Source organism: Lynx rufus, unplaced genomic scaffold (assembly GCF_022079265.1).
Source record: "Lynx rufus isolate CCGP_SWC_20201006 ecotype Redwood Valley unplaced genomic scaffold, mLynRuf1.p SCAF_24, whole genome shotgun sequence".
Lineage (NCBI taxonomy): Eukaryota > Metazoa > Chordata > Mammalia > Carnivora > Felidae > Lynx > Lynx rufus.
This window is the reverse complement of record NW_025814839.1, coordinates 4489062-4720878: the sequence shown is the minus strand read 5'-3', so window position 1 is coordinate 4720878 and position 231817 is coordinate 4489062. Positions and strand designations below refer to the sequence as shown.

The window sequence follows — 231817 nt, the reverse complement described above, 5'->3', positions numbered from 1 at the left end:
TTAGAATCAGATCAAGAGGGCAAGTCTGGAAACAGACTAGTTCAGAATACTAACATACTGTAATATTCCAGGCTAGAGATGATGGTGGCTCAGACCAGAATGAGAGGGTAGAGCTTTTACCTGATGATGGCCCTTATGACTCATAAAAGGTCACAGATGTAGTAAGTGGCAGAGTCAGAATTCAAACCCACATCTACGTAGCTTCAAAATCTTCTTATTTCCTCCCAGTGTTCCCCTCCCCATTTCTATACAGAGAACTCTTTTATAGTGTTCTGACTGTTTCAGCCTTGGTGATATGGAAAAAAAATCCTTATAAAATTTGTCTTTAATATACGTCAGTTTAATTTAGGTCATAGGCCTTCAACAAGCAGTTGTCCAACCTGTTTCTTTCCAGACCCCCTAAGTCCTGGCCTCCTAGATGACTCGAACAACACTCTAGCTGATCTTAGGCCTGCAGATTTGCTCTTTCCAACCCATCCTTTGGATAATAGCCAGAGTAATCTAAAATGCAAAACTAGTCACTCCCTACAGTGAGTACCTCAATGGCTATTCACTGCTTCTAGGATGAAGTCACAAAAATTTTTAACAACCTACCTAGTCTGGTCCCTGCTTTTTTCACCAACCCTTCTTCCCACCGCTCTATGACCCAGGCTTGCTGAGTGACTTTTGGCTCTCCTCAATATACCATGTTCTTTCCCAGCTCACGGGGCCTTTAAACAATCTGCTCTCTCTTCCTAGAGGGTTCTTTCTGGCCTCATTCCTCATTAACTCTAGTCTACTCCTCAGATCTCAGACTAGAAGTCATCTCCTCTGGGATGGGAAGACTTACCTGATTCTCCCAGTCCAGGTCAGATGGTCCCCAAGACACCTATCCTAGCTTAGAACTGAACACAGTCCACTATAAAGCTAAGATACAGTGTCATATGGGGGTTAAATTCTTGATTCCAAAGCTCAACCTTCCTGCCTGGGTGTCCATAAGTAAGTCACTTGACTTCTCCGTGTCTTGGTTTCCTTCTCTGTAAAATGGAGGGAACAACATAGGTAGGTGGTGAAGCATTAAAGATTTGTTTTTTATAAAGTACTTAGTGCCAGTCAAATAAGTACTTGACAAATACGTTTATCATTTGTCTCTTTTCCAAAGTAAACTGTAAGCTCTTGGAATGCAGAAACCATTGCTTCCCCAGTCTTCCCTATATTCTGGACACCCTGCAGCTGGAATGATCTTTCAGGAATACAAATCTAATCATGTCATTCTGTGTTATGAGGGAGTTCAAAGACTTTAGCGCTAGGAATGAAAACCTTCCATTAGCACATCAGGCCCTTCTAAATATGAACCATGCCTACCTGTTCAGCTCCATTTACTCCCACTCCCTCACATAATCTGGCAGTTTCCAAAGGCCTCTTGCTGTTTCTTGCGTCCTGTCTTCCTAAATTTAGTTCCTTCTGTCTGAAACACCCTTTAAACCCATCTCCATCTGGAAAACTAAGCATCAGACAAAATTCAACTCTCATTCAATCAGCTTCTCCAAGAAACATTCTTTGCACACTCCCCAAACCACTTCCTGAGTATAAAATAGAGACCCCTCCCCTCCCCTATGGGGGCTGCTTATTCATCCCTCTATAGGCCCTTAACACAGTTTAACATCATCGTTGGTTGATTCTTCTGTCTCTTCCCCTGGACTATGAGTTCCTTTTAGAACAAAGTCTTTGTCTTCATCTTTCTTTCTTTCTTTCTTTCTTTCTTTCTTTCTTTCTTTCTTTTGTTATTATTTCTTTATTATTTATTTATTTATTTATTTATTCATCTTCTTTATTTTATTTTTTTAAGTAGGCTCCATGCCCAATATGGGGCTTGAACTCCTAACCCTGAGATCAAGAGTTGCATGTTTCACAAAAACTGAATGAGCCAGGAGTCCCCTTCTTCCTTTTGATATGCCCAGAGCCTATTACAGTGCCTGGCTTAGAACAGGCTTAAGAAATGTTCATTTAGGGGTGCCTGGGTGGCTCGGTCAGTTGAGCATCCAACTCTTGGTTTCGGCTCAGGTAATGATCTCATGGTTTCCCGGGTTCGGGCCCGCTTTGGGATTCTCTCTCTCCCTCCCTCTGCCCCTCCCCTACTTGTGCTCTGTCTCAAAATAAATAAATAAATTTTAAACTGAAAATTTAAATAGAAAAGAAATATTCACTTAGGAAAAATTAAAAAGAAATATCTGGGGCACCTGGCTGGCTCAGTCGGTTAAGTGTCTGACTTTTGCTCATGGTTTGTGAGTTTGAGCCCCGATCGGGCTCCACCCTGACAGTGTGGAGCCTGCTTGGTATACTCTCTCTCTCCATCTCTCCCTCTCTTTCTGCCCCTCACCCCCTCGTGCTTTAACTCTCAAAATAAATAAATAAACTTTAAAAAAAGAAAAGTACTCATTTAGAGATACTTTATTTTTATTTCTTTCTCTTTTTTAAAAAAATATATATTTTTTAATGTTTTTATGTATTTTTGAGACAGAGAGAGACCGAGCATGAGCAGGGGAGGGGCAGAGAGAGAGGGAGACACAGAATCCGAAGCAGGCTCCAGGCTCCGAGCTGTCAGCACAGAGCCTGACGCGGGGCTCGAACTCACAGACCGTGAGATCATGACCTGAGCCGAAGTCGGACGACCAACCGACTGAGCCACCCAGGCGCCCCGATTTCTTTCTCAACTACAAAAGCAACACAAATTCCTTACAACTAGCCAAAGAAAAATACTTTTCCCTGCTCCTCGATGTATATATATTCCCTACTCCACCCCCACCAGTGTTAATAATTTGGTATTACACTTCCACTTTTCTCTATCCCTATACAAACACACACACATATATCCCACACCTACACTCACATACATAACATATAGGGATTTTTTTCTATTTTATTTTATTTTTTTAAGTTTTACTCATTTTGAGAGAGAGAGCATGAAAGCAGGGGAGGGGCAGAGAGAGAGAGGGAGAGAGAATTCCAAGCAGGCTCTGTACCATCAGCTTGGAACCTGGGGCAGGGCTTGAACTCATGAGCCTCAAGCTCATGAACTGAGCCAAAGTCAGATGCTTAACTGACTGAGTCACCCAGGTGCCCCTATTTTTTAAAAATGTCTTTTAATGTTTATTTTTGAGAGATAGAAAGACAGACAGAGTGAGAGCAGAGAAGGAGCAGAGAGAGAGGGAGACACAGAATCTGAAGCAGGCTCCAGGCTTTGAGCTGTCAGCACAGAGCCCGACACGGGACTGGAACTCACAAACCATGAGATCATGATATGAGCCAAAGTCGGATGCTTAACCAACTGAGCCACCAATTTTTTAAATGACTTCATAATATGTGTCTGTATTCATGGATTCATAATATGTATATCATATTAAGTATGTGAATATATATGCATGTATAATCCCAAAGACATATCATAACTTTTTCTCTTAATATATCATGAATATCCCTAGACCAGCATAGCATTCAATACAATATAATCTGAGCCATATATGTAATATTAAAGACTATAGTATTCACATTTAAAAAAGTAAAAGGAGGGGTGCCTGACTGGCTCAGTTGGTAGAGCATGTGATTCTTGATCGCAGGGTCATGAGTTCAGGCACCACCTTGGGTGTTGAGCCTACCTAAAAATATATAAGTAAATAAATAAAAAACTTTTAAAAAGTAAACACAGATGAAATCCATGCAAATGTTTAACTCAATGTCTCAAGATATTATCATTCAACATATAATCAATAAATATAAAACATTAATGAGTTAGCTTACATTCTTTTTTTCTTGTTAAGCCTTCAAAGCCCAGTATGTATTTTACCCTTATAGCACACCTCAATCTGAACTGGCTACATTTCCAATGCTCCATAACCACATTTGGCTAATGGTACTATATTGGACCACACATTTAGATGTAAGTCATGCTTTCTCATAGCTGCATAATATTCTGTAGAATGGATATACATTTACAGTCAATTTCTGTGTTAATGGACATGCAAATTATTTCTAAGGTTTCAGGGGTGGGGAGTTGCACTGAAAGCAGTGTTCCATGAACTTGCTTATTTTTTTAAGTTTATTTATTCATTTTGATTTAAAAATTTTTAACTAAAAAAAATAATAAAAATGCTTTTAAAAAGAGGGGCACCTGGGTGGCTCAGTCGGTTGAGCGTCAGACTTTGGCTCTGGTCATGATCTTGTGGTCCGTGGGTTCAAGCCCCACATCGGGCTGTGACCTGACAGCTCAGAGCTTGGAGCCTGCTTTGGATTCTGCGTCTCCCTCTCTCTCTGCCCCCCCCCACTCGCACTCTGTCTCTCTCTCTCACAAAAATAAATAAACATGAAAAAAATTTAGGGGCACTTGGGTGGCTCTGTCGGTTAAGCGTCCAACTCTTGGTTTCAGCTTAGATCATGATCTCACAGTCTGTGGGTTCGAGCCCCACATTGGGCTCTACGCTGATAGTGTGGAACCTACTTGGGATGCTCTGTCTCTTTCACTCCCTTTGCCCCTCCCCCACTCTCTCTCTGTCTCTCTCAAAAAACTAAACTTAAAAAAAAAATTAAAGCTTATTTATTTATTTTGAGAGAGAGGGAGGGGGTGGGGCAGAGAGAGAGAGAGAATCCCTGTCCACAGTGCAGAGCCCCACCTGAACTCACGAACCACAAGCCGAACTGAGCTGAAACCAAGAGTCAGAGGGTTAACCGACTGAGCTACCCAGGTGCCCCGTGTGTTGTTTTGTTTTTTAAATTTTGTAATGTTTGTTTTTGAAGCAGGCTCCAGGCTCTGAGCTGTCAGCACAGAACCCAACGCGGGGCTCAAATCCCCAAACTGAGAGATCATGACCTGAGCTGAAGTTGGACGCTCAACTGACTGAGCCACCCAGGCTCCCATCCCCATCTTTTTTTTTTTTTTAAAGATTTTATTTTTAAGTAATTTCTACACCCTGCGTGGGGCTCAAACTTACAACCCTGAGATCAAGGATGGCATGGTCCACTGACTGAGCCAGCTGGGGGCCCCTCCGTGAACTTTCTTATGAGAAAACTATTGAGTGAATGAGTGAATCACTATGTTGACCTCAACCTTAACACTTACTAGGGAGGTATTATCAATGTTGTCAATATCATTCCCATTTTATAAATAAGAAAACTCATGTGAGGAAGCCTATCATAAGATCACATAGCAAGTGAGCTCCAGGTTTCAAGGTCAGCACCTTCTCTGCAGCATAACTGCCTGCTGCTTTTTTGTCTTTCCGTGACACAAAGAAGTAGGGTTCAATGTGTCTGTGTGACGTTGGATAAATCATTTATTTTATTTATTTGTTTCAAGTTTATTTATTTTGAGAGGGAGAGCAAGCACATGTGTGCGGGAGGGGCAGACAGACGAGGAGGGGCAGGGAGAGAGGAAGGGAAAGACAGAGATTGGGAATCCTAAGCAGGTTCTGCACTGTCAGCCCGATGGAGCTACTCAAGGCTTGGACTCCCCAGCCGTGAGTTCATGACCTAAGCTGAAGTCAGAAGCTTAACCGACCCCGCCACCCAGGCGCCCCCGATAAATCATTTATTGTAAATGAGCTTCAGTTCTTTTATCTTTTTTTTTTTTTAAGATTTTCTTTTTTAAATAATCTCTACACCCAACGTGGGACTCGAACTGAGGATCCTGAGATCGAGAGTCACAAGCTCCACCGAATGAGCCAGCCAGGCGCCCCTCTTTCATCTTAAATTCCTACTTCCCAGGGAGGTTGCCCTGAGGCTTAAAATGGTTTAGCGTCTGCAAAAATGTCTCCTCTGATAAAAATTTTGCCCAAGCAATGAACAATAAATTTTGCAGTACCATAATGAAACACAAGAGGGGGTTCATTTATGTTTTTATTTCAACGGCAGGCAACTTAACAAATACTTTGGTACATTTACTAGGTAAAAGTTTCTGAGATTGTCAATTAAACAAACCTTTTTTTAACGTTTATTTTTTGAGAGAGAGAGTACAAGCTGGGGAGGGGCAGAGAGAGGGAGACACAGAATCCGAAGCAGGCTCCAAGCTGTCAGCACAGAGCCCAATGCAGGGCTTAAACTCACAAACACAGAATCACAGGCTGAACTGAAGTCAGACACTTAACCGCCTGAGCCACCCAGGCACCCCGGACATTGCCAATTTCCAAGGAACTCCGGTGAGCACCTCTGCACTCATTCATTCTGATACATTTTCTGAAGTAGGTGTTCCTGGGAGGTGTTTTGCTCAGGAAACTGAACAAATAAAACTGCTGACATTTCCATTCTTAAAAAAAGAGCAGTGCCCAAGATTTCCTTGAGAATATTACAGGCCTGGACAGTGAATAATCCTAAACTGGCATAAAACACAGCCTATTAGGATCACACTAATCTTTAATTTGTGCAGAAGGCAGACACGTTTAGAATCACATGTTTCAGCAAGCATAGCCAACCTGAATTCACTGTAGTCTGAAAGTTTCCACTGAAATCTCTGAAGCCTTCAGAGACATGTGATTACCATACTTGTGTCTTCAGTCAATCAGAATGAGAAAAAAACTACATGATTCCCAAGGACACAGCCACAAAGCAGGTGATTTGGATCTGAAGAAAACCAAAGTGACAGGGAGGGAGCCTGGGTGGTTCAGCGTCAGACTTCAGCTCAGGTCACGGTCTCGCGGTTTGTGACTTTGAGCCCTGCGTCCAGCTCTGGGCTGACAGCTCAGGGCCTGGAGCTTGCTTCAAGTTCTGTGTCTCCCTCTCTCTCTCTCTCTGTTGTTCTCATGCTCTCTCGGTCAAAAGTAAAGAAACGTTAAAAGAATTTTTTTTTAATTCGAAGAAAATCAGGGTGAAAAGCTCTAGCCACCAGTAACAAACAAATGAAAGAGAACTGGAAAAATTCAAGCCAAAAGGTGTCACGAAAATGTACATGTTGCCTTAAGGGCTTTGATACAGTAAAAAAGTATAAGATACAATATTTTGTTTATTTTGCAAAGGTACTGAGTATTCTTATTCTTAATTCTGATATGAGCAAAGAACTCTCTTATTCATCTTCATTAGTTATCTCTTTAATCTTTACAGAGGATGGTTAAAAGCGCAATTTCTGAAATCAGATCCATGTTATGAACAACTTACTTAACCTCTTTGAGCCCCAGATGCCTCATAAGAGTATCCTTCGTAAGTTGTTGAGAGGATTACATGAAATAAAGCAAGGCACATAACGCAGCTCTAACCATGTAGTATACAATATTGTATTGTTCTTTTTTTTTTTTTTAAGGGGGAGTGGGGAACTGAACCCACCTTAGGGGATGAGTCATGTCCAGTTTTTTTTTTTTTAATGTTTATTTGAGAGAGAGAGACAGACGGACAGAATACGAGCAGGAGAGGGGAGAGAGAGAGGGAGACATAGAATCTGAAGCTGGCTCCAGGCTCTGAGCTGTCAGCACAGAGTCTGACTTGGGGCTTGAACTCACGAGCCATGAGATCGTGACCTGAGCTGAAATCAGTCGTTTAACCGACTGAGCCACCCAGGTACCCCCACAATATTGCTCTTATTATCCCTGGTGCATAATCTTTAGCAGAATACTTGGCACATAGTAGGATCTCATTAACAACTATGTTGATGATGATGATGATAATGACAGTGGTGCGTGCAGTGGAGGTGATGGGGGGGTGGTGGTAACAAGAACTAACATTTATCTAGCACTTATCATGCATCAAATACTGTTCTTAGTGATTTTATGTATAGTAACTTATTTAATCTTCCCAACACCCCTGTGAGGCTGGTAATATTGTTACCCTCATTTTAGAAACGAAGAAACCTGAAACTAATGTAACATTGTGTGTCAACTACACTTTAATAAATGAAATAAAGTAAAATAAAACTTCAAAAAGAAAAGAAATGAAGTGCAAAGTAGCCAGAAATTTTTGTGGGAGGGATGAACAACTATGTTCTTATATGCCTCTGTACCTCTTGCATTTATTCTTCCAATTACCACTTTGATCTGCTAAATTTGTATTTATTCTGCCAAATCCAACACAAGACCCAACTTTTTGCAAAACCTTCTTAAACCTCCAGGAAGAAATAGCTTATTATTATTTATTTTTTCTATTTTTTATTCCTTTGAATGAGCGTTCTTTGAGAGCAGGAATATATTTTCTTCATTTTATTTTTTAAGGTTTTTTTTAGGGGTTTTATTACTATTTTTAAATGTTTATTTATATTTGAGAGAGAGACCGCGCAAGCAGGGGAGGAGTACGGAGAGGGAGACCAAGGATCTGAAGCGGGCTCTGTGGTGACAGCAGAGAGCCAGATGTGGGGCAAACCGCGAGAGATCGAGCCTGCAAACCGCGAGATCATGACCTGAGCCGTCCTGGGAGGCTTAACTGACACCCAGGCGCCCCTTTTAAGATTTTATTTTTTTTTCAACGTTTTTTTTTTATTTTCTTGTTTTTATTTTTGGGACAGAGAGAGACAGAGCATGAACGGGGGAGGGGCAGAGAGAGAGGGAGACACAGAATGGGAAACAGGCTCCAGGCTCCGAGCCATCAGCCCAGAGCCCGACGCGGGGCTCGAACTCAGGGACCGTGAGATCGTGACCTGGCTGAAGTCGGACGCTTAACCGACTGCGCCACCCAGGCGCCCCAAAATTTTATTTTTAAGTAATCTCTATATTCAGGGTGGGACTGGTACTCACCACCCCGAGATCAAGAGTCACAAGCTCCATCGACTAGTCAGCCAGGCACTGCTATTTTATTCATTTTGAATTCTAGCTTCCCTGACTCTCACCATTGAGCATAGTCTATAGTCTAATTAGGGGATATGGACTTTAAGTCAACTTCGGAGAAAATGTCTGTGTAAGGTTTCCAGTTAGCTTTTCATGGGAAAGATTTCACTTTACTTGGAGATTTGGTCTTTCGTGTCTCTCTCTCTCTCTCTCTCTCTCTTATATTGAAAATGGAAGTCTTTTCTAATGTCCTTAGTAAGCAAAATAAAACGTTGTAACGTCGGCTTCCAGAAGTATTTTGAGAATTTTATTGGTCTATAAAGTGAAACATTTTCAAAACGTTCCTTGCTTTTTGCCTGTTAATAAGGACACCTAGCTCTCCACAGTAGCACTGTCAAAGGAGGGGAAACTACACTTCCCATAATGCCCCAGCTCCGGAAGGAAGTGAGACTCAACAACTCCCGTGATTCCTTATAGACCGGAAGCCGGGATCTTAGTTCTCTTTCCCATCTTGCAAGGTAAGTATGGCGGGGCTTCTCTGCGAGACTAGATTTCAGGATCCCTAATCCTTCACCATCCGAACCGAGAAGGAATCAAGTAGGCACCTGCAGGGGTCGAACATGCTCGGGGCCAACTGAGAGGCCTCCCAGACGCTTCATTTTTCTCGCCTGGGTTTGCATAGAGGCACGAAGAGGTTGAGGTGGGATGCCGTAGAGGCTCCGGAACTCCGGCTGCTCGCCACCCTCCTGGGCTGGGGATACTGGACCCCTCTGGGGATCCGTAGCGGAATAGTGGGGCCCCAGGGAGCATGGTGACAGCGCGCGCTCTGGAATCCCGGGTTCGGGTTCGCAAAGACGCCGCTGAGTTTGAGCCACGTTGGGATTTGGAGCCGAGGCCAAATGCTGCTTTTCCTTCTTCCCACGTCCGCGCCCGGAAGTCGCCTGTTGGCTTTGCGCTTCTTTTCAGTCTGGCCTGAGTTTGGGCTGAATGTGTCTGTGTCCTCATCTCCTAAGCCGAATTTCTCGAATGAGACATTAGTCTGAAAAGAGCAAAAGCTCTGGACGCGAATGGTTTCAGGGTCCAGCGTCGCTGCTTCATAGCTGTGGGGATTTATTTGTCAGATTTCTAGTTCCCAGAACAGTAATGGTGAAATAATGGAATGGAGACTTTTGACCACTAAATATTTAGCAAACAGATGTAAGATTTCTTCAATTAAAAAAAAAAAAAAAGTTGTAGCGTATTCGGGAGACAACCCAAAAATTAACCATTATGACGGTTGTTGCAGATTTGTGTGGTTTTGGAGGAAGACCTATCTTACAGGGGAGGCATGAAAGAACGTTAGAGGTACTTGGACAGAGAAAGTGAGGGTTCCTCCCCTCGGCAGCCTATCCGTGTCCAGTTTAGATACTGTTTTGTTATAAGGTAGTTGGTGAAATGCGTTTCTTTTTAATCTGTGTATTGCTAGATGGCGGGCGAAAAAGCTGAGAAGCCGGATGCTAAGGAGAAGAAACCTGAAGCCAAGAAGGCTGATGCTGGTGGCAAGGTTAAGAAGGGTAACCTCAAGGCTAAAACGCCAAAGAAGGGGAAGCCCCACTGCAGCCGAAACCCGGTCCTAGTCAGAGGAATTGGCAGATATTCCCGATCGGCTATGTATTCGAGAAAGGCCATGTACAAGAGGAAGTATTCAGCAGCTAAATCCAGGGTAAGGGATGAGGGGAGTCGCTGAGCATCACTTACCATTCTTAACCTGAGGAATGTTGGTCTGCCTCTGACTTTGACGCATTTGTGTCCTGATAGATTGAAAAGAAAAAGAAGGAGAAGGTTCTTGCTACTGTCACAAAACCAGTTGGTGGGGACAAGAATGGTGGTACCCGAGTGGTGAAACTTCGCAAAATGGTAAGGTTTGGAAGATTTGAATGGTGGGAGGGGTTTTTTTGTGTGTGTGTGTTTACCTACTGGAGAATTACTAATGGAGGATTCTGGCCTTACAAATATTTGTAAACTTTTGGACCTTAAACGTTGGTTGGTTGATATTAATTAAGTAGATATTAATAATACTACTAAAGCAGATATTAATTAATTAATTGACTCTTCTGTGCTTCGGTTTCTTCGCCTGCAAAATGGGAATGAAGGTTTGCCTCACGGGGTTGTTGTGAGAATTGAGGCACGAAGCCTAGGATGCTGCTAGGCCTAGAGAGCATTTGCGGACCTGAGCACGGTTTCTTGGCTCCTCTTTAACCACCCACAAGACCCAACTCTTTCTCAGTGTTTGCTCTGCAATTTTCATTGTGGAAACATGCCCAGATGTATTACAGTCATCACAGTTGGAAATTACTGCCCCAGAGAGAAAGTGGCGCTTTGATTCCTGGTCACGGTTTTTTTTGTGAGCTGGTTTTTCTGTTAGGTACTAATGTTTGAAGTAAAAGCAAGGGGTTATTGTGAGTTACTTGTCACATCCTTAGTAGCAGTCTTCGTGTGGGGTCTTGTTTTCACAGTAAGTGAACTGGTGCTCTTGATGTAAACTGTGTTTTTGGTTTTTTTTTCCTTTATGGATAAAATGGGAGTAACGCATGTTGACGGGGAGGATGTGAACACAATTGGAATCAGAAAACAAGCCATGCCTCCTTCGTAACCTCCAAAATGTGCATCAGACGTGTTGTTTCTGGAGAAGGACGGTTTAAGTTAAGGTCAGGGACGCCAGAAAAGCTTGAGAATCACTGCCACAGGACAGTGTGTAATGCTAGGACCGTGTATGATAGCTTGCCATAGAAGTCTCAGGTTTGGTTTAATCCCAGATTGATGGTTTTCATCTTTGCCTGAACACACAGCTCTGTTAAATGGATTCCACCCTATGTTTTACATGGAAAGAGTAAGCAGCATTGATCTTTGCCAAATTTAGTATCTACGGACAAGTGAAAATGAACTGTAATAGTGTAAATACAGCATTTGAAGTAGGTGAAAAGGGTGTAGCAAGTGTTTCACTGAGACTACCAGCTCCACTAATCTGATGAGCTTGTTTAAATAAGATGAACCTATGGATTCTCTACAGCCTAGGTATTATCCTACTGAAGATGTGCCTCGGAAGCTGTTGAGCCACGGCAAAAAACCTTTTAGTCAGCATGTGAGGAAACTGCGAGCCAGCATCACTCCTGGGACCATTTTGATCATCCTCACTGGGCGCCACAGAGGCAAGGTGAGCAGAGCACCTCGGCTCGTGGAGCTTCAGCTCAGGTGTCTGAGCCGCAGGTGCTTGATTGTAATGGGTCACACTCCAGGTGGGATTCTTTATTTGCCTGCAAGTAACTAGTTCACGGTGGGTGGGTAGCCCATAACAAGACCAGCAGCCCAGTCACTAGCATAACGTATTTAGTCCGTAATGTATGATAAATTATTACCATTTCCTGCTGTTGGGCTTATTATAGATGATTCCCATGTCCCTGTATCTGAAAGTACTTGTATAGATTTCTAGGGATGGAATTCGTGAGTTAAAGGATATTAAGTAAGCATTAGAAGTAATGGCTGTTCCTTGAAAAGAAGCACCCAAAAGTATTGCTCATATCCAAGGGTCATCCCTGTTGGTAGTTTGGTGTAGTTGCTTCCAAGATTGCTGAGCAGATACGTATTGAGAAATTTCCTTTACCAAATTTATAAGCCTATGATTTGATTAACTCAGAAGTGCATTTGTAATTGCAGAAATGTCTGAGATTTCTGTTTAATTCACAGAGAGTGGTTTTCCTGAAGCAACTGAGCAGTGGCTTGCTACTTGTGACTGGTAAGAAAATCCTTGAATTTTATACTCTCTGAAACTTGGCATTTTTTTTTTTACATTTATTTATTTATTTTGAGGAGGGGCGCAGGGAGAGACCCCCAAGCAGGCTCCACACTGTGAGTGCAGAACCTGACCCAGAGTCCGGTCTCAGGAACCATGAGGTCATGACCTGAACTGAAATCCAAGAGTTGGACACTTAACTGAGCCATCCAGGTGCCCTGAAGCTTGGCATTTTTAAGTGTACTTTTGTACCCACCTAAATGGAATTTTCAGTGCTATGTGGTTCCATGTCTTATTTCATTGTCATATGTATACCTGAGTTGAGAGGAAGCAAGTGTTTACATTCTGTGTGGCAGCATATCACCAAGTATCTGCCACCTAAAGTGCAGAATGGTTGGCTGTTAACCACAAGGAATGATCTCACAGACTTGTAATTGGTCTTCCACTTGGAACCAAAGTGGAGTTGCTAAACAGGTAAAAAGTGAACTGTTCACTCTGGAAAGCAGCGCTCATTTTAAATTTGTCAGGAACCTGTGGTTTTGACCAGTGTGTTTGAGTGACTGCTGTCTCCTAAGTCTTTGCTTTCTCTTTGCCTCAGCGTATTGATTTTTCCCCCCTCAGGACCTCTGTCCCTTAATCGAGTTCCTCTGCGTAGAACACACCAGAAATTTGTCATTGCCACCTCCACCAAAATTGATATCAGCAATGTGAAAATCCCCAAACACCTCACTGATGCTTACTTTAAGAAGAAGAAGCTGCGTAAGCCTAGACACCAGGAAGGTGAGATCTTCGACACGGAGAAAGAGGTAAGCTGCTTTTTCTGTCTTCGTTTTTGATAGCTCCAGCTCCTCTGGGTGGGAGTGAAAATACAGTTACAAATCGATGAAGAAAAGTCGTAAATCATGAGAAATATCTGGGGAATAATAGTGTTCCAGATGCTGCTGCATTCAGTAATTTTTAATGGCAGTTGAGAGCTCATGTCAGAATCTTTTTGAGAGTTTTCGTGGAGCTCTGAATTCACAGCTACTGTTCTAATGGGAGTTCAGCCTCGTTTATCCTTGATGTCTATTAAAAAAGACAAAGGGAAAAGAGCTACTATTTTTGTTATACTCGAAACAGGTTGTATTTCACAGCCCTCCAAGGAAAGGATTATTAAAAGTACATTCTAAATATCCCTGGGATTGAGTATTTGTGAGCTAGGATTCCTGAGAGGACTGGAGTGTGGTACTTGTGCCCTACTTTTAAATGATTTTCTTCTTTTTTTTCCCTCCCTTCCCCCTAGAAATATGAGATTACAGAGCAGCGCAAGGTTGATCAGAAAGCTGTGGACTCGCAAATTCTGCCAAAAATCAAAGCCGTTCCTCAGCTTCAGGGCTACCTCCGCTCTGTGTTTGCCCTCACGAATGGAGTTTACCCTCACAAATTGGTGTTCTAAATTTCTTACAAAGAACCTAATTAAATAACAGATCCATCCCTTTTGTGTCTTTTTTTTCTTTTTTGTTTTTAATCTTTCTCTGCCCAGAGATGTGGTTTGACTCTGCATGCTTGTGGCATCTTGGCCTCTGCTAAGAGCAGTCGGGGTCGGGAGGCTGGCACCAGCTGCAGTGGAAGCTCCACTGTGTCATCGGTTTGGATCAGCATTCTTGCCTTCCTCACCGTCTGGCTTGCCACCCAGCACCCACCAGTAGGAAATAGCGACATTTCCCCAGTCATTACTGAGCAGGTCAGTACTGGGCTATGTGGACAAAAAATAGCTCTTCTCTTCAGGCCACAAACTTTCCTTCCTTTGAATGAGTAATACCCATTTCTCCCCCATAATCGTTGCAATCTTGTATATCTGGTTTTTTAAAAGCATACATAGCAACATAGCAAATGAGTATAATTATTTACCATCTTTTTTTTTTTTTTTTTTTTTTTTTAACCAAAAAGCCCTTATGCTGTACATACTATTACACAGATGACAAACCGTGTGTTTTGGTCATTCCATAGAAAGTCCCATCTTCAGGGGCACCTGGGTGGGTCAGTCGGTTGGGTGACCGACTTCGACTCAGGTCATGATCTCGCGGTTTGTGGGTTCGAGCTCCGCATCGGGCTCTGTGCTGAATGCTCGCTCGGAGCCTAGGGCCTGCTTTGGATTCTGTGTCTCCTTCTCTCTCCCCCACTTGTGCTCTGTCTCACTCTGTCTCAAAAATAAATGTAAAAAAAATTTTTTTTTTAAAGTCCCATCTTTACTGATACAAACTATAGTATTCCCTTATATGGATATTTGGGTTTACATCTTTTGTAAATATATACACAGTAGTAGATGAGTTCTCAAGTGTGCACACAGGTGAGTGAGTATCTGGTAAGAATTATTTTTGGCTGAGTAAGGATTTATGCATTTTGATTTTAATAGATTGTGCCAAACTGCCCTCTGTGGGGTTTGAACCAGTTTAGCGTCTGTATAAAAGTGTCCAGGGGTGCCTGGGTGCTCAGTCAGTTGAGCATCTGACTCTTGATTTTGGCTCAGGTCGTGAGATTGAGCCCTGCCTCAGGTTCCACACTGGACATGGAACCTGCTTGGGATTCTCTACCTCTGTCTCTAAAAAAGGGTTCATTTCTCCACAGGCTCCCTAAACGGGGTCATCAGATTAGAGGTTTTGGCAGTAGATAAGGGAAAGATGGCCCTGGTGGGGTGTTTTTTAAAGTTGATCTAATTGACGATTAACATTTGGTGAAATTCGCGATCCAGTGACGTCTGTGTAGTTCAGTAAGCATCACCACCACCAAAGTTCCTTCATGCTTCTAAAGTCCGCTCCCGCTGCAGGCAGTCATCCAATTTCTGTAAGGTGCAGTTTTGCCTTTTACAGAAGGTCTTATAATATGCCACTTAGCATAACGTTTTTGCGATTTGTTCATATTCATGGTTCGGTTTTTCAGTCATTTGTTGCTCCATTATATCATTGTATTAACTTCCCTAAAATTCACCCACCAAACAACTTTGGGTGGTTCACAGTTCCTGGAGATGGTGAATAAAGCCACCATCAACATTCACATACAGGTTTTTGTGTGGATGTGTTTTCATTTCTGTTGGATGAAAATGCGGGATTGCTGGGTTGTATGGTAAATACACGTTTACCTTTGTAAGAAGCTGCTAAGACTTCCATTTTGTATCCCACCAACAATGTGTGAGTTACTGCACTCCCTTGCCAGCGCTTGGTATTTCCAGTTTTGTTAATTGAGAGAATTGACAGATTCGGGTGTACAATGCAATGATCAGTACTGTAAGTCTGGTTACCATCCATCACCGTATGTAGTTAGGAAATTTTTTGTGAGAATTTACACAATCTAGCAACTTTCAAATATATGGTAGTGTTAACTATAGTCACCATGCTGTATGTCACATCCCCATGATGGTCTTTTTTTTTTTCACTTTTTTTTTCTTTTTTAATGTTTATTTTTTTGAGAGGGAGAGAGAGAGATCGCAAGCTGGGGAGGGGCAGAGAGAGGTAGACCAAGGATCCGAAGCAGTCTCCATACTGTGTAGAGCCTGGTGCAGGGCTTGAACCCACAAACTCAGATCATGAGCTGAGCCAGCCAGGTGCCCTATCTTTTTAATTCTAGCCTCTTGAGTAGATACATAGCTATGTGCTTGGATGAATTTTTGAAACAAATCTAAACATGTCACTTCTGGCTACGACCTTTTAGTGGCTGTTTATCACTCAGGTTCAGTTCCAAAATCATCTTGGTCACAACACAAGACCCTCTGATTGGCCCGTTTCTTCAGCCTACTCTTCTCTCTGGCCCATCAGATACCAATTACAAGCAGTAGACCCTTCCCACCTCCCAGGTCATCCCTCTTTGACCTGGCTACTTGACAACCCTCCTCAGATTCAATAATTTGCTATCATGACTCAGAACTTGGAAGCGCCTTACTTGAATTTATTGTAAAGGATACAACTCAGCCAAATGGAGGAAGTCTATAGCACAAGGTAAGGGTGGGGAGTAGCATGGAGTTTGCATGTCCTCTCCAACACTGACGTGTTCACCAACCCAGAAGTTCATCAAACCTTATAATCCCCAGCTTCTTCGAACCCCAGGCCCAGGCCCAGTACCCCCATTCCCTCCCTGCCTTAAGTCTGGGTAGGGCTGAAAGTTCCCACCTTATAATCAGTTGGGCTTTCTGGTGATTGGTCCCTTCTTGAGGCTAGGGTCTCGTCCTGTAAGTCACCTCATCAGCATACACTCAGGTATGATCTAAAGGAGCTTCTTAGCAATAAAAAAAGATACCCCTACCACTTGGGAAATTCAATGGGCTTTAAGAGCTCTGTGTTAGGGACGGGGACAAAGACCAGATCTATGTGCTCTACCACATTCCCCATGTCAAAATGTGCAGCTTAGTCACACCTGCCAAATCCCTTTTGCCAAATGAAGTAACGTACACGGGGGGCAGGCATTAGGCCATAGACACACTTTGGGACCATTATTCAGCCTACATCACCTCCCAAGCTGTAGTGACCAAGGCCTAGGGCCTGATTCCCAGTGTTGGCGGCTCTAGTAAGTGTTGTACTGAGTTCGGTACTGCTCTTCCATGTGTAATTCAAAAAAAATAGTGTCAAGGTACAAATGACATGTAAGGACAGACAATAATGCTCTGGCTTTCCCCATTGTACAAGTATACATTATACAAGTATAAAATGGGAATTTCTGGGGCGCCTAGGTGGCAAAGTGACCATGTGGTTCTGAGCCCACATCGGGCTCTGTGCTGACAGCTCAGAGCCTGGGACCTGCTTTGGATTCTGTGTCTCTCTCTCTCTGCCCCTACCCCACTTGTGTGTTCTCTCTCTTCCTCTCTTTCTCAACAATAACACGTTTAAATAAAATGGGAATTTCTTTGGGAAAAAGGTGTGGAATAATACATTCAAAAAATAACCATTGAGTGCAGGTCAATTGGAAACTAGAGGTTAAAGTCAGAGCTTTGGGGATCAAAGGACTTAGTTTTGAATCCTTGTTTTGCTGCTTATTCACTTACCTTTCAGATGATCACAATAGCAAATACTGTGGTCCTGAGTATGTGCCAAGCAGTTAAAGTATGTACTTCTGTAGAATTACTTTATTGTGGTAAAATATATGTAACAACATGTACTATTTTAAACTTTTCTAAATGTACAGTTTGTATTGTGCAACCATTACCACCATCCATCTCCGGACGTTTTTGTCATTCTAAACTGAAGTCCTGTGTGACTCCCCTTTCCCTCTCCCCCAGCCTCGGTAACGTCTATTCTACCTGTTCTCTCTATATTAGACGGAGATACAGATATAGATTGGGTATAGAATACTATGAATATCGTTAATACAGAGAATACTATGTAGCTCGTATAAGTGGAATCACACAGTATTCGTGTCTGGATTATCTCACTTTGCATAATTTCTTCAAGGTTCATCTATGTTCTAGCCGGTGTCAGAACTTCATCCCTTTTTATGGCTGAATCATATTTCTTTGTGTGGGTATATTGCCTTTTGTTGACTCATTCACCTATGGATGCACATTTGGGTTGTTTCTCCCTTTTGGCAACTGTGAATAAAGCTATTGTGGCCATGACATACATATCTACTCAAGTCCCTGCTTTCAATCATGTTTGAAATTGCTTGGGGGCCCCTGGCTGACTCAGTAAAGCATGCAACTCTTGATCTCAGGGTCATGAGTTTGAGTCCCACGTTGGGTGTCAAGGTTATAAAAATTCTGAAGATTATGGGCTGCTTGGGTGGCTCAGTCGTTTAAGTGTCCAACTTTGGCTCAGGTCATGATCTCACACAGTTCATGGGTTTAAGCCCCGCATCGGTCTCTGGGCTGACAGTTCAGAGCCAGGAGCCTGCTTCAGATTCTGTGTCTCTCTCTCTCTTTGCCCCTCCCTGACTTGTGCTCTGTCTTTCAAAAATAAACATTTAAAAAAATTTTTTTTAAGTTTATTTATTTTGAGAGAGAGCACATAGGCTGGGGAGGGGCAGAGAGGAGAGACAGAATTCCAAGCAGGCTCCACGCCATCAGTGCAGAGCCCGATGTGGGGCTCCAACCCACACACTGAGGTTATGGCCTGAGCCGAGATCAAGAGTCGGACGCTTAACTGACTGCGCTACCCTGGCGCCCCCCCAAAAAGTTATTTTAAACAGTACCTTTAAAAAAGAAGCGTGGGCACTTGGCTGTTTGAGTCCATGGAGCATGTTACTCTTGATCTCTGGGTTACGAGTTTAAGCCCTATGTTGGGTGTAGAGATTAGTTAAAATCTTAAGCGGGGGCCTGGGTGGCTTAGTCCATTAAGCATCCAACTCTTGGTTTTAGCTCATATCATGATCTCATGGTTTGTGAGGTCGAGCCCCATGTTGGGCTTTGCATTGACAATCTTAAGAAAAAGTGGAATTGCTTGATTGTATGGTAATGATGTTTAATTTTTTGAGGGACCACCATACTGCTTTTCACATTAAGAGCTATACTTTTAAATCCTGGGCACCTGGGTGGCTGACTTTGGCTTGGGTCATGAACTCATGGTTCATGAGTTTAAGCCCTGCATCGGGCTCTGTGCTGTCAGCACAGAGCCTTCTTTGTTTCCTCTGTCTCCCTCTCTCTCTGCCCCTTCACCCCCCTCTCTCAAAAAAATAAACATTAAAAATACCATTTAAAATTTTTCTTAAAAAGATACATACTTTAAAAAAAATTTTTTTTAACATTTATTTATTTTTGAGACAGAGACAGAGTATGAACGGAGGAGGGTCCAAGAGAGAGGGAGACACAGAACCTGAAACAGGCTCCAGGCTCTGAGCTGTCAGCACAGAGCCCGACGCAGGGCTCAAACTCATGGACAGCAAGATCATGACCTGAGCCAAAGTCGGACGCTTAACCGACTGAGCCACCCAGGCGCCCCAAAGATACATACTTTTAACTCCCTTACTACCACTATAGGAAGCAGGTTCTTGTATTTTTCACTATCGCTCCTATTTTACAGATGGGAAGACTAAGGTGCAAAGAGGTTAAGTAATTCCTCCAAATGGGATTTGAACCTGGATTGTCTGGCCCTTGGACCCATGCTCTTAACCATGTCCTCTGCTGCCCCTCAGATGATTAAAGCAGAACCTTGTTTCAATTAATTTCCCTACATGTGGACTGCCCTACAAAAGATGACTCGGAATTAATTCATTTAGTGATTTTCTTCTGACTTTATTTTTATTTTCCTTATTTTTTTAATGTTTATTCATTTTTGAAAGAGAGAGAGAGAAAGTGGGCCTGACTTGGGGCTGGAACTCAGAAAGCGTGAGATCATGACCTGAGCCAAAGCCCGATGCCTAATCGACTAAGCCACCCAGGTGCCTCTAGTGATTCTTCAACTCTGTATTAAGCCCGGACTACGTGCCAAGCACTGTGGTAGACATAATGTGTCTTACAGTCTAGCCAGGGAGACCAGCATCTACGTTTGCATTGGTAATTATTTAATTGAAGTTAACTAATCCTAAAAGGTATAGCGTGGAAAGACATTGAGAAAGAGATGGACTTGTGATGTTTGGGGAGGCCAGGGGAGTTCTCTGAGGTAGTGAGACCTGAAGGATGAGGAGTTTGACAAGCTTCCCAGGTGAGGAAGTGCATCTAGGCTAGGGGACAGCAAGTGCCAAGGCCAGGCAGTAGGAACGACACAATTGGTAAAGAAATTGAAAGAAGCCAGGGTGACCTTCTTAGATCACAATGGACACTGAGAAGAGGTGAAGAAGCAGCCGAGAGGTGGGAGCATAGGGAGCGGGTAGCACATGCAAACCGTAAAACCACCTTGCAAATGAATGTGTGAAGTCTTGCACAGCATCTTCAGATTCAGCACTAAGAACCTTTATGGAGCAACTACTTTATTCTAAGCACCACGCCAGGCACTCAGGATTTAGGGATTAACCAAAAAACAAATGTCCGTATTGTTAGTGGTTGACAATAAAAAGCATGTGTTTCACCCCTCCAGGGTCCGTGGGTAGGCTGTGGGTTGGCTGAACTTTGGGGCTGGGATCTGGAGGGCTCAGCTCCAGGCTAGGGGCTGGTGGCTCAGTTCTGCCACGTCTCATTTGGGGACCAGCAACTCCCAAAGCGGGTGCCAATGGACACAAAGACATTTTAACCTCTGCTCATCTGCTAAAACTCCATTGGCTGAAGCATGTCACATGGCCAAGACCTCAGTGGGGAGGGGAGATCTATTTGACCTGTTCTGATGGGAAGTTTGGGGAAATTGCCCTATTAGTCTCCTGGGGCGGCGGTGACAAAGCAGCACAGACTGGGCGGTTTAAAACAACAGAAATCCAGTCCCATGGTTCAGGAGGCTGGCAGTGCAAATTTAGAGTGTCAGCAGGGTTATTTGCTTCCGGTGATCCTTGGCGTTCCTTGGCTCCTAGATGCATCACTCCGATCTCTGTCTCTGTGTCTCTGTCCAAATTTCCCTCTTCTTATGAGGACACCAGTCTTTGGATTGGTGTCGAAATCTAGCATAACACCATTCTGACTTGATTATATCTGTAATGTAACCTATTTTCAGAGAAGGAAACATTCACAAATTCTGGATGGACATGAATTTGGAGGGAACACTCTTCCAACTAGTACAGTCTCATAACAAAGGGCATGGCTGTATAATTTTAATAAAGGGAGAAGGTGAAGAATTGAGAAGACACTTTCCAGTCCACCACAGGACTACAGCAAAAGCCCAGAGAAGGGAATGATGATGTTATCTAGTCTGTGAACTATGAGTATTTTAGCATGTTCAGTGGAGAGGGGGTGAGGACCATGAGAACTGATGCTGTAGCCCAACAAGAGCTTGATCCTGAGGATTTTGTGGGGCAACAGAGGAAGTCAAGAGAGATCAGGATTTTAGAGCCAGAGGATAATCATATTTGCATTTTCAAAAGCTTCTGTATGGACATGGGTCTAGAGGACACAAGGGAAAACTAAAATATGTTAGTAAATGGACAGTTGCAGGAATCTGACCAACTAAGTGATTTTTAATTTTTTTGATGTTTATTATTTCAGAAAGAGAGAGCAAGCAGGGGAGGGGCAGAGAGAGAGGGAGACACAGAATCGGAAGCAGGCTCCAGGCTCAGAGCTGCCAGCACAGAACCCTTTGTGGGACTCCAACCCACAGACCATGAGATCATGACCTGAGCTGAAGTCGGCCGCCTAACCAACTGAGCCCCCCAGGAGCCCCCAACTTAGTGATTTTTAACTCATTAGAACCTCCGATGTGAATTTTTACGGGAAAGAAACTTGCTGACACAAAAGTAACTTCCAGGGCACAAGCTTGAATTATACTAAAATTGTGGGGAATAAAAACCCCCACCGGTGTGACTCTGGAATCCTAATGCTGCTTCAGACCGAATTCCTTCATAACAAGGATATTGAAGAGAAAATACCCTTATGCTCATCAGACACAACCATTTTCAAGTTACTAGGTGCATATCTAGTTCCTATGGATGTATGTAAATTTCTACATACATCTGATTTTCTTCGTAGAATACTATTTCATGAATATTTTATATTGCTGTCAAAACTTAAAATTTATTCTTTTCAATGGCTGCATACTATTTTATTTTAAATGTACATTATTATCTCACTTCTTAGATTTTACACATGCTATTCTGAAGGCTTGGAAAACTACTGCTACCCTTCCCCTGACTACAGTCCTCACTTTTGGTCAGTTTTTGAGCCTCCACATTAATGACATTTGGGGGTTGCATGCAAATGTCAACATGAAGGGGGGAACTGTTCTGTGCATTCTAGAATGTTTAGCCGCATCTCTGGCCTCTATTTACTAGATGTCAGTAGCATTCAACCCCTTCATGATGAAAAAACTCATCCAGGCATTGCCAAATGTCCCCCGGTAGGCAAAAATCACGTAGGTTCTCCACGGTTGAGAACCACTGCTTTAGATCTGCTGGCCCCCAAGTCTCACCCCAAATATGAATCAGGTGTCTCTGCTCTATATGCTCCACTCCCCCCCCTCACAGATAGGACTTCTTGCACTCAGGGAATACTGAATTAATGAAAACATAGAGTGCTTGCTTTTCCTTTTGTGAAAACTCTACGATTGTGTCTTTTGCTCACTTTTCCTTTGTGTGTGTGTGTGTGGGGGGGTACCATTTCTTCCTCTAAATTTTTGCAGCAGGGGAGATTTTTGCAAATTGGCAAGTCAGATTTTTTTTTTTTTAATGTTTATTTCTGAGACAGAGTGACGGAGCATGAGTGGGGGAGGGGCAGAGAGAGAGGGAGACACCGAATCCGAAGCAGGCTCCAGGCCCTGTGTCAGCACAGAGCCTGATGCGGGGCTCGAACTCACAAACCGTGAGATCATGACCTGAGCCAAAATTGGACGCTCAGCCTACTGAGCCACCCAGGCGCCCCGGCAAGTCAGATTTTTAAATTCCGGCGCAGCAAGGCCTCTGGTGCCCACAGGGGGGCGCGAGAGGACACAGCAACTTTCAGAGCTCCAAGGTGCTTGATTTTACCAATGAGAGCTGCACCCAATGCTGCCTCATCTTTGGGCTTTTCATCAACGTGGAGGCTGGTCCCTTAGCGATGGTAATTCAAAGGAGCGCCAAGGAGAATTTCTCCCTCTCCGTTTTCAAATACATCTTTCATCCGATTTCCTTTCCCTGCCGCTTCATAGACCCACCCCTGATCCGAGATAATCTTCCTTGAATAAAAAAAAAAAAAAAAAAAAGGAAAAAGAAAAAAAAAAAGAACAAGATCCACCAGATCATTTGGAAAAAAAAAGATTTTAAGTAGGTGTATGTTTCCTCTTTGAGACTGTGATTAGTGAGATGGAAATAATCAATCTCCCCCACAGTTTCTGTCAGTGTGTGTGTCTATTTAGCAGATGTGTGCATGTGTTTTTTCCCTTGGTGCTTTGAAAAACCTTAAAAATTAACATGGATGCTTTGTTTAAAGCTATTTCAAGCTTTATTAAGGCTTTTCAAGGACCACTTATCTTCACTCCACACTCGCATTTTGTGAGCCCAGTAAGGATTACAGGCTCATTTTAGACAGTCAGCTGGTACAGAAAAGCCAGCAGAAGGGAGAGATATTGCAAAATCCCAGAGGGGCCCCAGCTTGAGCTGAGGCCAGTGAACATCACGTCAGCAGCTGGGGCAGCAGGGAGATGGTCTTCATCAACAAGCTTGCTCTCTCTTGGGGAGATGCTTCCCAAGAGAAACTGAGGTCCAACCTACCAACACTATTTTCCTGCTTTCTCATGCTGCTTGTTTGCTTCCAACTTAGGGTTGCCCAGTCAACACCTTCTCTTTTCTTCCCATCTCGATACCTCAACCTCATTTTTGAATGGAAGAGTGGAAAGGACAATTCCAAAGAAAAGAAATCATAAACCATAAACCTTTTTTTCTATGAACCTATGAATGGATGTTTCCTGTGTGCATAGGTGTGTGTGTGTGTGTGTGTGTGTGTGTGTGTTGTCTTGATTAAATTTGGATTCTCTGCACCCGGGCTTCCAGCATAGAGTTCTTTTGACCGGGGGACTTTCTTTGTCTTTCTGACCATTCTAGAAATTCCCAGTAAATGGCCTTTTTCCAGAGGGGGTTCTATAAATATTAATTCATCAGCTGCCTCATCATGGTACGGTGGCAGGCATGCAGTCCTATGACTAATTAATTACTGTTGCTAAAATATTAAATAACTATTCATTATGCAGTCTAAAGACTTTCAGCCCTGGGTATGTGCTGTTTTCATTAATTAGGGTGAAGGACAATAGTTTCTGGGCATCTTGACTCCTGATCTTGAAATATAAAAATAAGAGCAGGAGAATGTTTCTCTGAGCTACACCGATGGTTATTTAGATTCTAAAACCCGAGCATTTAAAAAATTGTGATGGTTGGCATTAGGTTGGGAAGTTGTAAGCAAAAGAAAAGAAGTGCTTTCTTTACAGCCAAAATAAGGAAGCTGGGATCGTAGAATGAGACAGACCTGGGTTCACATCTGAGTTTTGATAGTCATTGGTTGTCAGACATTGAGCAAAGTATCCAGGGGAGATTTGGTGTCCCAACTGGAAGAGAGGACAATAATACTCCCTCTCTCCTAGGGTTGTTGTGAAATGTTATTTTATTCCATTGGCCTGTTTCATTGTTTTCATGGCACTGATCTGCTCTGAACTGCTGGACTTAGTATTTCTTTGCTCCTTGTCTGTCTCCCTCACTGGATTGTTGTCTTCCTTGAGAGAAGACTTTTCTGCCTTAGCACAATGTCTGTTATACAGGAGGAATCAAGAAATATTTGTTGAAAAAATAAGAGAAGCATAGCCATCTTTCTGTGGAATATCTTTGACATACGTTATTAGAACTGTCCAGCTCTCTGAGAGCAGGGAGTCCATTTTTCCTGTATTATTTCAGGGATTCAGATATAGCTCCATTCTATATGCTTCCCAGGATTTGACATCTACTAGAGGCTCAACAAATGCTTGTGGAATAAGTATCATAAAATTGAAATTTAACATTATAAGAGGCGTGAGATTGTTAACAGTGCCATGAATAAGAATTATTTGTTTAGGAGGGAGGCAGTGCAGGATGGAGCCTGCTATAGGTTCAAATCTTGATTCTGCCAATTCCTAGGCAGGTGCAAGTCACTTAATTCTGAGCTTCAGTTCTTGTACAATGGGCTGTTCATGAATCATCTGAAGGGTGTTATGGTGGATAAATGAATAGAAGTATTCTGATTCCTAGGTGTTCAATAGCTTTTTAAAATTTTTTTTTTGCTTTTCTCAAATGTAATACACGCTCTAGGAAGAAAACTGGGAAAACATTCCAAAGCACAAACCATAGGTCCCCCAGTCAGTGCATTGCTGAAATTTACCCAAATGTTATCAGGCATGATATCCTCCAGTCTTTTATTCTGTATCTACAGTCACACATGCTGTGTCATTTTTAAAATGCAATTGTAGGGGCACCTAGGTGGCTCAGTTAAGTGGCCGACTTTGGCTCAGGTCATGATCTCCTGGTTCATGAGTTTGAGCCCTGCATCAAGCTCTGTGCTGACAGCTCAGAGCCTGGAGCCTGCTTTAGATTCTGTCTCCCTTTTTCTCTGCCCCTCCCCCACTCGCACTCTGTCCCTCTCTCTCAAAAATAAATTAAAAAAAATTTTTTTTAAAATGCAATGGTACATAGACATAGTTAAATTCCAAATTTTCCTTACTATTTTAGCCTGATTTTTTCCATTTAGCAATACATTGTAAACATTCACTTGCATTAATATTTTTCACAAACATTATTCTGAATGGCTTCATAATATTTCATCTTACGGATATACCATTATTATGGTTAACCATTTCCATATTGGTGGATGTTTAGACTGGTTATAATTTTTTCTCTTATGAACAATACGGACCTGTCCATCCCTGTGTGTGCATCCTTGACAATGGGTCTGATTATTTCCTTGGAACAACTTCCTCATAGCTGAATTGCTGGATCAAAGGGAATGCACCTTAATGTCCTTGTGATTCATTTGCTTATTTATTCTTTATGAAAACTACTTTTCAGAGCAGTTTTAGGTTCACAGCAAAATGGAGAGGAAGGGACAGAGATTTTCCACATACTCCCTGCCTCCACACATGCATAGCTTCCTTTATCTTCAATATCCCCCACCAGATGGTACATTTGTTGCAAGTGAGGAACCCACACTGACACATTATCATTCCCAAAGTCCATAGTTTCCATTATGGCTTGCTCTTGGTGGTGTACATTCTATGCATTTGGACAAATGAATAATGACATGTATCCATCATTTCCGTATCAAAGTATTTTCACTGCCTTGAAAATCCTCCACACTCTGCCTATTCATCCACACCCCCAAACCTCAGCAACCACTGACCTTTTTACTGTCTCCACAGTTCTGCCTTTTCCAGAATGTCCTATGGTTGGAATCACATACTATGTCACCTTTTCGGATTGGCTTCTTTCACTTAGTAATATGCCTTGAAGTCTCCTCCATGTCTTTTCGCAGCTCGATGGTCATTTCTTTTTAGCTCTGAATGATATCCCATTGCCTGGATGCTACTGAAGAGCATCCTGGTTACTTCCAAGTTTGGGAAATTATGAATACAGCTGCTAGAAACATCTGTGTGCATGTTTTTTTTTGTGGACATACATTTTCAAGTTCTGTGATACCAATGAGTGCTTTTTTTTTAATTATAAAAAAAATACAAAGATGATATTCACCTCAACCATTACTCTCTGCATGGCAACTCATGTTAACAATTTGGTATGTGTTCTTCCATACATTTTTCTCTACACACATAGTTCTTTCCTAAAATGGGCCTGTGTGCTTATTTTTAAGGTGCATGTCAATCAGTGTTAAATACCGATGGAATATAACAACAGTTTCAACTCCCACTAGGGAACACTTACGCAGTGCCAGACTTGGGGCACCAAGCATTGTGACCAGTGCTATATTTACATTAGCTTTTTTTTTTTTTTTAATGTTTATTTATTTTGAGAGAGAGAAAGAGAGGGAGAGAGAGAGCGCGGGCCGGGGAGGAGCAGAGAGATAGAAGGAGACACAGAATCTGAAACAGGCTCCAAGCAGTCAGCACAGAGTTCGAGGCTGAGATCGGACCCGCCAACCGGGAGATCATGATCAGAGCCAAAGTTGGCGGCTTAACCGACTGAGCCAGTTAGGCACCTCTATTTTCATCAGGTTTTGAGTGCTTATTGTTTCCTAGACATTTTAGTAACTATGAAGTACCTACTGTGAGGCTCTCCCAAGTGCTTGTGAACAAGCGTGCACCGTGCCGGATTTGTGCACGTATCTCATTGAAATGTGAAAGCAGCAGGGAGTGAACCGCTATGTTCTGCCCAGGCTGGGGGCTCTGGCCACTGCAAGGGGTGCACACCTGAGTAGGGAGAGGAGGAGAGGCGGCGGCTTCTCCCGGTGGACAGCAGACCCAGGGCGCCCCCAAACGGCTAGGGGTAGAGGAGGCGGGGAAGGTCAGTCGGAGGGCAAGACCGAGCCAGAGGCGAAGCACCGGCCGTGCAGACCTGCGAGCCCCTGGCGGCCCGGAGTGGGCGGGGCCAGACGGGTGGGCGGAGCCTGTATTGTCCGCTCCGCAGGGCATGCCGGGAGCCCCGCCCCCAACATGGCGTCTCACTGACAGTTGGCTGCCGAGCGGCAGAGGCGGGTCCTGCTCCTCAGGGCGGCGGCGGCGGTGGCGGCGGGGCTGGGGTCTCCGGGGCCGGGGGTGGGGGGGGATGGCGGATCGGACCGCCTAGGGCGGAGCTGCACAGGCGAGGCGGCGAGCGGGGCGCTGCAGGCGGGCGCGGCGGCTGCTGCTGCTATGGACTGGTGATCTCGGCGGCTCCTGCTCGCATCTCTCCCGGGCCGGGCGGCTGCTCCTCACCGCCAAGCCCTCACCCGGGGCCATGGGCTCATCGGCGGCCGCGGCGGCTGCGGCGGCGGCGGCCGCGGACTCGGCGCAGTGGCTCTCGGTGAAGGAGGAGACCATCTTCCTGCACGACGGGCTGATCCGGGTCACCGACCTGGCCGAGCTGCCCAGCGAGATCCTCGGGGCCCCGGAGGCCGCCGACACCGACCTGGAGGTGAGCGAGGCTGCTCCCCGGCCTCGGCCAGCAGATTAGCCCACCCGCCCCGCATCCCCGGGATCGGGGCCGTCGTCACACCTCTGCCTCACCCCGACCCCGAGGTCCCCCGAAGGCTGCCCCCGGCAGGTGTGTGGGCGCGGGGCGGACAGGTGGGGGGCCGCGGCCGCAGGTCCGCAGCCCGCCCGCCTCCCTGCCGCCTCGGGGCCTCAAGCCCGCCGGGGACTGCGTTTGTGGTTTCATTCGGAACGTTCCGACACCCGGCATTTTATTAGACTGTCACCCCGCACGGCCTTCACGCTCTGGAGGAGCCACCGGCGCCTCCCCGGCTCGCTCGCTCCCCTCCCCCACGGACCCCCCGGACTCACTTCCAGGGCACACCCAGGTTGCTTAGCTCTGGGGACATTTTAATTTTAACGCTGTACACCTCGCCCTTTTTCATTCCCAGTTCTGTGTGGATTTTTTTTCTCCCGGGGGAGGTTGGTGGCAGCTGTCGGTCCGTGATGGGCAATCCAGCAACTTGTCTGTGCCGTGCCTCGGATTGACACGGGGCCTTTGTCAGGGAAGCGGGCGGTGTGGACAGCGAGGGTGATGCTTCAGGGGCCCTACGTTGCGCTCTCCGCAAAGGGTCACGGGCGCTTTAGGCCTCAAGGCCTTTTTTTGTTTTTTTTTTTGTGAGCTCGAGGGTCGCCGAGAAGCCGAGGCTTACGGGCCGTGGCAGGTGCAAAAGCAAATCTCCGCAATTGTGATGTCGGGTTTGGGGGCAGAAGGAAACCAAATATGCTCGGTTGATGAGAACTTTCCACCGACTTCACTTGGTTTCGTGTTTGCCCAGAGGTGAGAATACTGGCTGTATCGTTTCATCGAGGCCAGCCGATGCTGACGCTGCACCCCCTCCACTTTGTGGGATGATATTTTGATGTGTAGGTAGCACCGGGGGGTTCATGAAATTCTTAGTGTCGCAAGGAGGACTTTCTGGCGTAGGGCGCGTAGGTAGGGCGCGGGGAGGATGGCCTTGTCTTCTGGCTAAAAACGGAATGTGAGGAATCTTTTGTGTTTTGCGGTTTTGCATGCACTTTGGCTTGCAGCACAAGGAACGTTTATAGAAATGGATTAAAACCCATTACTGTGTGTTTCTGGAAACGGTAGCGATCAGATCGCGTTGGCCAAGACGCTTGGGCGTGCTTGAGATGCGAGTGCGTTCCCCTGTGTTTTGTGTCTGGATTTGAACTCTTAATTGACTTCCTGGCCCCCGAAAAGGGAAGATGACAAGTTGGTAGGGAATTCCTAACATGGAATCGTAGTTTTATTATGTCTCATTTGGGCCTGTTCTAGAAAAAGGAAGCGTCTGAGTGTCTTACGGGCTTGAAAACTCAAAGGGCATTATGCTATGATGGTGGAATCTTTTTATTTAATTGACTTTGTTGTATCTGAAATGTGGGAAGTGGATGCTCTTTGTTCCTTAGAGACTAAGTTCACAGATCCCACAATTTTATACGTAATGTAGTTTATTTATTTTCAGTATTAAGAAGGTAGGAGTAGTTAAAAAATACCTGAGCTATTAAGTTGGCTTTCCTAAGATGTTTGCTGCATAAATGTATTGAGTATTTGTCAGCTGTTTCCACAGAAGAATGATCTTCAAGAAAGAACCTCTCTGGCTTGGTGAATTTTAAAACACTCTTAAAGAAAATGTAGGTTCTGACCTCTCAGAAACCAGTATGTGTATGGGTGATAAATATTTATGACTGTCAGTGGTGAAGAACTTTTTTCATTTCTTTCCACATTATACGGGCTACATAGTATCAGTAGAAATGGATAGCTAAGAATGTTTTTGTGGCTATTAGATTTGTGTTTGTGTGGGCGTATTCGCATTTAGTTATTTAATGACAATCCTAAGCCTATCCTGTGTGTCAAACATCATCTTATTAAGTTCCCCAAAGGATCCTGGTAGTTAAATACTGTTACCCGTTGTAACAACTATACATGTTACACCCACCTTACAGATGAGGCAAGTAAACGCAGAGTGTGTATGTGACTTGCTCAACATCCCCCACGCGGAGCCAGGACATTAACCCAGGTCTGTTGGTCTCCAACACATCTGCTTCTTATCGTAATGTTCTGCTGTTTATCCATGCAGTGGGATACTCATATTTGTAATTATTTAAAATTTCGTCACTGGCTAAAGATAGAGTAGTGAACAGGTATCTTTATTCCCTTTCTAGTAATGTGTTCTTTTTCATATTTGAGGAAGCTTAGAAGTTCATCACCTTTTTAAAAACTGACTTTTGCAATGCTGCCACCCCTGCAAAGTCTTCCAAGCCTCTCCTTGCAGTGGACACCTGGCTAACCAGTGGCCATATTTCCACAGGGTTTTCTAGTGACATAGAGTCCTTCAGGTGATGGTTTCGGATCATGACAAATTTGGATTAAGCCTGACAAATGTATGGGGAGCCCGGGTGGCTCAGTCAGTTGAGCATCTGACTTTGGATTTTGGTGCAGGTCGTGATCTCCCAGTTTGTGAGGTCAAGCCCCTTGTTGGGCTCTGTGTGGACATCACTGAGCCTGCTTGGGATTCTCTGGTTCCCCCCGCGCCCCACCACCTTTCTTCTCAGAAATAATTAAAAAAACAAACATTTAAGCCAACAAATTTATGATTGGCAAACTCAACGCACACGTGTGCAGTAACTACAGTAGAGTGTCAGAACCTTGCAACAAGAAGGGACCTTGGAGATAAGTGCTTCCCTCGTTTTAGAGAGAAGTTATCTGAGATCAGGAGAGGCTATGACTTGGTAGTGAAGCTAGTTATGGCAGGGCAGACGTGTAGATCTTGGCTTTCCTGCCTTTGAATTCCCCTGTTCTTTTCACTATGTAAGTGCTGCTCAAAGTTAAATGTCAATTTCAAAAAAGAACCCATGCTACGAAGTAGATCAACATTGACTTAGCATTTTAATTTAAGCAAGAGCACAACATTTGAATTAAAATTTCTTCCTAGTTAATTCTAAACAGAAGTTTAGAATTTTTTTTTTAAGTTTTTTTTTTTTTTTTTTTTGGTAATCTCTACACCCAAGGGCAGGTTTGAACTCATGACCCTGAGATCAATGCTCTTCCAACTGAGCCAGCCAGGCCCCCCAGCATTTATTTTTGAAATCAATAAATGGGGTGTAATCAACAAATTTCTTCTTGAAGTATTTGTAGAATTCAGCAGTGGGTGGGGCCCACTGTCCTGGGTGTTGAGGACACAGCAGAGGATAAAATAAAATGTTTGTCTTTAAAAAACTTTTATTTTAGTGGGAGGATATAGACAATAAGGAGTAATCAAACACATATTATGTATATGTAATATGTCAAATGATGAGTGCTGTGGAGACAAGTATAGGTGGGTAGGAGGAATGGGGAGGAATAGGGAGGAATGGGGGGAAGGGCTCCGTTTCATGTAGGATGGGCAGGACAGGAAAGCACAAGATGGCATTTGAGCAGAGACCTGAAGGAGGAGAGAGTGAGTGTACCATATGGCTCCTGGGGAAAGTACATCCTAGACAGAGGACAGCAGGAGCCAAGTCCCTCAGAGGGAAGCATCCTCAGCATCCTTAGTTTGGTGCTCTGAGCCCAGGAAGCCAAGGGGAAGAGGAGAGTGATAGGAGATGGAGAGCTTGGGATGCAGATTGAGTAGGGCTGGTAGACGAGGACTTTGAATCCACTGCCGTGTATTCGAAATGCAGAGTGAGGTTTCTTTGGGGTGTTTAAAATAGCTACCTGTGTTTATTTTAATTTTATGTTGTTGGCAGAAAGTGAAAGCATGTAGGAAATAATTTTTTTAAGTGTGAAATAAATATAAATTGAAGAAATTCTTAAGAACTTAAAAATGACAACTCAAATATTGCATTTTGCATTACGTTTCATAGAACGTTAGTCTTTTTGTTTTTTAAGGGCATTTACAAGAAAAAAAGCAACAGCTTATTTGTGGAAGTTCCAAAAGCTTTCCGCTTCCTATCTCATTTTCCTTATAAACTCCAGCGGGGGCAGGCATTGCATATATGGATGTTGACAGGGAAGCTAATTGACTTTCCCAAATTGGCCAAGATATTTTATACTCTACAGTGGAGATTAATTTTGAACTCAGGCATTTTGGTTAGTGTTCTGGATTTTTCATTCTGTTTATAAGGACCCACCCCATACCTGCATACTCACACCAATTCAGAAGACTTGAACATGAATGTTCAGGGCAACTTTATTTGTGCTTGCCCAAAACTGGAAAAAACAATCTAAACATCCACCAAAAGGTGAATGGATAAACAAGTGCGATTTATACTGAGTGGAAGAAGCTAGACGAACAGGAATTCATCTTGTAAGATTCCACTTATATGAAATTCTAGAAAATGCAGACTCATTTATAGTGACAGGAAGCAGGTCAGTGGTTGCCTGGGGATGAAGGTGGGTTGGAAGGGATGGGAAAAGGGGTTATAAAAGAGCACGAGGAAACTTTGGGGTGATGGATGTGCTCCCTGTTTTGATTATGGTGATGGATTTATGGTTGTATATATACATAGGTCAAAACTCATCAAAGTGTACGTTTTAATTGTGTGCAGTTTACTGTATGCCTGTTTGATCTCACTAAAACAAACAAACAAACAAACAAACAAACAAACTCCACACAAGCCCAGTATGCTTTACTGATACTATCTAGGAAATGAACCAAGGCTCAGGAGGATTTTTTGTTTGTTGTTTTACTAAGTAAGGGAGGAGTTGATCATCTGGAATAAGTTAAGGCTTTTTTTTTTTTTTAATGTTTGTTTATTTTTGAGAGAGAGAGAGAGAGTGAGCAGGGGAGGAGCAGAGAGAGAGGGAGACACAGAATCAGAAGCAGGTTCTAGTCTCAGCTGTCAGCACAGATCCTGACATGGGGCTCGAACCCACAAACCATGAGATTATGACCTGAGCCAAAGTCAAGACACTCAACTGACTGAGCCACCCAGATGCCCTGGAATAAGTTAAGGCTCTGAATGCTTAGGATACACTCACATGAAACCTTTGAGATGATAATTTAGATTTATAAATGTTGATGTCTTCTCCTAGGAAGATACCACCAGCCTTTTTATCTTTTGGTCAGAATCCTTTGGAAGGGGCTTATGTACTTTTATAGAATTCCAAATTCTCAATTGGGAAGAGTTAATGAATAAGTGAATAAAACTACCTTTGCTCACCAGTAGAATTAATTACCATGTAGTTAATGAGCACTGAAAGAGGAGGGGCGCCCAGTCGGTTAAGTGTCCGACTTCAGCTCAGGTCATGATCTCACGGCTTGTGAGTTGAAGCCCTGCGCAGAGCCTGCTTCAGATCCTCTGTCTGCTTCTCTCTATGCCCCTCCCTGCCCCCAAATAAATAAACTTAGAAAGAAAGAAAGAAAGAAAGAAAGAAAGAAAGAAAGAAAGAAAGAAAGAAAGAAAGAAGCACTGGAAGAAGAGCTGGTGAGCTTGGACAAATGGCTCAAGCAGCTCTCAGGTTTGGCTGGTTAGCTATAAAGTTAGAATGAGGTACCTGAGGACAGTGGGAGGCAGAATTACCTAGAGGTCAAAGTCAGGTTTGAAGAGTCAGACTGGGACTGAAGTTCCAGCTCTGCCCCTTACCGGCTGTGTGACTTTGGGCAAATGCCACGCCTTTAGTAATCCCTGGTTTCTTCTTCCACTGCAACTTCTCTGTCATCATTGTCCCCACCTCTACTTACCACCCTGACCACAGTGTCAGCATGTTGTGTGCCAGGCTCTGTGCCAAGCACTTGACACCCATGATCTCATTCAGCACTCACAAAAACCTTCTAAGGTTGTTACTATTGTTACCCTTACTTTACAAATGAGGAGACAGTGGCACAGAAATGAAGTAGCTTGACAAAGGTTATACAGTGAGTAGCAAAGCTGGTCTGACTCTAGCCCAGGGTCCAGGCTTTAAAATCATGTTTAACTGTCTCATCATCTGTAAGAGGAGAGCAATAACAGGGTTAACGTAAGGACCAGATAAGGAGGGATGTGCTTATTTATATAGTTACAGTGTATGAACTGCCTTTATAAGGTGCTACATTGTTGGGAAGTTATTGCATATTCAGTCAGCTGAGCATTGTATATGAAAGCAAAACTGTGCCTTCAACAGGATTTTATTTTCTTGTAGTGGATAGTGGAGACGGTAGGGTTTTCGTGTGTGTATGATGCCTCTGGAATTTTCTTCCTTCCCAATTGTTTGCAGTATGGCTAGACAGATGAGATAACATTTCAGTTTTCCTCCAATTGTATGTCTAAGCTCTTGCTAAATAAATCAGTTTTGATTATTATCTGTCTTCTTGGCTTCCATATTGACTGTCACAAAATGCCACCTGTTGGCCAGGGCTACTGGGTGGATTGTCATGCACCTGTTCTTTCCCAAGTAATAAGTTACCTGTGGTGATAATTATGAAAGGCATGTCAAGTCCCGAAAGGGCCCCGTGCTTTCTCCTCCCTCCCCTGTTTCCATCTTGTTTTACAACGGTACTTGTGGGATGAACACAAGGAGTGAGGTCTGCTTCCTAAGATGTTTAGTCAATAGTTCTAGACAAATGTAAATAACAGCAGGTGATCAACTATGGGACAAATGCATAGTTACTTCAAAAGGAGAGAAGACTGCAGATATTATATAACTACTACTTTGATCTTGAATTTTTTAACACAATTTATGTATCCATCAAACAATCTTTTTAATTTAAATTTAAATTAAGAAATTTGTTCAATTAAAAAAATTTAAAACGGAGGTGCCTGGGTGGCTCAGTCAGTTAAGCATCTGACTCTTTTTTTGTTTTTAAAAAAAAAATTTTTTTTTCTCAGAAAGTGGTAGTTTCTTTTTTTTTTTTTTAATGTTTATTTATTTTGGGGACAGAGAGACAGAGTGCAAGTGGGGGAGGGGCAGAGAGAGAGGGAGACACAGAATCTGAAGCAGGCTCCAGGCTCTGAGCTGTCAGCACAGAACCCGACGGGGGGCTCAAACCCATGAACTGCAAGTTCATGACCTGAGCTGAAGTCAGAAGCTTAACCGACTGAACCACCCAGGCACTCCAAGCATCTGACTCTTGATTTCAGCTCAGGTCATGATCTCATGGTCTTGAGATTGAGCCCTGAGTTGGGCTCTGCACTGAGTGTGGACCCTGCTTGGGATTCTCTCTCTCCTCTCTCTCTCTGCCCTCTCTCAAAATAAATAAACATTAAAAATTGATTATTATTATTTGTTTATTAAAAAAAATTTAATGTTTATTTATTTTTGACAGAGACAGAGCATGAGCGGGGGAGGGGCAGAGAGAGAGGGAGACACAGAATCCCAAGCAGGCTCCAGGCTCTGAGCTGTCAGCACAGAGCCCGACGCGGGGCTCGAACTCACACACCGTGAGATCACGACCTGAGCTGAAGTCGGACGCTTAACCGACTGAGCCACTCAGACGCCCCCTCCCCAAAATTTTTTAAATGAATACATGAATACATCCTCATAAAAAGTAGAAAAACAGGGGTGCCTGGTGGCTCAGTCAGTTAAGCATTCAACTTTTCAAAAAATTTTTGTAACATTTATTTATTATTACCATTTTTTAAATGTTTATTTATAATTAAGAGACAGAGAGAGACAGAGCATGGGAGGGGCAGAGAGAGGGGGAGACACAGAATCCGAAGCAGGCCCCAGGCTCTGAGCTGTCAGCACAGAGCCTCACGTGGGGATCGAACCCACGAACCGTGAGATCATGACCTGAGGTGAAGTCAGTCACTTACCTCACTAAGCCACCCATGTGCCCCTCGTTTTGTAACTTTTTAAACTAAATGGTATGTTTTAACCTTCCTATATCTCTCTATATAGATCTACCACATTTTTTTTTTTACCGTGTTTTTCTTTTTTTTAAGTGCTGTTTGGGACTCCCGAAATACTGGTTTATTTAGCCGTTCCCCGATTGATGGGTGTATTAGCTTCCTGTTGTTATACTAACAAATCATCGCCAACTTAGTGGCTTAAAACAACACAAATTTATTCTTACATTTACTCTTACGTTTCTGGAAACCGGAAGTCCAAAATGAGTCTCACCGGGTTCAAGTCCGCTGTTGGTACGTCTAGTTCCTTCTGCGGGTTCTAGGGGAGAATCTGTTCCCTGGCCTTGACCACAACTTCTAGTGGCTCCTTCCTCCGTCTTCAGAGTGTGTCAGTCTGGTCTCTGGCCTGTCATCACAGGTCTTGTTTAATGGGCTCCTCCAGCATCCCTTTTGTAAGGACCTTTGGAGTCCCCTTCCCCCCCAGATAATCCAGGGTAATCTCTCCATCTCAAGATCCTTAATTTAATCACATTTGCAGAATCCCTTTTGCCGTCCAACATCACGTTTACGGGTTCTGGGGATTAGGACTTAAATATCTCAGTTAGGGAGCATTATTCAGGTTACCACAATGGGTATTTTGGTTGTTTTCAGTTTTTCACTATGAAAATTGGTCCTTCAGTACCTACCTTGCATGTCTGTTGTGCACATGTTGGAATATTTCTCTCGAGTGGCTCCTGAGAAGTAGAATTGCTGGGTCATAGGTGACCATTTTAAGTTTTATTTATTTATCTTTTTAATTTTTTTTTAACGTTTATTTATTTTTGAGACAGGGAGAGACAGCATGAACGGGGGAGGGTCTGAGAGAGAGGGAGACACAGAATCTGAAACAGGCTCCAGGCTCTGACCTGTCAGCACAGAGCCCGACGCGGGGCTCGAACTCACGGACTGCAAGATCATGACCTGAGCCGAAGTCGGCCACTTAACCGACTGAGCCACCCAGGCGCCCCTTTTTTAAGTTTTAATCGATATTGCCAAATTGCTTTCCAAAGTGACTGTTTTAGTTTATACTCGTGAGTGACAGTGTTTGTTAGGACCCCTTTTCCTTACACCCTCATAGAGATTATTTTAGAACTCATGGATTTGCTTGATTTTATTATTTGCTTCAGCCAATGGCTTTTGCTCTGTAAGAGGAAGCCAGTAGATGTAATTGGGTACCTGGGAATGCATGGTGAACCATGGTCAGCTGAAAGAAGCCAGAGTGTTCTGTTAGTGCTGCCTCGCTGTTATCCCTTCGCTTCAGAGGACCTCTCTTGTGGCTTGATCTTCCTTGTCTTCTGACATCCACTCGTTTTGGTCAGTAATCCAGTTAATCAGACCATGTGCATATTTAGGCAGGACAGAGCAACTTCTTATTTTGATGATCTGGGGATGCTGCCAGAGGCCAGCATTGCCAGGGAGCTGCCCGCTCTGGGAAGAGACACCCTGGCCCCTGAAGTGTGTTCTTAGTGCATGGTAGTTGTTAGGTAGACTGTTTCGACTCAGATTGTCTTAAACTTTTCTTTTATGTGCAGCTACTTCTCTCTCCTTTTCTTTTTTTTAAGCTGTATGAAAAGGGGCTCCTGGGTGGCTCAGTCGGTTGTGTCCGACTTCGGCTCAGGTCATGATCTCATGGCTCATGGGTTCGAGCCCCATATCGGGCTCTGTGCTGACAGCTCAGAGCCTGGAGCCTGCTTTGGATTCTGTGTCTCCCTCTCTCTCTGCCCTTCCCCTGCTTGGATTGTCTGTCTCTCTCTCTCTCTCAAAAATAAATAAATGTTAAAAATTTTAAAAACAAATAAACTATGAAAAATACTTGATATTAACTTTTAATTTAATTTCATTAATTGATTGTATTTTTATGTTATGCAAAACTTTTTTTTTTTTAATTTTTTTTTTCAACGTTTATTTATTTTTGGGACAGAGAGAGACAGAGCATGAACGGGAGAGGGGCAGAGAGAGAGGGAGACACAGAATCGGAAGCAGGCTCCAGGCTCTGAGCCATCAGCCCAGAGCCTGACGCGGGGCTCGAACTCACGGAGCGCGAGATCGTGACCTGGCTGAAGTCGGACGCTTAACCGACTGCGCCACCCAGGCGCCCCTATGCAAAACTTTTTTGCTTGTAAAGAAGTAAAAAATAAGTGTTGTAAACAGAGAAAGACCCATATGTGTAAAAGAGAAAAGTAGTATCCTTTGATTGTACCATCCAGAAATAGTCATATTAATTAATTTTTTACTATTTCCTTCAGTTCACATTTTTATATATAAACAAAATTGAGATTATATACTATACACAGTTTTGTATCCTTTAATCACTTATTGGGAGCAGTTTTGTCAAATTAGACTTAAAAACATACATTTTTTCTGTGTATTTACTTTTTACTGAATTTGTTAATGTTACAGAGTTCTTGCACTCCCAAACTGTGGCTGAGAATTTAGAGAAAGAAATGATACATGGACAGCCTCACCCACCCATCATATAGTATATTAAAACTTGATTCATGTACATTTTTATAATTTCAAAATAAAAACATAATTTTTGGGGGGCGCCTGTGTGGCTCAGTTGGTTGAGCATCCGACTTCGGCTCAGGTCATGATCTCACGGTTCGTGGGTTCGAGCGTCGGGCTCTGTGCTGACAGCTCAGAGCCTGGAGCCTGCTTCGGATTCTGTGTCTCCCTCTCTCTGTGCCCCGTCCCCGCTCATACTCTGTCTCTCTCTCCCTCAAGAATAAATAAAACATTAAAAAAAAAATTTAAAAACATAATTTTTTTTAGGGACACCTGGGTGGCTCAGTTGGTTAAGTGTCCAACTTCAGCTCAGGTCATGATCTCATGGTTTATGAGTTCAAGCCTTGCATCGCGGAACCTGACTGGGACTCTCATTCTCTCCCTCTCTCTCTCAAAATAAATAAATAAACTTAAAAATAAAAACTTTATTTATTTATTTATTATTGTTATTTTTTTTTTTAAATTTTTTTTTTTTTTTCAACGTTTATTTATTTTTGGGACAGAGAGAGACAGAGCATGAACGAGGGAGGGGCAGAGAGAGAGGGAGACACAGAATCGGAAACAGGCTCCAGGCTCTGAGCCATCAGCCCAGAGCCTGACGCGGGGCTCGAACTCACGGACCGTGAGATCGTGACCTGGCTGAAGTCGGACGCTTAACCGACTGCGCCACCCAGGCGCCCCTATTATTGTTATTTTTTAAAGTAATCTCTACACCCAACGTGGGGCTTGAACACATGATCCTGAGATCAAGAATTGAATGTTCTACCAACTGAGCTAGCCCGGTGCTGCCTAAAGACATAATTTTTAATGGCTACATAGTAATTTATAAGCATAATTTTAATGGCTACATAGTAATTTATTGATGTACTATAGTTGTACCTTACTGCTTTCTCCTCACATCTGCTATTTTTTTTTTTAAGTTTATTTATTTATTTATTTATTTAATCTCTACACCTATTGTGGGGCTTGAACTCACGACCCTGATCAAGAGTGATCAAGAATCACATATTCTTCCAGCTGAGCCAGCCAGGCTCCCCACATCTGTTATTAAAAAAAATTTTTTTGGGGGCGCCTGGGTGGCTCAGTCGGTTAAGCATCCGACTTCAGCTCAGGTCACGATCTCGCGGTCCGTGAGTTCCAGCCCCGCGTCGGGCTCTGGGCTGATGGCTCAGAGCCTGGAGCCTGCTTCCGATTCTGTGTCTCCCTCTCTCTCTGTCCCTCCCCCGTTCATGCTCTGCCTCTCTCTGTCTCAAAAATAAATAAACGTTAAAAAAAAATTTTTTTTAACGTTTATTTTTATTTTATGTATTTTTAAATTTTTAAAATGTTTTATTTATTTCTGAGAGAGAGAGAGAGAGAGACAGAATATGAGCGGGGGAGAGGCAGAGAGAAAGGGAGACATCCCATGAAGTAGGCTCCAGGTTCTGAACTGTTACCACAGAGCCCAACGTGGGGCTTGAACCTGTGAACCACGAGATCATGACCTGAGCCAAAGTTGGACGCTTAACCGACTGAGCCACCCAGGTGCCCCTAATGTTTATTTATTTTTGAGAGAGAGAGACAGACAGACAGAGCACGAGTGGGGAAGGGACAGAGAGAGGGAGACACAGAATTGGAAGTAGGCCCTAGGCTCTAAGCTGTCAGCACAGAGCCCAGTGCGGGACTTGCACCCACGAACTGCGAGATCATGACCAGAGCCGAAGTCGGAGGCTTAATCAACTGAGCCACCCAGGAGCCCCGGCCACATCTGTTATTTTAAAGATAATTCCAGGGGCACTAGACTGGCTCAGTTGGCTAAGTGTCTGACTCTTCATTTCAGCTCAGTTCATGGTTTCATGGTTTGTGAGGTGGAGCCTCACCTTGGATAATTCCAGCTTATAGGAGGCCAAAAATGTTTTAGTGTTTATTGTTATCTGTTTGGTAAAGTTTGGTAAATTATACATTTGTAGTAATTATTAGTGTGTTTCTGCGATCCATGACTACAGGCAGTTTATAATTTAAGGGGATTTTTATAGTGCTGTATGATTCCTCTCCCGATAATGTTGAATGTTTCTGTGGAGCTTTGAGTTTATAAAGTGCTATTAAGAATAATTGTAGAATAATTAATGTTCCATGATGGGACACTTGGGGTGGACACGCTTGAATCCCTCGTGTTTCTACTGAAACCTGCGGTTGGCTGAATTACTAGGTCATAGCACAGTTTGTAGCAATTTTAGATTAACAACAAGGAGATGCGTAATTTGCAAACCATTTTATGCAAATTGTAGGTTTAGTAATGCTGATAACTACAGATGCATCATTCAAGTAGTGGTTTTACACCAACAAAATATTAACGTTTAGCGTGTATTTGTAATGGATCTTTCCTGTGTTTACTATGTTGGCTTTGTGCTTTGTAGTTTGCATTACTGATTTCAAAAGAGCAAAGACTAATATAATAGATGTAACCATTTACAGGACAGAATAGAAAATCTGGACGTCCTATCTCTGACATGGTTGCTTTTCTTACTGTTGAAATAAAATAATTAAGAATGTTAAAGGAAAAGCTGTGTCAACATATTTTCATCGAAACAGTGGTAGATAATAGAAGAAATGAAGTATTCTTGATTCTGATTCCTTTGTGATTATCTAGTTGCGGTGTAGCTCAACAACAACTACTGGTTTATTTAATGGAGAAAGGAGCAAATGATGAAAAGTAAAAACACATATGGGGGACTTTGGAGGAAGCATTTTTGGATGAGCTTATAATAAAAAAAAAAAGTTTTCCTTTCCCTCAGGAGTTCTGAACCTTAAAATAGAATCCGGGCACCATCTATAAGAGTGCAGGGGGTCTGTTAAGTAGGATGGGGAAAACTGTATCTTTATTTACTCATACCTAAGGTGAAATTCAGCATTCTCTTCAAATATGAACGTAGTCAACGAACCCCAGTGGTACTGATAGAACCTGTAACTTTGTACAACGAACACAAATCATAGCTATTTACATATCATATTATAGATGTTGAACATATCTTGAAATATTGTTTATGCTCACCATCACTTAGAAATTATGGTAAATTGGGGCGCCTGGGTGGCTCATTCGGTTAAACATCGGACTGTTGATTTCAGCTCAGGTCAGGATCTCACTGTTCGTGAGTTTGAGCCCCACGTTGGGCTCTGCGCTGGGCCTGGAGTCTGCTTAAAATTCTCTCTCTCTCTCTCTCTCTCTCTCTCTCTCTCTCTCTCCCCCTCCCTCCTTCCCTCCCTCTGCCTCTCTCCTGCTCACCTGTGCATTCTCTCTCTCTCTCTCTCTCTCAGAATAAATAAATAAATAAAAATTAAAAAAATTATGCTCATATTAGATTTTGGTATTCAGTGTACTAAGAATGAAGTTCCTGTACTGAAAGCACAAATAAAGCCTTTTGGTAACTGTATTTCAGTATGCTGTAACTGGCACTTCTAATGCTATGTATTTTATTTTACATACTTGCAAATGTTATCTGAGACGGGTCCACAGGCTTCACTGAAAGCAAGTGGTGAAGGGCCCTGAGATAGCCTCTCTTGCTCCCAGCATCTCTCCTGTTGTAGTTCAAGTTTGCTGAAGACGAGCATAGTTTTGCAACTTTCTGAAATAAAAGTGACCACATTTTTGATGCTCTTTAGTATTTTTTTGGTAGAAAATGTTATCCTACAAATTTTTCTATTACTTACTGTCTGCAAGCTATTAACTAGTAGTAGTTCTCTTGGCTAATCTGATTTTTGTCCATTTGCCCAACACGTGTCATTAAGGAAGCTGTTTTTTAAGAAAATAACATATCTGCTAAAAAAACGACAAGAAATTCTTTTGAAATAGAACAGGTTTTTTTCCCACCAGATATTTTGGGTTTTCCCCCCTCGTCTGGGGAGAACGTTTGTCGGCTGAAGTTATGTGAATAAAAATTCATTAAATAAAACTCATTAATATGTCTTATATCAGGATCTTACACTGCTAGTAAAGAACTATTTTTTGAAAAGTGTATTTATCTATTTGGGGTGCAGAGGGGTAGGGAGAGGGAGGGGGCAGAGAGAGAGAGAGAGAGAGAGAGAGAGAATCCCAAGCAGGCTCTGTGCTCCCACTCACAAATCGGATCCTGAGATCGTGACCTGAGCTGAGATCAAGAGTTGGATGCTTAACCGACTGAGCCACCCAGGTGCCCCTCTTTTTATGTTTTTAAATATAGGTATCGGACAGTACTTCTTTATATACAGAGGTCAGCAAACTATGGCCATACTTAGGGTCACATCCAGCGGTCTCTTTTTTTGTTTCATTTTAAAAAAATATTTATTTATTTTGAGAGAGAGTGTGAGCAGGGGAGGGGCAGAGAGAGAAGGAGAGAGAGAATTCTAAGCAGGCTCTTCACTGTCAGTGCAGAGCCCAATGAAGGGCTCAGTCCTACCAATCGTGAGATGGTGACCTGAGCCAAAATCAAGAGTCAGACACTCAACCGACGGAACCACCCAAGTACTCCAGTAGTCTGTTTTTATAAATAAAGCTTTATTGAGACAAAACCAGTTCATTAGTTTACATATGGTCTGTCTTCATGCCACTGTGCAGAGTTGAATGGTTGTGACAGAGACCTTATGACCAGCAAGCCTTCTGGGGATTTTCATTTATACGCTTTTCATTTCATCCTTTCATTGGTTCTGTGAAGCAGTAGAGGAGATATTATTTTAGGAAAAAAAGGCTTTGAGAAGCCAAGTCATTTGTCCAAGGTCATACAATTAGGTAGTGCTAGGGTTAGGAATCTAGTTCTGAGTGATTTTCTACTCTACCTCTGCTATTTAGGTAGCACTTGAGTTTGATAACGTGTTATCTCTGAGACAGTAGTTAATGGCTATTATTTTAAATAAGAGCTACACAGCCAGGTCTACAGGCTGCCAGAGTAATCTTCCTAAAGCACAGTTACATTGACTTTTTGCCCAGACCGTCTGTGGCTTCTAATTTCCTGCAACTAAAGTAGTAATTCAAGGTAGCTATGATTTGGTTCCATTCTACCTTTCCAACCTTTTATCTCATTACTCTCTATCTCCCCAGGAACCATATATTTCACAAGCTCACTTTCTATATTCTCTGCTACACAGTCTTGGCTTATGAGGTTCCGTCGCTCTGGGAAACCCCAACTCCAACTTTTAGAATCCTACTCTATTCTTCAAGATGCAGATCAAATGCCACTCCTCCACGAAACTTTCATGGTGCCTACAGTTAGAAGTTGTCACCCTCTCTCTGTATTTCTGTAGCACTGCCTTATAAAGTCATGTATTTGTTTGCTTGATCTCCCTTACTACATTATAATCTCTCGGAGGGCAGCTACTTCATAGTATACATCATGGTGTACCTACTAATATTGTTCAAACATTAGATGTGGATTGAACTGAATGCTAGAAAGGGTATTTAGAACAAATTTGAAAGGGTGAGATTTAATAATACCATGTGTTGAGGATACAGGTTAATGGAGAATAAGAATAGGTAATTGTTTTTGATGAACTAAAATAGTGTAGGTAAGACTTTAGGAATTTTAATTGCAGTTATGCTTTGCAATGTGTTTTTTGTTTATTTGTTTTTTATGCTTTGCACTTGAGATACGAAGAATGTTGTTAATGCTGGAATATGGATAAGCAACATGGAGTTAAAACCTTTGAATTTGTATACAGCCTAACAAATTTTGCATACAGAATAATGAATTCCTGAGGAATTTTTGAAAACAGCTACATTAGATGGAGTTAATTGAAAATACCTTGTTTTGATCATCATTCTAAAAATCTTATGAATTTGGATGAGTATTTGTTTAACTTAGTTGTTTTATGGTTAGGTAGTGAACTTGAGCACTATTTGTTTTTAAGATCTTATTTTTAAGTAACCTCTGCAACCCAACATGGGGCTTGAACTCACAACCCCGAGATCAAGAGTTGCATACTCTACCCACCAAGCCAGCCGGGTGCCCTGAACTTGAGCATTATTATATTTATTTTGAACATTTCCATGTAGAGATTTTTTTCTCCAGGGATTCCAGTGAACTTTGTCCATTTACCAGCTTTTATTGAATGACAGTGCTTGAAGACTGGAACTGTTACAAAGTTATTTTATGTAATTTAGTAAAATCTAGTTACTGATTAGCATAATAAGGCTGTTAGGCATAATTTATTTAAAACATTATAAAGCAATCTATAGGGGTGCCTGGATGGTCAGTTGGTTGAGCGTTGACTTTGACACAGGTCATGATCTCACAGTTCTTGAGTTTGAGCCCTGCATCAGGCTCTACCCTAGCAGCACAGAGCCCATTCAGATCCTCTGTCCCCCTTTCTCTCTGCCCCTTCCCTGCTGGTTCTCTCTCTCTTTCTCTCAAAATAAATAAATCAACTTTAAAAAAATTATAAAGTACTTTAAAAATTTTTAATTAAAATGTTAGAATTTTAGAAAATTTCAGGACATCTGCCTGACTCATTTGGTAGAGCATGCCACTTGATCTCAGGGTTGTGAGTTTGAGCCCCACATTGGATGTAGAGATTACTTAAAAATGAAATCTTTTAACAAAGGATTTTAGAAAATTTGCGAGACATAAGAACACGAAGAAGAAAATAAAATCACTTGTATTACTACCACCTACAGATAAGTATAGTTCATATTTTCCTCCAGACATTTTTGTATGCATGTACCCTTACAGACATCTTCTAGGCATTTAGGTTCATTGTGTATACATTTCGTGCCTTGTCCTTTTTACTTAACCTTGATGTTATTTGGGGGACATTTCTCCATTCTCAATATGGTTGAGAATGTAGTTTTTAATACCTGCATAGAATTAAAGTCTGCATGGCATTTCATTATATGAATGTGCCACGATTTATTTGTCCAATCCTCTCTTTGGGTAGTTAGTCAATTCTGTTGAAAAGTTTTAAAAGTTAGAGAAATAACCTTTATAAATAGTGAGACTCTTCTCTTTCAAGTAGGCCACACATATATAACCATCTAGGGTTATTTGCCATAAGTCAGAATGTGAGCCTTCAGAACTGTGCTCTAACTGTATACAATGATAGCAGTGTTTGTTCATTTTTATATGCATAAAGTTCATATTTCCTGTCATGTAATAGAATGCATAAATTATATGTGTGGTCTGTGGCTTCAAGGGGTGCTTTATTTAATTAAAACTTTTAGGAGAGCAACACATGGTTCAAGATTTCAAAGGTTGAAAAGGAGATTCAGGGAGTGCCTGGGTGGCTCAGTCAGCTAAGTGCTGGGTAAGGGACCAACTCTTGATTTTGGCTCAGGTCATGATCTCATGGTTTATGGGATTAAGCCCTGTGTCAGGTGTGCTGAGCACAGAGCCTACTTAGCATGTGTGTTCTCTCTCTCTCTCTCTCTCTCTCACACACACATACACACTTAAATTTTTAAAAATTAAGAAAAAAAAAAAAAGAAAATAAATTCAGGGAAAGGTCTTCCTAGCTTTGTCTCTTCAGCAGCAGCCAGGGTAGTGAGCCGGTCTGTGTCCCTCAGAGGTATCCAAGCAGATGCACAGCAGATCTGCCTCTGACCTCGACTTCTGCTGTGTCCCCTTCTTCCCTTCATTCCGCTGCAGCCACCTTGGCCTTCTGGTGTTTGTCATGAATCAGGCTGGCAGGGCCCAAAGGTTCCCTGCCTCAGGGCCTATGTTTGTCTCCCTGGACAGAATAAGCCTCCATAAGGCAACAGTCCACACAGGGGATGGTATTTTTGAAACTTTTAAAGTATGAAATAATCGGAAACTTGACGTATTAGAAAACAAAAACAGCCATATTGCCAACGGCAGCTTTAGTTCTGTTAGCAGACCAGTGGGAAAGCTTTGAAATGACTCAAATAATGAATCCTTTTAGATGCATAGTTATATGCTTAGCAGAGTTCTACAGAGTACAGATCGATACTTCGAGTACCATGTTTAAGGAAACAGAGGACTTTTAGTCCAAAGGTTCTCTGGTTGCAAGACTGTGTGGTAATTCTACATAATTGGGTGGGTGGGGGCATCCAGTGATAACTAGAACAGTTCTCCCAAATTCTGATCCTACGGATTTAGCTTTCTCTAAGTAGTTCCATTTGGTGCTGAAATGTCACCCTTCCTGCTTCTGGAGTTAAACAGATACTTACACGATAAACAAATACATGTTTTGCACAGGACTGGTTTTTATTATTATTTTTTTAGGTTTATTTGTTTTGAGAGAGAGAGTGAGTGCACACACACACACACACACACACACACAGCAGAGCGGGGGAGGGGCAGAGAGAGGGAGAGAGAGAATCAATCCCAAGCACTGTCTGTCACCTGGGAGACTGGTGCGGGGCTTGATCCTTGAACGGTGAGTTCATGACCTGAGCTGAAACCAAGAGTTGGATGCTTAACCAACTGAGCCACCCAGGTGCCTGGCACAGGACTGTTTTTGTTTTGTTTTGTTTTGTTTTGTTTTTGAATGTTTATTTATCTTGAGAGAGACAGAGAGGGCACAAGCAGGGGAGGATCAGAGAGAGAGGAGCAAGAGAATCCCAAGCAGGCTTGGTGCTGTTAGCACGGAGCCCGATGTGGAGCTCCATCTCCTGAACCATGAGATTGTGACCTGAGCCGAAACCAAGTAGGATGCTTAACCAACTGAACCACCCAGGTGCCCCAGGACTGGTTTTTAAAAGCTTTTAAAATGCTATAATTATATGGCACTTTCTTTGCCTGTTGTTTTTAGAATATCTGCATGTTAACCTGTGGGGCCATACAGAATATGGTACCCTTTGGGATTTAAAGAAGGAAAGTATACCGAGTGCGGTGTTAGATAAATAAACTGGGACCTCAAAATGCAGGAGCCTTCAGGGGATGTGTGGACACAGAGCGAGCCTAGTGGTTAATCTTTTTGGCTTTGGCATTGACACATCGAGCCAACTTTTAGCCCAGCTCTGCCACCTGTCAGAACTTCCACTTCTTGGTTATAAGATATTTTAAGCTCTTTTTCATGACTTAGACTTAATTATCACTATGTGTGATTTTCAGAAACTGATTGGTAAGACAACTGCACCTCCACCCTGAATGCTCCCAAGTGAATGTTCTTGCAGTTGGCATTTTCTCCCTCCTGCTCGCCCACAACTCCTCACCCTTGGGGTCCGCCTCCCGGTTAAATTCTCATTCCTTTCCTCTGAGCTTACTCTCCTGTCTTTTTCATCGCCTTTCGTCTTTCAGTCACTCCATGGGTGTGACAAAAATGGCTGTCCTTAGGCAACCAGTCACGTCACATCTTCAGCATTCAGAATCTTACAGTTTGTGGGGCTGAAAGGATCTTAGTATCATTTAATCCAGCTTTTTTTCAGAGGTCCTTTAACCTATTGTGGTCAGTACTAAATGATGGAGGCTTTAAAAGTACTTTGGAAAATAAATAGGTTGCATATAGAGCAGTGCTACTCACAGTTTGGTCTGCATACCATGAGCCCATAATGACAAGAGAAGTACAGAAATTGAGAGCGAAGCATTTAGAAACATAACAGTTTGGTGGGCTGATTTTGTATCTGTTGAACACAGTAAACTTGGGACTTGTAGTTTGTGTCTTTTTTTTTTTTCGCATTATTTTTGTAGTAACTTTTTAATTGTATTTTACAAAAGATTTGTTCTGCAGTGGATTAGAAAACAACAACAACAACAACAACCTGGTTCCTTACCTCAGACAGTTTGAGAAGCACTGATATAGGATATTTAACACAGTGTTTGGCACATAGTAGGCTCTCAAAAACCAATAGCTTGCTCATGTCTTCAAAGTGTGCATTTACTTTGGGTAAGGATGCTAGAAATCTGAGTAGCAGGTAAAAGAAATATTATTTTATAGAAATGAGGTGATTAAAATTGGTAATGCTGTTTTTCAAATACAAGTAATGCAGTTTTTTCCTTTTTAAACGTAGGCTGTACATTGAAGAGCGATTTATACATAGTAGAAAGCTAATTTATATTTTCACTGATTCTTGGAGATGCTTTATAACATTTAACGTGCTACCCATACCCTCAGCTCTGCAAGGTTGGGGGAACTTAAACTCTGGTAGCTAGCCATATCCATAAATATTTGACTATATTATAGCAGTACTTATATGTTATCTTCTTGGATAAGAAGAGGGAAAGATCTGTTGAAAAGCACTCAGGTTTTGTCAGCTTCCTCATGTCACTCAGCATCTGGAAAGTACATGGTTGTAATATTACTTGGCATTCCCATTTTAACGTAGTTTAGTGCCACATGCAGCGGCCCTTCATTTTCAGGAATCCGTGGCTATTCTTTGGAACTAGATTAGCATTTCCTGTTTTTTTAACTGAATCCAATGTAGTTGAGCTTATATGTGACACAATAAATACAGACTGTCAGAAGCAGTTAGCTTACCGTGGTGTTTACAGGTTTAAGGGACATGTTTTTCATACTACTCAAGATCATGAAATTGCCACTCCTTGTTTAAGGATAAAGGTCATTGACTGGGGTGCCTGGGTGGCTCAGTTCATTAAGTGTCCGAGTCTTGGTTTTGGCTCAGGTTGTGATCTTCAGGTTCATGAGATTGAGCCCCATGTCCTGCTCTGCACTGACAGTGTGGAACCTTCTTGGGATTCTCTATCTCTCTCTGCTCCTCCCCCACTAGTGAGCGCGCTTTCTCTCTCTCAAAAGAAATAAATGAACATTAAAAAAAAAAAAAAAAAAAGGTAATTGACTGAGCCAGGTGACTTTCCTGAAATGCCACCCCTTTGAAAATTCTGTCTATAAAGTTTACTTATTTATTTATTTTGAGAATCAGTGCAGAGCCCAACTCAGGGCTTGATCCCATGAACTGTGAGATCATGACCTGAGCCAAAATCAAGAGTCGGGTGCTTAACCGATCGAACCACCCAGGTGTCCCTAAAACTTCTGTTTATCATCAAAGAATCCTTAGAAACAAGGTCCTTTTGAGTTAGTAGATTTCATTTTGGCAGGTTTAAAACATTATTTGAATGTTAAGGAACCTGAATGAATTGCTTTTTGCTTGGGGATATCGTCTACCTTTTTGTGATACCATTACACATAATGTAATGGGATAAATCTTTGTCCTTGTAATTAAAAGAAATGACACATTTTATTTTTTAAAAATCCACGTGGAACATCCCTAATCTGCTTATTTAGATATAGGATAAATATTTTCTCTGTAGGGCAGGATTCCTTTGTTTTGAGCTTCATTTTTATTTGTACAGGGCTCAAATTCTTTATAATTTTTTTCTTTAATTTTTTTTAATGTTTATTTATTTTTGAGACAGAGAGAGACAGAGCATGAACAGGGAGGGTCAGAGAGAGAGGGAGACACAGAATCTGAAACAGGCCCCAGGCTCTGAGCTGTCAGCACAGAGACCGACGCGGGGCTCGAACCCACAGACTTGTGAGATCATGACCCGAGCTGAAGTCGGACGCTCAACCGACTGAGCCACCCAGGCGCCCCTCTTTATACTTTTTTAAAGTAAGCTCTGTGCTCATCATGGGGCTGGAGCTCACGACCTGGGTTGCACGCTCTAGCAGCTGAGTCAGCCAGGCGCCCCAAGGCTTAAATTCTTAACATCTGAGAAGTTTGAAACGGAACCAAGATTTGACATAACCAGCATATATCATGGTTGAAGAGTAAGGAGCTTTGCAGTGATGACTGAGAATAATAAGCTATTCAAAGTGTTGCTCCTTGGTTTTAATAGGGCCACTTAATTTATACAGTCAGGTTTCCCCCTCTTTCTGTCTCCTTTAGGAGCCAGGCTGAAGAACTTCAGAAAAAAGAACCGCTATTATTAATCCTTTCGAGTGCATATTACATTTTGGCAAATGCTGGCTGATGAGATTAAAATTACCCTTTTGCACTTTAAAAGTTACATTTCTGTAATCATGTTAGCAAGCAGGTGGGTCCTGGGGGACAGGAAATGAAGATTCTTTTAGCCAACTTTTCAAAGTTTAGAATTTATTTTGGGATTTTGCTTTGACGCATGAAAGGATCTAGTCGTAGTTTCTTAAAATAACTCAGTTTATCTATGTTCGGCAGTCACTGTTGAAACCCAAGGAAGAGGCACATTTTGGAAAATAAGAAAGACAAGTAAGAAACTGGCACTCTTTTGATTTTTTTTTTTTTTTTTTCTGAGAGAGATGATAAAAACTAAGTAGTATGTAGGTGGGTTAATAATCTCAGAGCCTCTTCTCTCAGGTAGCATGTTTAGAATTTGGGGAAACAGTATAGGTTTGATGAAATATCCATTAACTTAGGTACCTAGTAAGAATCCCTCACTTGTTCTTAAGTTGCCCCTTGACTGTAAGGAAGCCATGTGTGCCTCCTTGGAACTGTAGAACCGTCAAGATAGCATTCCTAGAGAGGTCAGCAGAGTTTTAACCTGATAATGGTGGCTGCTGGTCAGGGAGCTCTCCAGTTGGGTTCTTAGTTCTTAGGAAATCCTTCTGCTTATTTCCATAGGGTTGTCCTTCTGGGCTAAGGACAGACTTAGTCTGGTCTGGGCTAAGGCAAGGACTTTGTCCTTGTTTTGGATGTTTGTTAAGATGAAAACAGTGATGCTTCCAGCCTTTGGGCGACTTGAGATCCGGTAGGATTTCTGAAGTTTTCTTCCTTGCACATAAGGTCTTAATCATGACCCTTGCATGTTTCTGCTGTTGAGTTTTTGAGGATCAATTAGAATTATGCTCTGTGTGTTTAAAACTCAGATTGAGAGTTGAAACAGAAAGGTTCTCCTCTGCTTCCTGTATTTTCAAGTGCCTGAATAGAACAGAGAAAATTTTTGTTACATGGCTGTGTTAAGGCGAAATCCCTGGGGGGCTCTGTGTATTTTAGTAGAGATGACCTGTATGAAGTTCAGCTCTGTACTGGGTTGGGTCATACCCACCCCCACTGCCTGTTTTCCCTCTGCATCCCTACTTGTTTCTTTATAGCTTAGAAATGTGTTTCTTTTTTTGTTTGTTTTGTTTAATTACAAAATTTTTTTATTTTGTTTTATTTTATATTTGAGAGAGAGAGACAGAGTGTAAGAGGGGGAGGGGCAGAGAGAGAGGGAGACACAAAATCCGAAGTAGGCTTCAGGCTCCCAGCTGTCAGCACAGAGCCGGACGAGAGGCTCGGACTCTGAACTGTGAGATCATGACCTGAGCCGAAGTCAGATGCTCTGCCGACTGAGCCACCCAGGCGCCCCTTAATTAAAAAAAAAATAATAATAATGTTTATTTATTTTTGAGAGAGAGAGAGAGAGAGAGAGAGACATAACATGAGCAGAGGAGGGGTAGAAAGAGAGGGAGACAGAATCCGAAGCAGGCTCCAGGCTCCAAGCTGTCAGCACAGAGCCTGATGTGGGGCTCCAACTCACAAACCACGAGATCATGACCTGAGCCAAAGTCGGACACTTAACCAACTGAGCCACCCAGGCACCCCCCCTTAATTTTTTTTAATGTTTATCCACTTTCTGAGAGAGAGACAGAGTGCAAGTGGGTGAGGGGCATAGAGAGAGGGAGACACAGAATCCGAAGCAGGCTCCAGGCTCTGAGCTGTCAGTACAGAGTCCAATGCGGGGCTTGAACCCACGAACCTCAAGATCATGACCTGAGCCGAAGTCGGTCTCTTAACCAGCGGAGTCACCCAGGTGCCCCCTTAGAAATGTTTTTTTTTTTGATTTTTTTAAAATGTTTATTTATTTTTGAGACAGAGAGAGACAGAGCATGAACGGGGGAGGGTGAGAGAGAGAGGGAGACACAGAATCCGAAACAGGCTCCAGGCTCTGAGCTGTCAGCACAGAGCCCGACGCGGGGCTCGAACTCACAAACCACGAGATCATGACCTGAGCCGAAGTCGACCGCTTAACTGACTGAGCCACCCAGGCACCCCACCTTAGAAATGTTTTTAATAGCCATGAGGGAGGCTAGGTGATGCTAACGTTTTAGTGACTTTTAAAGCCAGCTTGTCCAACTTGCCTTTGTATCTGAGTGATTATAGCTAGTTTTTTTTTCCTGTCTAGGATTTGAAATGTTAGTAAAATAGACATGAAACCTTTTCTGAGAAATCTCTAGCTTCCCGGTCCTTATAGGATTATAATGATAGTCACTTCCTTCTTAGTTTCTAAAATAAATTCACACACAATCCAGTTTATCTAAAAATATACCTTCAAACTAACACTAATATTAGATGTGTTTTTAGATCTATAAAAGATGTGGTTCTAGCCAGAAAATGTTTCATGTGCTTTTTCATGGTATAGCCCAGTTTCTTTACTCTGAAAGGGAAATGAAGTTTCAGTCTTCTGAGAAGGTGAAGAAAAATCCAGTTTTATGGTAGAAGCAATTTGGTGTTGTAAACTAGACAAATAGAGCTTTCTTCCTTCAAAAACCCTCTGCTTATAAAGGGTTTGCTAGGGCGCCTGGGTGGCTCAGTCGGTTGAGCGACCGCCTTCGGCTCAGGTCATGATCTCACGGTTTGTGAGTTCGAGCCCCACATCAGGCTCTGTGCTGACAGCTCGGAGCCTGGAGCCTGCTTCAGATTCTGTGTCTCCCTCTCTCTGACCCTCCCCCGCTCATGCTGTCTCTGTCTCAGAAATAAATAAACATTAAAAAATTAAAAAAAAAAAAGGGTTGGCTATTAAAAAAATTGAGCAAAGCTTTTGGGGTGCCTGGCTGGTTCAGTTGGTAGAGGCTGTGACTCTTGATCTTCGGGTTGTGAGTTCAACCCCATGTTAGACATAGAATTTACTTAAAAAAATAAATTGAGCAAAGCTTTTATTTTTAAAAATTTTTTATTTTTTTTTTAAATTTATTTATTTATTTTTTAAATTTTTGAGCAAGAGAGAGAAAGCACGTGTGCATGTGTGCAGGAGGGGAGGGGCGGGGGGGGGTAGAGGATCCAAAGCAGGCTCTGTACTGACAGCACAGAGCCCGATGTAGGGCTCAAACTCATCAACTGTGAGATCATGACCTGAAGTAGGACGCTGACCGACTGAGCCACCCAGGCACTCTGAGCAAAGCTTTTAGACCACAGTAAGGAAAAGCAGAGCTCTTATGTAAAGATGCCTCATTTCATGAAGAAAAAAAAGCATAGAAAAAGACCGTCTAGATTAAAGAAAAGACAGGAGGCCTCAAAGCATGGTGGAAGGGACATCACAGCTACCTAGCTTCTCATACTATTGATTAGATTCTTATTTATCAAATTGTGTTCTTGGATATTTATGAGAGACTTTCGCAGGTAGGTTAAGTTTCTGCAGCAAGGAACCATCAAAGATTTTTGGTTCTTAGTATTTGATTACAAAATGTTAAATGTTCCCAAAGTGTGTGTTTTTCTCCCATTCTTTTTTTTTTTTTAAATGTTTGTTTATTTTTGAGAGACAGATAGAGAGAGTTGAGCAGGGGAGGGGCAGAGAGGGAAACACAGAATCTGAAGCGGGCTCCAGGCTCTGAGCCATCAGCACAGAGCCTGATGTGGGGTCTGAACCCATGAACCATGAGCTCATGCATGACCTTAGCCCAAGTTGGACACTTATCTGACTGAGCCACCCAGGTGCCCCATTTTCTACCCTATCTTTGCTCATTACCCATCCTATTTGAATCTCACAACATAGGCCAAAAAGTGGAACTTTGAATATATTTTTATGTTTTCATTTTTTTCAAGATTTTAAGTAATCTCTACACCCAACTTGGGGCTCAAACTTGCAACCCCGAGGTCAAGAGTCCTACACTCCACTGAGTGAGACAGCCAGGTGCCCCTGAATGTATTTTTTATAATTAAAGTGCATCTAAACGAATTTTGTTTTGGTGAATTTTATAAAACCTACCTCAAAGTAATGGGGAAGAGATAGGTATTCTTGCCCTGAATCATAGCTGGGCAGCTCAGAGATTTCTGATGGCCGTTTACTCTCGTCCTTTCCTCAGAGTCTCTTGCTCTGTCTTACACATTTGCATGGATGCAGAAAGAAATGGAGAAGTAAAAGAGTAGCTTTGAATATAGCCTTACCGTAAGATGTAGTTTCTGTGCAGACAGAAACTGTATCTCTGTATCTCTGTATCATGTACAAACAAAAATAACACCGCCAGCAGCTTCACAATAAAGTCTACCCAAAAAGCACATTTTTGTGTGTCATCTAATATTTAGTAATTCATTTGTCGGACATCTTTTTTTTCTTTGATGTTTCTGTTCCGAGCCTCCTGTTCTCAGCTTTTCCATTACTTAGGAGGGCTATGAAGAAGAATATGTTTAAATGGTTGATTTCAACTCCTAGGTTAGCAAGGGTCGTACATACCTAGTGATCTTATTTTGCATTATTCTTTTTACTTTTTTCCGTGTTTTTACTTTCAAGGGACGTAATGGGACACAAACTAAACCGATGTCTTATGTTTACTGATGTTATGTCTTATGTTATTTCCCGTCTCCAAGTCATATTGAAACTATGACATAGACCCCGACATATTTTAAGTGAGGCATTCTGTAAAATCAAAACCAAAAAGCTTCTTAGTGGGGAAAGTTCTCAATTTCTTCATAATTGCATGCACATTTGTGAATGAGGGCTCCTTGGTCTTCTTACTACCTACAGTGTGGTACGTGTGCTGAATATTTGTCAAGTCGAACTAAAGCAATAATGTATGAGAGAATGGGCATGCGGGGCATGTACCTTATTCGTTCACATTTCTGCGAGGTAACTAGGTATGGGTCATTCTGTGTTTTTAAGACTAGGAAAAGTGAGGAACAGAAAGATTAGTGGCTGACATGCCTTGGATTAGCATTTCTGCCTCTTAAACACACTGAATGGTATTTTATCTGCTAAGCTACATTACTAAGTAGGTGCATATGTCCCTGGTAATGGTATCTTTCTCGCCCATTGGCACAATTTAAGCCAGGCAGGGTAGTATAAAAGCTATGTATAAATACTGTTATGAGCTTTCATGATTCATCTGTAGCTTTAACAGGGAAAAAAACCCCAACTAAATACACTACATTAAACCTTTTACTTTTACCCCCTTGCCTAGAAGTGTCTGTTTATTAAAGAACGAGATTCATTTGTATCTATCCAGCCACTACAGATAGTTTATAGACAGATCTGGAAATCTCCATAGTTGTCTTTGTTGGGGTATTTGTCTAAATGCTTCTCTTTCCCAAAGGACTCACCTGGGTTTTCACTATTAAAAGATTATTTAAATTGGTTACCTAGGGAAGATCTCCATGGTGTTGTGAGCAATATTCTGAGAGAGCAGAAGGAGGGCCAGCTGTGTGCCCTTATCTGTGTCTCGGCAGACGCTAAACAAACTCCACCCTGGCGTGTTTGGTGCGAGCGATAGCGTCAGAGCTGATGCTGAGGCCTGTCCTTCGTGGACGGAGGACCTACCTTCAGCAAACTTGGATTACTTTGGATGCAAGAGATTTGAATTCTTTGGAAACACTAATAAAGGAGGCAGGAGGGGCGTGCACAGCAGACTTCTTGATGTATCTGCACAGAAAGCTAGGTACAGATCTCTCAGGTCTGCAGGGTAGAGAATACAAACCCTTACCCATGCTGAGTGGTGGCTGGAATAGGAAATGAGGTGGCCGATGAATGAAGGTGATGATTTATGTTGCCACTCACACTCAGTTGGATTTCCGACACAGAATCGAGCTCCTGCTTAGGGAGACTAACAGGCCCTTAATGTAGGTAAACCACAACTTAGCGTTTGGTTCTAATCGACTGAGCTAGCCACGGGAGCCAAAAGAACTGACCCAGCCCTCTCACTGAAAGGTCTCATAACCAGGAGAACAAAGGGTGGTGTAATGTGTGGCCAAAAGGACTGGCATCAGGAATCGGAGCAGACCGTCTGTGGAGAATACAAATGGAGAGTGTGTCTTGCTGGCAGCTTTAAGCTTTTAAAATTGAATTATTAAAAAAGAAAAAGAAGGGGCGCCTGGGGGGCTCAGTCGGGCGAGCGTCCGACTTCGGCTCAGGTCACGATCTCGCGGTCCGTGAGTTCGAGCCCCGCGTCGGGCTCTGTGCTCACAGCTCGGAGCCTGGAGCCTGCTTTGGATTCTGTGTCTCCCTCTCCCTCTGCCCCTCCCCTGCTCATGCTCTGTCTCTCTCTGTCTCAAAAATAAATAAACATTTTAAAAAAATAAAAAAAAAAATTTCTAAGGGGGCACCTGGGTGACTCCGCTGGTTAAGAGACCGACTTCGGCTCAGGTCATGATCTTGAGGTTCGTGGGTTCAAGCCCCGCATTGGACTCTGTACTGACAGCTCAGAGCCTGGAGCCTGCTTGGGATTCTGTGTCTCCCCCTCCCTCTGCCCCTCCCCTGCTCATGCTCTGTCTCTCTCTGTCCCAAAAATAAATAAAAAAAATAGAACATTAAAAAAAATTCTTTTTTTAAATTGAATTATTTTTGATTATGATGAAAATAAAGCCTTAGTCACTTGAGGGACACTATAAAGAAGTTTGATTCCTTTGAAACCTAGAAAAAGGAATTCATCCAAGAACACTAAAGCATAAAGTTTATTAGGTAAAAATATACCGAGAGATTGGGGAGTACTTCTTTTACCTCACTGGCTTCATATCCTTAATAGAGAAAAACAAAATAGGTACTTTAACCGTCCAAGAAGCAAATTCTGGAATTTGGAGGCTTATGGGAATATGACAGTACTGCTCCCCAAATCAGCAAAACCAAAAAAAGGAAAGTGACACAAATAGGGCATTTCTTCTAATAACGTATGTTGTTTCCTCAGAAATGATTATGACCTTCCTCCTTTTAATAGTGAGAACGATGTGTTTATCTTGGGTTTTGAGTCTAATAAGACATCTGATGCTGAAAGAAAAAGTGCCGTGTTTCCAATGGTCTTTCCAAAAAAATATAAATATTTTCAGAAATAGGAAATTATTTGAGGTATTCCCATCATTCTATTGCATTCTAGAATTAGGTAGGCTCCTTTAATCAAGTTTGTTTTTTCTCTTTTGCTCTCAGCCCTTACCAAATATAAAATCCTCCTACACTTGCTCGCCCATTTTTTACTCCATAACACTCCAGGCGCTGTTTCCAGGAAAAGGTTAAAATTAAGAATAATGTATTTCCTGCTGACCACCATGTTTGTACTGCCACAGCTGAATTCTGGGCCAATTTCTTTTGCCATCTGTTCCCAGCGTGGAGAAGTTGAGATTCATATAACAACGAGAGAGAAGCGAAGCTAGATGTTTCATCTGACTTCTACGCCCAGAAGCATGGCTTATCTTTGCCAATTAGACTCTTCACTGGTGAATAACTTGACATGGAAATATCACGTGGCAAATCTTTAAAATGTTGATCTTAGAGTTTCCTGCTAGGCCTCTCTGTGTAATTTTTTAAAAAGTACTGAAAGTATTTTATTTTGTTTTGTAGCCTCCTTTATTTACCTGTTACATTTTAAATATTTTTTCCCCATGATATTCTATATCCCCTATCCCATTCAAAGGCAATTTGTGTTTAGTTGACCCTACCTGGAAAAAAAAAAAAAAAGTTAAAAATCAACCATAACCCTCCACTGTTAAGATTTTGGAACCTGTTCCACTCTTCTCCCCCTTCTATAAATACACAGTATATATACACACATGTATTTATATGTAAAACATACATGTGCACACTTAAAAACCAGGATTATGCTCTTCCTAACATTTTAATGCATACAAGTTTTAAGTTTTTGATCCATAGTTCTGTTTGATACAGCATTCAAGGAGCATCACAAAACCTATTTCAGGGGCGCCTGGGTGGCTCAGTTGGTTAGGCGTCTGACTTCAGCTCAGGTCATGATCTCCGTGAGTTGGAGCCCCGCGTCTGTGCTGACAGGTCAGAGCCTGGAGCCTGATTCGGATTCTGTGTCTCATTCTCTCTCTGCCCCTCCCCCACTTGTGCTCTGTCTCTCAAAAATAAACAAACGTTAAAAAAAAATTACCTATTTCAAGGACATAGAGAATCTGCTTGGTAGCTTATTTTTCTCAATCATAAATTTGATCAGTTCCTTAACTGTTGCTTTAGAGATTGCTTACAAAAACAGGTAACAGGGCCGCTGAGATAAAATATATGGTCCTCCTAATGCATCTCCTTGTAGAACATTGTGTTAATCTAGTTTATTTTATTTTTTTAATTTTTAATTTTATTTACTTAAGTAATCTCTACACCCAGTGTGGGGCTTGAACTCACAACCCTGAGATCAAGAGATGTATGCTCCTCCAACTGAGCCAGCCAGGCACCCCAATCTGGTTTATGTCTTAATGTCAAAGCAATCAACTTTTCTCTGGGCAACAGTGCTTTGAATAAATTTAAAAAAAAATGCTTTTCCATCTGCAGTTAGAATGCTTGGTGTTTAAAACTTTCAACCTTTATGTTCACTGTGCTCCAACATTTTATCTCTGTCCAAACTAAGAAGGAACTGTTTCTGCTCTCAAGCCCGGGCAAGGACTTGGCAGAGCCAATAAGGTGATAGCCTGTAACAGCTCCAGCAGGGAATTCTGTGTATTGCCCTGTTGTACGTCATCCATATAAACGGAATATGTTCATAGTTCGTATGGCACGCAGTTGGCATGCAAGCTCGTAAGTCTCGGGCCAGCACACGGTCCATATGTTCGAAATCCACGATTCTTAACACCTGCTCCTTCTGCCCTGAGCATCGTTGCCTCAGGAAACCACTGTGACTGGGGAGAGTGTGATTTATCTCTCAGCTGTGTTGGAATCGAAGGAAACTTGGGGATCGTAGCCCAAGTCCTATCCACTAGGAGTCCGATAGTATTCCTAATATCAGTATGCATATTGATGGCTGGTGGTAGGTGACTGAAGTGTAAGTAAATTCCTCAAATTTACCTGGCTTTGTACTTCAGTCACTGGGGCGTTCCCAGTCCTAGAGTTTCCGTTGTCAAGGCACCTTGGCAGATGCCAGCTCATTTATCTTCAGAGATTCTTTGCAGCTTTATTGAAGTACAATTGACAAACAAGAGATTTTAAAATTTAACGTCTGTCCCCCCGCCGTGAGAAAAGAAATACATATTTTATCTAATAAATGGATATATTTATGGAAAAAGAAACTGAGGTATGAGGAATTTGGATTATAAACTGTCATGCAAGGATTATAAACTATAGTCAGGAGGCCAGGTTCAATCCACAGATAGTTTTTGTTTGGCATGTAGAGTTTTCAGAAATACTTTAATTTGAACGTCTTTAGGAGGGACCTGCACTGTCCAGTTTGCCGTGGACCTTACCATTCGTTGTGTGTGAAATACTAATCTGAATAATCGATGACCTCTTTCTACTAGGAAAGTGCTTATTTAGGAATATGAATCCCTGGTCTCCTTTTCTCCTGTTTTCAAAAGAGAATGACCAAGTGGGGCTGTTACTGGCTACCCACACCCCCTGGCCACCGAGTTTGTGGTGGCAAATAAGCCACCAGTGACTCTCAGAGCCATTGTGGGGGCTCTAGAAATTCAGAACTCTGGCAGCCTCAGCACAAAAGCTTTATCTCCTGTTTCATGTTATAAACTGGTCATTTTTCTCTCTTGGAAACCCAAGAATACCTTCAACCATTTTCTTTTTCTTTTTTTTTTTGGAGAGTACAGTATCTGGCATTTCATCCTAGTAATTTTATGCAAATTTTAGGCTTCATCCTAAACAAAAAGTTTGGGTGGCAGTAGAGGGTGGACAGGGTTTTTCAAGTCATACTTGATAAAAATTAACTGGATGCCTATTACATATACAGGTTCCCAGGACCTCTGATGGAAGGTGTAGGGGCAGTATGGGTTTCTAACTGGCGCTCAGGGTGACTCAGCATGTCTGGGAAACACGGTGGTGTGGTTCAGAAAGTGGGCTCTGAGCTTAGAGACTACCTTTTAATGCCAGTTCACCATTTTCTGATGCCAAGACCTTGGCTGCTGGCTTAATCTGCTACACCAGCAATTTCCTCATCTGTAAAATGGGGACAGTATTACTATTTACCTGTCGAATGCTATGCTTAGGGACTGTATAGTAAATGGGAGCTTTTTAGCCCAGTTTCTAGCGCATAAACCTTTGGTAAATGTAGTTGCCTCACCACCAGACTTCCTGTGAGCTCTTGACCGACAGCTTTCTAGAGCCTTCAGGAAAGACTATGTGCTTTCTATTTGTTCTAAAATAACTTCTTACAAAATAATATACGTTCTACGGAGAAAATTTGAAAGAGCAAAAGGAAGAAAAATACAAATTACTTGTACTCCATTATTTTATGAATTTACTTCTAGTCTCCGTAGACAGGTGTTAGAATGTGATTAATATATAGTTAGTAATTTTCTTTTGTGAAATAATTGTACTTGAATTGCTTATTTTGCTATTTACATTTGTGTCTCTTATATTAAGGTATTTTTTTTTGACTTGGTTAGTTTTTGTTCGTTTTTATAGATGTCGTTTAGAGTCTTTTTTAAAAGATTTTATTTATTTATTTTAAGTTTATTTATTTTGAGAGAGCGAGGGAGCAGGGGAGGGGCAGAGAGAGAGGCCGAGAGAGAGAATCCCAAGCAGGCTCCGCATCGTCAGTGCAGAGCCTGATGTGGGGCTCACACTCATGAACCATGAGATCATGACCTGAGCTGAAATCGAGAGTCAGATGCTTACCTGACTGAGCTATGCAGGTGCCCCCTTTTAAGGTTTTATTTTTAAGTAATCTCTACACCTAAGATGGGGCTCAAACTTACAATCCCGAGATCGAGAGTCACATGCTCTAACAAAGGTTTAGTCTTGTTTATTGTTTTTGTATTGTTTCCTTTTTTTCTGATTTTTTCTAAATCCAAATATTTTGTATTGGATAGGAAAAACTTGAGATAGTCCATGGAACCACTGTCATTTTTGTTTGCAGTCTCTTTTCCATTAGTACCTATGGGCCTCTGCTGTGTTGAGCTTTTTATGAACTAGTTAAGTTGGTTTTAGAATTTGTATCTGAACCACAGATACTGCTGGCTTGTTTAGTTTCTTACGGTGTGGCTGTTTACTTGGCTGAATTTTGTGCTTAACATCATCCAAGCTGTTTCAGAAATCACAGGACCAGTTATAATATAGCCTGGCAGTTTTTGGCCTACAGCTTCAGACGACATTGTAGGATATTTCCACGGTGGTTGTTGATTTTCCTCCTTAAATCCATTGAAAGTTGGGAATGCTTTAGAGTTAAAAAATTTATGTTTTCCCAAGAGTGACAATTTTAAGTAAATGGGAGTCAGAATTTATTACAAACATTGGTTAAGTCATTCTACAGACTTGCCTCAGAAGTCCTTGTGAAGAGAGATCTAGAATTCACATTCAGGCCTGTTCAAATCCGGTTCCGCTGTCTTCCTGCCACAGTTGGCTCCCTGCAGGCATGTTCTGAATCCTTTAGTAACAAAGCCTGAAGATGCCACTACAGAATACATGTAGTAATCATCTTTCAACATCAATGCTATATGCATGTTTCCGCAACTTGTTTTTTCCTACTTGTATCTTAGAGCTTGATTCATGTGTGTATATACATGAATTGTATGTATATAAGTATGAATTATACATACCTATATTATATCTATATGAATTGCTTAGTCTCGCTCTTGCATTTAGCCCTTCTATTGATAGACATTTTAGGTTGATTTCAATTTTTCTTTAATAAAACAGTATTCGGTATCTTTGTACACCAAACGTTTCTAAATCTTCACAAGCACTTATCAACACTTCATACATCAGAAACCACATCATAAATGAAGCTTGTTGAACTGAATTTGGAGAATACTGTTTTATTTTATTTATTTGTAAATAGAATTCAGTAGTACTTGTCAAGTTTTAGTGTTGTCAAAAATTTTGAGAGAATGTCAGTATGACTAGCTACCTATGTGGTGGTCTGGGACATCAAAAATACGAGTTGAACCCTTTTAAAACAAATCCATATAACAAAAATATTTTTAAGTTTTAGTTGGTGGGTGGGTGCCTGGGTGGCTCAGTCGATTAAGTGTCTGACTCTTGATTTTGGTTCAGGTTATGATCTTACGGTTCGTGAGATTGAGCCCCGTATCAGGCTCTGCACTGACAGCGTGGAGCCTGTTTGGGATTCTCTCTCTGTCTCTGTCTCTCTGCTCCTCTCCTGCTCACGTGTGCACGCTCTCTCTCTCTCAAATAAATAAACTTAAAGTCTTAGTTGGTGGAATTTATTTTGTTTTATATACAAATACAGCACATTTCCAGTGCAATTAAAAAATTGATATATTTTTGGAGGTTATTTTGGAGGATATATTTTGGAGGATATATTTTGGAGGTAGTTTTAAGAGTTTTAATGAAATTATAAAATTACAGTTGTAGATTTTGGAAAAAAAGAAGGAATCTCATCTTTCATTTTAGCAGTGACCGCTGGGTAATATACAGTGTTGTAAGTTAAATGTGCATCAGTGTGGTGAATTACAGTGGTTTTGAAATAACTTTCTAAGATGTAAAGTGTTTTGATTGTGCTTCATGCTTCATTTTGTTTGTTGTCTGTTACATGGCTTACGAAAGAATGAATTCCTTGGGTAAAAAAATCATATTGGAAAGAGAAATTGAACTTTACATATCTTGTGACATTTCAGAACATAGGTATAACATGGTATAATTTGGTATATATGGCTTTGGCAGCAAAAATGGTAAAAAAAAATCTCAAGTAACTTCAGACTGTTGAAATCCATAGTGTGCTATGTCTTTTTCATTGTTGTAGAATATTTTCATGGGTTCATCCTGTATCATTTCTAGGCAGGGGCTTTATGACTCAGAAGTGATAGTAAAATCAGCACAAAGAGGGGGAATTGTATGTATTTTGCTTTAGTAATTGATAAAACTCTTAGAAATTTATTCTATTAAAATTTTTTTTTAAGTTTATTTCTGAGAGAGAGACAGAGACAGAGACAGAGCATGAGAGGGAGAGGGACAGAGGGAGAGAGGGAGACACAGAATCTGAAGCAGGCTTCAGGCTCTGAGCTGTCAGCGCACAGCTAGATATGGGGCTCGAACTCGTGAACCGCGAGATCATGACCTGAGCCAAAGTCAGACGCTTAACCAACTGAGCCACCCAGGCTCCCCAAAACTCTTAGGAATTTAAAATCATGGTTCCAGATCAAGGCCATAACAAGCAGATGTTTTTTTTCCTTGTTTTTCTGATCATGGGACAGGACGAGTAGCTTGGCGATGAATCTTGTGTATTTCAGATATCAAAAAGTAAAACCATAGGTTAAATATCCATTCAGGCTTTCTAAAGTCCCACATGAGAGGAAAATGTATGAACAAACCTTTGGGATTGATAGTCATAGGTAATTATTTTGGATGAGCGATGTGTTGATATGTGTTAATTTCGTCAGAAAGTTTTGTTTTTAGATGTAAATACATTTTAACCAGGAGTTTCTGGATTTACCCCTGATTTGCTAAGATAGGAGATGAATATCTAAGTATTTATATGGTTAAGCTCTGTGTTACCTTCTTTCTAATGGTTTATACATATATTCCTTGTTCCCTGCCCCCAACAACATATTAGGTCTTAGCTAGAAAAGGTGCATTTAATTTTAGCTATTTGGTTAGTTTTTCTGAACATTTGTTCTTTGCAGACTGAGAGAGACAGATGGATTTGAATCCTAAAGCGGAGTCTTTTGATTTAGTACAAGAAATAACCAGTAAAGTGATAGACAAGGTTTCCAGGCAGTTTTAATTAGTCAGGCACAGCTGTGAGCAGGAATCGACGAGAAGGGCAAGACGCAGTGGCACAAAAGACACAGCCTTTCTCACGTTTCTTAGACGTACACTTAGTGGTCAGCCATGGTCATTGGTAATTTTTATTGAGTAGTCACTTGGTGCATATTCACATTTTAGCCCAACGTAGCGGACAATTACAGGCCATGGTTTCGAATTAATCTCTGATCTTATCATCAGAGTTTGAATAACACTGATTTCAGCTTTCTTGTTGATGTTGACCACAGGAAGATGAGGTCAGGAGTCTCAGATAGCAGTGCTGACCTGGCAGTGTGTTTGGAAGTGGTGCCTCATTGTATCTGCTGCTTTTGGTTGTTTTGTTTGTTGGGGGGGGGGGGGGAGATGTAGGTGTACTATTAGGTAGCATTGTTGGTCATTTGCTCATTCAATAAATATTTATTGAGCACTTATTATGTGCCAGAATATGTGCATGGGATACACATTAGGGGAACAGAATAGACAAAGTTGTATGGATGGAGTTTGAATAAATTTGAAAAAGTTCTTTTTTTTTTTTTAAATTTCAGATAATACTAACTAATGCTATTGAGTGCTTACTGCATGCCAGGTGCTGTACTCTGTGACTGATTTCTGGAGAAACAATTAAAAATGTACTGAGATTTTAGGGTAGAAGATATGAATGAATCTAAGTGTACAATCTATCAGAATTCTTCTGGTACGTATAATCATCTGTAAAACTGGTATTTTAAGTGAGCATATGATTAGAATCCCTTCTGTGCACAGTTCTGAGGATCAGCAGATTTTGCCAACTGGGACTTTCTATATCCCTTATGGGAGAGTTCATGGTCACACTTAATGTCAGGTGGCAGTAGTTAGCTTATTGCAGGCGCTCGAATCAAGTGGTTACTGTAGAACAGGGTTTCTCCATCGAGGTCAGGTGATTCTCGGGTGTGGGGCCTTCCCTATGTATTGTAGGCTATTTAGCAGCCCCCACCAGATACCAGTAGTGCCTCTATACTTAGAACAGCCAAAAATGTGTGTAGGCATTGCCAGATGTCCCCTGGGAGGCGGTCTCTCCCCAGCTCCCTCCTCTCCCCTCCCTTAAGTCTCTGCATTAGGAGCTAGTTTCCCTAAACAATCAGCAGCTCCTTCCAGAGGCAGAGAGAACTCCAGCATCACCCAAAGCTTAGTCTGTGTATCAGCTCACACTGTTCCTAAAAATGGGAAGCACTTGGGCCACTCACACCTTATACTGCGGTACTCTCGTTATGCAATGATGCCATCTCTAGGGAAACGGATAAGTGTTTATCAGCAGTGGGGATAATGGTCTGCTTTTCAGGGCTGCAATAATAAGGAAGTACAACATTTTTTATTAAATATATATTAAAATATGTTCATTTTGGGTAGAGCTTTTGAATATATAAATAAAAAATTTTAAATGTATGTTATTCTGTAATCTTACCACTCAAGAAATGGGTCCATACTGGTGTCTTTAAAGCCCCCTGCATGCTCTACAATTCAGCCCTTCCTCTCTCCTACATAGGAGGCTACTATCCTGAATTCTGTGTTTCTTTTTCTTCCTTCCTTTCTCTCTCTCTCTCTCTCTCTCTCTTCCTCTCCTCTCCTCTCCCCTCCCCTCCCCTCCCCTCCCCTCCCCTCCTCTCCCCTCCTCTCCTCTCCTCTCCTCTCCTCTCCTCTCCTCTCCTCTCCTCTCCTCTCCTTTTGTCAGGGTAACCTCCAGATTTTATTGTCTTCATAATATAACAAAATAGGAAGCTTAGACCTGGATGAGTCAGCCCTTCATCTTCTTATCTCCTCCCAATTCAGACGGCTTGCCTCTCTTAACAGCCAGCATTCTCTTAGACCTGCAGGTAGGCTCAGCACATCCAAGCCTCGGACAGGCTTCTTTGCCATTTTAGCCTTTTTCTGGAAAATTGGCTTACTGTGCCCACCACAGCCACTCTGCTCCCTGTTGTAATGCTGCTTTCCCTGGGCACGAAGAGAACCTTTGCCTTTCTTGTACTCTGTCACTTTGTGGGGCTGGTGCCTACCACACTCTTACAGAAAGTCCAGTGGGTTTTAGGAACCATTCACCACGTTTCTGAGAGTGCTAGAACATCGTCTTTTGCTTTTCTTTCTTTCTTTTTTTTTTAATTTTTAATGTTATTTATTTTTTGAGAGAGAGACAGAACATGAGTGGGGGGGGGAGAGAGAGAGAGAGAGAGAGAGGGAGAGAGAGGGAGAGAGAGGGAGACACAGAATCCGAAGCAGGCTCCAGGCTCCAAGCTGTCAGCACAGAGCCTGATGTGGGGTTTGAACTCACGAACTGCGAGATCATGACAAGCTGAAGTTGGATACTCAGCCAACTGAGCCCCCCCCTCCCCCCGGTACCCCTGTCTTTTGCTTTTCTTTATTGTTTTATCATACGTACGCAACCCTAAACATGATAGAGCTTAGTTATCTTGTGTTTTGAGACCTTATAAATGCAGTTGCCATATGTATTTTGTTGGTGGCTTTTTTCTTGGCTCCACATGTATGATGATTCTTTTGTGTTGATGTGTGTAGCTATACTTTTAATTTTCACTGCTGCCTAATTAAATGACATTTAACTCTCTCGTTGATGGATATTTGAGTCTTTTCCAGTTTTGTTGTTATGTTGCTGTGAATATTCTCATTCTTGTCACCTGGTATTCATGTGTAAGAATTTCGGAGGTGGATTGCTGGATTGTGGGCTATATGCTTATAGTAGGCTGGATGACAGATAGCCTCTAAAGGAGGCTAATCTCTGGCACCTGTAAATGTTACTTCTTACGGGGAGAGGTGCTCTGCGATGCCATTATGTTAAGGGTTTTGAGCTGGGTAGATTTTCCTAGCTTTTCAGGTGGGCTCTAAGTGCAGTCACAAGCATCCTTGTGAGAGGAGAGGCCAAGGGAGATTGCCCAGGGAATAAAAGGAGACCATGTGCGCGTAGAGGGAGCGATGCGGCCACAGCCGAGGAGCGCCAGCAGCCGTCCGAAGGTGGAAGAGCCAAGAGACAGATGCCCTGCTAGAGCCTCTCGTGGGAGTGTGGCCCTGCCAGCACCTTGAATTTGGCCTCGTGGTAGTGAGTGTGGACCTCTGGCCTTCAGAACTGTGAGCCGATAAATATCTGTTGTTTTAGGCCACTGGTTTGCACTGATTTGTTAGCACCGCCTTGGGAAATGAAGACGATGCGTTTTCAGTTTAACTGGATGATGCCAGTTTTTCTCGAAGGTGCTTGTGCTAATTTATATTCCCACTGGAAGCGTCTAAGAATTCCTGTTGTTTCACATTCTGGTCAACATTCGGTACTATTGCACTGTACCGGTGGGAGGTTTCACTGAGCAATTCTGTAAAACCTAGGACAATTTCCCCCTCCCGCCGCTCCCCCAAACCTAGTAGAAATCTTGAAACATTTAGTTCAGTAGTTAAAAACACTGAGTGCATTAATAAGGTAAAAATGTTGATGTTAAATGATAATGAAGTTGAGGGGTTTGGTTGAACTTCTAAATCTGCTGTAGATAATGTGGTCCCCTGTTCTTTCTCTTGTCTCCTCTCCTAACCAGTAAGGATCTTCTGTACACACTCTTCCTTCTCTAGAAAAGAATCCAGTGATTCTTCGGCACTCCTTGCGTGAACTGGCATGCTCTTGAGTTTCTGTTTGGTTTATTTCTATTTTACTGTTGCATTTTACAAAATCCTTTTGGCTAAACATAGATTGGTAAAATAGTATTTTGGGGGACGGGCAATAACCATAACCTACCTACTCGATAAGCTAGTATATTTGTGCATATGTTTTGTTTAAAACGCTTTTTTAAAAAAATGCTTATTTTTGAGAGAAAGAGCACGAGCAGGGGAGGGGCAGAGACAGGCAGACACAGAATATGGACGAGGCTCCAGGCTCTGAGGGACTCGAACTCACAAGTGCAAGATCATGCCTTGAGCTGAAGTTGGACCCTGAGCCGGCTGAGCCCTCCCAGGTGCCCCGGTGCATATATTTTGAAGGAACAGATGCTAGTCATCAATTCCAGAATACATATTACAACTTTGTTTCGTGAAGTATGTTATTTGGTGATAAACCTATTGCTCGTGGAAACAATAATTGTACCTTAGAGGTGAATTGCATTTGGCACTGTAAATAGAATTTAAAAATGTATTTTCTGGGGCCCCTGGGTGGCTCAGTCGGTTAAGCATCTGACTTCGGCTCAGGTCATGATCTCATGGTCCGTGAGTTCGAGCCCCGCGTCAGGCTCTGTGCTGACAGCTCAGAGCCTGGAGCCTGCTTCAGATTCTGTGTCCCCCTCTCTCTCTCTGCTCCTCCCCTGTTCATGCTCTGTCTCTCTCTGTCTCAAAAATAAACATTTAAAAAAAAGTATTTTCTCATTTGGTTGATTTGTTTTCTGTTTTTCTTAAGGGTAAGTATATAAGCCGATATGTTAGGAAAGTGAATTAATAGCTGTTTGTAAACAGTTTTGAGGGTCTGAAGAAAAACTTTCTACTAGCAAAATTAAGTGGTGAATTGAGGTGATTTAGCTAGATCTGTTTTAAAAGACTGCTTGTTTGAGTAGAGTCCTAGCGTTGGAAGAAGAAATTTTTGTCATTTACAAGGACGATAACAAAGGGCCATCTGGTTTCTTCTTGATTATGGCTAATGATGGGCCTCTTACAACCTCTGTACACCCTGTTTTAGTTTTGACAGCCTTTATTATTATTTTTTTGTTTCATTTATTTTAGTAATCTCTATGCCCCACATGGGGCTCAAACTCATGACCCCGAGATCAAGAGTCCCATTCTCTTCTGACTGAGCCAGCCAGGCACATCTTGATAGCTTTAAAGAACACACACACACACAAAAACCAAAACAGAGGCATCTGGGTGGCTCATTTGGTTAAGGGTCCCACTCCTGATTTCCAATCAGGTCATGATCTAATGATGGTGGGATTGAGTCCTGCATCAGGCTCTGCACTGACATTGCAGAGTTCCCTCTCTACCTCCCTGTTCCCCGACCCCCCCCCCCCCCCCGTCAAAATAAGTAAACATTAAAAAACCTTATAAAACATTTGGAAAATTGCAACAAAACCAATAGAATTGCATAATGGATCCCTATAGATCCATCACCAACTTGAACGATTTTCGACTCCTGCCCAATCTTGTTTCAGCTATAACTGCTACCTGCTTATCTCTTTCCCGTATTATTTTGAAATGCATGACCTATCACTTTTTAACATCGTGTTGTATTGGTTTCATGTGTACAATATAGTGATTCAACCATTCCATACATTACCTGGTGTTCATCACAAGTGCAATCTGTAATCCCCATCACCTAGTTCAGCCATTCCCCCACCCACCTCCCCTCTGGTAACCATCAGTTCTCTGGTTTCTTGATTTCCCTTTACTCATTTTCTCTTTCCTTTTTTTATTAATTTTTTTTCTTTAACTTTAATTTTTTAAAAAATTTACATCCAAATTAGCCTATAGTGCAACAATAATTTCAGGAGTAGATTCCTTAGTGCCTCTTACCCATTTAGCCCATCCCCCCCTCTGTTACCCTCTGTCTGTTCTCCATATTTATGAGTCTTGTCTGTTTTGTCCCCCTCCCTGTTTTTATATTATTGTTTCCCTTCCCTTATGTTCATCTGTTTTGTCTCTTAAAAAGTCCTCATTTGAGTGAAGTCATATGACTTTTGTCTTTCTCTGGCTAATTTCACTTAGCATGATCCCCTCCAGTTGCATCCACATTGTTGCAAATGGCAGGATTTCATTCTTTTTGATTGCGGAGTAATACTCCATTGTGTGTATGTATATGTGTATACACACACACACACCACATCTTCTTTATCCATTCATCCAACGATGATCATTTGGGCTCTTTCCATACTTTGGCTATTGTTGATAGGGCTGCTATAAACATTGGGGTGCACACGTCCCTTCGAAACAGCACACCTGTATCCCTTGGATAAATACCTAGTAGTGCAATTGCTGGGTCGTAGGTAGTTCCAGTTTTATTTTTTTGAGGAACCTCCATACTGTTTTCCAGAGTGGCTGCACCAGCTTGCGTTGCCACCAACAATGCAAAAGAGATCCTCTTTCTCCGCATCCTCACCAACATCTGTTGTTGCCTGAGTTGTTAATGTTAGCCATTCTGACAGGTGTGAGGTGGTATCTCATTGTGGTTTTGATTTGTATTTCCCTGATGAGTGATGTGGAGCATTTTTTCATGTATCGGTTGGACATCTGGATGTCTTCTTGGGAAAAGTCTCTTCATATCTTTTGCCTGTTTCTTCACTGGATTATTTTTTGGGTGTGGAGTTTGATAAGTTCTTTATAGATTTTTGGATACTAACCCTTTATCTGATATGTCATTTGCAAATCTCCCATTCTGTTGGTTGCCTTTTAGTTTTGTCTTTTTTTTTAAGACGTTTGTTCATTTAAAAAAATTTTTTTTAACATTTATTTGTTATTGAGAGACAGAGTGTGAGCAGGGGAGGGGCAGAGAGAGAGGGAGGCACAGAATCGGAAGCAGGCTCCGGGCTCCGAGCTGTCAGCACAGAGCCCGATGCGGGGCTCGAACCCACGGACCGCGAGATCATGACCTGGGTCGAAATCTGCCACTCAACAGACTGAGCCACCCAGGTGCCTGCCCTCGTTTGCTTTGTTTCTTAAATTCCACAGGAGTGAAATCATATGGTGTTTGTCTTTCTCTGACTTGTTTGACTTAGCATTCTACTCTCTGGCTCCATTCATGTCCTTCCAAATGGCAGGATTTCATTCTTTTTTTATGGCTGAGTAATACTCCAGTGTGTGTGTGTGTGTGTGTGTGTGTGTGTGTGTGTGTGTGTACACACCATATCTTCTTTTCTCGTTAATCAGTTAGTGGACCCTTTAGCTGCTTCCATAATTTGGCTCTTGCTAAATAACGCTGCTCTAAACATAGGGGTGTCCTTTTCAATTATCTTTGTATTCTTTGGATAAATACCCTGTACTGTGGTTGCTAGCTCATAGGGTAGTTCTATTTTTAACTTTTTGAGGGACCTCCATACTGTCTTCCACGGTGGCTGTACCAGTTTGAATTCCTACTAGCAGTGCACAAGGGTTCCTTTTTCTCCACATCTTTGCTGACACCTGTTGTTGCTTGTGTTGATTTTTGGGCATTCTGACAGGTGTAAGGTGATGTCTCATTGTAGTTCTGTTTTGCATTTCCCTGATGGTTAAATGATAAGTATCTTCTCATGTGTGTGTTGGCCATCTGTATGTCTTCTTTGGAGAAATGTCTGTTCATGTCTACTGTCTGCTTTTGATTTTTTTTTAAATTTTTAAGTTTTTAAATTTTTTAAATGTTTATTTTTGGGGGGGGTAGAGGCAGAGAGAAAGAGAGGGAGACAGAATCCAGAGCAGGCTCTGCACTTTCAGTGCAAAGCCTGACGTGGGGCTCGAACCCACAAACCGTGAGATTGTGATCTGAGCCAAAGCTGAACCAGCTAAGACACCCAGGTGCCCCTCTACTGTCCATTTTTTGTTTTTTGTTTTGGGGGGGGTGTTTCATAAGCTCTTTGTATATATTTGTGTATTTGAGGTACTAATCCTTTATTGGATGTCATTTGCAAAAATCTTATTCCATAGGTTGCCTTTTAGTTCTGTTGATTGTTTCCTTCATTGTGCAGAGAAGCTTTATTTTGATGTAGTCCCAATAGTTTGTAATCGCTATAGAGAAGTTGCTACTGTCAATGACAAAGAAGTTACTGCCTGTGTTAGCTTCTAGGGTTTTATGGTATCAGGTCTCACATCACATTTAGGTCTTTCATCCATTCTGAATTTATTTTTGTGTGTGACGTAAGAAAGTGTCCAGTTTCTTTCTTTTGAATGTTGCCATCTAGTTTTCCCAACATCATTTGTTGAAGAGACTGTCTTTTTCCTTGGTATATTTCCTGCTTTGTCAAGGTGAATTGACCATATAGTGATGTGTTTATTTGGGCTTTTTCTGTTCTGTTTCATTGACATGTATCTCTGTTTTTGTGCCAGCACCATACCATTCGGAATCCTACAGTTTTGTAATATAACTTAAAGTCAGGAATTGTGATGCCTCCAGCTTTTCTTTTTCAAGATTGCTTTGGATATTTGGGGTCTTTTGTCATTCCATACAAATTTTAGAATTGTTTGTTCTAGTTCTGTGAAAAATGATGTTGCTATTTTGATAGGAATTGAATTAAATGTATAGATTGCTTTGCATCGTAGACGCCTTTCAACAATACTTGCTCTTCAAATCCATGAGCATGGAATGTCTTTCTGTGACCTATCATTTTATTCATAAATACTTCAATATATATCTAAAAGATATATATTCAATATATATCTGATATATAAAAGACTCCTTTAAAAAATCCTAACATAATAGTATCTTTAAAAATTAACGATTCCTGGGGTGCCTGGGTGGCTCAGTTGGTTAAGCAACCGACTTCAAATCAGGTCATGATCTCACAGCTTGTGAGTTTGAGCCCCGCGTCAGGCTCTGTACTGACGGCTCGGAGTCTGGAGCCTGCTTTGGATTCCGTGTCTCCCTCTCTCTCTCTGCCCCTCCCCTGCTCATGCTCTGTTTCTCTCTGTCTCAAAAATTAAAAAAAAAAAAAAAATTAACCATTCCTTAAAATTACATGGGCAGTGTTCAAATTTCCATTTTTTAAAAATGTTTTTGAGAGGGAGAGAGGGGGACAGAGAGGGACACGATCCAAGCAGGCTGTGCTGTGTGAGCACGGAGCCTGATGTGGGGCTCAAACTCCTGAACTGTAAGATCATGATCTCAGCTGAAGTCAGACCTTTAACCAACTGAGCCACCCAGACACCCCTCCAATTGTCTTAGAATTGTTAATATTTTTTTAAAGGTTGTTTGAGGATCTAAATAAGACACACTGAGATATCTTTTAAACTGTTTCCTTTCTCCCCACCTCTGGCCTTCTGGTTTATTTGTTGACAAAATTTTGTTCTTCTAGAGCATGGTTTGATCAAATTCAAGTCTGATTGTTGTCTTTGTTTTTGTTTTTTTTGTCTTTTTTTTTTTTTTTTTTTGCAAGACTGCTTCTCAGGTGGTGGTGTATGTGTTTGTCAATAGGCATATGATGTCTGCTGCTTTTTTGTGATGTTTGCAGCTACTAAAGCCCTGTGCCTACATCTTTTAAATCGAGATCGCAAAATGGTGCCGGTCTGTCATACCTGCATACTTTGATTAGTCGTAACGCTTATGTAAAGGGAAGTTTCCTTTCCTCAACGGTTTGCTCATCTAGGTGTACGGTTCATATGAGAAAGGCAGGACACATGTTTGAATCTTTCCCTGTATTAACCACTTTTCAAAATGAGCTGGTTTACCAACATCCTCCAATGGTGATTTCTTTTTCATAATATAAGCTTGTGGGTTTAAATGTATTTGATGTGTTTGTCCATTGGAGTTATTGTTTTTGACATAGCAAAACCGCTGTTTCACAAAACGTACTCTTTTTCCAAAGATAGGCGAATGACCAGTAAGCCCATGAGATGTTTAACATCGTTAACCGTCAGGGAAGGCAAATCAAAAGCATGTGAGGTACCATTTCACACCCACTTGGATGGCTCTAATCAAAAGACAGATAATAACAAGTGTTAGCAATGATGTGGAGAGACTGAAATCTTCATACATTGCTGCTGGAAATTTAAAAGGTGCAGCCACTTTGGAGAACAGTTGAGCGGTTCCTCCATAGGGTAAAAACGGAGTTACCATATGACTCCGTGGTTTTTCTGTTGGGTAAATAACCCCAAGGGATGAAAACCTACGTCCACACAAAAACTTAAATGTTCATAGCAGCGTTATTCATAACCTCCCAAAAGTAGAACTCCAATGTCCAATCAATGAATGGATAAATACGATGTGATCTATCCATAGAATGAAATATTCAGTAAACCAGAATGAAGTGCTAATGTATGCTACAACATAGACAAATCTCAAACATAATGCTAAGTGACTTATGCAAAATACCACGCGTAGTAGCATTCCACTTACATTTAATGCGAAGAATATGTAAATCTAGACAGTAGGTTAGTGATGGCCGAGGCCTAAGTAAGATTTGGGGGAAGGGGAGAGATTGCTAATGGGTACAGAGTTTCTTTTGGAGGTGTTGGAAGGGTTCTAAAATTGTGCTAATGACTGTATGACTCTGAATATACTAAAAGCCATTGACTTTTGCACCTTAAGTGTATGAATTTTATGATGTGAATTATAAACCTTCTATAAAAAATTTTTAAAAATTACCCAGAATTACACAGAGCCTGCTTCAGATGTAGGTTCCAGGGCACATCCTAGACTTCTTGAAATGGTCTTTGTAGGTGGATCCCAAGAAACTTTAAGATAAATTTTTTTAACATTTTGAGAGCGAGAGACTGAGTGCAAGTTGGGGAGGGCAGAGAGCAAGAGGGAGACACAGACTCTGGAACAGGCTCTAGGCTCTGAGCTGTCAGCACAGAGCCCAATGGGGTCACAAACTCACGGACCGTGAGATCGTGACCTGAGCTGAAGTTGAACGCTTCACCGAGTCACCCAAGTGCCACCACCCATCCCCCAACCCCCAAGAATCTTTGTTTTAAGTATATCCAGGAATTGTGATCGACGCTCTTCAAATTATTATCCAAGTTCTTTGTTATGCTGTGCATCCCAGTAACTTCCTTTCTCTGCTGCCTCTGGGGCAGTAAAGTCTTCCTCTTCCACCTGACAGCCCTTCAGTTTTATGAACGCTGCTCCCCATTCCAACTCCTCCCTTGTAGGCCACGCATCCCTGCTTCCTTAACCATTTCTCATGACATGATTGCCAGAGTAGTCCAATCACCCTCTTCTGGACCCCTACTAGTCTGTTAATGACCTCTTAAAATGAGGTGCCCTGAACCGAACGGGATATTCCAGTTAAAGTTTGACCATTGCAGAATATAAATGAGATTATTACCTCCCTTGCTCCTGACCCTGGCATTCTACTAATGCATTTTAAGATTGCATTAGCATTTTAAAAACGGTGTTGGCTCAAATGAAGCACATGTTTCATTCCATACCTCCCTTACCCCACCCCCAACACTCCCAGCTTTCATCTGGTCTGGTTTTTTCTTTCAGGGTAATCTGGAAAAATTCCCTTTCTTGGTGGTGATGTGGTCTAAAATAAGGACATCCTAACAATTGTTCAGTAGTTGCAACCTTTCAGAGTGCTCCCTGAACATTTGTTTCCATCTTAACTGTGTAAATGGAGGCAGGCGTTGCCCTCATTTTTAGAGATGCAGAAATACAGACTGAGTGAGTTAAAGTAAAATCCCTAAGGGGAAATTGTCATTTGTGGAGTCTGGGCTGGAACCTGGATTCCCTAACAGTAGGAAATCTTGGCTGCCCATTGCTTTCACTGGTGGAGTTACACACACACACACACACACACACACACACACACACACCCATGGGTTCCATCCCCAGGTATTCTGAATTAATCTGACTGGATTGGGGCCCACTCATTAGTATTGTTTTGAAAGCTCTCATGGGGAGGCTTGATGGGTTGGCTCAGTTGGGTGGCTCAGTTGAGCGGCCAACTTTGGCCCAGGTCGTGATCTCATGCATGACTCGTGAGTTCAAGCCCTATGTCGGGCTCTATACTGACAGCTCAGAGCCTGGAGCCTGCCTCAGATTCTCTCTCTCTTTCTCTCTCTCTCTCAAAAAAAAAAAAAAAAAATTTCTCAAAGCAATTTTAATGTGCGGCCAGGGTTGAGAACAACGACCCTAACTCGTATTCTGGTGTCCCCTCTTCTCATCACACGTATTTTCTTCATCTGATGAAAAAGCTCTTATGTGGAAGAGGAAGAATTCTTTTCCATTTCTCCAGAAGGCAGACTTATAATCAGTCCAACCGAGCAAGGGTTACTCAGATGTACAGTGGGAATCAGATGTACCTCCTGAAAGAATTATTCTTGGAATTCATGTATCTTCTCGTTAATTTGGCAAATGTTTACGTGCCAGACACTGTGCTAAGCTCTGGTGGTACAAATGTGAATAAGATCTGGTTTCCCCCTGGTGCGCCAGGTCGGCTCAGTAGGTTAAGCGGCCGACTCTAGGTTTCAGCTCAAGTCCTTCTCTCCTAGTTTGTGAGTTCGAGCCCTGCATTGGGCTTTGTGCTGAGAGCATGTCTCTCTTCCTCTCTCTGCTCCTTTCCCTCCCTCGCGTGTGTGTGTGTGCACGTACACACTCTGTCAAAATAATAAAAACAAAAAAAAAATTTTTCCCCTTTAGTACTCAGCTCGTTGAGAGACTGTAAATAACCCACATTATAGTCCTGTGGTGTTACACATATTGGAGTTACATAATTTCCTTTAACTTGATACATTTTTTATATTTAAGAACAGTGATTTTTTTTTCCTCTTACTAAAATATATGCTGAGTGTTTGAATAGATCACAGTATGGTAGTCTTTAAGTATGCGATGCAATCAGTTAACAAAGTTCATCTCTTCAGAGATCTTTTTCTTTAGTCCTAACAAACGAATCATTGATCCATTCCTATTGAAACAGCAGATGCATTTTTCCTTCTAGCTTATAGCCGATCCTCTGATAGAGGCATGTACTAGACCTGGTGGACAGACATGGAAGCTCATTCTGGAAAGGGGGGGGAAAAGAAAAGTAAGGAAATCAGATTTTTTCAAAAGCAGGTGACCGAGCTGAATTTTGAAAGGTAGGACTTAGCGCAATGGGGTGAATATTCAGGCAACAAAAGCAGGCAGATGAAAAAAAAAAAAAAATAGGACCCTGGTCATGGGGAAATGACAAAAGATGAGGAGAAAATCAGGCAGGGCCAGGTCGAGAGAGAACTTTCATGCAAGAATTGGAACCATGATTCCTTAGGTCCTGCATCCTCACCATTCTTTGTTGTTGTTTAAGTTCTCTCTATCCCCAACATGGGGCTCAAACTCATGACCCTGAGATCAAGAGTTGCGTGCTCTTCTCACTGAGCCAGGCAGGCTCCCTGAATCTTCACAATTCTGATAATCGTGCCGTCAGCAGCAGGAGTGTGAAGATGTGGGAGAAATCACTGGACCAAGTTGTACAGGGCTGATCCAAAGCCGAACAACCTGGAAACAAGGCAGGGCCCATTCTAGTTTTGTCACCAAGCTAGGGGCTAAAACTTCTAAATTAAAGCATGCAACTTAATCATGTTATCTGTTAAAGACCCTTTTTACAAATAGATGTTGAAAGAATTTGAACATGTGTATTTCTAGGACTGGATGGGGATATGCAGATTTGGGGTCCAATTTAATTGATAAGTGATCCACTTTTGATTTAGGCTTTTGTATTAGAGCTAGAATTCCATCCTTCCATTCACAATTCATTTACTTGGTTCACTTGAGATCTTCTATTCTGTGAATTGCCGTATGCAATTATGCAATTCAATTTGGCCATGATTGCCATCTTCATAATGTGAAAAACGGGAAAACTTACAGAAGGACTTAAAAACTCACCCTAACATTTGAGAGGGTTTCCATATTCTATTGCCTTTCCTGAAAAGTTTTGTGTTGAGTTTGCAAGACCAGCCAGTTGATCTGCTTTGAAATAACAACCCAGGTATAAAGTCCTTTTTATGCTGACAGGTACATCTAATGAATTGGTTAATGTAGCCAATCAGGGAGTATAGTAATTCATCTGTTTGGAGCTTGAGTGATCCTGAGTTTCAGTGTATGTGCTGCCAAGGCAGGCATAGTCCTGAGTTTTAAGTATCCTTTCTTTTCGGAGAGTGAAAGGTTTTATTGTTTGTTCATAGCTCCCAGTATCTGCAGTGTCTTCCCTGTCCCACGACTCAATCTTCCCTCCTAACCAGGAATCTAACCAGCCCCTACATTATTTGCTGCCAAAGTGCAACAGATGGAACTAGTCAGCTGATGTAAGGACTACGTAGCCTGTGGTTTTCATGATTTTTTTGTCAGATGTCCCCCAAATTTTAAATATATCACTCGTCACTATTTGACTACCAGTTATTTAAAAATGGCGTTTGCTTTAGAAAATCACCCCCAGGGGCGCCTGGGTGGCGCAGTCGGTTAAGCGTCCGACTTCAGCCAGGTCACGATCTCGAGGTCCGTGAGTTCGAGCCCCAAGTCGGGCTCTGGGCTGATGGCTCAGAGCCTGGAGCCTGTTTCCGATTCTGTGTCTCCCTCTCTTTTTGCCCCTGCCCCGTTCATGCTCTGTCTCAAAAATAAATAAACGTTGAAAAAAAAAAAACACCCCTGTAGTTATGATTGCTTAAATATGAACTCTCGAACTTATCACTGTTTTTTTTTTTTGTTTGTTTGTTTTAATGTTTATTTTTGAGAGAAAGAGAGACACAGAGATGGAGAGTGAGCGGGGGGGGGGGGGGGGGGGGAGGTGCAGAGAGGAGGACACAGAATCTGAAGCAGGCTCCAGGCTCTGAGCTGTCGGTACAGAGCCCGGTGTGCAGCTCAAACTCAAGGACTGCGAGATCGTGACCTGAGCTGAAGTTGGATACTTAACTGACTGAGCCACCCAGGCACCCCTGTTTCTTTTTCTTCCTCTTTTTTTTTCCCCACTATTTTTTTTTTTAAACAGAGAAAACCCGTGTTTCTATTACCACAAATACCAATGACATTTTAAATTGAACAAGCGTGTTTTACATAGTCCTAATTATAGGGTATATAATTAGTTTTTTTTAATGTTTATTTTTGAGACCGATTGTGAGTGGGGGAGAGGCAGAGAGAAGGAGGGAGACAGACTCCGAAGTAGGCTCCAGGCTCCGAGCTGTCAGCACAGAGCCCAATGTGGGGCTCGAATTCCCGAACTGCAAGATCATGACCCGAGCCGAAGTCAGATGTTTAACCGACTGAGCCACCCAGGCGCCCCAGGGCATATATAATTCTTATACCGCTTTTTGTTTGGTTTCAACTTTTTTTTTAGTTCCTGCATAATATTCCATTGTCATATGTTATCTTTTTTAAGTTTACTTACTTTGAGAGCAAGAGCGAAAGAGAGCAAGAACATAGGCAGAGAATCCCAAGCAGGCTCCTCACCATCCACGCAGAGCCTAACATGGGGCTCAAGACCACAAACTATGAGATCATAACTTGAGCAGAAATCAAGAGGTGGATGCTCAACCAACTGAGCCACCCAGGTGCCCCTAATATCATGTTTTAATTGAGCACTTTTTAAAATTTTTATTTTTATTTTATTTTTATCTTATTCTTATTTTATTTTTTAATTTTTTGTTAAGGTTTATTTTTGAGAGAGACCGAGAGAGAGCATGAGAGGCAGAGAGGCAGAGAGAGAAGGAGACACAGAGCCCGATGCAGGGCTCAAACTCACGGACTGTGAGATCATGATCTGAGCTGAAGTCGGACGCTTAACCGACTGAGCCACCCAGGCGCCCCATTAAATTTTTATTTTTCTAGTTTCATTTATTTTTAAGTAATCTGCACTCAATGTGGGGCTTCAACTCACAACCCTGAGATTGAGTTGCGTGCTCCACCAACTGAGCAAGCCAGGTGCCCCCAATTTATTTTACTATGCTGGTTTGCCGAAGATTAATTCCTCTTTTCTTTCTTTCTTTTTGATTTTATTCTTAAGTAATCTGTACACCCAATGTGGGACTCGAACTCCCAACACTGAAATCGAGTTGCATGCTGTACCGACTAAGCTAGCCAGCCAGCCACCCCTGAACACTGCCCTTTAGATGTTGAGATTGCTTCTGTTCTTTCCACTCAAATAAAACTGTAGTGAACATTTCTGTATATTTTATTTCTGGAATTTTTTTTTTTAGGGTAAATTCTTAGAAATGAGATTACTTTATTTCTTTCAGAGGTAGGCTCTAATAGATCTTTTAATTTCTTGACCCTTTTAGAGACTTCCATCCCTATTCCAAACAGTGAAGTAGATGGATATTGATATTTACATTCAGGGGAATGCAGTAGTTCATGCCCTAATCTTTTCTGTTAATTATTGGTTTAGTTAATTTCTTTATATATAACATGCTCTAATACTTTAAAAAGCCTCTCTGTGCTTTTTCTTACTACCACAATTACTTGAAATGCATGTTGGCATTTCATATTTTACATCATGGCTGGCAGGTGTATGTTCGTGTATTTTTCCATGTGGAAGATGGAAAGAGATTGGCTGAAGTGAGCAGATCCTCTATAACTGCTCTTAGGTCAAATACTGGAATTTTGTTCAAAGCTAGATTTGGCTGGCAAATTCTACCCTGTTGGGCTTTCTAGAATGATTGTTGTTTTAGCTTAAACTTGTGTGTGTCACCTATGATTTTTAAAAAGTACTTTAAGGCTACAAGTCGCTTTGAAAGTCCTTCCTTTCGTTGGGTGACTTCATTATCACCAAAGTACAGTTAGTGACCCTTCCTTCTGATTAAGGATGACGGGGATCTTCCCTGTGTCTTAAATAGCTTTCCCCCTTCTTAAAGAAAAAAAGTATTCCTTTTCTAAGGACATTCTGGTCTTCTGTCTACTTCGAGCAGTTACTGAGAGCAGTGGTTTTATAGCAGGATCTGAGACCAATCATTTAATATTCATAAATACCAGAATAGATCCTTCATAGCGGACTCACTAAAACTCCGAGGTATGAGGTCTTTGAGCTGATGTTTGGCCATGACCTTCAAACTTAGAATTCTGAAAAACAGCCATGTAGCGCACAGTTCTTCGTTTTTCTAAGGGGCCATTGGAATGGACAATGCTGAGTAGTCTAATGGATTTCTGAAAGCATAGTGTGCTTTAGATACTGCTAAATCAATAAACACAAGTCACTTAAGTGTGTATATTATATAATATTTGGTTAATTATAACTCAGATCCTTTCAGAATATTTGTCTTTCAAGTGGAATGCCAAAATATAACCGAAGTACTTATAAAAATAGAATCACAAAAAAAGTGCAGAAATATATTAGTTTTTTTTTTTTCAGCTAGTCTTAATATTTGGAGTTAGGTATAGATTCTGTCATATTTTATGAACCATGAAATATCACATTTTAGAACCTCTTATGTTTAAGATTGATAATAAAAAGAAATAGCTGAATTTAATGTTACTAAGCTCTTTGATTCTTGAGTAATAAAAGCCTGTATTGAATCTTTAACAGTTACTTCGTATAACTTAAGGAGATGATCAGTGTACCATAAGTAAAAACGTATGTAGAAGACATGTATTGTATATCAAAGAGTTGTATTCAGCAGAAATTACAAAACAATATTGGAAAGGCTTGTAAAAACGCAACAAAACTTGTTTTAGATGTTCATAGCTGGAAAGACAAATTTAAAGTTTTGTGATTTTCTTTTTTTTTTTTTAACAACATTGAAAAATACCTTGGTCTTTGGTGGTTGATTTTATTTTATTCTTTTTACGTTTATTCTTTTGTGAGAGCGCGTGTGTGCACAAGCCAGGGAGGGGCAGAGAGAGAATCCTCAGCAGGCTCCACACTGTTGGCACAGATCCCAACTCGTGTGTGGCTCAGTCTCACACACAATGAGATCATGACTTGAGCGGAAATCAAGAGTAGGGCACTTAATCAACTGAGCCACCTAAGTGCCCCTCATTGTTGATTTTAATATTGGAGGTTGGTTACTGACTTTTGAGTTGATATCCTTAAAGGAAAAAAAAACAAAAGGGCAGTCTACCTTCCTTGGATATGATTACAGCTTCAAGGTAGATGGTTGCCCTTGAAATAACAAGCACCTTTAAAAAAAATGATATCTTTCTGCTGTGTGAAAAATAAAAGGGTGATTTATGTTTGAATCCAGACAAAAGGTAGAAAAACAATTTGTGACTTGATGGTAAGACCTTTAATCATTATTTGTTTGATCCTGTTGTATTAAAAACTAAGGGGGCTCCTGGGTGGCTCAGCCAGTTGAGCGTCCGACTTCAGCTCAGGTCATGATCTCACGGCTCGTGGGTTTGAGCCCTGCATCAGGCTCTGTGCTGACCGCTTGCTCAGAGTCTGGAAGCTGCTTCAGATTCTGTGTTTCCTTCTCTTTCTGCTCTTCCCCCGCTCGCGCTCTGTCTCACTGTCTCTCAAAAATAAATGTAAAAAAAAATTTTAAACTAAAAACTAAAAATGGCCCTAGTTCTTAATTTTAACGTGACCTGCAATATAGCTTTACCCAGTAAAACCTAGTTAAATACAGATCTAACCTGGTTGGAATTTTTTTCCTTTTGTTTAAAAATTATCATACAGTGAAATTGACCTTTTCAGAAGGTATACTGTTGTATGAATTTTAACACATGTATAGATTCACATCACAACCACCACCAGGATACAGAACCCTTTGTTCATTCCAAAAAACTTCTTCATACCATTCCTCTATAATCATAATCTGACTGTTCCCCCTAACCTCTGGCAATCCCTGAGCTCTTCTCCATCATGATAGTTCTATTTTTTTTCCGGAAAGTCATGTAAATGGAATCAAACCGATGCGACCTTTTGAAATTGGCTGCTTGTACTCAACAAAATGCCATCGAGATTCATTGAAGTTGTGTGTATCCGTTTTTATTTGCTAAGTCATTGGTTGAAATTTTATTGTTTACTTATTTAACTTTTTAAATTTATATCCAAGTTTAGTTAGCATACAGTGCAACAGTGATTTCAGGAGTAGGTTCCTTAATGCCCCTTACCCATTTAGCCCATTCCCCCCTCCCACAATCCCTCCAGTAACCCTCTGTTTGTTCTCCCTATAGGAGTCTCTCCTGTTTTGTCCCCCTCCCTGTTTTTGTTATTTGTGTTCCCCTTCCCTTATGTTCATCTGTTTTGTCTCTTAAAGTCCTCCTATGAGTGAAGTCATATATTTGTTTTCCTCTAATTTTGCTTAGCATAATACCCTCTAGTTCCATCTATGTAGTTGCAAATGGCAAGATTTCATTCTTTTTGATTACCTAGTAATACTACACACACCCCCCACATACACACACACACACACACACACCCCACATCTTCTTTATCCAATCATCCATCAATAGACATTTGGGCTCTTTCCATACTTGGGCTATTGTCGATAGTGCTGCTATAAACATTGGGATGCACGTGTCCCTTCAAAACAGCACAACTGTATCCCTCGGATAAATACCTAGTAGTGCAATTGCTGGGTCATAGGGTAGTTCTATTTTAATTTTTTTTGAGGAACCTCCATACTGTTTTCCAGAGTGGCTGCACCAGTTTGCATTCCCACCAGCAGTGCAAAAGAGATCCTTTTTCTCTGCATTCTCACCAACATCTGTTGTTGCCTGAGTTGTTAATGTTAGCCATTCTGACTGGTGTGAGGTGGTATCTCATTGTGGTTTTGATTTGTATTTCCCGGATGATGAGTGATGTGGAACATTTTTTCATGTGTCAGTTGGCCATCTGGATGTCTTCTGTGGAGAAATGTCTATTCATGTTTTTTGCCCATTTCTTCACTGGATTATTTGTTTTTTGGGTGTTGAGTTTGGTAAGTCCTTTATAGGTTTTGGATACTAAACCTGTATCTGACCTGTTGTTTGCAAATATGTTCTCCCATTCCATGGGTTGCTGATTGTTTACTTTGCTGTGCAGAAGCTTTTTATTTTGATGAGTTCATTTGCTTTTGTTTCCCTTGCTTCCAGACACATATTGAGTAAGAAGTTGCTGCGGCTGAGGTCAAAGAGGTTTTTGCCTGCTTTCTCCTCGAGGATTTTGATGGCTTCTGTTTTACATTGAGGTCTTTCATCCATTTTCAGTTTATTTTTGTGTATGGTGTAAGAAAGTGGTCCAGGTTCATTTTTCTGCATGTTCCTCTCCAGCTTTCCCAGATCCATTTGCTGAAGAGACGGTCTTTATTCCTTTGGATATTCTTTCCCGTTTTGTCAAAGATGGGTTGGCCATATGTTTGTGGGTCCATTTCTGGGTTCTCTATGCTGTTCCGTTGATCTGAGTGTCTGCTTTTGTGCCATGAAACTTTATTTTTTTAATATATTTTTTTTAAGTTTGAGAGTGTGAGCAAGCGAGCAAAGCAGGGCGGGGGGGGGGGGGGAGGAGAGAGAGACAGACTCCCAAGCAGGCTCTACACTGTCAGCACAGAGCCCAGTGTGGGGTTAGAACTCACACATCGTGAAATCATGACCTGAGCTAAAACCAAGAGTGGGATGCTTTGCCAACTGAGCTACCCAGGTGCTCCTGTTGGTTGAAATTGGCTGGCACTGAAGTTCAAATTGCTTACTTTTTTTTTTTTTTTAACTATGAACTGTTTTCAGATACACGAAATACATTTTTTGAATTGGAATTTGGTTTTTATTTATAAGTAGGCTCCACACCCAACGTGGGGCTTGAACCCACAACCCTGAGATCAAATCACATGCTCTATTGACTGAGCCAGCCAGGCACCCTGGAATATGTCTTTTTAAACTGAACATTTTTTTCACTTCAGTGACTTGCATGTATGGCTAAGCAAGGCAGATACAGGGTTTACATTGTTCTGGAAGTTCTTGTTGTTTTATTGGGTTATTTTGAAGGGCAAAATTCGAGGTAGTAAAATTATTTTGCAGGTTTCTGAGAGAAATAAAGTGAACTATATAACCTTTTAAAATGTCAGTGCCAATGACAAATTTTTTTTTTTTTCTTTTATTTCAAACCTCTTCCCACCCTTTTTTGGGCTACTGAGAAACAGATTCCTCTGGCCCCTGATATTGTTTTAATGTGTTTGCTCCTAGAGTGTCCTCCGTTGTTGCTTACAGTAGTTTGTTCATTTTTTTAGTTTTTGTCTTTTCAAAACTTTTTAAAATTTTATTTTATTTTTAATTTACATCCAAATTAGCATGTAGTGCAACAATGATTTCAGGAGTAGGTTCCTTAATGCCCCTTACCCATTTCTTTTTTTTTTTTTTTTAATTTTTTTTTTTTCAACATTTATTTATTTTTGGGACAGAGAGAGACAGCATGAACGGGGGAGGGGCAGAGAGAGAGGGAGACACAGAATCGGAAACAGGCTCCAGGCTCTGAGCCATCAGCCCAGAGCCCGACGCGGGGCTCGAACTCACGGACCGCGAGATCGTGACCTGGCTGAAGTCGGATGCTTAACCGACTGCGCCACCCAGGCGCCCCGCCCCTTACCCATTTCTTACCCTTAGCCCATCCCCCCTCTCACAACCCCCCCAGTAACCCTCAGTTTGTTCTCCATATTTGAGTCTCTTCTGTTTTGTCCCCCTTCCTGTTTTTATATGATTTTTGTTTCCCTTCCCTTATGTTCATCTGTTTTGTCTCTTAAAGTCCTCATTTGAGTGAAGTCATGACTTTTGTCTTTCTCTGACTAATTTCACTTAGCATAATACCCTCCAGTTCCATCCACATAGTTGCAAATGGCAAGATTTCATTCTTTTTGATTGCTGAGTAATATTCCGTGTGTGTGTGTGTGTGTGTGTGTGTGTGTGTGTGTATACTACATCTTCTTGATCCACTCATCCATTGATGGACATTTGGGCTCTTTCCATACGTTGGCTATTGTTGATAGTGCTGCTATAAACATGGGGGTGCATGTGTCCCTTCGAAACAGCACACCTGTATCCCATGGATAAATGCCTAGTAGTGCAATTGCTGTGTCATAGGGTAGTTCTATTTTTATTTTTTTGAGGAACCTCCATACTGTTTTCCAGAGTGGCTGCACCAGCTTGCATTCCCACAGTAGTTTGTTCATTTTAACCTAGTTGAATTTATATGCACAAACTTTTGGCATCACAAAGTTTAATTCATTTATTTTTAAAAGTTTATTTGAAAGTGAGCACATGGGTGCGTGCAAGCCTGAGAGGGGCAAGGGTGGGGGAGAAAGCGAGAGTGAGAATCCCAAGAAGTCTTAGCACCATCAGTGCTCGGATATCATAAGTTCTTGACCTGAGCTGAAATGGAGTTGGTTGCTCAACCAAATGAACCACCCAGCAGGCCCTAATTCTATTCTTTTAAAAAAAATTTTAATGTGTATTTACTTGAGAGAGAGAGAGAGAGAGAGAGAGAGAGACAGACAGAGTGTGAGCAAGGGGAGGGGCAGAGGGAGGGAGACACAATCCGAAGCAGGCTCCAGGCTCTGAGCTGTCAGCACAGAGCCTGACGCGGGGCTCGAACTCCCGGACCGTGAGATCATGACCTGAGCCTAAGTCCGACGCTTAACTGACTGAGCCCCTTCCCCCCCCCCCCCCATAATTCTCTATCTTGATAGCTGGTTCCTTCCTTGATTGAGGATTTAGTGGTTTTATTTCCCTAGTTGCTGAAGATCTAGAGAAGCTCTCCTGGTAATTGTAGGTTTTGGCAAGAAACTAGTAGTGATTCCTCTGTCCGTATAAATCTGAATAAATCTATACCATGTCACCGATTGAAATAATGGATTAACAGTAGTAAAAATGGAGTGTTCTTCAAAATCAAAGAACCATAAACTATCAATTATTGACTAGGTATATTCGATTTTGAAGATAAAACTTTGTTCTTTTCACATATAATCCACCTGGTAAGCGGAGTCAGACTTACATGATAACTCGAGCATTTAATTAAGATTTGTACCTCCATTTTTCTAGAGCAAAGTAATTTCTGAATTCCACACTTCACTATTTTTATGATTTGGGCTCTTTGAGTTAGGTCTGATATTACTTTTAATTGGAGCACTAGCAGAAACGCCACAAGGCGAAAAATCTCCGTCAGCAACTACCTGGCTTTATGGCACATATTTTCACATTTGGCCGCAGTTACGATGATTTACGTGGACTGTTTTTAGACACCGTTGGCTAGACTTGCTTCCGCAGGTGAAAGCGGTGGTGAAAACCATGCACACGAACTTCTTTGTTTGTTTGTTTCCTCCCTTAGATTTTAACATTTGAGACCAAGAACCCGACGGAATTAGCCGAACGTTTGCGCTCTGTGTGTGGCAATCAGAGCAACGCCTACGCCCGCCTGCTGGAATACCGCCTGAACGCCTTGCGAGGACTGTGGAATGCCCAGCGCCAGCTGGCCTTGGAGGAACAGCACGAGAGAGAGAGTTCGGGTGACGAAGAGACCCTGGCCCTGCTCAAACGCCAGGGCTTGCTGCAGCAACCCGAGCAGGCGCCCTTCACGTCTCGGATGGGGCTCCTGCTGGTCTTCCCCCTCATTCAGTCCCAGAGCAGAACGGACCCCTCCCTCTGTAACATAACTGCCGAGGTGCTATTGAACTGCCTTCGCGACTGCCAGCCTTTGAGCCTGACCAAGGAGCCCGCCGACTGTCTCAATGGCATCGAAACTCTGCTGTGCTCCTGGCTGGAGGACGCTCCCGACACGGGCCGACACGTCCCACATAAGCAAAAGGAAAATGCTGCTGCCGCTCTGGTGGCGTTAGCATGTGCCAGGTAAGGGCAGTCAGACGTACCGCCTGCTGACGTGCTGCCGGGGGTGGGGCGTGAGTAAGAGGGCAGGCCCGTTTGATGAAGTCGTCGCGTCCAGGAGGCGTTCTTGGTTGGCAGCATTGGATTCCCCAGCCTTGACCGCGCAGAGGATGCCTTCACCGAAACTTGGCACCAGGAACCCCCAGCTGGAGGCTCAAGCTCCAGTTCTTGCTGTCTGCTCTCCAGTGATAAAGCTGAAACCGCTTAAAATGGAGAGCCAACCCTTGCGGTTATCTACTCGCCCCTTGGATGATGAGCGTTTTCGGAGCAGTAGTTAGTGGGGGTGGCATATCTGTATCTCTCCTGGGAGGACGGTCAGAAAACTTGTAGTGCTTTTAATTTTTTTTTTCCACGGGTGTCTCTAAGGAGCGTGTTGGCAAGTGAGTGGGTTATTATCTGGACTCAGTCCCACAGATTTGGTCACAAGTTCTGTTTCTGGACCCTGATGCTTCCGTTAGTTTAATGGAAAGGTCTCTCTGTGTATGTCCGATTTAATAGCGTGCCATCCTTTGTGTGTAAGCTGATGTTCCTGATTTCGTATGAATAGGAAATGTGCTCAGAGTGACTTTTCCAGGAGAGGATTTCCACGTTGTCCTGCCCGATAACTGTGTGTTCATTGGCACATATTTGTGAGAAAAAGGTCCACTGCCCTTACTTCTAAGCTAGTTGTCTAGAGACCTGTTAGGGACCATGGTCTGACAGATTAGTGTCACTAATTAATGTCACGCTAATCTGTCCCTCTTCTTCAGAATTTTAAGTTCTTTTTTCTTTTTATCTTCTTTTTTTCTAATGTCTATTTTTGAGAGTGAGCACAAGCAGGAAAGGGGCAAAGAGGGAGACACAAAATCTGAAGCAGGCTGCAGGCTCTGAGCTGTCAGCATGGAGCCCGATGTGGGATTCGAATTCACAAGCTGTAAGATCATGACCTGAGCTTCATGAAGTCAAACACTTAAGTGAGCCACCCAGGAACACCCCCTCCCCTTTGGTTTTTCTTTTCTTTTCCTTTTTTTTTTAAAAGCAAAGTGTATGTGGGAAAATTCTTCTTGGAGGATTGTGAAGTTCTTAGCTATAAGACTTCTTTCCCTGTTTTTATGGTTTCAGAGTTGACCTTCAGATGGTTGACTATCAAGCTATTTTTTAAGGCAAGATGGCACCAGTATTTGTCAGTTTCTTTGCCCTGAGCAAACTGTCTTAGCCTGGTTTCAGATCCCTGAAGACTGTAGATTGTGGAAATCCTGACATGAGCTTAATTCTGGAGACATTACTGGGTGGTACCGAAATAAGTTCCCCTGGAAAGGCTTTATATTGGATTGATCTGTATTTTACAAACCCTAAATAGATTTATTATTAATACAAAAATCTCATTTAGAGAAAATATGCTTTTAGGTAGAACTGTCTTAAGGCAGATTTAGAATGTTAGGAATAATCATCAGCTCTTGAATTTTAAACATTTTTTTGTAGTTATTGAACATAGGATCATAAACTTTACTTTTTGTGCCCACATTCAATCTGCTAGTTATTGGAATTGCTTCATGTGCTTGAGTTTCCAAATTCCACTCAGAAATGTTGAAATGAGTGTTTTTAGTTTCCTCTTGGTGTTTTGTTTTTTGTTTTTTGTTTTTTTTTTGAGGGCACAAGTGAGTGAGGGGCAGAGAGAATCCCATAAGAGACAGAAGTGGGGCTCACTGGGGGTTCGTGTTTTACCCAAAGCGGGGTTCAAACTCAAACTGTGTGATCATGACCTGAGCCGAAGTCAGATGCTTCATGACCAAGGCAGCTAGGCACCCTTGTGTTGTTTTTAAAGATTGTTCCTACATTGTCTTGCCAATATTGCCCTCCGTCCTGGACTGTATTTACCTCAGAAGTCCTAAGCTTTTCAGTTGGGTTATCTACTTTAATGAAGTTATTAGGGACCTAATTGAACTTCTGAGATTGATGCTTTGAAAGACCAAACATTTTCAAAACAATATTTTGAAGATGTTTATTCGTTCAGCCAACTAACATTTATTGAACACCTTTGCCAGGAACCTTGCTAGGTTTTAGGAACATAGTGACTCATGGTTTCATACCTTGCAGTTGAATGGACTCCGGGCGATTCACCTTGTAAATAATTATTGCTCACTTTCCGTGTGCAGGGTGCCCTTCTAGGCAGTGGGGATCCAGCAGTGAGCAAGATCATTGGTGCCTAAAATTGCAAAGTTGCCATGCATAAGATCACTTCAGAGAGGGCTGCTCATTTGTAGGAAGACCTAGCAGGATATTTTGCTACAGAATGACTAAGTGGAGGTGGGACAGCATTCGTTAGAGCCCAGGGAAGGCCTTACTGAAGTGGAGCAGAGGCCGGGAAGATGACAAAGAGCCAGCCAGTGACCGAGTGTCGTGGTCAAGAAAAGCAACAAGTGGCACAACTCGGGTGGTCTTTCTGTGCTTGGTGTAGTCGAGGGGACAGCAAGGTAACCAGCTGGAAGGCAGTGGGAGAGAAAAGGGACAGGAGAGGAGCTTGGCAGGGCTCAGATCCTGGAGGGGCTTAGGAACCAGGGAACCAGTGACTGTGTGGCAGGTAACTATACCTTACAGTTGGTTTCATGGCCTTAAATGCTCCAGTGTGCTTTTGCCCCTTTATTTCAACCTTGTTGCACCCCAGGGACGTCTCCCTGTTGGAGAAATGAAGAAGCAAAAGTCCATAGGAATTAAGTGACAGGTTTGAGATGGGGCAGCTGGTGAGTGGCCGGACTCCCAGCTTGAGCATTTAGACCCTGTCTGCTGCCTTCCCTCTTTATATTGTATTGCTCTTTGGTTTTGATTCTTTGAACACCAGAGGTAGTGAAAGGGATGCTTAAGAGGAGGACTTTAAGCCTACTTGGTCCAGTGTCCGGTATTCTGTTTCTTTTAGGGTTGAGGTATAGGCTACCCAGCAATTAAAGCCTTGGCTAAGAGAATAAGGCAGCGATCCGAAGTCAGCCTATCTGATACAGGTGATCATTTCGTTCAGGAAATGTTCTGTGGTGATTTATACTTAGGATCTGGCCAGGTAAGTCCCATGCATCTTAAAAGCACCTTCTTTTAGATTCTGCTGACCATATTCTAGATTTCCCAGAGTCTTGAGTCTTGGGAACCAAAAGGAAATTGGGTAGTGGTGAGCTCTGTGAGTATTACAATCACATACTTCACAGCAAGGGAAGCAGAAGGAACACCTCTGAGCACAAAATCTTAATTGTTTGAGGCCTGGCTGGCTCAGTTGGTAGAGCCTGTGACTCTTGATGTCAGGGTCATGAGTTTGAGCCCCATGTTGGAGGCAGAGTTTACTTAATAAAAAAATTAAAAATTATTGGAATGTATTCCTCTTCAGTCATATTTAATGTGATGGGGTTTGGGGAGAGTTATGTAAAGTGGATAAACTTAAAGATATTTAAAAACTAAGCTTGGAGGTGTCTGCGTGGCTTGGTTGGTTAAGCGCTTGACTCTCGGTTTCTGCTCTAGTCGTGGTCTCCTGGCTCATGAGATTGAACCCTGCTTTGGGCTAACAGTGTGGAGCCTGCTTGGGATCCTCTCTCTCTCCCTCTCTCTGCCTCTCCCTAGCTCCTGTTTCTCTCCCTCTCTCTCTCTCTCTCAAAATAAATGAATGAATTTAAAAAATAAAACAAAAACTGAGCTTGGAAATACTGTTTTTTATTTATTAAATGTAACTGCCTTCTGTAAAATCTCTCTCCTAGGCTAGAGAAGGACTTGATGAAATGGTGTCCAAGCATAATCGCCACATGTTCTTTGTGTTTGAGCCTTCTGTTTTGAACTTTTGTGTTGGGGGGAACTTGTTTACAGATGCAAGGAGAACATCCTAATTGGCATAATTGGTGCTGCTCATAAAACTTTAAAAAAAAAATTTTTTTTTATGTTTATTTATTTTTGAGACAGAGACAGAGCATGAACGGGGGAGGGTCAGAGAGAGGGAGACACAGAATCTGAAACAGGCTCCAGGCTCTGAGCGGTCAGCACAGAGCCGGACGTGGGGCTCGAACTCACGGACTGCGAGATCATGACCTGAGCCGAAGTCGGACACTCAACCGACAGAGCCACCCAGGCGCCCCTCATAAAACTTTTTGTATGAGTCAGTGGTAATCTGTACGAATCAAGTATATTTTGTACAATATGTCTTCTGATTGGTGGAAACAGACCCCTTCTGGAACCTTCTCACGTGGCTAATAAAATCAACCTTCTTATTTGACTTAGCAGTTGTGACGATTTTCCTTCCTTTTATTTTTAGGGGATCATTGAAGACTTTTGTCCATACGGTCCATCTGTTACAGAAACAGACTGATCTGGGGTCCCTGCCTGTAGCCGATGTACTGTATAGGTAAGTTGTCACTTTGGATCCTTATCTTCTTCCTCCATGAGGGAGATTTGTACATAGTCTCTTTTAACAGGTAGAGAGCTAAACTGCTTAATTAGTGATTCATATTTTAAAATAAGAATATTATCCTATTCATCTTAAGAGTTCTGTCTCCTCTTTCCTTTTTTTGAAAGTGTTCCTAGAGCGTGTTGTTTTTCAGTTTCTATTTTGTTTTTTTAAAATATAATCGCTTATAGTGAATTTTTATTATAGATTTTAAGATCTGTGAAAGTGTAAAGAAGAAACTGAAAATCATTTATAAGCTCATTACCCAAAGATAACCATTCCTAATGTTTTGGTGTATGTGCCTCCCAATCCTTACCCTAACTACCCCCCCTACATATATATGAAACCTATACATTTTATACACAACTGTACTTAAAATTTTTTTTAATTTTTTTTTTCAACATTTATTTATTTTTGAGACAGAGAGAGACAGAGCATGAACGGGGGAGGGGCAGAGAGAGAGGGAGACACAGAATCGGAAACAAGCTCCAGGCTCTGAGCCATCAGCCCAGAGCCCAACGCGGGGCTCGAACTCACGGACCGCGAGATCGTGACCTGGCCGAAGTCGGACGCTTAACCGACTGGGCCACCCAGGCGCCCCAAAATTTTTTTTAAATAAACATTTACTGCTTATTTTTGAGAGAGTGAGAGAGAGATGGTGGGAGTGGAGAAGGGGGAGAGAGAGAGAGAGGGAGACGCAGAATCCGAAGCAGGCTCCAGGCTCTGAGCTGTCAGCACAGAGCCCAACGCGGGACTCAAACCCACAGACCATGATGAGATCATGATCTGAGCTGAAGTCAGTTGCCCAACTGACTGAATCACCCAGGCGCCCCTATACACAGCTGTACTTTTATTATGTTTCTGTAAGCATGGATTTGTAATTTTTAAATTTAAAAACATGACTGTTTTTTCCAGATACGTATTTGTTCAAAACTAGTTATCTGCTCTTTGAGATGACTTTCATTTTCTTGCTGAAATGGATAGTTTCCTTGTCTTCATGATTCTCCCATCTCCCCCATTTTTAGGCTGTTGCTTTTGGAAGGGGGGCCTGGCTCCCCCTCCTGTTTGCTCGGTGGCAAACACATAGTATCGTGGGGGTATGAAGACATGTTGCCTGCACCAGATAGTAGCACCGGCTCCAGTTCTGAAAACAAAGGTAACGTAGGGGTTTTGCTCCTGTGACTGAAATTAAGATGTGCAAAGAATGGCCTTGGATCATTGTGGCAAACGATTTGGGTAGAACTCTGTTCTCTTAACTAAAAGCGCTAGGATCCTATACAGTGAGTTCTTTGTCTGCTTTATCAGTAAAAGTGTAAAAGCTGATGCTCAGGGAGGTAAGAAAATGGATAGGTTTTACTATCGCAAGGGAAAGGGATCATCCATACGCTTTAGCCAAGGAGCCATGAATTACTGCAGTGGACTCCTGGGTATTTGAGTTTGAGCCTGGGAGCCTTAAGTTAAATTTTTATGTCCATGAACAGAAGGTCAGATCTTGCTGCCTAAGCCTGATGCTGTTTCTTTTAGTAACTTACTATGTGTGTGTGGTTGAACCCTCTGTCCTAAAAGGGGCGGGATTGGGGGGAGACAAGATCGTTCAAAGGAGCATGGATTAAGTATCTCCTTTAACAAAATGGGCTGGATTAAAATGTTTTTACACTTTCAGAAGTTTTCCATGTCCGTTTATTGTGATCTCCATGAAAATGGCAGAACTTCTCTTAATTGACCTTCACTTACCTGACTTGTTGGATGAAGGTGGCCTCTCCGTTTGTGTGGTAGAAGTACTGAGCGGTGCCCTGGCACCCCAGGCAGGCTGCTTCTAGCTTCCTCCTGTGGAGGTGCAGCTCACCAAGAGTCTACCTTGCTCCCAAACCTGTTAGTTGTTGTAGCTGGTATTCTGTCATTAAACAACGTTATGTAACTGAGGAAATAGGAATTTAAGACGCCCCGGGAAATTGTTTCTAAGACCTTCAGTTTTCTTCTGGAAAGACTCAAAGTGAATCTCTAAGAAATTTGAGATTACTTGCATTTCTCACCCTTGATGGGGAAACTTCCTGGACAGCCTTAAGGGCATGGGATGCAGTCTGAGAGGCAGGCCACCCCTGCACCTCTCATCCTGGGGCCCGTGTCTTTTCGTGTCCACTGTTGCTTCCAAATAGTCATGTGAGCTGGTAAAAGGAACCAATGGTAAAATGGATCTGATGCAACTAGAGTCAACAGGAGAAGCAAAGAGCCTGTAAAACCCAAGAAGTTCTTAAACATTATAGGCTGAAATTTACATCTTCAAATGAAACCAAACCCCTTTATTTTCTCCCTTTACTTCTTTTAGTATCTACCTTGGGGTAGTTTCTTACGGGGGATGATGGTGTTAAACTGGTCTGCTTGGTTTTCACTCCCTTGTACTTTTAGTTTTGCTTCCACCTAGAGAATATTTTTCTTAGAATTTAAAAAGTAACCTTATTTTTAATATGGAAACATCTAACAGATATAGAAGTTGAGAGGATGCTTTAGTCAACCCCTGGCACTCCTCGCTTGGCTTCAAGTATCAACTTGGGGCCAATCTTCTCTGTCACTTTCACTCCCACTCCTTGTCAGACTCCTCAGAAGGCCCTAGGCCTCTATCTAAAGAGGAACGAATAAATGGATCTTTATAGGTTCCAAGTTAAAATACTTAAGGAAAGAAAATATTTTAAAAACGATTACTCACTTTAACGGTCTTTTGAAGAACCTAATAGTTACAAATTGTAGTTGTCTGGGATTCGTAGACTGAATTCTTAAGATAACAGCATATTCATTACTAAATATGAGGGCTGTGGTGTTGGATTTCCTTTAATAGGACAGGTAGTAGACAAACTTAACCGTGGTGAAATGGTGAGGAAAATACTGAAAGTTTTACAAGCTGTCTCTTTAGGACAAATTCTTGAGGGTAAATTAATAAACTGTTTACTATTCTATGGAGTAATACGGTTTTTAGCTGGCAGTGGATACAGCTAAGGGGGAACAGAGTCACTGGATGGGAAATCCACAGAAGCAGACTTGAGGTCCACGAGTTTCATTAGTATGCCAGCATAATAGCATTTGCCATTTATGGAACACTGGTTTTGAACCAGGGGCCTGTGGGTGTTCCCCTGTGCTATCTCCTTTAACCATCACAGTGACTCTTGAGGTACAGAGTAGTCTCATTTTCTGGATGAAGAAACTGAGGTTCAGAAAGGCCTAAGGTCAACTAATAAGTGCCCAGAGCTCTTAAGAGCTCATGGCTTTTTAACCACCGGATCATTACTGAAAGTCCTCGAGTCTTAGTCCTCTCAGATTAGAATTAGGAGTGCATAACTTTGACTCTATTTCTGCTATTCAAAAAGACAAGAAGAAAACTTCTGGCAGGTAGAACCAGATTCCCCTGCTATTATCTATCTGACTTCTTTACCTGATGTTGGTTCCTGATCCCGCATACATTCTAGAGGCTTGATTTGGGGGTTTGAGCCATCTTTCCTGGAAGTCACACTGAAGCATTTATTTTAGAAGTGGGAGATTATCTTTCACTCAACCTCCTAAGGCTTTTTCACTAGAAGCATGTTTATAATTTCATTAGAAAAATCGTGTATATAATTTACCTGTGAAAAAATGATTTCAGATGCTGACTTAGGGCGCTGTCTCACGGCGGATGGTCTCTACCTGTATACTACTAACTCAGTTGGAAGAGGAGTAAGCAAATTGGGGTCTGGATTACATGGTACTCTCAGGTCAGTTGCATGGAACTTGCTGAATGATTTGGCTGGAACATTTCCCTTCTTCCATAAACCTCTGTGAGGAAGATACCTGGGGATGCAGATCTTCCCCTTCTGTTCCCCCCCTCTCCCCCAACCCACCCAAACAAAGACTGACTAGTAACTAAATAAGTCTGGACAATTTCATGTAATTTGATTTTTCTTGGATTAGTAGACTCTTGTTCTGTTAATGCATTTCAGCTTTGTTTGGACTCTAAACAGCTTGGTAGCCCTCAGGTCATTGTTTCTAGCCAGAAATTCCTCTATGATCCAAACTGTTACAATATTCGTGCCTTCTCCATGTTGATGAATGGACATTTTTCTAGTTCAGTCTTTTTTTAAATTTTTTTATTAACATTTATTCATTTTTGAGAGAGACAGGCAGAGAGAGAGGGAGACACAGAATCTGAAGCAGGCTCCAGGCTTTGAGCTGTCAGCACAGAGCCCGATACGGGGCTTGAGCCCACAAACCGTGAGATCGTGACCTGAGCCGAAGTCGGATGCTTAACTGACTTAGCCACCCAGGTGCCCCTAGTTCAGTGTTGGATTTGACCGTGGATTAGCCCTACTTTTCAGTGGGGATATCAGATCTGTGAATTGCTGCCACAAGAAACCACAGTTTGAGAGGCTTCTATATATTTAATTAGATCTTTTCCCCAACTTTTTTTCTGCTGTAATTTGTTGTGGAAAATGAATATTTGCTGTAGTGTCAGTTGCAAAGTTAACGTAATACACGTACTCTCTTTTAGATGTTTTGCATACTTAGTCATTTTTTAAAAATCAGGTGGAAGATGTTTGCTGTAGCGCATTGTGTGGTTTCCAGCAACCGCCTGGCTACTCAGCCTGTGTGCTTTCTTCCCCCCCCTCCCGCAGAGGTTTTGTGTACTGCCGGAACGAGGAGCTGGAACCAGGATGGGTCGCTTTCGGCAGCGGCGGTCTTCTCCACCGGCCTGTATCTTTTGATAACAAACCTCACTCCCTTTTCCAAGTCATTGACCAGAATACCCTTCAGGTAAAAAGAAAACCAAGACCTTGTCTGTTATGTTTTGGAGACCGTAAGGGAAGTTCCTGGCCTCATCAGAGGGAAGAAGCATACAGTTGAGGTAGTTTCCTGCCGCAGCGGCGTCCTTCTAATTGTCACCATTGGGGCATTCTGGTGTTTTCTCTGGTGTCTTGGAGTTGTCCCACATGATCTAAGTGAATGTGCTCTAGTTTCTAAGGCCATCACCAAGCTTTTAGGATTAAAAAAAAATTCTAGAGAGTCAAAGATGCTACACGTACGAGCTGTCTTGTTCTCTTGCCAGGTCTATTTTGGGGAGGGTATCATTTCCTTATTTGATTTGTTCTAAACAGCCTTTCTGAAAGGAGTTTGGATAAAATCCTCATGTGATTAGGGATTCAGAGCTCATCTTGACTGCTTCCAAACATAGCACCCTGTCGCCACACTTGCTGGATTATGCTGAAATCACCTGCTTTTGTGTTTCTTCCCCACTACCATGCATCCCTTTAGATCTGGACCCTATCTTCCCTATCTTTGTGTGCTTACAATGGAGCACAGTGCCTAGCATTTGATTGATGATGATAATAGTAACTGTCATTTATCCGTGTCTGTCTCTGTGCCGAGCCCTGGTCTAGGCAATTTACATACACTTCTTCTCCTACCTATGAGGTAAAACTGTGGCAGTTTCACTTTACAGACAAGGCAGCTGAGTCTAGGCATTTTGTAAGTGCTCGGCAAGTGGGGTTTTTTTTCTTCTTTTTTAAATTTATTTTGAGAGACTGTGCATATGCACAAGTGGGGGAGGGGCAGAGAGAGAGAGAGAGAGAGAGAGAATGAGAATGAGCATGAATCCCCAGCAGGCTCCACACTGTCATCGCAGAGCCTGACGGGGGCTCAACCTCATGAACTGTGAGATCATGACCTGAGCCAAAATCAAGAGTCATCACTGAGCCACCCAGGCGCCCCTTGGCAAGTGTTTATTGTTGGAGGAAGGAATGTAGCTCAGAGGTCAAGGGGCTTGTCCAGGGTCACATAGTAATTAATGGTGGCATAAGAACGTGAACCCATGGTTCTTAGCACTAGACTGAGCTTTTTATATTACAACTTCCTGCCTTTCAATGGAAGTTGAACAGAATAGTTACAGTTGCCATCTGTGGAGTGAATTCCCTGGGAGAAGTCCCCTCCAGGAGTTAAGTGGAATGTTACTTCTGCTTTTGTCTGTCCCTCAACTGTGCCTTTCCTGGTAAACAGGGACTGTGTCTTCTTCACCATTGCATCTCCAAAGCACACAGTAGCTTCTTGATAATTGTTGGATGAGTAAAACGAGCACATTGACAAATAGATGCCCAATTGACTTCATTTTTTTTTTTTAAGTTTATTTTGAGGGAGACGAGCGCTCAAGTGGGACAGGAGCAGAGAGAGAGAGAATGAGAATCTGAAGCAGGCTCTGCACTGATGGCAGAGAGCCCAATGCAGCTCGAACTCGTGAACCGTGAGATCATGACCTGAGCCGAAGTCAGATGCTTAACTGACTGAGCCAGGCAGCTGTCTCCAATTGACTTCATATTTTATCGTTAATGCAGACAGATGTGAGAATATGTTCTGTATTTATTTGAAATAGAATTATAAGCCTGGGAATTAAACAGATGTTCAATTCTAGAACATGGTTTTTATCTCAAGCAATGTCCATTTCGTCTGTGTTCTTGCGAAAACTCTGATTCTTATCCAAGAAGATCCTGTTGTCACTAACGAGGTTACATGCACTGGAGCAGTTTGGGGGTAACAGAGGCCAATCAGTAGCTGTCAACTTTGTAGATAGCCTGGCACTACAAGTTCCAACGTGTGGTCATAGCAACTGCATTACTTCTTAACTTCTGAAATAGACAAAACAAGTCTGGAAAAAAGTTCATATGAAATGAGTTCAAGGGTCGGAAGTAACCTTAGGGAAACTAGTGACTCACCTCGAGGGACAGAATAACAGAAAGTTGCTCTTAGGGCTCCCAGAGGCATCTGACCATCTCTGATTATTTTTATTTTTGGATTTTGACTTCTCCTGCTCTTGGCATTTTTGAAAAACCTAGCCAGCAGTTTTTTTTTGGGGGGGGGGTTCTCCGTTTCTCTCATTTTAAGGGCTTTTCTCTGGCAGTAAAAATTAGTATGTAACTACACATTTAGTGTGAAATGATGCAAAGCTCATTCATTATTCTGAAACTGAAGGATGCTCAGTATTAGAAACACATGCCTTTGTGTCTAATACAGAGAGTTGGAGTTTGTCTCTTTCCTGATGATGCACTTGATGCATTTCACTAAAGCCTCATGTGCTGGGCTAGGGTCTGCCTTCATTTGTTTCACTTTCTCCTTTCTCTTCTCTTCTCTGCCTCCCCTCTTCCTTCTGCCCTCTTTTTTTACTTCCATATTGAGTAACTTTTGAATTAGACTCTGAATTAGCTGCTGGGATATAAAAGTAAGATACAGTGCCTGTAATTTTTAGTCTGAAATTCACTTACTAAGGAAATCTCAGTACGGTTTCTCTAAAGCTTTGTTTTTGGTAATTGGGAGATAAAACACACGTGCTTAGCAGATTCAAAGCGTTTAGTAAATATCTTTGGCCTATGTTATCTGTCCCATGGGCCGTTGTATGAATTTTATATTTTTGTCATGTAATTTTCATATGTTAGAGGTATCAGTTTAATTGCTTTTTAATGTTTATTTTTGAAAAAGAGAGCAAGTGGGAGAGGGGTAGAGAGAGACAGAGGGTCCAAAGCAGGCTCTGAGCACACAAAGCCCGGTGTGGGGCTCAGAGTCACGACCGTGAGACCGTGACCTGAGCCGAAACCAAGAGTTGGCCGCTTAACCGACTGAACCACCCAGGTGCCCCGCTGTCAGTTTAATTTGGACCGAGAAGCCCGAGTTCTGATTCTGGACATAACGGCATTAGTGATGGACTGACGGAATTAATAGGAAGTTCTGTGTCCCGTTAATGAAGTTTTCCTTTTCCATGTCCAGGTGTGCCAGGTGGTGCCAATGCCAGCCAATCACCTCCCGGTTGGCAGCACCATGAGCACTGTGCACCTTTCTTCGGATGGTACTTACTTCTACTGGATCTGGTCTCCTGCCAGTCTGAATGAGAAAACCCCCAAGGGGCATTCTGTCTTCATGGACATTTTTGAACTCGGGGTAAGGTTCCCTTTCTGTCTCATTGTGTCTTTGCAGAGAAATTTCGATTTGGTTTCTTTTTGTATTGGTTTAAAAAGGACCCAAGAAAGGTGGAGTAGGCACAGTGTGTTCACTCTTAGCTCAAATTTTGGGGTTTTTCTTGGATTTCTTTGAAGGTTTCTTTGTTGAGAATTGTAGGACACGGATAAAGTCAAGCTTTCTGAAGGTTAATCTGGCAACAAGGTAGAAATAGTAATACTTAATGTGTAGACAGTGGGGGGTTTTTTTGTTTGTTTTTTTAATGTTTATTTACTTTGGGGAGAGGGGGGGCACCAGCAGGGGAGGGGCAGAAAGAGGGAGGCACAGAATGTGAAGCAGGCTCCAGGATCCGAGCTGTCAGCACAGAGCCCGATGCGGGGCTCAAACTCCCGAACCGTGAGATCCTGATCTGAGCCGAAGTCAGACGCTCAACCGACTGAGCCACCCAGGCACTAGACAGTGGGGTTTTTAGGCCAAAATGCCCATGGGGCTTGTTGGAAACCTGGAAGTAAATCGCAGTGGCAAGATTGGGGCTATAGTACATCTTGGGAGTCTCTGAGAGTGATGATAGTTAAAATTGTGAGAAGGTGTTCATTCGTTCGATGGTAGCTGAATGCTTACTGTGAGTCAGGCAGCATTGTGTTTAGGTGGTGGGAATACAGTGATGGGCAGGGTGAGCAGGCTCCGTGCTCTAATGGAGCTTGGATTCTGCCTGGTGGGTGGCTTGGGGTGGTAGTGGTGGAGTGACAAAAAATTAACGATAATCAAGTGAGCAAATCAGTGGACAAGATAATTTTACGTCTTTGAAGGAAAAGTAGTAGTTACCCTTATTCTCCAACTTCTTCCTGGGGTTGAGTAGAACATTCTAGGAAGAAGAGACCACAGGTGCAAAGGCTTTGGCAGGAGCAAGCATGTGTTTCAGGAAATGACAGCAGGCTACTGTGGCTGGAATGCAGAGAGAAGGAAGGAGAGCTTGGTGTAAGAGGAGGACCCATGGTAGTCTTGAACTGCACCTGTCCAGCGCAGGAACCCTTAGCCACATGTGGCTATTAGAAAATTTTTTACTTTTTTTTTTTTTAATCTTAAAGCACAAGCAGGAGAGGGGCAGAGAGAGAGAGGGAGAGAGGGAGAAACCCAAGCAGGCTCCTCACGGTCAGTGCACAGAGTCTGACGTAGGGCTCAAGCCCACGAAACTGTGAGATCACGACCTGAGCCAAAATCAAGAGTCGGACACTTAAACGACTGAGCCACCCAGGCGCCTCACATGTGGCTACTTAAAATAGAATTAAATAAAATGTTAAAAAAAAAAAATTAAAAAAAAAAAGTGGGGCGCCGGGGTGGCTCAGTCGGTTAAGTGGCCTGCTTCGGCTCAGGTCATGATCTCGCGGTCCATGAGTTCGAGCCCCGCATCGGGCTCTGTGCTGACAGCTCAGAGCCTGGAGCCTGTTTTGGATTCTGTGTCTCCCTCTCTCTGACCCTCCCCTGTTCATGCTCTGTCTCTCCCTGTATCAAAAATAAATAAAAGTTAAAAAAAAAAATTAAAAAAAAAAAGAAAACTAAGGCTTCAATTGTTTGCTCACATTAGCCACATTTCAAGTGCTCAGTAGCCACATGTGACTGGCTTCTGTATTGAACATCCAAGATCTAGAACTTGTCAGCATTGAACATTCTGCTGGACAGTGCTGGTCTCAATAATATTTGTAGAGACTTATAAAAGAAAAATTGCCCCAAGTCAATCTGTGACAAAACCTGTTTTAATGATGTAATTTACAGCCCCCTTCTGGAAGAAATTAGCATTCCTGGGGGAAAAAAAAAAAACACCGAAGTAATTTTCGAATGAATTTTAATAGGCTTTAAACTTGTTCTGGGAAACCAGTCAGCCATCCCGCCAGCTGACTGTCAGTCAGGAGTCTGGTGTCCTTAAACGTACATCCTCTTGTTTTTCTATCTAGTCTCTCCGCTTAATCACCATCTTTTTTAAATGTTCCAGCTGCAGTGTCTTTGAATTGGTCTGCTAGAGATTGTACTCCTTGAACACGTGTTCAGAGTTGTCAGCAAAGTTTTAGTACTTGCTGCCTGGAACAGACCTGCCAGCTGGCCAAAGGATGACTTAGGTCTTTATTGTGAGTAGAGTGGGAAAACATTGAAGGCTTTCCCCTTTCTCTGGTAGTTTTTTCTTTAACAGAAGCCTATCAGAAATACGTGCACGTGGACCAGAACTTGAGGTGGCACAGGCGATAAGGGTTTGGTCTACTTCCTCCTCTTTCCTTCTTCCTCATAATGTGTTTCACTTATCTTCATTCCTCTTGTGGTTATCTCGGTAACAGACGGCGAGGCCTGTATTTCTTGTTCCTCAGCTGATGGAGGTGGTAGTGGCCCTTCCTGTCTTTCAGTGTGGGGCGAGCCGCGGCTAGAAATGCATGTTTGCTCAGGGGAAGAGAGGAGTCTCCCCTGCCCACTTCAGAGAGTCTTGGGAGCGGGAGGCACGAGGTGCGGTGCAAAGCTATGGTGAGAGGGGTGTAGGCCGAACGTTAATAAAAGGAACTGTCCATCCCTTTCCTGGTGTACTCCTTTGTGCTTAGAGACTGGCTGCCCAGGCAGAAGGCTGGACTTTATTTTCTGAATAAGCTGGGTGACTCTGGAAAAAAGACCTCAGTGTACGGACATTAGGGTTCATTTAAGGAAAGGACTTGCTGCCCTAGTGAATCACCCACAAGTGATGTCTTCCAGTAAGCAAGCCTCAACCATGTGCACAGCATTCCTGATCAGTGCTAAACTGTTTAAAAAGTAGATGCATACAGAACAACAACAAAACAAAAAAGAAAAACAACAAACAAAACCCAACCTCACAAAACCCCAAACTTTGGAGAGGTGTGTGGGGAGGGGAAGAGGAATAGATTATCTGTATTTTTGCCAATTTTTTTTAATATTTATTTTTGAAAGAGTGACGGAGCATGAGTGGGGGAGGGGCAGAGAGAGAGAGAGAGAGAGAGAGAGAGAGAGAGACACGCAGAATCTGAAGCAGGCTCCAAGCTGTCAGCACAGAGCCCAGCGCGGGGTTCGATCTCACAAACTGTGGTGAGATCATGACCTGAGCCAAAGTCAGAAGCTTAACTGGCTGAGCCACCTAGGCACCAATCCCTCCCCCCCCCCTTTTTTTTTTTTTTTTAAATTATTGAAGCTAGGTGCTGGGTACATGGGGCGGGGCGGTGGGGGGAGCTCTTGTGTACATTTAAAAAAGCACCCTATTGGGACGCCTGGGTGGCTCAGTCGGTGAAGCGTCCGACTTCAGCTCAGGTCATGATCTCGCGGTCCGTGAGTTCGAGCCCTGCGTCGGGCTCTGTGCTGACAGCTCAGAGCCTGGAGCCTGTTTCAGATTCTGTGTCTCCCTCTCTCTGACCCTCCCCCATTCATGCTCTGTCTCTCTCTGTCTCAAAAATAAAAGTTAAAAAAAAAATTAAAAAAAAATAAAAAGCACCCTATTTAAGAATTTCCTTAGGGGCTCTTGGGTGGCTCAGTAGGTTGAGCGTCCGACTTCGGCTAAGGTCATGATCTCGAGGTCTGTGAGTTTAAGCCCTGCGTCGGGCTCTGTGCTGACTGAAAGCTTGGAGCCTGGAGCCTGCTTTGGATTCTGTGTCTCCCTCTTTCTCTGCCCCTCCCCCGCTCATGCTCTGTCTCAGAAATAAACATTAAAAAAAATTAAAAAATTAAAGCAGATAGCCAAGGATCTCTAGACCAATTAGGAAAGTCTCCAGTATGAAAATATGAAATCAGAAGAACAGCCAATAGGGTTTACAATGTTTTATTCTCCTAGCTGTATGAGATATGAGAACATCTTGCATTCATACAATATAGCACAGGGGCTCCTAAAAAAAAAAAAAAAAAAAAAAAAAATGAGCAAGAGCTCCTGGGAATTAAAACTATGATTGTCGGGGTGCCTGGGAGGCTCAATCAGTTAACTGTCCGACTTTGGCTCCGGTCATGATCTCACGGTCCTTGAGTTCAAGCCCTGAGTCGGGCTGTGTGCTGACAGCTCAGAGCCTGGAGCCTGCTTCGGATTCTGTGTCTTGCTCTTCCCTGCCCTTTCCCCACTCATACTCTGTTTCTCTCTCTCAAAAATGAATAAACGTTAAAAAAAAACTGTCAACATTTAAAAAAATGTAAGAAATCTCTCAAAGGGCAAAAATAAAAACAATAAATATGAGAGAAGAGTTGATAAATGTGGAGGAGCAATCCCTCTAAAGTCCTAGTTGATAGGAGTTCCAAAAAAGAGAACAGAAAACCAAGAGGGCGGCATGATCAAAGAATATGGAAAAAATGTCAAACTAGAGGGCACAGGTGTCTAGATGAACAGATGTCTGACATGGTGAATGAAAAATGCCCACCATGTGGCATATCATCCTGAAATTTCAGATTATCGTGGTGTAAAGAGAGGGTTGTGAAGCTTCCAGAGAAAATCATGTACAAATGATAAAATCACGTATAAATGATGTGGAATAAGGAAAGCACCATGCTATTTAGTAGCATTATTGGATACACAAATGGAGTAGCACTCTCAAAATTCTGAGGGAAAGTGATTTCCAGCCCAGAAGTTAGCAGTCCTCCAAAGTGTCCATCAAGTGTAGAGACAACAGAGATTTTTAGACCTCGCAGTTATACAATCAAAAGCCCATACCTGCTCTGGAGGAAATAGAACTAAAATAGCCCCTGTCAGTGGCATAAAATAGAAAGTTGGGGCTGAAGGAAGTTGATCTAGATTAAAAGAACAACCTTTGAATCATTTTTGGAGTCTGAATCAAACCATTAAGGAACATTTTGGAGACCGTTTGGAATTTGAATATAAAATGAGTATTAGATAAAACCAAGGCATTATTCTTTTTTTTTTTTTTATTAAAAAAATTTTTTTTTTCCAACATTTATTTATTTTTAAGACAGAGAGAGACAGAGCATGAATGGGGGAGGGGCAGAGAGAGAGGGAGACACAGAATCGGAAACAGGCTCCAGGCTCTGAGCCATCAGCCCAGAGCCTGATGCGGGGCTCGAACTCCCGGACCGCGAGATCGTGACCTGGCTGAAGTCGGACGCTTAACCGACTGCGCCACCTAGGCGCCCCAAGGCATTATTCTTAATTTGTTTGTAAAGTATGCAAATGGCATTGTGGTTCTATGAGAATGTCCACATTTTTTAGAGATGTGTAGTGAAATATTTGGAAGTGGAATTAGAGTGTTGACTTTGGCTCAGGTCATGATCTCGAGGTTGGTGAGTTCAGGCCCTCGTCAGACTCCATGCTGACAGCGTAGAGCCCGGAGCCTGCTTCAGATTCTATGTCTCCCTCTCTCTCTGCCCCTACCCCGCTTATGCTTTGTCTCTCTCCCTCTCTCTCAAAAATGAATAATGTTAAAACAAATTTTTAAAAAATAAAACGCTTGAGCCAAAAAAGTGATAGGTCAAGCCTGTGTAGCAATATCTGGATAAGAGTTGAATCTGGAGGAAGGTTCATTGGCCTATTCTCTGTTTTTACATGCTTGAAATTTTCCATCAAATAAAAAATTAAGCATCACCAGCCTCTAGTTTAGCAGTTTCTAAAATGCTGATTTGGGAAGCTAAACACAGATATCTGTGCCTATGGTACTTTCACGGAATGGAACACTGTACAGCCATTAAAAAGAACGAGGCTGATCTGCATAGACCAAGCAGATCAATTTCCAGTTCTGTCGTTTAGCACAATAAAGCTAGGTTCAGAACACTGTATTCCCTACCTGCTATAAAAAGGTGGAGTGGGGGTGCAGATTCCTTCTGCAAGTGTCCTCCTACATTAACAGCTTTCCTCTCGACGGATCATTCACAGCATACGGATACATCAGAGGATATCCTGTCTTGGGGGGAAAAAACCCAAAAAAGTGCCTTGACCCGTGCCCGCCTCCAGTCCCCTGTTTTTGGCTTCCCTTTATAGCACTACTCTTGAAAGAGTTTATTCTTCCTGTTTTTATGTTCTTTCCTTCCATTCCGTCTTGAGCCTGCTCCAGTCAGTCTCGTATCTTCACCACATGCCACCAGAGCAGTTCTTCCACGTTTGCCGGGGACTTGCACATTATGGAGTTCGAGGTCTACTTTGTGTCTTTTTCCTTGACCTTTTAGCAGTATTTGATTCTTGAAGCGGCTTTCTCTTGCCTTGTGGGACCTCCCATAGGACTTCTCCGGCCCTGCCCCACCTTCCCTACTTCTCAACGATTACGTGCTTCCGGACCTATTTCCGGATGCCTTCTGTCGCTGCCTGCTCTTACTCACTGGCTGGTCTCCTGTCGTGCAGCTGTAAACACCTCTATCTACTGCTGGTGCTCAAATCTGCTGCTCAGCCAGAACCTATCCCCAGAGAGCTGGCTGCATATCGACGTGGGTGTTTGTTTGTATGTGCGCAGGATAGGAGACTCTTCCAGTCTGATCATCACCGCAAGCTAAATGTGCCCCCAGCCACGCTTCTGGTTTTACCCCAGAGCTGCTCTTCCCGCAGGCTTTCCCTTTTCAATTGATGGCATCAGTGTCCTTCCAGTGCTGGCAAGAGACCTTTACTGTTCCTCTTTAGACGTTTGTTTATTCTGAGAGAGCACACACAGGGAAGGGGCAGAGAGGGGGAGAGAGGATCCCGACCGAGCAGGCTCCGCGCTGTCAACACAGAGCCCCACAAGGGGCTCAGACTCACAAACCGTGAGATCATGACCTGAGCTGAGCTCAAGAGTCGGGTGCTTAATTGACTGAGCCACCCAGGTGCCCCCAAATAAGTAAACTTTTATAAAAGGAGAACTTGGCTAATAGCATTGAATTCTGCTGGGGAAGTCAAGATTGAGGCTGAAAGAGGTCTTTGGGTGGAGAATATGGCAGTTCTTGGTGGTAGCCTTAACAGGAGCGGCTGTGGGGGTTAGGAGGGGTGAAGCCAGGTGCAGTTGGTCAAGTATGGTGAAGAGGGTAAGACGACAAGAATAAATCTCTCCAGAGGTTTGTTATGAAAAAGCGAGAAATGACAGGGAGGTAGTGGAGTGGACCGTGGGGACGTTGAAGTATTTTTAACTTTGTTTTTAAAATTTTAAATGAACAGATAATACACTCTTCTACTTCAAGACTGACAGGTTATAGGGCGTAGCCTTAGACCTCTGATAAATGGCCTTGGCCAAACCAGACAAAAACTCCTAAAATGAGGGCTTTCAACTAGACGATTCGAACTTTTAGCCCTGATATTCTCCCCCACCCCCTCCAGCTTTATTGGGGTATTCCTAACAAAATGGTATACTTTCAAGGTAAAGATTTGGCGTATATGTATATTGTGAAATGGTTACCATCGTCGAGTTAACACCTCCATTGCCTCACGTGTTTACCACGTTTGTGTGTCTGCGTGTACGGTAGCATTAAGATATAACTCTTAGCAACTTCGAAGTTTATGATTACCTATAGTTACCATGCTGTACACTACATCCCCAGGACGTATTCATTTTCTAACTGAAAGTTTGTACCCTTTGACCCACATCTCCCATTTCTCCCACCCTGCAGCCCCTGGCAACCATCATTCTTTCTGTGAGTTTGACTTTTTATCTTCTGGCGTGAGATCATAAAATGTTTATCTTTCTCGGGCTGCCTTATTCGCTTAGTATAATAGTCTCAAGGCCCATCCGTGTTGTCACAAATGGCAGGATTTCCTTTTTTTTTTTTTCAACGTTTATTTATTTTTGGGACAGAGAGAGACAGAGCATGAACGGGGGAGGGGCAGAGAGAGAGGGAGACACAGAATCGGAAACAGGCTCCAGGCTCTGAGCCGTCAGCACAGAGCCCGACGCGGGGCTCGAACTCACGGACCGCGAGATCGTGACCTGGCTGAAGTCGGACGCTTAACCGACTGCGCCACCCAGGCGCCCCAGGATTTCCTTTTTTGAAAGGCTGAATGGTGAAATTCATTTTCTGATTCACAAAAGCTTTTGGTTTCTAAAGTATAAATATTTGCTACTTAGATGTGGCTGATGATAATCATTAGAAACGATTAGGTTTGCTGTGAATTATGATTTCACCCAGATACTTGGAAGTACTGGTAAATTTCTCTGCAAATTTAGTGATGGTTTTATATTGTTTTGAATACATTGTTTTTAAAAATAATCTATTTATGGGGCACCTGGGTGGCTCAGTCGATTAAACATCTCTTGATTTTAGCTCAGGTCATGATCTCCTAGTCATGAGATCCAGCCCTGCACTGTCCACGCGGAGCCTGCTTGGGGTTCTCTCTCTTTCCCTCTTTGTGTCCGTCTCCTGCTTGCACACGCACGTTCTCTCTCTCTCTCTCTCTCTCTCTCTCTCTCTCTCTCAAATGTTAAAGTTAAAAAAAATTTCTAGGGGCGACTGGGTGGCTCAGTGGGTTGAGCGTCCGACTTTGGCTCAGGACACGATCTCACAGTTTGTGGGTTTGAGCCCCTCGTCAGGCTCTGTGCTGACAGCTCGGAGCCTGGAGCCTGCTTCAGATTCTGTGTCTCCCTCTCTCTCTGCCCCTCTGCAGCTCATGCTCTGTCTCTGTCTCAAAAATAAAAACAGTAAAAAAAAAATTAAAAAATTTTAAATCTATTTACATAGTTATAAAATTCAAATGGTACAAAAGTCTCTCCTTCACCTTGCCTCCTGATTCAGTTTCCCTTGCTGCAGGCAAGTAACGTTAACACTTTCTTCTGTATTCTTCCTGAGATAACGTGAACGTGTACAACTACACATGTATAATTTCTTCCTTTTCTGTTTTTACACAAATAGTAATTTGTTATACTTTTTTTTTTAAGCTTTATGATCAACGTGGGGCTTGAACTCATGACCCTGAAATCAAAAGTTGCATGCTCTACCAGCTGAGCCAGCCAGGCACCCACACTCCCAATTTTTTTTTTTTTAAGTTTTTTTATTTTGAGAGAGCGAGCACACATGGGAGGAGCAGAGAGAGAGAAGAGGGAAAGAAGAATTTCAAGCAGGATCCACTGCAACATAAGCTTGAAGTGCAATATGGGGTTCAAACTCACGAACCGTGAGATTGTGACCTGAGCCCAAATCAAGAGTTGGATGCTCAACTGAGCCACCCAGGTGTCCCAGTATTTGGATTTTTAAAAAAAATTTTTTTTAATGTTTATTTTTGAGAGAGAAAGAGCATGTGTGTGAGTGAGTCGGGGAGGGCCAGAGAGAGAGGGAGGCAGAATCTGAAGTAGGATCCCGGCTCTGAGCTGTCAGCACAGAGCCTGATGTAGGACTCGAACTCAGGAACTGTGAGATCGTGACCTGAGCCGAAGTCAGACACTTAACCAACTGAGCCACCCAGGCGCCCCACTGGTATTTGGATTTTATTCCAGGGGACAATGGAGAGCTCAGAGAGTTCTGAGCAGGATCTGGTTTTAAAAGTTCATGGTAGCTTTTGGGTCCAGAATAAAGCAAGATTTAAAGATTTGGGGCACCTGGGTGGCTTAGATGAGCGTCCGACTTCGGCTCAGGTCATGATCTCGCGGTCTGTGAGTTCCAGCCTGGCGTCGGGCTCTGTGCTGACAGCTTGGTGTCTGGAGCCTCCTTCGGATTCTGTGTCTCCCTCTCTCTGCCCCTTCCCTGCTCATGATGTGTGTGTGTGTGTGTCTGTCTGTCTCTCTCTCTCTGCCAAAATAAATAAACATTAAATTTTTTAAAGATCCTTTAAGAGATTAAACAGCTATGGAAGAGACCACATATTAGTTTTATAATCAGGAAAGAAATACTAAAAACCTATTTTTGGAACCTCAACTACCACCAGCGTTCTTCCTTGTCAATTTTTACGAAAAATCAGTGGAGTTTGATCTGCCAAATAGGCGTGTTGATACTTAAGATTGAGTGAAAGCTAAAGGATTGAAGCCTGGCTAAGATAAATAGGTAATCCTAGCAGGACTAACTAACTGGCTGTGCTTGTCTCAAAATGATTTCTTACGAACTCCGAGTGGAATAGGTAAGTAACCATTACATAAGGTAGACTATAGAAATATTGGAGTATGATGGAAAGAAATGGAATGGAGCAGATACCCTGCCTAACTGAAGCTATTAATATGAACAGTCTCTGACTTTGGGGGTATTTGAGTTATCTTCTGCTCAACAAGCGACCTCAAAACTAAGTGACTCTCAGCAGTAACAACTTACAGGTTGATGGGGCTCAGTAGGGTGGTGGTTCTTCGCTTCATGGGGGAAGCTGAGGTCATACTTGCAGCCTCGTTCAGCTTGGAGCTTGACTGGGGCTGTCATGTTCACGTCGGCCTCTCATTCTCCATCTTTTCAAGAGCACAAGTGCTCCTCTAGCCTGTGCTTGTGTCTTGCTTCCGAGGGCCAAGCCTGGAGTCTGCGTGGGAGGGAACTAGGCGAGGGCCTGACTCCAGGTTGCAGCTTTCCCCTGGGGCCACCAATGTGATAGCCTAGCGCTTGGGGTCACGGGCTTTTGACATTCTCCGACACTTAGATTCTGGCCTTTAAAACTACAGAGTAACTAAAACTCCTTTTTTTTTTTTTTTTTTTACCTTTTCAGAACATATTTTTTTACATCTTTTGTTCTGAGTTCTTCTTGCTCACATATATATGTGTTCTCTATAAAAGGCTGTTCTTTAGATAGACTCAGTGACCATTTTACTGCTATTTTGTCCTCTTTATGTCCCTTCTGAAAGATATGGTCAGCATAGTAATGGACATGCTAGGTCCCTTCTCTTTTCCCCTGGGTTTATTATTTCCTTTAAATTGTGATCTGGATGACTGAGATACCCTTCATTCATCAGTATTAATTCTGCACCTGCTCTGTTGCTTTGTCTGGGTAGTGGGGTAACAGGCCTTTGTTTTCAAGGAGCTCACATTAGTGTGGGGAGTTCGACAATAAGAAAGTAAATTAAGTAAATAAGAACAAAACCATTTCAGCTAGTGAAAAGTAAAGGAGGCGAGAAAATAAGATGATGTGACAGTGAATGGGGTGGAGGTGGGGAGCCACTTTGGTTTACCTGGCAGATCCGGCCTTTCTAAGGAAGGACATTGGAGCTGAGACCTGAATGATAAGCCACCATCCATCCTGACGGGTAAGGTGACCAACCATCTCAGTTTGCCTGGGACTGAGATTTCTCCAGTCATGGGACTGTCGGTGCTGAAACTAGGACATTCCCAGGCCAACTGAACAGTTGCTCAATCCAGGAACAGGGAACGGCAAGTCCCAAGGCCTAGAGTTAGGAGGAAGTTTGGCATTTTAGAGGCAGGACAGAAGGCCAGTGCAGTCGAGGGTGTGGTGAGAAAGGGTGAGCAGAGGCAGGCGAGACTGGGAGGTCTGTGAGTGACGGACTATGTGGGCCTTGGTGGTAGTTTGGGTTTAATAAGCCACTGTGGGGTTCTGAGACTGGAAGGACGTGGTTTTGTTTACACTGGTGAATGATCATTGGCCGGGTGTAGAGAGGAGAGCATAGGGTGCCGAGGTAGAAACGGGAGGCCAGTTGAGAGGCTGGTTCAGCCCTCAGGCTTGAGATGATGGTGGCCTGTGCCTGGGAGGCAGCCAGGAGGGAAGCTTCTTGGCACCACTGACTCTCGCTCCGCTTACTCCTCTCAGCCTCTTCCCCTCCTTTCTAGGTCAGTAGCTTTTCAATCCTGAAGAGCTTCTTTGCCAAGCAGAGGTTCCCAGATTTACCATTCGTACGCCAAACCGCGCTCCTTTTTGCTTCCCCGGGTGCTTTATCAGTTTCTCCGTGTTTTCAGACAGTGACCCGACTAAGCCACCCAGGCGCCCCGCTTCTCGGTATTTTCAAAGTACTTGAACACAATGGTATAGTTTTTTTTTAAGGTCTCCATTGATTTTCTCATGGGGCCAGATTGGGTAATGCTTTTGAATGCCAAGCTTAGAGTGACTGATTTTTATCTTGGATGCCTTTGAAGGGTTCTTTCCAGAGTTGTGTGACATAAATAGAGCTATGCTTGGTAAAAGTTGCTCTAGCATGGCGGGGGGGGAGGGGGGGGGACGACGTGGATGTGTTAAATTTTCGGCGACAGCAGGCTATTTGAGAGGAAATGCCTGGGAGCGGGAGGCAGTCGGAGATGGTGGGACTGAATCTCAGTAGCAGGGATGGGTCTCTTTATAGGAACGTGGGAGTCCTACCACGAAGAGGTGAGATCGGATTCAAGCGAGGACGCTGGTTTGTTTATTCAGCAAGGCATTGAGTACGTCTGAGTGCTGAGGAGGTTATGGTGAACAAGCCAGGCCGAGATCCCTGTTCTCGGGGACCTGGCATTCGGTCGGGGTGGGAGGTAAAAGAGTGAATTAATGAGTAAGATAGCTTTAGAGAGCGGTAAGTGCCACATGGATAGCAAAACAGGGTGACGTGCTCTGGCCTGGGGAGGGGGGAAGGAGATTATTTTTAGATCAGTAGACAGGGAAGGGGTCTTTGCGGAGGTGGCATTCTACCTGAGACCTGAGTGATTGGAAAGAGCCAGCCACGAGACGATGTAGGGACAGAGTGTTTGAGGCAGAGGTCTTAGACACCAAAGGTTAGGTCTAATCCTAGGCAAGCTTCTGTTGGAGTAAGTGGAGATGGGGAACCAAAAAATAAGAGAGTAAGGAGGGTGGGGACCGTGTTGGTTCTGCTCACCAGCAGAGTACCTTCCACACAAGTAAGGATTCATATTAAAAAGACACAAAACAGGATCGTGTTCTGGAAAAAGAAATGGCAACAGCACAGCCCACATGGAAGACAAGGAAGAGGTCCGCGGTTTTGGTTTTAGGTTACGCACGGACCGTTCAGCACATCCACTTATTAGAGGGGGCCAAGTTAAGTCGCTCTAAAGGGGGAGGAAGTAGGGGCGAGGAAATAGAAATAGCATTTTTTTGGACTCTCCAAGAACTCCTCTCTCATATCACTTGTGACTGTATCCTAAGAGTCTCCCCCACTGTGTGCAGCCTTCCCTGGGAATCTTTCCTGGCTGTGCTTCTGAACTTGCTTTCTCTTCTCTGTTGCCAGCCTTTTACATTGGACTCCTTTGCCTTCTGTTTGCTTCTGTGAGCCTTGCCTCTCTGCACTCCTATTCCCTCTGGTCTCTGTACCTCACAGCTGCAGGCCAGTCCCACCCAGCTTTGCTGGTGGCACCAGTGTCTGAGGCTCCAGCCAGATCCAGGAGCCTGGGTCTGGAAGGGGGCAGAGAGATGCCGAAACTGGAGGAGATGTAATTTGAGACATTTGCCAGTGAATGGAAGTGGAGAAAAGGCATGGTACTTCAGTGGGCCACCCAAGTCTTGTGTAAGGTCTGTGTGTGCTTGCAACCACGGAGAAGGAAGACCATAGGGAGACTGACAGCCAGATAACAGCGCAGAAGGGCCTTGATTAAGGGAGCAGTTAGGGGACAGAAGAGGAAGAATTAACCTTAAACTGCATGAGGTGAGTGCACTTCTGCCTCTGAATTAAGAGGAAAGGAAGGATAAGTGAAGCTGGATACAAAGATACTGGAGTTGGAAGAGAGATGAGTGGGAGAAACTTCTAGTAAGTGGTCTGGATCTTTTTAGCAAGAAAGACAGGTAGGCGCTCTGCTTGAAGTCAAGCTCGAGATCGGTGCAGGAATTTTGGAATCCTCACTGCAGAGATTCTGCTGGGCAATCAAGTGTTGAAGGAAGGACTGGCGGGCACCAGCAAGGATCCAGCTGATGTTGGCACGTATTTTTTAGCAAAGTCTGCCTTCCTCCAGGATTGCTGTGCAGTGCCCAAGCAGCTGGGGCTAATGTTAACTGCTGCTCATACAGAATTTGGATTTTCGCCACTAATTATATTTCAAGAAGACATTATCTTCCCGGTTATACTTAATAGCGAATCAAAAACTGATTGATTTGTTTTCCTCTCCTCTTACTTGTACCTGTCAGAAGCTTGTAATTAGCGAGAGCTGCCTGTGGAATTCAATATAAGGAATTTTAATCAACCTTTTGCAGATCCTATTAAACTTGGCTCCCTGCTTTTAGAATCTGTGCTGTTATGAAAAAGGAAAGCTCTTGAACTTAGCACAGCCTTTCTTTTGTTCTCAGTAGTTTCCATAGAACTTAAGTTTTGAGGCGTACATCTACTCAGGTGCAGGCTTTGGGAATATGTGTTTTTTTTCTTTTTTTACATTTATTTGGAGAGACAGAGTGCGGGGGTGGGGTGGGGGGGGCGGGCACAGAGAGGGAGAGAGAGAATCCCAAGCAGACGTGACACTGTCGGTGCAGAGCCAGATGTGGGGCTTGAGCTCACGAACCTCGAGAATCATGACCGGAGCTGAAATCCAGAATCGGACGCATAACCCGTCGAGCCACCCTGGCGCCCCTTTGGAAATGTTTTCGAGCAAACAGATCGCGGTGATGATTCTCAAGTAGAAATCTGCCGGCTCGGGGGCAACCACTATCTCTTAAGGGCCTCTTTTTCTTTAACTACTAGGTTGAAAACGGTGTATATGTAGCCAATCCGCTTCAGGAACGTACAATTCTAATGAGAAAAGAGGGCGAGTCTGCAAAAAGCATTAACGAGATGCTTCTGAGCAGACTGTCACGCTACAGAGCTTCTCCGTCCGCAACGCTGGCTGCCCTCACAGGCTCCACCATCTCCAACACTCTGAAAGAGGACCAAGCAGGTATGCTGCCCCTCACCTACACCGCTTGCCTTGTGGAGCTCCATTTAGCTGTTGACGTATATCTTAAGACTTAGTTAATTTTTAAAAAAATTTTTTTTAACGTTTATTTATTTTTGAGACAGAGACAGAGCATGAACGGGGGAGGGGCAGAGAGAGAGGGAGACACAGAATCGGAAACAGGCTCCAGGCTCCGAGCCGTCAGCCCAGAGCCCGACGCGGGGCTCGAACTCACGGACCGCGAGATCGTGACCTGGCTGAAGTCGGACGCTTAACCGACTGCGCCACCCAGGCGCCCCTGTTCTTTTTTTTTTTAATGTTTTTATTTATCTTTTTGAGACAGAGTCAGAGCATGAACGGGGGAGGGTCAGAGAGAGAGAGGGAGACACAGAATCTGAAATAGGCTCCAGGCTCTGAGCTGTCAGCACAGAGCCCGACGCGGGGCTCGAACTCACGGACCGCGAGATCGTGACCTGAGCCGAAGTCGGACGCTTAACCGACTGAGCCACCCAGGCGCCCCTAAGACTTAATTTTTAAAATTTTTATTTTTATTTGTTTTTAATGTTTTTTATTTTTGAGAGAGAATGCGTGTGAATGGGAGAAAAGCAGAGAGAGAGAGGGAAATGCCAAATCCAAAGCAGGCTCCCGGCTCTGAGCTGTCAGCACAGAGTCTGACACGGGGCTCAAACTCACGAACCACGAGATCATGACCTGAGTCAAAGTCGGATGCTTAACCGACTGAGCCAGTCAGGCGCCCAAGACTTAATTTTTTTTAGAGCAGTTTTACGTTCACAGTGAAATTGAAAGGAAGGTAGAGAAATATCCCATAAGCCTCCCGCCCCCACACACGCACAGCCTTCCTCATTATCCGGAGGTGGTACCTTTGTTACAGTTGGTGAACCTACATTGAAACAACATTATCACCCAAAGTCCATAGTTTATTCTTGTTCACTCTTGGTGGTTTGGACAAGTACATAATGACACGTCTTCATCATTACAGGGTTATACACCGTAGTTTCACTGCCCTAGAAGTTCTTTGTGCTCTAGCTATTTATCCGTCCTCCCCCGAGTCCCTGGCCACCACTCCTTGTAGTCCTTGTAGTGTTGCCTTTGCCAGAACGTCCGATAGTTGGAATCACACAGTATGTAGCCTTTTCAGATTGGCTTCTTTCAGTTAGTAATATGTGTTTAAGTTTCCTTTATGTCTTTCCATGGCTTAATATATTCAGCTTGTGATTAGTGAGAGGCTGCCTCTTGAATTTGGGTAGTACTTAAAAAAAGTGTTGTTTTTTTTTTAATGTTTATTTTATTTTTTATTTTTAAGAGACAGACAGAGTGTGAGTGGGGGAGGGGCAGAGACAGAGGGAGACATAGAATCCGAAGTAGGCTCCAGGCTCTTGGCTGTCAGCACAGAGCCCGACGCGGGGCTTGAACCCATGAACCGCGAGATCATGACCAGAGCTGAAGTCGGATGCTTAACTGACTGAGCCACCCAGGCTCCCCTTGGGTAGTACTTTTTCTTGAATGCTTCCAGTGTGCCGTACAAAGCACTTTGCTTCACATAGTTCACCCTTTTATCTCCTTCCAGTCATCCATTTTCTTATTCCAAAGTAATACATGTTGTTGGTGGGGATGTAAATTAGTGTGAACCTGTAATAATTCAAAACCACTCCGTCTTTATAGATACCTCATTACTGTTAATGTAAATTGACTTCATGTTTAGCATATGATTCATAAATGTAAAAAGCTCATGTTTAGCAACGTCCTCACTAAATACAATCTTGGTCAAGCAAGGAAGAGGCAAACCTTCCACAAGATTACTTTTTCTAGAATTTATCATTTAATGTTTGCACTCTAATATTTTAAAATAGATAATGCCTTTATAGAGTTTGAAAGTAAAAACAATATAAAAAGGCATGTGCAGAGAAATCTTACTGTATCATCTTGGCATATTATACATTTTGCTCCCACACTGCCTCCTGTAGCTAACTATATTTATTAGTTTTGACTTACAAAATTTCTTTATGCAAATACAATGAAAGACAAATTTATGTGTTCTTATTTTCCTCTTTTTCTTAATCAAAGGTAGCCTACTAAGCACACTGCTGTGTACTTTTAAAAAGAGTTCTTAACTGAACTAAGCCTTTGAGAGATTCACGAACATACATGAACCTCTTCTATAACATCTTAAGCGTATCCATCTTGATTTTCACCAGATTTTCAAGGTCGTCTATGACCAAAAAAGTTAAGAACCATTATTCTTGACGAGTTTACAGATTAAATATCAACCATGTGACTCTATAACAAATCCTAAACTGGAGTAAAAGATAAAGCTAGAAAATACGCCACATGTAGAAAAATACATCTAAATTAATATGTTTAATGAATTTAATGCAATTTTATGCTTTAATCCTTCTATATATTGAAATGTTAAGAAGAAGGAATATTTGTGATTATAAAGCTATCTGATTACTTGTTAGTGTTAGAATTTAAGGATAGAATTTTATTTTCACAGGTCTCTATTATATCAAATATAAGTAGGGAAATTATTAATAGTTGTTATAACTTAGGTATGCCGATAATTTGAATGGCAGAAATACTTTGTAGAGGACAGTCCTTTTTCTTTTTTTTTTTTTTTTTTAATTTTTTTTTTTTCAACGTTTATTTATTTTTGGGACAGAGAGAGACAGAGCATGAACAGGGGAGGGGCAGAGAGAGAGGGAGACACAGAATCGGAAACAGGCTCCAGGCTCCGAGCCATCAGCCCAGAGCCTGATGCGGGGCTCGAACTCACGGACTGTGAGATCGTGACCTGGCTGAAGTCAGACGCTTAACCGACTGCGCCACCCAGGCGCCCCAGGACAGTCCTTTTTCTAAAATAAACAGCTTCCTGACCAGCTGAAGGCTTGATCTGGGTTTATCCCTTGGGAGAAAATTGAATCCTACCCTGTGAACAGTAGAAGTGCTAAAGGAATCTTTGTTGGATGAGAAAATATGGGAGAAATCAAAAAGAAAACTCAGAAGGCAAGGTTATATTTAGAATTCTGTGAAAACTGTTACTTGTATTTAAAACCTGTGAGTTCCTATGTTTATGTACAGTCGCTGCATGTTCATTAACGTGATGTTGCTGCATAAAAATTCACCAGTTATTAAGCTAAGTGACTTATGACCAGCCAGCATTCATAGGGTCTAGAATGTTTTATTCCGGGATAAACTGATACCTATTACCACGTTGATAAGATGTCTATTAAAATATCTTGGTGAAAATGTTCTGCTCACAGAGTTGCTTATTTTCCAGTCATTGCCCCTTTTAGGTTTCTTGTGGAAATTCATGCCCCTGAATTTATTTCCTGAGTGAAGAATATACTTGTTGAGGATTTGGAGTTTTAAAAAACGGAGCTGTTTAGAAACAAGCATTCAAAACAAAGATCAGACACATTAGGTTTGCTTTTCTCATGTAAACCATCTAAGGACAATTTGACATCTGCCTAGGCAGTTCTATTTTGTGCCCTGACGGCTCCCTAGGTAAAGCATTCTGACTGACTTAGGAAATCCTTAAATTTGCATTTTCCGATCGGCCAGTGAGGAAGAGAGATTAGCGTGCGTTTTATACCTCTTGATTAGAAACAATTATTATTTGTTTAATGATAGTTTATGTCACCGACCCTAAAAAATAGAAAATATGTAATGGGTTATCCTAAATCATGCAGGTGTAAAATTTGATATTGTGAAAGCATTTGTTAACTAGATATAGGTCGAAATTTCTGGCTGGCCTCATGTTCAGAGCGGTTTGTAACCCAAACCCATGAAGAATTTGTTCTGTATAAAATGGAAAGAGGTCTATTGGAGTGCAGTTTCCCAGAGGAAACACAAACAGAAGGATTCTTCTTTCATTTTGAGATTTAGTCCATGTGAGGATTCATTCTTTTGAAAGAAGTTTTGAGACATAAAGGCGTTTTGAATATTGGGAACACCTTTTAAAATGTTCAGCTCATGCAACGGGGGGGGGGGGGGGGGGGGGGGGGGCGGCGCCTGGGGCCAGGCTATGGAGCCAGAAGATTATTTCTCCTTAGCTTACCACTTCTTGCTGTGTTTGCTGAATCCGGATATAGCCTTGTTTGAGTTTGGGGCCCCCTCGTTATACTCTAACCAAATCTGTGTGTTAAACACCACTATTTTCATCCCTTTCACCAGCAAATACTAGCTGTGGGCTGCCTCTGAAAATGCTGCGGAAGACACCCATCTATACGTGCGGCACGTACTTGGTGATGCTGGTCCCACCGCCAGGGGGCGCCGGCAGCTCTGCCACCCGTTCTCTTTTCGGTGGGACAAGTGGTTTGTCGTCTTTAAAAAGTAAGTGTCTTTGATCTGTGGCACTTTGCCCAATTTGTCTCTAACTTCGAAATTTAAGGCTTTTCGGGGTGCCTGGGTGGCTCAGTCGGCTAAGAGTCCCACTTTGGCTAAGGTCATGATCTGACGGTTCGTGAGTTGGAGCCCGCATCAGCTCTGTGCTGTCAGCGCAGAGCTCACTTCAGATCCTCTGTCCCGCTGTCTCTCTCTGCCCCTCTGCTCGTTCGTGTTCTCTCTCTCTCTCTCTCTCAAATAAATAAATAAATGAAATTTAAGGCTTTTCTGTTAATGATGTTAAACTTTGTTAAAGTTGTTTGCAGAAGCTATTTGATACCAACACAAAAACTTACCAATACAGTCATAGGATAGGGGGAATTAAAAATACAGTTTTTGTAGATGATATAATAATATACTTTGCAAAACCATCCTGTAAAATTGCTAGAAATAATGAGTTCAGGACAATTTTAGAAAACGCTCTGTTGCCACAGTATTTACTGATGACCCAGCAAGAGCTCTGCCCAGTATGAATAGAGTTCCAAAGCTCTTAAGTATGTGAAGTGCCTCCATTTTAGGGCACGTAAACAAAAGGTTAAGCAAAAAATTTGGAACTTAATTTGGAAATTAATGTTGTTAATTAAGTGTATGTGTATTTTTTATAAAAGAGGGAGGCATACTCTATAAAGTGTTGTGATTTTGGCTTCAGAGGAGACGAATCGTTAAATGGAATAAGACATAGAATCAAAATCAAGAATCAAAAAATATTTCAGGGCGCCTGTCTGCTTCAGTTGGTAGAACATGCCAACTCGATCTTGGGGTCGTGAGTTCAAGCTCCAGGTGGGGTGTAGAGATTACTTAAAAATATCTTAAAAGAATGTTTCTTTTACGTGGCCATTTTCTAACTTTCTAAGGGACATCATTTGACCGATCTGAGCCTCAGTTTTCCCACCTACAAAGAATAAAAGGATAGTATCTCACACTGTTGTTTGATGATCATATGCAAGAAAGTTATGTTAGAGTTTTTATCAAAAAACAAAAACCCGAATGTTTCTTTTATATATGGTAACAGTTTTTCTTTGAAAGTTGTTTAGAAAAATAAAATGTTTTAAAATCTGTTTGTTTTCATTTCCCAATATTTTCATATTCTGTGCTCTTAAAATGATTTGCTTACAGCTATCCCAGTAAAGGATTATATTTCACATGTAGACTTTTAAAAAAGGCATTTTGTACTCTAAGCCTGAAGATATAAATTGGACCTCAGCAGTTGATACAAAATCATTTTTCTCATATCAACCTTTGGGCCATTTCAAGTAGTTGCATGTGTTGGGGATTTAGATCTTCATAATAGCTCAGAACTCTTTCGCCTGTAGAATCCAATTGGTTGGACTTTTTCTCAACAGCTTGTTATCTCTGGCAGTTCATGTGACCACAATGTCCCCTTTAGCTCTTGAATAAATGATGTAAATTTACTATTAGTCTTTTTTTTTTTTAATACTAGCTTTATTGAGATCTAACTTATATACCATAAAATCCATACCTTTTAGGTATACTGTTCACTGGTTTTTAGTATATTCAGAGTTGTGTAACCATTACCACTATCTAATTCTAGAACGTTTTTATCACTCCATACCCATTAGCAGTCACACTCTTTTCTCTCCTCACCCCAGCCCCTGGCATCCATCAGTCTTTCTGTCTATATGAGTTTATCCCTGGACTTTTCATATTTATGGAATTATATATATGTTTTTGTGACTGGCTTTTTGTTTTTAAGGTTCATCCATTCGGTAGCACAAAATCATGACTTCATTCCTTTTTATGGCTAAATTGTATTCCATTGTATGGATAGACCCCATTTTGTTGAAATTTGGATTGTTTCTCCTTTCTTGCTATTTTGCATAATGCTGCTATGAACATTCTAGTACAAGTTTTTGTGTGGGCATGTCTTCATTTCTTTTGTGTGTATACATAGGAGTAGAATGTTCGTCATATGGTAGCTATATGTTTAGCCTTTGGAGGGACTGCCAAACTGTTTTCCAAATGCATCATTTTACGTTCTCATCAGTAACGTAAAATGGTTCCAATTTCTCCACATCCTCACTGACATTTATTTTCTGTTTTTTTAAAAATCTAGCCATCCTAATGGGTATGAAGTGGTATTTCATTGTGGTTTTGATTTGCACTTCCCTAATGACTAATGATGTTGAACATCTTTTCTTGTGCTTATTGGCCATTTGCACGTCCCCCTTGGAGAAATATCTATTCAGATCCCTTGTCCATTTTTAAATTGGGTTATTTATTTACCATTAGTCTTATTAAAGTCTTTTTTTAGTCTCTGGCATGGCTTTGTCACTCACTTAAAATTGGCCCCATTTGATTAAAGTAGGACTTCACAGCACCATTTTTTCATGAGGCTATAGCTTACATAGTGATTCTATTCTAGTCCCAACAAATCCGTAAATACTTAAATTTCTGTTTCCTGTTCCACATTGGTCACTGTGGAGGCTACACCCTAAGTGGAAGAACTGGTGTTTGCTTTGAGGAGCTCCTCGTCTGGTCGGGAGAAATGTTGTACATGTGTGGAACAAGGAGAAAATGGTACACCGTGCCGTATCACTGCCTGAGCGGTGGGGAGATGAAGTGCTGTAGGATGTGAGAGAAAGGGTCATTGTGGAGTGAACTAGAAAGGAGATCCATCCTGAGGTCTTGGGTTTAAGTTGTGCAAAATAGGTATTATTCATGTAAGTGGCCAATGTGGGGAAACCCAATGAAAAAGAGATTTGGGGCAGATGATTTGTTACAGTGCAGGTTGGAACAGCAGCACGTAGAAAATACAGTACAGGTTAGAGTATAGCTTGAGTCTGGCATAGTGAGGACCTGGGTTACAGGGGGGATGGGAACAAGAAAGAGGAGCTTAAGAGACAGGGCTAGAATTTTATGTTTGAAAACGGAAAAGAAATGGTCATAGCGAGTACAGCTGTGCTGGTGTAGCGCCTGTAGAAAGGTTTTAACTCATTTAATTTTCACGATAACTACATTAGGTGGGTGCTTCTATAATCTCTACTTTGTACATGAGGAAATGGAGAGGTTTGGTAAATTTCCCAGGGTCTCGCAGAACTGGTACAACTGGAATTCAAACCCAGAAAACCCAGAGCCGTGCCTGTCATCACCATGCTATGCTATGTTAAGAGAAAAGGCCAAAGTGTCTCCAAGTTCTAGAGCCAGTGCTTGGAGGGACAGCATCCCAGCTCTGTTTGAGTGTCTGCTAACCTTTGTTGAGTAGCAACTGTATATAAGATATTTCTCGTTAGTGGTATTTCCTGGCGATGTTAGTGAGCGTAACTCCTCTTGCAATTACCCTTTTGATAATCTGTATTGAAAAATATATGCAAAAGTTGCCATTTGAAAAACACTTTGAGAAATATGGCTATTTTTTAAAGTTTATTAAAAAAATTTTTAAACGTTTATTTATTATTGAGAGACAGAGCATGAGCAGGGGAGGGGCTGAGAGATGGGGAAGACACAGAATGTGAAGCAGGCTCCATCCAGGCTCTGAGCTGTCAGCAGAGAGCCTGACGCGGGGCTCGAACTCACAAACTGTGAGATCATGACCTGAGCCGAAGTTTGACGCTCAACCGACTGAGCCACCCAGGTTCCCCAGAGTTTATTTATTTATTTAGAGACAGCGTGTGCATGAGTGGGGTGGGACAGAAGGAGAGGGAGGGGGAGAGAGCGAGAATCCCAGGCAGGCTCTGTGCTCTCAGCTTGGGTCCAATGCAGGGCGTGAAGCCACGAACCATGAGATCGTGATCTGAGCCGAAACCAAGAGTCGGCTACTTAACTAACTGAGGAAAAGTATGGCTCGCTATTTAGGAAGATGTGACTGTTTTCTTTTTTGTGGTCTTACGTGTGTATTCTGTCTCCTCATTGTTCCCACCAATAGGCAACAACAACAAAAGGTGTGATTTTTGTGAAAGTCTTGTTAAGAGCCTAGAGTTTAAACTTTGAAAAGTAGGCCATCACCGTAAGGCTTATTAAAAACAAGCTTAATGTTTGTTTCCAAAGTCCTTGCCTCTAGCTTGGTGTATAACATTTCGGATGGTCAGTTCACAAGTCGCGCCGATCTCATAGATGCTGCTGGAAGCTCGCTTGGGCGTGGTGCTCTTGTACCAGGATTGGGTAAGACGTGTCCGTATTTCCCTGGAAAATTCAAAATTTTAGCAGTTTCTCGCAGAAAAATCTTGTCATTTCCCTGTGGTTTCTATTTTCCTTGCAAGAAAGAATTTTTTGATACTGTTTAATTTTGAGGATCAATGTAAGAAACTATCATAGGTGAAATTCTTCCACATAAATTGCTATTGAAGATACTGTCCATTAGGTTGTATGATGGTGCCCTTAACAAATTCCCCTCAAATTCATGCTGTAAAAAAGTTTATTTTCCATGAGGAATCAGTATGCTCCTTATTGTTAGGAAATGAACATTATGTAATATATTGGATTTTCTCTTTGCTTTGGCTCCTAGGAAGCTCATACCTAAGTTTGGGCTTGGTTACTAAGGCTCTTACTGAGTGTTAATGTTCATAAGTCCTGGTTTTGATTTAAGCCACTTAAATCCTTTTTGGAATTAAAACGGTCACATATAAGTCCGTTACTAAGAACTGTCTGTTTCACAAGACTTATTCCATTCTCACGTAGGAGTTAAACAGAGTAGAAATGGAGTCCTGCCTTCATGCTGATTCCTTCTAATGCTTTGCCAAACAAAGATATGGGAATTAGGGGTATGGATTGTCAGCGGTGGGGAGAATCGCCTTTGCATTCTGTAGCGGTGCTTTTGGGAAATCTGTGTACAGGCCGATGGTGACTTGACCGGTGAATACAATGTGCTCTTTGCAGGTGCCTGTTACGATACAGTGAACAACATGCTGTGGACATGCTCAAACGATTATATTGATCAGTGGTGTAATCCTGGGAACCAGGCCTTCCATTATGTCTGCCAGAGACTTGGAGTCAGCCACATCATCACAGAGCCCAAAGGTGAAGTGCACTCATGGTCTTATAGGAAAAGACTTTTCCTTCACGAAATAAATTAGGAGAGAGCACAGCAGTACTAGTAAGTGGGAACATAGGCCAAGCGACAAAATGTGTCAACAGCCTTCCCACTTTGAACTTAGAAACCTGACATCCTTGCTGCCTGGTTGGTTTGTGATTAAATAAATCTGTAAATAGAGGATTTGAGCTAGTCCCATAGACTTTGAAATTTTTTTTTAATGTTTGTTTATTTTTGAGAGAGAGAGAGAGAGAGAGAGAGAGAGAGACCGAGCATGAGTGGGGTGGGGCAGAAAGAGAGGGAGACACAGAATCCGAAGTGGGCTTCAGGCTCTGAGCTGTCAGCACAAAGCCCAACGTGGGGCTCGAACCCACAAACCGCGAGATCATGACCTGAGCCAAAGATGGATGCTTAACCGATTGAACCACCCGGGCACCCCAGTCCATAGAATTCTTTAGAGCAAACTGTTACATCACTCTGAAATTGTCAGAACCGTGGTGCAAAAAATGATGATTTGTACTTGCCGTGGGTTATTTGGTGTTTTAATGTTTTACACTGATTACTTATTTATAAACAAACTTATAATTAGATGGAATTAAGTATGTATTGTTAATATTAACTTAAAAGCAAGTGGCTTCAAGGTCAGTTACAGTGGTATAGAAGAGCACATCCTCCCCCCTTACAGTAATGGTGAAAGGGACATAATTACCAAAAGCAACTATTTCTAGGCTCTGGAAACTGACCAAAGGCATACACCAAATTGAGAAGTGAATCCTCATAAAACCACTGAACTTTGGGTAAGAGAAGCGGAAGTCTGTGGTATTCTCAGATGGGGTGGAAGCTCCCGTCCTCCACTGTAATTTCGGTCAGTGCAGTGACCCCCCCCCCCAGGGTGTGGCGGGTCATGTCAGTGACCCCACCGGCATGGGGCAGATCATGTCAACCGGCAGCTTTGCTGCCGGAGGAGGCTGACTCGATTTGGAGCAGAGCGTGGAAAAAACTCCTGCCCAACCCCGGTGTCAGTAACAGTACTCGTCTGTGTGGCACGCCAGCTGAGAAGACCAGTGGCTTGGCTGGCCTGAGGTTGTGGTTTTGATGAGGGCGAGCAGAGAGCCAGCGGACTAGCCAGAGATGAGCTCCTGAGATCCGGGTCGGGAGAAAGCTCCACGGGGCCTTGGTAAGCTCCCTGCACATCTGCATAGAAGAAGTTGGAGAGGACCCAGCGTGTTCACACAGGCCTGGCCGAGCACGAGCCTGTATATACCTGTGAGGATGTGAGAGGGCCCGACAGAAATCCAGGGCAGAACCGAAAGCTGTATGAGCCTTGACGTGCTCCCCCCAAAAGAGAGACCCAGCCAGGGTGGCTGACTTACTGGCTCAAGGTGTTTGAGCACAACCTTTGACTCAGACTAGGTGACCCCTAGGAAAGCAGGCTTAAAAATAAAAACAATAATGAGAGTAAACAAGTGAAAGAAAGTGAAAACGTAGAAACAAGAGTTAAAAAAAAACCCAAACCAAACAAATTAGTAGCTACACACTGCAGACACAACTCAGAAGTGGGACTTAGCAGATAAAGACTAAAGTAGCCTTTCATACATATACTGAAAGATCTAAAGGAAACCCTGTGGAAAAAGATGACTTAAGAATAGAAAATGTCAACAAATAATTTTTGAAAAAAGAACCAGTAGGAAATTCTGGATTTGAAAAGTTCAGTGACTGAAGAGAAAAAAAATCATTAAGAGGGCTCAGCAGCAGGCTTGAGATGGTGGGAAAAATAAATCCGCAACTTGGACCTAGCTGGATAGAGTCTTCCTATTTGAAGAACGGAAAAGGACACTTCTGGGGACTACTGGTCAGGTATTTTATAGAATGTCCTTTGGTTTGGGCTCATCTGATGTTTTCTCATTTTTTTTTTTTTTTAAGTTTGAGAGCACGTGCATGTGAGCAGGGAAGGGGCAGAGAGAGAGAGAGAGAGAGAGAGGTGGGGGGGAGGGAGGGAGGCAGGGAGAGAGAGAATCCCAAGCAGGCTCCATGCTGTCCGTACAGAGCCCCAGGTGGGGCTTGATCAGCGAACCTCGAGATCATGAACTGAGCAGAAACCCGAGTCAAAGGCTGAATGGACTGAGCCACCCAGGTGCCCTGACGTTTTCTCATTGGAACTGAAGTTTTAGAGAGGAATTCCACAGAGGTGAAGTGCTTTTCTCATTACATCCTATCACAGGGTTCATAATGTCAACAGGATTTATTATTATTAACCATGTTAAAATTGATCAGTTGGTTTAAATTTTTTTTTTTCAACGTTTATTTATTTTTGGGACAGAGAGACAGAGCATGAACGGGGGAGGAGCAGAGAGAGAGGGAGACACAGAATCGGAAACAGGCTCCAGGCTCTGAGCCATCCGCCCAGAGCCTGACGCGGGGCTCGAACTCCCGGACCGCGAGATCGTGACCTGGCTGAAGTCGGACGCTTAACCGACTGCGCCACCCAGGCGCCCCTGATCAGTTGGTTTAAATGCCAGCTTTCTTCACTGCAAAGTTTCTATTTTTCCCTTTCCAGTTAGAAGCCGGTCATTAAGCCCACACTTATGGGAAGAGGAATTAGGTTCCACTTCCTGAAAGGAAAAGCATCAAAGATGGGCACCTGCGTGGCTCAGTTGGTTGGTTGTCTGACTCTTGGTTTCAGTTCAGGTCATGATCTCACAGTTGATGAGTTCAAGCCCCAAGTGGGGCTCTGCAAGGAGCCTGCTTGGGATTCTGTCTCTGCATCTCTGCCTGCCCCTCCCCGACTTGGGCCCGCTTTCTCCCCAAATAAATAAACATTAAAAAAAATCAGAATTTGTGGACATATGTTAATTATGTTAATTACCACAGTAATTAATACTTTGAGGAAGGTGATACTTTGAGGCTCTGCAGTTATCTAATCAGATTTTTTATTCTTGAGATAGTTTTTGTATGTAATTTGTGTCTTTCTAGAATTTGTGCATTTCATCTAGGTTTAATTTTTTTTTTTAAATGTTTATTTTTGAGAGAGAGAGAGAGAGAGACAGATTGTGAGTGGGGGATGGTCAAAGAGAGAGGGAGACACAGAATCTGAGGCGGGCTCCAGGCTTGAGTTGTCAGCACAGAACCCGATGTGGGGCTTGAACTCAGAAACAGTGAGATCAGACCTGAGCCGAAGTTGGATGCTCAACCAACTGAGCCACCCAGGTGCCCCTAGGTTTGATTTTTTTTTAAATGTTTTTACTTTTGAGAGACAGAGCATGAGTGGTGGAGGGGCATAGAGAGAGGGAGAGAGACAGAATCTGAAGCAGGCTCCAGGTTCCGAGCTGGCAGCATAGAGCCCGATGCGGAGCTCGAACCCACAAACTGTGAGATCATGACCTGAGCCAAAGATGCTTAACTGACTGAGCCCCCCAGGTGCCCCTAAGTTTTCTTACTGTTGGCGTAAAGTTGATCATACTATTTCCTTAGAATTAATTTTCATAGTCAGTGGTAATTTTTCTACTTATGTTCCAGCTTCCGGTATGTGTGTAAATTTACTAAAAATCATTGAATTATGCACTTAAAATGGGAGAATTTTATGGTATGTAAATCGTATCTGGATAAAGCTATTGGGGGATAAAGAAACAGCAAAAAGAAGAAAAAGTCAACTATATATCAGTGCCTCCCTAATGATTCTCTCCAAGCCTCTTGCTTGGAGATTTCTCTCTAGACTATATATTCACCTCCACTTGCATATCTGATCGATATCTTCAGCTTGTCAAAAACAGACTTACTGGCTTTCCCCTTCTCCAGATCTATACCTGCTGAATCCCCCGTGTGCTAGTAGAGGGATCACTGGGGCTTCATACGGTGAGCCCACAAATTTAGGGTCATCTAAGACCTTTTTTTGACACCTCATATCCAAATGGACATCAGCAAATCCTGTCCGGTCCTACCTTCAAGAGGTATCCCAAATCCAACCATTTTGCACTACCCGGGCTGCACTACCTCTTGCCTAGGCATTGGTTTTACTTTGCCAGATTCTCATAGTGGCCTGCTCACTGGTCTTCCTGCTTCCTCCACGGTTGCCCTCCGCCCCTGTAGGCTCGTTTCCGCCCGGCAACCAGTCTCAGTGTCAGGAGTCAGGTCTGTCCCTCCTCTGCTCAGACTCCTCCACCGGCTTCCCATCTAACTCAGCATAAAAATCAAAGACCTTATTTATTTGGGTAGGTCCCAGAGGCTAGCTTTCTGAAAGTCTTTGGTGAGGACGAGTAGTATTAACCCGGATTCTATTGTCCTAAAAGCAAGGGACTCAAAGACATAAAAAAGAACTGGCCCTCCAGTTAATATACAATTGAAAAAGTTTAGTTTTGGCCAAGTTTACCTTCTCTTTGGTTTTCCTTGAGTCCTTCTTCATAGTCCCCAGTGCCCACCATCCTTTAGCAACTCCAAGGTCCCCCTACCCAGGCCTGCCTCTCCCAGATTGCTGCTTTCCTGTTCCTGGTAGGCAATTAATTTCAGCTGCTTTAAGGGGGAAAAGCAGGGTTGGGTTTTTTTGTTTTGTTCTGTTTTTCACTCTGCCTGTTTAGATTACTTTCACGTCCGTTTCCTGAATGGCTGTGACCGTCCATGGGCTGTTTATTATTATGTAAGAGGATGCTTGTGAGTGCTCACAGTTGAACTGATGGCTCTCTAGGTTGTGGTGACTGAGATAAAAATGTTGAGGTACCGTGGGAGGAGATATTTGTGGACCTGGGAGTGGGGATGCGGTGGGGGTGGTGTTCCATCACAGAGAAGTCATAGAAGGTAGCTTTTACTAGATTGGTTGCAGCATGGCCTCTGAGCGGAAATGACCTGAATGCAAATCCCAGTTCTACACTTAGTATCTGTGTGACCCAGGGCGAGTTACTTAACCTCTCTGATCTTGATTGACTCCCCTACAAAATAGGGCTAAAATAGTCTAAGTTTATAACGGTATTGTAAGGTAACGCATGTAAAACATTTAGCCTGTTGTCCGGCATATAGAAAGGGCTCCCTAAGTGGTTAGTCATTTCTGCCCTTTAAAAATGGGGATTTCCTAGGGGTGCCTGGGTGGCTCCGTTAAGCGTCTGACTTCGGCTCAGGCCATGATCTTGCAGTTTGTGAGCTCAAGTCCCGCGTCGGGCTCTGTGCTGACCGCTCGGAGCCTGGAGCCTGCTTCAGATTCTGTGTCTACCCCTCTCTCTGCCCTTCCCATGCTCTGTCTCTGTCTTTTAATAATAAATAAACGTTAATTTTTTTTAAAAAAATGGGGATTTCCTAGCATTTTCATTTTCGCCCCAGCACTCTGCGGCAGGGAAAAGGATTCTCCAGAGGTAGTAGAAGAGATGGGAGCCAAGATCCTCTGTCCTAGTATGTGCGTTCCTTTTGTAAGTCAGAGTTCTCCTTGGAGGCCACCCACGGAGATGCCTTTCCTCACTGAGTTTCTTTTTCATTTTCTAGAAGAGGCTATAACCACGAATGAGGTTATAAACCAGTTACTGCACCATGTGGGTGCGATGTGCATACACCAACTCAATCTTCTTGCCACCAACCCCAATCTTCCAATCACAAGTGTCTTGGGCAAGCAGCATCCGATCGAAGCCCACCATCTTAGCAGTATTTGTGACATTATGGAGAAGGCCATGGTTAACGGAGATACTTGTATCATACGCTGTATTCTCGTTGTCTTTCAGGTAAATGCACCGTTTCGACATAAGATACTAGAGAAAAAGAAGCACAAAACTTGTTTTCAGCCAGCTAATTGCCACCAAAAGAGAAATTTAATAACATTCCCGTCTTGCATCCTAACCACACGCTAATCCTGTAATTAGGAACGATAATCATATTCGTTGCACTGCAGTTAATGGAGTATGGCTATATGTAGCTCACTGCAATTAATAGATGTAAAATATTTACTGTAATTACACTATTACACAATAGAAGAGAGTGTGGGTAAAAATCCACCTGGATGTCTGTTCATAAGAATATCTACTATGTGCTTTTTTCCGTAGGGATAATTTTATCCTTAGTAGAATAAGCATTTTTAGATACACCCCTTACGTTTCCGTAGGTGGTATTTAAATTTTTCTTCAGCCCACAAACTGAAAGAAACCGAGACATCATTCGGCGGTCTGGATTGCTGCTTTGGCAGTTGTTGATGGCACCCAAAGATCAAATTTGCCCTGAAATTCAGAAGGAAGTCTGTCTTGCCATCAGGTAATCAGATGATTTTCTTCACGCTTTCTGCAAAATGCGTCTCCTGTGCCGCCCTATACCCTCTGTACTCTACTGGCTGGTGGCCTGGAGGCCTCTGACCTCAGCCCATCGTCAGGGCCTCGTGCGCAGGGGATAATTTGGCCAGAGAGGGCTTGTGGCCCCACTCCCAGAGGCCCCAAGCCACGTAACTATGTGTCCTCATCTTACCTTTTGGATTTTAAAAGAAAGAAAAACAATTTTTAGCTCTTTAATTGGGTGTTTTGATGGTTTGCGAGTGAAGGTTCCTGTCATTCGTGGAGAGAGTGTCACAAAGTGACTAAGAAGCCAGGCTTTTGGCAGCCGGCAGACCTGGGTTCTAGTCCTTGCTCTGCCACTTACTAGCTCGGTTTGAGGTTTCCTTTTCCTTAGCTATAAAATGGGCGTAAAAATAACACCTGCTATGAGAGTTTGTGAGAGCTTAGTAAAATGCAAAGTACCTTTTAAATTCTGCTTAAAACTTAAAACCTTGTTAGAGAAGAGGGCAGAATATATGGGCCATTTTCTGTTTGTTATTATTTAATAATATTGCTTAATATTTAATATTGTTTTTCGAGTGCAATGAACTGTTATCCAGGAATATAGTTTTAATGTGACCAAGTATAATTTAGTGACCAAGGGACAACTGAATGCTTGGTCTGCAAGAACTGTGTGACAGGGGTGAGCAGAGAGGGAGGGGATTTTTTTCCTTCCATAGTTGATTATGCTTTGGGTATCTTTTCTAATTTATTTATTTTTAAGTTTTTGTTTTTTTAAACGTATGTTTATTCTTGAGAGTGAGCATACGCGCACGTGCTTGAGTGGGGAAGGGGCAGAGAGAGAGAGGGAGACACAGAATCCAAAGTGGGCTCCAGGCTCTGAGCTGTCAGCACAGAGCCTGACGCGGGGCCTGAACTCACAAACCACGAGATCATGACCTGAGCTGAAGTCGGACGCCCCTGTTTTCTAATTTAAATCTAGTGTCATGAGGAAACTTCTGGAGGTGATGGCTGTGTTCTGACTATGGTGGTGGCTTCATGGGTATACCCATATGTCAAAACTTGTCATATTGTACACTTGAAAAATGTTCACTTTATTGTGTGGAAACCTCACAGAAAAAAAATAAAATTCTGGCACCACTTGTGATGCTCCTCTTGCCCATTTGGAAAAGCTGAGATTTAGAAATCCCACTTCCCAAATGCGCTTTCGGGCACAGTCTGCGAATATCTACCTGGCCCGGCTACACTGACTTTTTTACAGCTCAGTTCTCTCTTACCAGTTCCATATCCAGCCTCAGACAAGTTCTCATTCTGGAAACTCGCAGGAGGAGAGGGAACCTGTTGGTTGTTGATCAGGGAGGTGAATGGACTGTATCATGACGTTGAATTTAGGTTCAGCCACTTTGTTAGTCGTGAAACTTCCCTCAGAGTTTCATGTAATCACTGGCATCTTTAATATAAGTGCAAATTAAAATATTTAGAGTTTGGATTTTCTAGAATATTTGTTGAAAAGCTTTTTGACTTTTCTGTCATTTCAGCTCTGGCTTAAATATCTTGTACCCAGGTGAAACCGAAATCAATAACTTACTTAAGCTGGTCTTAACGGAAGGTGAGAATTATCCCTGACTTCTCCTGGAACAGCCATCCCTTTTTTTGTCCGCGAGGAACCAACTGGATTGTTATGATAATAGACCTTTCTTGTTTGTTAGTATTTGTTAGTATTTTTTTTCAAAGTTCACTTTTGAGAGAGAGACAGAATGCGAACGGGGGCAGGGGGCAGAGAGAGCGAGACCCAGAATCTGAAGCAGGCTCCGGGCTCTGAGCTGTCAGCACAGAGCCTGATGCGGGACTCGAACCCACAAATTGTGAGATCATGACCTGAGCCAAAGTTGGATGCTTAATCGACTTAATTTTTTTAAGCTTTTTTTTAAGCTTAATTCGCTTAATTTTTTTTTTTTTTAATGTATCTGCACGTACACCAGTGCTTCAACTAGATTGAGAGGAGAAACCCTGTTCTGTGTATCTTCAAACTTTATCAACCTTTTTCTATCCATGCCGCTTAGCAGAAGGTGCCTGATAGTAGAGGTTTAATGTGCATTACAGATAATGACTTCTTAGGGGTTGCCAAGTCCGTTTGTTTCCTCCATACATTAAAACCCAACTTTTAAAGTTAGATGGAACAACTACAGCAAAGCTCACCCTGTCAGAGACACTGTGTTTATAAGCAGCGTGAATTTAAGGAATTAGAAATCCCACTGTGTGACATATGAAGAGGCAAACTACAGCTAGATCAGGATGTGCTGGTTGAAAGAAGTCTGCTTGGTTGTGAGGTTGTTTTTGCTGCTGCTCTTTGTGAGAGTACGTGTGCCTGGCGCCCCCACATCGTCAACAGTGTGCTCACTTGAAAACTTGTTTTAATAGCCTCAGTTTCCTAAGTGTAATCACCAGGGTTGTTCACGGAGCTCTGTTCTGTGTCAGGAGAGAGAAACAGCGGCCTCTCCCAGCTGCGGGATGTGATCTTAACCAATTTAGCTGAACAGCTTCAAAACAACCGATTTGGCAGCGAGGAGGATGAGCATTACAGGTGACCCCAGTCGCGCTGTTGACTGATAGCCTTCTCTTTGTGTTTTTCTCAGTAACTAATTTACATTAAATGTGTTTGAGCAACGTAAGTCTCCTATAATAACTAATATGATAATTAGCATGTTAAGTTGAAATCACAGATCAGTCAAAAGATCATATATCCCACACTTGCCCTAAAAGGCGATGATAGCATTTTTCAGTTTTCTCAGCAAAGTACTCAGTGGAAAGAGTGGATGGAACTTATTTAAACATCTTGGTGAAGGGTGCCACCCAACTCAGTGGGCTACGGGAGAGGGCCAGGGTGAGGGTGTGGGTGAGAGCTGGGAAGGGGAGGAAGGTGTTGGTTTTCTTTGCCATTTATAAAAGTACTCAGACTACGTCCTTGGTTACCATTTTGTTTCTTAAGTTGGATTTAGATAGTACACCTGGTTGTTAGCATTGTTGCTGAGGAAGATGATATACTTACAGAGCCAGTGAATTTTGTATCTCCTGTTTGTCATCTCATTCCAATTGTGTAAAATTTATCCTTTTATTATTAAACCATACGTATCTTATTGTTACATTTTTCCTGCATTTTAAAGACTAAATGATGAACTTTTACACTACATTCTGAAGATTGTTGTACGGGAATCCTGTATCTTAATCACCAAGTGCCAAACTGTCTCTAAAGAGGATTTTCAAAAACTCCTTTCGACTGTGCCTGTAAGTAAAAATGTGTTTAATGAAGCCAAATGGTATCAAGTGTCCCTGTTTTCATGTTACTGTATTGAGGTGTGTGTGTGTGTGTGTGTGTGTGTGTGTGTGTGTGTGTGTGTACACACACTGATGTAATGCACTCTCCAAGGCAGTCTTAATTGACGGAGTCAGTGGGTGACTGTGTTTGTCCTGGAAATACAGAACCAAACAAACCCACTTGGATCGCTTTCTCTAAGATTTTATTCCTCCTGCTTTTAAATGTCTTGATGCAGTGAATTGTTTGACTGAATTTAGATGTTTTCGTTTTGTTTACATAGTGAGGATTGTCCTCCCTGTTAATTGTTAATGTGGTATCGTTTTCTAAAATGTCACCGTTCCCCCAGAGACTAAAAAGAACCTAGAGATTCTTTCAAGGTTCTGGTGGACTCTCTTCTAGTGGAAATTCATGAGAGGGGGAGAGGGTGGGAGAAATTCAAGTAAGTATCTGAGTGACTAGTGCGAATTAGGCAGCAGAAGGCAGAAAGGTAAATGTGTCAAATGACATATCAAAAGTCATGTGGAAATAAGTCACCTGAGAAACTAACCTGGTCTGTTTTCTGTACTTTCTCTTCTGCTTCCCTTGTCCAACCCTTATAAACATGAGGATTACATGAAGCCTTTTTGCTGTAAGGTGTAGATCATTTAAATGCCCTTATTTGTATTAAAGGCTGCATCCTCCTGCCTGCGCTATCTGATGGCAGTTCAGAACCACCTTCTCAGTAACACTATTTTGATTAAACCCGATGAGAACGAGGACAGTGACAGCTCCTTGCAGGGAGAGACATTGAAGGTACAGGTAAACACCAAGCTTTCTTCTAACGATGCTTTCTACCCAGTGTGTAAAGTGCAGCTCAGCTGGCTAACTCTGTGTATTACGATGTCACATTTCACCATGTGGCTATATTGTTGTGAGAGGTAATATTAGGTCACTCATCTCATAGGTTCTTATGTCCTTGCACAGTGGTTACCATATTTGTGACACTCTCATGACGTGTCTCCATGTGCTCGTGTCACTCTTCTGTCACTCTTCTTGTGCCTTGTTTATTTCATCCTTTTTTAAAGGACTATAAAGTATTGCGCTTACAAGTGATCTCATACACATCCGAAATCTGTGTATATAGAGATAAAATAATCTAACATTTGAAATAATTTTGACGTTGTGGCTGGTTTATTACATTCTCTCCAAATAACTTAAAAAGGTGGTAATTTTCTCACAACCTTTATATTGAATAATTTCTAAACCTACGGTTCATTTCATTCTCTGTAATTATTTTTAAGTTAGCTTCTATGTAAACTCAATAATTTGTTCCCACATGGCAATTTATAGCAATCCAAAGATTTTTTTTTATAGCAGTGGTGGTTATAATTTTGACAGATGCTGGAGGCTGTTGCTTGCATTGTTGTTTAGAATTTCTTCTTTGTGAGAGAATTAGAGAAATCAATAAGAACTTGGTTCTTCTTTAAAGTGTTGACTGAAACACACTGAGAAATTTACCGAGGAAGCGATAGAGATAAAAGCCATTATGCTTCGCCCTTTTCTTACTGCTTTATGCGCTGATACTCTAAAACCCATACACTTGTTAATTCTTGAGTTGATCTCACTGTATAATCAGTTTTTAAATAGGCAAAAATGCAGGAATTAATCATTTAAATTGCTGATACTGTTGATTAACTTCTCTTGCCTTAGTTTCTCAGTGAAAAAGGACACTAAGTCTCCCTTGCAAGGTTCTGTGAGGCTCAGAGGAGGAGGCATGCTAACCGCATGCACTGTGCGGCCACAGGGGGCGCCGTCAGCACATGGCAGCTGATGGGATCCGTGGGACTTAAACCATGGTTTAGCCTGTCAGTTCAGAATTCCTTTTCTCTTCATGATAAAAACATCTTAATAATTGCAAAGAAGGCCCCAGAAAAGTCCCAACAATGGAAGCAAGCGTTTTCTATTTGAAAGGCTAAATTCTGTAAATTGTTTAATTAGTCCATGGAGAGAAATACTCTTGGTAAAGGCAGAAGAGGCAGAGTTATCCAGTATCTCTGGGAAAAATTAAAAACCCAGATTTCACCTAGAAGGTTAGGTTGGTTGTATTTTTTCTTAACAGAAAATAATTGTAAGCTAAACACTTGTGTGATTTTAACGAGTGCTTTTTAACACACAATTTAGTATTTGTATGCCCACGAACTCTCTAATAGTTAATTTTAATGTTCGATAGCCTGTAACTGCCTGCTACTTCAACTGAATTTTTAACTTGCCTGTTTTCAAGTGTGATGGTTTACAACGTTAAGTAAAAAGGTCACTTGTACTGTTTCAGAATGTTGTGTTTTTGTCTCATTTTATTCACCGCCTCTACATGCGCCTTTTACTGTTCTGTTTTTCTCTTTAGCTGCCCTCATACCACCCAAGGCAATCTTCCACCTGGACAGTTTCTGGGCTGGCCACCGGGAGCTCTCTTGTGCTGGAGGGGATGGGAGAAATGCCTTTTCTCCCAGGGACTCGGTGTGCTCCCCGTGAAATACTGCGTATTTCTGTCAGCACTCCAGACCTTAGCCTCCCAAATCAAATTGCTACTTGCCATCCTAGCGGAACTTCCTGCTTTGGGCTGATTCTGGCCACCTCATTATTTCGTTTGGAAATGCATCATTAAATACATCATTTCGTGTTGTCGTTGTGAGTGTGTGTTCATCCCAAAGCCTAAAAATAATATTGTGATATTTTCTACCTAGGAGCTAAAGGTCAGTATTTTGGCTCTTGCCACCCAAATCCTGACTGGATGTGATGAAGTGTTGGAAATGCTACAGCAGGTCACAACTGCCCTCATAAATAGTGACCTAGCTGACCGTGAGCAGAGGTGAGGAAATGGGTCGTGAGCTGTGGCCTGCTGCCCTTCAGGAAGCAGAATTGCTTAGGAAAGCAAAACCTCTTAGAACATCAAATGTTCATTTAATATAGAGGGATTTTTGTGAGACTAGGTTGAAACGGCAACTGTTTTCAATGCCAAGTGCAATCGAACTCTTTAATGGTGCTTTTAGGTGAGACTGGGCCGCCAGCCAGAGTCTGAGGGGGCGGCGAGGCTCTGGTGCACAGCCTCCCCGCCGACATTCGGGTCTGCCACCATCATCGCCCCCAAACTGGCCTTTCCTTCCATCATCTAGCTCAGCAGCACATGCACTTGGTGTCCTCGTGATAAGTACTTTAGACGGGCAGGTGACTTAGTGACACAGAAGATTAACTGCCATGCGAAAGATGACGCTGACATAATGTCTTAAAATTTTACTGTAATTTTACTTCTTCAAGTATAGGAGTGACCTCTGTAGAGGGTAATCTTCTCTCTCCCAGTAATAAAGCTCTTTCTTAGCCCTCCCCATGAAAATTTCTGCTAATGGTTTGCCGTTGCATCTGTGTGTGATAATGATTTTAATGTTAGAGATGCTGATCCAAAACAACCCCGCAGTGTAATTTTTCCTCTGGTAACCCTGTCTGTCCCCATGTCCCTTGTTTCCTGCCCATTCCCGGAGAGTAGGTGGCCACATTGGAACTGGGGGCAGTATAACCCAGATAGGCATTGCACGAGGGCTTGTTAAGTCCTATGGGGCCCATCGCTGGGGCTTGTGGTACAGATTTGGCCTCCCCACCCCCCACCTGCCCCCCGCCTGCCAGGGAGGAGAGATAGTCTGAGAGCCTGGGAGATGGGAGGTCTGTTTCTTGTTCCAACCCCAGTACCCTAAGTAGCCTCAGAGAATTTCTATAACCCACGTCTTTCTTTGGGTGAGTCACATACCTTAATTCTTCTGGCAGAGGATTGGGATATTAAGAATGTGATTTTAGGTAATCATTTTACAATCTATACATCTATCAAATAATTGTCATACACCTTAAATTTATACACTGTTCTGTCTCAATAAAATGGGGGATGTGATTTTAAAGACAAAAGAAAAATCTGTGTGGTAGCTAGTTACTTCCTCTCTGTTGGAGACTGCATACAGCACAGCGATCTAAAGTTCCAGTGCCAAGGGAACTCTGCCTGTGGTAACTACCTAGAGTAGCCGTCTGCATGTTAGAACCCACTGATAAAGTGCTTCCGAGGTGCTATGATACGCACCGTGTCAACTCAGGTTGACAGTGACATCTCTTACTTGGTTTCTGTTCTCTCCCTCTCCCTCAGTGGTAGAAGGTGGGAGATTTGTGGACCGAACTGCCGTAGCTAGAAGTGCTTAAGCAGTTCAAGGAAATGCAGTTTAAGACAATTTGTCAGATAAAGAGGACGGTTGCTTCTTCACGTGATTAGGAATTGCTTAAGCCATTGTTTTCTTGAACTTTTTGTAGGTTAAAAGGCTTGGAACAAGTTACTAAGGCTACTATGCTTGGTCACCTTCTTCCAGTGTTACTGACTTCCCTGATGCATCCAAATTTACAGACTCTGACCATGGCCGATGCCCTGATGCCTCAGCTGGTCCAGTTGGTACTCTATACCAGTCAGGTACGGTCCCTGGTGTGCCAAAGTGAGCTGCTCTTCGGCCCGCCCACCTCTCACGTTGCGGCTGTGTGCATTTACTGAAGGCAGAGTAAACATGGCCATGTCTTTCAGAAGTCAAGGGAAATAATAGTGGAATGAAGGGAAACATAGTAAAAAAGAAACTGAAATATTAAGGGGAAACGTTTTGTTTGACTAAATTACTTACTGCGATCTTCTAGCAAGTGTTGATCGCTGGTCAGCTGTGAAAATGCTAATCTGCAATGCTACGGAGATCCTACCATTGTATTCAGCCTCCTGAGGCCTTGCGGGAGATCCTACCATTGTATTCAGCCTCCTGAGGCCTTGCGGGCTATCGGTGACTGATAGAAAGGATATGTGCCATGACAGCATTAAATAAAATGATGTTAAGTGGTCTAAGTCGCAAAGCATTTCTTCGTGAAGGAGGACAGAGTAGGATTGTAAAAAGATGACTTAAGTGAGAATTCTAAATTTGGCTGTAGTACCATCCAGATAACTGACAGTAAGCACTTTAAGACATGATGATGGTTTTGTGTTTCAGACGGCTTTGCTGCTTAAAACCCAGTGTCCAGTTTTTGCCGAGGTGGGCTGTTCCCCATGTGGTGCATCAGACCAGAAGGGCAGGCTGTTCCCCGATCAGAGGTGAAAGATGCTGCTTCCTTGCTGGAACCCCTGCCTTGTTTTCTTCTGGTGAAAGCCTCGTTCTCCTTTTACGACACTGAATTCTAGCAAGGATTCTGTAACTGGGAAAAGAGACTTGAGGGTCACGTTTTCCAGATAATTCTAGAATTGCTTTATAGATTTATAGGATCAGGTGAGAATAAATTCCCCACAGATCAAGAGATTAAAGATTGACAGGCTCTCCTATACCAGCGATGGCGATGTAAAATACTATGACTTTGGCAAATAGGTTGACAGTTTCTTAAAAAGTTAAGTGTATACCTGCCACATGACCTAGCTATTCCACCTCTAGGTATTTACACAAGAAAAAGGAAAGCATAGCTTCTTACAAAGACTTGTATATGAAGGTTCATAACAGCCTTATTTGGAGGAGCCCAACACAAGAAACAACCCTAATGTCTATCAACGGGGGAAGGGATAAATGAGTTGCAGAGTATTAGAATATCCCTACGACGGAATCCTACCCAGCAATAAAAGTGAATGAATGGTTGATACATGCGACAATAGGAACGACTTTCAGAATCCTTATGCTGCGCAAAAGAAGCCAGATCCCCTCAAAAAGAACATGCTATATGATTCCCTAGATAGGAAACTATAGAAGATGTAAACTCCTTTCTAGTGATAGAAAGCAAAAAATGATTGCCTGGATTACCAAGCGAAGGAAGGAAACTTCACTAGTATATACCTATGTCCAAACTTACCAAGTTGTACACTTTAAATATGGGCAGTTGATTACGTGTCAGTTACATCTATCCAGAGCAGTCTTCAACAATGGCAATCAGAAAGGGGCGACTTTGCAGGTTTCTCTAGAAGAGTGTGGTATCCAATGCAGCTTTGCGTAGTGACGCAACTTTGCCCCCATGCTGTCCAGGATCATCAGCCATAGCCACACGCTGTTCATGATGACTTGTGGTGTCGCTCATGTGATCAAGAAACTGAATCTTAAATTGTTTTCAGTTCAGATTCTGTTTACCTGGCCACACTTGACTCCGTGGCTACCACATTGCTAGTGCAGAGCTGAAAGAAGAGTGTTAATTTCACAAGCGCCAAGTATAGGTCTTAGGAGTTTGTATACCACAGCCTTGGGCTGCAAAGCCCTCGAGGGTTTAATTACAGTAGACAAGAGGACTTTGAAGGCATTCTTCTTTAGCAAAAATTAAAGTAAAAGTCAGGTAGACTCATGGAGTTGTCAACAATTGACATTTAGATATCAACAAAAGGAACCTTGATAGGATACTAATCCTGTGGGATTTGGAAAGTGACCAATCTTAAGGGTCCTTTATAGCATCTATTTTTTTTTTTTTTTTTTTTTTTTTTTTTTTTTTTTTTAGTAACTTGAGAGTTGGTGAGGCCCTCTCCTGGGCTCTCCTCCTTGAAAAGAGAGTATCTTCTCTAGCGACAACAACAAAAGAGCCTTAAACATAGGAGCTTTTACAGTGCTTCTGATCGCCACTGATACCTAGCATTTAAAAGCTATGAGGTTGTCAGACTGCATGATGTGGAAAAGGAAAGCGACATTTCTTAACCTTTTGTATTTTACCATGTGTACCTCTTCTTTTTCCTCTCCCCGCTGCTAAGCTAAATCACTTTCTCTGTGTCTGGTTTTAGGATGCTGGAAGAGAAGGAAGAGCCAGGCTTTCTCACTGGTTTAAAGATTCCTGCTCCATGGGCTGCTGGAAAGACCGTGGAAACCGTCCACCCTGTCAGAGACAACTATAAATTTAAAGAAACTGTTCACATCCCAGGAGCTCGCTGCTTGTACCTTAGATTTGATAGTAGATGTTCTTCACAGTATGACTATGACAAAGTAAGCAAGACTGGCTTAGTATTGGTTCCACCGCCAATAGGCTGGTTTCTTAGATGCTTCTTATTTTTCTTTGCTTCTGGTCACCATTCCCGACTTATTTCTGTCTGCAGATGTCTCTTTGGAAAACTTTAAGATACGCCTTGAAGGGTAGTGGTTGGGGAAATAACCAGCATGTCTGTGTTCGAAGAACAGTGTTTTCACAACATGTTGAAAGTGCACTTTCGTAAGCTTTTCAGAGTTTAGATCTGGGAGTCAAAGGAAGTTTTCCTTTGCCTATTGCTTACCTACTGCCTTCCTCCGGTGCTCGGAATTCCTGTGGACAGGTGATTTGCATTCGTCTAGAAAGATCGTACTGCCCGATTCTGGGGCTTCTCACGTATTCTTTGGGAGAAGATGGCCTTTTAGAAGAGTTTCAGATGTGCTAGGATCTGTTTTCTTTTTATTATTTGTTCTTTGTTGTCAGTACCTCAGGGCCCACATAGATTTTGAGGAAGAGTAGTTTCTGACGTGTAGTGGCTTGATAATTTTAAGTGGAAGGAAACATTTGAGGGGTTGAAGTGTTTTCTTCTGTTTATGTTGTTGTGTTGCAAACCATCATGTTGAACTTCTGAGGAAAGAGGAATGTGACTGTGACGTGTAACCTCCTAAAAGAACAACTGAAGGATTATCTACTAGCTTTGTACATACGCAGGACTATTTTTATGTAGTTGTATGTAGATTGTTAGCTCCTCTGTAGAGTGTTAGGGTGAAAGGTCTTAAATCCTTCCAGGGGAGATTTTTAGGTTAAATAATAAAGGACTTCTTAACTGTATGTACTCTGAGGTGGTGAAACCCATCACTGAGCAAATGATAGGGTCCCCTTCCCCCTTATCTTTTAGGATAGTGAAAACTGTCAGGTGTCGGGAGGGGCTTAAGATTCAATCGTCTCCAAAACTCAGGTTAACTAGAAGCAGGAGAATTTAGAAAATGGTGTTTCATGGGCCTTTCAAAAAAGAAACGTCTTGCCATCAGCCTGCCCCACTTCATGGCTCTTGACATCAGCTACCCCCATTTCCTAGATTCAGCTGATAGGACTATTGGAAATAGAAATGGAGAGGTTGCCATATCAGTCGGTGTCATTTTGTTTCTCCTTTAAAACCAGTGATTTGCATCCTCTGACCTACGCTAACCAACACCTGCGGTAGACATTTAGCGTTAAATGTGGAGGCACAGGGAGACTTCCTACACAGATAAAAGGAACATTTACTTTTCCAGTGGTCCCTGGTTGGTATCAGCAAAAGGTCCAAAAGGGTAAGAAAGCACAACATGATAAGTGTCAGGGGCTAAAAATGTAGCCTCTACATCCAAACCGAGCCCTCCTGTGCAGTCAGAGGTGGTCAGAGTGCACATGAGAAGACAGGAGTTGGAGTTTACGGAAACCAGGGCTTCATTCTTCCCGCGGAAGTATTTGAATGCCAAGGGACCTCTAAATATCTCTCCTGCATATTAGAAAGTTGGTTAATTGCATATACATGAATAACCTTTATTGCGGAAAAGTACTGATCCATGAAAACTGACCCAAGAAGCAGCAGCACCTTTTCTGGCCTAAATTTATGTCATTTTCTTTTTACCCCATTAAGCAACATTCAAAGGATGTATGGCTTATTTTCAATTTGTTGCGTTTTTAAAAATCCTCATTCATTGAGTTTTTGGGTTTTGTGTTGTTTTTTGTTTTTTTGCCTTTATTTTGTTGTGTTAGATATAACCGTCTTTCCATCTGTATTTGCTCACTTTATTAATTTGGGGGAGGACTTCAGGGGGCAAACTGTACCAGTTATTAATGAGTTATACGTCATTACTTAGCATTAAAATAACTACTTAACAACATGTGTAATGGCTGAATAGACCTATGTTAATGTGAGGTCCCCAGGCAGTTAAATTGTGGTAATACCTGTTGCATCCAAACTAGTATCAGTTATACCTTAAAAAATCAGGGAATATTCTACTGTAATGACATCAGTGCCTGGTTATGAATGTATTTTTAAACGAACATTTTTTTGCAGCCTTTTTATTTGTAGATGTTGTTTTTGTTTTTCTTTTACAGTCTAACAGTATATTTTCTGTTTTGAAGTTGGTGATATATGCGGGGCCTAACACAAACAGTAGGAAGGTTGCTGAGTATGGAGGCAACACACTGGGATATGGCAGCCGTAGTGTCTTAGGAACTGGCTGGCCCAAAGACTTGGTGAAGGTATGGTATCCAGTCAGATTCACTTCCTCGAAAAGAAAACTGAACTCCCGTTCCTTCCAGGCCCGAGTATTAACTCTAATTCCAGGGGAAAAAAAAAAAAAAAAAAAGGTCTGTCGGTGCTTTTGTTGAGCTGGAGCCATCTTGCCGGGTCTGTAAACTCACCGCCTCATTCAGAATGACCCCCCTCCTTGTAGGGCATTGTCAGACCCCGCTCGGCTCCAGAACTGGCATCCGTTCCCCAGGTTACTCCGGGGACTGAGGTGCCCACGGCATTTCCTTCCCTGTCCATTAGATGAAGGCCTGCTAGTTCTTTCAGCTTGCTTGTCTGCACTCTCCCGTGATGGGCACCCTAGGATAAAAGTGTGGAATCCGTGTTTTCGAATGAATTTGGGCCTTTGGAGCAACAGTAATGATCCTTCTCAGATGGATGAGATTCCAGTCATGCTTTGTAATCTGGGCCCTGGAACTACAACAGATCTACCTAGGCTATGAATATGAACTGAAATGCCCACTAAAACCTGAAAACCTCTCCAAAGTCTGTTCTGGAAGCTTGTATCTCGTGTGCGTTACCTACCCTCTTTAATTCAGTGGTAGAGAGCAAGTTATGTCCAGGGGTGTAGTTTGGATGCATCCAAATCTGCATCGGCACGACACTTTTAATCGTTCTCTCGTTTCCTATGTTTTGTTCATTACTCGTGGTGTTGGTTCCGCAATACAGAGCAAGGTCTCGCAGCACTCTGTTCTTCAAGATCCAGGCCGTTTGCCTGCCTTCCCGGCACAAGTGAGGTGGTGGGGAGGGGGGAGGGCAGAAAGAATAGAAGTCTGAGGAATCGATTGAAATTATGGTCAAGATTTAATCTATACTCCGATCCTGCTATTGGGTGATCGTGGCCCATTTCCCAGATGCCTCGTCCCCAGACTACCTGGTCAGGAGAGACCCCCGGAAGGCTGGTGTCCAGAGGAGAGAGGGGATGGAGTTTGAGTCAAACATGCGATTGAGAAAAGGAGTGAATTATTGCTGTGGCCCTTTTGAAAGTAAATCTCTGAAATTCATTGCTCTCTTGAAAATCATGTGTCTTTTTTTTTTTTAAAGTGTATTTTCCCCCCCCTTAAATTTTAAGGTGGAAGGAGATACAGTCACCTTCTCCTTTGAAATGAGAAGTGGCCGTGAACACAACACTCCCGATAAAGCTATGTGGGGCTTTGCTTGCACAGTTCGCGCTCAGGTACTGGAACCTAACCACCGCTGTGGGCATAATGTACTTTCTCCTGTGTGCCTTGCTTACAGACGTCATATTTGCCCCGGAGACCGGGCAAAATATGAGCTACTGTTTCATCCATCTCTTCCATTTGGCAGTAGTAGACTACTTTCATAAGTAGTAGTTTTGTGAACTGAAACTAGCTGTGACCTAAAATCCGTTTAGCGGCACAGAAAGAACCCACTGCTAGGGGCTCCATCTTCAAAGCCTGGAGAGGTAATCTGCCTCTAGCATCTTTCCATAGGTGAAGAAGACTTGAACACCTAATAGAAGTAAGCATTGGGATTCCGGGTTTTTAGAGTGCTAGGATCAGATTTTCATTCTATTCTCAAAGGCTCCGTCTCTGCTTAATTGGGTATGTTATACTCTGTATATGGTCCATTGAAACCCTGTATGCAGGTTCAGTCTACTCCTTTTAGTGCCAAATAGTTACTTCCCTCCCCGTGAATCTATGTGAATTCTTTTCCCAGCCGGAAAAAAATGAGAGAGTGGTAGGAGTTCTACTAGCCCCTTGAGTTGCTTGATTTGTAAAACCTATTTTAGACTTGGACATTACTTAAGTTTCACCAAGCTAACACACTCTAGAGCGGAAGTACCTGCTAGAATGGAAGCTCCGTGAGGGCAGGAATCTTTGTTCTCTGCTGTATTGCAAGGGCCTAGAACAATGGTACACAGTAGGTACTCAAATATTTGTTGAATGAACTCAGTATGAGAATTGACAACGTCTTGGTTCGAGCACAGGATGGAAGTGACCCAACGAAGTAGTGATTTATACTTGGATAGGCACAGCAGAGAGGAATCGACCCAAAGAATCTTGCACGTGATTTGTGCTCTCTCTAATATGGAGTCTTATCAGCTCTTCTCTCTCCAGAATTGTGTTCAGCCTTCACTCTGTGCCACCATCTTTCTGCTCATGGTGTTGGGTGCTGTGCCTGTGTCCCATAGCCATAATACTCGACGCTGCTCTGTGAGCCCCTGTGGTTGGGGACCGTGCAGCGCGGTGCACACAGGTCGAAGTGCTCCGCCATGCACACTGACCAGTGTGGTCTGCCCCTGTCTGCGTTGCAGGAGTCGTCGGAGGATGTGTCCGGAGGCCTGCCCTTTCTGGTAGACCTGGCTCTAGGTCTGTCCGTGTTAGCTTGCTCCATGTTGAGAATCCTGTACAATGGACCAGAAATCACCAAAGAAGAAGAAGCCTGTCAGGAACTATTGCGGTCCAAACTTTTACAAAGGTAAAAGGCTCAGATAGGGCTAGTTTTGCTCACAAAGGCGAAAGAACTTCATATGGCAAACTACTTTGAGTCCGTTTCCCAGCTCATTGTGCATATTGCCTGACAATCCCGAGGGTGTCACTGTCGTTAAGAAAGAAGATGAAAAGTGCCTTTTGGCCCTTACTTTACTAAATTTGAAATTACAGCCTTGAACTGCAGAAGCTTTTCTCCAACCCAAATAGTGCATAATTAAATTAAAGGATCCCCTAAAGGATGAGTAGATGAGTGATAAAGCAAACATATCAAAATGTTTATTCTAGAATCTAGGCGGCGGGTATATGGGTGTTAACCTTGGAATGCTTTCAACTTTGCTATATATACTTAAAAGTTTTCATAATAAAATGTTGGGGAGAAGGTAGATTCCCAAAGATGTGATTTCATATAATGCTCATTTTCCTTAGCTTCTGGGGAAGGCTTGATGAATACCTAACATATAATGTGATCCTTCAGATGTTTGGTATATCTGCAAACTTTAAGTAGCTCTTTTCAGATGGAAGAGGAGTGAAGATCCTCTTTTCTGTCTGTTCAGGTGCCAGTGGCAGGTGGAGGCCAATGGCGTGATCTCGCCTGCCCTTACTCCAAGCCCATCTCCACTGCCACTGACCATCGAAGAAGACAGAGAATTCACCTACCCCTCTGACGTCCTCGTGCCTCCTGTTGGAAACTACTTTGACCTGCCCCGGATCAGGCTGCCTCCAGGAATCATGATAAAGCTCAGGGAAATTTCTGGGCGTGCTAGACCTCAATTCAGACCAAGTATAAAGTATGTTGCTAAACGGTGCTCTGCTTTTCCCATTGGAAAAAAAAAACTGTTTAGACAATGGAAGGTGGGGGGGGTGGTGGTAAATTTTTTATAGTCTAGCAAGTGAGCCTTTAATTGTGCATTTACTTATGAATGCTAACCAGATACTCTGGGGAGTACCCCCAGGTGGTATTCCAGGTCCTCAGGTCCCAAGGTGTGGGCCTCCAGCTAACACTGTCTGAGCGCTTGTTAGTTCTGGGGCCCCATCTCATACCTAGTGGATCAGAACCTCTGAGGATGGGGCCCAGTAATCGATGTTTTGACCGGTTTTCCATAAGATTCTGAGGCATGAGAAGGTTTGACAAGTTCTAGGTTTTTCCATGGTGGTTTGACCGTCTACTCCTAGTCCTCAACTTGGGTTTCCTTAGTCCAGAGAGATGGTGAGGGGTCTTTGATGTAGAACATGAAGTTGTGCAGTTGCAAACGTCTTTGTAGTATTCTTGCTTCAAGTCTGGTGGCCTCTGCCCTGTCTTCTGAGACACGATTGCCCATTTCAGGGAGAAAAATTTTAAGAATAGTTGAAATTTAAAAAGAAAGAGACAAAAGTACCATTCATTTTCAGCCCAGCATCCAAATATCACAAGCTGTAATGGTGCATAAATGGTGCTAAAGATCTTTTTTTTTTTTTTTTAATCCTTCAACCTATTCCAGCTTTAATACGATTCTGACACAAAATATACAAATTATAGAAAATGAAGTCTCTTTAATTTTGATTTTCATTTTATCAGCTGAAGTCAGTTTTGTCAGTTAAACAGTAAATTACTGCCAACTTGATATGAAAGCCATCATAATGTCGTGCCTCTTTATTGTAATAAAGAAGGTGTGGTTTAATGTATTTAATATATTTAAATCAAAGCCTACACCCTCCAAACGATTGAATATGGGATTGGTAATTTGAGAGCATGGCATATACTTGACTCATTTCCTTCGTAATCACAGAGAAGTAATTCAGCCCGATGTGATGGAGGAAATGGTGGTCTCCTGTGTTATTAAGCACTTGAATTTGGTCGATGCACTGCAGTCCCTAATAAATTTCCAGTATCAAGAAGAACATGCGGAGGAATATGACTTACTGTGTAAAATTATGGGAGAGACCTTCAAGAAACTCAATGCCATGGAGAGACAGCTGCAGGTAAGTGAAGGCGAAAGCACTTAGATTTCTCCTACAACTGTTGGAAATAATTTCTTTCCTGGAAATGTAATGAAGTTTTTAAAAAAATTGTTCTTAATGTTTGTTTATTTTTGAGAGAGAGAGAGAATCCAAAGCAGGCTTGGAGCTGTCAACACAGAACCTGACACAGAGCTTGAGCTCAGGAGCCATGAGATTGTGACTGGAGCCAAAGTCAGACGCTTAAGTGACTGAGCCACCCAGGTGCCCCTGTAATGAAGTTCTAAAAGGGACCTGAGGGGCATGTGGGTGGCTCAGTTGGTTAAGCACCTGATTCTTATTCTCCCTCTCAGGTCTTGATCTCAGGGCTGTGAGTTGAGGCCCCACATTGGGCTCCATGCTGGGCATAAAGCCTACTTTAAAAAAAAAAAAAAAAAAAAAAGTGACCTGAAGTTTTGAAACATTAGGACTAAGATTTCCAAATTTGCAGATAGCACTGGTTTTTGTTTTGTACCTATTCTCGCGTTGTTTTATTTTTTAATGTACCTATTAGAGTGTTGCAGAATTGGAACAGAAATGGCAAAGTGAGGTTGATGACGCCATGCAGGGGAAGCTGGAGAACAACATGCCCTTCTTCTATGATTACCATTTTAATGAGGTGAGCAAGTTGTAGGCTTGATCACTGGGGCTTTGGTATTTACAGTGCAAAGGTATATATCATGTATGTGTAGAGACCAAATAATGATTCTTGTTAAGATGTCGCACACACCAAAATGTATCCATTCTTGACAGAGATTAAATAAGATTGATTAGATCAACATATCAATGACACAAATAATAAATTATTCATTAGGCTGTTCTTAACTGATTAATAGTTTTATCAGGAAGTTACCAGCATTGTCAAATTTTGCTTCTAAGCCTTCAAAAACAAAAGGCAGTTATAGGTACTGGAGAAGTCCCCAGAAAGTAGTCAATGCCATCTGTAATCATTAAAATATCAAATAATTACTTACAAATGTGCTCTGGCGTACAAATATGGACCAGAGGTGGTGGGTTTTTCCCCCCCTGAAATTCTCTGTTCCTCTTAACATGAACAGTAAAACTCAATTTTTGCAGATCCTGCCTACCATCTTTTCTTGATTTTTCCTTCTTCAGAACAAAATGAAAGAACTAGAACTTCTGTGTTCAATGAAGGAAGTCTCCTTTGATGGAAATGATCTTGAAAACATGGTCCTATCACTGAGGTTAGTGATGTTAATAACTACACAAAGCTAATTTACTACTGTGATGCTTACACTGTGATGACGTATACTCTTAGGAGATACTTTTTAAAAATCTGATGCATTCACTGAATATTTGAGTTGGAACTCAGTTTGTAAACATGGAAATTTTTAGTTTAGCCTTCAAAAGTCAGCATAGGTGCATCTGAAACTGGGCAAAGGGAGCTGACACTGGTCCGTTGACAAGGCTGCTCCTTTCTGATGGGGAAGGGGAGCGATGTTTCTCAGCTTTCTTTGGCTTGGTCTCCCCCTATCTTCTCGTATCCTTATAATTACGAAACTTGGGTTTCGGTGAAGCTGAGAACGACTAAATGCGCATTAGCCTTTCCTTCCAGGGAGAAGTTCCTACAAGAAGTGAATTCTCTTACTCAGAAACCGTCGCACCCACTGGCTAAAACGAAGACGTTAGTCAAGAGTTTGATGAACCGAGCCGAGCTGCTGTTACATGTCACCATTGCGGCCCAGTCCGGCCTCACAAGAAGCATCTCGGGGACCCCTGCAGAAACTCCGGGTACAAAGCCAGCCCTGCACGGGCTCTCTGCACTAGCCCGTTTGTAGAAAATACACACCAGCTCCTTAAAGAGAAATCACTCTTGTGTTCTCATAGGAAGGAGAAAAAGAAATTTCAGCATTTTTTTATTCTACCTTTTACTTTCTCATCGAATTCATGTGGTGGCTTGTGAGTCCGTCTGAGCGTCAGGTGTGCCTCCTCACCTGCCTTACTCGGTGTTTCTTGGGAGCATCTTGGGAGCCCAGTAACGTGGATTTTTAGTTTTGGGCTTGTCGCTTTCATAGTAATGTGCATAATTAGTCAACATTATGAATCTTGTAATGCATCACATTTTCCTCTTAAAGCCGAATTTATATTGCACATTTAGTCATTATGTGGAACCTTCTAACATCAGTTTCACTATTTTTTTTTTCCTGGTCACGTTTTAATTGTTAGCCTGAAAGGACATTCCTCAGGAAAATCAACGAGTCTTCTTTCTTAAGCCTGATCCCCAACACTGGGCATAGCCTATAATGACCAGTGTTACTACTTCCTTTTTTTTTTTTTTTAATTTTTTTTTTTTTAATGTTTCTTTATTTTTGAGAGAGACAGAGACAGAATGTGAGTGGGTTAGGGACAGAGAGAGAGGGAGGCACAGAATCCGAAGCAGGCGCCAGGCTCCGAGCTGTCAGCACAGAGCCCGATGTGGGGCCCGAACCCATGAGCTGTGAGATCATGACTTGAGCCGCAGTCGGACGCTCAACCGACTGAGCCATCCGGGCACCCCGACAAGTGTTATTTCTTACCTTGAGAGAGAGGATGAATAAACAGGAGACTCTGTGTTATCTAACCCGATGGACCCTGCCAAGCAAGCAAACTGTTTTCATCCCAGCTGATGGGCCCAGGGCTCCCCTCGCATGGGAGAGAAGTCCAGGGGGACTCAGGTTTCTGACCCCCTAGTGAAAGGGTACTGTTGGCTGAGAACATCCAGGGACGTGTACCAGGGTGTGCAGTGTGATCACATACTGAGACGGTGTGCTGACCACGTCCGTCGTCACACTGAGCTTTGGTTAATTCAAGGTCCTGTAGAAAGACTTAACCACCCAGTAAGGCTGATGATGCTTTCCAAGAGGTTCTTTCCATCAGAGATCATGAACCAATAGTTTGCTGAGCAATAACATCTTCAAAAACTATTTTTTAAGGGGCGCCTGGGTGGCTCAGTCGGTTAATCGTCCAACTACAGCTCCGGTCACGATCTCGCGGTCTGAGTTCGAGCCCCGCGTCAGGCTCTGGGCTGATGGCTCAGAGCCTGGAGCCTGCTTCTGATTCTGTGTCTCCCTCTCTCTCTGACCCTCCCCCGTTCGTGCTCTGTCTCTCTCTGTCTCAAAAATAAATAAATGTTAAAAAAAAAAAAATTTAAAAAAAAACTATTTTTTAAGACTGAAGCTGTCTAACCATTCTTTTTTAAATAATTTTTTAATGTTTTATTTATTTGTGGGGGGGGGGAGAGGGAGAGAGAATGAGTGGGGGAAGGGCAGAGAGAGAGGGAGACAGAATCTGCATCAGGCTCCAGGCTCTGGACTGTCAGCACAGAGCCTGAGATGGGGCTCGAACTCATGAACCATGGGATCATGACCTGAGCCGAAGTCAGACACTTACCTGACTGAGCCATCCAGGTGCCCCTAACCATTCGTAAGACCAATTCAAAATAACCTTGACTTTTTTTTTTTCTTAGATGATCTTAATATGTAGTTTTGTCATCTTCCATTAAATATTCTTTTATAATACAACTAGTCTCCTGGATAGCGTTAAGGAGTATATTTTAGAGGAAGGGCCAGTCGGATTCTAGCTCAAGTGTGATATTTACTCGCACCAACTATGATCAAAGCCAAGGTACTACCAAATGTCAGTAAATCAACTGAATAAATCTGGGATTAAAGGGGGAACAAAGGCTGTCTCTGAAAAAAAAAACAACCAGTATTTGGATTTATTTCAGTTAAGAAATTTTTTATTCTAGAAATTACTGTCTCTGTCCTCTCTGGCTTTTTAGAACGCTTATATGAAGGTGAACATTGAGAGTTTATGAAATTAAATGAATCTTTCAGCCTTTTTTTAAAACCCAATTTAATAAGAAATATTCTAGTTTTTCACACTAAAATGCCTTTTTAACCCTAATATCTTGATTTTAAAGAATGGACCTAAAAGTCACCAGTGTGCAATGCTGGCTGGATTAGAACCTCCTAGAGAATCCTGAAGTCTCCTAGAAAGCAAAGAGTATCTTTCTTAGACTGATAGCGTAGCTGTTGTTGCTGTCCTTACAAATCGGTTAGCAGATACGCCAACCTTTTTATTGCTTTCTGTTTCAGCTTGTAAATCAGCTTCAGAAACAAAGGTGATATCTCATGCTGTGCGGCAGCCTGTTTTTCTTCGCAGCATGTCGGCTCCTTCTGACCTGGAAATGATTGGTAATGAAGATTTGGAATTTACTCGAGCAAATCAGAGGTAAATGACTAATGGCCAAGGTTGGATTCCCACGTGAGCTGAAGACAGTCATCAAAACACGCTCCCTGAATTTCTGGTTTTGCTTTCCCATAGGCGGCGCCATGTGACCAGCCACCGCAGCAGCTCCTTCACACTCCTGCAGTCACTGGCCATCGAGGACAGCAGGGACAAGCCCACCTACAGTGTCCTGCTGGGGCAGCTGTTTGCTTTCATCGGCACCAACCCTGACCAAGCTGTATGTCCATTTTGCTGAATACAGAGGAATACCACCTAATGGCATGGGGGCCTGTGGCAGTCAGCAAGAGTCAGGTGGACTTCCTTCTCATGCGTTTCAGGTGTCCAGCAGCAGCTTTCTTTTGGCTGCACAGACGAGGTGGCGGAGGGGAAATACTCGCAAGCAGGCCCTAGTGCACATGCGGGAATTGCTGACGGCTGCTGTGCGCGTCGGGGGTGTGACGCACCTCGTGGGTCCAGTGACGATGGTCCTTCAGGGAGGACCCAGGTCAGTTGTTTCTATTAGTTCATACCATCCTGTCTGGAGTGTGCAAGAGGCATTCCAAAGATTATTCATGAGGCCATATTTTAGACGGGTATTTGCTAACGTTTTCCCCTAAAACAATATCTTTATTTTTATTTTTGTAAAAGTATTCCACAATTTTTTTTTTTAACAATTGCAGCATGTGTAACAAAGTAAAAGTCCCTTTATTCCTCCTCTTCTGAATTCCACCCTGTTAACTAAGAGCTTGTTGTATCAACTACACACACATAAATGGCTGTTTCTCCTTGTACACAGAAGTATGTATGTGTGTGATTTTTTTCCCCTTAATTCAGATTACATTATACTACAATAGAACACTGCCATGAGAATTGTTTTGCTCATATATGTTGGATATATCTCTTCTCATGTCATTACTTCAAGATCTGCTTTATAGTTAAAAAAATTTTTTTTAATGTTTATTTTTTAAGGGGAGGGGGGTGGTGGGGAGGGGCAGAGAATGGGAGGCACAGAATCCGAAGCAGGCTTCAGGCTCCGAGCCGTCAGCACAGAGCCTGACACGGGGCTTGAGCTCACGAACTGTGAGATCTTGACCTGAGACAAAGTCCGATGCTTAACCAACTGAGCCACCCAGGCGCCCAACTTTATAGTTTCTTTTTAAAGTTTGTTTTGAGAGAGAGAAAGCACCTGCATGAGTGGGGAGGGGCAGAAAGAGAGAGAGAATCCCAAGAAGACTGCACTGTCAGCGCAGAGCCCAACATGGGGCTCGATCCCACAAACCGTGAGATGCATGACCTGAGCCAAAATCCAGAGTCAGATGCTTAACTGGCTGAGCCACCCAGGCACCCCTGCTTTATCATTTTTAAAAACTTCATGGACCTCTGTTATATGGATGGCTATGTCTTATTTAACTCATCCCCTTCTGGTGGACACATGGTTCATTTTCTCTTACTCTCCTTCATTTTTTGTTTTATTTTTGCATTAATAGCAGTGATGTAGTAACATTCTTACACCTATATTTTTGTGTACTTTTGTGCTTATTTTACTGGATCAATTTCTTTTAAAATTTGTTTTTTAATGTTTATTTTTGAGAGAGAGAGCACGTGCCAATGGGGGAAGGGTAGAGAGAGGGAGACACAGTATCCGAAGCAGGCTCCAGGCTCTGAGTTGTCCGCACAGAGCCCGATGCAGGGCTCGATGTCACAAACCTCGAGATCGTGACCTGAGCCACCCAGGCACCCCTTGGCGAAATTAATTTCTAAAAACCTAGTCGTAGATAAGAACTTTGAAGAACATTTTGTATTTGTGAGGAGTTTTTCTATACTGTTCCCTACTGGGCTTCAAAGATCTTCAGATAGAAATAGAAAAGGCATTTGTCTACAGGTCCTAGAGTAGATGCTTGGGGCTGCTTGTGTCTCCTGACAGCTCTTTGAGGAGTTCTGGCCAATAAGCAGGGGTCAGTGGCTGGAGCAAAATGTGTTAACTAGCAAGAGCTCGCATGAATATCTTGAGAAATTTCTGTGTCCATCAGGAGAGGCCAAGTTATTCTTTGGAAGCAAAACCCTCCCAAGTCTCCGTGTTTACAAAACAAAACTTCAGTGCTTGCTCATGTCCAGCGCAGGTGCGCCCCAGCCCGTGATACTCCCAGGAGCCCAGTAGAGGAGGCGACCGCTGTCTCAAAAGCTGTCCGTCCCCTTGTTAGAGCTCTGGCTTATTGGCCAGGCTGGTCACGTGCTCATCCAACCAAAGGGAAGCCACAAGGCACAGTGAGTAGCACTGGCTACCACAACTTACTTCCAGAATAATTTTTCTTATCCATTTTTTTTTTAACGTTTATTTATTTTTGAGACAGAGACAGAGCATGAATGGGGGAGGGTCAGAGAGGGAGACACAGAATCTGAAACAGGCTCCAGGCTCTGAGCTGTCAGCACAGAGCCCGACGTGGGGCTCGAACCCACGGACCGCGAGATCATGACCTGAGCCAAAGTCGGCCGCTTAACCGACTGAGCCACCCTGGTGCCCCATCCAGAATAATTTCTCCACAACCCTGGCAGCATTATTCCTTTTTCCGTCAATTGTTAATGTCATAGGTCAAACATTTGAAAAAATGCAGAAAATCCCAAAGTGTAAAGTAGAAAATCACCTGTAAATCCAGCATCTCAAGATAAAACCTGTTAACACTCTAGTGTATTTGTTCTGTCTTTATTCTAACCATAGATTCCTCCTGTAATGTCTCTAGTGGCTGTGTAGCCACTGCATCGTATTCCCGAACCTTTATTTATGGCTCAATCCCTACTTTTCAACCTTAGGTTTTATTTATTTCTGTTATTATAAACAGTGTTCTATGGCCTATCTTTGTAGATGAATCCGGATAGTTGCAGTTTTCAACTAATATTAATTGCTGTAGAATCGCCCCCAGGTTGTGTTTTTACACTGGGAAAGTCTTAGTTCATTTCAATTGGATTCTCATACTCTGCTAATAATCACAGTGTGAACTTGACAAGGACGCTTAGCTAATCTATTTGGGCCTTGATTTTCTCATGAGTACAATTACATTTACAGAATTCAGTGCTGCATAGGATATTGCAGGCCTGTTTCAAATGGGTTCATTATTAAATACGTTTGGGAAATGTTGGGTACCATTCTCTTGCTCTTAGAGTTATTGTGGACCTTAACCTTGTAAGGCTCCGAGTAGTCCTACAGTAGAGAACCCTGCTTGACTTGACTTAGCCTAGGATTCCCCAGACTTCTCTAGAGCATGGGCATTGTGTTTGAGGCAACGTAAGAAATGCTGCCTAACAGTCTTCTGTGGTCCTGCAGTCTGGGAAACACTGGTGATCTCTAACATCCCTTCAGTTCGGGATTCATCTAGACACTCTTGGATTTCTCAGAACGTGTCTGCTCTTATGTTCACGGTCACTTGCCATGGCTCAGGAAGCCTGCACTTTGGTTCTGTTTCATAGAATTGAAGAATTAACCTGTGGTGGGATGGTCGAGCAGGTCCAGGAAGCCTTTGGCGAGACCATGACCTCTGTGGTTTCTCTGTGTGCTCGTTACCCTATCGCATGTGCAAATAGCATCGGACTCTTGTGTACCATACCTTACACCAGGTAAGCAAGGCTTTTTACTGTGGGTGAATTGCATTGCAGTGTAGTTGCTTAAATAAAAATACTTCTAAATTAAAAAATTCCCTGGGGTTTTTTTGCTTTGATTATCCAGTGACACTATCACTGTGATTAAATGAGTTTACCTCCTGACAGACACCTAGCGTTTCTATGTAAATTCCATATTATTGAATTCCTACATGATCAAAAGCGGCCAATAGGGATTATATCACATGGTCAAAAAGTAGAGGTTTGAAGGAAAGAAGAAGGCCTCTAGGAAATTATTTAATATGTTCAGCAAAAATTTTTTTTTCAAATGCACATTTATTTTCTCAGTATCCTTATGAATCCCCTCATGATAAAATATACAACTTTTTTTCTGTTATAGCAACCTTCTGTTTTTACTTGGCTATTCTATATGAACAAGCCAGAACTTGAAGTTTCTTATTTATGAAGGAAATCCTCACCGTAAAGAAGTACTTTTGTGTTTGGTTATATGTGGCGGTAAAGAATGATACTGGCATGTTTTCTGCCCCTTGATAACCAACCTGAGGGTTGGTCAGTTATGTTTATTTCATGTACCCTTCCTGCCTGGCCCAGGAGTGAAGAGAAGTGCCTGGTTCGCAGTGGCCTTGTGCAGCTCATGGACCGACTGTGTAGCTTGAGCAGTCAGACAGAGTCCGGCTCCAGTGAGAAACAAACCAAGAAACAGAAGGTAGCCACCATGGCCTGGGCAGCGTTCCAGGTGCTTGCCAACCGCTGCGTTGAGTGGGAAAAAGAAGAAGGTAAGAAGCAGGATCCTATTTTAGAATTCATTGATTTCTTCTGTTGACGTGTTTATTTAATTATGGATTTAATCAATTAATGATTTCAGGAGAGCCTCTTCGTCAGCATGGTTCTCTGGGAATTTATGGCTACACTGACGTTAAATAATAGCCTAGAGGGCATTGTGCTAAATGAAATAAGCCAGACACAGAAAGACAAGTAGTGAATGATCTTGCTTATATGTGAAATCTAAAAAAGCCAAACTCCTGTGGGGCGCCTGGGTGGCTCAGTCGGTTGAGCATCTGACTTCAGCTCAGGTCATGATCTCACATTCTGTGAGTTCGAGCCCCATGTCGGGCTCTGTGCTGACAGCTCAGAGCCTGGAGACTGCTTCAGATTCTGTGTCTCCCTCTCTCTACACCTGCCTGACTTGCGCTCGCGCTCTCTCTCTCTCTCTCTCTCTCAAAAATAATAAACATTAAAAAAAAATTTTTAAGTAAAAAGAAAAAAGCCAAACTCCTAGAAACCAGGAGTAGAATGGTGGCTGCTAAGAATTTTAGGAGGAGGGGGAAATGGGAAGATGGAAGATGTAGGTCAGAGGGTCAAACTTCCAGTTACAAAGTGAATAAGTTCTACACACACACACACACACACACACACACAAACACACACACACAGGTAATTAGTGAGCTGGTGGATATATTAACTAGATTGCCATAATCCTTTCAGAGTATATATACATATCTATATCTATAATCATGTAGACCTTCTAAAAAATGCACATTGAACCACCTAAATTGTATACGACTTGTATTTGTCAGTCATACCTCAGTAAAGCTGTGGCTGGGGAGGTGGGGGGATGGGGAATGATAATCACCTGAAAGAGTAGAGTAAGCCAGGAAATTGAAAAGATACCTCATTTCCTTTTTGTCAATACTGCTAACAGTCTCCAAATAAATACTCTTATGAAATGGTTTAGTTGCATTTTCAAGTGCCATTTCCAAATTCTGTTTTTACCAATCCAGTTGAAAAAGTGAAGTTGAATATCCCATAATATCCCAGGCCTGCGTATACAGCTTGTTGACTTCTCTATTTATTCATTCACTGTGCACTTTATTGTCGAGAGCCAGGCGTAAGATGAACAAGACTTTGACTGCTCTTACTCTTAAGAAATAGGGTGCAGTGGGGGAAATAGACCAATGAACAAATGATTACAGTGTGATCAGTGCCATATTTTAGGTGCATGTGAAGTGCAGAGGGAGCACAGAAACAGTGTGTGTAGGCACAGGGATCCAAGACAGCATAGAAAGTTGAGGAAATGACAGCTAATTTGTGTGGCTTTTTACAAGAGCTGCTTGGTGCGGGGAGGGGCCTCTGGATCCACAGTGAAAATGGAAAGATCCCAAAAGGTCTTTAATTGTGTTTGAGGAGAGGTAGGGTGGGAGTTTTAAAAATCAACAGGTTTTCGGGGCACCTGGGTGGTTCAGTCAGTTAAGTGTCTGACTCTTGATCTCAGCTCAGGTCTTGATCTCAGGGTCGGGAGTTCAAGCCCCGTGGTGGGCTCCACGCTGGGTGTGGAGCCTACTTAAAAAAAAAAAAAAAAATTAGGGGCACCTGGGTGGCTCAGGCAGTTAAGCGTCCAACTTCAGCTCAGGTCATGATCTCAAGGTTTGTGAGTTCAAGTCCCACATCGGGTTCTGTGCTGGCAGCTCAGAGCCTGGAGCCTGCTTCGGATTCTGTGTCTCCCTCTCTCTCTGTCCCTCCTCTGCTCACGCTCTGTCTCTCAAAAATGAATGTTAAAAAATTTTTTTCCAAACAAAATAAAAATCAACAGGTTTTCATCACAGGAAGAAAATGGTGATTCTTCCCTATTAATCAAAATACGTTCCTTAGTTTTGTGTGAATTCTGTTCGGTTTATTTTGGTAGCTAATGGAATACTGAGTAGGTTAGAGAAGAGATTGGGCAAGAGGAGGGCTTTAATGCAGGGAGGCTGAGAGAGAGGATTCACCATGCCTGCAGGCTCGCCATGGCTTCCTCGGGTTCTCACCTTGCTTTTTCTTTTTTCTTTTTTTTTTTTTCCTTTTTCTTTTCTTTCTTTCTTTTTTTTTTTAAACTCTGTAGGTGGCTCCACAGAGGCCGTGCACTCAGGGCTGGCCCGTCAGGTGTCCAGCCTTCTCACCAACCATCTTGCCCGAGCAACTGAGTGCTGTGGCAACCAGGCCGCCGGGAACGATGCCCTCCAGGATGTCCTTAGTCTTCTCAATGATCTCTCAAGGTATGGAAGGCCCAGCCGGAGCTGTGGGAGAAAGTGGCTTTCCTCTTGAATGATTGGGGTTCCTTTGGGTGGTGATTGTCTTTGAAACATCTAAATTATGAGGCCATTCTGACCTCCTGCCTCAAGAACAATAGAGAAGAAAAGCATTGGAAAAATAGTAGTTCCAAAGTGTGAGGGTTATTTAGGTGAATATCTACATTATAAGATGATGTCATTTGCTTTAATGTTTTGCTGGCAACAGCTGCTAGCCTTTCAAGTAGATACAGTTGCATTAAGTAACCCCAAATCCTTACCCTCATTATATAGCAAGGTAAAGAATAATCATTCAGGACCTGTAATTGACTCATGTTCTCATGCTGTGTCTTCAGAAAGAAGATAATCTGCGGGGGGTGGAGGGGGGTGGGGAGGAGGGGGTGGTTGGTTGATAACATCCTGGGTGAGTGGTGAGGTCCACAGCGGCTTGTCTACATAAGGCTGCTGTTCTTTGGTTTCTGCTCGACTTGGTTTTCTTGTCAGAAAGAAAGGTGTCACAGGTTCAGCTGGGACAGATTGCAGACTGTTGAGGCTTATACAATACTGTGTGGTATCTTTGGTCCTGAAGCACTCTTTAAAAAGGAATAAAAGGTTAAACGGAAAGTCTCCTAGTTTGGATTTCAGAGTCGCAGTGCCCTGTGAATCATGCTGAACTGTAGCATCGCAATTAAGTAAACATCGGGCATCAGCAACTGCTCAGAAATGTTTCGTTTTTTTTTTTTTTTTTTAATTTTTTTTTTTCAACGTTTATTTATTTTTGGGACAGAGAGAGACAGAGCATGAACGGGGGAGGGGCAGAGAGAGAGGGAGACACAGAATTGGAAACAGGCTCCAGGCTCTGAGCCATCAGCCCAGAGCCCGACGCGGGGCTCGAACTCACGGACCGCGAGATCGTGACCTGGCTGAAGTCGGACGCTTAACCGACTGCGCCACCCAGGCGCCCCGAAATGTTTCGTTTTGAGTGGTCGCTTGTGAGCCTTCATTAGATATTTACAGAAAAGCTCAGATTCAGATCTCCTTTATAAAAACACAATGCCGAATGTGTGTCTTCCTCGTGAATCCATTTGTTCGTCCTCGTTTAGGGAACTCTCACATCTGAACTTCTACAGACCAACATGCCCAGTGTCGTGTGCCTTTTCTTCCCTCTTTCCAGGAGTCACATAGGTAAAGCCATCCTGAGCCAGCCAGCTTGTGTGTCCAAACTCCTCTCCCTGCTGCTTGACCAGCGCCCATCTCCAAAGCTCGTCCTTATCATTCTTCAGCTGTGCCGGGCGGCGCTCCCGCTGATGAGCGTGGAAGACTGTGGCAACGTGGAGCTCCCACCGTGGAGCTACTCCGTTCCCTCCCTAAACAGTGAGCAGGAGGATCCCAGCGACCCAGCGTCCAAGATAGCCTCATTGCTCTTAGCAAAGCTGGCAGATTACGTGGTCCCAGGTGAGCAGCTCCTGGTCCCAGCAGGGCGCTGTGGCACCCACTTCCCGGGGCAGGCCAGACTGAGCTTTCCACGGTCTATCACCTATAGCTGCCGCTGTGCCTCCTATGATGAGAGAGGAGGAGAAGGGAGAAGGGAGGAAGAGAGACTCCAAAATCTGAGCTTGCCCTGTGCCGGGGAGCTGCACAAATAACGTTGTGATTTTTCTGTTCGCTTTTAAAGGATGTCAGACAGTTCTCTCTCCAACTGCTTCTGAACCTGACACTACGTTGACGAAAACCAGTCCCAAGAGTTCCTTAAAAGGAGATAAAGATCCTGGAGAAGAGAGTGAAGCAGTGGATGGCAAGCTGTCCATCTTTATCCACAAGCGGGAAGACCAGTCGTCCCATGAGGTTCTCCAGCCGTTACTGAGGTAACTGATGATTGTAATAGCTCTGTGTCCTCAGACTCTGTAAGCCCCTTATGTACATCAACTATCTCCACCCTCTTGACAACCCTAAGAAGCAACCACTATCCCTGTCATCCCTGTTGTTACAGTGGAGAAACTGAGGCAGAGCTGAATCACAGACGCAGGCCTCTGACCGCAGAGTACAAGCTGTTATCCATGACTCGGTACTGTTTCTTCAGACCCAACAGAGAGCAAAAGCCCTGTTGAGAATGTATTGTTTGTGCTCAGTGGAGAGTCTGCGGTGTGATTTGGGCTTCGAGAAGGAATAACGCGGGCTGGTTTTAGTTATTGGCATCTTCAGCCATTGGTCAGTTTAAGGATACCATTGACTGTGAGGTGGAGAAATAAGAGAAACTTTTTAAAACTTTAATTCACTGAAGGTGAATGGTGTGATTGCTCAACGGGAAAGTACAAATATACTTACTGTCCAAAGATTACAGACCCCCGGGGCCCTGTTAGTGGGAGCCTGGACGATGGGAAGGCCTACCACAGCACACGAGGGAGTTGAGGACACCTGTGTATGTCTCAGGTGGAAGACTTTTTTCTCCAGATAAATGATTTGATGATGGTGTCCTCCTCATAATTGGTCCCTTGTCTGCCATCATGGCAGCTGGAAGCACTCCTGGGCTACTGTATGAACCAATAGGGCCAGGCAGGTCCTGCTAGATGCGGAAATCACCAAGAAGCATTCTTGGGCATTGCAGGATTTTAGAGTGCAAATTTGGTGAAGGAGTGTTCGGAGAGGCAGAGGAAGCTGAGTTGTCAGAAACATCCAGTCATTCACACCAAGGCATCCAATTCATGCTGCAGTTAAAGTCCCCTCACTTTGGGATTTAGATCACTTCCCGAGTGCCTCCCAGGCCTTCTTGGGATCATAGGTTCGGAGTCTCGAGTTTGTTCAGCTCCAACCAGCACTAGGTTGCCCCACGGGCATGCAGTGCCACCTTGACCTTGCCCGTAAGATGGCCCCCTCTCTCTGCCTTCCCTTCTAGTAGCTCCGAAGGACGGCCCTTCCGACTTGGCACTGGCGCCAACATGGAGAAAGTTGTGAAAATGGATCGAGACATGACGAAGGTAAACCCAATACGGAAATATTTGCCCTGACAAGACCCACGATTGAAGGGCACTTACCATGCTTTCGGTTTTCAAGAGACGCTTAAAAAAAAAAAAAAAAAATTCAAGTTACCACAAGGAGGCAGGGTGAGAAATCGAAGTTACTGGCTTAACTGAAGCTGTTTTCAAGAGAACTAGTTAGAATCAATTTGTCATTAATGTTAAAATATAAAAGAGACCTCTTGGTTTTGACCTAGAAGTTTTTTCTTAGTTCTGTTAAGAAAGTTGTGCAGCCTATGGGCACCTGGGTGGCTCAGTTGCCTAAGTGTCCGACTTCAGCTCAGGTCATGATCTCACAGTCTGTGGGTTCGAGCCCGTGTTAGACTCTGTGCTGACAGTTTCAGAGCCTAAAGCCTGCTTTGGATTCTGTGTCTCCCTATCTCTACACCTCCCCCACTTGCCCTCTGTCTCTCTCTGTCAAAAATAAACAAACTTTAAAAAAAAGTTTTGCAGCCTAAAACTGCAGGACACCTGGGTGGCTTAGTCAGTTGACCGTCCAACTCTTGATTTTGGCTCTTGATTTTGGCTTGGGTCATGATACCACAATCATGGGATCGAGCCCCGTATTGGGCTCCATGCTGAGTGTGGAGCCTGCTTACAATTCTGTCTCTCCCTCTGCCCCTCTCACCCGTTGCACACATGCTCTCTCTCGCTCTAAGAGTAAGAAATAAAAAATGAAGTTTTGTAGCCTAATAATACTTTAAAAGGGATCACATATGAAAGGTTAGAAGAGTAATAGATAAGAAATAAAGACACATAGCTCATAAAAAATAGAAAAATATGCCCACATTTACAAATTACACAACAAAGGATTAAAAATAGTAATATATCCTTTTTCATCTGTCACACGAAGTTAAGATTGAGAATACCCGTTGCGGTCAAGATGAGAGTAAATAGTCCTTCTCAAGTATCTAGATACAACCATGCTCTTCATGTTCTGTTGATAAGAAAACGAAGTAGAATCTGTATACCCCTAAATACGGGATTGATTAAACAAATTGCTATGTGTCAATTATACCTCAGTTTTTTTTTTAATTTAAAAATTTAAATTATATGCATACAATGAAATACCATACAACTATATAAAGAGCTGGGTAGATCTGTATATACTGATATCAAAACACATGATATTTTTGTTAACTGATAAAAATAAATAGAAAAACTGTGTGAAGTAAGATCCATGATTATGTATGCCAAAATTTGCATGGAAATAGGGGCGCCTGGCTGGCTCAGTTGGTTAAGTGTCCGACTTCAGCTCAGGTCATGATCTCATGGTTCGTGGGTTTGAGTCCCGCGTTGGACTCTGTGCTGACCGCTCAGGGCCTGGAGCCTGCTTCGGATTCTGTGTCTCCCTCTCTCTCTGCCCCTCATCACCACTCATGCTCTGTCTCTCCTCTCTCAAAAATGGATAAACATTAAAAAAAAAAACAAAACTGCATGGAAAGAAATCTAGAGGACTAACAATTGTGTGACTGGGTGAGGACATGGGATGTTTATGGGAAATTAACTTTCTACACATAGTATTTTCACATGTGAATTTTCAGAAATGAGCCCAGGTTGCCTTGGTAACCGGGAAGTAGGCTTTAACAGGTAAGGAAGCTGAGTGTGGTGACTGTCTCAAACCTCCCTCCAGGGCGGCTGCTGTGAAGTGATTACAGAAGAGGCTGCAGCCGCTCTTCGGAAGGCAACCAAGTGGGCACAGTCTGGACTCATCGTCAGCGTTGGGCCACCTGTAGAGTCCATCAACCCAGAGACTGTGAGCGGACTGTCCACAGGCGACAAGAAGAAAACCGCCCAGACCTCCATTTGCCGAGAGAGGAACTCGGAGCTCGCAAGGTAGTATTTCCCTGTCCACGTTTTTTTCAGAGCTACTTTGTAATGGACTTGTGGTTTGGGTTTTTATCGTCTGTCATCCCCTCGACCTGCCAGAAAACGAGGACTGAGGGCTTAAAATACCCAGCCGAGGTTGTGGCGGGTGAATAGGGTGGCGCTGCTGGCCAAGTGGGCAGCTATAGCCATAGGGTTGTATTTCTGAGAAAGGCCGCCACCAGGAACACCAGCTATGGCTTTTCTGAGCATTAGTAAACTCAGGTCTTACTGCCTCTGTTTCTTCCAAACGATACTTCCCACCAGCCCAACTGTATACAATAACCTCTAAGGAGTAGAGAGGAGTGAGTGTTGCCTCCAACAAGTCTGCAAGGTGTGCTATTCTTTCAATCCAGGAATTAGGCGTCTTCCCTCAATCCTGATGGTTTACGCGGTTCAAGGTTGAGGTGTGTTGTTTCAGAGGATTCTTCAGCTACTGGAAGGAATATGAATGAAGTGATTTTTCTTTTCCTGATGATAATTTAGCATCTCTTTTTCTCAATAAATCCACTTTTTCCTGTATAATTAGAAAATTTTTCCATCTGATGATAACCCTAAAAGCCCCCCCATCTGCATTCTTAACCATCCCTGGGCATTGACCCTTTCCCTCCTGACGCTTGCAGGACTGACCCCGTCCGACCCTTCATCAGCGGGCACGTGGCAAACAGCATGGCCGCAGAGGTGATTGCCTTGCTTCATAGCTTGCTGATGGCACCCGAGTCAAATGCTGCTCAGATATGGACCACAACAGCAGAAAAGGTTAGCACGGTGTCACTGCCTCATCGAGGAAGCGAGGAGGAAGTTTGTGTTCTGTTTCAGCATTTGAATCCTGCCTAGCAAGGGTCATATTCTAGTAAAGAGAGATTTCCCAAATTGGCCAGATAGACTGGTTAGCTGTTCTCCCACCCCCACCAACACCACATATTTGCTTTGGTTTAGTGGTTTCACCTCTGTTAATCTATGTCCCCTGTCGCTGCCAGTTCTAACTTTGCAGAAGACCGGACTGTATTCTCAGGGAAAGAACGGAACTCCTTGTTTCTCTTTGCTTGTGTTTGGTACTGACACTAGGAAATCACACAGCCTTGGTTTATTGGATTTGTTACGTGTATTTACTAAGTCCTGAGGAGGTCCCTGTGATTTATACCCCCAGACTGCTCTATCAGTAATTCATCACTACAAACAGAGGTCTAGTTTCCTAAAATCTGGGGATCTGTAATCAATTCCCATTTTCCCACTGTCCTTTTTCAAGTGAGTGCCTTATAGCACGTCCTCAAAGAAAGTGGGTATTGAGATGTAGGCAGTATGCTGTGATGGTTTTCCATCAGGTTAAGATTTTGCTTTCGTTCTGTTAACACAGTGTTTGTCCCATATGCTGAGGTTGTGTGTGTGCAGTCCTAATTCTATAAGGCAGATACGGCATCAGTCAATGGTCATACCTCGTAGTTACTTCATCCCTCCCGTAACCGAAGTTCCTTCGGGACACGGGAGCCAGGCACTGTTAACAGACACTTCATCACTCTTAGTATCAAAAATGACTAAAGCTTTAACTCCTACTACATGGCTGCTTTTTCAATGTAGGTTCTGTCTCGTGCGCTGATGTACATTCCACAGTTGGGGAAATACGCAGAGAGCATTCTGGAAAACGGCAGCAGCAGTGGCAGGAAACTCGCCAAACTTCAGAGAATCGCCCGCCAGGCTGTCGCTGCACTGTGTGCTCTCGGAGGATTCAAAGAGACCATCAAGATAGGGTCTGAGGTTCAGGTAACCAGCCAGCATTTCCCAAGTCACTGCTCTCCCCAAGTCACTGCATCCATTGATTAATTGATCATCTGTAAGATGGCATCATCCACCCGAATGGACAAAGATCCTTGTTCTTTTGAGCTAAACAAGGAATCTGAGAAACTCACGAATTCTAATCCACACCGTGCTACAGATTACTTAAATATTAGTACAGTATTATATAATGTTAACTATAATACTTGTGTCCTATGGTGTCACTAATATTTTAGAGTTGGGAGTTTGAGAGTCTGTCATCTTGTGATGACCTTGACACAGATTTTAGGGCCTGTTATTTTAACTCCCATTCAGTGCATGGTACCTGCATTGTAATAAACATGCAGTAATTCCTGCATTCTTGTAATGCCAATTGACAACAGCGGCGAATTTGCTCCTCCCCGCCTGTCGCATGAGAGCGTTACGAACACCATCGTTGCTGGTCGGTAGTTCTAATCCATCGTTGTCTCTAGGTTTTAGGTAGAGGAATATCAGGAAGCATCGGAGTAGTGGCTTCTATCAATGAACAGGAAGGTATAGCTACAGTCAGATTCCCACCCATAGACTGTAGAAAGACTTCGCAAGCGTCAGACACATTGACTATTCCATTGTCTAGACTTTGTGTTCCAAGATCAGAGGTAAGGTGATTTTTAAATGCATTATCACATGTCACTGCAAATGGTAACCATACCGTAATGAGCAATATGCACGTTCATAGTGCAGAGGCACAAATACCTGGTTATCTTAAATGCTACTTGGGATGTATATTTATGTATTGGGCATAATTATTTAATAGTAACATTTATGTGAAAATTTCACCTAGGTGACGAGATTCATCTCTTTGGTTAGGAATATTCCACAGTGTGTTATATTTTTAATTGTTTTGGTCTAGTTTGCTATTTTCTGTATGGTGATTTTATTTTTTTAACTGAAATTGTGAGAATTAACTCCAGATAATAATGCCCTCATTTCTTATAAACTAACTACTTGAATTTAACTTTCTGCCATGCCCCCCCCCCACCACCATCAGGCACTGCCTCTTCATAAACTGTCCATTACTGAGAAGGTAGTACAGGCAGTCCAGTCCATGTTGCTTCCTCAGGAGGGAAGTCTCTCTATTCATACCTCACTTCCTGCAACAGGAGATGGGTCAGCTCCTGTGATGGCAGTCGTTCGGCTCCTGGCTGAAATAAGAACAAGGTGAGCACCCAGGCCACAGAGGCGGGGCGGGGGGACTCCACTCCCGGCTTAGTGGGTCCACAGGTGAAGTCCATGCCAACGTGAGAACGGAGACCATTGTCTTGAGCTTTGTTGACTACCTTTTTGTCGCATTCCCCAATTTCTGCAAGTTCTGTTGCATTGTGTAATTTCTACACTTTGAAACACTTTAGCTGTTCCCCTAAGAATATAAGTAAGCCATCAAGATGTGGTCTATGGAAAGTGTGCCTAAGGCTCCACCGGTCTGCTTTGGTAAAAGTACTTTGTTCTGTCCCGGGAATCCTTCTGCCACTCTACCTTGTGTAAATGGGTTGGGCCGCATTAGCGTACATCTGGTCTGTCGCTTTCCAAACCCATGATGAGAAAACTAGGGAACGCCCTCAACTGTTGGTGTCAGAAGGAAGAGTAGCGTTTTCTTGCGAATGCATTTATTTGGCACAAAACAACGGCAACAAGTTTCTCTTTTGGCGATGGGACTTCTTAGAAGGTTCTAAGATGCGTTTTGAAGTAGGTGACAGATCAGCATACAGATTTTCCAAGCGTTTGGGTCCCTCTCGTTCCCAGAACACTAATACTGCCCGAGGAGCACAGATGAGGAAGCATTGTTAAGAGATGGTGCTGATTTCTCGCGTGGCACTCTGTGTCTGCATTTAGGAGAGATGGCAACCGCTTTCCCCCTCTCTGCTTGTCGGCAGTGTCAGCAGTTACTGTGGGGCACAAGGAAAGTTAGACCACTCCAGCTCGGGGGAGCGTGGAAAAAAAAAAAGCAAGAGGAATGGGGAGTGTGAATCTTTTTGTAAATTACGGGACAGAATTGATTGAAATGCTTTTCACAGTTAACTTGTTAGAGAATGAACATTGATGACCTTGAAATATTGTAAATCTTTTAACATTAAGAGCATGCCTGGTCATGGCCCAGCTTTTAGAAGACAGCTTGTTTTGTGAAGAATTCATACAACAGTGTCCTGCAGCTGTTGAAGTGCTCAACCTAGTAGCCCAGGAGTGCAGTGCGGGTAAGTACCTGTGGCTTTCCTTTCCACCCGACTTTATTGAGTTTGTCAGTACATTTCCAATTTGATGATGGAATGCTAACATTTGTGTATACGTGCATGAACTTACACACGCGCACACACACACATCAAACTGCTGAGCTCTGCAGACAGCACTTATCACAACTTTTATCTCAGATCTAGAAATGTAAACAGCTTTTACTACATGCAAAGTAGGAAATCAGCATTTTAAAAAAAAAATTTTTTTTTATGTTTTTATTTTCTTTTTGAGAGCCAGAGAGTGCTAGCAGGGAAGGGGCAGAGAGAGAGGGGGACACAGAATCCAAAGCAGGCTCCAGGCTCTGAGCTCTCGGCACAGAACCTGACACAGGGCTCAAACTCCCGGATGGTGAGATCATGACCTGAGCCCAAGTCAGAAGCTTAACCGACTGAGCCACCCAGGTGCCCTGGAAACCAGCATTTTTAAATTTAACTTGAGGACCATGTCAGTGTCCTCCATTAATTTCATTGCATTTGTTTCCTTGCTAGAACTATCTATGAACCCATAAGGCTGCAGATACTTTCTGACCATTGTCACTGGCTACGTTTGAATTCAGTTAGGAGTTTGCACTAACATCCGTGTGTGTGTGTGTGTGTGTGTGTGTGTGTGTGTGTGTGTTGAAAAGTTTAAACAAACACAAAAATAGGTACACTAGTATAATGAACCCTCAAGTTCAACAGTTACAACTCATAGTCCTGTTTCATTTATGCTATACCCTCCTGGATTATATTTTTAGATATCCTTTTACTCTTAAATATTTTAGTATGTGTCTCTAAAAAAGACCAACTTTTTTTTTTTAATGTTTGTTTATTTTTGAGAGAGAGAGAGAGAGAGAGAGAGCAAGGATGAGTTGGGGATGGGCAGAGAGAGAGGGAGACACAGAATCGGAAGCAGGCTCCAGGCTCTGAGGTGTCAGCACAGAGCCTGACCTGGGGCTCGAACCCATGAACCATGAGATCATCACCTGATCCAAGTCAGACGCTTAACCGTTTGAGCCATCTAGTCGCCTCCCCACCCCCCCCCACCCGCCACACAACTCTTTCTTTTTTTTTTTTTTAAAGTTTATTTTGAGAGAGCAAGCAAGCGCAAGTAGGGGAGAGTCAGAGAGAGAGCGCGAGAGAGAATCCCAAGCAGGCTTCACACTGTCATCATGCTAGCACGGAGCCTGATGCCGGGCTCAGTCTCATGAACCTTGAGATCATCACCTGAGCCGAAACCAAGGTTCAGACGCTTAACCGACTGAGCCACCCAGGCACCCCTAAAAAATGACCCTTAAAAAAATAACCACAATACCATTATCACATCTGAAAAATTAACAGTAGTTATTTAATATTATTATCTGGTCAGCATTCAAGTTTCTAATTTTCTCATAAAGTCATACTTGTTTCTGTATTTGTTTGTATCAGGATCCACATAAAATTCTTACATTGTAACTTCATTGCTGCTATGTCTTTGAATTTCCTTTCAAAATCTAGATTCCCCTCATCGTGTTCTTTTTTGCCTTGCAGTTTATTTTTTTGAAAGGTTTCCCACATTCTGGATTCTGTGGATTGTATCTGTGTGGTGTCATTTAATGTGTCCTCTTGTCTTCACCGGTCTTGTAAATGGGTAGTTGGCCTGGGTGTTTTTAAGGGAAGACGTGTGGTTTGTCCCCAAGGATATAATTGGACTCTACATGAAATCGTTCCCAGTTAGATTAGCGTCCTCCAGTGCTTTAGAGCTGGCCTTTTCATGAACTGTAACTAATAAATGAGCACCTTTAACTTCCATAATGGCTTTGGTTTTATCCTTCATGTGTGTTGGGGGAGTCATTTTTATTATCCGTATTATTTACTATTTCTCATTTCTCTGTTGCTTTTTCATTTTTTTTCAATGTTTTTATTTTTTTTTTATTTATTTTTGGGACAGAGAGAGACAGAGCATGAACGGGGGAGGGGCAGAGAGAGAGGGAGACACAGAATTGGAAACAGGCTCCAGGCTCCGAGCCATCAGCCCGGAGCCTGACGTGGGGCTCGAACTCACAGACCGCGAGATCGTGACCTGGCTGAAGTCGGACGCTTAACCGACTGCGCCACCCAGGCACCCCTCTCTGTTGCTTTTTCAGACACTCCCTAATCTCTTTACTGTCCTTACATTTTTGTTTTTTTTCGCGTGGCACCAATTTCTGTGGGTTGGTCTCTGCCCTCTTTATTTTGTATGTGTTTTACTCTTCAAATTTTCCTCCTTTTTTAAGGATAGTGCTGTGGAGCCAGTTAATAAACCTCAGAGAGACCCCGAGCGTAAGAATAAGGACAGAAGGAAAGGAATTTGCTAGGCCTCTCAGGGGAAATTGCTTGTGACCAAATGTTTGCCCGTAACTTGGCTTTGTACTTGTGGTTGGGCCTTAGTTCCCTGCCTCTGCTTTTTAATGTTCTTAGCCTAGGTTGCATCGTAAGACATACATTAGTGATTTTTTAGCAAGCATATACTTGCTGAATAAATCAGTCACTTTTCTGTAGGACTCTCTGAGTATCCTTTTATACATTTTATAGAATAAGGGAGTTTTGATCTGTGAGATTAACTTCGGTACTTAGTGTATAAGCTAAGAGTTGTCGTAATTTGGAGCAGTGGTCTCAAATGGCTTTAACAATAACCCACCTAACCCATTTTCCCTAATGGAAAAGAACTCTGTTGTCACAGAGAGTTGGATAGAAATAGGTAGGAAGTACTTATTGCCACAAAAGAGAAGACTGTGAGCTTATACACGTCAATTTATATCCGAAAATGGTGTCTTATGTCAAATACAATTGTACTTAATAATTCATTTATTAGGTTACCAGAAAGAGCTCTGAGGTTTAAAGTACATATGAAAGTTTGCTGGCTTCTCAGTCCTTTACTCTTGAATAGTCAACAAACCTACCCTGCACCTGGGTTACTTTGGATTGTAGTTTAGATTACATCTGGGTTACAGTGGATTCTTCTAGCCCACAAGAGAGTCTTAGATTGTCCTTACAACAAATGCTGTTTAATAAATGATTCAAGATGGTGGGTAGAAGGGAAAGAATTCTTCAATTTTTATTTTTTAACGTATCAAGATTTTTTATTTTGTGTATGAAAATGTCATGTGAAATTTATACACACTATCTGAATCTTTCAAATGAAAAAAATTTTTTTCAATGAATTTCTTCCAGTATTTTACTTCATCTGGAATGAAGCAGAAGATTTGGCCATTGTCATGTTGACTTACCCCATCTCAATTTTATATCTTCTCTAATCCAAGGAAAAGAATACCTAATTCCATTTGGTCTCAGATAGCACTATGCTACAGAGCTTTTTCTCATGAAGAAATATTTCTGTGAAGTTAACTGGATCCCTTGGTTGAAATAGCATAGGAAACCTATTGGTACTGAAGAAAAAGCATATAGAAACCCCTGAATTCCCACCTTTTATTCTTGCAGAAGCCAGAACTTCTCAGGTTCAGGTGTGTTTCCTTCTCCCTACCTTGTTAAATCTACACATTCCCTGAGCCAGAGGTTCCCCTCAGACTCTGAAACCTCATACGAATCCCTGGGAAGCAGGTTTAAAATGCTTTCCGAGCTCCACCCAAAAGTCAGAATCATCAGTTGAAGGTGACCCTGGGCAGTTGTGATGGGAGGGGCCCCCGACCTGCTCTAAGCTTTGCCTGACCCACCTTCAATTTTGTGGCTTCTGCTTGTGGGCATTCCCTCCCTTGCTATCCAGGCCTCTCAGCTCTTTCTCTTGGAGGGACCCCCAGCCTCATGAATGCCCCACACTTAAAACCAGTCATTATTTCCTCTAGAGTCAGCTCTCCTTTCTGACTTCCCAGTTTTGGGTCATACTCAGGCTATTTTTGAGGCTCAGATATGGAGTCAAATATGACAGAGCCCCCCTTCCTATCCTTCCATATCCAATCAGTTGCCATGTTCTATTCTCCCTTTGAAATGCTCCTGAGATTTAGCCCTTTCCTCCCCATTTCCATTACCAGCTTCATAAGCCAGGTGCTTTTTCTCTTGTGTTTAGACATGTGTGTTATTCTCCCAACTTTTACTGCTTTTGCATCTTGCCTTTCCACGTCACAGTTAGCTTCCTGAAGGCCTGCTTTGAGTGGCCCTCAAGAGCATGGAGCTGTCACCGAGAGGCTGGCTTTCCTGAGCGTAGTTACCTCTGTGAAGTTGTCATTTACAGATTGGAATAGCCAGTTCTGGCTCTTGCTTGTTACTCTGGCTATAGTACAGTCGGTCTTGCTTTTCCTGAATATGAAGTGTAGAAACTTCTTATTCTCACAGTAGATAGCGTAAAAACTCCTCTTATGTTAAGCCTATCTTATGGTAGATGTGCCTCACCCCCGCCAGGTAGTTGCCATTCTTCCCCCTAAGAATTGCTTTTCCCTTACCTGATAGGATTCTAGCCATCATCCTTGAAATATCTGCCCGACACTGGTTACTGCTTTATTGTAAGGACATTGTTGCCCACGTCACTCCCTGGATCATCTGGTATTTTGTATATAAATTTTCTTGGAATAAATTTTTAATTTGAACAATAATAATCAGAAAGTGTTTATCAAAGTTAGCTGGGCTCTTTATGACTAGTATACATATGTAACGGGCTTCATGAATCTTGTAACTGAATGGTTTCCTCTTTGATTTGTCCCCTGGGAAGCATAGGCCTGAACGTGTGTCCCACTCCAGGTGTAAAGAAAGGACAGGGGCCACACACCCCATGGCCTGGCCTCGCTTCTTTCTCCACTTTAAATCTGTTTGGTCTTTGTCTCCTCTTTCCTGTTGCCTTCTAATCCATATCATTGGGTCACATTAGGTGCCAAGTGTCTGTCCGTGAGGTATAAGTCAATAAATTTCTCACCAATATCCTAAACAACCTCTGTGCTTTACTTCCATTGGACTACTTTTTTTAAGGGGGGAAGAACGCAAGGGGGTGAGCGGCAGAAAGGGGGGGGGGTGCGGGGACAGAGGATGGGAACCGGGCTCTGTGCTCACATGCTGACAGCAGTGAGCCCGATGTGGGACTCAAACTCATGAACAGTGAGATCATGACCTGAGCTACAGTCGGACGCTTGACTGACTGAGCCACTCAGGTGCCCCTGGACTACTTTTTATTTCTCCTAGGACCTCTTTTTTTTTTTAATGAGGTATAAATCACATACCATACGATTTACCATTTTGAAGTGTTAGTGTATTCACAGAGCTGTGTCTTCATCACTATCTATTTCCAGAACTTTTTCATCCTCCCACATACAAACTCTTTGCCAATGAAACAGTAACTCCCCTTTTTCCCTCCCCCGGCTCCTGATAATCTCTAATCTACCTTCTGTCTCTATGGATTTACATCTTCTGGGTATTTCACATCAGTGGAATCGTACAATATTTGTCCTTTTTTGGTCCAATTTCCTTCACTTAGCATAATGTTTTCAGGGTTCATCCATGTTGTAGCAGATCTCAGAGGTTCATTACTTTTTATGGCTGAATCCCATTCCATTATGCATAGACCTCATTGATGAATTTACGAATACTTGTGTTTGTACTTTTTGGCTGTTATGAATAATGCTGCTGTAAATACGTATATACAAGATTTTACGTGGATGTATGTTTTTAGTTCCCTTGGGCCTATATAGGGGTGGAATTGCTGGGTGATACAGTAATCCTGCATTTAACTTTTGAGGAACTGCTTTCTATTTTGAGGAATTGTTTTCCACAGTGGCTGTGCCATTTTCCATTGCCACCAGCATCGTATGGGGGTCCTAATTACTCCACACCCTCACCAACTTTGGTGTTACCTGTCTTTTTGATTAGAGTTCGCCTAGTGGGTGTGGTCTGTGTGAATCCTTTGCCCATGTTAAGTGGGTTGTCATTTTGTTGTTAAGTTGTAAGAGTTCTTTACAATTTTAGCTCTGTTAGTTCCTGATCAGATATAATAACATCAATCTTTTCTCCCGTTCTGTGGGTTGTCTTTTCACTTCGTCGGTAGTGTCCTTTGAAACACACAAGTTTTTCATTTCAGTGAAGTCCACTTTATCTCATTTTTCTTTTGTTGCTTGTGCTTTTGGTGTCCTATCTCAGAAGCCGTGGCCTAATCCAAAGTTGAAGATTTACACCAATATTTTCTTCTAAGAGTTTTACAGTTTTAGCTGTAAGGTTTTTTCAGGTCTTTGATCCATTTTCGCGTTAATTTTTGTGTGTCGAACGAGGTACTCCTAAGACCTCTGACTCCTGACTCTCCAAGACCATTTCCCATATTGGCAGACCACCTGGAATTTCCTTCCTTCTCTGCTTATTGAAACCCTGTCTTTTCTAAGACCGAACTTAATGCTGTCTTTATGAAGCCATCTTGGGTCCTGGAATGAAGTGATCACCCCCTCCTCCCTGCCTGTGTTTGTGCTTAGATCATATCACATACTGCGGCCTTGGACCATGTTCGTTCTTGTATGTGTAAATGCATGCACACATCTCCTCTGTCCTCCCAGAATGGGAGCTTTGTTTCATGTATCTTTGTATTCTCCAGCATCAGCACTGTGCCTTGCCCATAGATGTTAAATAGACATTAGGTTTTTATTTTTTTTTTTTTAAGTTTATTGATTTTGAGAGACAGTGCTAGTGGGGGAGGGAGAGCGAGAGAATCCCAAGCAGCCTCTGCACCATCAGTGCTGCAGAGCCGGATGCAGGGCTTGAACTTGTGAACCGTGAGCTTGTGACCTGAGCTGACATTGGATGCTTAACCACCTGAGCCACCCGGTGCCTCAGATACTAGATTTTTTATTATTTTTTTATTTTTATTTTTATTTTTATTTTTTTTACATTTTTATTTATTAGGCAGAGAGAGAGAGAGCACAAGTGGGGGAGGGGCAGAGAGAGAGGGAGACACAGAATCGGAAGCAGGCTCCAGGCTCTGAGCTGTGAGCACCGAGCCCGACGCGGGCCTCGAACCCACAAACCGTGAGATCATGACCTGAGCCGAAGTCGGACGCTTAACCGACTGAGCCACCCAGGTGCCCCGATACTAGATTTAAAAAAAAAAATAATTTCAATAATGGGAATAGAACTTCCATTTGTTGCATGTTCGCCCTGTGCCGGGGACTTGGCTAAAGGCTCCACTTGTGTCACTTCATTTCATCTTCGTGACAACCTTGTGAGGCACAGGTGCCATTGTTAACCCCCATTATCAGAAGTGAGATGGTACATATCTGAGTGATGACGCCAGATTCTGGATCCAGGCAGCTCAACTTCAGAGCACGTGCACTTGGCCACATTGCTGTGCTGCTGAGCTGTGTGTGGTAGACAGAGCTGTCTCAGGATATTTGCTCTTCTGTAAGAATTTTGAGTGCTCTCGGAAGCCGCTTGTGACCTTAGCCCTACTCCAGAAGGGTTGGCACTCTCTCGGGGGTTGTGGGACTTATTTTCACGTATGCGGTGGATTCCCCTCCAGGAGAGCGACTGGCAGTTGTGGAGGTACAGTGTGAACGGCTGCGGATGCTCTACCGGGACTGCGCTCGGCCCCCACCGCCTCCACTGCAGGCCGACCGGAGACAGGTGAGCCCCGTGCCGTGCGAGGCCACAGCGCACCGCGTTAAAGGATGCCGACCGGCACGCTAGTAACCTTTAGAACGAGCGTTCACAAAGCCCTTTGGAGGGACGCACTCCGTGATGACGTGCTGTCATCTTTGAATGTCCGAGCACGTTGATTTGACATCCTGAGTATTGAAAGATGGTGGCAAAGGAGCAGAACTCCATTTGTAAATAGTTTCTTAAGGTATCAATAACAGAAGAAAAGCTTTTTTCAAAACTTTAGTTATATAGTCTGTCTTACAGAGGAATAAGCATATGTATGTAGAGAGAGGCTGAGAGGTGATTAAAAAGCAAAAGTGGTGAAGTGTTGAGAGTTGATACCTCGGTGAATGTTCTTAGCTTATTCGTAATAGCCCCAAAGTGGAGACAACCCAAACGTTTATCACCTGATGAACGAAGATGCCTTCATCGTGTATGCATATCGGGTGTATCCGATGGAATGTTATTCAGCCTTGAAAAGTAATGAAGTAGTAACACATGCCACAATGGGAAGAAACCTGAAATCATGCCAAGCCAAAGAAGCCAGCCACAAAAGACCACGTGCTACGGGATGTCCTGTGTATGAAGTGTCCAGAACAGGCAGATCTAGAGACAGCAGATGGGTGATGCCGGGGGCTGTGGGGGAAGGGGTACGAGGAGCGACTGCTAGTGGCTAGGGGCTTTAGGGGGACAGAAACACTAAAAAGTTGATGGCGGTGATGGTTGCTCAACTCCAGTAGACTAGAAACCACTGAATCGTACGTACACTTTAAACAGGTGAATTGTATGTTACGTGATTTATATCTCGAAAAATCGGTGCATCTAGGTAAGAGTGTACAAAAATTGCTGTTGTGATTTTTCTGTAGACTTGAAATTATTTCAAAATAAAAAATTAGAAACGTATAGAAGATGAAGTGTCCCCTGAAATCTCAACATCTGGTTAACATTGTCACCATAGCCACGTGATGGGTCACCTGTACTTTTTCATGACCACGGGGCTGTGCTGCACATACCGTCTTACCATCTAACTTTTCTCCCTCAGTAACTCCATAGTCCAGCATACACTTGTGCCTCAGTTTCCCCACGCAGGCTTTTCTTGTTGCCCTGCATTGTCTCTAGTTTCCACCACAGTGATTTGATGAATGACACTGGAGCTCATCACTGTATGCATCTTTCAGCCCTTTCCTTAGGATAAAAACAAAACTCACAGGTTAAAAAAATGTGCTTTTGTCAACAGAGTAGCATGAAGTTTAGGATGAGATTTATTAAAAGTTATGAAAGAAAAAGACAATTTTTTCAAAAACAAATGTAATATTACTTCTTGGCTTTGAGCTGAATAGTAAATCACAGGGATAAAAATTGTGACCACTGATGGATCTGCAGCTTGGTGTGTAATCGCACAAGCAGGAAGACAGGGCAGGGGTGAGGGCCTGCACGCGTCTGTGGAAGGAGAAGGAGAGATGTAGGAATGAAAACCTCGTTTTTCATCACAGAAGCGATATCCTGAAGGGAATTAAAAATGGCATTATAAGCATAGAAGGAGAAGAGAGGTAAGTTTCAGAGTGAACCGTTAAAGAGCTATAAGAGTGATGGTTTCTAGAGAACAGCGCTGGGCATAGCAATGGAGACTGCCTTTGTTTTTAAATAAAGAGAAGTTTTCCTTTGGAAAAACAAGCTACGTTCTTAAAAGATGTACCTATGTTATAATGCCACTAAGGTAAAAACTTTTCTTCTTTGAGGGGGTACAAAGATTTGTGTTTGCAGTTGTATTGAATGAGACGCTTTCCCCCGTCACAGCCCAAAGAGATCACTTGGAGCCCCTCGAGAGTGTTCCCGCCTGTCCGAGCCTGCATGTTCTCATCACGCCTGACTTCTGTCACCTTCCTGGCTGACCCCAGCGCTGGGGGCGGTCTGCCCCGGGGCACATTTATCTATGCCACCTCACCACTGCCAGTGCAGGTGAGAAGTCACACGGTCTCTCGCGTCTTTCCTTCATATTTGAAAGAAAAAGCAAGTTCCAGGAACCCAGGTTGAGCCCTCTGATTGCCTGCCCGCTTCTGGTGTTTCCTCAGGCCCCATCTTTTTACTGGGAAATTGAAATTGTTTCCTATGGAGATACTGATGACGACACGGGACCAATAGTTTCCTTTGGCTTTGCCACAGAAGCAGAGAAACGAGATGGGGCTTGGACCAATCCAGTGGGGACTTGTCTTTTCCATAAGTAAGTGGCTACTATTGCTGTTATTTAAAAAAAAAAAAAAAAAAAAGTAGTGGGTGTGGGTGTTTAATACTGAAATAATATCCTCGTAATCTCAATCTCCAAAAGTGTATAAAATACCAGTTGGAAGTATATTCAAATTGAGGGAAAGAGAATAGCTCTTAGGAGTTCTCTTCGAATTACTCTGATGCCACCAAAGCCCCTGGGCCCGTTTGTGACTCAACTGCCTCTGTGTTGGCCAGGGAGCCTTGTCTTTGACTTTGCTTTGCTTTCTTTCATAGCAACGGCCGAGCGGTGCACTACAATGGCTCCAGTTTATTGCAGTGGAAGAGCGTGCGCTTGGACGTGACTCTCTCTCCTGGTGAGTGAAGCAGGAGCCTTTTTTTTTTTTTTTTTTACACTGCGTATTTCTGCTATTCCCTGGTTTTGTCTAAATAGGTTGAAAGTAATTAATTTAGCAACTGGAAGTGGGCAGTTGGTTAGTGAAAGCCAAGTACTTGTCATTGCTGTCTGCTAGTGTGTGCCCAACCGCTCATTTCGTGAGGCCGTTTTCATTGAGAAGCCTCCACCTGGTGAGGCAGGAGTCACATCCACTTTTCATTTGTGTCCACCTGTCCATCGTTGGAACCACCTGAGGTTTTGCTTCTGTTTGAAGTTTGGTCTCTTGTCAGCTTTTCATTGATGTGCAGATAAATAGGCTAAAAAAATAAAAAAGGAGAGAGCTCTACCACTAGCCCTGAGGCACTTGGAAAATGCACTATCGGTAGATAACGTGCTGTAGGCTTTGTTCCCGGGAGCCTAACGTCAGGTCCCGCTTCGGTAAATCTGCCCGGATGTTTCGGTTACGTAGTCGATTCAATTTAAAAAAAAAAAAAAAAAAGGGGGGCGCCTGGGTGGCGCAGTCGGTTAAGCGTCCGACTTCAGCCAGGTCACGATCTCGCCGTCCGTGAGTTCGAGCCCCGCGTCAGGCTCTGGGCTGATGGCTCAGAGCCTGGAGCCTGTTTCCGATTCTGTGTCTCCCTCTCTCTCTGCCCCTCCCCCGTTCATGCTCTGTCTCTCTCTGTCCCAAAAATAAATAAAAACGTTGAAAAAAAATTAAAAAAAAAAAAAAAGATTTTCCTCTTCTTTTTAGCCACCATATAAGTCACTTGCTCTGTGTGGATGAATTGGGATCAATCCTGCCTGATCCAGCAGAGGAACAAAATGTAGGCACTGTCCTCTTGCCGTTAGGAGCCCCCCAAACAGGGGCATCAAGGTGGCCCAGTCAGTTAAGCGTCTGACTTTGGCTCAAGTCATGATCCCACGGTTCATGGGTTGGAGCCTGCTTCAGATTCTGTGTCTCCATCTCTCTCTACCCTTCCCCTGCTTGTGCTCTGTCTCTCCTTCCCTCCCCCCCTTTCAAAAATAAACAAACACTTGGAAAAAAGAAGCCCCAGATGTGTTGACTACATAGTTTCAGACAGTGCGTCTTAGTATCAATGAAGCCAAAATCACTGTTCGTGGTCGATGGTCTGGGCTGCTCAGATGGGGAAGAGTAAGTCACTCCATCCACCAGATAACCTCGTATAGCTGACTGGGGGTAATTTTGCCATCACTTAACTTGGGGAGCTGATTGTTAAGTTGCACCTTCCAGGGGGCGTAGCACTTTCGGGTATGGTCAAGTTACGACTGGGAGATAACTTCCGGGTAGTTACTTGTCTCTTTCTGGAGCAGACCTCTGACATTTCAACTGAGTATTTAAGTGTTTTAAGCACAAAGGAAGGTTTGGGGAGAACATGGGAGCCATAGATAGTCAGGATTTTTATTTGTCTCTTTCATTTGTTTTGTTGGGTCCCATTTTAGTTGTTGAGAACTTTTGGACTTGGACCTCATGTAAACATGCTACCTTCTCAGAGAAATATGTCTGGGTAGGAATCGAGAATTCACTTATTTACAACAAAATCTCAACTGGGTGCCTGGGTGGCTCAGTAGGTTAAGCGTCTGTTTATATTTTTTAAGACCATATCTAAATCTTTCACAAATTCGCTTTATGCCATAAGTAATTCTCTATGTGTCAGTAGAAGAAAACTTACATTCCTCTGTTAAAAAAAAAAAAAAATCGTACCAAATGCTTTCCCTTTTTGTCTTGGCTACCAGGAAAATAAAAGCTGAATTTAATATGGAATTGTGGGAATTGATTTAGACACTAGGTATTTCTTCTGAATAGTTTTGATTTCTCCTTTTAAAATTATTTCTGTTGTGTTACTTTATATTAAGTACAATATGTAACTCCGTGCCTTTTTCAGTTGTAACTAATGGCATAAACAAAGCTAGTCCGAGATCGTGTGGCCTGATCACCCTTTATTTATAATCAGTAAAAGGGAAAACGAGATGTTTCCTTCCTGTTCTCTGCCATAGGTGATGTGGCAGGAATTGGCTGGGAGAGAACCGAGGGGACGCCACCTCCTCCGGGGCAGCCAGCCAAGGGCCGGGTGTACTTCACATACTGCGGGCAGCGCCTGTCCCCGTATCTCGAAGACGTCTCTGGTGGGATGTGGCCTGTGGTTCACATTCAGAAGAAGGCAGGTTATCTTACTGGGAAGGAAAACAAGTTCTCCTTAGTAATTTGGACCATGCTCCATCACACCGGGGAGGGCAATCTCCTTGACGGAATCCACCATTCAGTTGCTGATCTCATCCAGAGGCACCCTCCCAGACACCCCCCATAATAATGTTGAGTCTGGCACCCCGCGGCCGGTCAAGCTGACGATTAAATTAACCATCACAGTAGGATTGCAGATCGTAGACTTAGGGAGCAAATGTGACCCTGAGGAAGCAATGCCTGAGCCAGGTCTAAGCTATTAACTGGTCTTAACTTGGCAAAGTTGGAGGGAAACAATGTCCCCAGTGAAGGGAGCAGCTTGTGCGGTGGCATCAGACGGAAGGGAAGAGTGCTGGGAACAGGAAAGGTCGCTGTCTGAGTAGCAACGAGTGGGAGAGTGAGGTGTGGGAGGGCGGGCGCACCGGCCTGGGCAGAGCTTGGTCTCAGCTCCAGTGCACGTGGTCACACCGGCCCCTCTGCCTCGCCCCACATGCTCTCCCAGAGCCGGGGCCATTCTTCTGATGACCTTCACCTTGGAGTGTTAAATAAATAAAATAAGTCAACAATGCTAGCTCCTTTCAAATCCTTTATTTGACCTCCTTCCCAGAACACCAAGACGCGCGCTAACTTTGGCTCCCGCCCATTCGCCTACGCGGAAGGGCAGGCCCACCGCAACGCCGCAGACCTGTGCACCGATCTGGCAGAAGAGATCAGCGCGAACTTTGAGGCCCTGCCCTTTGCCATGGCATCTGACAGTGACAACGACGCTGGCACCAGTATTGCGTCAGACCCCGGCACTCACGGGCCGCCGTGCCGCATTGCCGCTGTGGCCACTGCTCAGCAACGTAAGCCGTCTCCTCCCAGGGCCCCACTGCTTCCTGGGAGTACAGATGCTGCTAATTCATAAATTCTCACTTGGGCAAGCTCTGGTGCCCGTCGGATATGGGGCGATGGGCCCAGTGACATAAAATGGGGAGCAGGAGCAGCATGGGAGACTAGAAAGCACATTCCCACATACGGGAAGCCTGCCATGACTCAGTGCTGGCAGAATATTGCCACCTGGAAACGCAAGCCTGAAAGATTGTCCACTTTTTGTAAGACAGCTAAAAACCCTAGAATTTTAGGGGTGCCTGGGTGGCTCGGTTAGTTGTCTGACTTTGACTCAGGTCATGATCTCACAGTTTGAGTTCGATCCCCGCGTCTGGCTCTCTGCTGTCGGTACAAGCCCACTTGGGATCCTTTGTCCCCCTCTCTCTCTGCCCCTCCTCCTCTCTTTCCTCTCTCTTTCTGTCTCTCAAAAATAAACATTAAAAAACCTCAGAATTTTATTTGAAATCTTTTATCTTTTGTTTTAAAACTGAGGCCATCAAAGACTAAGAAAACACTAATTGTGGAATCTATGTGGTGGGTATTAGATGTGCACTAAAAAACTTTCCTGATTATTTGAAAAACTTCATAATCAAATAAAACCGAGCTTCCTGAACTAAAGGTATCTGCAGACTGTATCTGGCCCTTGGGATACGGGTTTGCAAACTGCTTTAAGACTGTTTACTTCTTTCTCATGATGAAGAACTTTCCAAATTCTTCTCCGAATTGAATGAATTATACCCATAAAAACGATCTTAGGATTCAGGATAACGGTACATGATTTGTTATTCCCTGGCTTTGTGTTTCGAAATCCCTCCCCAGTGCTGGGAGTCCTTCATGCAAATGAAGATACTGTGGTTTGTGTGAGTGGCAGAAGTTCGTGATTTTTCCAGCCTGCGCTTCCTCAGAATTCACTGTCACTGTGCTCTGTTGCAGAATACGATAGTGACACTTCCTGTCATTATAAAGTAGAACTCAGCTATGAGAATTTCATCACCTCTGGCCCAGACCCCCACCCGCCTCCCATTGCGGATGACGAAAGTGATGATGAGGACGATGACGACGTCCCACAGGTGCGAGGCCCGTGGCCCTTGACCAGGACAGGCCGCCGGGAACGATTTTGATGTGAGGGTACAAGGCCGGAGCGGTTACACTTCCCGCTGCGTCCCTGTGTTTGAGCAGTGGCTCTGGAGCATTCACCTTGCAAACCACATATCGGTAGCGAAGCCTTTTGGGCTCGTTTGCCCAGGACTCCTCTGGGTGTGGGAGAAATGAGGTACCTTGATGCCGCAGTGAGGTCGGGGATCGCGTGATGCTCATTAGGCTTCAGAGGGAAGGAAACGGCTTGCCGCATGCAGTCCGGCTGTTTTCTCCCCTGGCATCTGAGGGGGTGTTTCTGCGACTGGCCTCAGAGGGGGTGAGAGCTGCGCGTCCGGGAGGGGGCTGGCGCCCACCCGAGCTACTCCTCTTCTGTTGATGCGTTTGCCTTCTCCTTCCAGGAGGACCACTACGCCCTGCTGGTGAAAGCCTGGGAGACCAAGGTGTTTCCTACGATCCGAAGACGCTTCCGCAACGAGGCGGAGCGGAAGTCGGGCCTGGACCAGATAAAGGGTGCCTTGCAACTAGGTCTGGTGCTTTGCGCTTTCCTCGGGAGCCACTCGTGACTTGAAGAGACGTGCTTAGATGAAAGTAGATGTAAATCAGGAAAGGGGGGCTCGCCTGAAGTCAGGCCAGACCTAACCGGGTCCTCTACCCGTGCCTTTACCGAACTCTGCGGTCGCCGGCTTTCCTTGCCAGGCTTTTCTTTGCTTGTCCACGTAACTCTGTACGTGGGGGCGTCGATAGGCCGCTGAAATGGAAGTGAAATGGTCATACCGGGAAGTTGATGGCCAAATGATGTGGGCTCTCCAGGCGCAGCTATGCCATTTACTGTCCCTACGACCTTAGGAAAGCTACTTCACCTTTCTGGGCTTTCCTCACCTTTGAGAGGGAACCAGTGATGGTAACCACCTCATCTATGTATGAGACTTAACTGCCTTATACAGATAAAGCTCCTCCAAAAGCCGCATCCAGAACATAGGAAGCATTCGGTTCATATGGTTCCAGATGCCACCGTGATGGTGGCAATGGGCATTTTTCTCCCGCTGGCACAGTTCATCCAGCAAAGAATAATGCAGAGCTTGACCCCAGACAGTGAGTCTTGAGTACAGGTAGCTAATTTCTCTTCAGTTTTCCTCGTCTTGTGAAATACCTGCTTTTTTCCCCCAACATGGAGGCCCCGGGAGCGGGGTGGGGGGGAATGTAAGAAGTTTCATTTTTGTCCTATGTGAGCAGCTTTGCTCCTCTTTTAACTTGTTCTGAGACTAGGACCCAATAAAGATACCCCCCACCCCACCCCACCCCAACCAAGACCTTTATTTTTTGGCCATTTTATATGCTGAGTCCCAGATTTCCAGTGATTTCTTTTTTCCCATATTGGCACCAGGACTAATCAGTTATGTGTACAGCTGTGGCTTTGTTTTTATTTACTTATTTCCTTAATGCTTTCTATCCCCAAAGCTAAGATCTTGTTTAAACATAACCTTAGCCATACCTCCTGTGACCTGGTGGGATTGCTGCCGACCCAGTTCCAGGGCAGATAGTATTCTCCTCTTCTGTCAAGAGTTTCAGGCAGAGGGAGCAACATTAGGAAAGACGCTCATTGGCGTGAGCTTGGGTGATTGGGGGACCGGCAAAAAGGCCAGGCAGCAGGTGTGGCCGAAGAGGAGAGCATGAGGGAGGGGCAGGGACAAGCGTTGGGTGCGTGAGGACTGTGGATTTTATTCTGTGTGAGACAGAAGCTGTTGGGAGGTGGTAAGCAAATGAGCCACGTAATGCGATGTAGTAGATCCCAAAGATAAGAAGAGAGTTTCTCTTCCCCATTCATTCTCAACATCTGAGCGAAATGCCCTTTCGTGTTCTGCCAGAGTGCAGAACACATCTTCTGCTCAGACAGCTCGATGCCAGATTTTGTCGCTGCCCACCTTGGAGCTCGTGTGCAGCCATTCAGAGGTGGGAGGGCTTTATTCTAGTGGCTTTTATTCAGCCATTAATTCATCACTTACCCATCCCCACATTCAGCAAGCGACTGCCAGGCATCGGGCCCCTGGCTGGGGAATCAAGAAAGCCTCTGGGAACAAGACGGAGAGGGTCCCCTCTCTCACCTCGTATATCCCAGGGGGCAGCAGCAGACGACATGTGGTCAGGGCTGGGCGGTAGATCAGGAGGCCCCAGCATGTGTAGGTAGGGCAGCCCGATGCAGCGTGGCTTCTCTACCTGGTGTTTAAGCGGAGATCTGGAGCTAACTCGCCACCAGCAGGCTTACCATGAAAAACGTGAAGCGCCGTTTGTCCGGGGGCGGGGGGGGGGGGGGGGGGCTGGTACTTCCTGCTGTTGGGAGAGTAAGAAAGGGGGAAAGAATTCACAGTATGCAAATGGAAAGCTCTTATGTATGATCATTGGTTGCTGTGCCTTTATTTTGACGAGGTTCTGCTTCAACTTGGATACCTTTTCTTTCGCCCTTTGGTGCCGGAGCCATCCCTGGTGTCTGTGGCCGAGTGTGCCGCCTCCTTCTCCGCTCCCAGTTCGGTTAGGGGGAAGTTTAGACAGCACAGCAGAAAATGTGATCATCCAAAGGCGGCCCCTGGACCAGAGGCAGACTGATGGCTCCCCCAGAAGTACCTCTGGCTCCTGAGGCGGCATCCTGCCAAGGTGTTCTCTCGGGTTCCATCCGTGTGGCCATGACTAGTCGTATGAACTATATTAACCCAAACATAAAAGATTTACCTTTTGAACATACCCTCCTTCAGTGTAGCAGTGGCAGAAGTGAAAAGGAGGAGTGCAGGGGGCTCGTGGTCCCCGAAGGACCACCTCTGTGCGGTGCATCAGCCTCCTGTTGTCAGGTCCCCAAGGAAGGTTAGCGGAACGACCCCCGCACCGAGCGTGATTGAGCTCGGCATTCTCCCCGTGTTCCCGGACTCCTGCTTAGTAGACAGCAGAGGATTTCTTTTCTTCTCTCCCCCTTCCCTTTGGAAAATGTTGCCAAGATTATTTTTCCGCAGTCTTCCAGTATCAGGCCACATTTCTGGCTTCTTCTGACAATTCTTTCTCTCAGCATCCTTCTCTAATTGCAGCCTCCTCAACTGTGCTCAGAAAATTGCTGTGCCTTTTCCCTACAGCAAGGCTGGCAAATAAAGGAGTAGGAGGCGAGTGTGATGGAAATAAGCCTTGTGCGAAGGCAGATGTGTCCACACCCGTATCTGTACCCACACTTCCTGAGCCGCGTGCGAGCTACGGCGGCAACAGCAGACGGAGATACTGTACCCGCCTCTCTGTGCTCCCCGCGGTGCCATCTCACCAGGGCTTTGGAGACTTGTGGGCTGGGTGTATTAATTAATAGTGGCTGTTTGTGCTGAACATAATGATGTGTTGTCCCTCTGGGAAGGAAGAACAGGGCGACTTCCGGTACTGAGTAGAAGCTGATGTAACTCTTTCGTAAGCAACACGTGTTTGCTGTAGTAAAAATCACACACAGTACATGGGGCGCCTGGGTGGCGCAGTCGGTTAAGCGTCCGACTTCAGCCAGGTCACGATCTCGCGGTCCGTGAGTTTGAGCCCCGCGTCGGGCACTGGGCTGATGGCTCAGAGCCTGGAGCCTGTTTCCGATTCTGTGTCTCCCTCTCTCTCTGCCCCTCCCCCGTTCATGCTCTGTCTCTCTCTGTCCCAAAAATAAATAAACGTTGAAAAAAAAAAATTAAAAAAAAAAATCACACACAGTACAAAAACGAATAAAGTAAGAAAGAAACCTTTTCCTCACTTCCTTCTTCCTGTCTGTTTGTCCCATACTTAGTTCTTAGGTCATCGTGCAGCCATGCCCTTTGTGTCCGATCACTTTTAACCGCTCTGTATTGATAAATGATCTTGTTAGTCCTACTTTGGGATTTCCCAGCAGTGCCGCAGGAGTGCTTGTGCTTCTGTGGGAGAGATTTGAGAGGTTCCTACAGGCAGGGCAGTGAGTGTTTTAAACTTGCTAGACCCTGCATAGTCACCTTCCTCAGAAGGCTCTGTACCCCCACAGACGGTGTTGGGGAGATTCTCTCGGTATCAGTCAGTGTCATGGTTGATGTGAAGACCGGGTCCTCTTCGGAGAGTTTCCAGTGTGGTCAATATTTTTTAGGCATGGTGGACATTGCCCGGCAGACGGTCGAATTCCTGTACGAGGAGAACGGTGGCATCCCAAGAGACCTGTATCTTCCCACCATCGAAGACATTAAAGACGAAGCAAACAAGTTCACGATTGATAAAGTTCGAAAAGGTTTTGCTTTCCCTCTTACTTCGTCTATGAAACTGTGTGTGGAATGAGAAGTTGGGTTTTCGCTCGGCCTCAGCTGGCCTCCTGTACATGTCCCAAACTCACCGGCATGTGCAGTCAGATGGCGCACTTATGCAGAGGGGGATATGGGGCGTGGGTGGAGGGTTCCAGGTAGGCCTGGTTAGATCATGGCTGCTGAGCTAATTAACCAGGAATGTGTGGTTGCCCTGTGCTTTTTAGAATTTTAACAGAATGTGTTTGTTCCTTTGATTAAACATCTGTTGCAGATTTTGAGGAAATGAAAATCCAGAAAAGCACAGACAAAAATTGAAACCACTCATTATTAGCCTTTCATAAAAATATCAGAGTATCAGGGACAGGGGCAGAAGTGTATATTTGCTTTTCTTTTTTTCTCTTTTTTTTTCTCTTTTTTTCTCTTTTTTTCTCTTTTTTAGGTATAATTCACATACTATAAAGCTCACCCTTCTACAGTATTCAGTTTTTAATATGCTCACAAAGTTGTACAACCACCAAACCATTACCTCTAATCCCACATTTTCATCCTCCAGAAAGAAGTCCTGTCCTCCACCATTTCCCACATCTCCTTCCCCTGAGCCCCATTAATTTACTTTCTGTCTCTCTAGATTTACCTCTTCTGGCATTTCCTATAAATGGAGTCCTACAGCATGTGGTCTTTTGTATCTGGCCTCTTTCATATAGCACAGTTGTTCAAGATTCATCCATGTTGTAGCATGTGTTAGTACTTTATTCCTTTTTATGGCAAAATGATATTCCATTGTATGGATAATACCCCATTTTTTAAAAATCATTCATCAGATGTTGGACACCTGGGTTGTTTCTAACTTTTGGCTTTTATGAGTAATGAATGCTACTGTGAGCCTTGGCGTTCAGGTTTTTTGTTTTTGGTTTTTTGTTTTTTTTTCCAGACCTATGTTTTCATTTTCCTTGGGTACATATGTGGGAGTGGGATTGCTGGGTCATAGAATAAGTTGAACTTTTTGAGGACCTTCTGGATGGTTTTCCAAAGTGATTGCAGCATTTTACATTCCCACCAGAAATGTATAAGGGTTCCAATCTCTTCACATCTTGCCAACACTTACTATTGTCTATTTTTTTTTTAATTACAGCCATCCTAGTGGATGTGGAGTGGTACCTCATTGTGGCTCTGACTTCTGTTTCCCTAATTCTAATGGAAAATCTTTCCATGCGTATCTTTCACTTTTCCTTAGAGGAAGGTTTATTCAAATCCTTTGCCGATTTTTTGGTCAGCTTCTTTGCTTTTTATTATGAGAGCTCTTACAGCATTTAGTTGTGTAATTTTTCAGACCGAGCTTTGTCCCTTTTTTAGTTGCAACTAAACTGAGGTATTGTTGGATGCTGTAGCGCTGTTTTAGGCCCTGAAATACAGGATCCCAAGATGACAATGGTATTTGCTTCTGAAGAAACTTCTTCCCCTGCCCTCCTCAGGTCTCACGGTGGTGACCCGCTCTCCAGACAGCAACAACGTAGCCAGCAGTACTGTGGGAACTGCTCTGCCCAAGTTCGCCATCCGAGGGATGCTGAAAACCTTTGGGCTTCATGGAGTCGTGTTAGATGTCGATTCAGTGAGTAAAACAGCCTTTCGAATACACGGAGACTTTCGTGTCCAGACTCCAGGTGCCTTAAAAAGCAGTCACGTAGATGGATTACTCCCCAACTAGGGATGAAGAAAGCAAGCCGAGTGCTCACACCAGCAGTTTCCCCAAGGTTTTCTCGAGGGCCCGGATCCGGGGATCAGGGCTGATAGATGATAAGCTCTTAACACTCAGCACTGTCAGCGCCTTCAGACCACACTGCCTCCGCCATTATTTTCCGTCAGCCGTGTTCAGACCGTCCCTACATTATACCTGCCCAAGTTCCAAGGGAAAACTCTCCCGTTGTCCTTGAGGAATGGGTGATCTGTCCTTGTCGTGACTGTTACAGACACAAGTCAAAGAAATAGTTTTATGATTCTGATCACGTCCTCTCACTGGTCCTCTCAGCCTCGGCTTCCCGATATGTAACATGGATCTATTAAATCCATGGGGCAGGGGTGGGGGGACACGGGTGGGGAAGAAGGAACAGAAGATGCCTGAGGGCGAAGCCAAAGCTTTCTTTTGAAAACAAGGTCCTGTGTGAAAGCGATGACCGTGTTTCTGAGGTTGCATGCACGTGCTGACACTGGAGAAGTTTCCCATGCGAGAAAACTGATGAATGCCGGTAGTTTAAGCCTAAGAGTCTCTGATGAAAAAAAAAAAAAAAAAGGATCTGTCACTATGAACATAAACTAGAATCTATCTAGATAGAGAACCAGATACAGACACTGGTAATGTTAGGTACCACTAATGCTTTGAAATGGAAAATTTTACATCTTTTACTGACTCCATTGTACTTCAACTTAATTTTGAATCATTAAATTTTTGAGAGGCTATCTGACTGGTGGTTTACTAGGGTGAACTTCAGAAATTTCCAGGGGTGCCTGGGTGGCTCAGGCAGTTAAGCATCTGACTTTGGCTCAGGTCATGCTCTCACGGTTTGTGGGTTTGAGCCCCGCATCAGACTCTGTGCTGACAGCTCAGAGCCTGGAGCCTGCTTTGGATTCTGTGTCTCCCTTTCTCTCTGCCCCTTCCCTGCTCACGCTCGCTCTCTCCCTCTCTGCCCCTCTCCTGCCTGTGCGCGTGCGCTCTCTCTCTCTCTCTAAGATAAACATTTTAAAAAGGTAGGAAATTCCATTGGTGATACTGTTAATGTCCCACTGCCTTCTGATACACATTTCTGATCCTAGTTATCAGAAAGTACATAACTGACACTGGCTTTTAGCAACTGGAAATGTGTACAAGTAAAAATTTAGAAAAATAGAAATATCCTTAAAATAATAATTGTTATTGGGGTGCCTGGGTGGCTCAGTCGGTTGAGCATCTGACTTAGGCTCAGGTCATGATCTCACAGTGCGTGAGTTTGAGCCCCGTGTCGGGCTCTGTGCTGACGACTCAGAGCCTAGAGCCTGCTTCGGATTCTGTGTCTCCCTCTCTCTCTGCCCCTCCCCTGCTCACACTCTCTCTCTCTCTGTCTCTCAATAATAAATAAACATTAAAAAATTTTTTTAAATAAAAAAAAGAATTATTATTTCTCCAGTAGTTTGATTCTTTTTGTTTCAGTAATCCTAAATAAAAATGTTTGTATTTGAATCCAAAATGTATATGCATGAGTTAGCTCTTTTATTGCAGGAAAATAAAAGGTAATCAGGTTCCCTGCTTTTACAAAATTACTAACCTAAGAACAATGAACGTAAAATAATATGTACTGACTAATTACTGAACTATAGCACTGTTGTGTTTAAATCTCTATCTCAAGGGGCGCCTGGCTGTCTCAGTTGGTGGAGCTGCAGCTCTTCATCTTGGGGTTGTAAGTTCGAGCCCCACATTGGGTATAGAGATTACTTAAAAAGTAAAAGCTAAAGGGGTGTTGGGGTGGCTCAGTCAGTTAAGGGTCCGAGTCTTGATTTCGGCTCAGGTCATGATCTCACAGTTTGTGGGTTCGAGTCCCACATTGGGCTCTGCACTGATAATGTGAAGCTTTCTTGGAATTCTCTCTTTCAAAATAAATAAACTAAAAAAAAAAAAATCTAAATTCATCTCTAACTCATGAATACATACCAGTTAAAATTTTAAAACTGGTATGAAAAACCTAAACACACTATCAGTCAGTACTAACCATATATCTTTGAACTTCTAGACTCAATCAGTGACATGAAACTAACATTTATGACTACAAAACTTTGGGTTTTTTTTTTTTAATTCTTTTTCAATGTTTATTTTATTGAGAGAGACAGAGTGCAAGCAGGAGAGGGGCAGAGAGAGAGGGAGACACAACATCCCAAGCAGGCTCCAGGCTCTGAGCTGTCAGCACAGAGCCCGACGCGGGGCTCGAACTCACAAACCACAAGATCACGACCTGAGCCAAAGTTGGACGCTTAACCGGCCAAGCCACCCAGGCACCCCAAAACTTTGGTTTTATATATAATACACATGCGTGTATTTTAAAACTTGGAGGGGAAAGCTCAGTGTCCAAAGAGTCCAATAGACATTTCCTTTAACTATTGTAGGTAAACGAATTGGTGCAGGTAGAAACATACCTCCGAAGTGAAGGTGTGCTGGTCCGGTACTGGTATCCCATTGACATGCTGGAAAGGCCCCCAGCGGGCTACCGAAGGACTGCCACCAACGGGCTGGTCACGCTGGACAATACCAACCTTCAAATTCACAGGTAAAATTGAGCCCTTCTTTATAGGGGATCACAGAAATTTGCTTACTGTGTTTTGCCACATGTACCATTCATTCATTGTTGGCGAGGTTTCCTTCAAAGCTGAGAGAGGGAAGCTATAAAATAACGGCAAAATTGCAGGAGTTGGGAAGAAATGTGGGATCCCGTGTCACCCAGCCTGTGCCACAGGCACTTGAGGGGTGGGTGGAGATGGCACGCGTGTGGGAAAGCTGTAAAGAGTAAGGCCAGTCCAGACACCGTGTGAACAGCCAGCTTATTTCTCGGTGTTCGTTCCTGAGCGCCTGCTTTGTGCCTCACACCGGGCAGAGATCTCCAAGGAAACATGTGCCCGCACTGTGTGGGTTAAAACCCAAAGACCATTCGTCTCTCTCCTCCGGTTCAGACCTTCCGTGCCTTTCCACCTCCCTTGGAGGAGAATTTGCCACTAACCTGCCTCACGAACCCCTCCGGGGCCTCAGAGCCTCCGCTCTCCACGTACTTTCCGCCAGCGCTGCTGGCCTTCCCGTGCCTCCTACACAGCCGCTTGCGTCCTCGGCAGCGCCTCGTGTGTGCTTGTCACTTGGCCTGGGGTGCTTTGCGCAGAACTTTGCACGGCTGTCTCATTCTTGTCATTCAGATCTCAGTACGTCCCCCTTGCCGAGAGAGTTCGCTTTACCATCTGAAGTAAGCGCAGAGCCACGTGTCGTCATAGCACTGCCTTTCACTTCTCTTCCGGGACCGGAGGTTTTTGCTTGTTTTTAAAATTCATTTCTTGGGTTGTCTCCTCCTCCTAGAACGTGGGGTTCTTAATAGCGGAGACTGATTCTTTGCTAGAGCCCCCGGTGCCGAATGTGGGCCCTGGCTCACATTGTAAACTCGAAACATCTATTGAAAAGGAGCCCAACGCCTGGGTGGCTCAGTCGGTTAAGCGTCCGACTTCAGCTCAGGTCACGATCTCACGGTCCGTGAGTTCGAGCCCCACATCGGGCTCTGGGCTGATGATGGCCCAGAGCCTGGAGCCTGCTTCCGATTCTGTGTCTCCCTCTCTCTCTGACCCTCCCCCATTCATGCTCTGCCTCTCTCTGTCTCAAAAATAAATAAAGGTTAAAAAAAAAAAATTAGGAAAGGAGCCCAAAACACATGCTTGAGTATCAGTATGATGCTATTAAAAGCTTTTAAAGCTTTATTTAATCAGTTGTATTTTTAGCAAATGTCTCTGATAGATGTAATTAAGATGTAAGTTAATGACCTTTGACTAGCAGCTGAGTGAAAAGGCACAGTGCTTTGTAGAGTTTCAGGCAGGCTACAGATATAGGATGTTTATTCTCAGTATTATGGCTGTGATCTTGGTATTGGGGGAAATAAGAACCATGCTGTATGGGTTCGTTTGATCAGTAAAGTGACTGAAGGGGGCGCCTGAGTGGCTCAGTGGGTTAAGCTTCCGACTTTGGCTCAGGTCACGATCTCACAGTTCATGGGTTCGAGCTCCACATCAGGCCCTGTGCCGACAGCTCCAAGCCTGGAGCCCGCTTCGGGTTCTGTGTCTCCCTCTCTCTCTCTGCCCCCCCTTCCCCTGCTCATGCTCGGTCTCTGTCTCTCTCTCTCAGAAATAAATAAATGTTAAAAAATAAATAAATAAAGTGACTGGCTTTCTGGTCCCAGTATGGATTGTCATCACAGGTATGCTGTGTGAAGTACTCGCGTGGGTTTGAGGGAGAGAACTTAGAAAACCAGCGGTAGAGGACTCAGCGGTGGCTTCAGAGACGTTAACCGTCTGCACGGTCAAAGCAGGGGCCGCTGGGCCGACCCAGAAAAATCTCATTCCGACTGCAGCCTCTGAAATCTGAGGAGAAAGCTGTTGGGGAGTCAGTAAGGACTTGGAGCTTGCTTGCTCAGACCACCTCTGTTTTGCTGCCCTGACCCTTCTGAGGCGTGCGAGTACACAGCCTCCTTGCAAGCAGGGTGGAAATGGGTGGAAGTGGTCGGTGTCAGACTCTGGCACGAACTGATTACAGACTGGTGGGGATGAGAAAGAAACCACCCAGATGCCACATCTTGGCTGCTTCTTGTTTATCTTCGTAGCTGTGCGAACTCATCAGGTATTACGTGGCTTCATTCATTGCCGTTGTGCCCAAATCTGAGTTAGGACAGACCAGTGTTAAATTTAGTTCAGCTCAGTAGGCAACACAGAATGAGCCCTGATGCCTCCAAGTGGGTTTTAAACCGACATTTCCTAGAAACAGTAGGGCTGCTTCTAACTTGCTTTTTTAGCTTAGTGCTTAATACCAGGAGACTTTTTTTTTTTTAATTTTTTTTTTTTAACGTTTATTTATTTTTGACACAGAGAGAGACAGAGCATGAACGGGGGAGGGGCAGAGAGAGAGGGAGACACAGAATCGGAAACAGGCTCCAGGCTCCGAGCCATCAGCCCAGAGCCCAACGCGGGGCTCGAACTCACGGACCGCGAGATCGTGACCTGAGCTGAAGTCGGACGCCCAACCGACTGCGCCACCCAGGCACCCCCAGGAGACTTTTTAATAATGGCGACTAGCTAAAGAAACACAGGGAGGCTCCCCTACGCTTAGTATTAGATTATTTGCCAAGAGATGGAATTCTAAATGAGACTTGCTTAATCACTAATCAGCTGTTATTCAAGGTGAATGGCAATTACTTCATAAACTGATGACACAAAAAACGTTCGCACTGGATATTTTTGAACCGCTTTAGTGAGCTGCAGTTCACATTCCAGATAACTCACCCGTTTAAAGTATATGAGGCAGTGGTATTTAGTATAGAGACAGGTGTGCGGCCACCAGTGCCATCGATCTTAGAACCTTCTCATAACCCTAGGAAGTAGGCCTGTACCCATGCTCTCCTCTAGCTCAGCTCTGTTCCATTTCAGTGGATTTGCTTGATTCTGGACAATCTGTATAAATGGAATCCCATAATATGCAGCAGTTTGTGTCTGCCCTTTTTTCTTCTTGGCAGAATGTCTTCAAGGTTCATCCACGTCGAAGCATGAAGTATTGCGTCCCACTTACTGCTGAGCAGTATTCCACTGTGTGGACTTACCATCCCTCACCTGATGGACAGTGGGGTTGTTTCCACGTTTTGGCTGCTAAGAATGATGCTGACGTGGACATAAGTTTCTGTGGGGACCTATATCTTCATTGCTTTTTCCGTGGTGATTTCTGAGTAGAGAAAATCCAAACGTACTTTAACGTGGCTTTTTATTTAAGACCCCAGGGACTGACCTGGCCTACAGAACGCAGGGCCAGAGGAGAGGCCTGTGGCCCAGCCCGTGCAGGGGCCGGGGCACCGGCACTCAGCGCCTCTCCCTGCTTTCCCCACAGAGAGCTGCTCCGGTGCGAGGCCGCGCTGGCCAGGCTGTACTGCCGCATGGCCCTGCTCAACATCTTCGCCCCCAAGCTGCCACACTTGTTCACCCGCCTCTTCCACATCCCTGCCATCCGGGACATCACGCTGGAGCATCTGCAGCTGCTGTCCAATCAGCTCCTGGCCCCTCCCCTCCCAGGTGAGCCTCGGCTTTGCGGCCGCCACTGGCGCAGTCAGCCCAGGGGGGGAAACAGCCCCGAGGGCGAGCCCGGCCCCAGGCAGGAGCCGTGGTGGTGAGGTACTCGCCCGCCGCGTGGCACGGTGCCTTCGGACTCGTGGAGGTAAGCAGCCCTGAAGAGTCCCAGTGACCTTGGCAGCGTTTTCTCACTCTGAAAAGTGCAAGTGTGCTACATGATGTATTGAGTCCTTGCTATATTAAGCATTCATAGAGCTTCCCAAACAAACTGTGGATCAAGGAAAATTTAGCATTATTTAGGAAATCCCGTCACTGCACCATTGCCGCAGACGTTCTCTCTGGCATTATTCAAAAAGGAAAATGCTCCTGTTACCGAGCTCCTGCACGGCACACCCGAGTGGTTTGTTGTGACTTCGGGTGGAGCCATTTTGACGGGCCAGGTTGCGTGTATCTGCTGGCCTTAGGGCCCTTGGCCAGTCCCGATGCTGTGTGTTGGTTCCCCCGGTGAACGCTAAGCGATGGATCCGCTGAGCCCGGTCCAAGACCGAGGAGCCCTGCATCTTTCCCGGCACCTCAGCCTCCACCTGCTCCCCTCGACCTCCCGGCATCTGAGATAGGAGCAAGGCGTGAGAGGGCGGATGGCACTCGAGGCCTGATGGCACCTCCCAGCTGTGGGGTCCCGGCCATGTGTGTGTGCTGGGGTCCCCTGGCCTACCCCAATAATTCGGAAGCTCCGAAACATACCCAGGAAGCTTTAAAATGTATGCGGAAGAAGCTCTGCCCTAATATGGCCTAACGCTCGCCTTACAGACTCCCTTAGCGGCTCCTTGGGGCCTCCAGGACGGGCCAGGGCACGCCAGTAGGTCAGGCTGTGGGAACCCCTGCATCGAAACTGCTCTACTTGTGTTTAATAGACTTGGGTCTCCACTTAAGATTTTATTTTAGGAATCGGTTTCGTTGCTTAAAAGAAAGCAAAAATATAGACCGCTGACGTGAAATCCCCCGCCAGTCCGCCGGCCTGCGGGATCTGATCGGCAACATCTTAGCCGAGGTGCCGGGTCCGAGCTGTCCCGGCCTGGCTATCTGGACGGGTTGCTGGTCGGTTCCCAGGCTCTCCCTGGGAGCCACGGGCCGCTGCGGTTCTGGGGAACTTAGGTCTTCTTTCCTGGCCCCAGATGGCACCATCAGCTCCAGCTCCATCCTCCTGGCACAGTCCCTGCAGCACTGCGTGCGCTCCCAGAACTGCTCGGCCACAGACCTCTTCTACCAGGGCAGCTCCCACATAGTGAGAGAGTGGCTCAGCGTGGCCATCACCCGGACCCTGCACCAGGGCGAGGAGAGCCTGTTGGAGCTGACGAAACAGCTCTGCTCTTTCCTGCAGGTACCGGTCTGACACTCAACTCTCCCTGAACCGGGGTTGTCACCTTTCATTGGAAGGCTTATTGGTTTGCTGAGAATGACCCTCTCGCTTCCCCAACCGCCCCCGCCTTCCGAACCAGTCTCCTTTCCCTTGAGGCTTTCCCGCCTGGTCCCATCTGCATTGGCCTTTGCCCCAGGTGGCTTTCTGGTCCTCCTGAGCCTGTGACCACGCATGCATTGTTGGCCCTGCCCCTTGCCTGGGAGTTGGGAGGTGAAATGCTCCCCTGTGGGTACCCCTGTGCCTTTCCTGGTTAAATGTCTTTGCAGACAGCCCCGGAGCAGTTCCCCTCCGAAGAGTTCCCCATCTCAGAGTCCAAAGTCAACATGGACGTTAACTTCCCCGGGGCGGCTTTCGTCGTGGTGTCGTGCAAAGAAAGTCAGTCTGGATTTCGCAAAGAGTAAGTTGCCCCTTCTCCAGGAGAGGTGACGGGAGAGAAGAGAAAAATGGGTTCTGGTGAAATGGAAAGAAGAAAAACTCAGATTGTTTTTATTGTTTAATGCATACTATATTTGAAAATAATCTATAGTTCTTTCCATATTTCTGTGTTTTGGAAATTAGTCTTTATAAAGAACGACGTTCTAAAATATGGTGGGAATGGGGGCACCCGGGTGGCTCAGTCGGTTAAGCATCCGACTTTGGCTCAGGTCATGACCTCACGGTTTGTGGGTTTGAGCCCCACGTCGGGCCCTATGCTGACAGCTCGGAGCCCGGAGCCTCCTTTGGATTGTGTCTCCCTCTCTCTGCCCCTCCCCCACTCACACCTCTGTCTCTCTTTCTCTCAAAAATAAATAAACATTAAAAAAAATTTTTAATGGTGGGAATGACTCACAAATGCCCAATCCCAACCCTCCTTCTGGGGCCGAGTCTGCTCCCCATCCCTGGCGCGTGCGCCCAGACCCTGCTGACTCTCCTCCCTTCCTCTCCTCCACTCCTCAGCTCCTCCCTGTACAAGGCGCCATGGGCACGGGTGCTCGTCTACGGGCTTGGCCACAAAGTCAAGCGGAACGGCCAGCTAAACCTGATCGAGGCCGTGTGTTATCCGAGGGATGCATCTCCGGCCAACACCGGCCTCACGCCGCCGCCTACCGCCAACCAGTACCCCTCTGTGATCCTGTCCACGGACAAGGTCCACATCAAACTGGGTAGGTCTCTGAATTAGCTCTTGGTGATCAGCACAGCTTGAGGCTACTGTCTGCTCTCTTTCTCTTTGAAGATAGAAAGGATTTTGTACCTTGCTGTGTTCCAGTGCCCAGTCCGTAAAGAGCAGAAGTGCTTGCGATAGTGTATTGTAGGGACAGGAAGTGAAGGGAGCGCCCTTCCTGCCCAGGGAGGACCTGCGCCTGCTGCCTGGACTTCAGTGGACAGTTCCTTTCTTATCGCCAGTGGGTGCTCTTTAGAGGGACGGGAACAGAGCAGCCTTGTGATTTAGCTACAATACTCCCAGCTGCGTTTCTCAAGTTCTCCATGAAACCAAATTCTCTCCGGTGCGAGTGGCTCCCCTGGGGTTCAGGCCACAGTGAGCGTCTGCTCCCCGCCCCCCAGTCTAAGCGGTGAACTGCCTGGTGGGAGGCCTAGTTGGTGTTGTCTCCCCAGCATTCTTTGCTAAGCCTGCATGGTTTTAGGTTCAGGTGAGGCTAAACCTGTGCTCTGGGGCCAGCTGACTGTCCGGAGCAGACACACAGAGGAAAGGACAACCTGGTCACAGACTTCCACCTCACTTCCTCATCACGTTTGATAAGAAAAGACGGATGTGTGTGTGTTAGACACGATGAAATGTATTAGAGGGGTGCCCAGCTGGCTCAGTTGATTGAGCATCCAACTGTTGATTTTGGCTCAGGTTATGATACCAGGGTCGTAGGATCGGGCCTCACATCAGGCTCTGTGCTGAGAGTGGAGCCTGCTGAAGATTCTCTCTCTCTCTCTCTCTCTCTCTCTCTCTCTCTCTGCTCCCTCCCCTGCTCACACTCTCTCTCTCTCTCTCTCTCTCTCAAAAAAAAAAAAAAAAAAAAAAAGGCAGGGGGTTGGGGCGGGGCCTTCGGCTTTTCCACAGCCCCTGTCCTTGTGTGTCTATGGAATGAAACAAAAGGAGACTACTTAAGTGATTTGGTTATTGCTAAACAACTTTATGATCTCACTTTATTAGAACCGATTTTTTTCATAGCGTTTTGCCTATACTAGCTGTTTTTTAAACTTTATAATTATAAAACAGAAGTTCTCTATCTTCTCATTCCCCAGTGATCACTATATAAGCATTCACCCCTAAGTGCAGGCCAGTCACTATGGTTCCTTCTGAACTTGTCCAGAGATCTCCAGGCCCCTGGCGCCCTGACTTCTGTCTGGTCAGGACTTGTAGTGGGCCTTGGGGTACCGTGCAGGATACAAGGGGGGATCAGACCTCAGGGCCTTTTTCCTCTCACTGTTAAGTCTCGGGCCAGATTCAGGCCACGGCAGTGACATAGGGTAATAAGAGAATATCAAAGCCCAAGGCCCTGGTAGTGCTAGTCTGGGGCACCCCTAGCTGGTCCGCTCTGTAACTTAATTATAAGCTTAATGGTCTCACAGGATTGCAGCCACACCAAACGGCTGATTATTTCTTTACCAAGATGGGAATGTTCCAATGAAGCACCTTTAGAGTCTGACTTAGTATTTGCATGCTGGGTTGTTCGGCTGGTGGGTGTCTAACCAGCTGGGGAGCGTCTCCTTCCCTGTTCTCGTTGCTGCCCTTTGTCCCGTTGTTGTACCAACAAATGGACTCCTCGGAGGGGTGGCCTCTGGCTCCTCCTGCACCTGCAGCTGACGGTCTGGAATGGGGGGGAGGGGGTTATGTTTCTTTTCCCCTCCAACAGATGAGCAGGTGGGCTTTCCGGCCCTGTTCTTCCACGCACACCTGGTGGGTCCTTTTCTTAGGTTTATTTTGGCTTCAGTGCTGCCAGTTATGAGTCTTTCTCCTTGGCCCCTCTTCCAGGGGTGTCTCCACCGCCCGGAGCCGTGCTGGTATTGCATTCTTTGCCTCTGGAGTTCCCTCTGGCCATGGCCTTCGCGGAGCAGCTGCTGTCCTGGAGATTAGAGGACAGCGAAGGGAGATCCGAAGATGAGCCCGACACCATCCCAACATCTGTCCTCCTACAAGTGGTGGAGCTGCTGGGTAAGGCCTCCCTCCCCCCCCAGGATCGGGCCTGGGCGAGCTGGCTCAGTGCCAAAGGGAGGGGCTTGCACGCTGGTGGCCTCTTGTCAGGTTGCAGTCATTGGAAGAGGGCTTGCAGAGTGGACAGTAGGGTATAGCCTAGTCTTCTAAACACGTGACGTGCGGGGTGTTTTCATTATTTTGAGGGGCAGCAACTAACCGTGAAGATAAGATTAATTTTACCATACTTCACTGTAAAACCCAAATATGTGCCATTTTTGTAACTTTGGAGGTAAAAGGTGGTATGGAAGTGAATGACATTGCAAAATCAAACATCATGACTTCCTAGTTCCAGAAAGGTTGAAAAGGGGTTGCATTTTGGGGCGCCTGGGTAGCTCACTTAAGCATTCAACTTTGGCTCAGGTCATGATCTCACGGTCCATGAGTTTGAGCCCCGCATCAGGGGCTCTGTGCTGACAGCTCGGAGCCTGGAGTTTGCTTCGGATTCTGTGTGTGTCTCTCTCTCTGCCCCTCCCCTGCTTGTGCTCTGTGTCTCTCTCTCTCAAAAATAAATAAACATGAAAAAACGTTTTTTTAAAGGGGGGGTTGCATTTTGGCAAAACTCATAGAATGGTAAACTTTAGAGTTTTACGTTTTACCATGTGTAAATTTACCTCAAATTCTAAATAAATATTGAACTTCATTAATGATATGGCTGCTTAAGTGTTCAGGGATAAAACAGACTGATGTTTGCAACTTAATTTGAAATAATCAAATCCTAAGATAAGTTTCTGGATGAATAGATAGGTAGAAAGGTACATAAGAGCAAATTTAGCAAAATGGTAATGGGAGAACCCAGGTGGTGGGCGTACGGGCATTCACTGTGTAAGTAGTTCAGCCTCCCCATGTATTTGAAATTTTTTTATCATAAAATGTTGGACGGGAAATGATATTGCAGACTTAAATGCCCTCAGGGGTCAGACAGATGACGTAAATGGGGGAAATAGAAGGAAAGTGGGCCCGGGCACCTCATGTTCCATCAGACAATCACTGAGCCCTGCCACTCATTGCTGCATTATTTCAAAAACCGGTAATGCAGATGTTGATGTGAATTTTCCAGTTTTTATATGTTGGCAATGAAATCAAATTCTTTAAAATACACTGGGTGAGGGATCAGGGAAGGTGAGTGGGGAACCACTGTAGGAAGGAAGTGTCTGTGACCAGCCTCCACTCACCGGCCATTTGCAGTCTTGGTGGAGAAGAATTCTCTCCGACACTGTCCTCTTATATGAATGGCAAACGGCAGAGGAAGGACAATGGAAGGACGTCACATGAGCATCTGAGGGTGACCTTTGTTCTCTTGAATGGCTTCATGAGTGCCCACATGGCATGACAACCCTGAGTTCATTTCCAATTAAAGTTACGAAATGAGGGGCGCCTGGGTGGCGCAGTCGGTTAAACGTCCGACTTCAGCCAGGTCACGATCTCGCGGTCCGTGAGTTCGAGCCCCGCGTCAGGCTCTGGGCTGATGGCTCAGAGGCTGGAGCCTGTTTCCGATTCTGTGTCTCCCTCTCTCTCTGCCCCTCCCCCGTTCATGCTCTGTCTCTCTCTGTCCCAAAAATAAATAAACGTTGAAAGAAAAAAAAAATTAAAGTTACGAAATGGATGCCTGGGTGGCTCAGTCGGTTAAGGGTCCAATTCCTGATTTTGGCTCAGGTCATAATCTCACAGTTCATGAGTTCAAACCCCGCGTTGGGCTCTGCACCGTGAGCGCAGAGATTCTTTTCTCTCCCCCTCTCTCTGCCTGTCCCCAGCTTGTGCCCTCCCTCTCAAAAATATATAAACAAACTTAAAATAGTTACAAAACAGCATCTCCCCTAAGAGATCAGGCAGTTTAATCCCCTCCCCTTATAGGTGCTGAGCCTGATTGGAGACTCTTGCTAAGTCAGCTGACCTGGCCCTTGGGGCTCCGTGCCCACAGCATGAGTGTGTGAATTTAAGATACACATCTGGCACAAAGGGATCTTGATAGAAACCTGTGACCCATCTTGTCCTAGACAAATTTCCTGAACTTCAGTCCTTGTCATGCCTTCTTTATGTGATTTCCACCATGTCTGTGAATCATGTTTGTCAGCGTTTATTGATTTTCTGGCAATCAGCTCTTTCCTCTTTTTTTTAAACTTTAAGGGGAGTTTTATGTTGCTACTTTAAGTGGAAAATTAGTATCTCTTGCTATAACCAGAAGGTTAAAGATAAAAATGGTTACTGTTAGGAAATTCTGACTGTTGCTGCCAGAGGCTCTGGGTCTGTGGCCCACTGTCTGTCAAGGATATATATATTATGATATATATCATATATATCATAATATATATATAATATATACACCAGCTCACAGTAAGGCTTTCTTGTTGAAAAAACCAGGGCTGGAAGAGGAGTTAGGATACCTTGTCAGTGTGGATTTCTGTGCTAGCTGATAAAATTGGATTGTGTGCCCCCCAGAGTAAGCGTCTCATGGTTTGGGCAGTCCTGTTCTCGTGACTTGTCACTAACTCGCTTGATAACCTTATGAGAAAGAAAATGACTTTTTTTGGTGTGAGCCATAGACGCCGGCTCTGCACGATCGTGTGGCACGGGGGTTAAGGCCGCAGGCTCTGGGGCCAGCCGGCCAGGCTTCAGCTCTTGGAGCCTCCGCTTCTGCTTCATGGGTGAGATGGGGGTGAGTAGCGTAGGCCCTGCCTCTCTCCAGGTTGCCGGGAGGGCGGAGTGCGTCACGTGGCCGGGAACAGTCCCTAGTACAGAATCGGGGCCGTACAAGTGACCGCTGCTGTTACTGTTTTATATTCGCCTCAGGAAACTTCCTGTGGACCACGGACATGGCGGCCTGTGTGAAGGAGCTTGTTTTCCATCTCCTGGCGGAGCTGCTGCGCACGGTGCACGCCCTGGAGCAGAGGAAGCACCCTGCTGGCCTGTCCTCGTCCATCGCCCTCCAGCTGAACCCCTGTCTGGCCATGCTGATGGCCCTGCAGTCGGAGCTCCATAAGCTGTATGACGAGGAGACCCAGAGCTGGGTCTCGGGCGGCACCTGCGGAGGCTCCGGGGCGGTGGCGGCCGCGGACCACGGCAGGTTCTCCACCTACTTTCACGCGCTCATGGAAGGCTGCCTGGCGGTGGCTGAAGTGACCCTGCCCACGAACATGAGTGTCACGGCCAGTGGGGTGCCCTCAACGACCGCCCCCAATCTCAGCGACTCCTCGTCCTCCTCGTCCTCCTCCCCGGGACAGACACCACAGAGCCCCAGCCTCCTGTCTAAGAGGAAAAAAGTCAAGATGAAGCGGGAAAAGGCCTCCTCCTCTGGGAAGCGCCAGTCCTCGCGCTCGGTGGAGTCCGACTCCGCCATGCTCAGCATCGGGGGCAGCAAGCCCGAGGACATGCTGTGGTTTCATCGAGCCCTCACCCTGCTCATCATTCTCCGGCACCTCACCAGGAAGGACCCGCAGGGCCTGGGCGTGACGAGCGACGCCATCGCCGACGCCTGCCAGGCGCTGGTGGGCCCCACCGCCCACAGCCGCCTGCTGGTCATCTCTGGGATCCCCACCCACCTGGACGAGGGCATCGTCAGAGGTGCTATCCGCAAGGCCTGCAACGCCCACGGCGGGGTCTTCAAAGACGAGATCTACATCCCCCTGCAGGACGAAGACCCCAGGAAGCCGAAGGACAAGGCCGAGGGCGGCGATGGAAAAGCCGAGGCGGAGAAGACCCTCGGCTTCCCCAGCACAGACAGCCTGGAGGTCAGCACGTCCAGCAGCCTGACCCCTGCCATGAGCGTGAGCGCGTCCGCTTCCACCAGCCAGGCCTCCACCTGCAGCTCCCAGGGCATCTCGCAGACAGTCAGTGACCTCTCCGTGGATCCGCTGCCCTCAGGCCCTGAGCCGCCCATCCCTCCTGGCGTACTGGAGCCCCACGTGGTGTCCAGCCAGGAGAGTCTAGACATTTCCCTGTGCAGCACTGGCAGTCTGGGCAGCCTGGGCAGCCTGGCGGAGCCACTGGACAACGCAGAGACGGCCTCTGTGTCGGACATGGGCTCCGCGTACACGGTCACGTCCCTGGACAACCAGCCCCTCGCAGCACGCCCCATCAAAGGCTTCGCGGTCGTGGAGGTAACGGCGCTCACGCTTCGGCAACCACTGAAATCATGAGCGGCTTGAACCCCCACAAGCCTCTTTAAACCCCCCAATGTCCTTTCCGAGGGATTAACTGCTAGGTGACCCGGGGGCACTTAGGGAGCTCCCTGAAGCGGCTCTTGGAAACCGCAGTGACTTACTATGTTGATTATCTGTGTTTGAGGTCACATCTCTGCGAGTGATGTCAAGTCTGATCTCATGAAGTCCTGCAGTTCTTGCTGAGTGTGGGAAGGAGGCAGAGGGGTCTGAGGGGTCTGCCTTTCCTAGGGGATGGGCTTCATCAAGCGCGATCCAGCTCAGGCCTGCCGGTATAGCTTTGAGTGGCCTTGGGTCGTTGTAAATGTTGCCATTGGCGGGAGGGATCTTCACTGATGAGCGTGAGAACAGACTTGCCGTTCTGCTGGAGAGATTCTGAGTTTCCAGGTCACGTTTACACGTCAAGATCCCATCTGCTTCTTGGGCCTCTTTGTCTAGAAATCCCACCTCCTGTGTCTTCCTGCACCCTTGTGTAAGGGGACTCAGGCTCGGAGTAAAACTGTCCTCGCCTCCCTGGACACGGAGAGGAAGGCCCTCAGAAGGAAACGTGCCTCACCTTCCTCTTCCAGGGAGCTCTGACAGGAAAGCTCAAGAACCTGGTGGTTGGCTTCTTCCCTGGAATCGCTTCTCTTAATCTATGCACCCTCTGCCTGGGGGCTTTTTCCGAGCCGAGCATGGACTTCAGCTCCCTGGGCATCAGAGTAAAGCCACAGACCTGGCCAGGGAGTAGCGACAGAGATTTCCACTTGAGATGTTCCCTTCCAAGTTAGTGCTATTGGCATGTGGCGGAGACCTTACCAGGAGGAGGCCAGCTAGCAGGGTCAGACCGCACTCACGGCACTGAAGACGAGGACAGGGTTTCAGGGAAAGGCGGGAAGGAAAACAAGGCCATTCATTCCTCTCCTCCAATGCTGACCCTTTTCTTTGTTCGCACAGATAAGATCCCGAGCCAAGATTGAGAAAATTCGAGCAAGTTTATTTAACAACAATGACTTGATCGGTTTGTCAAGTTTGGACGGTGAAGATGAATTGATGGAGATGTCAACGGAGGAGATTCTCACTGTATCTGTAGTAAATCAGAGTCTGTTTGATACTCAGGGGAGCCCAGGGCTAGAAGATTATTTCAATGATAAATCAATTAAAGGTGGGTTATGGATTTTTTTCTTAATGAATAGACTGTTTTTTGAGCAGTTTTAAATTTACAGGAAAAAATGAGCAAAAGTCCTCTCCTCCCTTCTTTGTACCCAATATCCCGTTTTTTTTCTAATATCCCCAATTTTTTTTGATGTTGCTTTATTTATTTATTTATTTTTGTTTGTTCATTTCTGAAAGAGACAGAGTACAAGCAGAGGTGGGGAGGAGAGAGAGGGGGACACAGAATCTGAAGCAGGCTCCAGGCTCTGAGCTCTCAGCACAGAGCCCAACATGGGGCTTGAACTTACGAACCGCGAGATCGTGACCTGAGCCGAAGTCGGACACTCAACTGACTGAGCCACCCAGGCGCCCCAATGTTGGTTTATTTTTGAAAGAGAGAAAACGTGAGCAGGAGAGGGGCAGAGAGAGAGGGAGACACAGAACCCAAAACAGGCTCCAGGCTCCGAGCTGTCAGCACAGCTTGAACTCACGAACTGTGAGATCATGACCTGAGCCAAAGTCGGACACTCAACTGACTGAGCCACCCAGGTGCCCCTCAATATCCCCTATTTTTAACCTCTTACCTGAGAAAGGAACCTTGGGGAGCACCTCTAGGGGTTGGTGATTTGAGAAATGATGTGGAGGGTGTCATGGATTTGGGACAAGAGGTTCTTTGCCCGGCTCACGGCAGTTGTCAGGGTTCTGAGGGCCATCGGGGCACTGCTGCGTTCCAGCCAGGAGACCGCTGGGAGCGGCTGTGCCACGACTCTCTTCGGGCTTGAGAATGGACTTGCATCCAAGTCCCATTTTGCTTTTTATCTAGCCAGGCTTCCCTCTGTTCAAGTTCAGATGTATTTATTTTGTTCCGTCCTGTGGAGCTGGAACATACCAAGCACACGTCTGGTGATCGTTTGGTCATTTGCTTGAGGACAGTAAATGTCTCCACCTCTGCTCTAATTCTTGGGGAAGAAACAGTTCCAGCCCCTTATTCACCAAGTCCCACTTTGTCATTCTGACGACTCTTTGGGGTGGACCCTCTGTGGCTTCCCCGCTTCTTTTGTGTGATACGGAGTGTTCATCCAGGACGTGGGCCCCGAGGCCCCGCTGAGCAGAATCTAGCAGCAGACTCCCGTCTGAGGCCGACGGCTCGCCTCACTTAGAAACAGTGGTTATTTTCTTGTTAGGATTACAGTCTTTTGTGTGGTCTTTTTTTTTTTTTTTTTTCTAGTCTTGCTCGACATTTTTCATCCATGTCCTTTTTTTCTAAATCTTGAATATTTGAAATTTCATAGTAGTATTATAGAATTTGTTTCATGTTCCACAAGTACAAAAATATGATACCAAATATGGGCTTTGTTGTTGCCCCAATCATAAAATTTTGAAATATTCCCTCAGGGCTGGGACCGGGGTGAGGGAAGTGAGGTCTTGGGCACAAAATTTAATGGGCTCCAAAAATCTCTGTAATCTAGATAAATAATATTTTGGTTCTGTATTTATAGAAGTCAAAGTTAATGCAAAATATCCACAACGAACAAACTGGTAAAATTAAAAAAATTTTTTTTAAGTTTGTTTATTTTAGGGGCGCCTGGGTGACTCAGTCGGTTAAGCATCCAACTTTTTTTTCTTGTGCTCATGGACAATCTTCTTATATCTAAGAGAACTTTCTTTTCCCACTTGCTCAAGTCTTGAAGCACACTAATAATGCGAGATGTGCTCGACAGCTTGCGCTTTGCACTAAAAGCACTTGCAGACTCTGTACTCTCTTGTTCCTTCGGGACTGCCCGTCACAAACGTGTGGTTGAAGTTAAGGTAGATTAAACTGCTGCGCTAAGTAGCCCTAAGAGGACAGTGGCTCAAACCCAGTGGAAGTGTGTTTCTTGCACATGGAAGAATCCAGGGTGAGTGCTGAGGTCCGAGTCCCAGGGGGTTGTCGTGTCCGTGCAGCCAGTGGAGGGGATGAGCGCAGAGGAGGGCAGACTGGCCCAGGATTGCTCCTGTCTCCTGTCCCAGGACCACACCCAGCAGCAGGGCGGGCCGGGAGTGCGGCTGGGGTGTGTGCCCTCGAAGAGGAAACCAGGTTTTAGTGGCCTGCTCCTCACTGCCACTAAACGTCTATTACCCATGTTCCAAGATGAGCTGTTTCTGAGAAAATGCTGCAAGGCTCCTCCTGACGTAGCACGTTCACGGCAGAATTGTTTCGTCCTCCCCCGTTTTGTAACAGGTGAGAAGCTGGTGCCCGGTGCCAGGGAGGTGCTGACGGAGATATTTAAGAGCTGTGCCCATTCGGAACAGATGCTGAGCCTGACACCGGCAAAGCCCATCAAAGTGTCGGACATTTATCTTAGCAAGGAGCAGATCAACTCCCAGACCCCAGGCAACCTCCTCCACCTCTTCTTCACCAACGTCCGGCCTCCGAAAAAGGTGCTGGAAGACCAGCTCACACAGGTAGATGCCCCGCCCCGCCCCGCGTGCCAGGCCTCAGGTGCGCCTTGGGCTGAGCCCGAGGACCCTCCCTCCCTCTGGTGCCCACAGATCCTGAGGAAATACGGCGTGCCCAAGCCCAAGTTCGACAAGAGCAAGTACAGCAAGGGCGGGAAGGAACAGCACCCCGTGAAGGTGGTGAGCACCAAGCGGCCCATCACCAAGCCGCCCGCCAAGGACAAGGCTGTGCTCAACAGTGTCAGGTGCGCGTCCGAGGGGCCCGGCGTGTGCGTCCGCCAGGGGACACGGGGCCGCCGCCTTGACAGTTTCCCCGCAAGGCTCTCCTTGCTCCCCAGAGGTGCAGACACCCTGGCTCTTTGCTGCTGCGCCGTCTTGGTCCCTGGCTTTGTCGACTCAGAGACACAGTGTTCCGTTTTACCCAAAAGTGTAGTAAAATCTGGACCATGCAGGCTGGAAAGCAGGCCAGTCTGAAGTAATACGGCATCCAAAATGTACAGAATTGTCATAAAAAAAAAAAAAATCTGACTTCTTTTAACCACACAAAGAATGCATAGGTCATACAGAAAAACTGTAAAATGCGTATTAAAAACATATCGTTACTTCATATATAGCAACCCGCTTTTAACAGTTAAGTGTATAACCTTTTATTGGTGCATATGTATTATTAAATTTTAAAGTAGTACAAAATTCAACAGCATATGCAGTCAAAAGCGACACCTCTTCTCCATCTAAGCCTTTCTGCCGCCCTCCATGAGATTGCCAGTGTTACTTCCAGAGCCTTCCAGAACTCTTCTGTGTGTACACACAAGCACATGAGCGTTCTCCCAGATGTCTCCATACTGTACACAGGGACTACCCCTTGCTGTTTCCATTTACTACTAATTTTGGGGATGACCCCGTATCAACACAAAAATAACTTCGTGCCCTTTTTTTTTTATAGCGCCATAGTATTTCGTGTGTGGGTGTGCACACATAATTAACAGAAGTTTTTGCAGACATAGGCAGATGACTCTCAAGAACTCAAAACTGAATCTTCGATAGCAAAGTGTGACCTGGCAGGAGTCTCTTGAGGAATTGTTTAAAGGATCAGAAAAATCAACTGTCCTTTCATTAATTAATTATATATAAGTGGTGCTTACAAACCAGAACCGTACAATAGACTTTTCTGTGATGGAAATCTGTGCTGTTTCCCTGTCTGTGCTGTTGAATGCGGTAGCCACTAGCCACAGATGGCCACTGAGCGCTTGAAATGTGGCCAGTATGATCAAGGAATTGAGTTATTTTATTTTAATTTAAACTTTGGCTACATCTGACTAGTGACTGCTTCTTTGTGCAGCTCAAAAGTATGTAGAAGGAACATTCAAAAAGCATCTCTTTCAGGTTTTTCATAGTTAAGGGATCGTTTTGTCCTAATTTGCTCAGTAAACCCCTTGGTGAGAACAGAGCTGGTCTTGAGCCCAGCCCTGTGGGAACTGCAGGCCGTGGGGGGTGCTGGGGGGGGAGGGGAGTCTGAACTAATGCGCGTGTGAGGCTCTGCATGTCCTCTGTCAGGACAAGGTGTAGGCACAGGAATTCTGATTGCAGTGCTTTGGTCTATAGCAGGACTGCCTTAAGTGAGAAGAAGCCAACTGTGAAGCCAAAGTCCCCAGAAAAGAGCAAGCCAGATGAGAAGGACCCAGAGAAGTCACCCACCAAAAAACAAGAAGGTGAATGAGTAACTTGGGCCTGGAGACTGGTAGGCCCCTGGACCCAGCATTTGTCTGACTGGCTGGGCTCCCTTGGGGTTTAGGTGAGGCAGGGCCTCAATGCCATCTTTGTGAATTTACGGAGGTCAGCATAGCAGCTCCCAAAATACCATGTATCCAAGGTGAAAAGTAGATGATGGTGATTGAAAGTAAAGATCTGGAGATCTGCTTAGAAATTCGCTTCCAGGGCGCCTGGGTGGCTCAGTTGGTTAAGCGTCCGACTTCAGCTCAGGTCATGATCTCGCGGTCCGTGAGTTCGAGCCCCGAGTCGGGCTCTGGGCTGACGGCTCAGAGCCTGGAGCCTGCTTCCGATTCTGTGTCTCCCTCTCTCTCTGCCCCTCCCCCATTCATGCTCTGTCTCTCTCTGTCCCAAAAATAAATAAACGTTAAAAAAATTAAAAAAAAAAAAAAAGAAATTCGCTTCCAGAAGGCACTTACTGGGCATTAGAACTTGAGCTTCATAAAGGCCCAAGCAGAGCTGGAGAAGAGTCAGGCTGTGGCTCGCTGACCTCATGAGGTCGCAGGTTGTGCCAGGTCGGTGACGGACCCTGGAGGGGCGGGAGGTGGGCACTACGTGGATCGGGCCCTGCCAGAGACGTCTGAGGGCATGTAGTGAGGCCCCTGCAGTGGGAGGTTCTACCAAACTCCTAACAGTCTGAATGCTTCTCCATCAGTTCCTGAGGAGAAGTATCTGACCTTGGAAGGATTTCACAAGTTTGTCATTGACCGAGCCAAGCAAGACATCCGTAGCGTCTGGAGGGCGATTTTATCCTGTGGTTATGACCTTCACTTTGAGAGGTAAGAAGTTATGTCTCTCAACCCAGTTGATACCTTGTATAAAAATTTTTTGGGGGGAGCACCTGGATGGCTCTGTCAGTTCAGTGTCCAACTCCTGATTTTGGCCCAGGTCATGATCCTAGGGATATGGGTTCAAGCCCCCCACGCTCAGTGTGAAGCCTGCTTGGGATTCTCGCTCTTCTCTCTCCCTCCCTCCCTCTCTCTCTCCCCCCCACCCTGCTCTCGTGCTATCTCTCTCTTAAAAAAAAAAAAAAAAAAAATCGTTTTCAGCCACCGGATGTATTCCCAAGAAAATCCTTCCAGGGAACCATTCTGTCTGCCTTTCTTAATGCCTACTGAGTTATTTTCAAAATTTTCATAATTATTAAAGTGGGTGTTAGAACCTGTTTGGAAACAGACTCTGTTCTAAACAATAAATTCATTTTCTCACAGTTCTGGAGGTCAAGGGCTCAACAGGGTTGGTTTTTCCTGAGTTCTGTCCTTGCCTTATGGACAGAAGGTCACCTTCTCACTGCGCGCACACAGGCCGCTGCCTGCCTGCTTCTGATGAGGACACCAGTCTGCTGATCTGGGCCCCGCCCTTATGACCTCCTTTAACTTCATTAGGAAAGGGGTGGGGGGGAGATACGCTTCAGCCCCTAATAGGAATGATTTCTCTTTCCAAAGACCCTTTGTTCCTCAGAGTCCCGCGTTGTCTCCGAGTCTCCGTTGCCCACTCTCTCTCCTTCCCAGGCAGGAGCGCAGCAAGGTCACTGCCCGCCAGGTCCCCAGGGCCAGACAAGGATGGTTTCCCCTTTCTAGCCGCAAGGGAGTCCCAGGCAGGCGTGACATCTGCAAACTGGAAGACACCTGCCTACCCTACTCCGGGGCTCACCCCTGGCGCTCAAAGCAAGGTGTGCCCGGCCTCAGGGAAAGAATGGCTGCCTCGAGCATGCCTCTTAAAAAGCCACTTTCAGGATTCAGAAGCCGTTTGCTGCTTGGTTCCGCCATTTTGTTCCTTCATGGAAGGCTCCGGGCCCATCCCTGGATGGGCCTGCATCATGGTGGCAGGAATGAGTTTCTTACTAAGCCAGTAGGAGAGAGAACTCTGGGGCTTTTGAAAAGTAGAATCACCTGTTTTGGACTAGAAAGTGCATTTGAAGTGGGAAGGGTGCAAATTGGACTACAAACGGATTTCCAAGTGACGTGTTTGTTGCAGCTAAAGGGCTCGTTCCGGCGTGTCACAGGGCCACCCTGTGCCCTGAGCCCCTTCCGACACCGGGCCCAAGGGCAGCCAGTGTGGGGGGGCTGTGAGGGGATCCCCACAGAGGAAGCTTGCTCTCTAAGCGCTGCTTGGGTAGGAGGGAGGAGGCCTGTCCGGAGAGGTTCTGCCATTGCCCCGAGGAAGGCCTTCCTGGCAGGATGCACCCTGTGCGGCACGTGGCCCAGTTGAGGTGCTGCGAGCTCCGGAGCTAAGGCACCCATCCACCCACCAGCCTGCCTGCCTCTCTCGGGTGAGCAGCTGAACGTTTGCAGGTTAAGGACATGCGCGCGTAATAAAAAGCCCATACAGTATAGGCAGGCACAGGGGAGAGGGCCTGTGATTCGGTGCCCAGGGGGCTTCCGTAAACGTGTCTCCCAACATTTTCTGGGGGTAGAGTTTTTCAGTGCTACGGAAGTGGGATCAGACCAGACGTCTGCCTTTTTCGTTCTTCCTCGTCATTCAGTGTCACCGCAGGAGAGGACTCCGCGGTCCCGTAGCCGTGGGCACTTGCGTCGTGTGTGATGTGGCTGCAGTTAAAGCGCTGCCCTCACAAACACACCTTTGCCTGTTGGCGTAGCTCCCGGCGCCAACCCTGGGACGGGACCGCTGGCTGAGGGTAACGGCTTCAGTGAGGCCGGCGGCCGGTGGCTTCTGGGGCCCTGGCCGTGCGCACCCTCAGCGAGCTCTCATGAGTCCAGCGCCGCCGCTATGGCTCCATCGTATAGGTGAGGAAGCCGAGGCTCAGAAAGCAGGCTTCTTTGTGGCCCGGGTCGCCAGGTGGCCGAGATTTGAGCCCAAGGGCTCCCGAGCCCCAGCCCTAGCCAGGCGCCCTCGCCCCGCGCAGGAGGGAGCACCTGGGGGCGCGCGAAACCCCAGGAGGGATGTGCCCTTCCGGCCCCTCGGCCCCTATGGCCTGCTCTGCTCCCTCCTCCCGCTGGGTCGCGACCGGCCTCCCGATGAGGAGTCCCCGGCGGCCCCGCCCCACCTCGCCCTTCTCCCCCGGCCCCAGGTGTGCCTGCATCGATGTCCGACATGCGCACAAGGCCTCAAGGAAGTGGACGCTGGAGATGGACGTGGCGCTCGTGCAGTACATCAACCGGCTGTGCCGCCATCTCGCCATCACGCCCGCGAGGCTCCACCCCCACGAGGTGTATCTGGACCCCGCAGACGCCGCCGACCCCAGAGTGGCCTGTCTCCTGAGTATGTGGGTCCCGGGGGTCTGGCTTTCGGGGACCGTCCCCTGCGCCGCCGCCGGGGTAGGCGCGCCTGCCGTGAGCCACGGGGGCAAAGAAGAGGGAGAGAAAGGCACGAAGCTGCGACTGTGGCCGAGCTAAAAGTTTACAAGGCCTCACTGTGTGCTCGTTGCAAGGAAGCCGCGGGTGCTGCTGGGAGACCACGCCCCATCACCGCACCCAGGCCTCCGCCCAGAGGTCACGGCGGATGCCCCGCTGGAGTCGGTGGCGAGGGGGCGGGGCTCAGAGTTGGCCACGCGTTAGAGGCATTATCCATGCGGAGAGCGCGCGGCGTGTCTCTACTAAAAGCTAGGAGTGCGTGTGCACGCACGAATGCACCCACAGGCGTTCTCCATAAACCCGTCCGTGGAAGGTGACCGCTGGGCTTGTTTCTGTGCCTGTGCACGTGTGTGCCCCAGGCGGTTTTGAGTCTGCCCACTCTTGCTCAGCCACACGGCCTGGGCCTTTGCTCTCTTCCTGATACTTCCAAGGTAAACGTGGGCCAGACGTGGTCCCGATGTCCATCTCTCCCAGCTGGAGAGGAGACGGACGTGAGCGTGAACAAGTAAGACAGTGTGCCAGTGTCTCCGTGTCCAGGTCTTGACATGTGTCGCTTTTGGGGGAAAGCAGATGAAAGGTACCCGGGACTCTACTATTTTTGTGGCTTCCTAGAAGTCTCATTATTTTGAAGTTGAAAATTAAAAATAGCAGCTCTGCAGGGCCCCAAAGATAGGCCAAGGTGGGAGGGGGCGCCCTCGGATTCCCTGAGCGCCCGAGCCTCCCTTCTGGCCAGGCGGGGCCTCCCGCCTTTGCTTCTGCTGGGCACAGGCTCGGGCAGATTGAGGGCCCCACTTGCTGAGCGTCTCTGGGTGTCGGGGATGAGATCCCCTGCGGGAGCCTCCCGGTCCCCCCTAAGTGCCCACTCCTGATGGCCGCTTCGAACGATGGGGGCCACTTGAGTCTGTTCGTGACCGAGAGTCTCGGCCTGACCGCCCCCCGTGCCCTGCAGACGTGCCCGTCGAGAGCCTGCGCCTGCGGTTCGCCTTGCTCCAGTCCCTGAACACCACGCTGGAGACCTTCTTCCTGCCTCTGGTGGAGCTGCGCCAGACCCCCATGTTTGCCCACAGCATCGCCGCCCTGCTGAAGGAGGCCAAAGGTCAGTGCCTGCGCCCGCCGCCGCGGCCAGACCCAGCAACTGCCCGGGATGACCCTTCTCCTTTACGTGTGACCTACGTGTGTCCCCAGGAACGGCGCTCCCAGCCAAGAGCGGTTACTTCAGCTATGCTCTGAAAAATTAAATTTTCTAAAGTTTTCAAGGGTTCCTGACTGGCTCAGTTTGAAGACCTCGCGGCTCCTGATCGCAGGGTCGTGAGTTCAAGCCCTATGCTGAAGGTAGAGGTTACTTAAGTGAATAAAGCTTAAAAACAAAAAGTTTTCGGGTTATTTAGAAATACATAAGGCTCTGATTCGCTATCTGCCAACTAGGTGTTCCTGGGCACAACAGAGTCAAGGTTCGTGCGTTACCATTTGAGCAGATACTATGAACTTGCTTCCCGGAAGGTCAGGACTGTGACACCTGAGTGCCTCAGGGGCCTGAAGGGCATCCCAGGAGAGACTAGACAGACCCAAAGGGGACAGCATGTCCTCCGCCGGGCCTCAGAGGCCACAGGGAAGGAAGGCGAGCAGCCCCATCCCAGCCTCTCTCCCACATTCCTCCCCGCAGGGCTCATCTTTTACGACACGAAGGTGACGGTCATGAATCGGGTGCTAAATGCCACCGCACAGAGGACAGCTGACCATGCAGCTCCAGAGATCACGTTGGACCCCCTGGAAATCGTGGGAGGTAAAGTTAGCTGTACAGACCAGAAAATACAACATAGCTGTGATCGAACAAAGGATTTAGTTGATTTGCACAGAAAAGAAGCCTCTAGAAGAAGGGAGTCCAGACATCCATCTGGCTGCTTCGTCTTTCTCCTCTAGTGTCCCAGTGTGTGACTCCCACCTTCAGGGTCCCCTAGTGAGCCTGCCTTCCTGGCAGCAAGAGCGAGGGGAGGAGCTCTCCACTTCCTGGAGGCTCGCCTTGGCTTCCCATCTCCCGGGAGGCCTGCCACGTGGCCACACCTAACTGCAGGGGAGGCTGGGATGTGTACGCTTAACTCTGGTTGGCCGTGGGCTTGCTGGAGTCGGGGTTCTGGCACCGAAGCAACTGGGGCGAGTGGCTGCTGGGGAGGCAGCCAGGAGTCTGCCACGGCACGTGAACCCACACGTGCCACAAATGACACGAACTGGAGGGGAGAGGATCACAGATGGGGAGGACACCCCCCCCTCCCCGGGGACAGAGGGAAGGCTGGGAGCCACACGGCCAAGGCACGAAGATGTTCCAAAAGTGGAGAGAAGGCAAGGCGGCAGACCAGGGGCAGGGAGAGGGCCAGGAGGCAGGCGAAGGCCCGGCCAGGTGTCCGTCCTGGGCTGGAAGAGCAGAGGAAGGAGAGGAAGCTGCTTCGGGGCGGGGGCGGGGGTTGGGGGGGTGTTACTGGTTCCTCTCTCTTCCCAGGGGAGATCAGAGCTTCTGAAAACTCCTACTTCTGCCAGGCTGCCAGGCAGCTGGCCTCGGTGCCCTCATCCCAGCTTTGTGTCAAGCTGGCCAGTGGCGGTGACCCCACCTACGCCTTCAACATCCGCTTCACCGGGGAGGAGGTCCACGGCACCAGTAAGTGGCGGCCCCCGCCGGGCTCTGCAGCCAGTTCGGGTGGAGGCTGTGTTGAAATGAGAACATTTTTGGAGTTATTTTTAGTCTAAACTGCCCACAATCCCCCCCACTGGCGAGACTAAGGAAGCTGTGTCCTTGTTAGCCTGCTCTGCAGAAGCCAGGATGACCGAAGGGCTCCCCAGTGCCCCCGTCTCCCATGGGACACATCCGAACTCTGAGCCCAGCGGCCCTTCCCGGGGGAGAGGGCCAACCCAAACCGAGGGTGTCTCTGTTGTGTCCGTTCGGCACGAAGGGCACCCCCCTAGCGCTCACCAGAGGTGGGGTCCCCAAGCTGGGACGGCACTGGGCGGAGGTCCCTGGCAAGCACCGGTTCCCCCCCACGGGCCCGGGGGCCGGTTTCGGGGGCCTGGCCAGAGCCACCAACCGGCACCGTAGCGTGCTCCGGGCACAGCCGGCTCTCAGGACCGCGTGCTCAGCACCTTCCACTCCTCACAGCGCCAACACTGCACAAGAGACCGGCCTCGTCCCATTGGACCAGTGGGGAAACTGGGACGCTGCCAACCCAAGTAGTGTCCCCAAGGTCGGGCAGCCAGCTGGGGTTCAAAGCCAGGTCTGTCCGATTCCCAAGCCCGGCCCTTGGCGGCTTCAGCAGGCCGGGGTCTCCTGCTTCTCCGTGGAAGCTGAGTGAGGACATCTGTCCCCAGGCGCGTCCTGTGCGTGGCTCCGACCAAGCAGTGGGCACGCACAGCTGTCCTCTGAGCTTCCTGACCTTAGGACATTGACAGGGGGTGCACAGGGGAGAGGGGATCCAGCCACAGAGAGGAGTTGGCAAGAAAACCGCAGGCACGTTTGGAATGACGGCAGCAGAGATGCTGATGATCGCCGGTTGCCCTTTGCGGGCGTTCGTGCGTCAGGCTGTTCAGCCGGACGCTGCTCACTGGACAGACAGACACTGGGCACCTGGGCCTGGGGCGAGGGAGGGGAGCGCGGAGTAGCACGGGCGGCCCCACTCCTGGTGCAACCCGGAGCGACGGAGGTGGATTAAACGAGCCCGCGGATCCGTGTAAGCTCAGGGCGGTGCCAGATACGCAGGGCTCTGCATCCGGTCTCTCTGACTCCTTGAAACTAGCCTGCGACGTAGGTCCGGTGACTGTCCCCCTTTGACGGATTGGGTCCCTGAGAAGCGATGACCTGGGGGTCACCCAGCCAGTAAGTGGCCCGGCAGGACTTGACCCCAGGTCTCCCCACCCTCAGGCGAGCTCTGTCTCCGCCGCAGCCGAGTTCAGGCCGGCAAAGGAGCTGCCGTTCCGGGCGGGCAGGGCGGGCCGGCGGGGCCCCCGATGCCCCCGATGCCCATCAGCCTCCATGTGTCCCGCAGGCGGCTCTTTCCGGCACTTCCTGTGGCAGGTGTGTAAAGAGCTGCAGAGCTCCTCACTGTCCCTCCTGCTCTTGTGCCCCAGCTCAGCCGTCAACAAAAACAAGGTAAGACGGCCGAGGCGCGGGCCATGGCGGGGCAGCGGCCGGGACCCGTGTTCCCGGGGAGGAGGAGAGGCGCCCGGCAGTCGCTGCATCTCTGCGTCTGTGTCCAGGGCAAGTATATCCTGACCCCCAGCCCCATCACCTACGGGGAAGAGCAGCTCCTGCACTTCCTGGGCCAGCTGCTGGGGATTGCGATTCGAGCAGATGTCCCTCTTCCCCTGGACCTCCTGCCTTCCTTCTGGAAGACTCTGGTGGGTGAGCCTCTGGACCCTGACCAAGACCTGCAGGAAGCAGACATACTCACCTACAATTACGTCAAGAAATTTGAGAGCGTAAGTGAGTGAGGCATTTATTCTGGGGACAGCAGAACTCCAGAGCAGTGTCCCCGGGGCTCGTGGCTGCCTCTGTGATCTGCTATTTGCTGGGCCTCCAAACCCCGGGAGCCCAGGCTTCCCCCCGAGGACCGATTGGGGTCTCCCGGAGAACGTTAGGGAACGTGAGCTGTCTCTGCCGGGCTTGCTTTGTGGGGACAGAAGCCCCTCTGGCTTCTCTTCCTGCTTGATGGGGCACGTCGGTCACTGCCCATCTGCTGCTGTTGGGCCTCCCGAGGACACAGGGGTGAAGGGTTCCCGGCAGCTGACTGAGCAGGCAGGGATGTCGGGGTGGGGACTCGTACAGGTGGACCCACTTTCACTTTTAAGAGCTTGGTTTTGGGTGCCTGGGTGGCTCAGGTGGTTTAAGTGTCCGACTTCCACTCAAGTCATGATCTCCTGGTTTGTGAGTTCAAGGCCCGCATCAGGGCTCAGAGCCGGAGCTGCTTCAGATTCTGTGTCTCCCTCTCTCTCTGGCCCTCCTCCGCTCACACTCTCTCTCAAAAATAAACAAAAGAGAGTTTGGCTTCAGGGCCTCAGAGCACAGGAGACCGGCTCTTGGGGGTCACCTGGGATTGGCCAGGGACAGAGTTGGGACCGTAGCTGTCCTCTTCGTGCCTGGGGACACAAAGAGGTAGTGAGAGCTCGCCACGTCGGACCGGCCCCCTGGCGGGGGTGTGGTCGGCGCTCAGGCTGCCAGCTGGGCCCGTGGGACCCCTTCAGGTCTGTCCACCGGTTAGCGGTCGTGGTAGCCTGCCGTGGGCCGGGCTCTGGGCTCTCGCCCCAGCCATAGGAAGCTTCCAGGTTGTTCTCCCGATATGCGAGGCCCTGTTCGGAAGGGCTGTGTGCACAAGTCCTCGTGACAAGGCCGGGAGGAAGGGAGGCTCAGAGAGGAGGGTGGGCTGGGAACAGAGCCACCGGGGGAACCTAGGCCCGTCTGGCTGAAAAGCCTCCTCAAGCTAGAGACAGAGTGTGGCGGTGCCCCTGCCCCGGCCCTCCCCCTTGACTCCCCCGCTGCCTGTGTTCACAGGGGAGCAGACTGAGGCCGGGCCGAGGCGGCTCTCGACGGGAACCCCAGCCGAAGGAGGCACAGAACTAGGGCCCCCTGAGGGGCCTCGTGGCCAGGCTGTCTGTTGTCCTCCCCTGAGCCGCCACTTGAGGGCAGCCGGCATGAGGGCGCACCAAAGCCAGGATCTCGGATTAGTGGCAGAAATGGGGCTGACAGGGAATTATCTAAAAGGTCAACGCAGGACGGCCGCTCTGGGCGAGAGGTTTAGGAGTCCCTGCCCGGCACTGCTTCAAGAAGTCCTCCTGGGGCTGTGGGTAGCAGCAAGGGCCTGGGGTGCGCGGGGGGATATAAGACAGTGTCCGGGAAGACCGTCCAGCCGAGACTTCTTTCTGAAGGCGCTGGGCAGAGCCACAGAGCGTGTTGGGACACCAGGCTACAGCAGGGTTGGGGCACGCAGCCCAGGCAGAGAGATTCTGAACTTCTGGTACTCGTTCCAGTCACCTTCAACGTGCCAGAAGGGCAAGTTTGTTCTTCTCTGGGCCAGATCCCAGCATCTCCTCGGTAGCCCAGCAGGCACCTCAGTGTCTTTTGGACCCTAATTTTGGTGTTTTTAAATGATTTGCTTTTAAAACTAAATATGGATCGGGGCGCCTGGATGGCGTAGTCGGTTAAACTTCTGACTTCTGCTCAGGTCACGATCTCGCCGTTTGTGAGTTCGAGCCCCGCGTCGGGCTCTGTGGTGACAGCTCAGAGCCTGGAGCCTGCTTCCGATTCTGTGTCTCCCTCTCGGCCCCTCCCCTGCTCACACTCGGTGTCTGTCTCTCTCAAAAACGAACACGTAAAAAATAAATAAAACTAAACACGGATGTAGGTTTGACTTCAGGCAAGGCTGAATCCTGGTGCTCGAACAATGTCCTCAGTAATTGGTTTCAAGATGGCCCCTAGTAGTACAAGATGTACATCTTAGAGTCGTGTCCACACCAGTGAAAGTGCGTTGCTGCTTCCAAATGGTAACAGGAAAAGCCCTCCAATTTGGGTTTCGTTAGGTCTCAGGTGGCCTGGGCCACATACCTAACCCTGAACTCCCGGCAAACCGATTGGCCAGGCCCGTGCCATGTGCACGTTCATAATGGCCAAGGATGGTCCCCGTGCAAACAGTGCCTGGTGTCTGCCCGACTAGAGATTCGGGTTCCGTCTTCCCGGGGACCCTGGGAGCAGGACAGGCAATTAGCCTCCGTCTGCCTCCGCCCTCCAGATCAACGACGAGACGGAGTTAGAGGCCCTGTGTGCCGAGATCGCCTCCCAGCACCTGGCCACCGAGAGCCCCGAGGGTCCCAAGCCCTGCTGCAGGTTCACGTACCTGACCATGACGGGCGAGGAAGTGGAGCTGTGCAGCCGCGGCCGGCACATCCCCGTGGCGTGAGTGTGCGCGCGAGGGGAGCGGTGGGGCGGGCGGCCTGGGCCGGGTCAGGTGATCGATCTCACCAGAGGGACGGCTGTGGGGCAGGACGCGGGGTGCCAGGAAGGGTGGCGTGCGTTCAGCAGCGGGACTTTATTAAGAAGGCCCCAGCCGTGAGGCGGGTGACGGACGCCCGGAGGCAGGAAAGGCAGGACGCCCGGTAACCGTTTCCCCTCGCCCGGGCCTCCCCCCACCACCCGCAGGTGGGAGAACAAGGACATCTACGCGGCGGCCATCCGGAGCCTGCGGCTGCGGGAGCTCCAGAACGCCGAGTGTGTGACGGCCGTGAGGGCGGGCCTGGGCGCCGTCATCCCCCTGCAGCTGCTCACCACGCTCAGCCCGCTGGAGATGGAGCTGCGCACCTGCGGCCTGCCGTACATCAACCTCGAGTTCCTCAAGGTTGGTGGGCGGGGGCCTGTCCTGGACCCCCCCCCCCACCGTGTCCCAGTGCCCTGTTCTCACGTGCCCCCCCCCCCCACCCCGGCGACCGCCCCACGTCACAGCTGGGGAAGCCGGAGCTTGAGTCACTTGCCCGGACGCGGTGGGGTCGGTCTCACCCCCAGACGGCTGGCCTCCGGGGCCCGGGTCTTGAGCCTCATCCCAAGGTGAAGACCGTTCTTGCCAAGCCCCGTCCATTTCTCAGGCCGCACCCCGGCCTCCCAGGCTGGCTTCTTGCTGGCGGTGAGACCTTGAACAGTGACTTCACATCTGGTGGGGACGGTGACAGGACCTGCCCGGTGTGTTCACGGGGCGGGGCGGGTAACGCTCATGGAGCCTCTGCTCTGGGCGCGGTCTCACGACCACCTCCGTGGCCTTTGTCGTTACCGTGGTCTCATAACTTATGTCCCGCGGCCGTTTCCCCGCCGCAGCCACCCGGCCCGGGGCGGTGCGGGGTGAGCAGAGGCCGGGACCGCTCACATCCGGGGGCCTTTCTTCCCCAGGCCCACACCATGTACCAGGTGGGGCTGATGGAGACAGACCAGCACATCGAGTTCTTCTGGGGGGCGCTGGAGGTGTTCACGCAGGAGGAGCTGTGCAAGTTCATCAAATTTGCCTGCAACCAGGAACGCATCCCCTTCACCTGCCCCTGCAAAGACGGGGGCCCTGACACAGCCCACGTGCCCCCCTACCCCATGAAGATTGCTCCCCCAGATGGCACAGCAGGTACCGCCTTTCCCTTGTCGTGTTCCGAGTGGGACGCACAGGCCCTTCTCTCAGTGGGAGCTGGGGCTGCTGGGCCCTGCAGGAGGGAGGGACATCAGTGGCCAGCTGAGCCCAAATGTAAATCGGGGGACGGGCCCGCGCAGGGGAAGGGGTTGTCATGTGCCTCCCAAACCTGACTTCGGCCAAGAGTCAGTACAGGCCCAAGGTTGGCCTATGTTCTGGGTTGTTTTTTTTTTTTTAAAGGATTCACCATTCTTTTTTTGAAGTTTTATTTATTTTTGAGCGAGGGTGCAAGCGGGGGAGGGAGAGGGGGCGACATTGTACTGACTGCAATGAGCCCGATGTGGGGCTTGAACTCACGAACTGTGAGATCATGACCTGAGCTGAAGTCGGACAGTCAACCAACTGAGCCACCCAAGTGCCCCTACATTCTGATAACTTTAAAAAGCTAACGGGGCTTTTTAGAAATGTTTTAATTTTCCAACTTCTAAACGTAGAAAAATAAGAAAACAACCCTTTGCTGACTAAACAAACCTGTCTACCACCAGATTCCCTCACAGGTCAGCCATCTGCTCCCCTGTGCCGTACAACTTCCTGTGCCATTTTCTCCTCCAGAATCTTCTCTTGCCCTGCCCCCACCCCTCCTCCTGCTTGGGCCTTGGTTAGCTTCGAGCTACCCAAAGAAGCAAACCTGAAAGCAGGGCGGCCAGTAGGTCTCCCTGGGATCAGAGCCCAGCCTCTGACACTGGCCTGGTGGGGGTTTTATTTTTGCAGGTTCCCCAGACTCTCGCTACATCCGAGTGGAGACCTGCATGTTCATGATCAAACTTCCCCAGTACTCCTCTCTGGAAATCATGCTGGAGAAACTTCGTTGTGCCATTCACTACCGTGAAGACCCCCTAAGTGGCTGAGGGGAGGGAGCCCCGGAGTTAGTCCGTCACCGAGGCACCGCTCCGCCGGCTTGGGAAGCCTGCCACTGAGGGCACATTCCCTCCAGGCCCTGCGTGAGGAGTTGGCGACGTTTTGCTTTTCCGAACTTTTGTCCACGTTCCAGGGCTTCCTGGAAGACTTAACCTTTTGTATTTGTATGTTTTGTGATGGGTTGGTTCTTTTACACCTGTTTGTGGTATGTTTGTAGGATAGTTTAATTCCCAGGCAGCCTGTGTCTCATTTGATCTTCCCGGACATTGTCTCTCATGGCCACCGGATTCTGATGCCATAAGGCCCCAGTTAGTTCCACATCATGGAACCACCCAGCAGGAAGGTGGTGGTGAGATACCTGCGGCCGGCCACACAGAGCATCCTGTTGTCTCTTCACAGCATCTTCACAGGTCTGTGGCCCTGCCCCTCCTGCCTTGAGCTGGAGTTGATCCTGGACGCAGCTCCCCCAGGCCTCCTTCCATCTTGAAAGGGTTGGGCCCCAACATGGGAGACACACAGGGAGCTTTCTGTGTTCATCTTCCAGCTTTCGAACCTTGTTTATGGTCTGGGTTTTTCAGAGGAAAAGCACCCCGGTGGCTGCCCGTCCCTTCCCCCTCAGCCCTCTGCCCTTCGTCTCTCCTGGGCCCCTGACCTGACCGTTTCCTGCTGAATGTTCCTCAGGAGACCTAAGGGTTCATTCTGACCTTAGTTCACAGCCAGGCATGTCCCAGCTCCAGGAGTTCAGGACGCCTAGAGGAGGAGGGACGGACAGTGCTGGGGGGGGGGGGGGGGGGGCTTTTTCTGAGACTGATTGAACAGGAAAGCACATGATTCAAGCCTACCCCCCTTTTGTACTCAGAAACGGCCCTTCCTCACCACAGTGTTGGTGACAGGAGGAACAGAAGGGCCACACGCCCATTTTAAAGAGAGCGGCTGACTGAGGTGCTCTGCTCAATTCAGGGTCTACTTCGGTGACCAAGACCTTCCAAGGACCACTATGCGGTCCTTCTGCCCCTCTGGCCAGGCCCGCCCCTTGTCCCCTCGCCGCCCCATGTGAGCGTGTGTGCCAGGGTGGAGCTGCTCCAGGCTCCCCCGCTGCCCCAGTGCATTTGTGCCCCAAACAGGTCTTTGTCCAATGGTACTTTGTTCAAGAGCAGCATATGCCAGCTTGTTGGACACTGTCATTTTGGGCCTTGCCAGTTCTCCTGGAATTGCATCACTGTATTTATTGTATAATATTGTGAATACTGAAGGTTCTGAGTGAGTGCTGACTAGAAGGTTCTGGAGTGTGCATGCTGGGGAGAGAAAGCTGTGCTTTTCCTTTCTCTGCTGTGGCCCTGGCCTGTTGGGAAGATGTATGGATTTTAGAGTTAGAGCCATTAGCAGCCATCTCCTCCCTCTTATTCTTAGGAAATGCGTTAAGGACCATTACTGAAGTGATTCCCCACCTAAGGAAAAGCTAAAACTGGATGCATCAGTTATGTTTGATGCAGGAGCAGTCCTGTCTGGAGAGGAGGGCCTGCACGCAGGCTCCCTGCTTGGAAGGAAGATGGTTGGCTGCTGCCTCCTGGGGGCCAGAGCCCCATTGCCTGGGGGTCAGACCAGGACGTAGTCCTGACAAGGATCCTCCTATTTCATTTCTGCATAACAAGAGCCTTTGGATTATTAGAAGTGGTTCTTCCTCTCTGTATTTTTAAATTCTTGGTCCCCTCCAATCCTTCCCATCCCTTAAATGGACTCAGAATTGTTAGCTACCTCCCCAAGGGGGGTTTTGGGAAGCTGCTTTTGGCCCATCACTTGATTTGATGACAGCTGTGAGTAAGATGTCTGCTGCTAACACGCTTCTCCCAGAGAGCACATTGAGAGGTCCAGACTGATCCAAACCTTGGCCCTAAAAAAACGTGTGCTGTAAAGTTACTTGATGTATATTTATTATAATTATTTATGGTTGCATTTAACAAAGTTTTCATTCAGTTTGAGGCTATTTACACCATTGCTGTGTAAAGGAAGCTCACTACAGGAAAAAAAAAAAGTCACACCAATAAATAACCTTCATCTAATTTTGACTTACCGTTAAGAGTTGTGTGGTCATCTACTCACTGAAAAGATACAATGACTGACCTGCTTGGACTGGGCGGCTCTGATCCTTAAGTGCGGTCCAAAGGTTAGGAATTTGTTTCTAATTATTGTCTCTACACTTGATGTGATTCTTACTCCCTCATGCTTACCAACTAATCCTCCCCCCGCCCCCACCTCCCCCATTCAGCCCCTCGCACCTGGTTGTCATACAGAAAGGATGACTGAAGGGATGGAAATCCAAGGTCAAAGCTGAACCTCACCCTGCATCTTCTGCCCCCCTGCTCATACTGGAGCTAGTCTGAACTCTTAGGCCAGTGGGAGGGTTTTCCTCAAGCGGATAATTGCAGTGGAAGGGGGTGGGAGCCAGCAGTGGATTTAGAACTGTACAAAAGGGAAGTGCAGAGAAGATAAAGACTTAGGGCTGCTTTCCTAAGGTTGATGTTCAGCTCTCTTGCACAGCTGTCCTTTGCCACCCCCACAGGGAGCTCTGTGGTCTGCATGCAGGAGAATCCAGTCTCCCAGACATGGTCCTGCTCCATGGGAGGGGGAGGTCCTCACACAGACCCATTTAGTTTTTCTCTTGACCCTACCTTTCTTACACTTAATAAATGCCAACTTTTAGCGAAAGTGTCCCACTTATGTCTTTATTATAGGAAGACCAAGGGTCCTCTTGGGTGAGGAACAACTCCCCTCAGGGTGCTGGAAACAGCAAAAGCCACCACTCACAGCTAAGAGAAGCTGGGGTGGATGGGGATGCCTTGTGTGGAGAGTCCCAGCTGAGCACAGCAAGAATTTGCTCTCCAGGATGGCTGAGGGCATCTCCTTTAAGAGTTGTTCTTTAAAAAACTATGTTCAAAATTACGCTATCCAATAATAGAAGACATTCATCCTCATTAGTCATCAGGGGAAAGCAAATTAAAATCACAAAATCTATACAACCACCCCCAAAAAGGAAAGACAGTACCAGGACTGGGGGAAGACATGGAACCAACAGAACTCTCCTCTGGATGTGGGGAATGTAACCTACAACTACTCTGGAAACCTGGGTGCCCTCCACTACGCACCCCCTTAGACCAACAATCCCACCTCTAGGTGTACGTCCACCAGAACACCCACCCATATTCACCAAAAGACGTGTAAAAATACAGCAGCAATAATAGTAGACAAAACTAGAAACAAGTTGAAGGTCTGAAGTAGAAAAAGTTACTGCACACAATGGAATACCACACGGGAAGGAAAGCAAACTGCTACCTGCAACCTATAGGTGAGTCAGAAACACAAGTGTTCAGCAAGAGGAGTCAAGCATAAAAAAATACTTCATGGTATGAGTACTTTTAAATAATGAGTTCATTTAAATGTTGAAAATAGAAAAAAATAACAAGATGTCAAGATTGTGGTTATTCTGGGTCCCAGAGAGGAGGATAGAGAGTATGAGGGGTGTTCTGGTGTCCTGGTAATGTTTTTGATATGGGTGGTGGTGACAGGTGTTGAGTGAACCCTATGCTACCATGCACTTTTCTGTAGGGATGTTCTACCGTATGGATAGTTTCTTAAAAATACAAGCGCTCCAGTGTGTCTGGCTGGCTCAGTTGGTAGAGTGTGTGACTCTTGATCTCTGTTTAAGCCCCATGTTGGGTGGTGGTACCTACTTAAAAAAAAAAAAAAAAAATCCCAATGCCTCTGTGCCAAAAAAAACACACAAAATGAAATCAGGAAATAAAAGCACACATTCCATCCTCATGAAACCAAAAGAAATCATTTCAGTCCACAATTTCTCAAAGGACAGCTACTGAAAGAATAAATGACTTAGGACATCATGGGCAGCAAGCTTCTTGTAGGTCCCTTGGAAAAAACCAAAACGTTGCAAAGCAAAGAAGGAATTAGAGGCCCCACTGCCAAGAGAAAAACAAGGATTGGAAATTCACGTAGGAAGCAGTTGTTCAAGCCCACCACTCTGCAGAAAGTCAGAAGCCCTATTTGGGAGAATCAAACCCAGCAGCTAAGACCCCAGCCCCACCCTGAGTTTACACAGCAGACTGGAAGACCCCTTTCAGGAGGAAACGAGAAATAAGACCTATAGATTCTCACAGCAGGGGGTTCTTCAGTGAAAACACCAGCTTGTTGCCCTACAGTGAACGTGAACAGTTAAAGAAGCTTCTCATCTTTAGTGCCCCAGCCTTAAATATAGACAGGCAAGAAACAGATGAGGAAGAGTCTATAACATGAAATACCAAACAAAAATAGATAATACAGACTAGAACAAGAAACAACTATGGCACAAAGTATGCGAATGTACTGCATTGGGGCACCTGGCTGGCTCAGTTGGTAGATCAAGAGTCACTCTGGGTTTCAGGGTTGTAAGTTTTAGCCCCATGTTAGGTGTAAAATCTTACAAAAAAGAAAAAGTTACTTCAGGGACACCTGGCTGGCTCGGTAGAGTGTGTGACTCTTGATCTCGGGGTTGTGAGTTCAATTCCCACATTGGCTGCAGAGATTACTTAAAATCTTGGTGTGCCTGGATGACTCAGACATCTGTTGATTTTCAGCTCCGGTCATGATCTCCTGTTTCATGAGATCGAGTCCTGCATCAGGCTCCATGCTAGCAGTGCAGAGCCTCCTTGGGATTCTCTCTCTTACTTGCTCTTGTAAATAATAAACTTAAAAAAAATCACTGCATCCCTTAAGGAGAGAAAAGGCTGTGGGAAAGAATAAAAGGTTTGGGAAATATCAAATCCATTTAATATAAAGATGAAAGGATAAAGTTGAAGAAATCTCCCATAGGGCAAAAAATATGAAAAGAAAACGGAGCACCTGGGTGGCTCAGTCGGTTGAGCATAGGACTTCAGCTCAGGTAATCTCACAGCGTGTGATTTGGAGCCCCGCTTCGGGTTCTGTGCTGACAGCTCAGAGCCTGGAGCCTGCTTCAGATTGTGTCTGCCTCTCTCCCTGCCCCTCCCGATCTTGCACTCTCTTTCTCAAAAATAAACATTAAAAAAAAATTTTAAAGGAAAAAGGGATGAGTCTAAGACGGTCTATCCTACTATCACTGGAGTTCTGCAAAGAGAAAACAGGAGACATAACCAAAATATAAGAAAATTCTGAAAAACAGAATGTCACAAGTTCCAGACAAAATGATAAGTATCCAGCTCTTTGAATAGAAAAAGAATCCACACCACTTTACAACATGGGGCAATTTAAAAATACCAGGGACAGACATCCTAAAAAGCTTCAAGGGGAAAAATTACATGTAAATCAGAATGGCATCAGGCTTTATAACAAACTAGAAAGATAACACCTTCAAGACACTTCTAATTCTAATCACAACAAATGAACAGAAGCCAGATTTCCCTATCACAACAACTAAAATAAAAAACCTAACATATGTATGGTTCTCAAAACAAGCAATAAAAAAACTGAGAAGAGAAAATAAATATGGTGGGCCCTACCATTGCCTCAGCTTATGGTCTGGATAGTTTTCAGAGAGCAGCAAGAGGAGGGGAAACCCAAAGTCGAACTCAACAGTCTCCTAGAGTTCAGAAAACAAAGCATGAAAGGAAACAAAGGCAGCTAGTTTGCAAGGCAGAGTACTAAAGAGGAAGAGACAGAGAACTCTGTAGATCTCTTGAGAGTCCTCAAGTATTCAACTGAGTACTGATAAGCTCAAGCATATAAGGAAACTGCCAGAGGCTGGGAAAAGAACCAGCCAAAAGGATTAGAGCTGGCAAAGAACAGGAAGTAGTTCCTATTCCCACTAGCCAATGTAGAAAACTTTGTAATTTGTGGGACTTTGGTTTTGCCTTAGTAGTGAAGTAAAATTAGCCCTAATTCCTGTTCAGGTCCCACCTAATAAAGCTTAAAAGTTTGACCCAGAAGGATCAAGCTGTCTCCAAGTGACCACATATAAAAACAAAGCTCAAAAATACAGGAAATACATGGGACACCTGGGTGGCTCAGTTTGTTGGGCGTCCAATTCTTGATCTCAGGGTTGTGAGTTCAAGCTCCATGCCTAGCATGGAGCCTACTTTAGAAACAAACAATACAAAAATACCCAGCATGTAAGTAGGTAAAATTCAGAATGTCTGGCATCCAATAAAAAAACCACCAGACATGCAAAGAAACAACAAAATAGCACCCAGAAAAATCAACTGCAACTGACCCAGAAATTATACAAATGATAGAATTCGCAGGCAAGAGCATTAAAACAGTTATTACTGTATACAAAAGGTTTACGAAGCTAGGGGAAAAAAAACAATGAACATGTTAGGTAGAACCATGGAAAATATAAACAACACAATGTCTAGAGATAGAAACTTCAATATCTGAGATGAAAACTGGATAGATTAGCAACAGATTAGACTGCAGAAGGTTTCAGTGACTTTGGAAGCACACAAATGACCCATCTGAAAACAAAAGAATCCAAAAAAGTGAGGAGTGTCAGTAAGATATGGCACTTCATTTGGCCTATAATATAGGAGAATAATCCCCTAAAGAGAAGAAAAATGGGGAAAAATCTTGAGATAACAGCTGGAACTTTTTCCAAATTTACTTAAAAACTACAAAGATGTAAGAAGCTTAATGAACCTAAAGCACAAGAAACAGCGGTGGTGATGGTTGTAGAACAATGAATGTACTTGATGTCACAGAACCATACAAAGGTGCATCACAATCTAATTGTATAAAATCAGTGATAAATCTTAAAAACAACCCCCACAAAGACACATTCTGTACAGAAGAACAAAGATAAGGATGGTAGATTTCTCAGTAGAACCAATGCAAGCAAGGAGGCAGCAGAGTAACATATCTAAAGTATTGGGAGGGGAAAAGCTATCAACCTAGAATTCTATACCTTTCAAATAGTGAAGGAGAAAATAGGCAAGTACCTAGAGACAAATCAGGTTACTGCTTAGGGAGGGAGTGCTTAATGGGTATGGGATTTCCTTTAAAGATTAAAATTCCTGAACAAGTAGTGGTGATGATTGCACAACACTGAATGGATTTAAGGACACCTAATTGTATACTTTAAAATAATTAAAATGTTAAGTTTTGGGGCACCTATGTAGCCTAGTCGGTTAAACATCTGACTTCGGCTGGGGTCATGATCTCACAGTTCATAAATTCAAGCCCAACAGCTATGCTGTTGGCGCAGAGCCTGCTTCAGATAATCTGTCCTCTCTCTGCCCCTCCCTGCACCCCCCTTCAAAAATAAACATTTTTTTTAATGTTGAATTTCATTAGATGTATTTTACCACAATTTTTTAAAAGTGAAGAAGAAATAAAGACCTTTTCAGACATAGAAAAGCTGCAAGAACACAGGCTAACCTGCACTACAACAAAGTCCTTCACACAAAAGGAAAATGATACCATGTGGGAATCTGGGTCTGCACAAAGAAAAAAAATACAAAAATATTAACTACATGGGTAAATATAAAAGACATGTTTAAGTCTTTAAAAGGTCATTGACTTAAAAAAATTTTTTAATGTTTATTTTTGAGAGAGAACGAGTGAGCACACATGAGCATGAGTCGAGGAGGGGCAGGGAGAGAGGGAGACACAGAATCCAAAGCAGGCTCCAAGCTGTCAGCACGGAGCCCGATGCGGGGCTTGAACTCACGAACCAGGAGATCATGACCTGAACCAAAGTTGGACGCTCAATCGACTGAGCCACCCAGGTGCCCCTAATAGATAATTGAGTACTTAAACAAAACAACAAGGTATTGGGGATTTATGATGAATAAAGAAATGGAGGGAAGGAGCACCTAGGTGGCTCAGTCGGTTAAGCATCTGACACTTGATTTCGCCTCAGGTCATGATCTCCCAGTTTGAACCCTACGTTGGTCTCCTCACTGACACTGTAGAACCTGCTTGGGATTCTCTCTCTCTCACTCTCTGCCCCTCCCCCCCACCAAAATAAATAAATTAAAAAATAAATATATGACAATGGCACAAAGGCTAGGAGGAAATAAATTAAATATGTTATTGTAATACCAATCATGAAGTAGCACAATATTACTTAAAGGTAAACTGTGATACTGTGATAAATCAGAGGTGTATGTACTATAAACCCTAAAACAACTACTTAAATAATACAATAAAGTTAAAACTAATAGGCCAACAAAAGAGATAAATGGAATCATAAGAAGTATTAAAAGAAAGCAAAAAAAAAAGAAAAAAGGCACATAGAACACAAAAGATAAATAGCAAAAAGATTTATTTAAACTCAACTATCAGGGCATCGGCTGGCTCAGTCAGTAGCATGTGACTCTTAATCTCAGGGTCTTGAGTTCAAGCCACATTGGGTGTGGAGACTAGTTAAAAGAAAAAAGTATTCTAAACCCAACCATATCAATAATTACATTAAATGTAAATGGTTGACACACCCAAATTAAAAGACAAACTCCTCAGACTGGCTCAAAAACAAAAACCCCAACCATATGCTGCCTCTGAGAAAACCAATGTAAATATGTAAACAAAAATAGGATAAAAGTAAAAGGATGGAAAAAGATATACTATGCCAACACAAATCAGCAGAAAGCTGAAGAATGTTAATATTGCTATCTTAATATCAAAGTGTATCTCAGAGCAAATATTACAAAGAAGGTCATTTCATAATAATAAAAAAGCCAAACAAGAACATAACAATCTTGGGCGTTTATACATCTAATAACAAGGCTTCAAAAGAATGAAGCAATTACAGAATCATAAGGAAAAATATCTTCAATTACAATACAGATTTCAAAAAGAACTATCCCCCATCCCCCAATAATTAAGAGAACAAGTAAACAGAACATCAATAATATAAAAGCCTGAACAACACTACCAACCAATTTGACCTACCTGTCATTTATATAATATTCCATCTAACCAAAATACAATGCACATTCTTTTCAAGTACATACAGGACATTTATGGCCTGGAGAAGATTCTAAGGATAAAACAAACCTCAATAAATTTGAAGAGATTCAGTTCATACAAATTATGTTCTCTGACCACTAGAAAATTAGTAATCAGTAACAAACCTGGGGGCAGCTGGCTGGCTCAGTCATAAGAGCATGTGATTCTTGACCCCAGGGTTGTGAGTTCAAGCCCCACATTGGATGTAAAGATTAAACTTTAAAAAAACAAAAACAAGGGTGGGAGGGAGGGGAAGGTGGGTGATGGGTATTGAGGAGGGCACCTTTTGGTATGAGCATTGGGTGTTGTATGGAAACCAATTTGACAATAAATTTAATATTAAAAAATAAGGTAAACATATAATTACCACTATGAATTAAAACACTCAATTTTGACATCTTGAAAAAAAATCTAGAGTGCCTGGGTGGCTCAGTCAGTTAAGTGTCCAACTTTTTAATTTTTAAATTTACAAACAAGTTAGTTAGCATATAGCGCAATAATGATTTCAAGAGTAAAATCCAATGATTCATCCCCTACATATAACACCCAGTGCTTATCCTGAGTCTCCTCCTTAATGCCCCTTGCCCACTTAGCCCATCCCCCCACCCATAACCCCTCCAGCAACCCTGTTTGTTCTCTATATTTAAGAGTCTCTTGTGTTTTGTTCCCCTCCCTGTTTTTTATTATTTTTGCTTCTCTTATGTTCATCTGTTTTGAATCTTTAAAAAATTATTTAATGTTTATTTTTGAGAGAGAGAGTGTAAGTGAGGGAGGGGCAGAGAGAGAGGGAGACACAGAATCCGAAGCAGGCTGCAGGCTCCAAGCTAGCAGCAAAGAGCCTGACAAACTCAAACTCACAAACCAGTGAGATCACGACCCGAGCCGAAGTTGGCCACTGAACCAACTGAGCCACCCAGGCACCCCATCTGTTTTGAATCTGAAATTCCACATATGAGTGAAATCATATATTGTCTTTCTCTAATTTCACTTAGCATAATACACTCTAGTTCCATCTATGTTGTCGCAGATAGCAAGATTTCACTCTTTTTGATTGCCAAGTAATACTCGTGTGTGTGCGTGTGTGTGCACGCACGTGTACCACATCTTCTTTATCCATTCATCTGTCGACGGACATTTGGACTCTTTCCATACTTTGGCTATTGTCGACAGCACTGCTATAAACATTAGGGAGCACGTGCCCTTTTGAAACAGCACACCTGTATGGATAAGTACCTAGTAGTGCAATTTCTGGGTTGTAGGCTCGATCAATTTTTAATTTTTTGAGAAAACTCCATACTGTTTTCCAGAGTGGCTGCACCACTTTGCATTCCCACCAGCAGTGCAAAAGAGATCCTCTTTCTCTGCATTCTCACCAACATCTGTCATTGCCTATGTTGTTCATTTTAGCCATTCTAACAGGTAAAGTGGTATCTCATTGTGCTTTTTATTTGTATTTCCCTGACGATGAATGATGTTGAGCATTTTTTCATGTGTCTGTTAGCCATCTGGATGTCTTCTTTGGAGAATTGTCTATTCATGTCTTTTGCCCATTTCTTCACTGGATTATTTGTTTTTTGGGTGTTGAGTTTGATAAGTTCTTTACAGATTTTGGATACTAACCCTTTACCTGATATGTCGTTTGCAAATATCTTCTCTCATTCTGTTGGTTGCCTTTTCGTTTTGCTGATTGTTTCCTTCACTGTGAGGAAGCTTTTTATGTTGATGAGGTCCCAGCAGTTCATTTTTGCTTTTGTTTCCCTTGCCTCTGGAGATGTGTTGAGTAAGAAGTTGCTGTGGCTGAGGTCAAAGAGGTTTTTGCCTGCCTTCTCCTCTAGAATTTTGATGGCTTCCTGTCTTACATTTAGGTCTTTCATCCATTTTGAGTTTATTTTTGTGTATGGTGTAAGACAGTGGTCCAGGTTCATTTTTCTGCATGTCACTGTCCAGTTTTCCAACACCATTTGCTGAAGAGACTGTCTTTATTCCATTGGATATTCTTTCCTGCTTTGTCAAAGTTTAGTTGGCCATAAGTGTCTAACTCTTGATTTCAGCTCATGATATCAGGGTTTGTGAGTTTGAGCCCCAAGCCTCACATCAGGCTCCATGCTCACAGTGCAGAGCCTGCTTCGGATTCTCTCTCTGCCCCTTACCCAATCGTGCGTGTTTACACTCTCTCTCTCTCTCAAATAAAATTTTAAAAAATCTGGAAAATATCCAAATAGTATAAACTAATAGCCCAGAGGATAAAGAAATCAATGTATTCTGAACTGGATGAAAACAAAAAGACACCAAAGTATATGAAACACAGGTAAAGCAGTTCTTAGGGAAATTTATAGCACCAAACACTTATATTACAAAAAAAGAAAGGTCTCAAATGAATGATCTCAGCTTTGACCTTAAACTAAACAAGAAAGAAGCTCAAAGTAAGCAGAAGAAAGCAAATAAAGATCAGAATGGAAAACAATGAAATGGAAACAGAAAACCAGTAAAGGGAATCAATGGAACCCAAGTTGATTTTTTGAGATCAATATAACTGATAAATCTCTAACCCAGGGTTGCCATGCTATGGCTCATAATCCAGCTGCTTGTTTTTGTAAATAAAGTCTCACTGGAAGCCTCACCCATAGAGCTGTGTTTACTCTCTAACAGCATTGTCGAGTAATTGCAATTCGGACTATATGGCCTAAATATTGACTATTTGGCCTTTTAAGAAAGAAAAAGTTTGAGGATCTCTGCTCTAGCCAAACAGATCGGGAAAAGAGAAAACAAATGATCAACATCAAAAAATGAGAGAAGTGACATCACTACAGATTTTACAGATATTTTCAAATAAGGTTATATTATGAACACCTTTATGCAAATAAATTAACTTACTGAAATGGACAAATTCTTTGAAAGACAATACCAAAGTTCACTCAAGAAGAAACAGAAAACCTGAATAGCTATATCTGTTAAAACTGATAAACTGTATCATACTTATTTACGGTTTTTAAGAAATTGGTCTAGGGGCGCCTGGGTGGCACAGTCGGTTAAGCGTCCGACTTCAGCCAGGTCACGATCTCACGGTCCGTGGGTTCGAGCCCCGCGTCAGGCTCT

At 44.5% G+C, this 231817-nt stretch overlaps 2 protein-coding genes across 10 annotated transcripts; both read left to right on the top strand.

Moving 5' to 3' along the window:
* Window positions 1-10146: 10146 nt before the first annotated feature.
* Window positions 10147-13950, top strand: RPL6 (ribosomal protein L6). Its single transcript, XM_047088346.1, has 6 exons — window positions 10147-10410; window positions 10506-10604; window positions 11758-11901; window positions 12432-12480; window positions 13099-13283; window positions 13760-13950. Exons 1-6 carry the CDS (start codon window positions 10174-10176, stop codon window positions 13910-13912), a joined length of 867 nt encoding a protein of 288 aa, XP_046944302.1. The 5' UTR covers window positions 10147-10173; the 3' UTR covers window positions 13913-13950.
* A 13793-nt stretch (window positions 13951-27743) lies between these two features.
* Window positions 27744-221825, top strand: HECTD4 (HECT domain E3 ubiquitin protein ligase 4). Of its 9 annotated transcripts, none has more exons than XM_047088248.1 (76): window positions 27744-28065; window positions 86914-87431; window positions 91729-91818; window positions 92886-93016; window positions 95492-95600; window positions 96498-96636; window positions 99631-99801; window positions 114255-114447; window positions 118639-118797; window positions 122854-122967; window positions 123682-123822; window positions 129299-129531; window positions 129909-130054; window positions 131607-131677; window positions 132547-132652; window positions 133233-133353; window positions 134054-134176; window positions 136105-136113; window positions 137796-137858; window positions 138415-138515; window positions 140163-140361; window positions 142445-142591; window positions 143713-143817; window positions 144919-145082; window positions 145651-145884; window positions 146863-147055; window positions 147585-147689; window positions 148187-148275; window positions 148647-148822; window positions 151168-151303; window positions 151397-151538; window positions 151639-151805; window positions 154763-154909; window positions 155504-155688; window positions 157791-157944; window positions 159131-159411; window positions 159632-159821; window positions 160850-160931; window positions 162604-162806; window positions 163460-163595; window positions 164415-164597; window positions 165083-165247; window positions 165640-165809; window positions 166725-166840; window positions 174315-174418; window positions 176231-176392; window positions 176506-176654; window positions 176933-177012; window positions 179049-179212; window positions 179840-180077; window positions 181036-181172; window positions 181599-181725; window positions 185315-185452; window positions 186938-187074; window positions 189594-189754; window positions 193105-193286; window positions 194459-194664; window positions 194970-195100; window positions 195640-195845; window positions 197669-197848; window positions 200678-201984; window positions 202981-203188; window positions 205400-205623; window positions 205711-205862; window positions 207220-207326; window positions 208040-208163; window positions 210416-210606; window positions 211648-211794; window positions 212362-212481; window positions 213193-213348; window positions 214727-214830; window positions 214938-215159; window positions 217463-217626; window positions 217870-218065; window positions 218608-218830; window positions 219605-221825. In XM_047088248.1, the coding sequence occupies exons 1-76, from the start codon at window positions 27889-27891 to the stop codon at window positions 219739-219741; spliced, it is 13068 nt and encodes a 4355-aa protein (XP_046944204.1). In that variant the 5' UTR covers window positions 27744-27888; the 3' UTR covers window positions 219742-221825. The 9 variants fall into 9 exon arrangements, with proteins under 9 accessions (XP_046944204.1, XP_046944201.1, XP_046944198.1 ...); XM_047088245.1 differs by having other exon boundaries at window positions 136105-136229; window positions 137705-137858; window positions 142472-142591; XM_047088242.1 differs by having other exon boundaries at window positions 136105-136229; window positions 137705-137858.
* Window positions 221826-231817: the final 9992 nt, after the last annotated feature.

Bases quoted from the DNA above. Each gene is read 5' to 3' on its own strand.
- RPL6 (XM_047088346.1), top strand. From the start codon at position 10,174: ATGGCGGGCGAAAAAGCTGAGAAGCCGGATGCTAAGGAGAAGAAACCT. The intron at 11,902-12,431 runs GTGAGCAGAGCA...TTTAATTCACAG, and splicing joins CTGGGCGCCACAGAGGCAAG to AGAGTGGTTTTCCTGAAGCA. The intron at 13,284-13,759 runs GTAAGCTGCTTT...CCTTCCCCCTAG, and splicing joins TCTTCGACACGGAGAAAGAG to AAATATGAGATTACAGAGCA.
- HECTD4 (XM_047088239.1), top strand. From the start codon at position 27,889: ATGGGCTCATCGGCGGCCGCGGCGGCTGCGGCGGCGGCGGCCGCGGAC. The intron at 142,592-143,712 runs GTATGGTATCCA...TTAAATTTTAAG, and splicing joins GGCCCAAAGACTTGGTGAAG to GTGGAAGGAGATACAGTCAC. The intron at 185,453-186,937 runs GTTTTGCTTTCC...TGCCCTCCTCAG, and splicing joins GATTGATAAAGTTCGAAAAG to GTCTCACGGTGGTGACCCGC.